The sequence below is a fragment of the Neolamprologus brichardi genome, chromosome 10 (genome assembly GCF_056152115.1).
Source record: "Neolamprologus brichardi isolate AB-2024 chromosome 10, ASM5615211v1, whole genome shotgun sequence".
NCBI lineage: Eukaryota > Metazoa > Chordata > Actinopteri > Cichliformes > Cichlidae > Neolamprologus > Neolamprologus brichardi.
Window position 1 is genome coordinate 10,832,393 of NC_142113.1, and position 267,774 is coordinate 11,100,166.

A 267,774-nucleotide genomic window follows, 5' to 3' on the forward strand; every position below is an offset into this window, starting at 1 on the left:
AGAACTTAATAGAAAGTTAGTATCGTGGCAAGATTCATCAAACAATTGATTGCCAACAGGACTCATTCAGCTCAGTTGTATTTATATGGCGCCAATTCACAGCATTGAGGTGAACCCCAACGATTTAATTTGAATACGCTATTAGGGACACTAACTGGTCACGTTTGGCTGGCATGTTGTGCTTGTGCTGCCACCTAGTGGTCACATCAATGCAGGTAGTCTTTACTGTGTACCAGCTGAGCTCTGCATCCATGCTCATTTTCCTTAAATAATATACTCAACCAGGAAGCAGAAATTATTAGTAAGTATTTATTGTTGCTGTTATTTGTATTATTATTGCTCTATATGTAACCCGTGCATTCGTATATTACGGTGTTTCATATTTCACCCACCTACAAAGTAACAAAAAATAAATTAAAAAAATTAAAAAGAAGAAAACAAAAATCGGACGTCAGCCTGGCACAGATCATCACCTATAAACGCTGGAAGCAAACGCGTTTTGCTTTTCCACGCGAGTATTTCAGCAGATCGAGCGCCCTTTTCCGCCGAATTATGCGTCTCGCCTCCTCGTCATGACAACTAGCAGTGAGACTGAAATATTGCGCGAGAGTCAATGAGACTGCGCTCAGAGAGAGAGCGAGAGAGGGAGATTGAAAAGCAGTGGGATCTCCTTCAGTGCGGGCTTCAAAAATAAATACCACTGCATCATCCTGATATTAACAACCTTTCAGGTGTTGTTCCAAAAGCAGCAGGGCTGATCGGAAGGTGCGGGCTCTGTTTTCTCATTCCGAGCTTTCTCTCCTTAGCATCAGAGACCAAGTGAAGAGAGAGAGAGGGAAAGAGAGAGCACCACGCAAGCGCGCAAAGAAGAGATTGGACACCTGATTTCGGTGGGGTGTCTTCGCTGGAGCGCTGTTTCGTGTTTTAAGTCAGTCAACCTGTAATCTTTTTTTTTCTTTAAAGGGGGCCGTTCGGCACAGCGGGGGCGCACACCGCGGATTATTATCAGCGCGGGCAAATGGGGGGGAGAGAAAGAGGACAGATCGCTGCGTTGACTTTTGAAGCGACGCGCGAGTCCTGACGCTATAGCGTTACGCATTTATTTTCCTGTGAGTTCATTTCCCCCCCTCTCTCGTTCTCCCTCTCTCCTTCCAGTGTTTGGGTCGCACTCGCTGCTGCGTCTCCGCCTGATTAAAAAAAAGAAGAAGAAAAGAAAAAGTCAAATATTCCGTGGAGAAGGAAACATAGCAGGGGTGTTGTCAGAGAGGGATGAGAGGAGGAGGAGGAGGAGGGGGCCAGTATGAGGTGTGCTTTTTTTGGAAAAGCCGGAGAAAGACGGACACCGAGAAGGTGTGCTGATGTGCGGAAGCCTGCGACTGCGTTGCTCTCCTGAGAAATAATTGCGAGCCGGGGAGAAATGGCCTAGTTAGGAGATCATCGACACGCCGACGGAGGATAGAAAAGAAGAATCGTGCTTAGATGGACGGGCCATCATCATCATCATCATCCTCTTCTTCATCTTAATTCCGGTGCTTGCATCGCGTCTTTTAGGTAAGCCATATGTTCACCACCAGCACCCAAACGTGACTGGAGATTTGCTGTCTACCGCGGGCTTCATGTGTGCGCAATATGTTTGGTGACTTCGCACATTGCGCACGTTGCCCGTCCTGACGCACTGTCAATACTGAGGAATGAGATTCCCATGTAAAATCCTCGAGCCACTTTGTTGCTATAGCACACAATTTCTTCCTTTCAGTGGGAGCCTTCTATTGGCCTTGCCTGTTGATAAGCTGTGGCATCTTAACGCGATCGGTCCACTTTGCGTATCCAAGTGGTTTTAACCGCGCGGCTAGAGGGGAGATACGGCTGCGATTTAATTGGAGATCAGCTCATCATGCACGGGGACCGTCAATCAGACCGGCTTGCTATTCTCAGCCGGGGCTGCCGATCCCGCTCGATTGTGGAGATATTGATTATTTTCTGATGATCCCGTTTTTTTTTTCCATTACACTTATTGATGACAGCTTAATTATGCTTCTGTGCTGCAACGTAACTCATCTCAAGCACAGTGTGTGACGGGCCTTGAACTCAGAAGACGTCTTCTCTAATCAACAAATTCACAACAGCTCTGACACATACACACACACACATACACACACACACACACAAACACACACAAACACACACACACACACACACACACACACACACACACACAGAGTCAAAAAAAGCCTGTGCCCTAGAAGATGCAGATAGGATTGTGAATTAAATGCACATGCTGATGATCCAGGGAAGGCTCCATTAATATTCAGCGGTGGTTGGGCAGTGCTCAGTTAATGGAAGACAACAGGACCTCTGTTCTGACAGGTCATGAGAAATGGTATATTTTCATTTTTAAAGGAGTGAATGTGTGTTGTTTTTTCCTCTCTCTCTCTCTCTCTCTCTCTCTCTCTCTCACACACACACACACACACAGATATGGGGCCTGTAGCTACGGAGAAGTGACATTTAAAATCCATCAGAAAACCAATAAAGTGGTTTTGTAGACTTTTGAAGAATTTCGTATTACTCTTGTTGGCGTGCTGTTCAAATAGCTGTGATTGCTTTTCTTAGGCCTGCGTAACGTCAGCCTCGGCGCTGGCATTTTAGGAGGCTTACTCAAATACAGCAGAATGAAGCTGAAGACTGGGAAGCCTTGCCTGGGCTTCATCTTTTAGTGGGAATTTGTTTCACTACATATCAGACAAAATAAAAAAAATAAAAAAATAGCACGCTACAGTATGGCAGAATTGTAGCATGACCATTCTTCTTCATATACACCGCAGGTAATACGTGTGCTTCATCTGATTTATTTATTTTTTTTAATCTTCAAGAACATACAGAGATTGCCACCATTCCCAGAGCACTACATCCAATAAACTACAGTTAAGGGCCAATAAAGTTAATACTGTGGCAAGCTCGGTGTCAGTCGGTTTCTAGAGAGAAAATGGCCTAGAAGTGAAGATAAAAGGGACGAAAGGGAAAGAACGGCTGCTTAATGGATTGAATGAGAACACAAGGTGGGGGACTTACAATCTGGAACAAAACGTGTTAAGTCTTAATGTTTAATGAAGTATGTTTGGGTGAGGAAGGTGAAGTGCTCAGAAGTGTTCACTTTAATATTCTCTCTCCTCTCGTAAAGTCAGAGCTTTCTTGCAGCAGCACAGCTGTTGGGTTGTTTGTATAGGTGTATTTGTTTGTTTGGATGATGCAGCCTTGTCGCATATCAGTGCTTGTTTCCATCATCATAGCCCAGAATTTTTAAAGCAATATGATTTTAATTATTATTTTTCATACCTCTATTACTTTCAGGATATTGTCTTTTTTTTTAGCTGAATTTCCTCATCAGTGCTTTCCTGTGTGACTGCTGCTAAGTGATGTCACTGCATGTCTTGAAATAACAGGTAGCGTGTAGAACATGGCAGCTGGTGAACAGGCTCATGCACGTTAGCATCCTGACCTTGCAAGCTGTTCTATGGTTTATGGATTCATAACTGTAAGATTGAGGTAATAAGCGATGGTAAAATGAAGTGTCATTTGTTACTTCATGTTTGAGGTTGGCACACACACACACACACACACACACACAAGATTGCTTTCATCTGGCTGCACAAGACCAAAAGCCAACTGCTTTTATATTTCTTTCTTTTTTTTCAGTTTGAACCTGCATGTTACTCCATGTGTTATTGCACTGTGAGAGACAAGGCAGCAGTTTGTGATCACTGTCATTTGATTGTCTTTGATGAAAGAGAAAACACACACAAAAAAAGGAAAACTATCAGGGACTAAGCCTTGGATGAGACAATTTTCTTCAAATACCTTCTGGGTTTACTTTTGTATTGTTTGCTTGGAATGCTCAACGCTATAATTCTACACTTTAGAGCCACTTTAGATTATTTTTGGTGTCAAAATTGTATTTTAGATTAACAACAGAAAAAAAACATAAACTAGAGAACTAAAGACATTACACACTGGGGGAAAAAGCCTTAATAAGGGGATACTTTGAAATAAGATACTTTGAATTGTGCAAAAATATTATATTTCCTAATGTATTTATATGTTCTCATATAATCCAGTTCAAAGTGCTCCAAGCTGACCTTGAAGAAGAGGTGGAAGAGATTTACACTTCCAAAACAAACAGTATGTTTTCAGGTTATGGCAAAGTCAGCATCGTGTTTTAATCCAGAGAAGGTTTGATCACTAGTGTGAACGCTAGAGTTTGTTTCTGTTAGAAATACCCAACAGGAAATCGCCTTCATTAGAGTAACGCACACCCAGTGCACTTAAACTGATTTTATTTGTGCAGAGTTAACATGCTCTTATTTTAATGTTCATATTTCCATGGATACCTCTTGGGTTTGACTCTCAGTCCTTTTTTTTTTCCAGTTGTGAGTGAGTTCCACAACGAGAGTCTTCAGGGTTGTGCACTTAGAGAAAGTGTTTATCAAGAGTCCAAAAATTCCACAAAAGAGCCCTCATGCCGTTTACAATTGTACTGTGTGGGACTGACCTGAGCCCTTAGAGATTTATCAAGAACATTCTTCACAAGTCTGTTATTTTTGTTGTTCTGAACTTTGGGATTAGATGTAACCCATAGTCACTGCTGCAGTACACTTAATACCACTGACTAGCTGTCCATAAAGCTGCACATAGGACATCACTTCTTACATTTGGAGTCTTTAACACTCTAATGGTGGGGCTTTAAAAAAAAATTGAACAATAAAAATCAGGACAAACCAGCACTAAAACCCATCTGCAGCTCGTTTATATTTGAATTGTGGGAGCTGTTGCTATCCGCTCATCGTATCCCGTACCTTAGCCAAGTGTCTTTAACCCTTCTTGATATAAAACATTTACTATATGCTGGGTTTAAACCTGTAGCTGCTGTAATGAAGGCTCGGAGATTTTAATTTCTGCCCGAAGATGTCGAGTCAGAGGAAAGGGAGGTTAAAATGACCCAGCTCTCAGTCATATCACGACCACAGAGAGGAGAAGCTGTAGAATAGCTTGACCTGACCCATTATCTGTGAGCAAAGTAAAGCTGGAGAAAACGCCTGTGCAAATGCCATGGTAACCGTCTTGTGCAACCTCCTTTGAAACAACATCACATAACAGTGATCCATAAGATAAGCCAGGATAAGGGCCATCCTGTCTCGCGCGCTCCGAGACGAATATCACGGCAAAACCCATTAAAATATGCACTAAGTTAATGCGTCTTGTTATTAGTGACACAAGCAAAAACCCAGTAAAAAGGGACACGTGACCTTTCCTGAAACACAAAGATCCACCTTTTAAATTCCTCGCACGTGATCCATTAGCAGCTGTAATATTTGATGTATTTTATTTTATTTATTTGTTTTTGCAGTGGTGTACAAACTCCAGCTGGCATTGAAATATGACATCTTTAAAAATATTATAATAAATATTCCTCTGATGGTTATTATGGAGCTGTGGGCTGTGTTGACATGAATGAGACGCATTTGACACGATACTTTTTATTAGGGCGGCATCCCATTTTGCTGTTATTTAAATGTCAGCATCTACATTTTTAGATGGGGATTTGATATCTGCTTTATGACACTGGCGAGCGCTAGTCTCATCGGCTGAAGGACACCGACGACAAGTGTGAAATACAGCAGAACTGCAGGAACTGTAGATAACCACTTGCTTTCTGCCACTGCTGCAGGATTGAACTGTTGCTCGGTGTAAAGTACACAAGAGTGTGTGATTCATGTCAGCTGGTGCTTGGCAGTTCAATCACTGCTTTACAGGAGCCCAACAAATAAAGGTGAAGTCATAATTTGGGAAGTCAGTGAAAACTGATGCGGTGATTAAGAAGTCGTTGTGTGTCCACTGTCCTTTTTGTCTCTATCACCAAATCAATATTTAAAGCTAAGCACAATGTGAGAACGTGGCCAATAGAAAGATGCTAGGTAATGTAATACGATCTCATTTTAAAATACAGAACAGCAATCATCAAACTCTGACCGGCGCTGAACGGCATACCGAATACTAGCGATGTTTAAAAATGTTTTTCAAAATTCGGACAAAAGCTGCAGACGTTCTGCATTCATTGATGAAAAATATGAACCCCTGGGTGTGGATTTGATAAAAAGAGCAAGCTTTGAAGCATCACTTTAAGTGGCGAGCTTTAATGTGAAAATTGGAACTTTTTCAAATTTTGTCTTCTTTTGAATCTTGGTCAAGGCAGCACGGTGGCACGGTGGTTAGCACTGTTGCCGCACAGCAAGAAGGTCCTGAGTTCAATTCCACCATCAGGCTGGGGTCTTTCTGTGTGGAGTTTGCATGTTCTCCCCGTGTTTGCGTGGGTGTCCTCCGGGTACTCCGGCTTCCTCCCACCGTCCAAAGACATGCAGCTTGTGGGGACAGGTTAATTGGATAATCCAAATTACCACTAGGTGTGAATGTGCGAGTGAATGTGAGTGTGAATGGTTGTCTGTCCCTGTGTGTTGGCCCTGCGACAGACTGGCGATCTGTCCAGGGTGTACCCCGCCTCTTGCCCTATGACATCTGGGATAGGCTCCAGCGCCCCCCACGACCCTGAAAAGCATAAGTGGAAGCGGATGGATGGATGAATCTTGGTCTCTCATCTGTACACAACATTTAAATACCTGAACATTAAACTTGCTGCCCTGTGTAAAAATTGTCATCCCACAAGGATGATTTGTTGCATTTTATTTATTATACATTAAGTCACTAGATGCTGTATCTTGCTCAACTTGGTGTAAAAACCCATGTTAGATGTGCAAAATACAGCCAAAATTCTATTTATGTACTCTGTTACACTTTGAGTTACTTTGTGTGTATTTTTACTGAATATCTAGATTCGATTCGATCAGATGAAACTTTATTAATCCCTCGGGTGGGTTCCCCCCGGGAAATTCAGTAAAAGGTGGTCCCTTACCAGGAATCAAACCCGGGCCGTGGCAGTGAGAGCGCCGAATCCTAACCACTAGACCACCAGGGATCTACAGTGTTTCGTAACATACAGTTCCTCAGCGTGTCACCTGTAGGAGAAGCTGCTCTGCTGACGTGTTACACATGCTAGGAATTCTACTGTACATAGTGATTTATGGGTAATTCAGCTTCATGCAAACACCTAAATCTGCATCATATTACACCATCCATATTTTCACCTGATCATCTGTATCTCCAGAGCGTGCTACTGCTTTCTACAAGCCACCCTCTATGCCGCTTGCATTGTGACCATTGTTTTACCAGAAGAACAAAGGCTGACCTTGACGATCATTTTCAATGGAACGGAATATTCTGCTTGCATTACTAATCTTAGGACTTCCTCAACAACTGAAAATAAATTCAGCAAAAGTACAGAATAACAAGACACGGCTCAGGACACTTGAAATGATTGAACATCGAGGACCACTGTGGTAGCATAGGGAGTTCAGATGCACCTTTACGGTATGTCAGGTAGTTCAGTCAAACACTTACATCAAAGGATTCAGGGCAGTTTTATTAGAAACAGCAGTCCACGTGAACTGTGCGAACACCGCTCTGTGTTATTCTGCTAATGATGATGAAGCCAAGTGGCATGGCGGAGTCTCTCTGGTGTGCAAACTGCGAAAGGAGAGAACTGAAAAATCTCAAGAGCAGATCAAATTTAGTAAACAACAATCTTCATCCAGTTAACTACTCGTATTCTCCTCATTTTTATTTAAATTTTTAAAGTCAGTACCAGCATTGAAACCCAGATTGCCCCAACCCCCATCTTTTATTCAGCTGACCTCACAGCAGTACCTTTGGAGTACAGGAAACCTCTCAACACTTTTGGGCATACAAATCATTCCAGCAGAATACATCACATAGAGCAAGTCTCAGTGCTTTATGTAAGCTAACCCAGAAGATCATGACTGCAGCCATCCCATCTGTTAAGAGTACACCTTCCAGTGAACGTGACAGTCAGCGTTTAACTTTCTGTAGCTGTTTTGCGTCGTGTCACCTTAAATAGCACAGAGCGTATTTACTATGAAGGATGCCCCATTGTAAGACGATGAAGCAGGCCCGCTTTCCATACGGCTGAACTCCGTGGGACCGGCTGCACCACTTATAGACGATTGTCCTGCCCATTATCACGCTCACTGATGATCAGATATAATGCACCTGCTCTCTCACGCATATATCATGTGATGTTATTTTGCTTTTTATTTTTAGTTTTCTATTGTAAATCTATTTAAAAATCTGTCACATTTCCAATATGATGCACATCTACATTACCAAATAATAGCTGCTCTTTAATGGATGAGTTTAAAATGGCTGTAGACAAGTTATTATAATATTGATGCGCTCTGGGTATCCATCGATTTATGCCAGAGTGTAATAACACTTGTTCTACAGTGTTGCATCTCAGACAGTATTACAGATTCTCCTGGCAGCGAGTTTTCATGAAATATAGATGTAAAACATATGATAATGGCTTCCTGAAGATCAAAAGAAAAGCATATTTCTTTCGTCACCGATTGGTCTTGTGCATTACTGATAATGATTCCCTCAATATGTTGAAGTCCAGATTGCACAATCTGGATTTATCTTTCAGTGTCTGGTCATTGTTACGGTGCTATTTTGAGGGCAGCAAAAGATTTGCAGGCAATTTGCAAAACACACTGTGACTTTTATTGCAGCAAAGCCACAGGAGTAATATATTTACTAATGAATTTAGCTTTGACAGCAGTCTTTCACCAAAAAGCCCTCCGCTAAACAAGATAATGGTAATTAATGGGAGATCTTTCCCTTCAGATCGTTTTTAATTTTGGCTCAGAAGCATTGGCTCTATATTTAGTTGTTTGAGGAGGAGCTGCTAAGGACCGGTGTACATTTTCAACTCCTCGGCAAGGTGACCTCCTGCTGTTGTGTGAAAAAACCTACTTGTGCCATGTGCAGTGTGGAAGCAGATCGTGATTGTGCCTGATCGTAAAAAGCAGATTTTTGTTTGGATCCTTTCTATAACAGTGTGAGTTGTTTGCTTGCTCTTTTAATGCACAACATTTTCCCTTTCAGCTACTTAAGTTACATTAAGCCTTATACAGTGAAAGCACTTGGTTAAAAGCAGAGACAACTTTCATAGTTGTGATTGTTATTTCAGTTTTTATTTAAGTCTAAGGGTGGATAACTGATGGTTAAAAAAGTAAAGATCTTTCAACTACGTTATCAATGTCAATGTTGCATAGCTTGTCCACCAGAGGGCACTGTGCAAATTCACTGTTTGCAACAAGTGTTTCCTACAAACACAACCAGCTGATACGAGCAGTTGGGCAGAGCCTAGTGTAAATGAGTAATTAAATAACTACATGTAACAAATGTTAGATTTGTTGTGTTTATGTTTTGTGTGTCTGAAAAAGGAATTATCAGGAAATATCGGTACTGTTGTTCATCCTAAAAGTCCTATATCAGTCAAACAATCAGAATATACAAGAACCTTATTTAGCAGATACACAGTCCACCTAATATCAGTTTCCATGCCAACTCATCCAATCAGATGAGTGTATTTTTAATTCCTTTGAGGCAAATGTATTTTATTGTATGTATTTTAACTTTTCAGACTTTTCTGAAGAGTATGAAAATGCTACGTATTAATGCGGGAGGTGATATTTATGGTTTTCAATGCTATTTTCCCTTTTCGGTGTAATAAAGGGTAAGAAAAAAACAACCTGAAAGACTCAATTTGTTATTCTTGGGATCCCTTGCTGATATTGCAGGAGTAGCTGCATTCACACTTATAGAGCTCGCCTGGTTTAATTTTCAGAGGAAAAAGGCTGCCGCGTTGCCAAAGAGGAGAAAACGCTACGCAGGTTATCCAATCCAGCCTTGTTTTAAAAAACATTTTAATTATTCATTTGTTTGGATGTGCAGAACACAACTGGACTACAGTGCATTACCACAGCAGTTAGGGAGATGGGTTTCAGCAGCGCTGAAAGACTCCAACTACACAAACAAGAACATGCGAACAGAATGAATGCCATGTACTTAAAAACACAAGACAGTCATTGAATTCCAAACAGAGAGACAGTAACACGCTGGTGTAATTGCATCAAATGTTTCAAAGCATCTGAGCAACTAAACAAGCACCTTTGCTGGTGTAAAGACTCATTCAGTATTGAATCAAAAGGTTTATTGATACTCATGGTTTTGGATTTGAATTGGTTACAAAGTTACCTTGTATTATCCAGTTCAAAATATATGTTTTTGCACCTATAGTATTATAAATTGTGTTGTGTGTAAGTAAAATCTTGCTCATGCTGGACTCTTTACCACTACTTTATTAAGAAGTTATCCGCCCAGTTGCAATGCTGTTATCAGATGTTAGCCCAACATACATATTACAAGTAAGCAGGCTCCCACTATTACCTATAAATAAGGCCAGACGTTATCTGCTCATCTGTTGTAATCAATAATTTATGAAAGATTATGAAGGAGACATAGTGGTTGTATGATGTCTGTGAGAATGCTATTGTAAGCTAGAGAAAATAGCTTTTAAACCTGTACTTTACAACGTCAAAAAAATCCCTAAAGCTAAGCAAGTACTTTTGGTGCCTGAACCTAAATAAGCATTGTGTGGAAACCAAAGCAAATCAGATTAAAAAAAAAAAAAGGAAAAAAAAATTTGAAACAAAAAATAATAGATTTTGCTAAATCAAAGTTTAAATTTGACATGGTAACATTTCTTCATAAAACTATGTCTAGCTGCTGTTGCGGTCTTTTCTCTTCATTCTCACTTTAACAGGATCCTCTGTGCACAGCGTTACATCTACTTATCACCCCGTCTTAGCATTACAGCTCAATTTTCCTGCTTTTCCAGTTGCACTTCATGTTATGTCTTTTCAAATCTTCCAATACACCTCTGGTTCTCTCCAAATACACACTGCATTGTCAGCATATGTGATCTCTGTAGCATAGCTTTTTTTTTTTTAACTGACATGGTTTTACACAAGTAAGAACCGCACAATCTCCTAATGCTCCTTATGTGTATTATTTCCCCTTGGGAGTGTAACTAAATTTCAAATTGTAACACCCATTGAAAAATATCATTTTAAATCCATAATAAAGAAAAACCTAATCGCAATTTTGTTGTAATGTTCAAAACATAAGTGGCTAGACTTTGATTGTATGATAGTAAAAAGGCAAGGCCATGCTTGTTACTGGGACAACACAGATTGCAGTAATAGTTCAATTAAGCATACGCTCAGTTCACATTAAGGTGATTCAACCCAGCAGGGGTATGTTTAGTTAGACCGGGGACAGTTTACATAGACAAGGAATTACCGAGAAATGTCAGGCCTGACTTCTTGTTGTTGTTTCTTTGAGTGAGGTCTCATTATTCGCAAGGTTACCTGAAAGCATTCAATCAAAAAAGACGAGGGCTTTCGGTACTACAGCTCCATTTTGTCGGCCTTGCAAACACACCATGAGGGAATTCTTGTCAAATCCTTCCTAACCCTTTTGACAAAAAGAACACGTTTAAGCAAAAACATAAATGACTAGTGTCTGGAGTGCTGGCGTTATTACCAGGTTATCCTCATATCCCGCTGTCACACATACAGTAGACCACTGTTGATGTGACATGTTTAACATCTTAATACAGGGCTGTGTTTAATTGACTGAAAACAATTATGATCGGTGAAAAACATTTTCTTTCATTCTTTTCAACATGGGCTTCACTGTAGTTTGATATTAATTTTTTTAAATAATATTCAAAACTCATTAAAACTTTACAGACTAGTCTATCTAAGAGTCAAACAGAACTGTGGCTGCTTGGTAAATTTGAATATTAACGCTTAGTCCTGACAAGCAAAATTTAAGTTTACTTGCATGACCAACTGACCAATGCTCTAAAGTAAATAGGAACATTTTAAAAATGTGCAATAACATACTGTTCTGGTTCAGATAAGTCAAGATTGTTGCCTCCTAGAAAGAGATTTTTCTCTCTTTTCGTCCGTGGCTTATAAAATCACAGTTAACAACCATGCTACTTCTCCTTTGACACTACTGAAATTGAATTGGTTTGAAATGAGCTGCGAGGGAAACTTCATGGCAGAATGGCCATTTGAAAATATGAACAGCGCAGGCAGAAAAGTACTGACGAGTGACGTGTTATGAAGGTAGACCGCCATGTGTAAAGTGAAATGAAGCAATGACTGTGATGTAAAAGTGCTGGCCTTTGGCTTTAGGGGCATTTGAGGTCCACAGTAGGTTTGTACAGCAACAGGGTTTGTATCACTGTTTTAGATGTGTAAATCCTTGGTTAGATACAATAGAGGAAACCAGACCAGACGGAAACTATTCAACCTATGCTAAGAGTATAATTCTTTCATAGCTATGGTTTGACATGCTGTCTTCAAAAACTATCAGTGTGATTTAAGACCAGGAGGAAGAGCTCTAACATGACAGCCAGCAAACCACTCTACCCTTACTACCAGCACCTGCCTGTATTGTGGCCATGGCTGATTTTACCTGATTTTACCTTGTTCTTTCCATCTTTATTCCTTGGGATATTTTTCTTGTGCTATTATTATTATTTCCCTTTCTCAGTTTTGTTGACAGAAAAACTATCACGTCATCTGGAATCCTTTTAAGAAAGAACAGACTGTTTTTTATTATTTTATTTAAGTTGATGCTCTTAATCCAGTGAACAGTGTTTTTAAGATAAAAACAGCTAAGACCTTTAATATTTTAATTCAGATTGGTTTTGTAATTGATATATATATATATTTCTTTTATTTTAAAAAACAATTGGGAAGCCTGCAAAGTTACTATTTAGCACCATCCTTTTGGCAAATGGTAAATGGCCTGTATTTGTATAGCACTTTTCTAGTCCCTAAGGACCCCAAAGCGCTTTACACATCCAGTCATCCACCCATTCACACACTGGTGATGGCAAGCTACATTGTAGCCACAGCCACCCTGGGGCGCACTGACAGAGGCGCCACCAGGCCCTCTGACCACCACCAGTAGGCAACGGGGGTGAAGTGTCTTGCCCAAGGACACAACGACCGAGACTGTCCGAGCTGGGGCTCGAACCGGCTCGAACCGGCAACCTTCCGATTACAAGACGAACTCCCAACTCTTGAGCCACTAGCTTGTCTCTACTGACAAGCGTGGTCAGTCAGACTTGCAGTTCACCCTTTTATACCTACTTATGCTAATATTCCCGAGACTTTGTGCATATTTTGTAATCACAGTTGTCATAGGCATGGAAAACCTTCAACTTATTTGGTATTTTTTAGGTAGTCCATTGTGGATTTTGTGTTAGTATTTTGAGTTGTTGTGTATTCAGCCTTTTGACAGACACTGACTTGCTTGGTATTTAACTGAGCCTGTGCTTCCGTCTACTAGTGAAATGTTCCTTGTTTCACTGGCTGCAACACAAGCCCAAAGCATGATTGATCCATTCCCGTGTGGAACATTTGGTGAGCCGTTCTTTTCATGACATTTTGCACCCTTCCTTCTCCTGTAGGAATGGTTTTCTACTGATGAATGTTCCATAAAGGTAATGCTTGTGCAGGTGTTGTTGCACAGTAGACCAGTGCACCACCACTCCAGAGCCAGCTAAACCTCCCTAAAGGTCTTCTTTGAGCCAAATAGGGGTTTTGATTTGCCTTTCTAGCAATCCGATGAGCAGCCAACTCAACCTCCTATTCCAGTTAACTTCTATTTCTTAATAAATCTTCAGTGGGAAGAGCTTCCTAAAAATGCAGTGCTATTTTGTTTTCACATTCCCATCAAGTATGAGAGGGAACCGTTTAGAGGTGCACAGCTGCTGATTGTTGGGACAAGATTTGAGGAGTATTTCTAAAGCTGTAAAAATGGGATCACCTGGCCTTTCTTATTAATGACTAGTGATATATCATAGACTGAACAAGCTAAGTGAGGTCTTATGTTTCTCTTACTTTGCCCTCCTTTGCCTTTTTTCAAGCAGAAATTGTGTAAAACTGTACAAAACAAAAGTGTTGTTTGACGGTAGGACTGTCCAAAAATAGACACTCAGATACTAATTGAAATAATAATTGAAACAAAAAATTTATATTGGACCATTGATGCCAACAACAAGACACATAGCCCCTCCCCTCACTAGCTGCCAAGTAATCGACCTTCATAACAAGAGGCCAGTAAAACTTTTATTTCAGTAACACTGAACAAGTACTAAACATTTATCATAACTGCAGAGTACCCATGTAAGCGTTAGCTGTTTAACTGTTAGCAATTTACTCGATAGCCACATTATCCATCTATTAAGTTACCATTGAGGCAGTGGCTTTATAAAAAACAATAATATCAATGCAGGCAGCCAACGTTATCAGCCAACTGTTCCCACCTGTAACCTTTTTTTGTTTTGTATTATTGTTTGTTGCAGACAACTTCAAAATAGTGTTGCTATTGATGGTGTTGTTTAATCTATTATTTCTTTTAAATCCTCTTCATTTTTGTAATTTTTTGCCTGTGCTATTGAAAACACTATGGAGGACTGAAGTGTCCTAGTTATATGTATCGGGTTTGAAATGCTAACACCAAGTAAGGAGCAGATAGAAGAGAACCTGGAAATGTGGAGGTATGCACTGACATACCTCCACATTTCCAGGTTCTCTTCATCAGAGATTACATGTCTGTGAATCAGAGGGCGACAGGTGGAAAGGTCAAGAGTGAGATGTTAGTGACATGCTATGATGTATCAGGTTGAATGCAGCTTGAGATGGTTTGGACATGTCCAGGAGGGATAATGAATATATTAGACAAAGGATGTTGAATATATGAATATGAAAGCAGATTAAACACAAAAACATAGGAACAAAAGAAATGTTTCATAAGATAGTGTAGGGCTGTTTGATATAACGATATATATCGGATGACAATATAAAAACATCTATCGTTTTTAATTTTACGCTATCGTTTGTTTCGTGGTGTCGCAAAATAAACTGTTTACGGCAATATTTTTTCATCGTTTTGATGGTCACTGTAGTGGCTATATTAATTTCTTAAAGTTCTCTCTTTCTCATATATTTAATATAACCACACTACGGACAGACAAGCGGCTGTTTTTATGCGTTGTGGTTAGCAACAACGACGGTAACACCATCGCGTGTCCGCTTGTTTATGTTCCACATAAACCTTTCACTCCTGTTGAGACTGCCAGGTGCTAATGGGCTAGGGGTTAGGGTTAGAAACCTTAGACTGAAACGTTAGAACAGACTTTTCCCCGCAGCACGCTGTGTAATAAATACTCACAAAGAAAACGGCAGCTGTTACAACTTATGTCTAAAAATGTATAGTTTCATGCATCGGTTAAAACACTCGACTCCAGCTACATGATGCGCAGCTGGAAACACTTCCCGCAAGTCGAGCTGCCCGAGATTCACAGAATTTACAGAAAATGTTACATTTTTGTGATTTATATCGTTATCGGGATGACAGAATTCTTATATTGGGATATGAGATTTTGGTCATATCGCACAGCCCTAAGATAGTGAATTAGTGATACTAATCTTTGGTGGCCACCTGGTGAATGCCTTCAAATTTTTTCATTACTAGTTGTAAATTCAAACAAAACTGAGGTTATTGTACTAAATAGAAATCCTAGAGACGCAGTCTATAACCAGATACTTACTCTGGATGATATTACCTAGACTATTTATTTCATATTAGCTTCTCTTCACTGGCTAGGTCCTGAAAACCTCACACTACCATATAATCCAAATGGACCTCTTCGCTCTCAGACTGTGGACCTCCTGTGGTTCCATCTCTACTTTTAGATTGAGATTTAGAGCGTTTCTTTTTAGCAAAGCTTATAGTTAGGGCTCAATCAGGTAACACTGAATCCTTCCTGGCTTTACATGATGCACTGAGGATTTTTCTTCACTTTTCTGTTTTATTTTCCTGTGTGTTTATGTAGAACTACTACATTTAATCATTACCAATAATTTTAAAACATTTATTTTTTATAGTTTGTCTCTTGTCCTGCCCACACTGCCTCCCCCCCCAACTGGTCATGCTCAGAAGCCTGCTCCTTCCTCGGTGTGGTTCTGCTGGAGGTTTCTTCCTGTTAAAAGGGAGTTTTTCCTTTCCACGGTGACCAAGTGCTTGCTCAAAGTGGTTGTCCGATTGCTGGGTTTTTCCTCTCCAACATTGTAGCGTCTTTATCTTACAATATAAAGCACCTTCAGGTGACAGTTGTTGGGATTTGGTGCTATACAAAGGAAATTGAATTAAATTAAATCAAGTGCAATTGATACAATATGTAATATGTATTTGGATACAATACAAATACGTATTCAAAATATTAAACAGTGAGTTTGGAATATTATTCTCATGTAATGTTATTTTTATAATTGTTATATTATTAGTGATTTGTATAGGCTTTGATGGCAGTTTGTTTTACCAACTTGCTACGCATTCCATCCAGACATTCACCAAATAAAAGGAAAGGGATTTGCCTGTCAGTTGGATGTGGATGTCACAGAGGGTGATGAATTAGTCAGACGTGCACGTTGCCAGTAAAATGTTCTTAACACACCCACATCAAGAGCATGAGACAACCATTTGCAGCATTTTCATTGGGAGTCAGATACTTTGGGAAATAATAAAATGGGTTGTAGCTTGTCGGTCTACAAACTAGAGGCTGACACGTTACATGAACATTCAATGATCACATTTTAATTTGGCCAAAGTAATTGCAGGCCCATTCAGAGTTTGATAAAGTTTGAGTTTCTTATTTTGCTACTCTGAAGTTGTTTTCTTACTTTGCTTCAGTAGAATCAAGACGAAAGCTGATTGTAGCTGATTTGTTTTGTTTTGTTCTTTTTTTTGGGGGGGGGGGGTAAGCGTTGAACATGCATGCCCAGAGGAATGCGGGATAGTTAATTCAATTTCATTCTGAACATCTTGTAAATTTGATCCCTCTAGACACATTTTCTTTTGCACTGTTTTCAAACTTGCGACTGTATTTCTTTTTCTGAGCTTGAAAACGATCGTCTTTCTCATCTCCAGGCACCATGTGTCAGCAAGATCGGACAGTCATTTTTAACATGGTTAAGCGGCCTTCTCTATTTAACTTAGTTCGCCATTCTGTTCTTGAATGAGCTTTAAGCCGGAGGCAAAGCAGCTGTCAGACTGCTCCTTCAAACTGTGTGTATCGCCCACAGACACTTATACACATGCTAACACAGCTAGCATTTCACCTAGATCATCGCTAATTAGTGTGTCACCAGATTGTGCTCACTACTTGGCCTCAATTTGGCACATTCTCCCCCAAACACACTTTAAAAAAAAGCGGATAAATAAAAAGTAACAGCCCCTAGAGGCAACAGCGTTCTACTATCTACAACATTTCCAAAGTTACGCTGCCAGTTGATGTCAAGATATCATTCTCTGTTTGATTGTTTATTGTGTTGTGTTGTAGATCTGTAAGATAAATGGATTTCCATGTGATCCACATGTGTTAAGCGGATAGAGAAACTGTTGTTACCAACAGCAACATATTGATTTTTTGGTCCAGCGGTGACAGAGGGCCTGTTGTCTACCATCCCCTATCTGCTCCGACTGCCTGCTGCTTGATGATCCTCACCGCAGCTTTAATAACCCGCATCAATTCTTCATTAAGGCCCCTTTAATTGACTTCTCCTTGATCATTTGTCAACATTTTCTTTCATCTTAACCTGTGTTTTCCTATTATTTATCAGGATTAGTCCATGAAGAAAAATAGAGGTGTTTAATTTGTTGTGATCTGAAGGCTATATTGAGCTTGGCCTTTCTTTGCCTGTCAGGATTTGTCCAGAAAGCCTTATTCCCTTTTGAAATGGATGCTTGCAGTTATATCTTGGTTTGATTACAATAAGTGTAAAGTGATATTTCCTTGAGGATATCCCTCTGATTTTTCTGGCTGCAGTGGGATGATGATGGGAGCGCAGTGGCAGATGGAGTGGCCATGGTATCTGATTGAGCTGCTGTTGGAGTCTGGAGAGCTTATGGTAAATGGAATAAATTTTAGGATGAAGTTCAAAGCTTCCATCAGCACTAACTGCAGCAGTTCTCCGCAATTATGTGGTCGCTATAAAAATTAACACCGTGACAAGAACTTACAACCTAAAATATTTCTCTGACAGATTAACCTTTGTTTGGATCTTGCTCTCTAGACCAGATTTGTTTCAGAGTGATTTAGTTTGAAATCATGGCAGACTTTCTATGAAAACATGTGCACAAAAGCTTAAGGGGAACTTAATTTACATGGCATTTATTTCCCACTTATGTGTATATGTTTCAGTCAATGGCAGTGATGCTAAGGCATTATAGCAACTGACTGTAAAAATTTTGTGCCTGCTGTAATGAACGCAAAAACAAAGTGCTTTTTTCAGAAGTTGCTACAATGTCATTTTCTCTTAGGGTTCTGCTAGAGGAAATGCCATCTGATTATTAAAAATGAAGGGTTGATCCCCTTGGCAGCATGAGAATACTCAGGATTGGCACGGTTGCAAAGTTGTCATTTGGTGTGATCTGCTCCTTAATCATCGCCAAGTGCTTGCTCATGGGATGCCACTGTTGGGGTTTTTACCTTGCATCATTAAGAGTATTGAGATGGCTTTTTTCTGTGAACCAATGCTATATAAATAGAAGTTGTAAAATACAGCTGAATTGTCTTTGCTCAACTCTTCAAGGTTGTAGTTCAGGTGGTAGAGCAGGTCAGCCACTAACTAGAAGGGTGGTGGTTCGATCCCAGGCTATTCCAGTCTGCATGCCAAATATCCTTAGACAAGATACTAACCCCATGTTGCTCTCCGATGCATCTATCGGAGTATGAACGTTAGATAGAGCACTTAAGAGCTTAGAAGAAGTGATTGGGTGAATGAGTTAGTTGTATAAAGCGCTTTGAGTGCTCAGACAGAGTAGCAAAGTGCTATATAAGAACCACTCCATCCAGAAGAGGGACACGTGTTTGCTAAAGTTTAGAGTCAGCAAAGTAAAGCAACCTTTGTTGTTTTGTTGCTAGCAAGCTAGCTATCCACACCTGATTCAGAGCAACGGTCATCCTACAGGAAATACTTGCCAAAAGTGTTGCAACTATTGGTTGCCCAAATTTTTTTTGAAAGTGAATGCCTGTGGCTATAAGTGTCTTTTATGTGAAAATTTTCATTACTGAGATGGCATTAAATATTGAGCCTGCAAGCTACATTGAGAACTTCCTAGCTTGCAAAGCTTCTCCGAGTGAGGCTTGTTTTTCCTTTTTTTGCAGTCTTTATAATGATTTCAAGTTGTGATAGGCAGAGATGGAAAAATGATTCATCTTACAACAGCTGCTAAGACCAACTTCATAGATGGTTTTGTAGAACAAACCTGAAGAGATCTGTGGCTCATTCTTTTTTTCTGTCACTAACCGGAGTTGGAACCTAGGTTAACTGGTAAATTGAAAGTGTACCAATACTATTTTGGTATTTGGCACATCTAAAAATATTTTTCTGGTTATTGTTTATTAGCATTGTAAATATTAATAAGTTTAAGAAGATGAAGAGAAAAAGAAGATTTTAGGATTAATACATTAAATTAAAGCATTTCACCACCAACTGTTTTTTTAAAAAAAAAAAACAGCCTAAGCATGACCCTTCTGTGTAGAGTTTGCATGTGAGTGTGTGGTTGACTGCCTCTCTGGGGTAACCCTGTGATGTAATGTCAACCTGTCCTGCCGCTCAGTTCAGCTGGGATAGACTGCGGCACCAAGAGGGCTTTAAACTGGATAAGCGGTTAAGAAAATCAATTGATTGTTGGGTCTCTAAGCAGATGAATCACACGTAATTGTAGATGACAAGAACAGCATAAAACTCACCTGTAAGGACCTTTAAAAAATGGACGAACATCTTCAGTAATGAATTGTCAAATCAAATGAATCTTTCTACTGGTGGCTTTTAAAAAGCCACCATTAGAAAAGAGAGAGCTGGAATTTCCTGGAAGAGCGAGAGCTGCAACTTCCAGGAAGTTGCAACTGTTTTTTCCCTCATAGTCTATTTACCCTGAATTACCCTGTGCACCCTGGCAGGCTGTACACAGAGGAACTGGAGTGGATTTGGGGTAGCTTCAGGACCGCATGTGAAAAGGGGATAAGGCTCTTTGGCTGAACCTACATATGCAGTCTGACAAGTCTAATCTTCTAGCCTCTCAATTCATCAACAAGACAACTTATTCTTCCCCGGTCAATTTAAGGTTAAAGAGAACATTAAGCAATCTAATCATCTGGTTTTATCAGAAAAGAACAAGAAACATGGGGAGGCAGACAGCATGCATGAGTCACCTGCTTTCTTACCTTACATCATGCCAATGATGTCAGTTGGAACCCAGTTCCCAAGATATGAAGATATATTTTATATAAGAAATACTTTGTAATTACTTAAACAGTTGTGTGTGTATCTTTTTCCCAGCTCGGTGAAAGTTTTCTTGGGTTACATGTGCAGGATCTTTAAGTGCACAGGCTTTAGCATTGTAGCTTGGGTTTAGTCGAGTTCTACTTCCTTTAATCCTTTAAAGCCAAGCACAGAGCCAAGTCTGCCAGAGCTTATCTTTACATTATTACATACTGTAGTGGCATATTTGGAGCATTTCAAGTTGCTATCCATCAATACAACAATTATATCCCAAATTTTAATAATATGTATGCATTAATAAAACAGCTTTGTGTAAGCTATCTAATATCGGTAGAACCAAGTAAGTAATTAAATACTACAAATGTAGATTATTCAAGCCTAGATTACCACTTAAGTTCCCAAAGCAGTTTCCCAAAACCTCTAAGCAAAGACCTGGTATATGTAGCATGCTGCTAACTCGCAAAGATGCTGTTGAAGGGAATAAACAAAAGCCTCACTTCTGCGAAAAAGGACTTCTCTTTCTCATCAAATAATGGTGCATTAAAAAAAAAAAGACAACAGATTGCTGTATCTACATATTGCTGGATGCAAGTGAAGACAACACACGGCCACCAGAGGTTCATTTTCTAAGCACAGAGACAGTAGATAAGAGATAAGAAAGTTTAGTCAAAAACTCAGCACTCTGTTTCTGGCTTGCTAAGCTGCTTGTCATCCACAGATGTTGACTAGCAGAGCAGAGCAGCTTGACAGCTGAAGTAGTGTATGTAGTTTTAACAGTCAAAGTGGAAACAAAGCAATAAAAAATCCCAAGGCAAGCATTTTCCTCAAACACCACCATTCAGCGAAAGTTTTCACAAACCACTCGGACCATTTCGTTAAAACATACCCATAAAAGTGTCCCACTGGCAGGGAGGCATTACCTTCTCAAATAGCTTCAGCTGACAGGACTACCTATTATATAAAACAGAAGAGAAAACAGCTTACATCAGCCTGGTGATTTGTGTGTCAGTTTATCTCATTTTATGTGTGGAGATGCGCGCTCGATGCCGTTCCAGCTCACGGATGGTTGACACGAACAGATGTTAGATGTTAGGGTACTACCATTTTCAAGCCACATGTGAGACATGTACTTACAGTAGTCTCTTCTTGCATGCAACATCTGATGCCTCATTGGATTTTACACATCTGTGTGCATATGTGTGCATATCATTGCTAACACGTGCAGAGAGGCAAGACAGTATATAAAGAACAATCTGGCGGGCTGCTAACATACGACCCACCTATGCAATCCTCCCCAGAAAGGACATACCTCTGTGTGCATCCTTGCTTGGCAAACTAAGAGGTGCTCTGACCTTGGGCTTGTGCTATATGTTAAGTTACATTTACCGACAGAATGCAAACACAGATGGCTGTTCAAAAATCAAGATGTGTAGACAAATATAGAAAATGTAAGCAATGAGCAGTGACAGCATCTGTTGTGTAATCAGACCCTATTTAAAGTTGCAACCTTTACAAAGGCGTTCTTTACAGTGTGCATACATATTTATTTGTGTGTGAGCCAGTGTATGTGTAGTACTTCAGTTTCTGTCTGCATTTTGTTTTATTCTCTTGGTCTCACTAACTTCAAATATTACTGATCATTTGTAGTTTGAGACCAGTTGTCAGGATTTCCTTTTTGTTTCTGTGTTTTTCTGAAGCTTGATTTGTTTGTTTGAAGCCATCTTTTTGCATCTGGAAAATCCATCTCCCTGCAGTTTTAAAGCAAATTAAATGGAAAACTCAACTGGGTTTGTACATCAAAGTCTGTTTTGAGGTCTTAGTGACTAGAACTACATGTGCAAAAAAGCTTCTAAACCATTTGTAGTTTCACCGCAGTCTGACAGCTTGCCTCAACCGAGTCACTGTTAGTTGGAAATAAGACTACATATATTAAAATATACACTGTGGCCTTTTAGAATTAGAAAGAAGGCTGTTCCTCACCCCTGCTTCAGCATTGACTTTACTACTTACTGCCAGCATTGCTCATCTAAGACATCAGCCACACTGGACTAGAGACCAGTTGGCAACCCCCTGGCAACTTCTGGTTGCTAGGGAAAAATAAGTATTCCACAACTAGTTGGCAAGTAAAATGATTCACAAAAAGGGCTCTGCACCTAAGATCTCTTTGTCATTGTTCAGTCTCTGGCATATTTCTGCCTTCGCCTGTAAATTGCATGTAAATTGTTTGTAAGAACTTGCTAACTAACCACTGAGCTAGCTCCTAGCAAAATAAGAAAAGCAGTTATGACCACTGCAGTTATTAGCCAATAGTAATGTCTCCATCTAAAAAGAAAGGACAGATGTTTGTGAATATTTAAAAAGTTTTTTATCCATTATGAAGGGGGTTCAGCGAGCTTTAGAAGTGGCAGGCATGTATCTAAGAGACAGGTAGAAGTGCGGTGTCAATCCTTATCCTCTAAATAAGAAAAAAAAGACTAAATAAAATGATACACTGTTCCTTTAAGTGTGCTTTGCTTAGTCAAAAATGCTAATACCAAAATGAGATGAGCAATTTGGGGAATGAACACGTCTCATCCATTTCTCAGAGTTATTCCACAACTTTAGTGGCTTCTCCAACCACGCAGTCTTACCCCATCACAATGAGTCTTTCCTGCACAATTTAGAGTCATGTACTGTGTATAATTCACATTAATCTTTTTCTAAGTTGGATTTTCAGCTTGACTATGTCTGCACACCAACTTTTCTGATGAGGATTCAGGGTGTCCTTGCAAATCGTACCTCCTCCATGAAATGCCGTAATAAGGCTTTAATCAAGTGAATATTTTTTCCACACAGCTTCTCCTTATTTTGTCATTATGTACATCACTAACTTTAAACATCCTATGATATTGCACCCTGTCTCCGTGCTATATTTAACTATCAATCCCTGTGCCTGCTGACTGGCAGTAGAGTGTGGATACTGTCGGGTTGTGGGCGGAGGGATGAGGTGGCGTTCAACCAACAGTTAGCACCACATAAAGCCTTTATCACACCTAAACGGCTCTGTCTCCCAAAGCCACAGTGAGATAAGCACTGCCCATTCATCTGTAATGATGTGGAAGCAAGAAGGAACTGAACTTGTGAAAAAAAGGCTAACTCTGACACATGGCTGAAAAGGGTGGAGGGCCAGTGGGGTTTGTTCATGCTTTAAAATCATGCGTGAGCCTGTGTTTACTTTTTTGTTATTTATTAGCTTATCATACAATTATTTGTTTTAGGTTTCAAAGTCCTGTGATTATTGGGAAGATGAAAACATAAAGTGCGGCAGCATTACACAATAGTGATTGAAAATGTTCCCTTTGGTATGAAATGTAAATGTTTTTGAAGCCACGTTGAATATTCTCAGAAATAACCCTGGCTTCACATGCTCATTATAAACTTCTGTTTTCAAAAACCCAAGGTTCGGCGTTTCATAGCATTTTAGAGTTCAAGTTTAAAATATTTCTAGTATTTCTGAAAGCATGTGAGAGCAGCAAAGGGGTGTAACTCTTGTGTAAATAATGTTACTTTCTCAATTTGCGTTTGATTCACATGTCCTGTCTAACGTATGTTAACGGTCACGTAACTTAACGGTCACCAAACGAGTCAACGAGTCGCCACCAAATACAGAATGAAGAATTGGAAAAGGTGCCGCTAATTTATGTAACACAAATTCGCAACGGTGAATGTCATTGCACTTTGTACTGTTAACAAAAGACTTTACAATATGACAGACAAAAACCTCGCAGTTCCCACTGAGCAAGCACTTGGAAAATGTGAGGAGAAAACTTCCTTTTAACATGATGAAAACCCTGAGAGAATTCTAAATAAAGCCTAAATCCATTAGGGAGCCATCGCACAACATGTAGCAACTGCCAAGATAATTTTGAGACTTTTCAAAGTCTATTCAGATGACACAACATGAGGTGCACTCTACACACAGTATTCTCCAATCTTATTAGCAGAGTGGTAAAAATGCAGCCTTAAAATATAAGGAAAGGGTTTAAATAGATGTTAGCCAAATGTTTATTAAGTTGAAATAGGTGACTGACATGACAGTTTCGTTCGGTGCTTAATGATTTTCATCCTGACAAGAATTATTAAATGTTGAGCTAGCATGACAACATTTTATAAACACTTATTCTAATACAGAACATGAATTGTATAGCCATGCTAGCTGCTAGCAGTGTGTTGAGCTAAGTCATGCTAATGTGTAGAAAATACAGTCGTTATTATAGCAAACATACTTGGTTACTGTGATACCATAGACTGGCTAAATAGCTCTGACTTAAATACAAATGACACACTGTATAATATCTGGTTTAAGTTCAGTGAGATAGTTAGCACAAGAGTGCATCCTTCTGTCCTGCTGTGTCTCTTGCAGCTTTATAAAACAGCCTGACCTGACAGAGCTTTTATTCACATGTCTTTACTCAAACCTGCAACCTGTCTGTGTCTTCCAGGTTTAATTGGTATCCCAGCTGCAGCTCTGGACCCTTCAGGAGCTCCAAAGAGGAAGACATATGAGACCACAGAGTCTACTGGAGAATGCTGTCTGGCCCTCAACCTCACCATGGCGCTCTAGGAACACCGTTAACCTGCCCCCTTCCACCAATCCTCTTTTTGCCTTTGTCATCCCCCATATCCCACTGAGTTTGTGATCCCTCTCTGCTCCCAGCTGAAGACCCTTTGATATGAGTACAAGAGCTTTTATTTTGGACATGTTGTTTTTTCCATTCAGCGCTGCCAGCCACCAGGGCTATGGCGGCAAGCATCACTATTCTACTCAGCAGGTCGCTAATCACTGTCTGGTGTGGCTCTTGGGACTAGTGCTGCACCTGACGATTTCCTCGTGTCAACGAGTTGACCTGAAACACCCCATAGTATCCACGAGTTACGGAAAGGTCCGTGGTATCAGGAAAGAGCTCAACAATGAAATCTTGGGCCCAGTGGAACAGTATTTAGGTGTGCCATATGCCACCACACCTATTGGCGAGAGGCGCTTCCAGCCTCCTGAAGCCCCAGGTTCCTGGCAAGAGATTCGCAATGCCACTCATTTTGCGCCTGTGTGTCCTCAGAATGTGCACGGGGTGCTTCCTGAGATCATGTTACCAGTGTGGTTCACAGACAACCTGGATGCTGCAGCCACCTATGTTCAGAACCAGAGTGAGGACTGCCTTTACCTCAACATTTATGTCCCCACTGAAGATGGTGAGTCCGTAATGTGAGGCGTAGCTTGTATTACATGCAAGTGGAAATTCTTGCATTGACTGTCTCTGTTGGCTAATTCTCGTTAATAATTTGCACCGGTTTATGTCACAACTGTATCACAGAGAAAGAACAGATTGTACTTTTCTTGTCATTTTCACATTTTATACTCAGTGTAAGTACTCCATGAAATAGTGTCAGTTTGATAAATTTATCTGGATCGTATTCAGAGGAAGATAAGCCAAAAGACAATCAGGAGATTTCCAAATAAGGTCTGTTTAAATTACTATTGATTGGGCCTAATTGTTTAGAAATGTTAATGCTGCAACAAAGTTATATGTTTTACTTTTATTGCTCATATGCAACTCATTTTAACATGGATTGATGGATATCATTAGACTTTTAAAAATGACAGCAAAAACATTCTAGCTGCTTATTATGCTATTTTTAACAGCACTGTGTTATGATATCATTTAGCTTGACTGGTGCTCATTTGTTTCCAGCCATTTTCTTAACATAGGGTCACAGCTGTCATGGGGTGAGAGGAGGGTATCACCCTGGAGTGTTCACCAGTCCATCACATGGCTAACGCAAACAGACCGATTCATATCTTCACCACTTAAACTAAATGCATGTGTTTGGAGTGTGGGAGGAAACCCATTATGCACAGGGAAACCATACAAACTCTACAGTCTAAAAATTTATGAAAACTTCACGTTTTTTTTGTTTTTTTCCCATTTAGTTTTGACAAACTTGTAAGTGTAGAGCAATGTTGCTAAGAGAATCAAACCAAAGAAACCCCTGTAGCCACACAACTGTCCTTCACACTATGACTTTATACCATTCAAGTGTTTTCAGAGGAAGGTAACTCTCTTCTTCTACCAACTCTTCACCAGCAATTATGACTATGACAGTACTGTCAATACTGTTAGCCGGGTTAATTCCTACTTAATGTCTTAAAAAAAACATCGAGTGTGGTTGCAACATAACATAACGTGACATCACATCACATCACATCACATCAAATGACACTGTTGCAACCATTTCCACAGTGGTTGAAACCATGTGCAGTGAACTTGCAGTCTCGTTAGCTTTCAAATGGTTATTTCAAAGACAAGGACCAGGTCCGCCACATCTCAACCTGTGTTAAGATGGTGATAAAACATCAGTAAGACAGAGTCAGTCTGCTCTTAGTTTGTAACATGCCAGAACCTAATGAATTTGAATTAAAAATTCAGAAATACACGAATAGTGACATAATTACTGCAGGATAGCGATTTAACTGCAAAATGACCTTGCATTTTATAGGTTTACAACCCCACAGATCAAGCCGAGTACGCTGTTGCAAAGAGACACAAATGAGTTGCGCTCATCGGCGCAGAGTAACTCAGAATGATTGCAACGTGTTCTCAACCTGTCTGCATTTATATATTAGATGGCATTATTTGGAAACCTTTAACAACCTGCCTGAGAGCGACTGCAGACAGTCTGAGTCTAACCACTGTTTGGAAATAGTTTAGCTCGAAAGTGGTCACCAAGAGGTTGAGGGTGTTTCATACTCAACATTTGGGTCACTGTGACTGTCTGGATCTTATTGCCGAATGTGAAAAAATTTAACACAATCATTGAGTTTTGCTAGTTCCATATTTTTACTCTAGCATGACTGAGCTTTTAGCTCATGTCCCATTTGCTGTCTATCACTTTATAGGTTGCTCCAGTTAAGAGTTTACATATAAAGACAATATGATTGACTTATAATTGTCAAAATATGCCTGTATAATATTGAGCTCTGCATACTGTCTCATGCGGTAATAGGAACTGTCTCCTCAAAGTTGTGCTGCCAATATGGTGATTTTTTTTATTAGGTTATTAAAATATATAACAAATACAATTCATTGCCAAGCATAACCTTGTTTACTCCACATGGGCTACCTGGGTGTAGTTCTTGCATTAATGATCCAGCGGAGAGCGTTTGTGAAAGCAGATGGGCAGGTAAGAGAACACAGGATCAAAGTCTGACTTCGGAGGCAAAGCATATGCTGCTGATGATAGTGAGCAAGGCTAATGATAAAATGTTAAAAAGCCTATGATTAATGGGTTCACCTGAGACTTACCTGAGAGTATTCAAGCAAAACACATGTTTATGCATTACAGCTGTTGCAAATATATGAAGCCTAGCCCGAGGATTAGTCTAGAGTGGTGTAAAACAGTCTTGTTTCAACAATGAAGCTGGAATGAAAACTTATATATCATTGATGAGTGCTCCCATGCCCCCCCCCCCTCCCAGAGAAGATGGTAATGTTAATTTCAAGTGGAAAACTACGTTAGCGTAGTAGAAAGCGATGACAGAGATTATCAAGTGATTTAAATTCCTCTTAACATGATGGAAAGTGTGCATATGAAGACAGAATTAGTGGTCATAGGTGTGGAATATCTAAGCTATATACATGTATTTACAGAAAGGATTATTTAGACTTTTCTGTGTTATTCCCATGGGGAAAGGTGTGCAAATGAGTGAGACATTTTACATGTAGCCCTGTCTGCTTGTCAGAATCTGTCACTTATTGTCACGGGTCACCACTTACACAAGGCCAATGCCTTCCCCAAGGATATGTTTTGCCTTGTGTGTGTGTGAGAGAGAAATAGAGATGGGAGGAGAGTGATATGCCCCAGGAATCAGATACATTTTTCACATATTACCGCTGTCACAATCTCTCAAATTGCTTATATGATGTTAAACTGGTGGTTTTATCAGATGGAGCAGATTTTTTTTAAGTGTTTCACCATGACATTTAAAGTTTTATTATAATCTGAGATCAAATTTTTTGGATCACTCACTCAAAAACTTTAAAACAAAAAGATCAACCACAAACAAAGCATCCATCCTGATGTCACGAAACGTTTTCCTTTAGACATTTATAATTGGTCGACCTCGGTAAAATTAATTGTTGTCATGTTTCCAAGACAGTGCATGTCCATTTCATTAGTGATCCCATGGGGCCTCCACTGGATTTACATTTATAGTTTAGAATAGGATTTCTGGAACAATAGGATTCATTGCCATTCGATTTGGATGAAGATGAACTGCACTTTAGATTTTTGTGCTATTATTTGGCCCTGATTTTTGGTTCCTGTGATAATTTGGTTTATATTGACATCAGCTGTCGTTTTTTATACTACTTGTAAATACAACAGAGGGACATTGCGCTCAAAGGACCGAAAGTCTAAAATAATTCCATTCCATTGTTTAAAAAAAGTCTAACAAAAGGTTATTTGTGGTCAAAATTAACAAAGAAATGTCAGAATTATCAGATGTGACTAGTGACTGTATACATGCAGTATTATATCCTGGTAACCACAGAAATTAAAGTTAAATTTGATTGCGTTTTTTCCCTAAACAAATGCCCAAATAAGAGCCCAGAGGCATTTTAAAGCTAAGTTTTAAGATTTACTGGTGGAAGCACATTGGCCTCACTGATCATCTGTTCCTGTAGACTCTTAGTGATGTTTCAGCCAGACTGAGCTTTTTATCTACAGGAGTAGGTTTGTTTTCTAAAGTGATGGTCAAGCATGTATAAAGGTTGGCTGCTGGGGCTATATTGTGCTGTGTTTGGCAACGAGGAGTTGCATTCCCACGCACAACGGATGTAGGTGGGCCAAAATGAATTGGCAGCACAAATTCATAAAGAGCTTTTAGAGTTCAGTGTTATGTAGTATCCTCTAGTCATGCACCTTCTGACTGGGATTTTTATTTCATACCCAGAAATACTCTTTCTGACCATGTTCGTCATGTGATTGGTTGGACATGAAGAAGCTTTCTTTCTTTCTGCATCCGTTTACCCGTCCTGCTCTCTCTCCTCCCTAAAACCATCCCCTACCCCTTCTCCTCTCTGCTCTCCTCACTCCTCCATCTTTATGCAGATGGCGGTAGAAGAGGTCACTGTTCTGAATGCAAATGAGCTCGGTGCCCTTCCCCAACAGGCCACTATGTAGCCTGCTACTTCTTCAACTTTGTAGTACCATGTAAATAGCACAAATGTTTTCCCCAATTGAACAGTGAGATTTGTACTCTCACTTTATCTCTCTTTTGCTCTCTACCACCTTCTCTAGTGTTCCACCCTAACTCTTAGCATTTGGTCAGGCTGTCAGGCAAGAGCACTGTCTCATCGCATTTCCTATTTCCCCAAGACACTCCCCAGCCAAAAGCCTGAGATTCTTCATTTTTATTACCGCTAGAGCAGGCATTTACCGTGCTCTTTATTAAAAACCATATTTCAGGAGGCAGGACAGCGGAGGCAAGAATGGAGCTGGGGGCTGGGGCCACAGTAGAAGAGATAGAGAGCAAAAGGATAGGACTGCATGTGCTAGAAGCTGCAGGAAGTGGGGGTGTTGATCTGAAGCTGTGTCTGACACCTTGTCAAGCAGACAGGCCACCACAGACATGACATACTGCAGCTTCATCCCGATTACTGCACTGAGGAAATGGAGAGGGACGGGAGACAGCTTGCGTACTGGCCACTAGCTCACTGAACCGAACAGAAACGCTGTCGACTGAGAGATGGAGCTGCATTAGGTCAAACAGTACTGGGACAACCCAAGCTAAATGTTCCTGCATAGGCCGTAGCATTTCACTGACCAGTGGCCCATTACATCATGTGGCACTCAGCCTACCGGCAGGCTTCTCTGCTGATGGGAAGCAGATGGGATGGATGTTTTTGACCCAAAAAGCGTATGTTTTTCCCTTTGGCTAGGTCCTACTTTTTGTCTTGTGTAATCCATTGTAGTATTTCTTCAAACCCTAGTCAAGTCAAGCAAGACCTAGATACTGCCATGAGCATTTATTTTAGTGCAAATTCAGTATATTAAACACACAAGCGCAGCCACTGTAGCATTTAGCGGTGATGGAAAATAGCCACAATAAAACCACTACCATTACTAAAATGATTTATCCAGTGACTTAGATAATTTAGTGATGTTTCTCATAGAGCCACTGTGGAATTTGTAGTGTATAATAAATGTTTCAACATCTCTTTGATGGATTGTTGTGAAGTTAAGTTCAGACTTGAGTCATTTTGGTGACTCGTTTTTTTATTCAAGTAATTTGGTGTATGAATAAACACCAGCAAAACCAGTGGCATTCCCATCAACCTCATCTGCACTGTGCTTTGTGGTTAGGCTTGTCAGTGCTAGCATGTTGACATGTAGCTTAAACCAATTTAGCCAACTTAGGTGATTTTGGGCTGGTGCAGTTGAAAGATGACCACACACACCACAATTGAATTGTGCTGGTCAACTTTGGATGATTTTCTGTTTTGGCTCCACAACAGTAGTCCAACATCCAGCTGATATCCAGCTGTCCTTTGCAAGTAGCAAAGGATTCATAGATGCGCATCATACCCCGGGATTCAGGAGGTATTATCAGTCATACAGTCTCCAGGCATCAAACTTGATATCTTACACCAAACCATCACAGTGTGGCTCTCAATGAACTCTCAATGACATTTCAGACATCCCGAGATGTCTGAAATGTCAGTCTTTGGGGGCTGTTACAGAACTGCTAGCATGGCTGTAGCCTTTACACTGGGCTTTGGCTAGCTGTGCTAGGCTTTTAAACTGATTATTTCATAGTGAAAATAATACTAAAGAAGAAAAGATTCTTCAGTGTTTTTCTGTTTTTTAACCAATTTACTGTGGATATCTTTGGATGATATCTGCTCCATGACAAAGTGTGGATGTGCTGCTCATCTTCACATAAAGTTTAAGTCTTATTAGGCATGAGGACTTTGAACTGAAATCCGAGTAGTTCATCCATTAAGCGGGAAGGTGTGGTTTTAGAGTGGTGATAAGTAGTGAGGAAGTGCCGGCAAGACAGGGTAGTAATGTGCCCTTCTATCCATTACTGGTCTGCTTACCTGCCTGCTCTGTAGCCCAGGACCTACGACTATACCATCTCCCGCTATGGCACTAAGTGCTCTCTGGATCAGGCGCCTGATGATGGTGTTCATAGGATGCAGCAAATCCATTCAGCATTGATCCTGTCCCATTTAAATGGAAGATAAACATTTTATACCAGGAAACCATATTCATACAGATAGAGATGTGAAAATGCTGCATTATAATGGTGGAGTGCTGGGTGTTTCCTTTGTCAATAGATGAGAAGTACTGTGAAAGGTATATATGCCATAACTTTACAAGAAGGTTTTCAGCAAAAGGGTAGAAACAGGCATGTCAGCAGCACAGAAGCAGAGTGATAACCCTCTTGGCAATCCAGTATAGAGCAAATTTAAAAGACTGCAACAATATTTCATTGGAAAGAGGGAAATTTGCTGCTGGGTGTGTACAAGGACGACAGCACAAGTTGATACGGAAACTGTTAACATTCCTTGCGTGGCGTGTGATTTAAATGTGTGTGGGACTGCAGGTGTTTTAGTGTATTTTGTGACTTTCTTCCAAACGGGCAGGCGGCAGCTGTAGACGACACAAAATGCAGCATTAAGTGTTTGCTGATGAAAAAGCCCCACTGACAGAAGCCAAGAAAAAAAACAAATTAATGGGATCCTTATCAGTTAAGACTTACAGAGGTTGACACGCCAGGGCGTTGGCTGGTCACGGTGATAAATGCTCGTTATTGGCTCTCCCCTATAGTGCATTTAACTGGTGTCACCATTAAAGCTTAATGCAGAGCTCCTCTTTGACCTTGATGAGGCCAATCCTGTCACAAACCCATGCAGGTGGCATAACCGTCAAAAAAAACCAACAATTTCCTCTTGGCAAATTAGGTAGGAAAGACTTTTAAGTCATGTTTTAGGTTTAGGCTGGTGTTTCTAATATATATTCAGTCACATTTATACAGGAGTGTAGGGATGTACCTTATGTTTTGAGTCCTGAGAGCAGGACACGCAGCATCTTGGCATTCCTTTGCTTTTTCTGACCCAAAAGAGTGATGGCTTGATTCTGTTTATTGATTTTTCTTTACAAAGCAGCAGTGTGTCAAGACTGATTGGGAGAAGGGTTGAGGAGAAGTGGCCTCTGGGGTCATTTACGAGGCAGTCCGTGACTAGATCCTAAGCAGATGAAACAGATGAGTTTGGGGGTTATCTTTTTAAAGGAAACAGTGTGTAATCCATGTACACAGCCACTGAAATGAAACCGAGAAACAGCATATTTTTTTCCCTCTCTTTTAATCCTTTTCTTGATTTTTTTTTTTTCTGTTTTGTGTTTTTTGTACCAGTGCAACCTTTTTGAATTTTGTCTTTTGTCTTTTTTCTAAACCTCAGGTCCGCTCACAAAAAAACACGATGAGTCTTCAATGAACAGACCCAGGGATGAAGGTATTTTAATTGCATGTTTTTTTCCCCTCATGCTCTATTTTTCAAACTCCATGGGGGGTTGTGGTGTTTTCATCTGTGTTAATAACCATCTGAGCGTAATCACCCTATGTGCACATTACATTGTCCTGTGTTAACTGCCTTTATTAGCATACAAATCTGTCACTCCTTCTCACAGGCACGCATTTTGGTCGTATAAAAGCCACATACAAAGTATTTGTTTTTTATTCCGCCCTTGTCACAAATGCTGCGTTTTGTGTGCTTGCACGGGGAGCTAATTAACTTTCCTTGCTTGGTTGCTGTGTGGTTGATTAACCACACTCTGATGTTCTGGCTATCCAGCGTGACGCATCACTGAAAATCGATATTCAGTCCTTCTTCACCTGCGCTTTTATTCTTGGACTAAAGTTCTCGTGAATTGCTCGGCTAAATTATCGTCCTTCATAATGTTATTGGGCTCTACCCAATCCTTCATTTTTAAAGTGGGAAAAAGTGAAGGACTTCTGCATATTTCTGCCACTGTAGTATATTTTCAAGATCACTGCAGACAAGGGGAGATGCTCGCATTACACTTTACTGGTGCACCAAAATCTGTGCAGACAATTAGTGCGTGTGTTTTTGTACACGTGCCCAGGCTTACTGTATATTGCATAGTATTATACACACATACAGTGCTCCACATTTCCATTTGTGCACATGTGTGTGCGTGCACGTGTGTCTACTTGAGCACAGCGCATGTGCAACTCAACACACGAGCGCGTGTGCTCCAGTTTGCGCCTCAGTGTGTGTTTGTGTGTTTTTTGTATTTCAGGCTCTGTGCTATTTTAGTATTGAATTCTCCCTTCCTTGCATTTCTAATTGCTGTGGTTTAAAAAGAGACAGATGTAGCTAATCCAATTGTGTGGTTTCTTAACGGTGAAAACAGAAGGAAGGATCCATGCAGGATTGTAAAGGAGAGGAGCAGAATGATTGAATAGAGATGAAAGAAAAGAAAAAAGCTGAACACCGCGAGAGCACTGGCGAGGGCAACGGTGGGGGAGAGGAGGGGGAAAAAACGGTCATAATGAAGACAAGTGCATTATGAAATGACATTTATAGAGCTTTGAAAGTGAGAGAGATGTGGAGAAGGAGAGAGTGAGAGGGTGGATGAGTAGGAGACTGGTAGAGCTTGACATTTATGCCGACACCTGATGGATCCTGACAGGATCAGGAGGGCTAGGGCATGGCTGAATTCCTCGCTTAATTGTTTAGGTATAGATTGGACAGAGTTTCTTAAACATTGTTGTAAAACAGTAGTATTAGCGTTTTGTTGCTGGAAAGTTTTTTCTGTGAAAGTGTAGAGTCTTGGCTGTGGGTCCGGGTACGAAAATTGTTCAAGTGCTGAGGCAGGCTGAAAACTTTTACACCCAAATCAATGAAGATTTCCATAAGGGAATGAATGAGAGAGGACCGGAGGAATGGAAAAGTGGAAAGTGGGCAGTATCTGTTGGAAACAGTAAGACATTAATGTGAGAATGTCTGTGCAGGACAAAGGTGGATATTGAGTAGGACAGTATCAGGTTAGGTGGAAATGAGAGAAGCGAATAATGTGCCAGTGTTATGGGGGGGAGGAAGGGAAGACAGCCAGCTCCTTATTGGCTTTATAGGCTCAAATGTGGACTGAGTGGATCACCCTCCATCGTCTCATCATTTTTGCATTTGTGTTGAGCGTCTTTCAATTGTTCCGACACGTCCCTCTCTTAAACACATTCAAATATTCCAGCTTTTTAAAACTGAAATATTGTGTGACAAAATCTCCAGAGAATGCATAGCTAGGCATTTGTATGCCTGTAGCCCCCCCCCAAATTATGCAAATGCACACTTTTAATTGTGACTGTGCATGCACGTATGATCTTTTATTCAAAATTAATGATTTTTTTTTTCATTGTTATCTTTATTTTTTAAATTTTAGCTTTATTAGGATAGTGAATATTTTCTCGCCTTTCTTGTTATTAGAAAAACAAGATAAGATTGGCAAAAATGGTTATACAGTCATGTGAAAAAGGTTTTCACAGGACTTTTGGCAGCAATAACTCAACCTAATCATTTTCTGTATGACTTTATCAGTTTGTCACATCACTGTGGAGGAATTTGGGAGCTCTCTTCTATACATAGTTGCTTCACTTTATTGAGACCTTAAGGTTGTCACAGCATTTCAGCTGGGTTGAGGTCTTAGCCATTGATTCTTTTCTTTTTTCAGCCCTTCTTATGTAGATTTGCTGCTGTGCTTGGAATCATTGTCCTGTTGCTTGACACAATTGTGTTCAAGCTCTCAAACAGGTGGCCTCAAATTTGACTAGAATACTTTAGTATGCAGAGGAGTTCATGGTCAACTCAATGTCTGCAAGGTGGCCCAGGTCCTGAGGCTGCAGAACAAGCCCAAATCATTATCCGTCCACCACCATGCTTGACAGTTGGTATGAGCTGTTATGTGGTGCATTATGGTCAAATATCGCTATTTTAGTCTCATCTATCTAAAGGAAAGTTGTTCCAGAAGTCGTGCAGTTTGTTTAGATGCAGCTTCACAAATCTAAGCCACACTGTCATCTTCTTTTTACAGTTCCTTTTAGAGTGGAGGTTTTCTCTTGGCAACCCAACAAGATATATTTGAGTCTATTTCTAATTATACTCTCATAAACATTTAACGTGTTAACTGAGGCCTATAGAGTCTGAGATGTAGCTCTTGTTTTTTGGGGTTTTTTGTTGTTGTTGCTGTTTTGGGGAGTATTGCGCAGTCTGACCTTGGTGTGAATTTACTGGGATGTTTCTCCTTTTATAAAAGTCCTCACACTGTGCTCACACAATTAATCAAGTGCATTTGATTAGCAGTACCAGCTATAGTACTTTGCCTTTTAATTCCTCTGATACATACTTGCGCATTAGTGTGTATTGTTATGAATTTTGTAGCTCCAGTTATCATGCTAACAATATTCATTTATTATGGTTGCAACCTGCCCACATATATCTATTTTGTGGTTTAAGTACCACTGCAGTATTTTGAATTACCAAGCGCCATAACTATCCCTAAGCCTTTTTCTATTAAAAAAAAAGATGTAATATTAAAGATGTAATCTGTGACACAAGTAGAAAGAAAAGAATCTGTCCTTACACAACCCCCCAAAAGTGTAATTTGATGTTATCTTATCTTATCTTAGTTGATATATCTACAGAGATAGGTCAACATGCTTTATGTACAGGGAGAAAAGTAAAACTTTAATAGGGATTAATGATAGATGTCGAATAGCAGTTTAACACACAGACACAACTTAGTGTCTGTTGAGGCTAAAAACTGCATTGTTACCGGACCTCTGCAATTTTCACCTCTGCTCGAGGCTACATTAGGCTACATTAGCTGGTGCCACGATTACATTGACTGACACCATTGACAGAAGGTACCGTGTGTGCACAAGATGCACAGGCACATGTCTGCTAATCAGAATCAGCGATAATGTAAGAGACAACTAAAATAGTAGAATTTCAATCATCAAAACTAAAGCACAGATTTCTTAGATGGGTTTTATCCCGTTGCATATTTGCCATAAAAATAGCAAAAAAAGGGACCAATATCAAAGTATATTAACAAAAGATACAGTTTAGTGACTTATTGACAGAGGTGAGGCTTAAGACACACAACAGTCAACTACAGGTCCCTATGTTAGCACACCTATCAATCAAAGCATCCATGGACTCTAACCTAAAGCCTTACTAGTATAACTACAGTGAGTTATGAAAATGTACACCCACCTTTGAGTTATAAATTCGCCTCCATTCAGGCAAAATATATTTTTCCTACAAGGCTATAAATCGAATTCTTTGTGCTGTTCATTTTACTGTGACAGTCTAAGGGGACTAAATCACTTTTAGAGCTCGCCTCAAGTGGCCGTGTGAAAAACTGCAGTTTTTGGCATTTCTGGGTTGGTTTAATTTTTCAGAACCCGGGTGGTTGATCCCACTGTGGGTCTGAAAGTCATATATGAAAGCTGTAAAAACGTAACACTGCTAAATGGGACTTAAAAAATGTAGATAAATCCCATTGCATGTATTCTCTGCTTGAGATACGGAGTGTGGCTGTGAGCGCTGCTCGTGACGCCGGCTGAAACGTCACTCCTTTCTACTGTCCTGGTGACGCCAAGATAATTGAACTTGTTTACGTATCTTCTGGGAAATCAGCCAAGGTTCTGAATACACCGGAGAAGAGAGGGGGAAAGGAGCAGCACATCAGAGTGTGCAACTCAAAGTTTTTTTTAAATTTTTTTAATTTAAAGCCAGCCTGCCTGTGTCGTGCGTGCTATCTATAAAACATATCTGCGTGTTTGAAGCCATACGTGCCGCTTTACCACATCCACTTGTCTGCATGTATGTGTGTGTGTGAGTCTGCACGCACGGCTGTGAGTGACGCACCCAAGTGCATGTGTAACCTGAGATTCAGGTGGTGATGCAGGCGGGTGTGCAAATACGTGAGTGGAATTTGTTACCACGGCAACAGGCATTCAGTGAGTCGGTGCGATGGAATGGCTGGTGCAGTTCTATTAGCGAGAAGCAGTTTCCATAGCGACTCAACATCGCAGCTGCCTATGCAAGAGTTTGTGTGTGTATGTGTGCTTGTGTGTGTCTGTGTGAATCCTGTGTGAATGTTCATTAACGCACCTCACTGTGTATGACTTGCTTTGTAACGTTTCATAGTTTTTTTTTCCATCTATGCTATCAAATCTTATTTATTTATTTATTCTTCTTGGTGTGAAGCTCTCATGCATTTCTCTACCCCCGTCAGTTCTCTCATGCTGCCCTATTTTCATCTCCTTCCTCTGTCTCTTTCCTGCCCCCCCCCCCTCCCTCCTTTATCTCTCTTTCTCTCCTCTTATCTCCCCGTCTCCTCCACCTCTGAGTGCTGAAGCTCATCAGGGTAAACAGATGCTGTGGCTGTTATTTATGTTTCCACTTGGTCTGGCTTTCATACAAATTATCTACAGGCCCTGCACAGTGCAGACGCTCAGCCTAACTGGGCTGCGCTGGCAGCTCCCTCAGCCTCATCCACACTCAGACACTCAGGCCGTACCACAGACGAGGAAGGGGGTGGTGGCGAGGCACAGAGGCTGACAGAGTGAACCATAGCAACACACTGATGGACACAAAGACACCAATAACAGTGAGGGCATCAGAACTGCCTGCACCATTTGCTCCAAACATGGAGGGGTATAACAGTTTGGGAAGGTACCATCAGGGCTCAGGACAGGGGAAACAAACATCACAGAATAAAACATAGAAGATGAACCCAGACACAAGTGTTTTGTGCTTTGTATTTTCACCTTCTTCCACAGTTTGCATGTGGATGTTTTTTTTTTTTAACTTAAATACCTAGTACTAGAACAACCACAACAGATAAATCCTTTGTTATCAGTGTATTTGTACTTTATTGTTACAAGGAAGAGGTAAAAGAAGTATTCTTTGTTCACTCTGAACTAATAACAAGGACAAGGACACCTCTTCCTCCCCTTACCCCCAACCAGTCATGGCAGATGGCTGCCCCTCCCTCAGCTTGGTTCTGCTGAAGGTCTCTTCCTGTTAAAAGGGAGTTTTTCCTTCCTACTGTCACCAACTGCACCAAGTGGTCTTATGATTGCTGCGGTTTACGCTCCATTATTGTAAGATCTTTACTTTCCAATATAAAGAGCCTTAAGGTGACTAAATTAAATAGTCATCGATAAATAAAATGTAATTGAACTTAATTATCCTTGTTACTTGTTTTTAGGTTAGATTTGTTTCTTATATATAGACAATTTGATTCTTCCATTTAGTGACTGATTTTAGAGATGCTATTTCAGGAGAAAATTTCAAACCATAGCCAGCGATTAATGGAGCTGAATTTCAACTCTTTAACATATGTTAGTGGATCAACTCTAAACTAACAAACACCTGCATTGATCTGTGCTATGCAGATATTCGGGATCGCCGTAAGAAGCCTGTGATGCTCTTCATCCATGGAGGCTCCTACATGGAGGGCTCAGGGAACATGTTTGATGGTAGTGTCCTTGCTGCCTATGGAAATGTCATCGTGGTCACTATGAACTATCGGCTTGGCGTGCTCGGTAAGTTTGATGTGTCAGATATTTGATGTAACCGTTTATACATTTACAACCTTTGTTTTGGTCTGCCTCATTTCAGCTAGACCAGGCCTTGTGTGTTATGTTAAACTGTATTTAAATATGACAGCATTCACATGCATGAAAATAACATTCTGAAATTCTTCATACTTTACTGTGTAAACGTCTTGAGTTACACCCCATTTTTAAAAAATATTTTGCTTCCTATGAGCCAAAATGTACTGTAATCTGTGAAAGTAGTCATAACAAGTCGTTCTCGAGGCTTTCTGACAGTCTTTTCTTTGCTTTTTCACTTATTTTCAGTCCAGTTATTGTATTTGACCATTTTCAGAGGTTTTTTTTTGTTAAGCAACTCAACACTGACCTATGAATGAAAATCAGAACTCTTTCTATTGTAGTCTTGTGTGTGCTAAAGAAGTCCTTTCATTGTCTCCTTTACCTGCAGACCCTTAGTTTTCATTTTTTTGTTGAAACATGTGAGAACTGCCAAAGATAACATAGTTTAACAGGCATAAAATAAGATTTTTACACCAGCAAAGTGATTCCCATAGAGCTATTCACTGAACATTTGGCATTGCTCAGCATTGTGTAAAGTATGTTGTTAAAAAAAAAAATTAAGGAAACTAGACAAGTAGAGGACCAAAGAAGTGACAGGCCTAAAAACCCATGGCAACAGGTCTTATGGAGTGATGATATGGAGTATGTTGAAAAATAAAATTGGTCATAACAAATACTGACTTTCAAGCTTGTTAGAATTGTGCGAACTCTGTTTTAGCACTATATGCCATGTTTTCTTTTGTGTTTGCACATGTTTAATAAATCCCTGCACATATGTGCCATTTTCCTAGGAAAACATAACGACATGGGTTTTGGCTTAATAGTTTTGCCCAGTACTGTAAATCTGTTGAAAAAATCAGAACTCCTGTTACTGTACTCCTGTGTGCACTAAAGAAGTCCTTGCATGGTCTGAGTTAATATCACAAGGTGTGTGAATTCCTATTAATGCCAGTAATGTCATACACTGTAAAGATGCCATTTGAGTTTTATTTCTTTTAGCAGTGTTGACATGCCACAGTATAAAAGACATGTCAGGGAAAATGATGGCAGCATGTGTGAAAAAGAGGCAGGTATAAATATAAATACTATCTCAAAGGAGCTACAGTGTCCCATAAAAAGTAAAATAGCACACTTCTTCCTCTGTCTTTATATTTTATTCTGTTTTTTCCATATTTTTTTGTATTTTCTTCTAAAGACGCACAAATATAAAAATTATGAAAAACATAAAAAGAGTAAAACAGACATGTGGCTAAAATCCAAACATGAGAATACATAATTACAAAAAGTATGTTTTATTCTTAATTAATTGATAAAGAAAACATCTTTTGAACACAAATTAAAAAACAAAAACAAAGCTCTTATTGTCCCTTTAACTTTTTTTTTTTCATGCTTAATAGAAACCATTAGCGCTTATTTAAAAAGTGCAGGCAAATAAGTACACCGGGCAAAAAGCTTCAGTCATACAAGTCATGTTTGAGTAAGTTCTGCAGCTTTTAAGATTCTCTGAGCCATCTGCTCTTGTGTAGGAGGTACTTATTAATCTACGGCCATTTTTAAGAGCACCTCTTAAGATTAGGAAGGTTCATAAGATTAAAGTGATGTTTTGACTTGAATAGCAACTTCATGCTCTGTTTATGCGCGACTATGCCCCCAGAACAAATTGAATGTGTATGTAATCAAATTTTAGACCACGGAACTAATTCATAAAACTGCATTTTACAAATTAATACATTTATTAGTTGAATTGAGTTGTGGTGTAGTGTGGTGTAGAGGGCTTTCCCATGTTTGGGGATATAGAGGAAAGAGGATTCTGGAGGGGTTTTCTATCCAGAAGGAACCAGGCTCAGGAAACAATCTAATAAAGTTAAATAGCATGTCCTAACTCAGAGACGTGACTTAAGTGTTCTGCGTTACTACTTCAAATGCCAGTATCTTTAGGGTTTAACCTGGATCATCCTGACAGGTACATGAGCAGCAGTATTTTTGTGTGTCCCCCCCCCCTTGTGCCTCACTGGTACTGCTAAATCTAGGAACTTTAACCAACTCAAGCATTAAAGCCTAATTTCATCTATTGCAGATGATGAAATTAGCAATGCAGTGCCTACACTATGTGGAAACTGTGCCTTTTTGACAGATTATAGCTTAAAAGAACTCCATGCAAACATATCCACAGTTTCTGATGAAGTATCAGCTCATGTAGCAGAACAATAAGATATCTAATCTAATCTTATAGACTATCCTAAGCAAAGTGTATCACTGATTTTTCATCCCTAAACGGCCATATTGTGTTTCCACAAGTCTTGAAACGTTCTGGCTAATCTTGGTATCATTTTGGCTACTGTTGCTCACATTTCACCAGCGACTCTATGTCTTCCTGCAGCAGGCACTTTGCATTAAAACACAAACAGGTGTATTTTCTGTTTTCTTACATCCTGGCTTTTCCTTTTTAGAGTAATTCATTAATTTTTGTATTAACATACCTTTCTGTAAAGACGACAGCCAGGATCACAGTCTCTGTACTTCAAAAGACACAAACAACAACTTAGCGCCTTTGGTGTAACATTCAGCAACAGAAAACAGAACTGCGTCTGTTGCTGTCATTGTATTTTTGTATCAAGGGGTATTCTGTTTGTTCATTTTTATGGAGCTCATGAGCCAGTGAGTGTGGGCTGAGCTGTGTGCATGTGTACGCCTAGCCCTTTTTGCTGCTGGATATCAGCAGAGTCAAGTATTTACATTTGGTGTCATCTTTTGGAGGTGTTTGCACACAGGCTCCCCGTGTCATTCATTGCGGCTGCCAGGTTGGGTAATCAGATCTTGTTTATTGCATCACGCCTGTTTCAACATATCAGGATAATGATAAACAGAGAAATGGGAGTAGTTTAGGATGGAGTCCAAGAGTTTCTGCAAGTATTAGCAGAGGGTAACGTGAGCCACAGTGTTATTGACAATGCCAGCGGAGAGGCAGAGGGACAAGGACAAACTGAGAGTTAGCGAAATGAGGGCCCGGACCTGCTGCTTTACCCGGCTCAGTTTCACCTTTCTGCGCGTTCTTCTTCGCAGCTGCCTGACAAATCACGATCATTAAAAAGCCGAGCCAAAAGACTGAGTTCACAATTTGGAACTGATATTGTTGCATAAAATTACAAGCTATTCCAAATGCTCTTCATTGGCATCCTCGTTTGCTTTCCTTACACTCACTTCGACCTTGGCTCCAGACCGTAAAGGTAGTTGATTTACATTGACATTGTTGCTGTGATCAACATTAGAGATGTGTGGAGTGCACTCATGTGTTGTACAGAACCTCCACACATAATCATTAACGTATGCAAGATGCACATAGAGAGAGGTGGAGATAGATCCTGCTGAGTGATTATGACGCAGTGTCCTCGATTCCTTTAATGTTGTTGAAAATTTCGGTATGTGGGCGAATGTGTGCTCTCTCACTCTGACTCTCAGATATGCTTTAAATGGGTTACTGTACTAAGGCGATAATCCTTGTGTGTATGTGTGCGTGTGTGTCTTTTTGCATGTTCTGTGTGGCACAAGCATGTATGCATTTTTGTCTGTGTGCACACCAAGTCCTTCTTTTGCACGTGATAGAGTGTGTGTAGGCAATTGGTTGCGTGCCATGCGTAAAATATATATATAAATAATGCACCATCCATCTGCAATTTTAATAGCACTCCTCACTGACACTGTGCATTTGAGTCACAGTGAGAAACACAGGCATTTGGTATTTTAATAGTTTTACATTCTTGTCTTAAGTATTATCCCGTACTTACACTCACAGGAGCTTACACATGCCAACCTCATTTCATACAATGTCTGCGCCTTTAAAAGAGTGATAGGGAGTCAGAAATAGGGGAAGCAGAGAGTGCAGGAAACAGAGACAGATGAGCGAGGGAGAATCATGGAGAGACAGTGAGGGAAAAGGAAACAGAAGGGGGGAGATGGGAGCAGTCTAAAAATAAACCTTCAGAAATGCTTTTTTAAATCTGCAGTGATGCAAAGTATTCATTCGAACAAACCCTCATGCATTGTGACCGCAGCAGCCTTGCACATGACTTAATGGTTTCATTATAGTACAACACGTGCGTCTGTCAATTTCCAGCAAATGATATACTTTATGGATTTGTAATATTAATTTATCATACGCCTCATTGTGGTGGAATAAAATAAGTGAACCAGAAGAAAATGTCTGCAGCACACAGCCCGGTTCAGAGGTTCAGTGACAGTTGTGATTTGAGATCGCGGCTCAGCTCACCTTCTCCTACCTTCCTCCTGCTCCAGGCCCAGAGAGCCTTCTGATTTGTGTTGCATAGCCATCTGTTTAGACTAATTAACTAATTAACTAATTAATGAACTCTGGGGAAAGGCCCACCATCGTGGGCTCTGAGAGTGAGAACATTTTTCACCGCAGGAAGAGAGATGAAACGCTTCTTCTGGAAACATTTCTCTTCCCAATTTCAGCTCTTTACTTGCAAGTAAGCAAGTAACCTATTTAGGAGTAAATTCCACCATGTTTAATATCATCTTGTTCACAGCATAAAAATGTTGTATGTATATGATTTAAAGTAGCTTGAAAACATGGTAAATTTGATGTAAATTCCCTGAAAATTGTGTTTTATGTGTGCTGCCACAAAAAAACATTTGAGTTTTTCATATACTCACCATATATCATATACTTATGTCAATTTTAGATAAGTTTAACATATTGCTTGGGCTGTCACAATAGCAGAAATGTAGGCGTCTCTAGTAGTACTTGTAGAATTACATGGATTCTGAATACGCTAGTTTGATACCACAGTAAAAAAAAATCCTATGTACTTAAACACAAACTTCTATATAACAAAATTGTTTTAAATTCCTGACACAGTGGCGTCAGACCAGTTTTTAAAATGTTAGCAATATATTTTGTTGGCAGAAGACAGACTGAAATGTTAGAACAGGTGCTGAGTTGGTACGAGGTATACATTAGCTTAAACTACAAGCTAGTTACATTAGCTCGTATAATGTTTGCTATTTTAAAGTTACAGTTCATTAGCTTATTGATGTTTTGTATCAGAAAAGGTTGCTTGTTAAAGATTTAATTGGTAACACATGTACAAATGGACACTGAACTGAAAACTAGTGCTCAAAGAGAGATATCGGAAACCACTTACAGTACCACAGTAGTATAGCATCAAATCAGTCATTTTACAATTTAAGCTAGCAAGTCTTTACTAATGTTTTTATCTCTTGCGTTTTTGAATTGCATGTGTATTAAATACAAAAAAAATCTAATTAACTCCCAAATGGTTGATTCTGTTCATCCGGACATAGCATTTTCAGTGGGAGAAACACTATGTCACCCATCCGACTGACTTCTTCGGTCTCAGCTGACTGCAGGTTTCCCCAACTTTATAAATAGTACATTTGCACAATGACTGAAGCTAGCCCACTGAATGAATAAAATAGGTTGTGAGGTCAGTTCCTTGATCATTAATAAGCAAATTGTCATGACCATTGATAACAGTATAATTAACTCTTTAAAATGCTCTACTAATCATACCCAGAAATGAAAAGAATGTCCTTACTTTGTATTTATAATTACAAAATGCAGAGAAAAGCCTTCATAATGTCTTCAACTGTATTATGCTTAGTTGAGTTGTTCATTAATTAGAGACTGGTAGGTAAAAGTGACGTATCTAAAAATGATGATTTAGTAAAAGTCAAGTCAAACAGTGTCAGTGCATCCATAAATAGTGCTTAGCTCAGTCAGCCTTCGGAATCACTTTACATTGTGTTGCCTGTTGTTCTCAAACACATCCTTTTAAATATGACATAAACAGTATTTTTAGCCAGTGCTGTCAATTAACTTCAGCCTGCTGCCTTCTTACCACTCAGCTCCTCTCTAAATACAAATAAAACACACCTCCCACTCTTTGCATCTAGACAAAGTCTTCTCACAACCCTCATTTTCTTTTTTCTTTTTGCCTGGTGATGATGCATTCACTGTAATAACAGAATCAAAAACTAACATTATCTGTTTGTGAGTAGATTCAGCTATAAAATCCTCTATCTACACTCTACAAATTACATATTTTTAAATATTTCACATTTCGTGTTATTTTTGTTCCTTGCAAAAGTGTGTTTAATGCTTTGCGGACATCATTTATAATGTGTATTATAACGTGCATGAGGCTCTTGACACATGGATCAGTAGCCAGAGACAGTTTTCAGTGAACCCTAAGGACTTATAGGCATATTGACTGAAACTGACACCAATCTGTGTCGCAGGCTGGTAGCCAAATACACAGCTGCACCAATCAAATAACAGAAGGATCATTTATGCAGCTGCCCTTACTCTATGCTCTACAACCTACATGCCACACATAAGGGACCTTAAATTGTCCAGGCCTCAAGTGTACCTAAATTTCAGTCGATTATGACTGATTGTGATGTTGTAACCATCCAAAGTAGACTAACTATGAGCTACAACACTGTAAAACAATGTCATGTTCTCCTGTAAAAACCACAGGTCTGTATGACATCAAGCTTGTTTTTTTTTTTGTTTTTTTTTTTACGGAACTAATCTACCCAGAATCCAGCTACATCTCTGATTGCTGCAAACATAGTGAATGTGAAACTTTAGAAGCCACAAGAGCGGTGTACCCTACACATATTACCAAATATATTCAAGCATATTATTTTACAGGACTACAATAATGAGAAACGATTAAATTCCAGAAGCTCAAATGTGGTTTTCTGTGTAATGTGGGATTTCAAAGCATGTATTTTGGGATTATTTCTTTCACACGTATTACAATCACACAGTAATGATGTGTCTTTGCCCTTTTCTTTTTTTCCTTTTTTTTTTTACATTTTATTTTACAATCAAATCAAATGTTTTTATGGTTATAATTCACTTCGTAGCTTATTGGCTTGGTTCAAGACATTTATACGTGTTTTTTTTGTTTGTTTGTTTTTTTAAACCAGGACAAAATTCACTTACAGAACTGGAGCGCTTAAAAAAGTGGGCAGTCACTGTTGTGCGCTGCTTTCCAGTGTATGCAGCTGAAATCCATTCCTCTGTTTGTATCCCGTAGATGTTTATGATATAACGTCAGAGATATTCAAGCTGTGTCTTTGCTCACAGTTGTTCTGAATTGAAATCTGAGATTTTAAGACTGTGCGTCTCTCCTCCCTTGGAGGAATTCAACAAGTAAGAAAGGAGGAACATTTTCTGGCAGTGAAAGACATTATTCACACATTTTTTTCTTTTCAGGGCGATTTACACATTTCAGATAAAACTTTGCTCCAGTGTCTATTATCAGTATTAACTCGTGATTTCAGGATAGAATTAACTGTAAAACTAACTGAGATATTTTTAATACTGGCGAAATGTAAAAAAGGTTCATTTATTTAAATCATTTAAATGCCCCTTTACATGACAGATAGATCTCGGTTGATGCCAAGATTTTTCATTCAGCTTGATGAATCTGTCCCCGTTTCGTGCCATAATTGGTGTTAGCATTCATTTGTGTCATCTACTCAGTGCTAAAGCCTTAATCTGACTGTTACCTAATAGTGGAGGCAGTGATTAAAGTGAAATAGCCACATTTAAATACCATTATGCGTAAGTAAATGTAAAATTACATAAATGTTTGCCAATCACTTGGGCACCTGAACTGCCATATTAAGAGGCTGAGTGGATACATGTAACAAGTATGATTAATGACTCCATATCATTAATTAAAATAGCTTCATGTCTGAAATATTAGCCCTGTGATTAAAATTGCGTCCCCGAGGTTTAATTTGACTTGATTTTTTATTCAGGCAGGCTGCAGTTGTCATGAGCAATCAGGCGTTTCTGAAACAGAACTTTGAAAAGCTTTGGAAAGTCTTGGGAGGCAACCTGATTGGTTTGAACCGCTGCTTTTCAAATTTGCATGGCAGCCTGGTGTTATTGCACGGCACGGTGCCATTTGAGTGGACAGTTGTGAGGAAAAATTGAACGAGATAAGTAAGGTAATAAATACAATGACATCAGAGGCCTATGGGCGGTGTACTGAAATAGCATTAGTTCAGTGGAAGTGGAGCCCAATTGCGTTATAATTTCATTTCTGGGTATACTTGACATACAGAATGATGCATAATTGAAACGGACCTGCCAGCTAGTCTTCAAATCAAACCCTTGGTGCCGACAAGGAGATTTAACAGATTTGTGTAACCAAAAAAAAAAAAAAGAAAAAAAAAAAGATAATCCAGCAAGAATGTGCAAGAGGTGAACTACAATAGCATCTCTCTGAGTTAAAGAATTTTCTATTGTGATTTTCTCCTGTCATATTAATCTACTGTTACATACACACATAGCAGATAATCCCCGACTCCGGTGCACAGTATTGAGTGATCCAATCCACTCTATTCTGCTCATCTAAACAGAGTCTTCAGTGTGCAAGAGACATTCACCATCTGCTAAGGGTTTTTTTTCCCCCGCTCCTTTTTTTGTATAATAATGCCTCTACCTGTTCTTGATTAATTTTGTGACTCACACATACAGAGACAAGAACGCTTTGTTTCCTCTTTTCAATCACCTTTCCTGTGTGTATAAAAAAAAATCAACATCTTTCCTCTGAATGTAGACATCTCTGATCATCTCCTGCGTGACGCCACAATAAAATTACATAATTCGTCCTTCACTATATTCCTCTCTACTGTCTGTCAGTTAACATCTGACAGTAGCTTTGGGCAATATTTGATTTAATACCTGTTTCATGTCTTTCTTTCTTTTTTTTCTCCCCTTTTTTAATCCTTCACCCTCAACTCCACCCCCCTCCCTCTCCTATTGTTCTTTCTTCTCTGTTCACAGAAATATGTTCAGTGACCTACTACAGTTATTCCGTTCAGTCCTATAAATTACTCTGCAGATGTTCCTATCTCTGTAAAGCGATAATATGGCTGAGCGTAGTTTTAGGGCTAAAATGTGTGAATGACTTTTACAAATATGGGTGACAACAGAGGATGTTCTGAATGGGGCAGTTCACTAAGAGAGAATTAGAGTAAAGACACAACATACCAATAACAATATCTTTGTGTTGGTCTTCTTTTTTTTTTGTATCTTGTCCCAAAATGAATAAAAGTCCAGCTGATGCAAATATTTCATCCTGTTGTAGATGCAATACGATATCTATTGGGAATAATAGCTTTTATAATGACTCTCCTCATTGGCATACATTAGAGAAAGAGTAGATGCATTATGGAAAGAACTGGTAACAATCCCAGAGGTATTGGAAGCTCCAGTTATTATCATACAGTTTGTTTTTAAATTTCCCTCCATGGTTTCCTCACTCCTCCTCTGTTTCTCTTTCATCCATTCACTTCACTGTCTTCAACCTGTATCTTTAGAGGTTGATGACTCTCCTCACAGTTCCTTGGCTGCTACCTCAAGCAAGTGTTGAATATGCATGAGTTCAGCCTCATAAACTGCTGTTCTCAGCGCTAAAGTCAGTAGGAAACCCAACTCAGCAGATGGGAGGGGTGTGGGTGGTGGATCAGAAAGAAAACTTACTGAAAGAAAAAGAAAGGAGAGGAAGTAACTTGTTTGACTTATCTTCAATGGTGGAAGATAAACCGAATTCCTTCCCTTCATGTCGGCCTTTCAAAGAGAGCGGCACTAGAGCTAGCATGCTAGCACATACTGTGAAGTTGCCTGCATGTGCATGCACTGACTTTGGAGTTCACGTGCATTTGCATGCTGCTGTTTGCGTACTTGAATATGGAAGTGCTTGAATGTGGGTATCCGAGTGCCTTCGTGAGTGCCTGTCCATTTCATTTTGCCTGAAGTCCTAGACAGTTGCCAGGCAACTGTGGCAGGCAGCTCAGCACTTGGCTGGGCAGGAGACACTTCCACATGCCCATGGTTTTGATAAGCGGCACAGGTCAGTGGTAATATGTTACCAGGTCAGAGCCACATAAGGCTAAGAACCAGTCAATTGCTGGGATGATGCAAGGATAATACAATTACATAGTAACATTTGAAATATATCTTGATTAGTGGGGTTAATCCTTTCAAAGTAATATTTCTGCTACACCACTGAGACATGATTTCTGTTTTTTAATAATCCATCCAACACTAAACACTGCACTATAGAGACAGGCAGCAGCTGTGGTTTCTTATAAATTTGGTAATCCAATTATCTCTAGATTACAGTTTAATCATACTTTTTTCTTTTCAAAATCATTATCACATTGCAGCCATTTCATAACAAACATTATTGCCTGCTCAAGACGAGGTCACTCTTTGAGGTTGCATATTCTTTGCTTACTTTGCTGATTGCAGTGGCTTCTACGTGTTTTCTTTGAATGTGAAATATCCTGTCACAGCATTTGAGGATTAAATTCAAAAATAAAAATGAATGAAAAAAACTTTTTAATTAATGCTCATTACAAGTCAAATGTTGACTTTAAGTTAACGTAGATTTTTACTGTTATTAAGCTATGATAAAGTGACACATCAGCTGTCATCATGGCTGGAATTTGCACTTTTTGTCCAAGGCAAACAGTCATATTGAAAGAAAACTCCCAAAAGTCAGCAAAATAACTGTGCACTCTGTAATGTGAATCACAATTAAGCCGGGTTAACCCAACACGACACTCCAGGCTTCAAGTGCTTGTTGACTGTAGTGTAAGTACAGTGAAGAGTGTGGAATGAGAGTTGTGTTGTGTCACACTGACTGTAGTAGAAAGGTCAATTTGGCAGGTTATCATCACCACTGTCATCATGGCTGCTGTTACCTTCATCAGCATCGCCATCACTTTCATTAATAATCGTCAACAATAAAACTTAATTTGCTATTTAACACACTTGAAAATGTGCTTTGTCTGTTCCTACCATCTGTCCACTCAGTTTCTTATACAGTGTGTTTCTTTTGTCCGCACGAGAAAACATCTAGAATGGGAATTTAGTTCATAAAACAATACTGCTTCAGGAGAAAGAATTATAACACAGTTTATGTAGACACACTGAGGCTGTGACCTTGTATATAGTTGCATACGCAAGGTTATGCTGTGCATTGCCCTGCGACGGTAAACATTTATTCAGCCACTATGCACGTTTAGGTGACATACTGTACAAACAATCTAGGATGCAGCAGGGGAGGTGGAAAACATGCCAATGCAATGCCATGAAACCAAAAATGGTTATTTATTTATTATTTATTTTGGGTGTGACAGTCACCAGTGGCTTATCCAAAGCAATTCACGGTTTACTACACTTCACCTTTGACAGTCGTCTGTCGGTTTTTAGTAAGATAATTTGAAACTTGATGCTGGGAGCATCGTATCACAGACCAAACAATGTTTGTCGTTGAATTAGTAATAAATCTGGAGCTCTGTCCTAAATCAGAGCAAAAGCCAGGAAGCAACAATATGTAATAACAGCTGTTATGTTCGTAACATCTGTGAAAAGATTTTTTTCTCAAAAATAGGCCAGATAGACTGTTGTCTTCTATTAAAGATGACTGGAGTGACACTGCACATCAGACTGCTTACTGAAACACTGTGAACGAGAACGATGTTTGTACTGTTCCCCTGAAAAAAGCCCCATAGCAACAAGGTTCATTGTCTTGACTTGAAATGTGCACATATTCCTCTAATTTCAGTACAAAGTCCAGGATTGTGGCCAGTAGTTTGCTCTGGTCACTTTGTGCAGTTTAAAACCACTAAAAAGGGTTTTACATGTAGCCCAGAAGTTCCCAGTCATCTTGATTTGTGTTCAACCTCCTGGTACATTTTGATGACGTTGCTCAGAAACTAATTTGAGACTTGGCTGCATTATGTAAAGTAGCATGTGGTCATAAACTAGTCATCTTTATTGAACTATATATGGACTGTCTCAGAGTGTAAAGCAGGCGCCAATCTGGAAAGCCAACCAGCGGATGGGGTTATTTAGGTCTGATGGTTGCTTTCGTATAATCCAGCAGGTGAAGTCACAAATTATTGTCGGATAGAAGCAGAGAGCTCCATTTTCCTTAAAGATTTCCTGTGGATGTGTGAATACTTGAATGCTTAAGATAGGCACATTCAATGACTAGCTGTATGTGTAAGCAAAGTCATACCGTTTTAAAACGTAAATCAAATGTCATACTTTTGTTTGGATGAAGCCAAGTGACCCAAAAACTCTGGGAACACGTTTTAGTTCATTTAGACTACCCTTTAGTATTATGCTAGCCTTCATTTTTCTCTCAGTCAAATTTAGGGATGACAAACTCATTTTACATTGTGGGAAACATAGAGCCCTCTTTAATCTTAAGCGGGCCAGACCAGTAAAGCCGTCCTTTCTGTCAGTGGAAAGAACTTTAATCTTTAGATATCCTAATATAAGAAAAATAAGTGAATTTTTACAGTTTTTCTACAGAAATGAAGAGAAATGCTGCTCTGTTTAGTGAAAGACATCCAGTCCAGGGAGCTGGGTTGGAGTCTTTGCTGGGTGGATTTTGGCCCCTGGGCCTTATGTTTCGAACCCCTGGTCTAACTAGAATAAAGCACCCTGGAGCTTTTGAAAGCTTTTCCTTGACCTCTCCCTGACCTCTGACCCTTTTGTCCCTTCCCAAGTGCTTGTGCCCCAACTGCCCTTGGCCCCATACCTTAAAGCTCTATTATTATTGTTATAACTCTTATTATAACTATTTGAATAGTGAATCTGGAAGGAATACACTTTCTTGTAGAAAAGGCTGTGTTGAGCTGGCTATGACCCAACAGAGGTACATACATTCTTAATGACAGAGAACATCTGACATATTAGAGGGTTGCCAAATTAGAAAGATAAATGGTAAATGGCCTGTATTTATATAGCGCTTTACTAGTCCCTAAGGACCCCAAAGCACTTTACATATCCAGTCATCCACCCATTCACACACTGGTGATGGCAAGCTACATTGTAGCCACAGCCACCCTGGGGCACACTGACAGGGGCGAGGCTGCCGGACACTGGCGCCACCGGGCCCTCTGACCACCACCAGTAGGCAACGGGTGAAGTGTCTTGCCCAAGGACGCAACGACCGAGACTGTCGGAGCCAGGGCTCGAACCGGCAACCTTCCGATTACAAGGCAAACTCCCAACTATTGAGCCACGATCGCCCACAGATAACTCTAAAAGTCTTTTTTAAAGCTTCCTCAGTCTTCACGTTCACATTTTAAGTTGCAAGTTTTGACAATTTGAGCCTTGCAATTGGAAATCGGAAAAGCCTAGAGCCATGAGAGCTTTACTGCCCCATTCATGCTCCGAGTCTAGCCACTGCCTCTGAGTTCTTTCCTTGACAATTGATGTTAAAGTGGTGGACACTAAAGATCCCGCCTCCAGATGATCGACCTGCTCGTTTTGATTAGTTTAGCCAGGCAAGGCTTTGCTTTGATGTCGCAGGCCTGATTTTCAAAGACTGGTGTTTTAATTCTTGAATGAACAGTCCTGGCTTGAAAATGGGTTATTATCATTCTAATATATCAAAGCCAACACATTTGCCACATTGCAAGTATTGTAAAACTTGTTACCGGTTAAACATTACATCTTATTGGCTGTTTTTACCTCGTCACCTCGTTAGAAAGGCAGCACAGGGTTCAGAACGCCAAAAATGATATCTGCAAAATAGGCATAATGTATATTAAAATAAAATAACAGTATTCCCTTGATATATTTGATGTATTACAATCCACTTCAAAATGTACGCAGATATACATTCAGATATAAACCATCAATGCAAAGCATCTTACACATGTTTATGCATCATATTGTGATTTTGTAGTGATGGTGGCATTCTCCTGTGGTAGGACTCAGGGCATGCAGTGGAACAATTATCTTATTCTTGTTTTATAGTACTGCTGTTTCGTCTGCTTGCGTAGGCACTTGCCTTCAGACTGCCTTCAGAGTGAGGGGTTTTCAACCTTTGCAAACATGGTCTCATGCAAGCCTCCAAAAGCTCAACACCTCATAGTTCAGCTGTACGTAGATGAGATGCTGAGTGGTTGACAAGTGGACTGGAGCAGGGAAGGGAGTTCACCAATAATCGGACAAGCTTTAAGCAAAACATCAAAAGTTAAAAATACAGCAGAGCACAGATGATGGCTGCAGTGGACACTTTTCATTGTTTTTTAACACTCAGTTTCACTTCAGCTCTTCATATGTTATGACTTTGCTCTTCTCCTGACATGTTTGAACAGCACAAGTAAGAGTAGCCCACAGGCTGGTTTTACCACAAACTTTGGACACTGTTTTGGCAGCAGATGCTCACTGCAGGTAGACGGGCTGTCCATAGCTCCCTACGGTCTACTAAGGCACTGCCAACAGGGAACCATGTTCAGCCCATTAAGCTGTCATTGGCTTTGTTTACAGACTCTAAGTTAACACAGTGCATATGGGCAGGTGGTGATGCTGTACCAGGCTCAGTGTGGATAGGTCAGTGTATTCACACTGAGTATATAATACAGTAGGTATCATAACAGTGCAGTCTGCATGCATCGTGAAGTCTTAGCAAAGTGGCTTTTAAGTGTTATTTAAAAAGTTATAACATTGCACTAACAGGATTTTTTTTTAACACTAATAAGTTAGCAAGCTGGCTTCCAGATTCAGCCTGAACTGAGATCCATGTTTCAGTGATAACAGTCACTGACACAGAGTGACCAGTGGCACCAAATAACTACATTATCCTACAGGGTAATTTACTGTTTGTTAACAGTGTTGTGGAGAAAACAGTCAGAACAGAGAGCGACCACATTAGCATGACGAGATAGCTGAGCATCTTTGTTTGCCGCAGGTTACCGACTTGCACGGTCAGCCATTTTCTGTCCTTTTTTTTCCCTAAAAATTCACTCCAAATTAGCCCCACTTTACATAATTGAGATCAAAACAGCCTTGTGCCTTATATGACCCTTAGATCTAAGCCATAATAAAACTCTCTCTCCATAAATCTTGCCCCCCAGTATTAGTTATAGGCAACAATCCGGTCGTTAAGTGATGACGTGACGAATCCTACTTCCGGGCCTAAAGTAGTCTGCATTTAATATGGCTTTTGTGTTGTTAACATGTTTAATGTTTTGTATTTTCTTCTATTTAATCTCAAAAAGCTCCTAAAACAGTCAGTGATTACTGTTGACCTCCCTCGGCTTTTATTACTGCTAATCATTTATTTAAGCTCAGTTTTTAAAACCTTAAGATGTAACTACAGCCCAGCCCATGCAGCAGTATGTGAATGACTAACCTCATATTGTGGATGGATTATCTCAATTGTTCTCCTGGCTGAAGTTTGGTCCTTTTACAGCATCCTGCCATGCGATTACATTTGTTCCTGACCACCGAGAACACTCCCGTTAATTTTTATCGAGTGGAAAAAAAGTTAGCTTGTTTATATTATGCTAACATAGCTGTGTTGCTAGCGGTCACGTAGCACATCATTATATACCAGCTAGCCAAACTTCAGTAACCCTACAAATGTCACTGCTGTTTAGTTTTCTGTCTTCATTTATGTTGGAAGTGATAACAGAGCTGTACGTTTTAATTTGTTTCCAAAACCCCGCAGTCAGGACATGCTATATTGTATTTAGATAGAAGCTAGCGAGCTAACTTTGTGCTAACTTCTAACTCCGTTAAATGTCATAAATTCCGTTTTCATGGATGCCTGGATGTTAAACTCAATTGTTACACCTGGTAGAGCAGAACGCTGATCATTTTATTAAAGATGAAAGACTTTAGACAGTTTTTCAACTCTCAGTAATGCCATAGTGATCGTTTGATATATGGACCTGCAGCGGAGTTTAGGCCCACACACGGCTAGTGACGTCAGACTTAACGACCGGATAGGAAATTGTATTTATTCACAGGAAGCGCCTGAGTAAATACTGCTAAGCAGAGCTGGCTAAATCAAAGTCGGGTGAACATGCTTGAACACGATTTTCTTTTTCAGTACATCTTCCACCTCTACAGCCACAGCTCTGAGAAGTGTGCAGTTAACTGAAATCATTTTTAGTTGTTTCACGGGTATAGAAGTCATCCAAACAGTGGAAAATTTGAAATGCTACATTTGTTACTTAGTGAAGCTGCTTGAAACACATGTAAAGTACTTTAATTCACTCTCATAAGAACAGAGCTATGTGTGTGTGTGTGTGTGTGTGTGTGTGTGTGTGTGTGTGTGTGGCATTTTGTTCAGTTTATTTTATCTTGTTGTGGGTGTGCACCAACTGTGTAAATGTGTGTCCTGGAAGTAGGTGAAACATGCCTTCTGTTGCTCTCCTCCTCTCTCTGCTGACAAGTTCTCTTAACTGTGTTGTATTTTCAGCGTGGGTATTAAAAATGAGTAATTTGGCAAGCTTTCTGTGTGAAATCTCCACAGACTTGAAGTGAGTTGGAGGCTTAGAAGTTCCTGACAATGACAGGATGCCATCTTCTGTTTGTGTGGGACACGGAAAAAGATATACACATATCCCGTCTCTTTAAATCGGGCCCTGATCCTTGATTTGGGAAAATCTATGTTTTTTCATTCTTTTCCTGTCTGTATTTGTTCTAATTTGCCCTGCAGGGTTTCTGTGCACCGGGGATCAGTCTGCTAAGGGGAACTATGGCTTGTTGGACCAGATCCAGGCCTTGCGTTGGCTCAATGAAAACATCGGCCACTTTGGAGGAGACCCAGACAGAATCACAATCTTTGGCTCTGGAGCTGGTGCCGCCTGTGTGAACCTTCTCATCCTCTCCCACCACTCCGAGGGTAAGGTTCTTTCCCTGTCCTTGACCGATTAGTAGTCACATACTCCACTCAAAGGGGATTAATATTTCAGGACAGTGTGTGGGTAATGTATTTCTTTACAGAGCATGTTGGTGCTTTTCAGTGAAAAGCCTAAAGCAGATAAAAATGCACTGCAGTATTATTCCCACGAAGAAAGGGATTCAGAGATGAGTCACTTACAGTTTGGGGCACTATGGTATTATTTCAATAAGCAGGACAAAACTCCAAAGATCAAGTAATTTGAAAGAAAACGAGGTTGTGAGTTCTGGAGTTGACAAATGGTTTTAGACAGTAGGTTTTTGCTCTAAAACCATGACTCCCCTTGGGACAAAAACCCTTTAGTAATTCCAAATAACATCATTCCACATGAAACTACAGTCACTGAAAAAGCATTGAGATGAATGAGTGTGTCTTCTTATCACTTTTCTGTCAAATTGGCCTTTTAAATGTTACAGAGTTACATATAGTGTTGTGAATCTAAACTTTTACTATGTGTTATAGGTGCATAAACTAGCCCAAACATAGCCCATTGATAGGTGGTTGCTAGGAAGCATGGTCATAAGCATGGCCTAAGATGCACCTGTGTGCAAGCTTTGTGTAATAAATGTGTACTTTATTATTTAATGTGATTTTAATGTTATATAAGGCTTAAGACATCCAACATTTTATTTTATATGTTGCTGTAATATCTTTAAGCCATCTTCAGGAATAGTTCTCCAGGCTTCTTGAAGGACATTTAAAGGTATTCTTTGGCTCTTGGCTGCCCCCCCCCCCTCCCCATCAGTTTTGACAAGCCCCCCAACACAAGTGTCTAGATGCAGCCCCAAACCATGAAAATGATTTGAGCCTGAAACTTGAAATTTAGATTCATCATTCTGTAGGACCTGTAACCATCCACATGACAGGTTCTGGATTAGGCACTAGCATCTGCACCTCATCAGTAGAAAAGGACCGTTTAGTTCTTGAATGGCGGATCTCTAAATTCTCACCAGATGTTCTGTCATTAATACTCTCTATGATTTTGGTCTGTGGAGCTGAGAAGTCAAATAGCGTTTCATTCCTTACCAAGAATTCAGATTATTATATTACTAAACTGTTAACCTTCACACAGAGAGACTAATCTTGGACGGATTAAACAAATAAAAATACTGCATGTACTGTAGGAAGCAGATTCTCGGTTGATGCAAGGGGTTGAGTCAGGAAAAAAGTCAGGAGGTCATTTGCTAAGTTTTTAAGGTTCCTATAATACCAGCTCATATTGCATGGATACTTTGATAGTTCAGGTTTCCAGGTTGAACACTGAGGCTCACAGAGTTTATATACTTTTTCCACTGAAAACACATATTACATATTACATCAACACTGATCACACTTTCCTTTATGTGCTTTGTGCATTGCTGAGAATTTCTTCTGTAGAACGTGACTGTTGGTCAGTGTTATGGCAGGTTTAATAGTGGGTGCAATATCAGAAAAACACAACTGGTTGTTTTGCATAGATTAGCCCAACTCCATTTTGAAAGCAGGCTGAAGCAACGCAAAGTCAAGAAAAAGTTGGAGGCTGAACAGTTTTTAAAGGTACAGTGTGCGTGTGTCTGTATGTGTGTGTGTATGCCGAGGAGAGATGAGATGAGGCGCTGGAGTTGCAGCTGAGAGGCTTCTTAATTGATTTCACAGGGAGAGGAGCGGGGGCGGGGCACATGCAGAATATGGGGGGGCTTAATTATTAATGACAGAATCTGCAGATAAAACAGAGGGACAGCAAGCCACTTTACATAACAGTGCAGCGGTGCAACAGTGCGAGCAGTTTTCTTTCTCTTTCTGTCCTTTTTGCTTTATCCAACAAGCCGTGCGCAGATTTGCCGCCATTTTTCTTGCTGCTGTCTCTCGTTGCATGTAAATGAAACACTTCATGTTTTTTACTCTGGTCTTCATAAAGATTTTCTCCAGCTAAGAAGTGCATCAGGATATCTACTTCATCTTGCCCCTGTAATACTCTACAATTGCTCCTCCTCTAACATATGCATTATTTAACGTGCTCTCACTGTAAGGCCTTGAAGGCACCATCAGCTGCTAGCAAAAGTGTGTCGGGGGGGGACACAGCTAAGCTGATGGAGAATAAGTGTTTGTATGTTTTAATACATCTGGTGTATATGTGTTTTTGTATAGGGCTGTTCCAGAGGGCCATTGCTCAGAGTGGCTCAGCCATCTCCAGTTGGTCGGTGAACTACCGACCGCAGATTTACACCAAGATCCTGGCCAAGAAGGTTGGCTGCACCACAGGGGACAATGCAGAGTTGGTGGACTGTCTGCGTAGGAAGAGTTTCAGGGAGCTGGTGGACCAAGACATCCAGCCTGCCCGATACCACATCGCCTTTGGTCCTGTGGTAGATGGGGACGTGGTACCTGATGACCCTGAGATCCTCATGCAGCAGGTTGGCTTTGAATTCTTCAATTACCGTACACTGTGTGATACTGTGAGAGACAGAATATCAAAAAGTATTTGATCCGCTGCGCCAGACAGAATTCTGGCTTCCACAGTTTGACTTTGATTTTTCAATTTCATTTTTCTCCATTATAATGAAAATCACATAAAATCAGAAATTCAAACCTACAAATTCAGCAGAGGATGAAAAAAATTATTTCCCCTATACTATATGAATACATTCCTGACAAGCATTACTGCTCCGTTCTGTTTTGTATGTCATGCTTTGTGTGTGTTTGTCGTGACACCAGGGCGAGTTCCTCAACTACGACATACTGCTGGGTGTCAACCAGGGAGAGGGCCTGAAGTTTGTGGATGACAGTGAAGGAGAAGATGGAATATCAGCTGCCTCATTTGACTATACTATCTCCAACTTTGTGGACAATCTGTATGGATACCCTGATGGTCAGATCCTATCCCTATTTTTCTAGACTATTACGATGTGTTTCTTTCTAAATGTTGTTGGCCTCAACAGCACTAAGCATTTATAAAAATGACATCGATTTGCTTGTGAATAGAGACTACAGTCCTTCATAAGCCAGGCTGGTCAACAGTATTCACAGTAAATTATGTTTCGGAACCTGTGGCAAAAAACATGTTTTGACCAAAAAATCTAAAAGATTTCAGCCTTACATGCTTTCACATAATGTCGCAGACAACCATGGACTCTATCATGGCATAAATGCTCACATTAACTTCTGTTTTTTCCAAGGTAAAGATATCCTCAGGGAAACCATAAAGTTCATGTACACAGACTGGGCTGACAGAGACAACAGCGACATGCGCAGGAAGACCCTCCTGGCTCTGTTCACAGACCACCAGTGGGTGGCCCCAGCTGTCGCCACTGCCAAACTCCACGCTGAGTACCAGTCACCCGTCTACTTCTATACCTTCCACCACCACTGTCAGACTGAGGCGAGGCCAGACTGGGCAGATGCTGCCCATGGAGATGAGATCCCCTATGTGTTTGGGATTCCCATGGTGGGGGCCACTGACTTGTTTCCTTGTAACTTCTCCAAGAATGACGTAATGCTCAGTGCTGTTGTGATGACATATTGGACCAACTTTGCCAAGTCAGGGTCAGTATAACACTTAATTTCAAGTGAATTATGAATTGTGTATAAAGTATTGATTATATTTGTCACATATTACACAATGACTAACTCAGTCAGACTTTTAAAAGACAAGCATTTCTGGGCATTTTACAGATGAAACATTTTTGTGTGTAAAGCTTTATGGATCAGTCCTCTGTGTTGAGATTCTGAAAGACACACAGCATACAAGAGTTTCAGTAAACGCTAACATAGAATATGGCATTTCTAAAACTACTGCCGTCCTGGAATTTTCACACACAGCCATCTCTAGAAACTCACAGAAATTCACCTTAAAAGAGTTTGGAGGAGAATTGGTGTTGTCACAAAACCTATAGTGACACAGAGGAAGAGACTGGGTTTCCATTTCTGTGAGCCATGAACAGAAATCTAAAGCAACAGAGGGCACAAGATCATCAAAACCCGAAAATTGGAAACTGATCGTTGCTTTCTCTAAATAATAGGGTCAGAAGTTGAGGACACTTGAGGACAGCATTAATCCATACACCCTGCCTTGTGTCAACAGTCCAGCCTGCTGGTGGTTCAGTGGTGCAGGGAATGTTTTTTGGCACACCATAAGAATTAATTATGAATTAATTATGGTTTGAATGCCACATCCTGCCTGAGTATTGTTGCAGACCATGTGAAACACTATGTCATAATCACACCCATTGGAGGGGAAAACACTTGGCCCCACATTGCGTTGCTGAGCTCTGAAATGCTGCAAATGCTCTTAATTGGTTAAAAGCATCATATTTTGCTGTATGTGGGGAGGGCACTGGTTAGTACCGTTGTCACATAACAAGAAGGACAAGGAGTTACTGTCACAATAAAAAATCAATAGAGAGCCCATGCAGCCACAATTTACCATCTTTTAATTGCTATTTCCAGCATTATGGTAAGACTGTTTCACATGCAAATGTTAGCTGTTTCACATGCAAATGTTAGCAAATCACACTCATTGTTATAAACATGGCAGTGAGTTCAGGGGACGTCACTGCAAGAAACTGATTATGCAGTCAGAATGTGAGCAAGGACTAAAATCTCAAAGGAATGTTTTCAAAAATCATGGAAGTCATAATACCAGTGTTGTGAGGTGCTGAGGGTAGTTTTTGGGGTCTAGTACTACTGTTTTTGTAAAGCTTCCATTATAATCAATGCTTTGTTCACTGCTCTTTCAAACTGTGGCAGCCCAGTGATTAGCATTGTTGGCTCACAGCAAAAAAGGTTCTAGTATGTAGTCTCTTGGTCCTGTATGTGCTACAGCTTCCTCCCACTCTCCAAAGACATGCACGATAGGTTTTGTGGTGATTCTAAACTGGCCATGAATGTGAGGTAGATAGAATGCTTGAAGTATATACAAAACAGCACCATAAAGTGCTCAGAGTGATCACTAGATCACCATATAAATACCAGTCTGCTGCTGTTACCACAGGCACCCCCCCCCCCCCCCCCCCCCCAAAAAAAACCCATTATGCATTAATGCCCCAAAAGAATACCATCTACAATCACAACTTCACCTCTCCAAAAGGAAGATGTCAAAACAAGTTTTCTGCAGAACATCATGTTATCCAACTTTTTCTGCCTGTGTGCCTATTTTGGAATCCCTAAGCTCCTGCACTGATTCAGAGAGATGCCTGTAGAGGCCAAGTTCCTTGCTGACTTGTGCCTCCATCCCAGCTAAAATGGCAGGTTATAAACTTTAGGAGGTACATGACAACACAAAAGCACAAGGATGACAACAACAAGCATAAACCACCTGCAGTAAAGTACTTGAAGGTTTTAGAGCGCCTAGTAATTTGCTATTCTTTCCTCTTTTACCCTCAAATGTCATATCAGTTCCTTTGTTTTGGTTGACTGACTTTATCAAAGCAAATATAAGGTTGGGTTTATAGCCTAATAATTGTGTCTTACAGAGACCCTAACCTACCAGTTCCTCAGGACACCACGTTCATCCACACTAAGCCTAACCGATTTGAGGAGGTCATCTGGACCAAGTTCAGCTCCAAGGACAAGCAGTACTTGCATATTGGCCTGAAGCCCCGTGTCAGAGATAACTACCGCGCTAACAAGGTGGCTTTTTGGCTGGAGCTGGTACCGCACCTCCACAGCCTTCACGAGGAAATCATTAACTCCATCACCACCCGTTTGCCACCTGGAGGCACCAGCCGCTGGAAGGCCCCTCATCCTGGCACTCGCTCAACACGGCACCCTGTGGTCTCTACCTACCCGCCGGAACCTGACCCTGACAGTTCAGAGAGGCCCCGCTATCCTCCCTTCCCCAGCGAGACGAGGGACTACTCCACTGAGCTGAGCGTAACGGTAGCTGTCGGCGCCTCGCTTCTTTTCTTGAACGTGCTGGCCTTTGCCGCACTTTACTATAAGCGGGACAAGCGCCATGAACTCATGCAGAGACGCCACCGCCGACTCTCCCCGCAACGCGGCACGACAATGGGCATGGGTGTTGGCATGGGAGTCGTAGGGGCCCCACCGCACAACGACCTAGCGCTGAGTCAGGAGGAGGAGCTAATGTCACTGCAGATGAAACAGCAGAGGGTGGAGCTAGAGCACGGGACCCCCTTACCGTCCCGCGGTGTCCACGGCGACCTGGAACCGCTGCGGCCTCCCGTGTGCCCACCTGACTACACGTTGGCCCTGCGGCGAGCGCCCGAAGATGTGCCACTGATGACAGCTAACACCATTACCATGATCCCCAGCACCATTAGCAGCATGCAGCCCCTTCACCCCTTCAACACTTATCCCCCTGTCCCAGCCCCGTCTACTACACCCATCCCCAGCCACAGCAACAATGCTCTGCCACACCAACACTCCACCACCCGTGTATAGGACCAGGCACAAGCTCTGCTACCCCACTCTGGGCTTACAGAGATGCACCACACAAACTGCTCCATCCAAACTCCACCTTCTCTTCTTCTTTACTCTACTTTTCTCTTTTCTCATTAAGCCCTCAACTAAAGCTGCAGTTTGTAAGATACGAAGCAGTGAAATACCTCTAAACTGTAACCGTAACTCAAGGTTGGGGGGGGGGACTTGATTAAGAAAGGTCCTTTGCCAAAACACCGTCATACTAGATGCATACCGCTTTTCCCCGTCAACGCGCTTTCAACATCTGGTGCTTTGGAAAGCCACCAAACACGCAGCTTTAAGCTTGTAGCTCTCGCAGAGGGTTCTCAGGCTCATCAACAATCAGTCAGACATGTATTGTGGTAGCTCGGTTGTTTTGCGCATGTGTTGTTGTGTCAGTGTAAAAACTATGTTTAACGCCGAATGCAAATATTCATTTTCACTCATTTAGCGAAAAAGATAAAACAGTAGCGAGCAGCTTTGTTTGAGGCAACATATGTCCCGACAAGCTGCCTGTCATGAAGCGCTGATTCCCTGAAACTTACAAATTGCAGCTTTAAAGGCCCAATCTGGAAGTGAAATTTGGCACCCTGTGTTTAGCACTCTGTCCCAACAGCTGTCCCTCCATTGTGATTTTTGGGGATTATTGTTTAGCGTGAAATGTATTTGGCGGGCCTAGAAGGAAAAGGGGTGGAATCCACTGGATAGAGAATCACGACTTTTTAATTTTAAAATGCGATTTTATTAATTAGACATATATTTACTGGTTTGTTTGTTTGAGTTTTTTCTTTTTTTTCTTTGGTTGTGATGCTAGCTGAATAACATAAAGCATCCCATGGAGATTAAGTTGCCCACGCTTAAAAAAAAACCCCAACCAAAAACAAAAGTGCATACTCACCACTGCTGCTTTCAAAACATTTCCAGATTGAGGCCTCAACTGTGGGGCGGTACAGGAAATTACTGAATCCCACTCACTTTGTGGGATGCAACCTGGAATCCAGGCTGCCCATTAGAAGTCGCTGCATTTCAGCCACACACACTCTAATCACATCCATTACATTATTTATCTTCATACCCACAATCTCTTTTGTCTGTGTTTCCACTTCAGCTCATTTAACCGCTTCTCTCGTTCTCGCTCTGCATCTGCCCTTGTAGCTCTTTTTATTAAAACCATCGACATAATCCATCTGCATTCCTTTCCTCTTTCTTGCAATCACTTCTAGACTCTCTTTTTCCTTTTGGAGTCTTTTATACAAAAACACAAGTGTAAATGATGTATTATTAATAAATTGTAAGGATATGAATGAAAAAAAAAAAGATATTCTGATATCTCGTTTTTACCAGCATTCTTGGTGCCAAGTACTGTGATAAAGTTCCTCTTTTACTGGCGTCCAGTGGACCGCCTGGAGAGGTCCACCCTGACTGTATCTTACAAAAGGAATTACCATAAAAAAAAGTGCCAACCCCTTCATCTTTAGTTTTGAACCACACACTTTTTTTTTTTAAACTTTTTCTTTTAATTCCACTCAATGTTGCACTGTGGCTGGTCTCTTCTTTAAAGGGAAATCAGATTCAATATATCCTCTTTTTCTTTTCTTTTTCTTTTTTTTAAGGAGTTTTATTAACAACTTTACTGTGTGGGATATTTGTTGCATGTTTGGATTTTTTTCTGGTTTTTTTTCTAGAAGTTAGCTTGTCATTTTGATGATTTGCCATTTATTTTATTTTGAAAATCTTTTCTTTTTAATATCCCGTTTCAATATCAGCTGCACTTTGTGGTACTTCAGAAAGTATTAAAGTATTAAGAGATGAATATTGTGTAAAACTATGATTATAACAAAGAGAGTAAATATTTCCTCTTTATTTTTTTCATTCCCTAACACACCGAGGCTGTGCTGCAAAAACTACAGGAAAGACTGATGAAAGCCTTTTTAACCCCCACCCCCTCTTTTTTCCTTTTTTTTTTTTTTTTTGCTGTTTCTCTTTATCTTTTGCAATGTTGAGCTTGCACAGTCACTGTCTCTGAATCAACCTGAAGATAGCACTTTTTTTTAAAGTTAGGGAAAAAAAGAAATGACTACTTTACACAAAGAGTCTAAATAAGGTCTTTGTCTGTGACTGGACATTAACCTCCCTCCTGCTTCAAAGTCTTTGAGGACTGCCCGACAGTTATCTTTTTTCCGTCTGCTCTTTTGTTGTCCCATGTTTCTGGCTTTTGCAAAAGGCAGGAGAAAGGCTGAGATGTATTTATGGTCAAAAAAAAAAAAGGTGAGAGAGCCTTGTATGCGCGTTTCACATCTTTCGCACAATCCAACACGGACACGGGTCACACTCTGGACAATGAGGAGGAGGGGGAAAAAACAAAACAAAAAAAACAAAGCAAACTAAACAGAAACGGTGACATTAGGACAAACGCTGGACAAACACGGTGCAGATGACAAAAATAGCGACAGTACGATCCGTCAGTGCGCAGAGGATACATTCTGAAAACCCAGTTTAACAGACATTACTCACACAACATAAACCGTGAACGCAAGGTGAGCAGGATCCCCCGTCCTCTTCCTCTCTTGTCCCCCTCCTTCCTTGTGATGTCCCGTCTGCTTAGGATAACCACACTCTGGAGCCAGACTGCCATCCCTCACGCTGGACTGGAGCAAGCTGCGAGGACAAAAGAACAACAACAACAACAACAAAAAAAGAACCCCCAAAAAAAAACAAAAAAAGGAAAAAAAAGAACCCAACAACACATAAAAACAAACTGTACATTTTTTTAAGTGTAAGCGAACAAAACTGGAATTTGTAAATATTATGTTTGTCGTTTGGTTTGACTGACTGGCCGGATCTTTTCTTTGTGACAACAGGTGCAAGTTTCGGTGACTTACATGGTTTTCAAATATGTTCGATTCTCCTTTGTTTCCTTGAACTCAAGGTCAGGTTCCAGTAGGTTGTATGGGCACAGCGTGGTTGAGGGCAGCATGAACATGAAAAAGGAATGTCTACGGCTCAGGTTCGCATAGATTGTGATAAAAATAGTCTTGCCTAAAATGTGACGTACAGGCCTGACACTATTCCATCAATCATGAAGGCAGCTTTTGAGTGAAATTAATCCCTTCATTGGTTTAAAAAAAAGAAAAAGAAAAGCCAAAGAACAGCTGCGGAGAACACACGAAAAAAGAGGAAATTGAGAAGATTTGTGAAATGAGGCTTGGAAAAAACAACATGTTAGTTCTTTAAATATGCTCAAAAATAGGAAAAAAAAGATTATTTTTTTTATTTTTCTTTGTGATGCTGTTGAATTTACTTGTTAGTGTCTCACATTGTCTCGGGCATTGTCATACAGTATAACCTGTAATTGGGAAGTTGTGAAATCCTTTGTATTCTTTTAGTCTAATTTCAAACTCTAGTACCTTTTTGCAATCTTGTCTGCACATTGAATTTTGGGGATTATCGATCCAGCTGTTTGTTAGTGAGTTTAAGTTAGCCACAGCATAAGAAAATGTGTGTTTTTCTTTCCTTCTTTCTTTTTTCCTTCTTTTTTGGAAACAAGGGATTTGGACGAGCCAACAGATAACGGAAGCACACTCACCAAGTTTACATGTTTACACTACAGTTTTGATGTTGGCTTAAGGTAAGGGGAGAAAGTATTACACTGATCCAAATATCTTCTTCTTCTTATATAAGATTTAATGCCAGAAAGGTAAAGTGAAGGCTTGCACCTGTTTGTCTGTTTCATTTGATTCAGTAAAACCTGCTTGAGGCTCAAGAGACTGTGAGAGAGCATAATGACCAGAAGGGGTTGAAAGAATTAAAGTTAATATTTCTATTTCAAATAGAAGCTATTACACACTGTATGTTGTGTATCTGAACTGGAAAACATTAAAAGACATTCTTAAACAAATGCTGTGCCATCGCTTTTATGACATGGCTGGGTTTGTACTGCTAAAAAGGTGTTTGTGGTTTGGCCACCAGGTGGCAGAGGAATTCTGCAGCATGTGAACACAACTTGGCTTCCTAGTATTTAAGTATTGCGTTAGCAGGCAAATTCTAATTTACAGAAAGACAAAACATGGCGTCATTTTAGCCTTAGTGTATGAAAGATGTTAGTTACTCTGATGTGAAGTTTCCGAAGTCCATTTTGAAGTCTGGAGAGAAGCATTTCTGCTATTGTTTCCACTGTTGTAAAAATAATTGGATGTGGCAAGGACAGGCAGGTGTAACTGTAAATCTGCATTGTCATTGGCTTCCAGTTTATGATTTACAAATTAGTAGGCCATGAGCAGTTTTGTTTGTTTGTTTGTTTGTTTGTTTTTAATTCAGTTTGACCCAAAATGAATGAATGAGCCAATAAATTTGCCCGGAAAGTGTTTATAGTAGTCAAGATAGAAAGGACCAGAAGCTGTTTTTTGCAACCACAACCACCTGCTGACCTTCAGATAAAATGCGAATTTAAAGCACTTCCTCATTGCCTTCCTATTTTGAACTTCAACTTCAAAGTTTCGTCCATGTTTTAGATCATCTATGGTTAGAGTGAGTAAAAATTAATTCCTGGATTTCAGATTTAGTCACTGCCAAGAACCTCTGGTCTGGTTAAAAAAAAAAAAAAAAAAAAAAAGCTATTTAGCTAGTAGTTATTTAGTAAGCTAGCTTAATTACATGCTAGCTAGCTCAGTGTCTAGCTTACAGTACTTAATGTTGGCTAATAGATGCAGAACTCCTGCTGAAAGAATTTAACAATGGAAAGAGTCTGATTAATGTAAAACTTTAAAAAGGGGTTAAGAAGGCAAGAAAAATAAAGAAAGAAAAAAATTACAGAGTTAGTTGCTAGTGTTTTTGAAGGCATGTGTTGTCCCACTAGAACAATAAAATGGAACAGGTCAAACATGCCCTATAGAACTTCACCTGGGTCCTGCAGTCATTTGTAGGTTTTAAGAACTCCCTACAAGACCAGGGTGGATAAATATAATTTTATCTTTAATGGACTCAATCAGGAGAAAACAAATGTATGTTTGGTAAGAAAGCTACATCTAAGATGAATTTGAATGTAAGGAATGTGCTTAAAAACATTATCTTTTGCCTTCTCACTTCTTCCAGTCCAACATTTTGATTGTATTCTTTAAACTTATCAAAGTGGCTATGCAAAGCATTATTTTCTGATTCTATTTGTATTATGATATATCTATATTGGACATAAATATTACCATTCGTGACCCTGTAACTGTCAGGGTTCCTGGGTCATCGGCCCAGCGCTTTCAGTTTTGTTCACGTTCGGTTTATTTTTCCACTGCCTGTCTCACTTCCTGTTTGTTCCTGTGTCAGCTCGTCTCGTGCCATTAGCCAGATTATGTTCAGCTGTGTACTCACCGGTCTCTCATTATCATCCTCATCAGTCTGTGTATTTAAGTCTTCTGTTTCTACTCGTTCTTTGTCGTGTCATTGATGTTGATGTTATGTCGTCGTTTCCGCCAGCCAGCCAGCCACTCAGTCCGTTCGTCCTTCCTTCATTCATTCATTCAGTCAGTCGTCCAGCCAGCCATTCCCTACCTCTGTTCTGTTTGCTCACGCCATCACAATAAACCCCAGTCTTCACCTACCTGTGAGTCCTGCGTTTGGGTTCCTTCTTCCTCGCCTCCACCCCACACCTGACAGTATCAGGTTTAGCGTACGGCTAGTTTTTCATCTGTAGTCACCTAGCATTTTATGTCTTCTTTTAGCTATATTTTTCAGAGTGTTTCATTGTTTCCTTTCTGTTTCTGGTACCAAGAAACTACTTGATTTTCTTTAGGGTGTTTCAAGGTTACATAAGTATTTTATTTAAAGACTTCGGACACAAGTCTGTTTCCCTGTCTCGTGTTTTTGTACTTGCAGGGTGGCCAGTTCTGTGGTGTAACTGTCCTCGGTGTCATTCAGCTGCCTCTCCAGTGAGTCATTTGTGACACATACTGACGACAGTCCTGTTTTCCACTGCACCTGATGATGCTGATGTCCTCTTTCTACACTGTAGTGTTAGTGATCTTGGCCAGGGGTATTGCAGCAGAGAGATGTTGCACTCATAGAATTCTTAATTGAAATCTGCAGAAGAATTGAAAAGTAGTAGCACTTTTTAGAATTTTAGATAGTAAGATAAGTAAGACTTCCATAAAGCCAAATAGGGGAAGAGGATGAAGTCAGCTAATTTTTTAAAGCATTTTTCGAAAAAGATTTAACAGGTAATTCTATATATGTAGAATGTCCACTCACATCATTGCCAGTATTGACATCACTCACCATGGTTGGTTGAAGTTCTTTCATTTTTTCTTTAATTTCAAAGGAGCAGTTTGCTAAGTGGCATTTGTGTGCATCTCCTTTTCTGTCGTGCCTGTGTGGTCCAGTTTGTGACAAAGTTCATTTAAAAATGTGCTTCAAAATAACTGCCCAAATAAGTGCCTAGAGCCATTTCAATATGCCTTGATTTAACTTCACCTCAGAGGGTAATGTGCTTTTTCCCATCCCTTGGGGACATAGAATGGAGTGTCTCCAACTTTGAGGACTCTTTATTCGTCATATACCTTAAAACCAACCTTCAGTGTCTCCCTCCCTGCTCATTTCTCATTCCCCAACTACATCACACAGCCTCTACCTGATTTCTTCAACCCTGATTTCTGCTTTATTCAAACATAATGATGATGAGACTATCATAACCATCATATTACTTCTTAGTTGCAAAGAAGATTTTCATTATGATAGATTACAGTGTGTGGCAGCATAGTACCCAAGTCGAAAAATAAAACACAATTCTTTGACATGTTTTAGCTCTGCCACAACACTCCCGAGCCGTGCCACACATGCACCAAAATTAGAGCTCCAGTTAATTCTGTGCATTCTGGTAGATAAACCAATGCTTATCCAGCACACATGGTGTAAAAACCATTGCCTTTCGCTGGCTTGGTTTTGCAGAATGCTCATCAAGCAGAGATATGGTTGTGTAATATTTGGATTCCTCGTGGAAATGTCCTACTGGTATCCGCCATTTGAAGAAAAAAAAAAACTCTGGTTCATTTTTGCAGTAATGCTTCCAGTCTCACCACACCATCAATAGCTGATGAAACCTTCTTCTTAAAAGTATAAGGCTACTCATCATTATGTTAAATAAACAGGAATGAACACAAACTGAGCTCTGATTGTGGTTCAGTTCATTCACATCCAAATAATTCTAATTTCAAAGCCTGGCAGAACTTGGCAGTGAGGGTTTCATGCTAGGAACTGTCCTCTCATCTGTTTATTCAGCTGCTAGTACACAATAATTTGTTATTACAGCAAATACAATAGACTAATGCACTACTTTAGTTGGATAAAGCTAGCAGAACGCTTTCCATTCATTCAGGTCCTTATGTGAAAATAAAACCTCCTTTGCCAAAGGTAAATTTCTTTGGTATCAGCGGTCAGTAAATGGTTTAAGAACTTGTTGCTTCTATTTTTACATCTCCGCAGTCAGATTTATACTCCAATCAACTGATCATCTGTTTTCCAATTCCACTTTTGGCACTGTAAGTGAAACCCCTCGAAATCTTTACAGTGGACAAACAAAAAGGACAGATTATTGTTGCGCATAATGTTTCCTGCAGCTGTGTACAGGCTTCTGTGTTCAACAGTTTTGGATCAATATATAGGAATTCCATAATGAAAAGCCTGAGAACTCAAACTGGTATACAATATATTTAACAGGTTTACTAAACATCATCTTCATCATTTCTTTTATCTGAAACACCACATCCTTATTTATACTTTAACAACTGCTTTAATGAATACACCCCACAAGGTTTAGTATAATTCATAAATACATATCACAGCGGTTTAGATGCATGTTAATGTAATGTCAGGTCTTTTGCTCTCTGAATATACTCTTGGATGATGTTTTCTGAACCCTAAGTTTTTTTTCTCTCTACACTAGATGGCAGCATTGAGCTAGAAATTATAGAGAACACATCAAAACTTTTTTTTAAAGGGCATGAGGATATCTTTACCAACACAGAGCTCTGCCTTGTTTTTTGAATGTCCTCAGAATGATCAAATTTAGATTGTTATAGTTCTGGTTTTCAATTTGAGAACTTTACTACAAATGTGGGTTTAAAAAAACATATATATATTCAAAAGTCTTTTATTATTTGTAGACCAACAGACACCCATAAAAGTTAAATCCAGTTTTTATATCTGGACAGACAATGAAACTTGCTCCACAATATACCACAGGGAGGCAATTTCTGATCTAACAACACCCTTTCTTTGGCATTTTACAAGAATTTCAAGTAAATGACTCCAGTGGACAGCTGTTGTAGTGTAAGAGGAGCCTTTATGTCTGAAAGCACATTTCTGATTCTTTTTGCTGTCACCTTTAAAACAAGAGCAGTCTGATAATGAATGCCTCTGCAAAAGCTGAAAATTCGGGTAAAGAATCCTTTTTGAAAAGTTCATGTATCTGCATCCGGATTAATGCCAAAGTTAATGATAGCCTTACTGAAAACTTTTTACGCAAATGTGTCCACATACTTTTGAAAGTGGGGTTCAAAGATTAGTATTTTACACAAAAGCAACACAAACTCAGTTTGGGATATTAGATTAGGGCAATTTATTAAATGAGCCAATTCCCATAGCCTTCCACACAAGATTACATAACAGTATTGCAATCCTTTTCTAAATAGAGTAGTCCTCCGCTAAAGCCTGAAAACCATCACCCAGAACATTTTTATTGAATGAAGAACATTTCATTTTATTCTGATACGAAATCCTTTCCTAGATAATATCTTGCAGGACAAAATTTGAATTACCTTACTTCTGCTATCATTGTTTTTATTACTGTTAATGGCTGCTGTTAGGCTAAACCCATATGCACACAGAGGATGTAGCTGAGATAGCATTCAGATGGTGTGCTGCAGATAAAGAGGAAGGGGTGAGGGAGAGACACAGTTGTCGTAGAAGATCTGAAGGTTGGTGTCGACTTCGATGTTATTTCTCAGAAACATTTCAAGCTCCAGGACTGTCATCTCGTGGATGCTGTTGCCCTCTTTGGCGTTTTTGGCTAGGGCTGCATGGGATGGGAAGAGAACGCGAACGTCGTGGGGTGCGTTGCGGTCATACTCGGTGCAGCAGTAAGCAGACCACACATCTTCGGGGATGGCCACGCGGTTCTGATTGTTGCGACGGATCGTGTTGCCCCTGGTGGTCACTCCGGTGACAATGTAGGCAGTGCCACGGCAGAAGTTGTTAAGGCGCACCCGGATCCGCTCCTCGTACTCTCGCCAAGGCCCGATGTTAAACTCTCGTATCTCTGGGACCACGTTGGTCAGTGTGTAAGTGGCAGCGCGGTCGTGCGGACTGGACTGATGCTGGTCTGGGTTCAGGTGACCTCTTTCATAAAGAACCACATCAGAGTAGTCATCCAGCACTGCCTGGCTGTCCTCAAACTTCATGTGCAGGTAGCCAGTTGGGAAGGGCAACATGTTCCCATTGCCATCGAGCTCTGCCAGCTGGGGAAATGAAATAAAACTTAAAGCAGTCTTTAACATGCCAAGAAATAGCACAAGATACCCAATAAAAGTTCTTTATGCAAGGCCTTTATGTCCCTTTTTCTTTCCAATTTTGGCTTCCTTGAAAGCCTCTTTTTTTAACAAGTGTGGAATATCTCATTAGGCAATGGTTAAAATTCAAGTATTTTTGAAAGACTAACCTGTGGCTCGTACATCCAAGGGTAGTCCACACGTCTGTCTCCCTCAGTTTTCTTGAAGGTATAAGCCGAGTAAACTGGGATCCTCTTAGAAGGATCGTACAAGGTCACGTAACGGGGTTTGTCAGCATATCGCTGGCAGATCTTCTTCAGTTTGGTGTCGACAAAACCCCGCGGCGGAGTCCCCATATAGAGGGAGTCCTTGCATCTCTCCACATGATTAAAATCTTGAACAACTGTTGCTGATGTGAGACTACTGATTATAAGAGCACAAACTAAAGGCAGCTGCAGGATCTCCATGGTCAACGTGTCTCTTCGATGTCTCGCACTGTGCTCTCTGCAGAACTATGACAGCGTAGGGAGTACGGTTAGGATTTAAATGTCACACAGCAGATAGGCAAAGCAGGAAGTGTGTGCGCCAAAGACAGGCCTCCTAATGGATGGTGGCATTGATATGCAGGTTTGCTGCAGTATAGCTCAAACATACAGTGTTTAAAGCTTATGGACCTGTTGTGGTTAGGTTAAGTGCATCAGCTATATTGACTTTTAAGCTAACTATCAAAACTTTTTTAATGTTCTTAATGAGGTTGTGGCTTGGTTTTTGAGGTAATATCATACTGATGGCATAATCAAATAAATTCAAAGAGGATAGCTAGGATGTCACAATGAGTTATTTTTCCCAAGAAAAACTGTAATTGGTATTCACTCTCGCATAAGCCCGAGGTCTGCTGAACGATAATGAAACAGAGGACACTGGAATGTATTCAGGAAGATGCTACTGGAGGAATCCTAAAATGCAAATCCATCTAATCTATGTTGGCGATGAACAAAAGGCTCACAGTCCAGAGAAAGGCACCACGTATACACGTTTCACAGTAAAGTACTACTCACCGTGAAGCATGGATAAGCCAGAGGCATGAACAGATAAAGGATGGAAATTCAGCTACATAGTGACACTTGGTAACTATGTCATTCTCCTGTATAGCTGAAAACAATAGTTAAACTAGAGCATAATGACTTGGACACGGATAATCGAGTGTTTATAAGCTTTGGTACCAATGATGGTATCGTTTTTAATACATATAGCCAAGAATAAAAAATTCTAAATGCAAGTTTTGTGAGGACACTGGAGCAAAAGTACTTCATAGCAACTCAAGAAACTTCCCTTGCAGTACAGTGCAAGTATTTCTTAGCAAATGGCTCAGTGTTCTGCCAAAACGGCTTCGGCACTTATTTTGGCAGCTCACTGTGTACAGAGCGAGTAATCCATCTGAAGACGGCGTCCTTTTTCCAAAGTTTTTTTTTTCCTCTTTGTCCTCTCACTTATAATAACAGCTTTTGAACCTATATTGCATATTCTTTATTTTTTACTGTATATTTTTCTTCATCCAACTCGTTGTCAGCCAGTATTTGATGACAGGCTCTCCTTCTTATCAAGCTCACTTGAGCCTGTTTTCCACCTCATAAACATATCAAGCCACCGCCCACGTGTCCTGTCAGAGGTTGTTTGCTTTAATTAACCATGCTAGGATGAAGATTAACATTTGATTCAGGGTTACCTGTACCCACCTTTTGCAGATGGAAAGAACTGGAAAGTGTGTGAAAAGCTCAAAGTTATGGATGTGCAGCTGAGGCGTCTAAAAGCTTTGACATTTACTGTAAGCTGCCTTTTTTTTATGACAATTTGAATAATCTCAAAATACCAGTCCAAGGAGCTAGATGGTGACGGATTCTGTTATAGCAATACAAAAGCATACAAAAAGAGCAATTCATGGAAAATGTTCGTTATATTCATATTTTAAATATAGACAAGTGTATTGATTTTTTTTTCTCATTAAAATCAGTTCAAATGAACACACTTGGGCTTTCGGGGTATGTCCAATATGAAGTGATGGGAACCACACATGTAAATAATGTGCGATGCAAAGCAAATAAAAGGAGCTACACATCAGCAGCGGGAGTTTGTGGCGCTGTCCATACTGCCCTCTGCCAAAGTCGGTGTTATGCAAATGGAAACTGTCAGATTAGCCGGAGCAACAATCCTTCACTGCCCTAATAAGTCAATTTGAGTGACCGAGTGTTGTTATTCATTGAGGGACCAGCTTGCCTCTCTGATCTAATCTTGAGTTATGACAATCATAACTTATGTAGCCGGGGCTGATGATGCAGTTATGTGAACGGACATTTTTCAGCTGTCAGCATTTTTACCAATTAAAATTATAAATCCAGACCAAGTGTGTAGTCCCGGCTCCACTGCCCTCTGCTGCTCTTCGAAGGAAACAGAAACTCCAAAGTACCGGTCTGGTTCCCTTCATAGAAAAATGGTCAGTGTGATGAAACTGTGCTGTCAGATTGTGAATTTTGAACAAGGCTCTAGTTCAGCAGAGAAACTCATTTAACAGAGAATCTTATCAGCCAAAAATGATACTGTTAAAAAAAAATAAAAAGCTTTTGAAACAGTGCTAGATCTCAGCCAGCAGGCATCCTTCCGCCTGCCTGACTGCATGTCTGTGTGTCTCTTGGGGTGGATCAAAGAGGGCAAGAGTACTTTTCATACAAAGTTCTTTACAAACATGAAGCATCACTCTGTTTCAATGATGCTCAGACAGGCAATGAACATGTGATCAGAATACAGGAAGAATGTGCATGGCTGTTGAGCAATTTAATTACAAATGAAGTGCTTTATGATAACGTATTATTGATGAATAAATATATAATGCAGTACATTAAAGCAATTCAATGTATGACACACTTTTAAATACATATTTATTTAACCTTTATGATACAGGTAATCCCACTGAGACTCAATGTCTCATTTACAAGACAGACCTTTTTTAAACAAACGTAAATAAATTACAAGACTAAAGTAGTTAAAAATGTTTGCACAATCATATTAAAAACAAGAGTGGTTCCATAAAACATAGACACACATATATTTACTAGTGATAATGCATTTATAGCATCAATCTGCTCTAACGCACAGCAGTTTTGCCATTATGCAATACTACATATTAGCCACATGGAGGCAATACAGACTCGTCTTTTTTCCTCGAGCCCTCTCTCATGATAACTGCATGAAATCACGTTTATATATATGGTCATATGATGACAAACTGTTTTTAATTTCCAGTCTTTGCTTTTGTTTCTCCACTTTGTGCATCAGTGTATTATTGCTCCGTTATAGTCACGGTAAACTAATGCATCACAAAGTTTAAATTACATCCACATTTACACGAACTACTTTGAAGATGACAGACAAGACTACAAAGAAGAAAAAAGTTACAGGACTTAGAGTTTATGCTCCCAACCACTTGAGAACAGATTGTAGACCTTCATTGAACCACCAGGGGGCACAATTTAGCAGGTATTGCTAGCCTGTGAGACTTTCCCCGCTTAGTTCTGCAGCAAAGACCGCTCATTGGTCCAAACACCCACATGGGGTTGAGCCCTGACCAATAGACTTTGAGCTGATCAGGGACTGTTGCTAAGGCACTTCAGGGGAAAAAAGGAAGAAAAAAAATCTTCCAGCAGTCTGATTCCACCTTTTCACTCTTTACATTTGTCTGGCTGCTCGTCCTCTTCATCTCTGCCTCTCACTTTCACTCGCAGCTGAGAGGTCTGCCTGCTCGTTATTGGTCGCCGACGGGTGAAACGAGCGGAGAGGAGTGAGCGGTGGCTTTGCATTGTTAAAGCCACAAAGACAAGACCCTCCCTTCATGAACCAAAAGCTGTAGCTCCACCTCCCCTCAGTTATCCTGTCACTTGACATTTGAGCTCAGCCAACGCTGGCTAGCCTCTCTGTCACCATTTCGCTCTGCTTCACTTTCCAGCGCACCCAGAAAGACAACACCGCGGGTATTGAGCCCCTACACGGTACACACTGAAACTGTGCTTCTGTGAGCCTTTGCGGGTTTTTTTCAGTGTTTTGGGGGAGGAAAAATGTTGTAACAAGAACACATGAGATATGTTATACTGGTGTAATATCTCTCCCCCTCTTTCTTTCTCTCTCCATATATATATATATATATATATATATATATATATATATATATATATATATGAAAAGGGGACATGATACGGTAAACGAGTTACCAGTCTATTTATGCATAAATACGCATGTATAACCAATTTCTCTGCTTCCGAAGATTATTTTACAGCTGTGGAGAGATTTAAATATCTCCTCTACTGTACTGGCAGTGTTCCAGGTTATACACACACACATACACACAGGGGAGGAGAAATAAAGAGGGGCTCTTTATTTCTCTCTCTGTCTGCTGTTCTCCCCTCCCCTCTCCTCTCGCGTACCCTGCAAAGTGTGTTTGATAAGAAGCTCGCGCGCCTCATTCGCTCGCACCGCGTGATTGACAGTCGACCGGCCCGCCCCCGTCGTTTCTGTGCACATGGATGGGTCTGCTGCGAGAGCGAGAACCAGCATCGGAGTGGAGTGGAAACAGGAAGAGGAGGAGAAGAGGGAAGAAAGGAGAGGATCGTGCGAGAGACGAGGTGGCCAGGAGTTGAAAGGGAGGAAAAAGGGGAACAGAGGGGCGTGCGACGAGAGAGAACCAAAACAAAAACAACAAAAAAAAAAGAAGGTAAAGGAGAGAACCGCGGGCGGGTGGGCAGGAGGGAGGCGGAGGGGGGACTGGATGTGCATTTATGTCTGAGTGGAAATGTGTCGCTTTGTGTACAGCACTGTGGAAGGAGAAGTGTAACTGTTTTCTGTCCCCGTGCATTGTTGCTGTTATTTGTGTCACTATGCCTGAACGATCTGCCTTGGATGAGCATACTGCAGTGTGTGTGGTGTCTGCAGACTGCCGCACGTTCATGCATGAAGCTCCCTCTCTCTCTCTCACACACACACAGACACATACACATACATGCACACATACATGCTCACGTGCAGACACACAGCATGCGCAAGAACAGAAATGTGATGGGAGGGGGAGGTTGAAGATAGGGGAACTGTTGCAGTTACACTCTTGTTATGGCTACATCGGTGCTCTCCGGCACATTTAAACTGTTGAATATCCTCTTGTGTGAGCGTGGAGGGAGGGAAAGAGGCGTACAGTAGTAAGGCTCTTCAGTGCAACCAAGTGCTGTAATTATGGCTTCAGCTCAGGTCTGAACTGTGTCACTTGCTGGGCTCCTCTCAAAGTTCACTTCCCTCAACATGTTTCACACAGTGGTTCTTTGGCCATGCGTTGACTCCATCTAAATATCTGGGTCACGTTTGATAACAGAAGCGATCCCTTTTTGTGAGTTTTGAAAGGAAAAGCAGCAGGCTGACGTTACTGTCAGTAATGTGAACCTGGTGTATGCTTTCAGCTGAAAGGATCAGTGCAAGCAACCACCTGCACGTGCATTTCTAGGTTACCATTCTCCCACAAACCCAGCTGTTTGTCACGGGCATTCATGCATGCATCCAGCGTCTTCTTCACTCCTGCTTCATAGTCTTTTGTTAAAGAGGGGGGGAAAAGCTGTACAAAAAAGCTTCTTTTTTTTTTTTTGCATTGTTTGCAAAAGGCACCCCTCTTTCTTGTTCTTGACCTTGCCTTGGTACATTCCAGCACCCCCTCGGAGAGCTGTGCTTTATGGAGCATACACTGGGAAGAAGCTGCTGTTACAGAAAGGGAGAAGGGGGATAGAGCAAGAAGGGGTGTGTGTGTGTATGCGTGTGTGTGTGTTGGGGGTTATTTTTAGAAATGTGATTGATATTCGCCTCATACTGTACGTTCTTTCTCTGCGATGGTGACACTATTTAAGGCCGGCGTCCGATAAAATCACGCATGTGCACGAGTGCCTGCCCGGTCTCTTGTTTCTCGTCTGTACATTGTTGCTCGTCCGCTCTCCTCCATCTGTTCTCCTCACGTCTCTGCTCTGTGTTAGCTTAGCAATAGGAGACCACCAGAGGCAGCCCATCGTTCCTTTTATGGTATAGGAGCTGTGCTACATATACACACACGCACACACATGCACATGATGGAGCCTCGGTGGAAAAAAAGATCTGCACATCTGCAGCGGGGTCACTGCAGTCGGCGTGGTGGAAGATTTGCATGAATTTGACAGCTTGTTTCTGAAGCTCTGGAGATCTCAGGAGCTGACAGAGCTGCTGTGTAAACAACACCCAAGCCTGAAGAGAGCGAACAGAGAAATGTGGCAGGATCCATTAAATCCTACTGCTCCCCCCCCCCCTCTTTCCATGTCAAAATTCACACACAAATGTAAAAACTCCCCTCCTTGCTCGAGGCCTTCCTCCCAGCTCTGGACTAAATGATATCATTGGTTGCCAGGGATACAAGGACACAGCGTGCAGAGAAAAGGAAGGGTGAGGCATGGGCAGAGCCGTACAGATTGCCTGGGAGAGAAAGGGTGGGATATTGGATATCAAGAGGGAGGGAGAAGAAAAAAAAAAGAGCCTTGTTGAAACAAGTAAGGAAGAGAGCAAAGGCAAAAGGGCAGACCAGCAAGGAGGGGAAGGCAGGAGGAAAGAATGCCTGCCGGCTTGTCAAACCATGCTTCCTCTCCCCTCTTGCTCACAGCTCATTTAATTCTCTATCTCTTTGTCTTAGAGGGGATCAGGTTTGCAGCAATGTAGATCTTTGCAAAAAACAAAAACAGAAAGAAAGAGAATGGGCAGGTGTACCCAGGGGACAGATGAGATGGAAGTGCCCTTTTTCTTAAAAAAACAAACAAACAAAACCTTCCTTATCTTGTACATCTGTGCACCAACTGGCGATGGTATTTCCTCAGTCCTTTTTTACTGTGTGTGTCTGTCTGTGTGTGTGTGTTTACCAGCTAGCCAAGGATGAGGATGTCTATTTAGAGGGATCCGAGACTCCGCGGGTCTGCTGTCTTTCTATTCCGGCCTGACAGCATCATCTAATTTGGACCAGAAAGTCCCCACTCCCACTCACCCCCAACTCCACCAACAACACTGTTCTCTCAGCATTTATTTTGAAGGTAAGACTTGTGTAAGAGATGCACAAACACACACATGGGTTCTACGTTTGGTTTCAAATAGCCAGATGTGGGTTTACATGGCTGTCCTTCTTTGGTGGCATGGAAAGAGAAAGGAGATGGTGGATTTAAGTGAATAGTAGGCGTCAACAAATGAAGGCTTTTTACCTGTCTGCGCACAAACGTTACACACTGCCAAAGCAAAGAGGGGACTGTAGTGGCCAAAGGTACAGTGGTAATTGAATGCACCTGGCATTTCACACAGTCAGCTCTTACATATTACACTTTTGGAATTGCGTGCGCTTTCTTTTGGGCTACCTTGCTGTGAAGGGAGTTTAACCTGCAGCAACTTAACCCATTCTGCACATGACATCATGTGGCCTCGCAGCTACAGCCCATATGTCTTGAATTAACTCCTGCACACATGGGTTTAATATTGGAGCCACAGAGCCGTTGTTGTGTGGAGTCAAATGCAAGCTGGTGCTGACTGACGGCTCCCCCTACAACACTGTAAGCAGGGAGGGTCTATACCAGATGGGTCTGCATACCGTTGCCCCATCACTTGCAAGCACAGCAACCGCAGCACTTTGTCCGCAAATGTTGTGAAAGTAGGAAAAAAGTAGAAACTGCTGTATGCAAGTAATTGTTTGGGACAGTCACAAACACTCAAAATACATTAACAGAACCAAGCAAAATCTCAGCTAAGGAGACTTTTACTGATAAAGAGGCAGGGTGGAATTGCGGACGTTTGAAACAGCAGATTTTTAGCAGGACTGGGGTGGATGTCACCAGATGTGTTGCATCTGCTGCACAGCATAACCCAGCGATGACTGATGTCACCCGGCTCTGTATGTGAAAGTGAAAGCATGCAGTGTTGTTGTGATGCATGCTAGCAGTGCAACGTTGTGTGCACGCTTAAAGACCTGTTGTGTTCTCAGTGTGCTCTAAAAATACATCTAAATGCAGTTGAGTCTGAAAAAGCCTGGAGCTACAGCATTAGGAACTGTCTGGCCTCAGTTGCTCTAGCAACTGGTTGGAAATGGTCCCTTGAAGAGGCTGCTTACTTCACTCATTCAGCACTCACAGAAAGGTTAATATAACACAGCTGCAACAGTCTCACCACGCACAGAACCATGAAAAAAACAACAAAAAAACCCTACTTATAGTAGAATTAATGCACAGTGAGGGAAGTGGTGAAACGCTGAATGCCAGTTCATCATTCATTGTGAGAAATGAAGCCAATGTCTCACCGTAACAGCAAAGCTTTCTTCAGCAAGAAAAGTGTGTCATCATTAGAGGCAGTAAGTGATCTTTTCGGTCCACGCTAATGAAAGACGTATGTGTGACTTTCCTGTTGTAAGCAATGAAAGCAATCACAAAAGTGGAAATAAGAATTGAGACACTGTAAAAGACAGATACAGTGCAGCAAGCTCCTGACTTGATATAGATTGTGGCTTAGGAGGAATATAGGGAAACGCAGAGCTCCTGGAATAGCGGCTGATAAAGCTGGCTAGAATGAACTCCTACTGTGGATGTCTGCTGCTGATTTGAGCCACATCTACCACCAGCTCTGTCAGTAAATTAGGGACTTATGGCTTGAAGGGAATGGTGATAAAATAAATGCAGCAGGCCACCATGGGGTTTTTTTTCTTTCTTTGTCTTCAAAGTGAGGTTGCCATGGCCCATGGTCTCACTGCAGTGGGCTTTTTTTTCCCATCACTGGGTGACCACTGGCAGTGGTGGCTGTGATTAGAGAGAAGCTGAGTGCACAGTGCAGCTCTGGCTGAGTGATGGTATTACCACTGAGCAGATACAGTGCAGCAGCAGAAAATTCGGCGAGCAGAATTAAATCTACCGGGAGCACACAGAGTGACAGTGTGGCATCAGTTCAGTCACAAACCCACATGATTTTTTAAAAAAAAGCTTCTTATAACGCCAGAAGAAATGCAAGTGTTGTGGAAAAATGCCTTGAACGGAACATTTCACTTAACCACGTGTTTTGTCCACAGACTGCTTTTTTTGCTCTCAGGTGTGAAGTGGAGGGCCTCCAAAACACAGACCAAGACTGGTAACCGCATAAATATTTTTGTCTGTCTCTGTGCTCTCTGTGTGTGGGTGTGTTTGTGCGTGACTATTTAAAAGCAGACATACTTCACAATTTGCCGCTACCGTACAGAGTTTATTATCACCCAAAGTCCTTACTGCACTACAACCCAGAGCTGCATCAACCTGAGGTATAAGTATCATGGAACTAAAGCTCCCTGTTTTATATACGCGGTATGAATTTAGGAATTAACTTCAAATGAAAATTACTGCACAATTCATTGCAGTGGACCCTGAATACCGTATACAGCATGTATGCAGTATATGCATTTCATATACCTGGGATGTGCATGCTGAAATTTGTGTTCAAAGTTTAAAGGAGCATCATTTTGAAATTGCATTTCATGAAGTCAGGGTATTTAAATATTTACAGGTTGATTTGTGTATTCAGCATTTTCACAACTTACACATTAAACTCTGTGCGTGTGTTTGTGTGTGTGTGTTCCAGGCTGCATGTATCACCCAGCAGAGCTCTACTCTGGCCGTAACACATGGGACTCCTACTCAGCTGGAGGACCTAACAAAGGACAATGGGCTCCTGTAAATGCTCGCCCCTGGAGCCACACACAGAGGTCAGCAGCACCGTCCCCAAACCCACACACAAACGCAACACTTGCAGGACAGTATTTCATTTAAGGGGTACACATGTGATTCACCTGCAGCAGATAACATGTGCTATGCATGTGCCTCACCATACTACATTCGTTTTTTTCTATTTTCATGTGTCTGATCATATTGATATGAAAAAAATTAACCACTAAGGCTGCATCAGTTAAGAAAGCCAATGTGACTTTTAAAAAAAGATTCTGGGTTTAAGCTCACTGCGGCCGTTGGTAGTGGAACAACTCGATGCTCGAACTTCCTCAAGCAAGGGTCACTTGAGCACGTGAGACCTGAGCCTTTTGTAGTCTGGGCTGACTCAAGATAAGAGCCACTTTATGTGGCTGACTGATCAACTGAAACTCTGATGAGCATATTCATGAAAAGCTCTCACTTCGTGTGCAGCTGTGGGAATAAACCCATGTGCGGTTTCAACAGACAGGCTTGTGGTGAATGAAACTACAGCATCTTCAGCTGCAGTTGGCACAAGACTCAAGTCTCGCTATTCAGCTGCAACAGTTGAGGGTACGCGCTGATGAATGCGACTGTAGCTCATGCAGCTATGTGCAGTCGCGGCTTTTGGAGAGAAATAGATAATAAAAGTGAAAGGAAAGCGCTCGTTTTCAGCTCCGTAGTTTTCTTCCTATTTCTAGGGTAAAGCTGCTACAGTAGCTTTGCATGATTCGCAGATCAAAATAATCTTCATGCATTTTATACGGAGCCTTGGTGCAGCCAAGTTCATCTAATGTCTGAAACAAGTCATTTTAGTTTTCTCTCCACTACCTTCAAGCAAACCTAGCTTCTGATTGGCTGCTTCTCATAGCAGCAGGTAGGTAGAGAGTGTGTTCTTGCAGACAAAGCGCTGTGCATGAGATGACCATATAAGGGATATCAGCTGTTATTCACATCATACAAAGCCAAGAGTTTAAAAACATACTGCCTGGATATAGTGTTTTAGAGCAGTTTGAACTAACTGATAACAGTAATCTAAATAAGTAATGTAGAAATGAACCTGATGCTCTTATTGCACTACTTATTTGATGTGTTTATTATGCGCATCCACCACTTAAAGTTTAAATAGTTTGGTTGAGTCATAGTGGTTACCGTGTGCGGTTAAACTAGTGGTTCTTAATCAGGCCCCTCTGGTGGAGCATAGAGCCACTGCAGGGCTGTAGGTAAAAACATAAAGCTAAATATAGTATTCTTTATTTAACATAAGTAAACAAAATTCTGCTAATGCTGTGGTGATAGCATTTATTTCACAGAGAAAAAAAACACGTTGAAAACATTTTCTTGTGGGGTGTGGGCCGTAAACTATTTTCATTTTCTGAAGAGGAGGCATGTCAGGAGAAATTTTAGAAGCAGTGGGATTAAATTATTCTTGCAGAGACCTTTGATGAACAAGCTGTGGAAAAAACTGGATTAGAGTCGCTGTGAAGGAAAACCTCATTTCTGAGTATGTCCAAAGTTGTGAGCAACTTTGAGCAACAGGGAGCTACATTTAACATTTATTTACAGAAAACATTTGAGAAATTAGCTTTAATCTGACTTCAGGCTACGAGTAAAAGCGTCACATCTTTTGAACCGAATTAAGACAACACAATTTTTTTTTTGTCCCCCACTATAGGCTGCAAGAAGGGCGCAAACAGCCATATCATTCTCTGTCAAGTCGTATTTATAGCAGGTAAGTATTTATCGTTAATACCACACTTAAAAGGGGTTTGTGTTGACCAGCTTTGAGAGCTATGTGCTGTGATTTGTTACTGAAACTGCTTTTGTCAGTGTCATTTTCTCTAAGCTGGCTTCACTCGTATTGAGAAACCGAACAGTACAGCTCTTGATGCCCTCATGAATTTGAGTATTGACCAGAAAGGTTTCTGTTGTACTGTGGTGTAATTACCATTAATGCCTGTCCACAGCGTGGTCCTGAGTTTAGTTGTTTTCATGACAGGGGTGACAGAACAATCAACCATGTCCCGGACAAAGGTATCTCAAAGGGGCATAGCCAGCTGCTGCGAATTTGGGATGGTAAAGAGGTGCAGTTTGAGGTCCAGAACTGGCATCACAACTCCATCCATTCGTTCCACATCCGAGATGGCATCAACAATGGTTATCTGCCAGGACCAGAGGAACGCTACGCAAACTGGCAAAACAATGTCAGCAACTTTGTGGTGAGGTGTTGCCGATAAGTCATTAGTTAATGAATCTTGACTGTATTGTTTTTCTTTTCCCAATAGAACGGGGGTCCTCGCCTGCATCGCAACAATAGGGAGCTTCAGGGAACCACGCCAGAGAGATGGGCCCACTCGGACCCCCGCAGGAGTTTCCCAGACAGGATGGTGAACAACAGAACAGGACCATGGAAACGGCCAGCCCTCCACCAGCGACGGGAGCAAGCGCATCATCACAGTTCACCGCCAGAGCACCCATTAATCCCCCGAGATGAGTGTCCAGCTAAGAGGAGACGAGACTTGGGACCTGATCAGGTAAATATGTTTGATTTGGAGACACAACCTGCATTTCATTTTTCATGTCACTGCTAGATGTCAGGAGATTGCAGTCGGTCAGCCAAGAGAGATCAAAAGCATTCAATGTAAACAGTAACCCATAGATGCTATGGTCAACTTTTTTTCTACTATCTGTGTATAAAAGCATTTTTGTACACGCTTTGTTTTAACATATTTGAATAACACAGAAAGAAATCAGGAAAGTGTTTTACGTTTTTTACCCCGTAAGTCACCTCAAAACCTCTGGCCTCAATTCATCTATGGTGAGTGCAATATGTATCCATGTCTGTAAAACTGTGTAAAACTTCTGTTCAATGGCAGTTATGCTGAGATAAGTTGTTGAGGATATCCAAAGGCTTTGTGTCACAATGCGCTGTTGTTTTGGCTGCTGTTAGCAGCGTTTTTTACCATGTTGGCTACTGTTAGCTGGCTCTAGTGAAACTTTCTTTGAAGTGGCTCAAAAACTGGAAGTAAAGTTTATGTACATCTTCGTGTGTTAGAGCCCTGACTTCGGTTCAGGAGCAGAGGCTTGAGGTGAGGAAGAAGAGGATGGTATTTTATACAGATGCTGTGTTATCCCTTTCCCTTGTGTTTTAGCTTGTTGAAGGAGAAGCCTTCTCAGACCATAAAACATAGGACTTTGACTATTACATATGTAGCTAGTCTCTAGCCACATACAGGAAACTCAATTTGTGAGATCGGTGATGTCCATCTCGGGCACTCAAACACTGTATGTTTAGTTGATTCGTTTTAAGTTCACGTGAATGGATCAGTTTGTTTATTTATGAATACAACATTGTTTTTTTCTATTAACCTCAAAAACCAACTGACTTAAACACTACCTGTACATCATGGTGACTACAAGTCTTGTTTTTCTGGAAACACTGGAAACACTAAAGATAATGGTCTGTCTTCTCTGTCTACTTGGACGTGGGACATCAGAATAATATTTACTCTTGGTGGTTGAAGCCGATGCCTGGAAATGCTTGATAACCAAATGCTCTGGACTGTTGAAGGCTTTTTATTTCTAATATTTTTGCAATAAACACATTGCAGCAGCGTTCTTAAACTTAGTCATATAATTTCATTTGACCTTACTGTGCCAACTTCAACTGCTGTCACTATGTTTACATGTACACATTTATATGCTACATGGCATTTCATTTCTGTGTAACAGCCCCACCTATTGGTGTAATGCAGTTTTTAAAAGAAAGGATATTTATCTGTTTAGGCTTGTCACACTGGATCCAGGCACTTACCTTTACTTGCTCATGCCCCATCACCACCTCACCAACAGCGCTCCAACCAGGACGACTGGAAGCCTCCAAGTGACAGAGCGGGTCCATGCCACTACTCTGAACACAGGACCTCAACAAAACAGCAACAGGTGAGCATGTACAATTTGTATTATTCCTCAGATTTGGCACAACCGTTGATTCCAAATCTGGTTTTTCACTTTTGCAGGAAACCTCTAAACTGCGAGCTGGGAAACACGGCTTCAGTGACCCAGTGCCATCCAACCAGAGCTGCGGCAGGAGGCCACCGCATTATGGAAGCAGAGGGAAGGTCGAACGGAAAATCTCATCTTCACCAGCAGACCACACCCGTGTGCCTTACAGCCACCAACACCATCACTATAACCATCAACGGCACACAGGCCAGCCTAGAGCACCTCAGCACAACGCCCCACTATACCCTCTGGAGGATAAGGACTCTTGGAACCATTATCACAAACAAAGCACAGTAAGAGATAAACTACTATCACACTTTTATTTCAGTATGCTATTTTACACATATTAAACAGGTAGAGTGGGATCTGTATATCCTAGCTACAGTACCCTATAGTTAAATCGATTATTAATGATTCTCATCAGTGTCAGTATAATTGTGTTTTCTTCCACATCCCCAGTTTTATTGTGAACCTAAAGACCATTACACACTGAGTACTTTGTGGAAAAGTGACACATTCCACATTTTTTCAGATGCAAACTTGTCAACCACTTGTCAAAGCGCTGAATTTTAGCGGAAAATTAATTCTCAAAAAACCCACTATGAAAAAAAGTTGACATGAAGCGATGATGAGCTGATCCTGATGTTTCTAAACAAGAAAAGGAAGAAAAGGAGATTCTGAGCTCATCCAATTCTCACATAAAGGCAGCAGCAGGGAGAATTTCTTGGTTTGGTCTGGGAGTTCAAGCTGTATCACGAACACTTTCGTACATATTTCAGGATGTCAGTGGGGTAGTTGGAATTCTTGTTGACAGAGTTTGGACCACATCTGAGGAGGCAGAGAAGTAATTTCCGAGAGCAGATTGAACAGTGTTTAGCTGTGTGTAAACAGGTAAAACAGTATCATTTTACTATTTACATATCATTGCATATTCAGTACCGTTGCGGGCTTTGAGCTACAATCACACTTTTTGCCAGATTCAGTGATCTGATTGGTCAGAATGTTTATTTGCATCGGCAAAAATTCAGCTTGGTCCCAAAAAATACATGACAAGTTTGTCCAGTAAAGTTACACGGTCACTTGCACAGTCACGTGCACCAAGAATAAGTGAATCTGAAAGATATTTTTAACACTTAACCAATTTTACATGTCTAGTGTGTAAAGGCCTTAAATGTACACAAGCAGTGTAAGTACAATACAGCTTAAAGTTACTGATGTAAAATTAATTTTGCAGGAGAATCAGCGCATTCATCAACGGACAAATTCAAGGGACCCCTCCTTCTCGAAATCTGGTGTAAACTCTCCTCAGTACTCATCTGTACTCTGTGGTCCGAACAATGGAGGTTCTACTTCCAGCAGTACAGGTGCTCCTTCCAGTCCTTCTTCAGACAAAATGCTCAATGGCAGAAAAGATTCACCAGTCATTCAGCCGCGTTGTCCCAGCCTCAGTGGGCAGCTAAAGCTCCAAGAAAGTCCCAGTGTCATCCCGAGACCCAGTCGGGGATCAAGTACATCTCCGACACCCCACGCTGGTTCAAAATCTAGGCTTTCGGACCTCAAGTACAGGAAGACCTCACAGCTCCTCTGCTCACTGCAGTCTCCCCACGATAGATCAAGATTGGACAAGCCTGAGAGGGAGTTAGAAGATAAAAAGTCTGAATCGAAACAAAAGTATAAGCTGCTGAAAAAGGAGAAGAAGGGTGACGTTCCGAAGATGGGCAGAAAGGGTGAGGACAGAAAAAGGCGGAAGAAAAAAGAGGAGAAAAGGCTGGCCGAGAAGAAAAAGAAACGCGATAAAGCATCTAAGAAGGAACGAAAATTAGCCCTCAAAATGAAAGTTACAGAACAGGAAATGTTTTCTTCCGTCTCTGTTTCCACCTGTCTAAGTGAGGCCAAGATAAGTAAAATGCAGACTTTGAACGGAGAGAATCAGGCCCAGTCACCACCCAAACACAAGCACAGGGACAGGAGTGAAAAAGGAGAAAAGATTACGCATAGGTCATCCACAAACACCCTTCATCCCAGGCCCACTTCACAGCAGCCATCCTCAAAGTCTGAAAATCACAAAATGCTCAAAAAGAGCAGCAGTGCCCCAGAAACCCCTCTTCCTAAGAAAACCAGCCACCACCAGGCCAGCAAGCGTTCCACCATCGTCTCAACCCAACTAGAAGGTGAGCCAAAAGCAAAGCCAGATGACACACTCCCTTCCCTCTTATTTAAAGCCTTAGCGCCTCTCAGTACTGTGTGCTCGTCTGGCTTAGAGCAGCAAGGTGGGCAGGGAGGAGTTCTCAATGCTCCAGACCTTCAGCCTGTGGCTGTGATGGGAAATTTAAGGGAAACGGGAGACAACCTTGCCAACACACCTCCTGTGCTTAGCTGGCAGGGATCTCCAGTATCAGATCTTGGAGATGATGAGGAGGAGCTAGAGAAAGGTGTACTAAGCAGACCTGTCCTCCAGCTCAGCCCCACTCAATGTCTTTCACCCCCTCCTGTAGAGAGTGAAAGCATTGATCATATGAGTGCAGAAGATTATTCCCACAGCAGCATGTCTGAATTCTCCGATCTACCTTGTACAATTGAACAAGTTCTGGAGGAAGAAAAGGAAGTGATGATGGACAGCAGCAGGAAGCTGTCTGGCTCTCCCCTTCATGAGTTTCACAATGATGACGCAGGTCTTGATGATGTCTTTGAGAGCCTGGCCACCTTACTTGCCAGCCAGAGGGTCGCGTGCCGAGGTGGTCCATTCGGCGGTCCTCCTGCTAGTGATGCCAATGGAGTGAAGTACTCTTCCTCTCTTGAGCTGGGCCCAGATATCCACTGCCCCGAGAGTCAGGACTTCTTCCCTACATCAAATCCCACAGAATCCTCCGAACCCAGCAATCAATCACTAGTTCACATTACCTCAGACACACTTGAAGAATTCCACAGTCGGACAGATGTGAGTAAGCCAGCCACCAGCTCAATGGTGCAGGAAAAAGAGGAGGAAAATGAGAGTTATGTACAAGATGTGATGAAACAAGACAACAAGGATGCAGCAATCCCGATGGAGAGGACGGAGACTCTTTTGGATGGGGCACTGAGTGCGGAGCTGACTCTGACCACAACACATACAGTAATGAAGATGGTAAAGCAAGCTCCCTCTACCAAGGAAGAAAGTGGAAACGGCACAAAGACAGAACGTGCAGGCAAAGAGAAAAAGAGAAAACAGAAGGTAAAGGATGGGAAAGGAGAGGGAGCGATCAAGATTAAGATAAAGAGAGAAGAAAATAAGGTCATCAGCTGTAAAATTAAAACAAGTAGAGTACCCGATGTAAAAGACAGCGATGCTTTATCTTCAGTGCCAGTTATTTCATTCTCAGCCAGACCGGTCAAAGACAGCATGAAGGGCCAGACTCCTCAGGAAAATCAAACCCCAAATGGCAAAGATATAAAAAGACAAAAAATGGACACTGGGAATTCAAATGCAACAACAGATGAGAAGAAAGGGTTCGTTAATGAGACTGCCTGTGTAGTCGGAAATACAGACATTACCATCTCAAATTCAACATCAGCTGTATCAACAAGTCCAACCAAATTAGATCGTCCTGCACCAGCAAGTAAAGTGGACCCACTGAAACTGAAAGCGCTGTCCATGGGCTTGTCTAAGGAGCTGAAGATCCTCTTGGTTAAAGTGGAGAGCGGCGGAAGGCAGACATTCAACATATCAGAGGTGCAGGAGCACCGAATCCCAATCCCACTTTCCAAGATCAGCATCACAAACACAGCCGCTGATGTGATCAGAGCATGCAGGTGAGTATAAAGCTGACAAATGTGCTACCAGCTCACTGAGTGTTATTCACTTCTCTTAATGAGTGTTAATGCTCTGGTATCATTTTTTTTCCTTAGGGGGGCAAGTCTGAAAGGGAAATTCAAGGAGTCGTATTTGCCTCCCGCATTCTCGGTTAAACCCAACATTGCAGCCGAGACCCCCATTCCTCGTGATAAGCGGAATCCTCCTACACCAAGCATCTATGTGAGTATGTGCTAATTTATGGAGCTCAAGTAACCAGACTTCAAAAGTAATCTTGTTTTTAGCCACGCTAACAGGCTGGTTCTGCGCATCATGTTCTCAGGCTAAGCCTAAACTCAAAAACCTGCTAACCTTTCTAGCCTAGCTTAGCCATTCTCAACTTTTGAAAGTTTAAGAATGAAATCTCTTGGAAATTTTAAAAAACTGGATGGATTGCAGTTCAATTAGTTTTTATGGATATACAACAAATCTCCATGTTAACATTTAGCTCAGTTCTATTTCTTGGCCCGTTTATTGGTTAGCAAGCGAGAGCTAACCTAACACACCTTGTTTGAGAAATCTGCAAATTCCAAACCTACTGTGAGGACTTTTCCCCTGGTTTCCAGAGAAATGTTCTCCAACACTGCATTCAGATCTCATCATGGTTTACCCCGTGCTGTTTTCACAGTTGGAGAGCAAGAGGGATGCCTTTTCTCCGGTTCTGCTTCAGTTCTGCACTGATCCCAAAAACGCTGTTACGGTCATCAGAGGCCTCGCTGGCTCCCTCCGCCTTAGTAAGTTTAATTACTGTTAAAAAATTTACTTTATTGTTTTATTCAAATCATCACACAAGAAGCAGGAAAGGTAAAATTAGGCACAGATTGTTCAGATAAAAAAACTGGTTTGTCACAGAAGTAGAGGATATTTTAATAGTGCTGTATCTTGCTATATAACCCATTTAAATTTTGTTAGCCACATAACACTTCCTGCTTCATCTTTCACATTTGAATGCAAAACATGTATTCTCAACTGCGATGTGATGGCTTGACAACCACTCTTCTATGATTGCCGCTTTGAATTCATTTGCATAGCTACATCTCAGCAATTGAACAGGGAAAAAAAAGTTTTGTTTTTGTAATTATCTGGTAATTATCATTCTCTGTTTCTTTTTCCATCGCAGATCTTGGTCTGTTCTCAACCAAATCTCTGGTGGAGGCCAATTCGGACCATGCAGTGGAAGTGAGGACTCAGGTTCAGCAGCCTGCTGATGAGAACTGGGATGCAAGTGGCGCGAGTCAGACATGGCCCTGCGAGAGCAGCCGCTCACACACCACCATTGCCAAATACGCCCAGTACCAGGCCTCCACCTTTCAGGAGAGCCTGCAGGTAGGCATCCTCTCATGTTACTTGTATGCCAATTAATGTTGGGTAATTAAATAACTGACTGAATAATTGAGTTGCACCAGCTTTTATTTCAGCTCATGGTTAACCCTTTAAAACCGGTCAGAGCGGGCACGCTCCGTTTTGCGTAACTATTTTTAAATCCTGGTAGCACTGCAACCACGTGAGCTAGCGCAATAATTTTTTTTGCATATGAAACCGGAGGAGTTGTACTTACATCTTATGCCATCAGCTTGTCCTAAGTCACAGTTTCCTTCCACATATAGCTTTGCAAAAACTGCATAAAAAGCGCTTGCAGCAACAAAAACATAATATTCCAGAAACACGCTTTGCCGATCCGATCAGCTGTTCATAACACTTCCTACGTCCATCAGCGTGAACTATTGCATGTCCGCCATGACCTGCCCAAAACCGGAAGTGACGTCATTTTCGCGGAAATGTTTTTTTACCATCAAGGTCTCATGAGCTTATACTGGTGTTTTTAAAAGTTATGTTTGACTTTATGACTTTCTGTGTCGTTTCTGGGATGCTTAGGACTCATATTGCACTGCTTTATAATATTTATTTTCGTTTTTCCTGCAGTGTATAAAAATTGGTGTATTTCAAAAATAAAACTATGAAGACACTCAAAATAAATTTCCTGTGGTGGGAAACTATTTTGTGCAACTTTTTTGTATTTACAGTTTTGAGGGATAAGCCTCTTAAATTTCTCTAACTAGAAATATATGTTAAAAAACAAAAACGATTTTCAATTTTTTTGTAGTTTATTGCACTTTTTTGCAATTTATGTAATTTCTATGCACTTAATGCATGCATATTATTAAAATTTAGGCTGTAATGGTTGTATTGATGTATAGCAACTTGATGGCTAAAAATGGCTCCACAGCATGTAAAAATATAATATAAGCTCTGGCGGACTTGGTTCTATGGTAGGTCTTGCTTTAAAATCTATTTCTTTAATAGATTTTAAAGAAATATCGTATCACACGTTAAAATATCGTATCACATGTTCTAATGTGATTGCTGACATAGCTAAATTTGTTGTTTGCCTGCTGGTGTCTTTTCACCCCTGAATATCATTTTTTAACGGACACTTCAGGTTGGAAGTTAAGCAGCATTTGCTAGACCAGGGTATTTGGTATAAAACAAACAAAAAAAGTTCAAAATAGGGTGTATGGCCAGGTGGCTTCAGGTCATTTCTTCTGTCTGTTAAAGAGGAAAGGGGGTTGACCAGTAGAGGACATGGGCAACAGTATGTGACCCAGTTCCAAAAAGCTCCTATATCATTACAGTCTGTCTGCCCATTTGCACAGTCCGCTGCATTAAGCTCCATTTTAAACCAACTGGCTTTTAGTCAGAGTGCATTATAAATCCCTCCCAACAAGAAGTGTGCATCAATGCAAGCTTTCTTACCACACCTGTTTTGTGACCGATATGGAGGAAGCTACACATGCAAAACAAATAAGCACTATCTTTGGTGTTGAAAAAAGAAACAGATTACAGCCGTGATTTGAATATGAAGGCAGTGTTTTGGATCGTCCTGCATATATTACCAGGGACAGAAATCTGAGCCGTCCTTTTCCTCCTCTATGCTTCTTGAAGAATAAAGGCTGCAAGCTCTTTCATGTATCAGCACAGAAAAAAACCAAACAAACAAAAAAAGAGGTCATGAATGAATGTAATCATAGGTCTGAATATAAGACAAGCGGGAACATTTTGGGAGTGTTGTTTTTAAATGTCTGAATGAAACAGAAGGTTGTTGGGTGCAGTTATAGGCACGTTATTAATGTGTTCATCTGATAACAGTATAAAACAAAGCATCCAAGGATCGCAAAGTTCATGTTTCTGTCTGAGAAAGGCAAAGCTATCTCAAAGCTAAAAGTCCTGTCCCGTAGTTAAGAGAACCTTATTTATCATGAAACAATGCGGTGATCTTTTCTGTGTTAGACAAATGTGTTAACCGCTATGCTATAGACTGGAATTAGGTTGAAGTGTGGTCCATGAACTACAACTTAAATGTTGGTTTACTTGAATAAACAACAGTGATTTGCAGTGTGTTAAAAACATTTTTAAAGTTGTATGGAAACTAATGTTTTGTAAATTGGAGATTAGCTTGTTTTTGTCATCTCAGATGTGTGAGATGTATATTTTTCAAGAAAGGATCCATGCTTCTGTAAATAAGTATACATGTGTGATGTGTGCCACTGTGAATGATAATTCAGAATTGTTTTATATTCTTAGACTTGTATTTACTTTTGATGCAGGTCTGTCCATCGTTTAAAGCATTAGGGGGAAACTAACAGTATTTTAAGGTATTTTGTTCAAAGGTTATTTGAATAAAATACATTAAATGAAGGTTGTAGGTTAGTAAGCAGATGTACGGAAGCGTAGAGCTGCCACCCAGGCAAAATAAAAATACAAGTGTATCACGTTATAACGTGAAAAGTTTATTGTTCTAACAAGATACTTTTCCTGTTTGTACAATATACTATCATGTTTGTACAATATACTTTTCACGTTTGAACAACATAATATCACGTTCGTACAATATACATAATTATCACGTTCGTACAATATAATTATCACGTTCGTACAATATAATTATCACGTTCGTACAATATAAATATATTGTACGAACGTGATAATTATGTATATTGTAATAACGTGATATTATGTTGTTCAAACGTGAAAAGTATATTGTACAAACATGATAGTATATTGTACAAACAGGAAAAGTATCTTGTTAGAACAATAAACTTTTCACGTTATAACGTGATACACTTGTATTTTTCTTTTGCCTGGGTGGCAGCTCTACGCTTCCGTACAGATGTGTAGTAGTTTGTGTTTAACAATTTAAGTGTCTGAAGTGAGGAAATCAACACATGCAGGCAAAAACGTGATTGACTTCACAGATGTTTCTTTCCAAAACTGACCTTGAATTTATGTAATCATGCATTTGGTATCAGTTATAAGCTAAGCTCATGCAGATGTGTTATAGGAGGAGAAGGAGAGTGAGGATGAGGAAGATGAGGAACAGACTCCAAACCAATCGGCGGCCACAAAAGCCGCTCTGACATTATCCAACAGTAAAGGCAATCATACCTCAAAAGCCAGTTCTGCGTCCATCTTAAGCAAAGCTCAGCCTCCCCATGCCAACAGCTCTCTGAGGTTAGTGAAAAACTGTGATCTGTTCGTGTAAAAGGGCACCGTATTACATCGAAGCATATTCATGTTAGGCTTGTGTCTCTTCCCAGCTCAGAGCAAAAACCTGTTGGAAAGATCATTAAATTCGGGACCAACATAGATCTGTCTGATCCTAAAAGGTAAGATCATGTTAAATTTCCTAATCGAGGATCCACAATGTCTCACATTACCTTCTTCTTTTTTTTGACTTTTTATTTTTTTTCAAGGTGGAAGCCCCAACTGCAGGAGCTGCTGAAGCTGCCAGCTTTCATGCGAGTGGAATCCAGCAACAACATGCTGAGTCACGTCGGTCACACCATCCTGGGCATGAACACTGTCCAGCTTTACATGAAGGTGCCGGGCAGCCGTACACCAGGTAAGTGCGTGTCTTGACTCAGGAGGGTGTTTTTTAATGTTTCAAATGAGGGAAGCTTTTCAAATTAAAAAGACTGCTTGTGTTTCTCATCAGGTCATCAGGAGAACAACAACTTCTGCTCAGTTAACATCAACATTGGGCCCGGTGACTGCGAGTGGTTCGCAGTCCATGAGCACTACTGGGAACTTATTAATAATTTATGTGAAAAGTGAGTTAAGAACTTATTCAGTTGAAACAAAAATGATACAAAAGATGTTACTGTAGCCTGAATTGCTTTGGTCTTTCCTTCAGGCATGGAGTAGACTACCTTACAGGCTCCTGGTGGCCAGTTCTAGAGGATCTCTACAGTTCCAACATCCCTGTGTACCGCTTCATCCAGAGGCCAGGCGACCTGGTGTGGATTAATGCAGGGACTGTGCACTGGGTCCAAGCTGTGGGCTGGTGCAACAACATTGCCTGGAATGTGGGACCGCTCAACTGTGAGTCACAAGGACAAAAATAAAATAAGCCAAAAGCAGCAGCTTCAAACCTCTTTGTCTAAAGTTACTACTTAAATATGCTGTTGCCTTTTTTCAGCCACTGTTTTGTGTTTGTTTTTTTTTTCACTCCTCCAGCATACCAATATCAACTCGCCCTGGAGCGCTTTGAGTGGAACGAGGTGAAGAAGGTTAAGTCAATCGTTCCCATGATCCACGTTTCCTGGAATGTGGCTCGCACAATTAAAATCACAGATCAGGATACCTTCAAGATGATCAAGTAAGATGTGTGTTTGCATCTACAGAATACATGTGTGTATGTGAGGGGGCGTTAGTTTACATCTTTCGCTGTCTTCCCCTCCCTCTCCGTCTCTCTCTCAAACACTCAGACACTGCCTGTTGCAGTCCATCAAGCACATCCAGATTCTGAGAGACCAGCTGGTGGCTGCAGGGAAGAAAATCTGTTACCAGAGCCGCGTGAAAGACGAGCCAGCCTACTACTGCAACGAGTGTGATGTGAGTGACTCTTCTGTTGTGTGAAAGAAGTGAAAGCATGATACGAGTCCCGCTTTTAAAAGTCGAGCGCGGCGTTAGTTTATTCAGGCTATGAGGTCGCTCAGCTGACACCCTTTTACACATCCAATTGGCAAATCCATCCTAGAAGATGCTGTTTGTGCTGCTTTAGCTTTCCCTCAGTGCTGCATACCTGCAAGCTGCTTTGTAACCCTCCTCTGCTGTAGCTGCTCCTTTTCATGCTGTTTCTGGCATAAGCGATGTTATATCTGCAGTCGCTGATACCTGCTTTGTCCTGTGTTGGGGCTTTGCTTTGGCTCTCCATATGTCTGTATATAGAACGGTCTGGAAGGTTCCCTTCAACTGCTTGACTAAAGTGGTGCTGACTACACTGTGTTTGTGCAGGTGGAGGTGTTTAACTTGCTGTTTGTGACCAGTGAGAACAGTAGTAAGACGACCTACGTGGTGCACTGTGAGGACTGTGCCAGAGCTAAGAGCCCATTGCTGACAGGAGTAGTGGTGCTGGAACAGTATCGGACAGAGGAGCTGATGAAAATCTATGATGGTTTTGTGCTGGTTAGTATGATTTTATCATCTCTAATTGTCACTTTTTAATCTGGCATCTGGAATGAATTAAATGTCTCTATTCAGACTGTTTTTTGTTTTTGATGGCATCTCTATCATGCATTTGGAGCTACGGTGCTGTGAACAAGTATTTCCCCCGTTCTTGATTTTTTTTTCACATATTTGTCATAATTACATGTTTCAGATGATAAAAATATGTATTTGACAAAAATAACCCAAGTAAATACAAACTGTAGTTTTTAAATGAGTTCAATTTCATGGACTGTGCGCAGGCCTGCAAGACATGTCTAATCAAGAAACCACTTTAAAAAAGCTGTCTGACAAAGTGGAGTAGGCTAAAAGATCTGAAAAAGCAACACATCATTATCATGAAACAACTGAGAAACAAAGTCGCTGAAATCTGTAAGTCTAGAAAGCGTTATAAAGCCATTTCTAAGGCGTTGGGACTCCAGCAAACCACAGTGAAAGCTATTATCCACAAATGGAGAAAACTTTAATGGCCGGCCTACCAAAATTACTCCACCAAAAGTTGATTTATAATTATTTATTTCTTTTTTTTGCATCATGTAACGGTAACAGAGCATGTCATAAAAAGAACATCACATCAGCAGTCAAACATGGTGGTGGATCTGTGATCGTCTGGGGCTGTTTTGCTGCTTCAGGGTCTGAGCGACTTGTCATAATTGGTACAACCATCAGTTCTGTTCTCTACCAGAAAATCCTGAATGAGGATGTCCTGCCGTTAGTTCGTGCCCTGAAATTTAAGCACACTTTGCTTATGCAGCAGGTCAGTGATTCAAAACACATCAGCAAGTCCTCTGAATGGTTCAAAAAAACAGAATTAAGGTTTTTGGAGTGCCCAAAGTCCAGATTTAAATCCCCCAAAACCCTCCAATGTGGCTCACTTAAAACAAATTCTCTAAAGAAGAGTGAGCCACAATTTCTCCACAGCGATGTGAAAGACTCACTTCCAGTTATCACAAATGCTTAATTGCAGTTCTTGCTGCCAAGGGTGACACAATAAGTTACCAGGTTTACTTTTTCACATTTTCACTTGGTAGGTCTAGATAAAATTTGTATTTACTCAGATTATCTTTGTCTAGTATTACAATTTGTTTGATGATCTGAATCGTGTAAGTGTGACAAATATGCAAAAAGCTAAGAAATCAGGAAGGGGTCAAATACTTTTTCATGGTATTGTTTTAGCGAAATTACCTTTCTACGTTTTCTTTTTAACAGGCTCAATGAGCTAGCAAATTTGTGAAGTTCACAACTAAAAACCAACCAAATGTGACGCTATTATGTTAATCCAGCCTTTAGAGTTTCTCCCTTTAGAAATGTGTGAATGAGAGTTTATTTCTCTCAGTTTCTCTTTTTTTTGTTTTTTATTGGGTTTGGTTAACCTTCCCTAGAACTGCTGTCATCTACCATTATACATATCAAATAAGTCATGTGTTATTTGGCTAAAATTGATATTACCTTTCGCCACATTATGATTTCTTGCTGCAGTAAGGGAGTCTACTAGGTTCCTTGTCCTGGTGCTTTTAAATAAACAACATCCTTATTGGCGCATACTTGCAGATACTTCTTGTCTGCTTTGAAAAATAGTCCGCAGTAATGCAATGAGTATTTGATAACAGTTCTTTCCAAACCCCCAGCTGAACTGTCTCTCTTCCTCTTTTTTTTTCTCCCCTCCTCCTTCAGACTCCAACTCCCTTCTCAAAGTGAGGACTCCTCCACAGTGTCTTTCAGCCATAACCAAAACTCTAATGGCAGCACAAATGTTGCCTTCAAGGCAATCTGTTCCTGCAAACACTGTCTCAATCAGCCAATCACGTTTACTCAGTATTGTTTACATCACACTGTAAGGTATGGATACTCAGCCAGTCCAACTATATAGCTCACCGTCTTCCCCATACCAGCTGCTGATTGGACATGTGTTTTGAAATAGAATGACTAGACTGGTACTTTTCACAAGAAGCATTTTAGATAAGGACAGGAGAAAAAAAAAACACAATGTGAGCACTGCTAGCACTGAAAATCAGGTGATGTATTTTCAACGGACACTGCTGTGATTCAAAAGCGTCAAGTAGCCAGTTCTGTGTATTGATTCAGGTACTTTTATGCAAATTCAGTAGAACTTTTTTACACCAATCTAGTTATTCTATGTGTCCATGAATTTGCTGTGATTCTAATGTACCAGCAGGGGAAACGCTTCACAAGAGAAGTAGCTGATTGTCACATTTGGCATCGTACTGGTTTCTGTTTCTGTTTATTTGTTGTTGGGGTTTTTTGTTTTTTTTCATATTCAGGTAAAAGCTCTGACATTTGTAACTCCTGTCTGTAAACTCTCTGAGGTGCTATTCCAATCTTATTTATGCTCGTTAGATGCTTAAAAAAAAGTTTTACCAGCCTAGAAGTACACCACATTGGCCTTGTGAACTTTAGAGGAGAGATAATTAGAAGATTAAACACACACAAAGGTTTTATGTAAGCATTAAAAAGAAAAAAACACAAATTTTTATCAGTGTCTCAAAAATACGGGTTTAGCAGAGGACTAAAACGGTTTTGTTCTTATTTGAAAATTAAGTGTGCAGAAAGAAAAATGAATTTTTTTGATTTGTTTTTGGCTTCTTCACAGGTCTAAATGGTGTTAGGTGTGGTTCTATGACACATGGAGGAAAAAAGGCATTGTGATGTCTTTTTCTTTTCTCTTTTTTTATTATTGGAATGGGCAAACAGTCCCAGTTTTATACCTCTTTTGTTTCAATATTCTTGTTTCTAGATGACAGAGAAGATAAATAATTGTAAATTGTGAATAAATTTATGGGATACGCAGTGGTGTGCATAGATGGGGTGCGAGAGAGCAGGGGTCGCCGTTCGGGTTTATGTCAGTGAAGTGCTCGTGAAGTGAAACGTCCGGAGGGACACACAATCATGTTATAATGCAAAAACCAGTGAGGTCAGACTGCAGGCCGCGTGAGTATCGTCGGTCCTGAAGGGTCCAGCTCGGTGCGCTGCTGCTCAGAAGTTTGGGTTGGTTTCGGAAGATTTTTTGTTTCTGAAATAGAAGCATATTTGTCTAATGAGGCATAGTGCTGATCAGACGTGTCACGTGCTACAAAACAATTTCTGATTAATGGACAAAGTCGTCATTGCTTCGAAGAGAACCATCACTTCTGTGTTCTGCGGTGTTTCCTGTTACAGCTTTAGTTATGTGCTAAAAGGCTATGTGGTCGTCAGAAGAGTGTTTTTGTAAATTAAATGAGTACATGTGAAAATGTTTTTTGAAGTAACGGAAGCAGTAAATTTGGCTAGTTCAGTTGGAGCCAAAAAGAAATTGACAAACTAGTTTTAATCAGAATGGAAAGAGATTTTGGAGAGGCTGGTGCACAGCTGAGGAAGAGGAAAAGTCCATCACTGACTAAAGACTGGTTTGAGAAACAGGTACCTCACAGGTCCTCACCTGGCATCTTCAGTGAACAGCAGCTACATAACGTCAGTCTCAGTGTCGGCAGTGAAGAGGTGACTCCAGGATTCTGGCCTTCAAGCAAAGTTGTGAGGAAAGAGCCATATTTTGCTGTTCAGTCTTCTGCCCGTCTTGTGGCTTTTTTCCTTTGTGACACTGCTTAGACGCCTCTTTACTGCAGATGTTCAGACAGGCATTTTATGGGCGCCGTTGAAGCTGCCAGAGAAGACGCCATGTGGCATCTATTTTTCAAACTGGAGACTCAGATGTACTTGGATACTTTATTAGCTGCACACAAGGACCTCCGACTTTTCTTGGTTATAAGCAGATTGTGCTGGTTCAGAGAAAGCTATCATATACGCTGTTTTATTAAATATTATTTAGAACATAATCCTTCTTGATGAAGCAGCTGCAATCAGTCAAACAAAGGCCAATGCTGCAGCTTCCGAGCATGATCACTTAGCCTTTTAACTTAACGAACTTGTATTAGGTAACAGTGTACCGCTGGAACACACGATGCTTCCTGAAAACAGCCCTCCATTAAAATAGTTACTAATGATGTATAGTTAACGATTCCGGTGGTCACTGATCATCATTTACAATTTGTCTAATTTAAACTAATAATTATTAAGTAATTTCAATTTTTTTCCAAAAACAAATTATTTTTTTATTCTAAAAAAAAAAAGTGCACCAAAACTTTTGAACAGTATTGCATGTTCAAGAGCGTCTGAATGTAAATATGTCAGGAAAGACCCAGATTTCTTTGTTTAACAGCACATCAAATGATTTTTGTTGTCATTAATTAATTTTATTGCTTATATTAGTAATGGTGCATTTATTGTTCATATGACCTTCTTTTATTTTGCGTTCACTTTTACTTGGCTACAAAATGTGCCAAAGTTGATGTAGCTTCACATGTTGAGATTTTAAGTCACATATTAATGCAATCTATGATGATGATGTTTTTTGTTTATGAACACAACTAATTTTGTCAAAGACACTTTTTTTAAAAATTCTAAGCTACAAGCTAAAAATCTCACGCATGCTCTGTAATGTAGTGTGACGCTGGGAGGCTGGTTGCCATGCTGTATGCGCCTAGCGCTGCTTCAAAGTACATTCAGCAGCTTTTCTTCCTGCCGTTGTCTTTAGCGCTCGCTCCAGAGGCTCGGGTCTGTTTTTGAATTTGGATGGCGGTTCAACCTCACTGTCGTATAACCATTATAATAGAATGCCCACGAATGACATCTTCCACATCATACCTCTGCCCCTCATTAGTCTGTGCACACCATTCAATGTACATAATGTATCTGTTTTCAGGTTTGCTAGAAGACTGTAGATTTGTTCTCAATCAGAAATTTTAACTCGTCTTTGGTCGGACTTGTCCACCTTAGTCATTTGTTTCTGTTGTTGCTATATTAAAACACACCCTAAAAATATCTTGTTTCACTGTAGTTTAAATAACTGCAATGGGAAACCTTTCCCGCTTTTATACCTCTTTTTTTTTTTTGTCAGTTTCGTTTTTTTGGATCACAGAGAAAATGGAAAATTGTAAATTGTGACATTATTTATACTGTACATTGTCGTTTTCGTATATATTTATTGCATATCAAAGGATACGTCACTTGACAAGGGGCTACAAGGTATTTTAAAAATGTAGTATGGTCATAATGTGTTGATAGGGGAAGTGCAATCAGGGGGGTGGTTTAATTTTCATGGTGCTAGACCCCTCCTTGCCTCAGTGCCCCCTCATTAAACAGCATATAATGATATATGAACATAAGTCAGTGATACAACTCAAACCAACCATTTGGTGCTCAGAACCATTTCAACACAGTTTACTGGTAACAGAAATGGAATGATGTCTTTGTACTGTATCTAACAGATAAATACGAGATCTTTTTTAACATTTTTTTTCCATTGTATGAAATTCATAATCTTGTGAGGCATTAGTGATTTTATGATGAGCATTAGCAGTAGTTGTAACTCTTGACACTTTTGCAGAGACTTTTAGGGATGTGACTTTTAATGGCGTCGAGGTTTTTCGTGTCTTGTCTTCATTATTGGGATTATTTGGAGAGGTGTAATAATGCTTCTTTTTTTTCCCCCTCTTGACTTGTTTGATTTATGCTGCACTTACTGTTTGAAAAAGAACTCACATAGAAGAAGAAACCTGAGCCAGACCTGTCTTAAATCCCTCTGTGATTTTTCTGTGACATATTGTATGGTTGTTCAAGAAAATAAAATGTTTTGATAAATTATCCCACAATGATTTTTTCCGACGTTTCATTTCTTTTTTGGAGTCCCATCGAGTACCTTCTTCAGTCTTAACTGGCTAACCCTCTCTGCTCTCTTTGAGATTAGCTCAATATGAGCGGATGTCTTTTACCTGATGGATAAGCTACAGTGTCTATTTGCATTCTATGAGAAAATCTTAAAAAGAGCTTTGCCCGCCCACAGTTGTAGATGGCTCGGCAAGCTGCTTTGCAACCCAACTCCATTCTAGTGTGGAGGTGCAGAAGTTTATAAGCAACTGCATAAACATTTAAAAACACGACTTATTTTATATAGCAGCGTTTTCTAAGAAAGTGAGACTGAACTGCAACTTGCTTCTGTCTGAATCTTTTATTAATTTGAATAAAAATTAGTTTTACAGGAGAATAAAACCTCATGTTATTGGTGATGCAATTCCCCCTTTTTTTTCTAGAACCAGTACATCAAAATTTCAATTTTCTAATAATTCAAATAATCTCACTATGCACCATCCATTATCCATTAATTACTAAATTCCACTATCATTCCTGTCAAACTCAGTATTAATTCAAAAGTGTTAGCCATCAAGCCAAACTAACAAATACTGAAACAAAGGATAATATTTTTTATTTTCATTTTAGTTTTCCAAGTTCACAAAATTGTTTCACTTTTGAAGGCATATCTGTGCAACAATGAGGTCTTGTGGTCCTGAAGGATCTGATCCAGCGTTTAAATGTGCCAGCTGCACTTCTGTCAGTCTGCTTATGGCCACTGAGTGGCTCCACTGGACACTGTGCTTCCCTCAGAGTTGATGCTGAGGGAGGCGAGCACACAGCTCGTTTATTTTTCCCTCCAACACTTTCCTGATACCATCTTGTCAAAGCTACAAGCTGCAGCTGCTCTCGAGTTCAGCAGGAAAGTAATTCAAATGTAGCAATAAGTCAACTAAGTCATACAGTAAAACAATGACGTCAGTGCCTAAAGTGATCAAAAGAAGTAACGCTACATATTACTTATACAATGATAACGAACCAAAATAATATAACAGATGTAGACTTACATGAAACTGTTTGAAAAGAGGCGCCACATGCAATGAGAGTGTCATTCTTTCTGTCTCACGGGTATGAGATTGCCAGACCTGTGCACTTCACAGTGTCGAGCGTGGACACAGCAGCGGATATCCCGGATCCAAGGACAGGAAGACTGGTCTTCCTCTACCAGCCCTCTCATACACTCACATGCACATGCAAACAACACACACTGTGGCACTGCTAATGGCAAAAACACTGGTTGACCCCCGTCACCTTCTCTGTTCCCCATCCCCTCTTTCTTTTTTTAACCCACAGATTAAACGCCAAGAGTTCTTTGATCAGTCGTCTCTTTGTACCAGCCATTAAAATACTCTCATTCTCTTTGGGGAATTTATAGATCTGCCCCTTGTTAAAAAAAATAAATAAACAAAGACGTCTACAGTGAGCTTTGTTAAAAAGATAATAAAATTAGACTTCACATCAAAATACTAATTTCACCCTTTGATCTGAGCCCCTCTGGCTTCTTATCAGTCCCATGATAGCCTCTTTCCCCACCTCTAAATTAGCAAGTGTTCCCCCGCTTCCTCATTTCGTTATGTTTTCTGAAAGAGCAGATCTGTTTTTCATCACAGGGTCAAAGGCCAAACCCCTGTCACTCCCGCACTGGGAAGAAACCTTATGTAAGTCTGTCTGTGCCTTTAACATCTTATTTCAGGCTATATTGCCAAGTGGTTGAATTGAGCTGTCAGTGAAAATGTAAATACAGCAAGTCTGCATCAAGTCTTATGTCAGACTCTCAGTTTGACTTCTAACAGAATGGGTTTATATATTTTTTTTCTTTTGGTATGAAAATTGATATGAAATGAGCTGTGTTGGATTTTGAACCTTATCGGGACTTGACAGTGAAGAAAAAGCTCAGTGAAGGTGTAATGTGTTGCAGACCGGGCTACATATAACTCCTCTAATCCATCCAAATAAACACTCTTCCTCCCTCCCCCTTCCTCTCAGGGGTTATCATATATAAACCCCTCCACTGCACCTCTGCCCAACAAACCTAACATCAGCCTTTAGCACAGCATTCGAGGCAACACAGGATACAGGCTCACTGGCTCAGATCTCAAAACTGGAGTCAGAGTGAAAATCTTAAAAAGGGAAGGAAGAGCATGTCAGGGAAGGAAGCGCTGAAGCCAGTAGGAAAGCACAATTTGCCACCAGCCTGTAGAGCTTTTTTCTGCCCGCGTCTGTGACATCTCTAAAGACCAAACTGCTGACAGATTCCTGATTCGTCTTCTTCTTCTTATTATTATTAGCTTGTATAATTAGCCCTGAGCACTGAAGAAGACTTAGCCGAGAGGTAGAAACTCCACCTCTACTTGGATATACGTTCAAAATCTGGATTTTTAGTCGGAGAAGACGCACATCAGGAGGAAATTCTTGAAATTCTCTTCATCTGCTGCTGCCACTACTGAGCTGCACCGGGGAAGGTCATCAGGTTTATAACGCAAGTAAGTATGACAGGATCCATCCTTTACTTTTGCTTTCCTTTCTTTTTTCTTTTTTTCAAAAATAAAAACATGCTGGAACAGAACAGCTCATTTTATTTGAATGTGTACACACTAAATCAGTGCCATTCAGTAGGGTTCATTTTGATCTGGAAGCAAACAGCCTATTTTCTCCGATGTCTCCAAAAGGCCATCCCAGATCGAAGGAAAGATTTACCTGTTAAAAGTGTTGTGTAAGCCTTTGATATGTTTTTTTAATACTCAAAAAGCCCTTTTAATCTATGTGATAGTTGTTACTCAAGTTGTACTCTTTGACTTCCATATAATGCACAATAATCTAGTTTTAGAAGAGATCTTTTTTTAATGATCTTAACACCTAACTGGACAGTCGATTGGAGGGTGAGGTTGAAATGCCAAAGTTACAGATTTCACACTAGTGAATACCAGCAGCTGTCAGTGCAGCACAGATCAGAGGGAAGTAGTGTTAGTGCTCCTCTTTATCGCATGGAAACACTTGAATGAATTGAAATGTAGGAATTAAAAGCTCATGCCCAGCATTTCATGAATAAAATTGTTCTGACACTTCGGTGAGTAGTGGAATTTTTTCAAACTTTTCCAGATGCTCCTGGCTCATTGTTTTGGGAGGGGGTCGGAGGTGGAGTCAGGGAAGTTAATTTCCTTGCACTTACAACTGTGCGGTTATCTCATGGTGACTTTCCATATCTTTTGCCACAATATTTCAGGGGCCTATTACATAAAATGGTTTAACATTCTGTAACTTTCCATCTTTGTAGCGGTCAGACTGAATCAGAATCAGAGCATGCAGGGAGAGGGAAGGTTTTTAACAGACAATCAAAGACAAGTAGAGACCCAAGATGAGATCGATAAAGCCGGGATTAAAACAAAGTCATGCTGATCCAGGTTGTTTTGTGGATTGTCTAGCTGCATGAATGACTCGTGTGTGTGGTTTTTTTATGCAGAACAGACCACAAAGAAGATGAGCCTCTCACGGACCGGGACGCTGGAGAAGACGATGTCTGAGCAAGCCCGCTCCGAAGCACGGTTCTCCTCTAGATCGGGGTCAGGGGTCGTGGTGCCACCTCCTTACTCTCACAGAGGGAGCGAAGCCGCTGACCCCCCTGTGGAGTTGAGGGGCTCTCTGGACTGCTGGGCGTGCTCCGTGCTGGTCACTGCACAGAATATGATCATCGCTCTGATCAATTTCAGTCTGGCCAGCATCTTGTTCGGCATCATCCTCACCCCTGCGCTGACCATGATTGTATTCGGCTTTCTCTGCCACTCCACAGTAAATATATATATATATATATTTATATAATTATCTTGGATTTAGTGAAAGAAAATGCTGTTTTAAAAGATCAAAAGAAAGGGGTTAAAACTAGATTCTGCTGGTAATCACAGTTTATTAAACCAACCAATGGAGTTGCACCTCTTGATGTCGATTTTTAATCAAACTCTTATGTTGGAATGCCAAAGAAAAGAAAGGAATTCCTTTCTTTCCGGAGATTTGACGCTGTTTTCTCAGCTGTTTCTGGAGCCTCCCAGAGCTCATTTACTAAGCTGCTCTATGTCACTGTGAGACTTAGGCCCTCACAAACACAATGCATGCTGACCGTGTTGTACATCACTAGTGTGAGCACCTTAAATACACAAACACTTCTTAGAGTTAGTGCTGATGATGGTTTGGTGTGAATGGCCTCTGTGACCCTTCATCCCTTCTCCTTCAGGTGCAGCCCCATGGAACATCGCTGTACTGTTCAGACCTGCTGGACGACACAGCCTGCGTAGCCCTGCTGGTGGTGGGCTTTCTGCTTCTCACCCCTCTGCTGGTCTTGGCGCTGGCAGCTTACTGCCGTCTGGCCCGACACCTCCAGCTGGGCCTGTGCTTCATCCCCTACAGCCGGGCTGTGTACAAGAACCTGCCCAACCAACGCAATCAGAAGCAAGGTCCGGGGAGCTGCTTTAGTCAACAGGATGCAATGGAGAGACAGGGGAAGGGTAGCATCTGGGTGTAGATGAGAGGAGTGGAGAGGAGGATTGTATATGGTTATATTATCAAGTTTCCTGCTTTATAACGAAATCTACTTTTATATGTCCTTTTTCTGTAGCCACTGTAAAAATCCATCACATTTAATCATTCATATTCATTGTTTAAGAGTCTTTTTGAATTATTTTCAATGTATTTAATTTCTTTTCTTTTATACAGTAAAGTTTTTTTTTAAAAAAATAAAGTGTCACTCAGCTTTTTTTTTTTTTTACACAGAAAAAACCTGCCCCTGATAGCTCAGTTAATTCAGTGACATATACTTTTGGCCAGATGCAGGAAAAACTCATGACACGAGATGCATAAAATATAGTATGGGCCAGATGTGGCTCAAAGGGTATGACCTGAGACTGACTTAGGATACGGCAAGTGTCTGGGGTCATAAGGTAGACCCGTGGCTTAGTTGAGGCAGCTAGACTGCATCTCAGCCTCATTAGTCAAAGCCAAAGGTAGCCCAAAGAAAATTACAAATGTGGGTCAAATGCTGAACATGGTGAAGGAGGACATGCAGAGTGTTGGTGTGGCAGAAGAGGATGCTAGGGATGAAACTGAAGATAACATTGAAGAATGAGGAGAAGACTGGGTAGTAGATCTAATGGACAAACTGCCATCAACAACCCACATAACAAGCTGCTGGAAAGCAAAGAGGGTATATGGAGATGTCAGCTTTTTCACAGGTGATTGTCTGTTTCACTGGACTTCTCACTTGGACATAAAAAGCCACATCCCTGCTGTGTCACTGGTGGTAGGAGTACTCTGTTATTTTTCTTTCTGTTATTTCTACAACTTGTGATGCTCTGGTATAGCCGTGTGAAACACATTTATACTAATAAACTTCAGTAATAATTTAAAAAGCAAGGTTTCGAATTATAATTCCGTACTAAAAGTACAGAACATTTTTTGGTTGCACTCTAGTTATATGAGGTCAGAACAGGAATTTGTAGAAACCTTTTTGAAAAACTTGACATCTTGATTTAGACTCTTTGACCAAAGACTTTAGACTTTATCACCTCTTGAGATTTTTAATAGGAACCACGGGTCTTAAATATATGGTCAGTCTGCCAGACCCTGGCCCTAAAAGTATTCAGTGGTTCAAATGGTTTTGCAAGCTACAAAAACGGCAGAGAAAAAAATGAGCAAATCCATTTCCTTTGTTAATAAAATTGAGGAATTTCTTGATATATCTTTCGAAAATCGACTCTATCATTCCTGGCTTCAGAATCTTCCAATAAAAAAATTAAAAGTTTCTTCCCTGTAAAACATTGTTTTATGCAGAGAGATCCAGAGAGGTCTGGATCTCCTGAAGGTAAACTGGTCTCTGTGTTTATGAATGACAATACATTTTCTTCATCTAGAGCCATGATTATCCGATTCATAATGTGCAGGTTGCTCTTACTCTTTAAATCCACGAGGTGGAGTCAGAGACATCATTCTAATATTAAGAGTCACAGTTGATATATACACACACACACACACAAAGTAGCCAGTCAGATCAAATGAAAGAGATATAAAACCTTTATTCAGTTATAAATTACAAACATAAGGTTTGGCAGAGTTTTGAATAAGACATTACAATTGCCTTCCTTTTAATTATTTTGCGGTACAACACTGAAGTTATGTATTCCTGTAATATAGTGCTTTGAAAGAGCTGCATTTCACATTAAAATGTCTGGATTTGTGTTTCCCTGTTCTGGTCTGGACGGGTATTTGAGGTTAACAGGGTTGTTGGCTGATATTCATTAACAATTTGTGGTGTGGGGCTTTGTAGAGAGCTGTGAATGCACCGGGTTCCAGGGTACCTTGTCCTTGTTCATTCACCTGACCCATGATGATGTAGTTGACACCTGTGAGAATGAAAAAAAACAAACAAACCCAAAAACCCCACAAACATTAAGATTCAATGAGGTTATGTTTGTTGAGTTAAAGACGATGCTGTTGATCTCCAGCACCTGGATAATACGAATTAAAAAATAAGCAACAACCCACCTTTGCGGAACAGCGGGCACTTCTTGCACTGCGACATCAGCTTAACTGACATGGTCTCTCCAACTTGTGTTATGGTTAGCCGGCCTGCTTTGTAGGTCTTGATGAGGGACACAGTAATCTGAATAGCACCTCGGGGCCTCGGGGCCACAGAGGTCACCTTCCCGGTTAATACTGGAAAAAAGGTGGGGTCAGTCAGAACGCAACATCTGATTGATAATGCATGTGTGTGTGTATATGTCAACAGCAGGAAACTTACCAAATTCACTGGCACAGAAACTAGTCTTGATTGTTCCATTTCTTTTACAGGCTTTGGCACAGAGTGGATTTTGAAGCACTAATAAGAAAATAGTGAAAAAGAAATAATGTGTTTTTAGTGATACTAGTTGTTAACTTTTTTATTTTTATTTCGTACATTTACCTACCAGGCCTCTTTCCAATTGGCTTTGCATTACGGTCTCTAGTGGGCTTGACTGGTTTGGGGCTCGGAGTGGACCTAGGGACAGGAGCTGGCACATATTTGGTGGTTGTTTCTATGGGGGTAGAAGGACGTGCAGGTTTGACAGAAGGTGCTGGAGGACTGTATCTTGTAGTCTGTCCTGAGTTGACTGTTGGTATCTGAGAACCACGTGGCATGCTGGTAAAGTGGGCGAGGAACCCATCAGACGTCACACTGAGGTCTGACACAAACTGGACCAGTAGCACATTTCCGCTGGTAACAATAGGTCTAGGAACGAGACAGGAAAAAGGATGAGGTGTAAAATTAGAAATGGCTATTTTAAAACGACTTTAAAGGCTTCAGAAATTTCTATCACTCACTCTGGGACCTGATCGCCACAGTATTTTCCAATCAGACGTGAGTCATCCCTCTCGCCGCCATTAAAGAATGCCACATAGTCAAAGCGACAATAAGCGTCATCCTCCACGGCAAACTTATCAAAATTCACGTGGATCACCTGGTATCCAAAGAGACACAAGTATAAAGATTCAATTAATCAAAGGAAGGAACTCTGGACTATACAGTGGCTGCACACTGCGAGTCAGCTTGCCACCGACCATATTGGGCTCCACAGTGATGAGCCAGGAGCAGCTTGTTCCAGGTTCGTATTTTTTGTCGGGCCAGTTGGGTGTCTTGATCTCTCCCTGGGCTTTTGTTATCCTCCCCCCACAGAACTGTTCGTCTGAAACAAGCCGTAAACACTCCATTAGGATGCTAAATGAAGAGACTTGTAAATTTTTCTTAAAGCTGTCTGCACCATTAATATCAAATAAGACATTTCACATTTATAACAAAGATATACATTTCAACATTTTGAGCTGATATTAATAATCTAGCCTGTTGGCTGGAACACTTTTTAAAATACATTGTGCAAGCTCAGGGGTGTAGCATCATACTTTGACCTCTATGCCGGCCCCCCTTTCGCTATTATTACACAATTTCTGATGAGCCCCCAGGGTACTGCTGGAGGTCGCTGGAGCAGCATGACTCAGGGTCACATTTGAAGCATATTATTGAAGCTTAATTATAAGCCCTTCCAAACAAAAAAGAAAAGTCTGAAGACTAATCTCAGGCTTGATACTCAACATCTATCTGCTGAATCCAGACTGTCGATGGTTCTGCCTCCTGTTACTTTTAATGATATGTTTCAGATCATTTGCCAGAGGTTACTTTAATTACCAGTAATAATTTGCTAATGACGGTTTTAATGCAAAGAAATTCACTACTTATTATTCTGCTCCCTTAGAACAGTACTGTGAAAGCTGGGTGAGGTGGGAAACTTCCTGTTTTCTTTAACACTGTTAAACACTTCATTCCTAAACTATGAAAGCTGCACTTGCCAATCGTTTTAAAGAATGTAGTAATTTTTAATAGCTTAAATCCAAAACAGGCTTAAACTGGGATTTATAAAGATTTTAGGAGTCATAAATGTTGTTAAAATAATGTGCATTGAGAACCTCTGCAGTGCTTTCAAATGTTTTATTATTATTGTTATTATTATTATTACTGTGGTTTTAGGTTTGCCACCACTTAAAGCTGAGGAGGCAAGAGGCCAAGAAGAAGAGGAGATTAACTATTTAATTAAGCTTAACTTTGATTGAAGGCAAAATTACCTCATTAGAAATTGTGGTCATGGATACGAAGCCCAAAAATATATGCTACATTCAGGCACTGGTTTATAATGAATGGTTGGGATTCTTTGGGAATGCATACATGGCATTATAATGAAAAACAAAAAAACAAAACAGCTTCATCATGTGACCACATACCAGATGCATAGGGTTTGACTGCACTGAAATAGGCCAGAAATCCTCGACTCTGCGTCTCGTCATCAGTCACCATCTCCAGCATCATCATGTTTGTGGTTGAAATGAGCGCTCCGGGTCGGAAAGTTCCACAAAAGCGACCCAGTTTTTGCACCAAGTTGGAATGTCCATTGTAAACATCCAGATAGTCGTAGCGGCATTGCGAGTCAGCCTCGAGGTCAAGAATGCGAAAGTAGAGCGTTATCACGTTTCCCTCTGGGACCTGGAAAGCATCGAGATCACATGAGTCAGACACAGAAAGCTTGGAAAAGCTGGAGAACTCAGGCTTGGGGAAGGGAGAGTGACTCACGGTGATGCGCCAGGCACATTTGCTGTTTGGTTTGTAGAAGCTTGGGAACCCTTCACTTCCGACAAAGCCTGATTCAGCAACCATGTCTCCTCCGCAGTAGAACACAGGCCTGTGGTAAAGGAGACAGTGAGAAATGGGAATCTCAAGCAGAGTCCTAAAGAGGCTAACATCCTCTAGCTGGCTGTCTAAATGAACTCTTGGCTGTTGTGGTTGTTGTTGTGGGAATTTACTGGAAGAAATTAGTGTAAGAAGATGGAAATTTTCATTAGATGATGATTTAATCGTAGGGTGCAGATGTTGCTACATGTATTTTTGCAATGTTTTTTCTTAATTAAAGTCTGCTGCTTAATTGACACTAAAACAGGGAAAGAATGAAAAAAACAACAATAATCACACTTCAATCAAGTTGGAGTCAGCACTTGAGCTCTGTAACAGGATCATAATTAAGTTAAGATGACTTCTTTTGACAGACCCTTGTTTACTCTATATCAGTCATTTATAAAGCCTATAAATCGATTTATAGTCTTAGCTTGGCTGTACCTCAGGAAATAGAGCCAGAGACTGTATATAAAATATGGCTGTGGCTTTCTGCTCTTAAGACAGAAGCCAGCGCAGAAGTACTTTGCATTCTTTTTAGTCCAGCAAGAGGAAAATCTTGTGATTGCAAAAAGACTTCTGATTAAATGGTTATACCTGTGGGTTTACATAGCGATTTTCTTTTGTCAATTATCGTCCCCATAGGAATCTGAACTTTTGATTGATTGAAGTCATTAGCTTTTTGCTAATGTTGAAGCTTCACAGCTGGACTTCCATTACCAATAGGAGACGCCAAGGTCCACTAATCTAAAGGTTGGTGGTTTCATTCGCAGATCTTATAGTCACATGTTGAATAGCATTTTGGTAAGATAAATTGCTCCCAAATTACCTGTCATTATTTGTGTGTTTTAAATAGAATTGTACCTATAGTCTGCTTTTCTATTCAATTTGAGCACTCAAAGGGCTTTCTTATACAAGCCTCATCCAGCCAGTCACACAACTGCCTTTTTCTTAGTCCATTTATACAGTAAAAGATTTTCAAACTTAACAGAGTTTGAACTAACCGGCCATGGTTAGTTTTGAGTTTGGGCTAGCATAACTAATGTAAACTGGTTATCATGTTTGTGTCTTTTGATCCCCAATGTGTTCCTTGGACAAAACAACACTTTACATGAACAAGAAAGAGGTGGGTGTTTCCTTCTTCTTGCTAGTTAACATTATCTGTTATCTTTGGTGTTGGAAACTATAATTAAAACTAAAATTAGATTGAAACATAACGTTGTTGTTTTCACAGACTAGAACTCAGACCGCAGAACCCCAGCAAAGTCAGACAGCTGCTGATTACAATCTAAATGCACAGAATCAGAGCCAAGTTTCTCTGATTCAACCCCACAGGCAGAGCTGAAAGCATTAACATCTGTGGCACCTCAGCCTTTGCAGACTCAGTGCGCCACACATTATGAGCCCAAAACCAACAGGACAGCTCTGTGCCCAATTAAACAGTCAGCTGGAAAGAATGTACAGAAGCAGGACTGAATTAAAATGTCATAGTAAAGATCATTTCAAAGCGGCGGAGCCTTTTTATCCCAGTTGATATTTGTTAAAACAAACAAAAGTATCTTCACCTCACATATCTGCATATGAGGATCGGGGTGAATTTCAAGAAGAACCTTTCTTCTGCAGGTTATTTTCAATTCAATCCAATTCAATTTTATTTATATAGCGCCAAATCACAACAAAAGTCGCCTCAAGGCGCTTCATAAATCACAAATGGTTTAAAATGCAACCTCACCTGGTGAAATTTGTCTGTTGGGCCTTTGTCCATCCCAAACTCAGAGACAAGACCAAGGAGAGACCCCAGATATGGCTCATTGGCTTCATGATGCTGCGTACAAAAAGCAAACCAGACCTTTTGCAGAAAAGGAAGATGGTAACAGGAGGCAAGAGGTGAAAGACAGAGGAGGAGGAAGTGGAGGAGACGGAGGAGGAGGCTCGGAATGGGCGGAGAGAATGAATGAGTAGGGGGGCAAGAATGGACGAAGAGATGGACAATAAGGATGAAAGGGCTAAAGTTGCAAAAAATAACCATGAGGGGGGGATGACGTGAGTGGGGAGGGACGGAGGAGAAGGCTTTAATTTGAGCCAGATGTTTCTTCCAGAGTAAGTCTGGTCTCAGTCTCAGTGAGCATCTAGGAAGGAGGAGCAAAGGGCTCCAGTATCAGAAGTCTGGAAAGTTTTGTTTCTGGATGTTTCTGGACCTTTAAATGCTTAAAAGTTCAGGAAAAATGAACTCCAGCTTGTGTCTGACTCCTGATTTCAGAGGGGGCACAGGTAGAGGCAAAGCCATAGGCTGTATGGGCTGTACGTGCACAGGAAGGCCCGTAAATCTTTACATTCCACAGCATGATATGAGACCTTTAATTTGCAAAACAGAATGTTTTTCTTAAAAAAAAAAGCCTTAGTTGAATCAAAAATACATGTGGGAGTCAAAATAAGCTCTAATAGGAATGATAATAAACCTTATTTCCCCAAGCCCCAGGAGCTCCTTTGGCTCCATTGACTCAAGGACTGTTTATTTGCCACCAAGGCAAGAAAAACACTTGAGAGAAGGGAGTATCCTTTCTCTGTTGGGATTCAGTAATGAGCCAACTCTTTCGCCTGCGTTAGTGAGGCCTGTGGAGGGTACGCTGATGTAAAAATGATAACACTTTATGGACTACAAAGGTAGACATCTTGATCAAACTGTGAGGGAAAAGGTCCAGACAGTCTGTAAAATCTCAAAGATGTTTCCACAAAGAAGGTTTTTTTCTTTTCTTTCTTTTTTTATGTTCAGTAAGATTTTATAGTTCAGATCTCATTGTGGCTTTCCAGATTGCTTGAAAGAGGTTTTGTACCACATGCTTTCCAAACTTTTGACAGATTTGGTGCTTGTCTGTTTTGCAGTTAGAGAAATGAGCATTCCCCAGTCGTGCTGTGTTGTGTTTGTGTTTAACCCCAAAGACGTTGATAAGAGTCAGCGGGGGAAGGAATGCAAAGGCGCACAGGAGTCTGCTGGTGGTGGTGGTGGTGGGGTGTGTGTGTGGGGGGTGGGGGGGGAGTGTACGGCGTCTGCACAACCATGCAGCCGCTGTCAATATGTGTGGGAGTAACAGTGACCTTTAAGCCGTAATCCGAGGCAAGAGTGTAGGTTTCTGCTGCAACTCCTGAAAGAGTCCTCCAAGCTGGCCCCACATTCCTGCTGGGGAGTCAAGAGGGAACAGCAGCGGGGGAGGAGATGACTTGTAGTGAACGGACGGCTGAGGCAAAAGAGGAGGGGTGCGCTGACTGAGAAAAATGGAAAACAAACTTAAAACAGTTTGACAGCGAGACAGTCCCAGAAAAGTGAAAAGTTGTTTTTGGTACGCACCCTGGAGTTAGGTCACGTCCATGCCTCCCTGAGCCAGCACATTACTGTTATTACATCCACACATTTCCTTTTGCAAGCTGTTAATCTCTCTCCCTCACTTTTTAAACTCTGAAACACAATTTAACATGACACTGTGCTTCAGAGGTGAGGAAAAAAACCAAAACCAGAATGCGTGCAGTTGTGTGAATCCATCTGTAAAGGGGATGGATCCAAACTGATGATTTTAAAGCAACTGTAGAGCCATCTGTTCTGTTTAAATATGGTTCCTCACAAATTCACTCCGCACATTTTTTTTAAAGAAGAAAAAAAACATTCCTCAAATCATGTGGTGCGTTGCAGTAAGGACCAACTCTCATAGGATCTCAGTGATAACTAGATGGAAGCACATGCAGAGGTGACTTGGAATGACTGTGTCCTGCTTTGTCTGAGTTTGTCACTTTTCAGGAGGGAAGTCGTTGAGCCATAATAGCCTTTTTCCTGGATGCACTTCATTGTGCGTTTTATGGGGAAAATAAGATATTCCAGTGAATGAGCCAAAAAGCTCACAGCAATAACAGGATGTCTCACTGAAGTCAGATCTAACGGCAACTCAAATGTCACACCTAATACTTGACTTCCCTCACATTTTATGGTAGCTGCTCAGGAGACATCTTTATTTGCCAGTAAGTCCGAGTCATGGTAATGACAGTATTCTGCTAGAAAAAGTTAATTCCTTTTCACATGCATGCTTTTTCCCTCATGCTGCAGTGGCAGACATGTGGTTTTCAGAAATAAAAAGCACAAGTTAGACAGATTAGAAAATAGCCAACTATATCCATCTGTAGAAATGAGTTCAAACAATAAACACCATCAAAACAAAAACAAGACGCTTGCAGGAGGAAACATCTGAAAAGAAAACTCTAAGTGTGCAAATAGAGCAGTGGTTACCCTCACAGATTTTGATGTAGCTGGTTGCATGCAGAGGTGATATAAACGAAGTGTTGCAAGCCAGCATCTATGCTTTTGCATGCTGGCAAGTAGTTTAGTGTGAGTAAAGTAGAGGACAGGGCGACACCCAGCGGTGAAAATGTGAAGCTACATCTTGGGCGCAGTGTTATTTCTTATCACCGCCCTCACAAATAGATGGTGAAGTCGTGTAACAACAATGGTCTATCCCCCCTCTTTCTGTTTCATCATCTTCGGAGTGATAGCAGCTCATTTTCTGTTTCTTCGTCCAAGTTGTTCCATTTGAAGCGTGTGCAGTCGTTCGTTTAGCCACTCTATCAGAAAGCCTGTTTTGCGCTGACGAAGCAATTCGAAAGAGTCAGCTCGAGAGCGCCATGATAATAATGTGCAAAATGAAGCTTTGCTTTTCTGTGCTTAATTTAGAGCTAGCGCTTGCTGGAGAGCTTTTTTCTTCTTCTTTTATTACATATGTGGGCTAGGAAATTCATATTTAGTGAAACGATAGCAAGAAATATGACCGCTTTAGCTACTCTTCAAAATAAAAGCCACCGGAAACGACGATGATAACGTTTTGTTTTTTTGATTGAGCATTTATTAGAATTAAGTAGATAATTCGAGAATAAAGTTAAAATACTGCTTGATCTTGGAATAAAATTGTCGACAATAAGATAAAATTGTTAATTTTCGATACTTACTTGGTTAACAGATGCTAAAAGAGAAATTATCTATCTGTTACCTGAAACAAAAAGTAGTGCATTCTCACAAATTGTGGCTTTACTCTTAAAATTTCTATTTATGTTCTCAAAATTTCAACTTTAATTATTGTATTTTTAAAAATATGATCCTAATACTCCTTCATAGGTTTCCCTGGTTCCAAAACCCTAATTAGATATTGGCAGGTTGTTAGAAATTTTTAGAGAGCAATTCTGTGACGTATATGAGTGTCTCAGCCACACCTGACAGTTTGTATTTTTGCCCTCTGGTTTCAAGAGACTTACTTTTCTAATACAGAATTTAGTGTGCGTGATTACAATGGAGGCGTAAGTTTTGTGCCTACTTTATTAGTCTAACTACAGTGAATGAGCTACATTATGGTTTAGCTCATTTATATGCTCATGCAACTGGTTGTGCATGCTGTTTAGTTTTCAGTGATGCGAGAGTCTTAATGTGAGTTTAAGGAGTTAAAAAGAGACTATAAACAAGACTGAATGGATGCAGAGATGCACATTTTTCTGACTTCAGGTCTCAACATAGTCTTTTTTGGCACTCTTGCATATAATAAGGATCAATTGAGGATATCATTTGCATTGGTAATAACTGTATGCTTATTCACACAGGTCCCAGATTTGCAGTCACATTTGCATTTCCCCATTGTTGCACACGGACAAAGAGCAGGAAGCACAAATGAAAGCACAAGCTGTCATAGACACAGTTTTTCCAATATACATATATTTCATGATGTTCATCAATATAATAAGACATTGATAGATTTACACTACAATTATTTTATGTACTTTAGTTTCTCATTCAGTCTCCTCTCCTTTGCGTTGAGTCAACCTTGTTAAGTTTCTAATCCCATACCAAATGACAGCACAATAAATTTATCAATAAATAAAAGCAAACAGAAAAAAAAACCATACAGCCCAGCACATTGCCCATGATCTTCCAGTCCTGTCCCTCCTGTAAGGCCAGATGACCAGGGGCAATATGGACCATCATCTCAGAAAGCCCACTCCCAAAAAGACAAAAAAAAGAAAAAGAAAAGTCTTTCCTCAAAAATAAACTGATTTAAACAAAAAAATATCTCGTAGATACAAACGGCAATCTGATGTAAACTGTAGAGTCATTCTAAGCACTCTGGACTATTGGAAGGTAAAAATACTTTCCCCCGCCCTTCTAACTTCCCATTTTCTTTACCTTTACCCATCAGTGCTGACACACAAACAACTCAGTGACATCTGAAGTTATTACTAAACTGATGCAAAATAAAAACACAATATTTGGTTTCAAAAAAAGAACAAAAGAAACATGTTAACATATGTTAAGTAGAATATTGTGAACTGATAGCCATCCAAAGAACATTCAGAGACTCAAAAGGTTCCCTCCTATTGCTGCGTTCACCCCATTTAGGGCTTAATGGCAAACATTTCAATAAGGTTGCGGATTTTGCGTTGGTCTCCTTCTTTTTTGCTCGTTTGCTTTCAAAATTTGAGTTACAAATTCAAGAGCCCTGTAAAAAAGGGGCTCCAAACACTTATTCCCCCTAAATGACCTGAACACAGCGCTGAGATCGCTGAACGGTTCTTGAGGCTGACGTAAGACAATATTCACCAGTGAATCATATTCCCATCCCGCTTGAAAATGAATGAGTCACAACATTTTAAAAAAAAGAAGAAGAAGAAGAAGAAAGTGCCACGGTGTTCAAATTTATGCACACTTCTTTTCGTACAGACAGTAAAGCAACAGAAAAAGAGAGCAATCACTTCGTTTTCACTATTGTGACCAATAGGGTTGAGCTCTCACGGGACAACAGCTGGATTTATGGAGAACACACAAATCCTACCCCAATCAGTAGTGTTATACCACTTCAGTCCACTGTATGGTTAACTCCTGTAAGATGGCTAAAAGGACCACATCTGTAACCCAATGATGATTTGATATTGCCAAAAAAATCCAATTTTACTTTTTCTCATGCAGTTTTTGTCCTTGTACATATTATGGTGAATTTACTAGTGGCTTAAACCTGAGGATATTGACCCCTTATCCCCAAAACACCCCCATATTACAACACCAAACAGATGCAGATTTCACTGTTTTTCTCGGGTTTGTCTAATAGCTGTAGTTTGTATCTTGATTTTTTTTTTGTCCTCTGAAAAATTGGCAGCATTGTGGAGACACACAAAAAAGAAGACTTGTGCTATAATTAGTTATAGGATCATGTGTCTACAAACTAGTTACAGATTAAAGAAGCTCTTCAAACCTGGATACACATAATTAGGGGAAGGCTAATGTAGTTTTGAGATTTGAAGCATGCGGTCCTCAAGTTTTGGTTTAACTTGCATACGTTTAGTAGGATGGCACACTCACAAGCCGTAACTGACACACCACATAAACAGTGTGTACGAGTTCAAAGTTCCTATAGGTAGAGTAAGGGTGTAAGCTATCTGAGACAGACTGGGATAGCTTGGGTAACATCTTCCTATCCGCTTGTTTTTGATGGCAATTGGCAGCATAAGCATGGAATTCTGGTCTTTGGTAATCTTCTGTGGTTTGCTTTTGCTTTGTTTGGGGATAAATATATGTGTATGTGGGGGGTGTGTTAAGGTTGGAACGGGCCAACAGTTCTGGTAACCTCTCTGTTCATCGTACTTCAGTGATCAAGGAAACAACGTGCCTTCACTCTGAGAGTTAAGCGGCCTAATCTGTCAGGATAAACTGGGGATATTCCCAAGACTGAGCTATTCTAACACTCACACATGCACACACACATACACATTAAAGCACTTGTGCACACATACACTCACACGCGCAGACAAGGAATTTCAAAAAGTGAGTTGAGCAAAGAGGGGCAGGTTGGTTTACTCAGGTGGTGGGGAAGATAAAAAGACACAAGGCTGCTAAGGCTTTATACACATTTGCTCTGAAATGCTGTATTTCCTTCAAAACTAAATTTCAGGACTGTGGCATCAGTGGCAGTAAAGCATAAACGGAGCAGTTTCCTGTTGAGCATTTATCAATGCTAGGCCGGTACATCATTTCTCTAAACACGATATAAACTTTAATTCACCACAACCACGAGGGAAAATTCTAAATCATCCCGCAGCTGAGAGCGAAACCTTTTCGGCGGTTTTGAGAAATGAAATGTGTAAAAGGCCTTAGTGTCCCGCAGTGTCTGAAAATTAAAAAAAAAAGAAATCAAGTGCATCTATATTGCCCTGTTCTCCTGCTCCTAGAATAGCCGAAATGGTCACGCTCAGGAGTTAGATGCCGAAATCAAGTTACGTAAAAGTTCAAGACCAAACCAGTGAGGGCACCAAGGAAAGAAAGAACTGCGATAACAACAGAAGCCTCTCCCTTTGATGCTTGGCAGTGTGTAACGCACAGAGCTGAATTACAAAAAACACAGCAGACAGAGGTAAAGAGGAGCTCGCTGCCAGCTAGCAGCAAATGGTACTGATTGCACACTTCCTCTTTACCTGTCTGTTTCACACAAAAATATACTATAATTAAAAAATAGAATCTATATATTTAAAAAAGAAAAAGGCCTTGACTATAGGGAGACACACCGAGACAAACCACTGCTCTAGCAAAATGCTCGTCTTAGGAATGCTACTTTTTGTTGTTTGTTTTTTTAAATTGTGACTTACTTGTCTTGTCGCTAGCTAACCTTTGAAGGTTAGCAAACAGCTCAAGTAAATCTAAAACTGTGAATTTGACTAATTAGCCCCTGTCCCTGTTGCTAAATCTACGAGGCTGAATTGTCTTGTTTTATAATGTGCTCTTCATGTGGAGAGGTTTTTTTTGTTTGTTTGTTTGATTTTTACTGCACCAGGACCTGCTTTGACCAGGCTATGGAAGAGCCAGACAGCGCCATCAAAAACAAGGTAGCTTGTGCATTTGAAGCAGACTCCTCTTCTGCAGTCCCTCCACACCTACTAAAAGTGTGAGGGGGATGGGGGGGGGGAGATTGTGTGACTGGAAATAATTGACACTTACTGAAAAAAAGTGACTGAAGACTAAGACTAAGGCCTTTTAGTGTCCACACTGGGGAAACGTTGCTGTGTGCGAATTCAACAATTTACACAACGGTACCTTCACAGAATACATCTCCAGAATATAAGTGTGAGTGTGTAAGTGTGTTAAGATAATACCTCTAAAAAAATAATCTGGACAGTTTCAAAGTCTAATCCTGCCTATTGAAAATGTACCCTTACAGCTATTTAACTTTTTTCTCCAGTGGTTTGCACGACTGACGTTTTCGACAATAGGTTCATCGCATTTTTTGTTACTTTTTTTTTCAAGATACTTACACTTACATGTGCTACAGTAAGAGCGTTTGCACTAGACTGCAATGAAGGAATGTTTTCGAAATAAGACACTACGTAATATTTAAATAAAAAAAGAAACATCTACAGACATTGGTCCAAATGTACTATGGCAGTTTCGAAATTATCACAAGAAATTGAGGTGTCCAAGCATGCCGAGAGACAGAAGGTGGGGTGGGGGCATAAAAGACGCAACAGATGAAAGTTATTCAAGAGGGAAATTTCAAAAGAGAAATGGAGGTTAATGGGAGGATTACATGGAAAGGGGTCCGGAGGGGTGATGATTATTAGGTCAGTTTCACAATTCATGCATTATTTGTACGCTTGAGGGATTATCAGTGAGCGTTAAATCGCTCAAAAAGCCATAAAAGAAGCTAAGACTTGATTTTTGTTTTTCGCGGCATCAAGTTATCGAAATCCTGAGCCGAACAAGGAGTAACCTGGAGATTTTCTAAGGGCAGTTTTTTCTGCGGATTAGCTCCAATTTCTGTAACTTGATGTCACTTTTTTTAAAAAAAAATGCAAGTTTTAGTTCTCTGGCTTGTTTTGCTGGATGCGAGTAACCCAGACAAGATGAAAATTTGTATCCCAGTTGATTGGAGGCGAACTCCACTGTGCAAAAATACACCAAAAAGAGAGAAGAAGCAAGGGGACGGAAAGATGATGAAAAACATGCAAAAAGTACACACTTCGATTAATAGGCAGTAGTTACCGCTGAAGCATACGTAAAATTAATACAAAAAATAAAAAGTACAAAATGCACACGCACCGCACGCACACACACACACCTACAAAACGGTATATATCAGAATAAAACTCTACAAAGAACTATATATATATCAGTTATGTAACAATTATCGCCAATCGTTGTTTCCTTTTCTGTTGATGCATCGTCACAAGTGTTTGGTTCTCAGTATGGCAGGTTAGAAAAGCCAAGAGTACCCAGAAAGGAGACAGGGCCACACACTCACAGGACAAATATTGACAGGGGTCCAGAGGCGAGGTGGTGGAAGTGGGGGAGCCGTGGGGGCCCTGACGGGTTTAGGGGTGTTATATCAAGGCTAATTGGGGAGATGTAATTATATATAGAGAGAGTAAATTAATCATCTGCGGTTAATTTTGTCATCAATTTGAGGTTTGTTTTTTTTTCTGTAGCAAGGAAGTTAGGATCAGACTGGGGTAGGAGCAATTCTTCTTAGGTGCTGAAGTACACTGTAGAGACATAGAAGAGAGGAGAGGTGAAGGAGGGTAAATCGCTGCACGGGTTAGGAGATTAAAAAGGCAATTACAAAGAAATGTATGTGTATTACAAATGAATAACACCATTGAAATAACTGTTATATCTGTTATAGAAACTATCAGTGTGCTTCTTACCAATAATGACGATGAGGACAATCACACATATCACACCCAGGATAATCATCATCTGTAATCAGCAGATTTCCAGAAAAAAAAACAGAGATTTTTAATAAAAAAAACTCTTTAAAGCACTAAAAATATCAATATCACATACAGCACACGTATAATTTCTACCAGTGACACACAAAATTAGGCTCAAGAGCAAAGTTTATAGCAGAAACTGATGGTTGTAGGTGGCTCCATGTTTGCAGAGGATTTCTGTTTCACTTTGATTTTTATTCTTTTTTTCTTTTTTTTCATTTTGTCTGTAAACAGACAGACATTTGCTATTCAAGTAAGGATGTCTGCATGACCTCACCTTGGCATTCTTCCACCAGTATTTATTCTTCAGTTTTGCAGCACTGGTCTCAAACTGAGAGGCTCCAGCCTGCAGGGCATCGGCCCTGTCGTCCAGTTCTGACAGCTTCTGATCACGCTCCAGAACCTTGTCCACATTTACACGCATGATATCCACCACCTGGGGGTGAAACACGCAGAGCAGTGTGGTATAATCGGCCATCAAGACAACATGACTGCATGTAAGGGTTACTAGATATAGGATATTGTTTATATATTTTTATAGCAAAAACTGTTTGAAGACTTGGAGAAATGATAGAGGAGTCAAACCCACTACTTATTATTAAATGTTCATTTTTTTCAGTTCTTTTTTTAGTATGTGAGGAATGAATGAATGAAATGAAATGCATGAATGCCTGGCTGTGTGTTTGCACTGTACTCACCTCATCCACCTGTGCCTGTGTCTGCTGCAGACGGCGGTTGCTGGTGAGGTTGGGAGGGGGCTGATTCCCTCCCTCGGGTGCAGGGGCTCCGGCGGCTGGGGCAGACCTGATGATAAACAAATGCAAATATTCAATAGTATGTAAAGCATGTTCATCGTGTTAAATTCCCACATTACTCTACAACAGATGGGGAAAAAGCCACAAGTGTTTTTTTGTGATGCGGTGAAAATTAAGTCTACAAAAGAATGAGTCATGCTCCCCGAAATCTTCACAAAAACCTAAAGAGGCCATCAAGTGTGATGTAACAGATGTGGAGGTTTCACAATGTGTCAGTTCTATATGCTAGTATATATCAATCTACTACTGAACTTGTCCTCTTGGGCTAGATGAGCCTGTTCTTTGACATTATGTACAAACGGTGACCACAGTGAGAGAGTGTCATTTCACAGAGTGGGAGTGTCATTTACCGCTAAAAAGTCAACATGTACTGGAGCCCTGTGCTTTTTGACTCAAGGGAGGCATATATGTATATATATATATATATATATATATATATATATAGAGAGAGAGAGAGAGAGAGAGAGAGAGAGAGTTATAGTTATGGTCCACAACATTAAGTCAAAAGGACCCAAATAGTGAAACAGCTTGGGTAAAATGACCCTACATCCCAACCCAGATGTCTCTTCATCATTGCCATTTCTAAACCTCCTGTGCAGAGTTCCACCACATGGCAGTTTCAGAATAGTTTCTCTGCTTCTTTTTGTCTTAGTAAAAAATACTTAAATTTGTCACCGCTGATGCAAATGTCATTTATATCTATTTTAAACTTTAGCCTTTTCTGTGCTGCTACACTACTTGTGATTGAGGTATATCCATAGTTTTTGTAGTATATCAATAGAAATAAAAAAATATCCACTTTGAATCCTCTATGACACGCATCTCATGACTTAGATGGAGAATGAATGGGCATCAGGCACAAATTACAACCACAAATATACTTTTAAATATTTTTTTCAGGAATAGTTTGTGGCTATTTTAAACATAACCTTTAAACATTATACAGCTTGATGTATAATGTATAATGTATAATGTATAACGCGGTCGCTACAACTCCTGAAATGCAAGTGAGAAGGTGTTAAAAATACACAGATGGAGTGTGATCTAATGCTTACCATTTGCTTCTATAAATCCAAACTAAAACAATGACCACAAAGCAAGATCGTGAACAAACACTCTATAATAAAGCTAAGCTTGTAGCATCTTACGAGAAATATACCTTAGCTGTAACTGAGCTACTTCACTAGTGCGAGGGGAAACTCTGTATAAAGGTCACCTCTGCACACTCACAAATGACTAATCCTTTAACAACAACAAATCCTTTCAAATAGTTTACGTGGTGCTGCTGGTGGTCCCTATGAGTCGCCAAGGAAAAATTATAACAGCTAAATGTCATATTAATAATATTATTTGCCTTAAAATACAAACACGTGCAAAATACTGATATTATTTTATTTTATCAGACTAGTATGACTGCTATTCTATAACTGTATATTTACAGGCATGAATGTATAATAAAGTTGCACAGATATATATATAATTACTATGAGCTCCTCCCAACTTTGCAATGAATCCCACCATAAAGGTGTAATGTGTACAGAGGTTCACGCTGTCATCACCTCTAAACTAGCACCAAGAAGAGCTGCTAGTGCTGTGACGACGTTTCTCACCAGCTTTCACATCCTGCGAAAACTGTGTGCTGCTGATTTGATCAACCATTTCTCATCTGTGTGCAACTTCAGAACATAATCTAAAACCTTTAAAGCTTTAAAGTTAAGAAAACAAACTGAAAATAAACTAAATAAAGTGATTTCATGCTCTCTGTATTTAAAAAAAAGATATATTGTTTTCATTTTAATACATTAAAAAAAGGAGACATAGTTATTTTTATAAATGACTCTATCAGCAATCTGTGTGCCAGTATTCCAGTTCAATCGCACTTTCAGATTGTAATCAGTGAAAACAACAAAAACAAAAAAAACAAAATGCAAATGCAACTCTTATTTAAGAAAAGCCCCTAATGTAAGATGCAGTTTGGTCTACAGTCCACTGCTAATGTCAGTTTTCCTATGAAAGCTAAATATATTCAACCTTCTTTCAAGATAGTGCTTTTAAAAATAGTCTTGCCCTGTGGAGAGCTGCTGCAACACTGATGGGACTTATTAAGGTTTTCGGGGGGCCCTGATGAAATGAGGAAGCATTTCAACATTTATGCTTGGTTACCTTAAGCCAGAGTAAGGTTGGCAGATAGACAGACATTTAACTCTGCAATTGATTTATGTTTGTCGCTGTCACGGAAAAGCATGCCGCCTGATCAGCACTGGAGAGCGACATTTCAGCACTGGACAGCGCAACAGCAGTCCACACGAAACTGTCTGATCCCAGCATGTCTGTCCCAGTCTGTTTGATGCTGGGCACTGGATCCTAACCTACACGACATTCATGTGTGACCGTGTACCCACACAGACCAGGAAACACGAAACATCCCTGTCCACCGCGAGCAGGACGGGCCTGTAAAACACCTACAGCCTGCCAACGTCGAGGGCGGGGAGGTTCCTTATTAGGGAGGGTGTATTTTAAGCTCTTAAATGCACAATAACAACCAAGTATGTCGACAAATGTAACTCAAAGCCCAAAGAGAAAACGCTAACAGGCACGACGACACTGGTAAATGACAGGTCGTGTGTCGGAACCAGGCTGCTTCACCCTTAAAACTGCCTGCTATGCGAATGCTGACAGTGAAGGCTGTGGCGGCTACTTTTCCTCAGCCCACCCTTTTGACCGTGCGGTCAAAAACAACAAAAATGGACAATAAAGGTGTGTGAAGAAAGACATTTACATGCTTCATTTACCCACGAAGACCCAACAACAATGAAATGTGGTGAGATATACAGCTGTCCGCCCTCGCACTACAATCGACGACATACAGTAGGAGGCTAGGCTATCCCCACCCCCCGCTGTAGGTTGCAAACATCACGTAAACTAGGCCTAAGCCTAATTCAGAGCTAATAATAACAGTCTTTGACAAGTTTTATGGTGTATTCGTCGAAAATCGTCGAGGGTGTGTTCAACAGGCTATCCAAATAGTCTGGCGCTGGTCAAACAGCTAGTATGGCTCGTTCAGCGTTATGTCCTTGCTGTTTCTAGAATCAGCCAAATCGTCACCTGTGACTGGGCAAGGGAAGAATAATGCACTGGAAATGTTGAACAAGGGGACACAGCTTTAGAGAACACGACGTCTTTTCTCTTCTTAATATTATTATTAATAATAAGAAATAAATAAATGTATTTTAATTAGCCCGTGGGTATAATCACACAGACGGTGTCCTTTTCAAATCAAACCAGTCCAAACTGGAAAAAAAATGCGTACGTGCTGGCTCAAGTCAAATGTAGCTCACGGCAAAAGAAAAAAAACAACAACAACTAATAATTACAACAAGGAAAAAGACAGTCGACAAAAACGTTCACTGTACACACACTGAAAATAAGGCTAATAACGCGTTTAATAACAGTTAAACCCGACCCCACCGTCTGCTCTAAGGTTAGGCCGACGCGTTAGCCTCTTCACTTTTGGGTCATATTATCAGAAGGAGACAGCTGTGAAATGAGATCAAACTGCGATATTTCTCCATGATCAACACAACAGCAGAGATTAATAACCATCTCAGTTTATGACGGCTGAGGAACACTGTCCACACACCACAAATCCCCACAAAGCCTCCCAAACACCAGTCGTGAGGACCAAATTAAATAAATTCGGATTTGACAAAAAAATAAATAAAAAAAATCAGCGAGCTGTACTTACATTTTCCTGGTAGCAGGGAGACAGCTGTGCTCTAATCCGGACTGGAAATGTTAGCGCGTGCTAAGTGGCTGGCAGATGGATGTGGATGTGCCTTCTGCGCTCCTCTCTACCCTCTGGCAGCCTTTGGTTGGTTATTGTGGCGTTTGCCTGCCTATATATCCTAGGAGGAGCACTGAGTTTGAATCTGCCACTGAGAGGTGTCTCCTCGCTATATATTTCTTCCTCTTTTTTTTCTTTTTTTAAAAATTATCTCTATGTCTACAGATTTGCGGCACCTGACAGGCTATTTACTAGAGCCCGGTGCTGTCGGAGACCGTGCTGTAATGAAGGTGTAATAACCCTCCGCCTGGATTAGGTGGACAAAGATGGCTCGGTGACGTCAATCGCGGCGACTTTCATGTTGAAATGGGTGGCCGGAGACTTCAAATACGCCATTTTAGCGCCCACAAAGCATCGTTTTCAACTGTGGGGGCTATTATTGGGGATCTGCTCGTGTTTCATTTAAATACATTGCATTTGCGGTCACATTTGGGGTTCTAGCTCCTCAGAAAGGAGCTTTTTCTCACGGCGGGTCTGTCTGTCAACAAAATGGCGTTCCTCGAAAGGGGGTGTGGCGAGATAAGCAGTAGCCTAGGTTATCATTTATAGTAAATATGAATGTGGCTGTTAAAATTTATTTATATATATATATATATAATATTTCAAACTGGCATAAATCTGCAATGTAATAGCTTTGATACTGTAACTTGTATATGTACAGTTCATGTGTGACAGGCTGGTACAAGCTTGACCTTTGTGGACAGTTCCTACATCCCAAGGATGATTAGTACAAGTTAAGTAAAACGAAAGGTCAAGCAACAAAAAATGGATTTGAAACATTATTTTTCTGCAGCCTTTCTTTTTATTTTATCTGTTTTGTAATGACTTTATAATAATGAAGGTCCTAATTGGTCCTAATTGGACCAACCATCACCATCATGGTGATGGTTGGTCCAATTAGATCTTGATGACTTAGAATTACATTTTGAGGAAGTTTAAAGGTCAGCCTTTAAAAATAGTTATTGTTTGTAGGTCTAGAGAGCTCTTGACAGCTGCCCCAAATGTATTACCTTCAAAGATGTTCCAAGCTGAAGATGATAACGAGGCAGAGTTCAATTAATGTACTATAAACCCTAAGAGAGTGGAAGCTGCTCCCACTGCTGCAGGATCAACACAGTGTATGGAAATCAATGTGCCTTAATTATGTTTTACCTTTGGCTAAAAAAATATATCTATAGTGTTTCCATTACAATCTGTGTAATGAACAACTGTGTTGCTGTGCAAGACTGGGGACATCCTTGGTAAAATAAATAACACAAAGCACAGTTAAATTTAATATGATCCTATGTGACACACCAGTGGGCTTGTTCTGCTGCATTAATAAACCACACAAACTGAAATACCTTGCAAGACCAAACAAATGTAAGGTTGAAATGGTGAAAAACAGGCCCTGTTTTCTTTAATTCTCTGCGTTTGCGTCCGTTGATAAGGTTCAATCATGGTAAAAATGTCACGCTAGAAGAAAATTTAACAAGACCATGTAAATGTGCACTAGATTGCTGGTCTAAAATTTGGCAAATACAACTTATTATGGTGTTTGGGGTTATTGTTACAGAGCTGAAGAATCCTCTTGTTAGCCTGCAGCAGAGGAGCTGTAGCTGCTCACACTCAACCACTTGGTGGCATCAAAAGGCAGCGTTACTTCACTGGCCACCCCCTCACAGGCTAACGATGCACTGGTAACTATCCCCTTCACAACGATGACCTCAGTCACGATGTGGAAGATGTTGTACAGCTGGCACGCAATAAAAAATTGAGAAAACCCAGCTTGTTATTATGATGTTTTGGTTTTTCATTTCATATGTATAGAAAGCATTGAGACCTGAACACAGCTAATCAGCTGATGATGAAATAACACCTTTTTTTTTTTTTTTTAAACTGTGCAGCTTAAGTTTGTAGACTTAAAAATGTTTGTTCCTTTTCTTAATTCTTGAAAAGACACAATTTAAATCGGCACGGATTTTCCACGTGTTTGCTTCCAGTACACCATACACCAGATTTCACTGTCAAGCCTTACCTTCAACTTAATTTTGATATCTTTCAAATCCACATTGGCTTTAATGGCTTAAGAACTAAACTGTGTCCTTTATTTGCACACTCATAAATATATCCATCCATGGAGCGACATGTTTTAATTTCAGTCTGTACGCGTTTGCTGCCAGGAACTCTGTGCAAAACTGAATTGGAATGAAATTCATTGTCATGTACAGCCTGTAAGTGTTTATCCCACAGTGTGGATGAGGGACGAATTGCAATGTGGTTGATACAGGTGCATTGCTTGTATCCTACCATTCAGACATGCACGCCTTGATCTATTATTGATGGCAGCCTTGAGCTATGATGTGCTCTGAAATATTCAGGCAGACATGAACCTTTTGCACCCCACCATCTAAGACCAAAATGTTAAGAGAGATTTGAAGTATGTCTTACGTCTGCCCCGTTATGATGAACCACTTTAGGCAGAAAAAGTCTAGATGACACCGAAACAATAAAGACTAAACCTCGACTTTTATATTTCGGTTCAAAGACGCCCTTTCATGTTTGTGATCCAATGAAAGGAGATGACCTAACGACAAGCAAACTGTCAAAAATAATCCCACGAAAGGTCTGAGAAACAGCTTTTAACGTAAAACACATTCAAAGACTCAATTGCAACAGAGATGGGAGATTTATTTTTTTGTTTCAAAGTGCCTTTTCTAGTAACATATGAGGTATACATTTTTGCGAGGCTCTAATGATTCAGCGAAGGGTTTTCTGTGACAAACAATGATATATGGCACTACACTCGCAGCATGAACAATTTCAGGATGTGCCTGTTAAAACTCAGTTACGTCAGAGTGAGGATTTCATTCACAGTTATCGCCCCGTTTTGCTTTTTTTTTTACTTTCCAAATAATCCCAAAGATGTGCGGCACCAAAACTTCACCAGTTAGTCCCTGAAGCACAAAGTGTCTAAACAGCCAAATAAACCATCCCTGGCGAGGCTCTCGACTCTCTGAGATAACCCTGTCAACATATTGCTTCTTTTTAAAAACGCAATAGTGCAAAAAAATCTCTGTGACAATTAACATTTACCTAAAAGTAAGCCCACAGACACGTGGGGCATTGCGTAAAGGAGTGATATTGCACTGCTATTCAACAAAAAGAAGGTATCATAGTGGTGCCAAACATCTTTCAGTACACCCATGACACAGGCACCCACTGAGGGGTGGACGTGGCCCGCTCCATGGCCTCCTCCACACCCTTAACACTTTCATCCACGTCGTTGTTGATGAGAACCACATCAAAGAAGTGTCCATATGTGCTCAGGATGGCGTCTGACTCTTTCTGGATCATCTGCAGATTTTCCGTCTAGGAGAGGAGATGTAGATGATTAGCAGTTTGTGGTTGGGAAATTTGGCGATTTTAAAACACTTGGATAAGATGTAGTACCTGGGGAGCGGTGTTGGTCGGTGCAATGAAAACTACCAGAGGTGCAAAATCAGCTGTCCGCAAGAGTTTCAAGGTCTGTAAGAAGGATTTAGTGGTAGTTTAGAAGCACGTACATCAGTGGGACAGCTTACGTTGAGCAGTTTGATGAAGAATTTGGAGAGGCAAGGCAGAGATGGTTTAGACATGTGCAGATGAGGGAATATGGATATTCTGTACAAAAAATGTTGAATATGGAGCAGTGCATCTACTATCTATGTGTTGGTGTTGTTCCTGTATCATCACAACAACGTTAGTTTTGAATCAGCGTCGCAACTGAGCAGTTACGTTGTTGTGATGTCATTACACTGCAAGGTGGACTTTCAAGTTTGGTTTGCTGTTAGACAAATTTAGGTTACTCACGTTGCTTCACCAGTGATAGTTTTTAAAAGCATAAGCTAGCTTCTTGTCTAATGCTAACTGAATGCTCAGACAAAGTCATTTGTCAGTTGCGATGTTGATCCTGAACTAATGTTTTGATGATGTAGGAACAATGACAGCTTCGTCCAAGATGGGATATCAGATCATGTAATATGAAGCTGCCAGGCAGACGGAAAAGAGGAAAACTACAAAGGAGATTCGTGGATGCATTGCAGGAGGGTTGGTGTGACAGTGGAGGATGCTAGGGATGGGGTGAAATGGATTCAGATGATCTGATGATCGGCTGACCGCTAAAGGGAGCAGCCGGAAGAAGAAGAAGAACTGATGAAGTACAGGGCATTTCACACATCTGATACTTTAAACATCCTCTTAACAAGACAAGTTAAAGGCAAATATGAATTGTTTTTGCAGTGCAAGAGACTGACTTGCACAGAAGGAGCAGCTTTTCCTTCACTTGTTAGCCCAGTTTTATTTGAAAAATAATTTGAAAAATGAAATCATTATAAAAAATCATACGTTTACCTGTAAGGAGTGTGAATTTCATTCAAAAAGATGCATTTTGAGTCATTATTTAACATAAGGGGATTTTAGGGGATTTTTTAATAACTACTTCAGTCTAGACTATCCTAAAATATACCACATTATCACTTCTATGTACACTTTGCTGCATGAATATGAGTACAAAAGCAACTCACTGCAGGAGAATATAAAATTATCATCTTTGGTTTGTCAAAGGTGGATAGTAGGTATAGCAAACACAGCTATAGCTACTGAAACAATAGCTAATAATATGACTGCTGAATCTGCACCATATTACTTTAACAATGTGGTTAGGTTAAAGGCTCCTCCGTGAATCGCAACCTTATCGTGGTGGAGGGGTTTGTGTGTCCCAGGGATCCCAGGGGCTATGTTGTCTGGGGGCTTTTGCCCCCTGGTAGGGTCTCCCATGGCAAATTGGTCCTGGGTGAGGGACCAGACAAAGAGCGATTCAGAAGACCCCTATGAAAAAAAACACAGAGGGAACAGTTTACCCTGCCCGGGATAGGGTTACCGGGGCCCCGCCCTGGAGCCAGGCCCGGGGAGGGTGCCCGAGGGCGAGCGTCTGGTGGCCGGGCCTTAGTCCATGGGGCCCGGCCGGGCACAGCCCGAAGAGGAGACATGGGCCCATCCTCCCGCAGGCCCACCACCCGCAGGAGGCGCCATAGGGGTCGGGTGCATTGTGTGCCGGGTGGCGGCCAGGAGCGGAGGCCCTGGCGGACTGACCCCCGGCTGCCAAGACTGGCAATAGGGACATGGAATGTCACCTCTCTGGTGGGGAAGGAGCCTGAGTTAGTGCGTGAGGTTGAGAGGTACCGGCTAGATATAGTCGGGCTCACCTCTACGCACGGCTTGGGCTCTGGAACCAGTCTCCTGGAGAGGGGCTGGACTCTGTCTCAGTCTGGAGTTGCCCCTGGTGAGAGGCGGCGGGCTGGGGTGGGTATTCTAATATCCCCTCGGCTTGCTGCCGGTACGTTGGGGTTTTTCCCGGTGGACGAGAGGGTTTGTTCCCTGCGCCTTAGGGTCGGGGAACGGGTCCTGACTGTCATCTGCGCTTATGCGCCGAGTGGCAGTTCGGAGTACCCAGCCTTCTTAGAGTCCCTGGGGGGGGAGGTGCTGGAAGGTGCTCCACCTGGAGACTCTGTTGTCCTGCTGGGAGACTTCAATGCTCACGTGGGTAACGACAGCGAGACCTGGAGGGGCGTGATTGGGAGGAACGGCCTCCCTGATCTGAACCCGAGCGGTGCTTTGTTATTGGACTTCTGTGCTAATCACAGTTTGGCCATAACGAACACCTTGTTCGAACATAAGAGTGTCCATAAGTGCACGTGGCACCAGGACGCTCTAGGCCGTAGGTCGATGATCGATTTTGTAATCGTATCACCAGACCTGCGACCATATGTTCTGGACACTCGGGTAAAGAGAGGGGCTGAGCTGTCAACTGATCACCACCTGGTGGTGAGTTGGATCAGGTGGCGGGGGAGGACGCTGGACAGACCTGGTGCACCTAAACGCGTAGTGAGGGTGTGCTGGGAACGACTAGCAGAGGCCCCAGTCCGCGAGATCTTCAACGCACACCTCCGGCAGAGCTTCAACAGCATTCCGAGGGAGGCGGGGGACATTGAGTCCGAATGGACCATGTTCAGCGCCTCCATTGCCGAAGCTGCTGCATTGAGCTGCGGCCGCAAGGTGGTTGGTGCCTGCCGTGGTGGTAATCCCCGAACCAAATGGTGGACACCAGAGGTGAAGGGAGCCACCAGGCTGAAGAAGGAATCCTATCGGGCTTGGTTAGCCTGTGGGACTCCGGAGGCAGCCGACAGGTATCGACAGGCCAAGCGGAATGCGGCTCGGGCAGTGGCTGAAGCAAAAACTCGGGTGTGGGAGGAGTTCGGAGAGGCCATGGAAAAAGACTTTCGGACTGCCTCGAAGAGGTTCTGGCAAACCGTCAGGCGTCTCAGGAGGGGAAAGCGGTGCTCTACCTGCACTGTGTATAGTGCTGGCGGAGCGCTGCTGACGTCGACTGAGAAAATTGTCAGGCGGTGGAAGGAATACTTCGAGGACCTCCTTAATCCCACTGACGCGTCTTCCAAGGAGGAAGCAGAGTCTGGGGATGAGGGGAATGACCCGCCAATTTCTGGGGGCGAGGTCACTGAGGCAGTTAAACAACTCCTTGGTGGCAGAGCCCCTGGTGTTGATGAGGTCCGCCCCGAGTTCCTGAAGGCTCTGGACGTTGTAGGGCTGTCCTGGCTGACACGCCTCTGCAATGTTGCGTGGAGATCAGGGGCAGTACCCGTGGATTGGCAGACCGGGGTGGTGGTCCCCATCTTTAAGAAGGGGGACCGGAGGGTGTGTTCCAACTACAGGGGGATCACACTCCTCAGCCTCCCCGGGAAAGTCTATGCCAGGGTGCTGGAAAGGAGAGTTCGTCCGCTAGTCGAACCTCTGATGCAGGAGGAACAATGCGGTTTTCGTCCTGGTCGCGGAACACTGGACCAGCTCTTCATCCTCTCAAGGATACTTGAGGGGGCATGGGAGTTTGCCCAACCAGTCTACATGTGTTTTGTGGACTTGGAGAAGGCATTCGACCGTGTCCCTCGGGGTGTCCTGTGGGAGGTGTTGCGGGAGTATGGGGTGTCTGGCCCATTGCTACGGGCCATTCGATCCCTATACAACCGTTGCAAGAGCTTGGTTCGCATTGCCGGCAATAAGTCGGACTCGTTCCCGGTGGGTGATGGGCTCCGCCAGGGCTGCCCTTTGTCACCGGTTCTGTTCATAATTTTTATGGACAGGATTTCTAGGCGCAGCCAAGTGGCGGAGGGCTTTCGCTTTGGTGGCCTCAGGATCTCATCTCTGATTTTTGTGGATGATGTGGTTCTGTTGGCTTCATCGGGTGAGGGCCTCCAGCTCGCACTGGAGCGGTTCGCAGCCGAGTGTGAAGCAGCGGGAATGAGGATCAGCACCTCCAAATCTGAGGCCATGCCTCAGCCGGAAAAGGGTGGAGTGCCCACTCCGGGTCGGGGATGAGGTCCTGCCCCAAGTGGAGGAGTTCAAGTATCTCGGGGTCTTGTTCGCGAGTGATGGGAGAAGGGAGCCGGAGATCGACAGACGGATTGGGGCTGCAGCTGCAGTAATGCAGACGCTGCACCGGTCCGTCGTGGTGAAGAGGGAGCTGAGTGTAAAAGCGAAGCTCTCAATTTACCGGTCGATCTACGTCCCTACCCTCACCTATGGCCACGAGCTGTGGGTAGTGACCGAAAGGACGAGATCGCGGATACAAGCGGCGGAAATGAGCTTCCTCCGAAGGGTGGCTGGCATCTCCCTTAGAGATAGGGTGAGAAGTTCGGCCATCCGGGAGGGGCTCAGAGTAGAGCCGCTGCTTCTCCACATCGAAAGGAGCCAGCTGAGGTGGTTTGGGCATCTGGTAAGGATGCCCCCTGGGCGCCTCCTGGGTGAGGTGTTCCAGGCATGTCCCACCGGGAGGAGGCCCCGGGGCAGACCCAGGACACGCTGGAGAGATTATATCTCTCGGCTGGCCTGGGAACGCCTTGGTGTTCCCCCGGATGAGCTGGAGGAGGTGGCTGGGGAGAGGGAGGTCTGGGCCTCTTTGCTTAGGCTGCTGCCCCCGCGACCCGGCCCCAGATAAAGCGGATGAAGATGGATGGATGGATGGATGGATGGATGGATGGGTTAGGTTAAAGGGCAAAAATTGGATTGGATAAGCATTTTCTTTCCCTTTGAGTGAAGCTAATTCATGTAGGTGTATCTCAATTCTAAAGAACTTTAAGAAAGCAAAAAAGCTCTCAAATTAAGCATAAAAACATTTAGTGAGTTTATGCAACTTTGAGAAATGGTAAAATAGCACTCCAGGGCAGACACAGTATTCTTTATTTAGATCAACTGCTTTGATGCTACATGACAAGAAGTTTGGCGCTAACCTGTGGTTCTATATCCAGCAGAGCGATTTTGCCCTGCGTGTGGATCTTCTGGATGGTCTCAATTTTGGTGCCGAACATGAAACCCTGGAAGCTGCCATACTCCAGCAGCTCGTTTCCAGAGATGCTCTTGGTCATGGCTTCATGGGAGATGAAGTAATATTCCTTTCCATTCTCTTCATCCTTACGTTGGGGTCTGGTGGTGTCTGCGCAAGAATGAGAGTTAAGAATTAGTGAGAATTAGTCCACGGATGGTAACAACCTGCACCACGTTAGAGGAATAAAAAGGCCGTCAGTCTACTTACGTGGTGAAGGGTATGAAAACTTCTCGGGGTATCGTGTCAACAGTGCATTCTTAATATGACTCCTTCCAACACCAGGTGCCCCTGAGAAAAAAAGGCAGAATTAACAAAACAGTGCTAATTTTTTAAGGAAATTTTACTCAGACCCAAACTGTGCTAACTATGCTTTCATTACCGTTGAATAAAGATATACTTATATGCAATTTCAATGAAGACACAATCTATGTTATTTTAACTTCTTGCTAAAGCATATTAAAGTTACTGTTACTTAACAAATGTGGGCTAAAAGTGTAGGCTCTCAGCTATTGTAGTCCACTATTTTACAGGGAATCAGAGCTAATTGGACTCAAGTGACTCAAAACGGGTTGATAGACACATCTGAGCTATTCCTGTGTTATATCTCATTAATTTAAGCAGGCAAATAGTCTACAGCCGATTCCAAGTATGGCATCTGTTTTTGGAATTTACTGTTGTGAATCCACAGCATATATTCAAAAGGGCTCTCGATGCAAGTAAAGCAAGACATCCTTACACATCAAAAGCAGTAACATTAAGCGTGGCCTAACAGCTCTCACAGAAAAACAACGAAAAAAAAACAGACCATGCTGGCAAAATGCATCATTAACAGACCTGGCAACCCATTAAAGAAAACAGTGGTGGATAATCACAGGATTCTTTTGATGCTAAAGACAAAAAAGCTGCACAGCTGCACACAGCTGCAGTAAAAGCCTGACAAAGAATCGCTAACAAAGAAAATTTATTCTTTAGTTATGATCATGGCTTCCAGACTTCAGGCCTTCATAGCCCACAGAGGATTCTGGACAATGTTTTAACAATGAACATCTTATTATTTTTATTAGTCCACGGATGGTAACAACCTGCACCACGTTAGAGGAATAAAAAGGCCATCAGTCTACTTACATTGTGAAGGGTATGAAAACTTCTCGGGGTATTATTATTCTTATTTATTGATTTATTTTACTACATCTTATTAATATTTTGCTCTTTACTATTTTTCTATTTATTTTTTATTTATTTATTTTTTTTCTTTTACTGTACCATTCTGCTGAGTGACTGTCTTCTGCTCGTCAAATACATTTCATTGCGATGTTGACTTGCATATGACAAATGAAACTGAAAACTGAATTATTTCTGAAACCCAGGAAAAAAGTGACTGATCTGATGATTGTGCACATTTTCTGCATCTTGCTTGTTTTATTTCCTATTGTGATATATTGTGATGTGGAAAGCAAAAGGCAAAGGTTACAAACTTACAATATAACTGAGCTAGGAAGCTTACCAATAAGGACCAGTGTTTTCCTTTGAAAAGCTGGGAGCCGAACAACCTCCTCATAAGAAATCACATCCAGCTGGTCAAAAACTGCAGAAGAAGATTATTTTAGATCGCACAAGAGAAGAAATGAATGAAACTGTGGGACTGAGAGTTGCAGTGTTCTACTTACTGGAGCTGTGTTTAGCTAGGTACTTGTCCTTGCACTTCTTTTTCTTTCCAAATGGGCTGCAGGACTGAGTGCCCTCTTTGGCCTTGCTTTTACTGGCCACCCTCCTGCAGGGAAAACAGGTATTTAAGTTAGCCTGAGAATATCTGGTACAGTTCACTCTGTATTATAAATCAGCCACGACATTAAACCAGCAAACCTAGATCATGTACATCCCTAACATGATGTTAGGGAGCTCTGACCACGTGGGGCATGGGCACTACCATTCTTAAGAGCATCTTGTGGTTTTCTATCAATAGATCCTTTGGTCCAATGAGTTGAGGTTTTGGGTTTTGATGGATTGAGCTTAGCCTGGCAGAACCCGTGAATAATTGTTTTGGTTGAGCTTTGGGCAGTTTGAAACCCAGTCAATCTGGACCAGTTTTATCCTGGTGCTGGGGTGCATTGTACTGCTTGGAGAATGGGGATGTCAGGCAGGACACTTTCCAAACAGAACATTGCCGTAATGGCAGGTATGCCCCTCCCTGAGGCTGGAGGTTTCTTCCTGTTAAAAGGGAGTTTTCCCTTCCCACTGTTGCCAAGTGCTTGCCCATAGGATGTTGTCTAATTGCTGGCGATTTCTCTCTATTATTGTACCTTACCTTACAGTTACGTTAAAATATAAAGTTCTTTAAAGCAACTATTGTTGTGATTTTGGCGCTATATAAATAAAATAAAATTGGACTGATTTGTGATGTGATTGGTATATTAAAGAGTTTACCATTCTTGGAGCTCTGGAGAAGGTATGAGTCCAGCAAAGTCAGTAGCACTGCTCTCCACTCTGCCCTGCCACCAGTTTGGATCCTGCTTGTTGATAATCTGAATGATGTCCCCAGTCTGAAACTTCAGACCTGCCTCTTTGCACGGGATGAGGTCATCTGTGGCAGGGTCATAATTGAACTGAGCCCTCATGTACATCTGGAGATTGTGAACAAATCTTATTAGTTCCCCTGGCAGTAAAAGAACTCAACATTTACAGTGGGTATTATGTAAGGTACTACTGATAACCTGCTGACCTTACCAGAGCGTTCAGTTATCACCCAACACTTATTTAAGGTCAGCCGGGAGTAACGTTTCTAATATCGACATACTAATCTGTAGAACTTAATAGTTTATCTGAAGTCTACGATTCTATGATTCTACTGATAACTGTGAATTCACCCTGAAGTAGAATACTAGTAAACAATTTCATGATATGATCTTGGACAGCTCCTTTCAAACTGTGGACATGGCTACATTTCTAACCAAGGGACAAGGTCTGCTTGTGCGAATAAATAACTATTGACCTACTAGTATCAAGGATTTGTTACTTTTTATATCTCAGGTTAAAATCCAAAGGGTGCAAACCTTGAGGAAACTGTCAAAGATCATAGCAGGAACACATGTAGGTTCCCCTCAGCGTGAACGATTACTAATGTTAGTAGAGTCCATGAACATGTATTTGTGGTTTCCCCAAGAGACTCCAGTGGACGTTTACACAAGCTTACACCCCAAAATGTGCACAAACATTGATGCACTGGAGTGATCTGGGTCACCAAAAATGCTGTTCTTTGTATGGAAAGCATATTAACAATGCCTACATATTAATGCAGTACAATCTTTAAAGTAAACTGCCATCACTGACCACAACAGGGACGAACTTTAATGCTGAAAAAGAAATATATGTCAATTCTTTTAAAGCTATTTTAAGTTGATGTCGTATGTAATTAAAAGTATGTTACAGGGCAGCCATTTTTATGCCACAAGAAAGATGTCAATGGAGAGACATGCTGTGGTCACTAGATGGCAGAATGAAACACACTACCAATGTATTTCATGTCAAACTAGCAACAATGAGTGATGTTCTTAACATTAAAGCTAGGTTTATAGTCACCTGGTTTGTTCACTGACTAACAGCAGATTCACCTAAACAAAATCATTGTAAGCAAGTAAGATGCACAAGAAAAAGACTGCGAGAAAAGTGACCAAACTAATACTTGACTGTGCTCTAATATGACCAGAAAAGCTTGCTTTCCTGGATTCACTCATGCAAATCTCGAAAGTATCTTGGAGAGAATAAATATGAAACACGTTATTCAACATAAGCATCACAACACTAAAGCTGTGCATGGTCTGTCGGTCGTATCGTTACCTCGCAGATTCGGGATCGACTCTTCATGTTGGGTATAATTTTCATCGTGACGACTCCATTGGTTTCTCTCTGTATGTAAAATAGAAACGGATTTATGTTTTTATAGCAATGCCGAGTTAAAATGAAGTGCAAAAACTGTGATTCAGTATAGCTCCAAACATAAATGGAAGGACTTAAGAGCTGGTGGCTTACCAGGATCTTTTGTAGCTGATCTACAGTTTGGTTTGTCACAGTTTTTCCATTGATTTCTGCTATTTCATCCCCTTCGTGTATAGACCCTGGAAAGACAAAGAATTCAAACTAGATGTCTTACTGATCCTCCAGTACTATAACAACTAATCAGGACATCAGATAAAACTCCCTCGTGACTCTATATTAATATCTTTTCTTGCACAATTCCTGCAAACTGTAAAAAAAACAAAACAAAAAACAAAATGTGCTGAATCACCTTGTCTGTGAATCATCCCTCCATGCAATATCCTGGCCACCGTGCATCGCTGTTTCTCGTTCAGTTTCAGAGTGACCCCCTACAGACACAGACCACAGTCAATGAGGAGGAATCATTTCTTCAAAATGTAAAGCACGAGCCCTGAGCGAACAGTCGAGGCTGATTACATACCATTGGCTCTGAAGCACTCTTTTCAAACGCCACTTCTTTCATCCTGGGAACCTCTGTGCAATTTCTGTGTCCAGCACTGCCGTTGGTGTAAAAGTCAGCCCCCTGATTCTCATAGTTTTGCATAGCTGCCTGTTAAAATGAAGAAAGAAAACAAGTGAATCACATGACATCACAGGAAATAAAATTAACTAAAAAAACAACAAGCCTCCCATTATACAGGGAACCGAATTCACCATTCTGTCAGATCAGATCATTAGCTTACTGCTCTTTCTAATAACGGCGGCGGACACTTTCTGCTCTTGTGAGCACAACAGCTACGTTTCCTTTGCACTTTCAACATATGTTCAAAGTTGAAAATTAACCAGACATTAAAACACACTTCATTAGCCACGTCCACTCATCTGGTCCACCAGGTTCGTGTGGTCATGGATACCAGCAGTGTGATGAACAAAGCACTGATGTAGCAAAACGAATACACTACGAAGCATGCTGCTTGAATGTTTGCTACAGAAATCAAATGTGTAGATTTGTGCTATTCTTTTACACCAAAAGCATAGCAGGACAACCTCGTCCGAGTTATTTCCAGAGTGTAAGCATCGCCGTAAGAGAAGAAATCCACGTAGCTCCCCTGACAAATCAAGACACTACGGAATTACATTAAATCTACTGAGTACAAGATAAGATACCACGTAATGACTCTGTGAGAGTAAAGTGCCCTCCAGGATCGGGCAATGAGTGCACCATATCAAGGCTTTTATAATTTGTTCACTTAACTGACATCAGAGAGATGATTGCCTGCATCAGCAAACTTTCTTGCGTGAATATGACACATCAGCACTGCTTCAGCAAAAAAAAAAAAAAATTATCTACCTTCCATCATCAGCATTACAATAATCCAATCGTTATCACTGTCCACCTCACCAATAGCTTTAGCTGCTCTAAAGTCACCTCTGGGTTTAGAAACTACTCCTGCACTGATGAGCCAGATGCAGGAGCCATGACAGCCAGTCAGGTCACTTCTCTGTGAGGAGTGATTCCTTTCACACACAAAGAAGAATCCGCAATAATGTATTGAGTAATCCGCTTACTCACAAATCAGCTGAACGTGTCTGAAGAAAGGAGCAGAAATGTCTCTGATCTCTTGAGGAATTAGATTTAGACTAGCACTAACGGGTCCTTTTAATAAAACTCACCTCATCAAGATGTTGACAGTGAGCTCTGTCAGCTCCACCACTTGGAGTGTAACGAGATCAAGATTTAATTAAAGGTTTGAGCAATGCTTCAGTAACTGGTAACAAGCTATCCTTCAACAAGTATGGTCAGGTCGTGGCCACAGTTTTAATGCTGGTTTCAAGTTTGGAGGAGCATCGGGGTAAAGAAAGAGCGTTCAAATCAGCGACTTGTCTCTTCAGGGTGAAAAACAGAAGGTGACAGGCGTGTAGAGGAAGACCATCCGTGCCGAGATAAATTAATTCACCATAAAAATCTAGAGCAGGAGTTCCATTTGCTTTTCTGCACACAGTTGGGTTACTGGTCTAATATAACACAGAATAGTTGATTATACTTTATCTTTCTTACATGATCTGCTGTTTTTAACTAAAGGAATATAAATCATCAGCCCTCCCCAATGTAGGGTTTACAGGTTTTTGTTTTCCTTCTATTGATCTCTTGGAGAAACACAGTAGGAGATTAATAGTTGACATTTGAACACTGTGTGGTTAATGAGCTTTCCACAAAAAAGGAGAAAAAAAAGGAGGAAAGAACTGCCAAAAGTCCCTGCTTATCAACTTGCCTCAACTTGCCTTAAGACCTTAAATGCCTTATTGTCTATCTAAGTAGGGCAGTACACAGTTATTAAGCATGAGATATTAGAAGCACAACTCAGTGCAAAGGAGCAAAAAAAAAGAAAAAAGTAAGAAAGAAAGACACAAAATATGATAAATCAGCCTTAAACACACCATTTAAGATAATGCCCTCATGACCTCAGTTAGAGACATGCTGATTAACATGGAGCAGAAAGATATGCTGGCAAGATTGCAACTCAAGGCTATTGAACTGCAAACTGCTGATGTCAGGAATAAAGTTTCCTCTCTTTCACATTTCCCTCAGTGGCTCAGTGCTGACTTTTCAAATTCTGAGAAGACACCGGTCTCCTGCTAGAAATCAAATCCAGGTCTAAAGTGTGCCAGAGATTTAACTCTGGCTTTCTCCCTTCTGACATATTCTACATGTTTTCTGGGACATCTTTTCAGTCATACTTGTTAGCTTAGTCTTTGTTAGAGGCAAAGACAGTATTTTCATGACAAACTCCGGGATCTTTAAGGGGAGGAAAATGTAAACAAGTTTAACAGTGTGTTTGGCAGTGTGGTGTAAACAACTTTTACTTGACTGATTCCTGAGCAGAGGCTCAGGGTAAGCTGTAAGCAAAATTACACAATATGTTTCAAAACTGGAGGAAGGCACAGTCCCAGAAACGACTTCACAGCTGACATGTTACTTCCTTATGATCTTATTGCCGCTCTTAAATGCGTTCATATCACTATAGCCCAGCTGGTTAATGAGACAGTTCATACTACTCTGTGAAATACAGGAACATAGTCTTATGATGGCTAAAAGAAAACCAACAAAAAAAACCCCTTCCCTAATGTTTTCCCCAAGTTGTCAAAATACTTGCGTGAATTTGTGAGAAATGGAGAACTGAAACTGCCACAGCAATGTCTGCTGATTTCAAGCTGAGGCTGACCGATAGTGCTGAGCAATGAAGAAGCTGCTAACACAGTAAAGATCTAAATGTTCTTTGTTTAAGAGATCAACACATTCAGCTGCTGCAGTATGAAAACATAAACGGGTCTATTCTTAGAGATCTTGTTCGGAAATAAACAACGATCACATGTCCCCGTATCTGCTTCCCGGAAGCAAATAAGAACAGCGAAATCAGAGGGGTCTAAATAAATTAATAAGGTATATACAAAAAAGATCATCTTACCTTGTCAGACTTTGGTTTGTTTTGAAGGAGCTGCTCCAGGTAGAGATCGGAAAGGGTTGTCCGGACGCTGTTCACGGACTCCAGTGTGACAGTGGGATCGTTTTTATTGGATTTTAACGTCATCTTTCCCGTTAGATAAAAAAAACACACACACAGTGAACTCGATTTGCCCCCTCGATCAAAGTCCTCAAGACACTGGCCACAAACTGCTGATAAGGAGTGACTATGAGATAAGTCACTGTCGGAGATAAAAGTCCAAAGATTTGATCAGCAGTAGGTGAGGTTCATGCGATAACTACTGCAGGGACACCGCTGACAAAGCAAGTAAACATGCATCTGACTGCTGCTGAGCTCTGAGGGGCTGGCTGCTGATGCGTTCACATTCCCCGTGCGAGCTCAGGGATCTCATTATTGAAGTTATCGTCACAAAATGAGCGGAAATCAGAGAATTACAAACGATAATGTAGCGCTTCTTATTGTTATTTTCTTTGGATATTTCTACGTTGGCATCGTATATCCCTATTGATCTATAGGCTTTCTCTAAACTGCGATGTTTATTCAAACATCATCTGCCTATGTGTCATAAAAACCTTTTTTAAAGATTCTTTGTTTATTTTTCGTTTATACAGTTTTATTTTTTATAAAAGATTACAAAAATAATTCAAAACCGGTGCTAAATAAGCCTTTGGAATCTGATGGGCCAACACGGAAATCAATTTCCATTTTGAGCCCCACAAAGTGCTAAATGTCCCACAGGTGGAGAATGCAACATTACCGCAGCATTTTCAGCAGGGCTACCCTCTCAAGCTACAGGGAAGCAAAAAATAACGTAGTCACGGTGATTCCAGCAGCTAGCTTGCAAGAACTTCAGTTTGGAACATAGTGTACCCAGCTGCAGTGTGATAGTCTCTCTGTGCTAATTTAACACACGAACAAACAAACAAACACTAAAAAAAATAATCAGTGGGAAAGTCGAGTGATTACTGATACATTACTGAGTGATTACAGATGACATCAGTGTTGCAACATGGACACTGCATGTGATTAGGTTTAATACAGTGCAGCTGTGGGAGACTGTGAGCAGGAAGCCCCGTTCTTAAAATGGCCTGTCTATTTCCACTGTGTACTCATACAACATATACAAGCATGTATGCAGTCTTTTTTTGACAGGTGAACTGAGGGCTGGTTCACAAAAACACATGGATTTCATCTCCTTTACTGTTTTAATGAACGTTAAATAGATTTATATTACACCGCTTTCAATTCAATTCAGTTTCATTTATATAGAAACCACATCACTATATCTCAAGTAGCTTTATATTGCAAGTAGACTACAATAATAAATAGAAAACTCAAATAATCAGAAAACCTCCTAGCAGCAAGTACTGGGTGACAGTGGGAAGGAAAAACTCCCTTGCAAAAAGAAACCTCCAGCAAAACCAGGGAGGGGTCCATCTGCCTTGAAGAGAGCAGAGAGAGGATAGCACAAAAGACACACATGGGAGACAGCCAGAGTTTAAAATTAACGATGAAATACAGCATGGAGAGTGAAACAGAAGTGAGTGAAGAAGAAACAAACAGTGGATCATGAGAAGCCCCCAGCAGTCCGGAGCTATTGCAGATTAACTAAGTGAGGGTTCAGGGTCACCCAAACCAGCCCCAATTTGTTGAAATAGGAACATTTTAAGCCTAATCTCAAAAGAAGAGAATGTGTCTGTCTCCCAAATGCAAACTGGGAACTGGTTCCACAGAAGAGGAGCCTGAAAGTTGGCTGAATCTTCTTCCCCTTACCGCCAACCAGTCATGGCAGATGGCTGTCCATCTCTGAGCCCAGTTCTACTCCTTGTTTAAAGGGAGTTTTTTCTTCCCACTATCACCAAGTGCTTGCTCACAGGGGGTCATCTATTGTTGGGGTTCTCTCTCTATTATATAGGGTCTTACCTTACAATATTGGTACATAATGGTGCTATATCAATAAAGCACAATTGAATTGAATTGAACAGAGAGAATAGCCCTGTACACTCAGAATTCATCCTACTGCTTCTATCAGCCGTCACATCATGATACCCAGCTTTATTCATTTGTGAAACCAGAAGATACAAATCAACTAGCTAAACTATAGACATCTCTTAAAGATATAAAGGTCTGGATGACATCTACGTTCCTTCTTCATACATTTCTCTTCTGATCATTCTGATACAAATTAATCCTGGTTTTATCCATAATTTTTTTTATTCATTTACTTTTCAAAAACATATATTTCAGATGTTTCCTGGCAAAGAAGATGAGAAATTGTCTTTAAAAGGTATGTACTTCTCCACAATGGAAATCTTACAAACTGGAAATCCATCCATCCATTTTCTTCCGCTTATCCGGGGCCCGGTCGCGGGGGCAGCATCCCAACCAGAGAAGCCCAGACCTCCCTCTCCCCAGCCACCTCCTCCAGCTTATCTGGGGGAACACCAAGGCGTTCCCAGGCCAGCCGAGAGATATAATATCTCCAGCGTGTCCTGGTTCTGCCCCAGGGCCTCCTCCCGAGACCAGACAAAGAGTGATTCAGAGGACCCCTATGAAAAGACCATCGAGGGAACAGTTCACCTTGCCCGGGATAGGGTTAGTGGGGCCCCGCCCTGGAGACATGCCCTGGGAGGGTCTGGTGGCCGGGCACAGCCCGAAAAAGGGACATGGGCCCATCTTCCTGCAGGCCCACCACGCGTAGGAGGCACGTAGGGGTCGGGTGCGATGTGAGCCGGGCGGCGGCCAGGAGCAGAGGTCCTGGCGGACCGATCCCCGGCTAGCAAGATTGGAAATTAAAAGATTAAATTAAACCATATTAGACTTTCCAATCATTTGAACCATATAGAAGTTACCAGGCTATTTCATAATGTGGAATATCACAATAATAATTTCATGTCATTCAAAAGTTTAGATGGATAGTGAAGGCTGATGGGTTTGCAGTGTTGTGGTGGATTGTGGTAAGTTAGGTCAACTCTCTGTGGCAGGGCCGTGCACAGAAGTTTAAAGGGGTGGGTGTTCAAAGTTAAAAAGGGGCACATTGAACCAGGCTGAATAACAACAACACACATTCATCAAGAATCTAATATGGGCAACAAGGCAAAGCAAACGTAGCCGATGTTTTACCTGATGGGTACAATGTTGCTGTTGAGGGGTTGCTGTGGATAGTGCTGGAGGGCAGGGCTGTGTTGATCTGAGACTGTAGACATTAAAAAGTCCATAGGAGAGATGGTAGCTGATTAAACAAGTGTGAGATAATAACAAAATGCAAAGATTGGTGACTGCGCTTGGAACCATAAGGCAACAAAAAACTGTGAGAAATAATTTAGGCTCTGCCTGTGAATCACTCTTTGCTTCTCTTCTTCCTTCCATCCCATCATTTCATATATCACTCTCCACTTGCTGTCTATCTGAGAACAAGGCACAACTTGCTATTGCAATAAACTATAATGGGGCGATCGTGGCTTAAGAGTTGGGAGTTTGCCTTGTAATCGGAAGATTGCCGGTTCGAGCCCCGGCTTGGACAGTCTCGGTCGTTGTGTCCTTGGGCAAGACACTTCACCCGTTGCCCACTGGTGGTGGTCAGAGGGCCCGGTAGCGCCAGTGTCCGGCAGCCTCGCCTCTGTCAGTGCGCCCCAGGGTGGCTGTGGCTACAGTGTAGCTTGCCAGTGTGTGGATGAATGGATATGTAAAGCGCTTTGGGGTCCTTAGGGACTAGTAAAGCGCTATATAAATACAGGCCATTTACCATTTACCATAATCTAATTATCCACACCTAACAACTCTTGCACTTAACCTATAATAAAATGATGACAGAAAAATGTTATAGCACTGCCTTTAGTAGCCTCACACAGCTCCTACTGTTTCCTCCTCATGTCCTTACCAGGCATGTCTGGACAATATTTTTTTTTTTTAAATCCATCTAAATAAAACACACACATGCACGCACACAAAGTGACATTTTAGACCTTCAGAATACTGTATATACTATGGGCATCATGGTGCTGATCCAGAATCCTCACATTATTATTTATTACTGAAGCTACAATAATAAAACAATGAGGAGGGGGAAGTAATAAATATGAAATAATGTCATTATGATGATTCCATTTGTTTCACTATCCACTCTGTGCAGGGGCAAAGCTTATTACATTTTTAAATCGTAGAGATACAATAATTGTACTGCTGTAAAATCCAAATTTTGTCTTATTTAAAATCTAATATAATCTGCTTCTTAATGTATGTTCTTTAAAATACAGCGTGTGTTTTTTAATATATTATAATTATAATAATGCATAATTATGTGTACATGCATATTAGATCGTTTTTTAGTGAAATATAATCCCTCCAGAAAGGCAGGAAAAGCCCGGAAACTTACTTTAAAACTAAATATGTTCTAAATACTTTAAAACTAAATACGTTCCCTAAAACGGTGGACAGAGCTACAGACCCATGACAGCCTTACACAGGTAGCCAGCAGCTATGACCAGCACTACTTGTGCAGTTAATAAAAGGACAGGTAATGTTCGTCGCGCTGTTGCACACACAGCACGCTAGTTTGTTTCAGTTCGTCAGTTGCGACAGCTTACCAACGTGTACATAATAAGCTAATACTCCTGTGTGCTATACACTACAGTGTACGCTGTACACCTACTTACTGGTTTTGTCGCATCAGTCTGTGACCTCTGAGTTAACTTATGTTTCTCCTACAGCTCCGGACCGCAAAAAATGCGCGTGCTCTTCGTGAGCTCGTTCCCGGCTTGTAACCAGCGCGTTCTGCCGTCAAGGGCGATCATTGGTTAAATGTGATCATGTGACTGATGCAAGCCAGATCCTTTTATTTAGCAAAACTGTGATTAATAGTTAAATATTATTGTTGAGGGGCACAGACAGGACTCCGCACGCACACACACATTAAAAAAAAATACGTTTTTAAAAAAAGTTGCCTCAACAAAAGGGCACTTTGGGCACCCATCAGGAAAGGGGCGGGTGCTCAAGCCCCTCTAGCCCCCCCTGCACGTGCCTGCTCTGTGGGTAACTACAGAGATATTATAAAATAGAGAGCAGTGAAAGAACTGTGAATTGTATTGGAGACTTTTGTGACAGCAAAGATGGTGGTAAAAGTTTTAAAAGTTTATTTGAGGACAACATCAGAAAACATTTAATTTGATCAAATTTGACTTGACATTGTATGCATGCAGTTTTTATTTCATTAAAATAAAAGTTAAATGAAAGTGCCCAGATGTTTCGGCATGGCTGCTGACTAACGGGACTTGCTTCCAGAAGGAGTCATCAATCCGAATATAAGAATTCCAAGATTGACCTTTATACCAGCTGTTTAGAGTCGTGTCCCATCTGTTGTTTCTGTGTTGGGCTAAATAATGATTTCTGGTGTTTCTGTGTGTTTTTTATGTGTGACATATTTGCTTATATTATTAAATAAACTGTAATCAACAGGATTTATGAAGGGTTATTATATTTTTTAAAAAAGGACCTGTTTTTAAGGGGTTTTTTTTAATGTCTCTGCAGTGTTGTACCCCATTATAATCAACCCAGTCCTTTTTGACCACTCTATACACATATCTTTAGAAAACGATTCTTTTTTTCCCTTTTTTTTTGTTTACATTTATTTTTATTTTATTTTTTTGCAATTCCTGCCCTCTTGGGCCGATCTCTCTTAAAAAGCCATTTTTAATGTCATTAATTTTTACTGGAATAAATAAAAGATATATAAAAGTATTTTTAACAAAAAAATAAAACAAAAAATAAAACAACAACAAAACAGATTGCGGCTTCTACATTGTGGCAGGGATATTGTTTCTGGCTCAAAGTGACTTGATATCATTCATGAAAGATATATTTGACATATGTTTCACAGATTATACGCCAACAAGTTATTTACAACAGTTTAAATACGGACAAAAGTTATTTGGCAAATACCGGAAATCACTTTTTGGAACTTAAAGTTCCCCACCTGCCAAAACCCTCTTGTATATGCACGAGCTGCCAACTCTTTACTGCGTGGCACAAAAAAACCGTGTGGTTAACAGGAGGCAAGGAAATAGGTATTAAGCCAGCTAATGAGTTTAAGCTCCCCGATGGAGTGCCAGTTTCAACTCCAGAGGGAGCCAGCAAGCATGTTTCTATCAGCTGTCCACTCACTAACATGACCCGGACTCTTACTGTCTTATAGAGGGTCAAGCTACATTTGGGCTTCATTTCTGTTTCTCCTGCAGATATCCATCAGGTTCATAAAAAGGCTTCCTATCGCCGAACTTACTGGAAAGTAATCTTTAAACGGCGCATTTATTAAAGGTGGTAAACTGTGCCATCAAAAGCTCTGCCATTTAACACAGATGCCCATCCATCCAATCTTTTCCGCTTATTCAGTTCAGGGCCACCGGGGTCCTGGATCCTATCCCAGCCGCCAGGGGACTGTGGGTTGTGATAAGTAAAAAGAACTTTGTGTGTTTAATTCAAATTAAAGTGTGTAAAGACGGCGGGGAAGCAGATCCGGGTTCTCTGTGGTTGAAATCCAGAAGATGGCAGTAATGCAACTTCACTGATGGCTGCTGCCCCAAGCGAAACAAAAGAGAAAAGCTCAAAGAAGAAGAGCCAACTGATGAAGGGGTGCAGCAACTCTGCAGGAGGAGTCGCTTAATAATTAATTTGGACTTTTACGTCATGTTAATCATTTTTTTTTACAAGTTTTAAGACTTTCTTGTGTGCAAGTGAAGGGCTGAAGGGAGAAACATACACGCACACACCTGCATGCACAAAGCACGCCGCTGTGGCTTTAGTTGGTCGGATTACTGCTGGGAGGCTTAACGGAAAACCATTTTAAATTTTGGGGTTCAGTTAATTCAGTTTTTTAGTGCATCTCTGTGTGTTTGCACCTGAAATGTTTTGCAGGTTGCACAGGAGTGTGCTGAGACAGGCTCAGCTTCTGCGTGGTGTCAGCAGGAGCACGGCTTTGCCACGGAGGGCTTGTGCTACTTTCCGCACACACGAGGAGTGTCTTGGTGGGTTTAGCTGTAACCTTTTAACCCGGTTTGCGCATGCCTGGTTTTGTTTGTTTGTTTTTATCGCCGTTAACCCCTGACCACATATTTCTGAAATCACCAGAACTGCACTATGGAGGGACGCAGATGTATTTTAACTATGTGTGGCTGCGAGATCACTGCCTCTCTGCTGCTTCGTACAACTCCAAAACTAACCAGAGGAACCTGGACACTGGGAGCATAGATCTGACTATACGTCCCGAAAGCACACGAGTGGAAGAAGACCACCTTGTTATCACCTGTAAGTAGGGAACTATAAGTGCAACAGTGGGTTGCACAGGTGGGTGGGAGAGAACGTGATGAAAATTGAATTTAAATTGTGTGAAGAACTAAGACACATTGTTGAAGTGCAACTTATTATTATTATTATTTTTAAGGATGGCCATCATCTGTTTTCTAAATGGAGTCTTCATTCAATGTGGCCATTTCTGTAAAACAAAATAGTTTGGAAAGAACACATTTTCTTTAGTTAAATTGCATTAAAATGGCACATACTAAACGCAGGAGCAAGGTTATTGAAACTCAACTAAAACTGAAGCTAAACGTGTAAAAACATTTTAGTTAACTAAAACATAAAAAATATTGAAAAATCAAAAATTAAATGAAACAATTTAGTAAACGACAATAAAAATATAGAAGAATCGTTCTTAGTTTTAGTGTTAGTTTGGTAAAAATTGTATTACAGCTTGTCTGATGGGAGAGCTGATAGACATGTTTATTGAGACTAGATGTGTACAAGGCTGGCAAAACTTTTCATGCAGTAAACACTCAACTAAAACAAGAGAATCCATCTCTGGAAACTTATTGAAACTAAACTGAATTTAAAACAAAAATTCAAAATGAAAAAAAAAAATCTAATTAGAAAAAGCAAAGCTATAACAACTCTGCCAAGAACCGGCTCGTCTGAAGTTCTCTGCATAACCAAATATACTGTAGTGGTCTTTGCCCCCTGGCACATTGTATTTGTGTAAAGATTTACTTCATGTGCAGGTACAATTCAATTCAATTCAATTCAATTTTATTTATATAGCGCCAAATCACAACAAATGTCGCCTCAAGGCGCTTCATAGATACAGAGAAAAGCCCAACAATCATATGACCCCCTATGAGCAAGCACTTTGGCGACAGTGGGAAGGAAAAACTCCCTTTTAACAGGAAGAAACCTCCGGCAGAACCAGGCTCAGGGAGGGGCGGCCATCTGCTGCGACCGGTTGGGGTGAGAGAAGGAAGACAGGATAAAAGACATGCTGTGGAAGAGAGACAGAGATTAATAACAGATACGATTCAATACAGAGAGGTCTGTTAACACATAGTGAGTGAGAAAGGTGACTGGAAAGGAAAAACTCAATGCATCATGGGAATCCCCCGGCAGCCTACATCTATTGCAGCATAACTAAGGGAGGATTCAGGGTCACCTGGTCCAGCCCTAACTATATGCTTTAGCAAAAAGGAAAGTTTTAAGCCTAATCTTAAAAGTAGAGATAGTGTCTGTCTCCCGAATCCAAACTGGAAGCTGGTTCCACAGAAGAGGGGCCTGAAAACTGAAGGCTCTCCCTCCCATTCTACTTTTAAATACTCTAGGAACAACAAGTAGGCCTGCAGAGCGGGAGCGAAGTGCTCTAATAGGGTAATATGGTACTACAAGGTCATTAAGATAAGATGGGGCCTGATTATTTAAGACCTTGTATGTGAGGAGCAGGATTTTGAATTCAATTCTGGATTTAACAGGAAGCCAATGAAGGGAAGCCAAAACAGGAGAAATATGCTCTCTCTTTCTAGTCCCTGTCAGTACTCTTGCTGCAGCATTTTGGATTAGCTGAAGGCTTTTCAGTGAGTTTTTTGGACATCCTGATAATAATGAATTGCAGTAGTCCAGCCTGGAAGTAATAAATGCATGAACTAGTTTTTCAGCGTCACTCTGAGACAGGATACAATAAGGCTTAGGGTGTAATTATCCAAAGGAGAAAAACATAGACAGTTTCAGTTATATACCATAAAATTGATTTACACGTACAGGGAATGTTGCCTAAGCTGGCTTTAGATAGCAGCCTTTATCAGCAGTCACTGTCAAATAAAAAGATGAGACCGAGACATATCTGTGCTCCTCCTTTAGTGTTTTCTACTGACCCCTAAAAGCTCGTTGAAGTTTGACACAAGGAAAAAAGCCCTAAATTATGTAATTTCTGCCTGCATTGCTCTGGAACACAATGAGAAAAAGTGCAGGTTTATATTTTTCTGTGATCTCCTGCCCAGAACTCAAGGGGAGGATCGTGGGTTTCTCTTCCTGCCCACCACTGAAGAAACCCTTTCCATGCTCTCTAACACCTCATCTTCCACATAATCGCCCAGCTGCTGTAGACACAAGCCATTGCTCAGCTCACAGTGCTGTTCCCCAAAGAGAGCCCCAGCAGGGCGAGCTAGCTTAACTAGCACAAAGCACTGGCTAGCTGGAGTCATTACTTATTCTGTCTGCTAAGTGGAAAAAGTCAGGTGGGATTTAGTTGCCCTTGCTTTGTGAAATCCGAAGATTAAATGGTCCTGCAGATGCCAGGTGTGGACCAGTGGAAACTATTCACTCCCTCTGCTCTAGTTTGAAAAAAATGTTAATCTCTGACCCATGGGACTCAGACACAAGCTGGAATTATTCACTCTTTAGTACAGGAGTCAGTGTACAGACCGGGAAACTCCATCTTCCTTTAACCTTTTAAGAACGTAGCAGTCCCGTCAGAGTGTTGTAGATCCGAGATCCCTTTTCTCTGTGGGAATCTCTCTGGATTATACTCTACCATTCATTAAAAAAAAACAACAAAAAAAAACAGACTGTGCAGCTGCTGAAAAGTACTCTCACTATGGTTTTATGCAGGCACAAGAGTGACACGGTGTCTTACATACAGTGACATATGTGGATGTGGCAACCCCATGACAGCTGCTGATGTAGGCATTCTGGCATGCATGCCTCTCCCTGTTAGTGGAACATATTCAAGGTCAGCTCAGTTTCTGAGCGTGTATTCTGTTTGTGAACAGGGGGGCTTTCAGAGTTAGGTTAGCAAATGCTAAATCACAGCAGCACACGGACCGCCTGCTATAAATTTTGCATTCAGATCCGAGTCAGGTAATCTTGAGAACCCCTCTGCTATTGTGCGCTTGCTTGCACTCTGGTGGCAACAGTCAATATTTCGAGGCTTCCAGCAGTTACTCGCCAAGACTTCCTGTTTGTTGTTATTGTTCACAGTACAGCTAGAATACAGATCTATTTAAGATGAAATGAAAAAGAAAATACAAAGCGAAATCATGGACGGACAATAGAAATTGGTGCTTAAATGGCTGTTTGGCTCAATGGCTTCCTGTTTTGCTCCGTACACGGGCTGTTTTCCTGCATTCTGCCAAAGCCCACACAAGCTTAATTAGCCTAGCGAGCAAGGACTACAAACAGAATCCAGAAAACTTCTTCTATGACTACACACATTCTCATGTAGAGTCTTTATAGAGAAAATTGTATGTAATAAGAGTCCCTGCAACTCATTTGCTACATATGTACGTACAGACGGAGGATTTTACAGGCCTGTTAATGTCCTGCAATCCTGTATGTATACTGCCTAGCTGTCACAGGGCACAAGAGGCAGGGTACACCTTCGATCATGGTCATTAGCTATGGCGCTGATAGATAACAAAAATCTCCGAAAACGTGGAAGCACTTTTGCAAATATGTGATATTTTGATAAATTAAGTAGATATTTGAGCACTACATAGCTACATTCTCAGCTGAAAACATCTTAAAAGGTTCGTCTATGCTCTCGTGTCAGGCGCTTCAGTAGATTACTCGTGCTATTAACAGCGGCCGATAGTTTTTACGTATTACTGTAATGTTCTTGTCTGCTTGTTTCAGAAAAGTGAAGAGACGGGAATATGTCCATTTCATAAAACAGCCACTGGCTTCAGCCGAGTCCGACATCTTCCGCTTTAGAATACGACTACGCAGCAAACTGGTGCAAAATGACGCGCAGCTGCACTACAGCGATGTTAAAGCAGCAGAGTTTACTTCTACCTTTAGAAGATAAATTATTAAAATTAAATAATGATATTCAGCGAGTTTAATTATTTTACAATGTAACGCAAGTACATTGTAAGTAACTGTAATTAAAATACCCAAAAATGAACAGTAATCAGTTACTCTACTTTTTCAGTGGAAAAGTAATTTAATTACAGTAACGCGTTACACACAACACTGCTCATAGGGAATACTTCACTACATCATTATCTGAAATGTTTATTACAGGAAGTAGAATCATCCAATATAACCTTAAAGTAGAAATCTGTCAAAGTCAGCTTAACCATATTTTGCATGTCAATGTTCCAGGGCCTGGTGGTCACATGTCCAAGTACAGTCTCAGTTGGCTTGCTGAGAACAGCTTTGAGAGAAAGTACCAGAGTGCAGTGCAACCGCGCATCCTCTGGAATTCAGACATCTATAAAAATGCAAACATAACCTCATCCAAATGGGACACGTTCATGAGCTGTGATGACGAGCTAAAGAAATTTCTTCAAAATTATCTTCTGTACGGGATCGCGTTCGTAGACGATGTCCCAACCACAGTGGAAGCCACGGAGGCAGTAACCCAGAGGGTCAGTCTAATCAGGTATGCTTCCTGTTGGCCTGCAGATCACAATCTCGTCTTTACGTTAACGCTTCGTATCCAGTGGCGTCGTTCAACCAGCTGTCTGTTGAGTCTCCTCAATTTCATCTGTTTCTCACAAAGGGAGACTACCTATGGCAGAATGTGGTGCTTCACTTCAGATTTTTCCAGGGGCGATACTGCCTACAGCCAGCTGGCCCTGGACCGTCACACTGACACCTCCTACTTTCAGGAACCGTGTGGGTAGGTGCAGCAGAGATGGGCTTGTTGGCGTAACGTTGACTTCTCATGATTATGTTTGGATATTTGATGCTTCTGTTTGTTATGGCAGAATCCAGGTTTTCCACTGTCTCAAGCATGAGGGAACCGGGGGAAGGACGCTACTTGTTGATGGGTTCTACGCTGCAGAAAAATTGCGTCAGAGCTCACCTGAAAGCTTTGAGCTGCTTGCTCAGGTGCCCGTCAAGCACGATTATATCGAAAATACCGACAGGCACCAAAACCACATCACGGGCATCGGCCCCGTGCTCAACGTGTATCCTTGGAACAATGAAATGTATCTTATACGGTATGTTGATGCTGAAATTTAGTGTTGTTTTTATTTTTCTGATGTTGTGTTCACTTGTTTAGTGGTTGTCCATTTAATTGGCGCGACTGACGTATTTGCGTATTGACAGATACAACAACTATGATCGATCTGTGCTAAACACAATCCCCCATGACGTGGTTCAGCGCTGGTACGCAGCGCATCGAGAGCTGACCACAGAGCTGAGGAGGCCAGAGAACGAGCTGTGGGTGAAGCTGACTCCAGGAAAAGTAAGATATGTGCAGGCCACGAAGTCAAAACATAAATGCTTCTCTGAGTTCCAACTAAAATGAATTCGTAGTCAAGTCACAGGACAACTTAAATGTCAGTGTTGCCTTGTAATCTGAGTGTTTTGCCCTGTCTTTTCCCCGTAAGGTTGTTTTCATAGACAACTGGCGAGTCTTACACGGGAGGGAGTCTTTCACTGGCTTGAGGCAGCTCTGTGGATGCTATCTGACCAGAGATGACGTCCTCAGTGCTGCCCGCTGCTTCGGGCTCCAGGCCTGAACGTGAAGTTGTCTTCACTTGACTGCCTTATCACTCTGCCCACAATACAGGTTTAATTAACACTGCACCGATACTGCCGGAGCATGTTTTATTTTGCTCTTCTGTATTTTTTAATTAACATTTGATTTTTTTTTAAACAGTTTATGTGAAGTTAGAGTGTGAATGTGTCCCGAATTTTACTTGAAACAATGAAATGTCTAAATCCTCAAATGGCTTCCAGTTATTAAACTGTGTTGTGATGTGTTGTGCGTTCAGTGTTACATCTACTTCCATGTGCTGATCCTGTTTTTATCACACAGCATATCCTCGACACTCTCACAATACTCAGTAAACACAGCCTCTGACACTCATGTGGCAAATCTTGAGGCACCCAGGTGATTCAGAAATGTTTTATTTAATCACGATCTTTAAAGTTTGCATGTGATACAAAACAAATTGATGGTGTAACTTTTTTACATTTATTACTTCTGTTACTACTGAAAAAAAAAGTTATTTAAAAAAAAGTTTAAAACACAGGTTATGATAAAAATCAGAAAAAAAGACAAAACAAAATCACAGACTGAGCTGGTTGTGCACATTAAAGTGGTGCAACCTCAGTATTAGGAACTTATTGATCATTCATAGGATTCACAAGTGCAATCAAGCAATACTGAATCATACCCTATACCCCTTGGTATAGGCATGACATCATCAATGTGATTTATTTGATTTTCTTTTATGTAAAAAAAATCTAGAATCATGTTCATACAGTTTATTTTTTTCACACAATGTAAGAAAAAATAAGATTGAAATTTAAAACATTCATTCAAAAAAGCTGTAAAACTGACAGAATTTGAGTAAGCACAGAAAATGCAAATTCAAACATGAAGATTAGCTCCATTGTTCTCATTACATCTGAATTCTCTCCATATCAAAAGACTGGTATACATAATAGTGACGCTGATGCAATGCTGTGGCTGTTTAAAGTGGCATTTAGGCTTGAGGGCCTTCTTCCTCATCCTGAACGTGTTCAGCCGTGTTTGCATTGGGAATACTCTCATAGGCCTCCTGGGCTGGAGGAGAGCTCCCCCTAGTGGACAAACAAACAGTAGCCGTTACACCCTTGAACTCTGTATGACCAAATCGATGGAAGAAGTGTATCAAAAATCTGTAATCTCACTTCATCTCGTTGGCCTCTGCCATTTTAACAGCGTTGTATTTGTGTTTCTTGACTGTGTGAGCGATGAACCACGCAACCAGGCCGATCAGCACGCACCCGAGCAGCGCTCCGATAACCGCGCCTGCGATAACCCCATCTGCCACTTCTATACAAACACAAACATTTTATACCTGTGAGGGGGGGATTATTACACACACACACACAAACACACATATTAAAACTCCCCAAAAAATAAATGTGTGGACAAACCAGGACTCAGCTCAATGGTGCATGTTGCAAAGCCCACAACATTTGTAGCAATGCACTGGTACTCCCCAAACTCAAACTGGGAGATGTTTCTGATTTCCAGTATTCCAGTTGTGGTTGCTGAGAAAAAACAAAGTTCACTCAGATTCATGAGATGGTAAATGGTGCTAATGCATATATATATATATATATATATATATATATATACGTATGTATATGTATATATATATATATATATATATATATATATACATACGTATATATATACGTATGTATATATATACGTATATATATATACATATATATATATATATACGTATATATATATATATACATATATATATACGTATGTATGTATGTATGTATGTATATATATGTATATATATACATATGTATATATATATATATACATATATATATATATATATATACCTATGTATGTATGTATGTATGTATGTATGTATATATGTATATATATATATATATACCTATGTGTATATATATATACATATATATGTATGTATGTATGTATGTGTGTATATATATATATATGTATATATATATGTATATATATACGTATATGTATATATATATATACACGTATATATATATATGTATATATATATATATATATATATATATATGTATGTATGTATGTATGTATGTATAGATATATACGTATATGTGTGTATATATATATAGATATATAGATATAGATACATATATATATATATATATATATACATATACATATATATATATGGGTGTGTGTATATAGATGCTGGACTCACTTCTTCCCAGCACAGGCCTCCTTGTCTTGGTCTGATCCATTTTGGCCCAGTTGTAGGTCGGTGTTGGGTTTCCCTGCTCACTGTGGCAGGTCAGAGTGACCAGGTGACCCGATTCAACATTGCCATGGACGGCGCAGTAAGGAGCAGATGGTTTCTCTGGCGGACCACAGGGAAGCTAAGGCTTTATTGGCTACTTGACATTATTACAAAGCACACATTCAGCCTGGAGAAAACACTGACAGTTTTCAAGCCATTTAAACAGCAGCTCCTGAATAAAGAGATCAGCTTCCCTTTGAGGCTTGGCAAGGAAATCCAGTCATCATCATAGCCTTGAAACCTTCCTTTTTGATAAAGCTTATAGTTAGGTCTTGATCAGGTGACCCCAAACCTTCCTTTAGTTGCAACACTGCTACTGGGGGCTTCCCATGATGCTTCTTTACTCCTCGTTTTCCCTCTCTATGTGTTTATAGACCACTCTGCATTTAATAATTAGTTAGTATTAATCTCTGACTCTCTTCTACAGCTTGTCTTTTGTCCTGTCTCCTTCCCCTCACCCCCACCCACAAACTGGTCAAAACAGCTTTTGCCAAGTGTTTGCTTATAGGGGTCATCTGATTGTTGGGGTTTTTTCTGTATTACTGTAGGATTTTACCTTATAATATATGACACCTTGAGGCGACTGTTGTTATTATTTGATGAAATATGAATAATTTACTATTTTTTTCTTTTTCTTTCTCTTCTCTTTTTATTACTTTTGTATAGTTTTACCACCACAAGCTTTGATGTTATTTCAGCGAAACCACAGGGTAACTTTAGAGGGGAAATCACACTTGTGACAGCTTATGAGCATCTGATGGGACTGCAAGCAAAACACATTGAAAGTCTTGATTTTATTCTTTAACACCACATTGTTTTATAATCCTCTTAGACTGAGTCAGATACTGCGGACTGGAAACAACTAGTAGATATGTCAGATAAAAGCAGTGGAATTGGAAAAAAAAAGTACTTTCTTTTCTGAAATTTGTTGCAGTATGAAGTGGGATAAAGCAGCAATGGTCAAGTGCCTCTAGATGCTCTTTCAGTTGCTGCTTTAGAACAGATGGTCTACACCGTATTGATTACCGCTATATTCCAGTCCGCAGCTCTGTGTGTGTTTCTCAGTGTGTATTTTCTTCTTTCCTGTTTATGCTGGTTTCTCCCTGTAGGTGCCATCAATTATTGGCTTCCACTGCCGAGTGTCTCTCCAACACCTGATTGGCAGATTTTAATCTTGAGGGAATAAATCACCAGCCAGAGCAGATCTCAAGTATGAGGGTCCTCTCTCCTCTCTGCCCTATCTGTGTGAGCTGTTGACACTGCACTGGCAATTTCGATGCATTTTGTAGACCGTAGGAAGTAGATAATGGAAAATGAAGGGATAAAGGCAAATTCTGGTGCCCTTTTTTAATTTTCATTCATGCACCAGCGTGTTTTTTTGGCTTTCCTTGGGGTTTTCAGGTGAAACAAGTCATTGTGTATTGTAGATTGTTTATCAAAGATTGTTAACAGATTTGTTTGTTAAAATAGCAAATCCTTTTAATCAAACAAAACGTCACGTGGCTAGCCATTAGTCATCGTGATTCAGGATACGTTAGGAGTGGCCTCATCGTGAGCTCAGCAGCCACTGAAGATGCAATCTGTGTTTCATTCCTGCCCGCTGATTATTAGATCGTTCAGTAAGACAGCTGGAAACAAACTGTACGCCAAAATCATGTTTGATACCACATGAGTTTTAACTTTCACAAAAAAGACATCAGGAAAACAAATAAAGTTTCTACACATATGTATTTGTAATTTATGGCAAAGCTGTCCAGTGTCAGTCGTTCTATGTGAAAATAAGTGATGCAAATCAGCCTTGAGCCCATGTTAATCAGCACGAGTGTGTTCATACATATTCATATTGTGCCTCACAGTCAGTATAAAGAAAGTGCCACACTCCCCAGATATTTTTTCCATAAAGGCTGTACAGTATTTAGGTAGCACATGCATGCAGCAGACACTCATATATATTCTGTATGCAGTACGAGGATGCAGTCACAGTCCTTTTTCTAATTTCCAACACTGACAATGAGGAGACTGCTGAAGTAACCATGGAAACTACTGAGGCCTGCAAGGTTGTCCTGGTAACTCGGTGAATGAGGGGATTTGAGATGAATGTAATTCCCTATTTACACTGTTCAGGGCCACTACTTTAATAGGTTTGTTAATGTTACAACATTGATAATTGATACAGAAATCTCAGGTGAGGAGAGATAGCTGGAACATTTTTACTGAAATCACAGTTTCGATAAAATCACTGGCACTCCCTTTTCAGGGAGTCACACACGCTTACTTAGAGGAGGAGAATAATGGCTGAAGCAGCAGCATTCTAATGGGTGTAATCAGGTAGCATGAAATCTCCTACACACCCACTGTTTACCCTCGCAACCTTTCTGATTCCTGGACTGTGAGAATGTGTGTAGGTTCCTGTCCATGACTCAGTCCTTTTGTTCACTTTTACCCGTGCTTTTGTGTGACCTAAGTGTGTTAGGGTTCATGTTTTGTCTTTAAAAAATGATCTGTACTGCCTTCAATAGGATCAAACAGGGTTTGAAAATGTAATAACATAAAAACACAATAATATAGCAAACACCAAAAATCTATTTCAAAAGTGGGCAAAACTCACCGAGGACATTCACGATGATATTTGCCTGAGACTGTCCATCAACGTCAGGCAAATTGTGAACTTCACACGTGTAGAGCCCAGAGTCCGATGGTTGCATGTTTCTTATAGTTATGGAGGCATTCTTGGTGGCCCCTGGAGCAGCTGGAGTTTGAATCCTGCCTTCGTAAGACTTGGGAATAACAACCTGTCCTGATTGATAGTAAAAGATCTGAAAGCAAATGGCAAGAAGTCAGATCAGATCATCTGTTGGCTATCACTGCACAAACTCACTGTCCTTGAGCTAGTTTGCATGAGTGATCCAAATAATTAGAGAGATGAAACCTTTAGTTCTCCAGTTAATATGATATTTACTGGACCAACGTTTTTTTTTTTTGTTTTTTTTTTGTTTTTTTTTTCACATCAGCATGTAGTAGATGTCTTTAAAAGCACTTTTTTGACATTGCATGAAGCAGCACATTTGTGAGTCTGTGGCTGTAGGTTAAATGAGCACTGCCTGAAAGCTATTTGTCGATCTCAGTCACAGGCTTTGCGATCCAGACTGGGTGTGTCTGCTAGCTGGTAAGAAAACGTGGCACAGCAGGAAAAGGCGCAAACCTGTACGTGTAGCTGTGCGTAGACATATGTTTTTTAAATATTTAAAATACAGGAAAAAATGAAATGTTTGCTGCTCTGATGAGAATCAATTCCTTCGAAGCATTTTGAAGCATCTCCAAGATGATGCTATGTTCTGAGAAAGCGATTCTTATCTGCTCTGGAGAACTTGGAAGAAACACAAAATTACTCATGTCTTTCAGAAGTGATCACCATGTGTAGTCGCATGAGTTTATTGGCCTGAACTTCAACTTGCACACCCTATTTTTAACTACTAAATTGAAAGACATTTCATCATCCTGGTCCATAAAACTACAAATTAGTTGGCACATGGCTGTAATCTGAACAATAGACTGCATCTACCTGCTGTGCAGTCATGGCGGATTTTGAGAGAAACTCCCACTGGATTGTTAGGGCGGCAGTTGTCGCCACTGTAGTGGCAAACATACAGTCGAGCAGGACCGTTCCACCAATTGTCACATTAACGTATTTCTGCGTGGTCGTCACTGTGATGAGTTCGACACATCCTGTAAAACAATATCAGACCTCAAGTATGTTTCCAATAAAATGTAAACTTGCTACAAAAAAACAAGTGATAATGTAAGACAGAAATGTGCTTACCTGTAATGCTTAAAAGCACCAACAAGAGCTGCACAGAGCACATCTTTACAAAAGCTGTGGGGATTCTCACAGAACGTCCTAAGAACTGAACTTTATACTCGCCGTGCAAGCAGGTCTAGAAGAGGAAGGGGTAAATGCATTACAGTATCACAGGCAAGGTCGGGGAATTCATGGTAACAGAACTGCTGATAATGCGCATGTTTGCATTTCCATGTTTGTCAGACAAGGTGTGTACACTGGGTGTGTAGAGAACTGTTTTTCAGAAATGATAGATTTGGGCATTCGGGCTCAAAAAGTTTAAATCAGGGTGGATTAAAATGAGAAATGATGGCAAAGAAAACCCCTAATCTGGTCATGCTTTGGGCAGATACAATGTGACCTTAAAGGAAACAAATGGACTGAGTGCAGTCTGCTCTGTGTGTGTGTGTGTGTTTTGAAATGTTGACTGTACATGGCAGGTTAGGACCACGCAGTGTTGTGACAATGATGGTTAATTCATTTTTCAGTACTTTGGCAGTAGTTTCACCACAGCTCATCCTCCTTGTCTTGTAAGTCATTCTGGGTCAAGGCTTCTGGCAAAGGAATTAATGTAATTTAATCTCCACCTGGCCTTTATCGCTTGCCTCGAGGAAGTGTAAGCCAAAGCGCTGCAACATGCCGCTTATCACTGGGGAGTCCACTCCCCGGTGCTGCCGCCTACTTAATAAAGGCAGTTTCACCTTTGTCGTTTTCGCTCACACAGCGTGCAGCACAGTGCTGACAGGGAGAGACAGTGAATCATACATGATTAATTGTCTATAATTACCAGAAGCTGACATAAGTGATTAACAATGTGAAAAATGTTGATTAGGGGTGACTGGAGGGGTGAGGGAGGGAGGCAGCGGCATGATGTGGGAAGCGGAGGAAGGCGTGTAGAGCTCATTATCCAGAAGACGTTTATGTGATAGGCTGGCAAATGACACAATATCACTGTCTGTAGGCTTTGTCTGAAAATTTTAAAAGAAAAAGAAAAAGAAAGTGTTGGCAGCTGTGTGTTTGGGCAGAACTGCGGAGTGAAACAACAAGGGGCCAGTCTTTAAATAAATGCATCAGCATGACTCACGACCAGCTAATCAGAGTCTGAGAGCGTTCTGATTCCATGACAAGTCAAGTGGGAAAACCACTAATGAATGAGTAGAACCATTAATAATGTATTCAGTTAGTTACATTTGGGAAATGCTTATTCCCACATAAGTTGAGATCAGGATTATAGAAACGCAATAAGCAGATCCCTTGTTATTTGAGGGCAGATTTTAGATCACATTTCTGGCAAATTCGGTCCTTCTTCGGCTCTCCACGCAGACTCTTTGACCTCCGTGGAACCAAAGCCCACTCAGGCTGGATTTGCCAATAGCACTTGAATTACAGATGTAAAGGAGAACACTTTGTGTACTAGAAAATCCACAGGTGTTACATATTCATGCGCAGAGATCTGTTTTTAGAGATTAGAGTGACAGAAGCTGACATTGTAGTAGGACATCTGGCAGAACGTGATAAAACATTCAAATTTGTGCTTCCTGTTTTAGCTAAAGTTTATCGAGGGTGACGGATCGTCCACGTTCAGCAAAACAATGGCCTGTTTCATTTATGGACGGCCATGTTTATTTGGATTCAAAGAAGTCATTTTTTTTACATTATTACTGCAAAAAAAAGTATACAGTTTTACAGGGTCATGGGGAAAATAATATATTAAAATAAAATAAAAAAAAAAAAATACTACATTCACATGCACAGTCATTAGGGGCCAGTTACAGCCTCTTTGTTAGAGTAAGTCTAAGAGTTTACCCCGTGATGCTATAAATGATCACGCTGCTGCTTTCAACTGAATGCTTAACGCTAATATTTTAGCATAAAGATTTGATTCATCACCTGATTCATCCACTTGACACTTGAATACTTGTACTAAAAACAAAAAAACAAAAATTACCCATTAGCTATTGAAGCACTTCCGAAAAAATCTGTTAAAATGTGGTAGCCTTAGAGGAGAAAGGGATCATCAGAGTCATTGTCATAAATGCTCTGGGGAACATAAATGCTTGCACCTGTACCGAGCAAGCAAGACGCAACTTAGCCATCATGGATAATAAAATGGGAAGATTAGATTGTTGCCATTTTCTGACTGTTTCACCCTTCAGCCACACTATACTGACTCTTCTTTCTATTCCAGTCACATTAATGGCTCTGCAGTTAGTTTGAATCCGAGGGGAGAGCTGATGATGCATGCACCCTGTAGCATCCACCAAGCCGCGAGCGTCATCTCACAGAGGCTGCTTGGACCTGTAGCTGTGTCCTCCTCAAACCTCCGGCAGGTTTCTGTGTAATACCTCCACACAGACTTACTCATCCACCCACTGCAAACAGTGGTTCCCTGTCGGCAGACTGCGAGGGGGCGTAAAACTCAGAGCTCAGAAAGAGTGAGTACACATTGAGTGGTATTTTCTTCTGCTTTTTTTTTGACGGACCTATCTGAACAATCCGACTGGTTGTTGTAGTAATGCACAGTGCCGGGGGAAGTATTTGAATCCCTCGTGGTGGAGAAGTACCACAGCACTTTCAAACCATTGTAGTAAGTTATGACAAGTGCTGATTAGAACACAAATCAATTAAAAGTATTTGAGTGTAATTGGAAAGATGCACTTCTGAAAATAAAAGTGTACCCAGTGCAGAAGAAGACATCTGTGAATGTTCTGCACTTAAATGTCTCTCAATCTTTCATGAAGATTTGCAACTTTTCCTCCACAGTGTTTCATTCTGCACCAAAGTAATGGATAAACAATTAGATGAAAGTTCCTGTTTTTTCACTATCAACATTTTTTGTGAGTTAACAAAAAACCTTCTGCTTAATAATTACTGGGCAATGAGCTACCAGAACCTTTTCTGTCATTTTACACATTTATTTCCTATCCTTAAAGCCCAGTGAGTCACGCTGACAGGTTTCTTTCATTAAATAAAGCAGCATTTCTTTATCATGTAAACCTGAGACGTGCTGTTGAAACTGCACTTCTTTTTCTTATTTTGAGATATTTCAGTGATTAAATGTGCAGCTAAACGAATTTACACTGACTGAAATGTTTATTGGTATGGCCCACTTAAGGTCAAAATGCACTGTGTGCCCCCAAGTCCCCCAATTTAAAGAGCTCAAAGCCATTTATAAACAAATATCATCTATTCTTTATTGTATTTTCCTCCTGCGCTCTTGCTTTGCCTTGCAGATGAAGCGGTCAGATAAATGATGTCATGTAAAAGGTACTCGCATTAACACTGCTGCTATTGAGGAGGACAGGGGTGCAATTCAGTCATTGGACAATAGATGGCAGGCCAGCCTGTTAGATGTGTTGTGATGAGCATTTCTCTAAGTATCTGCATGTGGATGTACATGTACATGTTGGGTGGGGGGAGCTTGATGCAACGGAGCCAAGAATGCCACACTCCTCAACCTCAGCAGGCCTGGCTCTTCTTCACCCTCCTCTCCCACTTGGATAACAAAAATATATAGGCCAGGCATTTAGCGTGGCTTCGCTTAATGTCCCCACAGCTACCAAGCAACCTTACCACTTCCAAAAACAGTGATGGTATAAAACCAAATCATATTTGAGAGTAAGAACTTTAAAAAAAAACAAACAAAAAAAAACAGTGTAGTGTGAAACATCATCTGACTAACACAGATGAAAAAGTCTCCTTTGCATTGCTTTTTTATTTTCCCCTTGCCTCTAAAAACCACACGCAGTGACACTGAACTATCATCTCACATTGCCATCAAATGCTAGCATGAGACGCCGCTTCCACAAAGATTGACACAATTGTGCAAACAAACCTAAAAGAAGTGGGATACAGTCAGTCAGACGCAACATCTCCTGATACTTTTGTCATCTCTGAAATTCAGAGTCTGTCACTGAAGAGGGCGACCTGTGACGAATTGTCTCAGGAAGAGAAACAAGGGGCGCAGAAGGGGAGTACATTTACATCAGCAAACAGTCTAATCGACAAGCTGTCAGTGCTGCATTTGGGCTATAACTTTTGTAAAATGCCAGCAGTAAAAAAAGAAAAAGAAAAGGAGCAATCGCACAGATGACCCTTTCTGGCACAGAGAAACGTTACGCTTTCAGAAGATGCATAACGTCCCCACATCCATTTTGTCTAATGATATTTTTGATCGTCTAAAATCTGTCCTTTAGCAACAAGGGAAATGCCAAAATAAATTGAGAGGCAAGCTGTTAGATTTGCCAGCAAAAGTATAATTTTATGCGTTCGAGTCGTGATCTTCTCAACACTTAACTGAAAGATGGTTCTTGCCAAGTGGAAATGTGTGTTTTCCGCAAAGTACACTAATGTTTTGAAGAGATTTTCACACAGTTTTTTATGTCCAGCTTAGAATACTGAGACCTTGGAGTGGTCGTTATTGAGGGGATGAAGCAAATTTTAGAGATAAAAATCAGCTGTTGTTAACCACACTTTATAGGTTACTTTTTAAAAAGGACTTTGCCATATTCTTCCTTGGGTATATTAAACACAAAAATATGCAGTGCTGGGATATGTAGTCTTGACCTAACCCTTTTGTGTGTTTTCCTAGACATAGGGTTTTCTACATAGTGGTCTTAGTAGTTCGGTCATGGTCACAGTAATATTAATATTAATATTTTAATATTACACGCATTATGTTTCCACTCTTTCTCAGCTCCTCACTCTCTTTTCACGTCACAAACAAAAACTCCATGGTAACACCGATGAACATACTGTAAAAGGAAAACACCTGTGCACCGAGTATTATAGCAGCGATCACGTCAGACTAGATGCTTAAAGAATGAACATGATGCTTAAAGTAAATGGTAAATGGACTTGTTCTTATATAGCGCTTTTCTACTCTGTCTGAGCACTCAAAGCACTTTGTACAACTAATTCATTCACCCAATCACACCCATTCACACAAGCACTTTTTTCTGACCTAAGTGCTAAGTAGTCTACCATTCATACACATTCACACTCTGATGGATGCATCGGAGAGCAACATGGGGTTAGTATCTTGCCCAAGGATATTTGGCATGCAGACTGGAGCAGCCTGGGATCGAACCACCGACCTTCTCTGCCACCTGAGCTACAGCCACCCACACAAGTAACAGATGCAAGTGTTTATTAGCTGAATAGTTGATCATTATCCATTCAACCAATCCAAGCTGATGCTCGGTCACATGACCCATCTTGGAATAGTGGACTGATCTGTTGAGGCTGACTAGGTCAAGCATAAATGCAATAATTACAACTAGTAAAGATGATTTATTAAAAACATTTGAAACAAAGTTGGTGGTTTGAACCACAAACCAAAGAATCCAGTGCTTTTTTAACTGCTGGTTTTTTTCCCCTCTGAGAGAAACAGCCATCAATTTCTGATCCATGTTAATGCACCCTTTCAATATTTTATGTTTTTATATGGAGAGCTGACAATAGAACACGGAAATGGAAGGCACATTTCGCTGAGCTACTTCAGCAGCCCAGTATCCATCTCCTCAGAAAAGCTGTGCTCTTCAATGCAGACAGAGCCCGTGCACTGAAAGTAAGATGAAAATATAGGATGCAAAAATGTCTATGTACACTAAAAAAAAACAAAAAAACAGATCAAATGACAGATGACATGATTTTTTTTTTCTCCAGCATATTTAATCAGCTGTAACAGGCCATGGGTTAATCAGGAGTTAACTGCGTGTTAGACATATTATTTATACTGTATGTGAACCTTAGCTCTTCTCAAGGTGAACTCACTTGGCAGCGTAATCAGCCGTTGAAGTGTCTGGGGGAGTCTAGCAAGAGTAAATTAAAAGAAATCAATTAGGAAGAGACAAACCTGTGCATTAAATCTCCATCGTATCTGAAGGAGGACGCGTCAGCAGTGCATCATTACACAGGCCAGAGCGACCAGAGAAGGCTAAGCAACGACGACGAAAACACACCGAGTCTGTCACGGCTACATATCAAATCAGCCTGAAAAGATGAAGGTCGGTATCACTTGAAGTAAACAATAAGTAGATTTACCCAAATCTCACATTATAATCAGAAATGAAGAAACTAATGTAAAAGAAATGAAACAGACAAAAGAAACCATTTTAAATACATCCTGCATGATGTTAGGTGATTTGGAATAAGAGTATCTTTGTTTAATCTAACCACGCTTGCTTCAGTATTGCCCATAAATATGTTTTACATTGCTAAATGTGCTCTTCTTTCATTTGCAACTTAATATTGTAGTATCGTGTTTCAAACTATCCAGTTATTCTCTTTTTATTTAACCCTTTCCAACAAGAAACAATATTGTAACAAGTAAATCCTAAACGGTACATTAGCCTTAATGGTATTTAAAAAAAACTAAAAAAAACCCCTAAAATCTCAGGCTACATTTTCTTACTTACTATATCATTTATATACATGTGTGTAATATTTACAGTATACGCTGGAAATTTTGAGACCGATTCTCTTCCATTTTAACCGTGTTACTGCATGCCTTTTCTTGGTCCTGTGAATTATTCATAGTAAAAAAAAAGCTATGCCTCAAAAAAGAACTTATATGGAGCAGAAAAATAGGGAACATGGGAAAAAGAAGAAAGAGGTGGGCTGTTGATACTATTTTAATGGCTAGTAGAAGCCTGCTTTGCATGTCCGAGGCTTACAACTGCTATTCAAACTGCTACAGCGTAAGTAAAGCATTTCTTTTCTTTTGCTTTTGTTAAAAATAAGTGGATCACTGTGCATCAGTGGCTTATTAAAAATGCTTTTTGAACACTATGAATAATCTCAAATATATACATTGGCATATATTAAACAATAAAGTCTTAAATATAAAGACTTAAAGGCATGTTATACTTTTCCGCATCAGCGAGTATGCTAGTGTCTGCTTGGGTAAGTTTCATCATCGGATGGTGAGCCTGAGGCTCCATGCAGAGGTCTGCGTGCCTCCCAATTTTTTAAATTACATTACATTAAAAAAAATAAGTATGCAAACAAATGAAGAAACAGAGAAACAAATATTGTCAATATACATTTCACTATTTCAGTTTCAGGTTACTGGTATTTACTCTAGCATGACCTGCTGGTACACTTGCCAAGGCTGGAGTTATTATTTACGTTTGTGCTTTATTCTAGTACAAAAGGTCAAAATGTCTTCAGGACTACTGGTGAGCACAGTTAAGTCATGTCTGTTAGAAAAAGAAGTAGCAGAGGAAGAACAAAAAACTTGCTAGCTGTCAAAAATAAATTGAAAGAATGTTTCATTGAAAACATGGTATCTAGATTAACACAGTCAGTGAAACGCTTAAAAGTGTCATATTCATTAGAGGGGGTCTTTGAACTGTCGGCTATTCTTTGGATGGTTCAGAACTTAGTTAGTCCCAATATTTATATGTTTCCAGTCTAATTTCTACCTTTTGTTTAATCCTAATTAGCTGGTTACAGAAACTGTAAAAAAAATAATATTGATATTAGCTTTTAGCCCAAGCGTTGCTATTTATAAATCTAGCCACATGACACTGCAGTTAGCATGGGTATAGAGTCTTACTGGGGCTTTAAACAGGACGTGTCAACGGCAACGATGCTACCACCGCTGTGTGCAGAGCAGCACCACGCATTGTGATTGAAGTTCATCTTATTTGAAATTCGATAAATCCCCAGTACCATGCAAGTGCTTAGCCGGCACCGGGCATGAAAGGCAAAATAGATTCATGTTAATAGTGTGTATCTGAATTCCTTGAATTGGATGACCTAAGTTTGCATTTGTATTTAGGCCTTGGGAGAAAAACCTTTTCTCAGAAACATGATTCAATCCAAGTAGACATGTTAGCTTAAGCAGCTAGGTTATTGTAGGCAGGCAATATATCTAAACAGGTAAAAGATCAACAACTCTATTAAGCTTCTTAACCCTCTCAAGGCAGGCGTTAGTTAAAAACGAACAACCTGATTACCCCACATACATATTTATTTATTTATTTATTTTTTTACCACTGCAGGACTTGGTTGTGCATTAGCAACAAAAAGTTTAATTTGAGCCTGAGAGGGTTAACTGAGGTAATAAGATATAGAAGTTTTTGCTTGAATATTTTATTGACGGGTGATGCAACCCATCTGGAAATTATGAAAAATCCATCTATTATGTCGTGTCCCCAGCCAAAGCCACCAGTGAGGATAGTAAATGCAGCATTGATGTTTCTGTTATGAACTTGACTAATGAGCTGAACTTTGAAGCTAATAAGCACTTAAAACTTTACCTAGTCTAGTTTGTAACGGTGCACAACACTGAAATGTTAGTATCTCAGGATATCTGTGTTTAAAAATCATTAAGAGGCATGGAACTGATGACTCTTTAAATCTACGGATACACAAATAACAGCACATTCTGGTATGTGCTGATTTGGTTACTTATTTTAAAGACAGATTTTTTCCATTATGTAATTGCAACTACACAGATAACTACATGTATTTAAAGACATATAAAGTGCAAGTATCCATCCGCTTCTTAAACCTCATGTTCTCCATGGTCACAGGAGTGGGCTGGAATCCATTTCAGCAAGCACTAGGGATCTGACAAGGGCTCACCTTGACATGTTTCCAGTCTATCACATAGCTAACATGGATGTAGACAAACACATTCACACCTACAAGGCTATTTAAAGCCTCTGGTGGACCTGAACTGAATGTCTTTGCACTTTGGGAGGAACATGGCTTTCACACAGTGGAAAATATTGTGCTTTCTGAGTATGACTGCAAGCACAGCTGATGAACAGACCTTAAACAGCATCGAAACGAGTTAATACATTTTGTCTATGCATGAAAAGCCTTGTTAGATCATTCGGAGGTCACAGAAGGTTGGTAGTGTGGTAAAAGTACATGCTTTACATTTAAAACACTGATGTGCTTTTATTCAGGTTGTTGCTTCAAATGAGACTAACGACTGGGACACAGGTTGCATCCCAAAGCCCCTCCAAACCCACCGTGCTACTTGATCTGCATAATCAATAAGCTAATTTGGACAGTAATGAATGTTTCTTAAAATTTAGATGCCTTTGTGCAACATATTTTAAATCTCTCTCTCTCTGGATCATTACTGCTGTCTTTGCTCAAGGTGCAATTACATTGAGAGCCCATTCTATTCACTTTCACCACCTAAAAGTTCAAGCCCAGACTGCATCCAGGAAAAAAACAACCCTAATGTGCAACCATATATAGCACCGTGCCCTCAGCCAGAGGACAAAGACTCCTAGCAAAGAGCAAATTAATCATCATGTGTTTTGTAGAATGCAAACTGCCCCACAAAGGCATTCCTGCTCTACGACTTATTATCATACATCTGTAAAGAATGTAAAGAAAAATGAATCTTAATAGTTCCTGAATTGAAAAAGGGGCAATTATTACACTTGTCAGCAGGAGTCACTTTGCGTCTTTATTCAGGAAATAGGGTATGAAAGGAGGTATATTCTCATAAACGCGCAATGTTTTGTAATCAAATTAAAAGAAGACACTCTTGATTTTTCTTAATTTTTTTGTTTTCAGACTGTCTTCATATCCAGCAGTCCTTATCAAAAGCAAGACACCAGCTAAGCGGTGAGAGCTCTGACAACAACCTGGAGTAGCAATGGCAAATACCTGATTTTGTCCTCTTGGTTTGCAACATTGTATTTATGCTATTTACCTTTTGGGGACTAATATCTGAAAAAGAAATTAATCAAAAGTCAAACGAAACGGTGTCATATATTAGTCCACAAAGGGCAAATGAAAAGACATTAGCTTTCTTTACTGTATAAGCCTTTATTTGTAAAAAGTCGGTTGTTTGAATGATAACCCTTTTTATACCACATACTTGAACACCTTGTATTTGTAAAAAACACATTTTGTTCAAACACCTAAAAAAGCTGATCGACACTATAACATTAATTTTGCACTGACAAAAAAAATACAACTTCATACTACACAAATGTTGATTTCATGAGTACTGGTACTCCAAATGAAATCAAACACCTTATTAAACAACTGAATCAAATAAGCGCCCAATGTGAACAAAACAATTACAGTACAAAAAAACAAATGCATTTTTCTTCCAGTGCCAGTATATCAGATGAATTACATTTCCTTCTTATGATAAAACAACAACAACAGTAAGAATAACAATCCATAACAAATGTAACGAATACAATAAATTCGAAATGAACACAGAAATGAAGAAAAATCATTTACTAATTTATACCGAAACAAAAGGACAAAGCAAAAATAATGGGCTGTTTATCTTGTGGGGTTCTTTTTTTGTTTTCTTCCATTGCCAAAATTTAAAAAGTGTTGGATAATTTTCTTACCTACTGGTTAAACATGATCTAGTCTTCCTCCTTTAAAGAAGGAGGTACAGTAAACTGATGCGTAAGTGGGAATCAGCACAGCTTCTTTGCGGGAATCCTCGTACAGTAACCGACAACAGACCTTAACCAGAGGCAACTTTTTAGAGAGGAAAATACAGGGAACACCAACTCACTGTGCAATCACATGGCTTACGTTCAGATGCTAATAGCAAGCATCCTTTACATCCTTTGTAGCTGAAGGGCGTTTGATGTTAATGCTTATGCTGAACCTGATAAAACTACAGCATCCGCTTGGTGCATCTGTTCCAAATTGTGTGATTTACAGTTACTTTTGCAGAGGTACGTATTCGCGTTTTGCCACAATCGCGCGATACGTCCTCCAGTTTTATGAACAGTTTATTTCACAAGATTTGCAGAACTGGCTGTAAAACAAGTGCAATTTTGAGCATGTAAACACTGGATCTTTCTCTTCCTGGCTGTGGAGATGAATCAGATGGTGCGGAGTAAAAATGTAGGAAAATTAACCTTTTAAAACTCAGGTCATGCAAAACAAAACCAGTTACAAGGTACATACAAAATAATGAATGCACCAACAAAAGTTCTTCCAACAGTGAGGAGCCAGTCAGCCTTGTTCTGGTGTTTTGGTTGGTTCAACATGCTCGCGTGGTTGTGGTTCACTCTTTCAGTGCCACATGAAGCGAGCTAATGTGCAGACTGGAGATGAAACTTTGGTAAGATGTGTAATGGCATTTAACGTGGCACTTTATAGAACATCGAAAAGAGCACAAGCCCACATTAACTAAACTGTTTAATAATACTATGGGATTTGTGGATCTTTACATGCACCCAGGGAACAATTTTGTATTAATACCCTCACCCCCGCTAAAAAATACTTCACTGCCATCCTACACAGATTTGTGCAACTGAGCAGTTGCATTTAGGCAACTGGCTGAGTGCCTTGCTCAAGGGCACATGCGACTGTCTTGTTGAGGAACAGGTAAGAACATCCCACTCGCCTTCTTAAGGCAAACCTGCTCCTCTAGCCTCTACGAGCCAGCAAGCCGATCATGCCCTTAATTTTCTGAGAGGATTCGCGGATGACTGTGTGGTTTATCCATGGCTGAGGTAAATGCAGCAGGTGTCCTGTACTGAAATCTTCTGCAAATCCTAAAGTTAATAGGAAATTCCCATTCGCTGAGAGTGCACCAAGGCCGCATACTGTAATTTCCAGGCATCTTCAACAGCATTAGCATTAGCCTTGTTCTGGAGGGAATGGGTGAACCGATACAAGCTCGGGACCACCAGAAACTCCTTCACTGTCAGAGGACTTTGCATTGATTTCTCCATTATTTTGTGCACACCGTGTATTTCTTCTGTTTCATTTTTTAGGTTTCGTTTGCAGAAGTATGCCAATGCTAGAGAAGCTGTCCATGCCATTAGCAGTGAGGCTAGCTGGTATTACGAACTGCCATGTTTTTGTTCATGCATTAAGAACTATTAAGTGAAAGATATCATATTTACAGTACAATTCACATGTAATTACACATATACACTAGAGGCAAGAAAATTCACATTGAAATCAGTTCAACACATTTTTTCTCCTCCTCCTCCTGCTCCACTCCATGAACATGTGTCAAAAGCAATTTATTTTCTCTCTCATATAAGCAAAAAATTTAAAGTGAAAGCATAGAACAGAAGATCCTCACAGCTTTTTGGGGAACAATGTGCTGATTTCGTGTTCAGAAAGCAGGTAATACATGTTCTCCCTGAAATGAGTGGTGGAATTTTGTTGTTGTATTTTTTCTTCTTCTTCTGCGAGCATGCAAGGGCCGCTAATGTTTTCCCTCCGTATTTGCTTGGTGTTTATTAAAGATATGCATTTACTATTGACAAAAAATATCTATCTATCTATATATATCTATACATAGATATATATATAGATATATATATGAAAATGGATGCTTGAATTGATTTCTGGCAATAAACCAACCTGAACAAGAATGTGATACTTGTGTCAGTTTACATCACAAAATGTAGTGTAAGTGCAAATCATTGAACCCTAGTCAAACGCGTTCCACCAATTTACTTAAAAACACTTGTGGTTGTGATACTTTAACAAACAAAAAGTGCTTGTTTATACTAGAACAAACGGTATAATCTGGCCTGATAGTTTGACCAAACTCTTAGCGAAGATCCACCAAATTCCATTCAAACAGTTTGACAAGCTGTTAGTGTGCAGCGCAGGATGAAATGACAAAAATTCATTAAAAAAAAAAAAAAGAAGAAGTAAATTGTGTGTTACTGGTATGAACTTCCATTTATCATTACTCTTGTTTTATTGTAACCTGCAACATAAATTGGAATATGTATATCTCTCTCCCCGACTCAGAGAACTCTGTGTATCGCTTACCAATTAGGGCTGTCACGATAAAAAAAAAAAAAAATCAACAACACTATCAAAATATAAAAAGGCACTAATGCTGTTGGTCAAATTCTAATATAACTTTGTTTATTTTGGGTTCTTTTTTTGGCAAATTAATGAAACTCATAATACAACTGCATGGAAATTATGAGGGACTGTGACTGTAACGCTACAAAGGCATACAAAAAAACAAAAGCAAAACATTTATTACATGTGCATAATTAGCACAAGATCCATATTTCATTCCTAAATATCACAGTTAATGCTAATAAACGGTTATCGTGACACCCCTAATGTCGACTGTCCACACTATGGGAGTGCAATCGAAATCTGACTGCAAAAAAACGACTGGAAAACTGAGGACTGTGTACAGTAATGATGTCAATTGAATGTCTTACATCAAAACATCCTCATATGTTAAAATTGCAGCATATGTGTAACAGGGATGCGTGTAATTATGTCAAAGGGGCACTCCACTTTAGCATTAGTTGGGCGGGTGTTTGGCGCTACTACTGCATATGTGAACGAAGCTGCATAAAGCTTTTGTGCTCCAAGTGATGCCATTTTGGTGGAGTTTCTTCCGTAGATGCAAGACTCTAACATGAAAAGATTTATGAGAATAATAATTTTCTTTAAAAACAGACATTTCTCCTTCTTTTTGCTCTAAACTCTCCATCCAGAGTCTGACAGTCTGATAGGAGTGTGATGCTAAATCAGTGAAATGCTATTTTAAAACTGGTACTGGGCTTTTTTAGGCGTGTCGTAACCACTGCCTGTGTTTTTTGTTGACAGCCTTAACTCACTTTCATTTGGCAACTTTAAAAGACCCCACCCCCTTTCTATCCTTTACCCTTGCTACAGTACGCCACTGAATATGTAATCTTCACTTAACAAGAGAACCTGCTCCTGGGCTTGGTCAAATTTTCTCATAAATATCTATTTCCTTTTCTTCAGTAATCGCTGTGTTCTGGCCACATGATTAGACTTTAGGATCACCGAGACAGCAGACTACTTGGCTGCTGGAACAAAGACAAGATATCCGATATAAACGCACTACACTATGTATTTGTGTTACTCTTGTTGTCTTTCTGTATGATTTCATGGGTTGCTTTATATTCAACAGTGATTGTTCTTCTTTTTTTTTGCTTCTAGAGAATAAGACAACAATGCATAAAATGTACACAATAAGGAATACTAAACTCAGCTCAAGGCTTGGGCCACATCACAATACAAACTTCACTAAGACGTAAGGAGACAAATTGGTTTCTGATTAGTACTCCTTTTATTTTAACACACCTTAGACACCTTCACTTCATTAATATGTTGCCCTTCCACGCCTGTCTTATCCCAGATGTTTGTGTGTAGGTCACATTTGCTCTCTTTGTAACTTTTATATGTTTCTCCGGGGCCAATGCCCCTAACTAGGTTTGGTTGTGTATGTTGCTGCTTTTTGCTCTCTTTTCTGTCTTTCAAAACTTTTATAGAGTGTCAGCTGTCCATCTGCTTTAATATCATAAACGCTTTTTAGTGGCTACAATTTTTCAACCTATATACACTATTAACCAGGCCTATTAAAAAAAACTAAAAATACAATGAATTAATTAATGAAATACAAAATCTTAGAGGTTTTTTTTTCTTTGCAAATGAACCTGAGCACTGAAAATGCAATGTGTGTGTGTCTGCATGTGTGTGTGTGTAGGTGTGTGTTTGTGTTTGAGCAAAACAGCAATAATCCATATGGATTGTAGGCCTTTTGGTTGTTACATCATTCAATTTATGGCTATTTCTGGGACACTTTCCCCCCCCAAGAATTCTTCCTGCTTATAGGCTGTCGTTTCTGATCCTCGGGGTTTGGCGTATGTGTGGGATGGCACTGACTGAGTTTAAGATTGAAACGTTGAATACTTTTTTCCCCACCACCTTCTGAACGTGCTGCCCGATACTATCCCGATCAAATAATCTCGACCTCAGAGCCTCCGACACTGAGAAAAATGCTCGACGAACAAAACAAAACAGAAAAAGAATACTATATACTCAATGACAACTGGTCAAACTGTAGGCGGATATGTTGACTCTTTTGAATATACATGTTCGCACATCTTCACTGCAGAATAATTTCAAACGAATCACAAAAGCAATCCTCCGTTTCCTCTTAGCAAACACAAAGCAGGATATGACGTCAATGAACGCTGCATCTAAAGAGCGTCGTTAGGAGGAAAGAAACAGCACAAATATACTTTCATGAGAATACTGAATGATAAAATGTACAGAATATGCTTTTTTTTTTTTTATCTCCAAACAATCAAAATGAGTAATGCATACCTTTGACTCTTTTATCTTGTAATGCCCTAGCTCTAGAACATGTTCTGACACTCTCTGAAATCACAGTATTTTTCAAGTCAAAACCATATCTACAATAATCAGTATTTTGTTTTTAACCGTAATGAAAAAAAGGAGCCCTCTCCCTCAACCTCCAACCCCCCACCCAATCCCCACCCTCCCGCGAGGACGCGTTTCTAAAAACAACATGAGAAGAGAAAGGAATACAAGGGTTGTGTTGACTCTCGTCGAGAATGCGGCGGTCGTCCCCCATCCGAGCGGCCCTCTAATGGAGACCATTAGGCCAGAGTTGATGTCTGATAAAGAGAACGATATCACTTCAAAAAACCCAAGGAACAACACATAATCCAAACAAGGTTGCTGTACATAGTAGAACCGGAGATTTCCGTGCATGTTATCCATGGGTGATGGCGGGGGTGGGGGATTCGGCTGTAGGGGTGCGTGAGGGGAGCGGGCGGGGGGGTAGGGAGGGGGGTGCCAAGGATCTCACTCAGCTGATGCCTGAACAGACAAGCCACCACTGATTTCATGAGCTGCAGAAGAGGATTTTTGATTACAGTAAGTATCAATAAAAAGTCAATGGGACTCTGAGACATCGTTTCTCTCTCGAGAGCTTTCGCTTTCTCTTTTTTTCTTCTCTTTTTTTCCCCCTTTTCTTTTTTTTTCTTTTTTTTTTTTAGCAAAAATATCATGCAGTCTTTAGTTCCAAAAACCCCCTGGTGGGATCTCGTGTTTGTTTTGTTCGTTTCAGCAGGAAAAAGAAACTCAAAGCCTCCAAATTCTTCTTTCGCAATTATTCTTAAACATTCAAGTCATCCTATTAATACTTTGTACAGCAGAAAGGTCTTTCGGATTTCACATGTGTATATATAAATATAATATATAGAAATATGCATATACATATGTTCAACTCGTATATGTGTATACATATTTTGGAACTGTATCAAAGCCAATTTAATGTGCTCTCAAAATATGGCCCATGATTCCTTGTGGGATGCACATCATTTCACATAGTACAACCAGTAGATAAGGTTGAAAAATCCAAAGGTGATAGGGAAAATGACCCGGGACCACTTGTCAATGGTGCTAACATCTGACAGGTTGGGGATTTTCAACTTGAGCTTGGAGGAGCGTCGTCTTAGCCGACAGTTGGCCCGGCTCCGCATGGCACTCCGATCCAGCGAGTGGTGGCTGAAGCCATCTCGGGGGGCCATGGGCTTCCTGAATTGGACCCCGGAGCTGTCAAAGGACATGACCGAATTCCGAGAGTCACTGACGCTGCTCCCCACGTCAGAAGGCATCACTTCGTTATTCATCTCCAGCGTGGTGAGGAGGATGTTTCCATAAGCATCCACCTGTGCAAAGCGGCGAAAGACACAAAGATTCAGCGAGGGCTGAAATGCCAAGGAGCAGCCCCATTAATCCCATTAAAACTGATACTTATGTTAAACCCCCCCTCCCATCCCACAAGCTGTCAAGCTTAAGCAAAATGCAGGGATGATATGGAATGTCATTTCTCGCATGCAACAGAAATAGTTAACAAGACTTTCTTTATATATTACTGCTATTATTATTTTCTTTCTTTTTTTTAAAACAAAAGTTACTTTATCGTGAGGTCTGGCCTACAGCTGATATGATTGCTAAATAAATGTACCCCAACTTTTCTTTGTTCCTCGAGATACAGATTTCTTCGCTGTGTAAATGACCTGAAGGTGTTGGTTTGAAACGGCACGGAAATGGAGTCCTTGCAATGTGAAAGAAAAATGAAGAGAACATTAAACGGCTATAAAAATACTGGCAAATAAGCACATTTTCTCAGAAATTACACAAGGCATAAGACATAGAGTTAACAGGAACAACTTTTGAATAAGCATAGCATTTTTAGTACCTCACACACAGGAAAACAGGAAGGGGGGGGGGGGCTTTTTTCACTCCATTTTAGCATCTGTCATTGGCAAATTGCACAAGTGCTGATGTTTCCTTATCTTGCGTTTTGATGTTTATCCAATTTTTCTTTTTTTTTTCCATTTTGCAGGAAAACGGGCGCTGAAATATAAGGCCGGCCGAGTGAGAGTGAATAAAGCCTACAGCATAAACATAGACAACAACCTAAATAAGAAATGGGAATGTTTACACCACTGTTGAGTTAGATGAATAGGTATCTCAATGAAAAAGGCTATGTTCGATAAAAAGCAGTCAGTGCTTGAGGGAGAAGCAATGGATGATGGTCGGTGAATGCATATTAGGCTGTGGTGGCATCAGTATGCTTGTGGAAGATTACTTCGGGGACTAGTGTATGCATATGTGTCTTTGGATAAAATGGCTGTGGCCCGAAATCTTATGTGCAGAACATCGTTGTTTTGTACTTGAACTCTGACTGACACAGAGAGGTGGAGTACAAAAAAAGGGGGGGAAAGAGAGAGAGAGAGAGAGAGAGAGAGAGAGGCGGCAGATGAAGATGCAAACCTGTTCCCTCAGGCGCTTCTCTTCGTATCTTGTGCGCTCATTGTTGGCTTTGTTCAGCCTCTCGCTGAGTTTCTTCTGTTGCGCGGGGCCCCGACCAAAGAACACGTAATTTACAAAGGCATATTCAAGCAGGGCCAGGAACACAAACACAAAACAGCCCATGAGGTAGACGTCGATGGCTTTCACATATGGAATCTTTGGGAGAGTCTCCCTAAGGTGGGTGTTAATAGTGGTCATGGTAAGCACCGTTGTCACACCTGAGTACAGCAGCACACACACACACACACACACACACACACACACAGAAAAGAAACGCAGAGACCGTCAGATACTGCACATGTACACGCTTTTACTCCAAACTGTACTTGTGTATCGTTACTTACTGCGTGGTGATAGAAGTGGTGAAAGGAGTGCACAATTTACTTTTATTTAGACAAAAATGTCATTCCAGTGTTCTTTTCTCCCTTTTAATCTTGCATTGCTTTGCTAATATAGCGGTACCTAAGTAATATTTGCCTTTAACACGTGTTAGAGGAGATAAGGAGAAAAGTGGGATTGTTAAGTAAATGTAATTGGATACATATTTTTACTAGAGTTCATTGATTGGCTCCAAAGTAGGAGTTACAGTTTTCCGCTTTCACAGGGCCTCTGTCACTAACACAGAGAGACAGCCAACCATTCACATCTACCTCCAATTTACAATCACCAGTGAACCTAACATAAGCCTGTCTTTGGACTGCCAGAGAAAGACCATGAAAACATCCCCACACAGAAGGGCCCAGCCGGGGGGTGGATTTGAACAGAGGACGCTGCACCATCACCATGCCACCGTGCCACCCTGATCACATCTTAGTCTAACTATCATAGAGTTAGTCACTTTGATGCGGTTTATTCAATTATCATGGCAGACAATGCTCTGAGAATGCTTGAGAAATTGGATAAGTGTCATGAAAGTTACCAATTGTGGTAGTGTAGCTGGGCCTCGTGTCACTACTAATTATTTGCAATAAAAATATTATATTTAAAATAAAGATTTTTTTAATACTGTCTCACTGAAATAGTTGTGTTATTCTGTTTTTGGACTAATTTTTAGGAACAAAAGAAATTCCACATGACCGCAATGTTCTATTGAAAATAGCTGACACTATGACCTTTAGGTGTGCGTTTGTTGTAATTATCTATCAGTCATTTGCCTGTATATGCTTCAGAGTTACACAGGAACAAATAACACTGCACGACAGCCACATGTTGTTCGTTCCTGTGATAATAAATATATTCTAGCAGAGATAGTTATGAGTTTAATAATGCAGCAGTGGCTGCGGCTTACCCAGGGCCACCCGAGCTGCAGAGGCATCGTAATTGATCCAGAAGGAGACCCAGGAGAGGATGGTGATCAAGATAGAGGGCATATATGTCTGCAAGATGAAATATCCAATGTTCCTCTTAATCCTAAAACTCAGTGAAAGCCTTGGATATGCACCTGTAAGGAGAGAGGATGGAGGATGGGTGATTTTGGAAAAGAGCAGGAGAAGAGTGAAAACACATTAGTAAAAAAAAAAAAAGAAAAAGAAAGAAAGGAAAAAAGAAGGGAGAAACCATGGCACAATTTAAGTGTTCCAAACTCTGCACTTTGACAACACGCAGGGTAGTCATTTCTCCATTTGTTCAGATGGAGCACTTAATTTCCCCAAAGCGATGGATTCCTTTCCAGGGACAAGTTCGATTCCAATTAAACATGGCAGAAAGTCGCAAACGAGGCAGATTTTTCTGCAACCCCCTATCTCAGCAGGCAGCTCCAGCATCCCTCTGAGAATTGTCACAGTGAGCTGCTCTGCTTTTCTTTTGCACTTTCTCTGTCCTCTAAACATTAACAAACGGCCATTTTTAAAGGTGGATAATTGCAGTGCATGCCTATACGCTGAGAGGAAGAAAAATGTGTGCCGTAAGTCATTTATTGCAGAATCTTAGAAAATGTTTTCTAGGAAAACTATCAGCTAATGTAAATACTGATGGATGGTTTCTCTGCTGTCTAGACAAGATATTTAAAAAAAAAAATGTAAATAAAACTAGAATACAATGATGTACAAAAGATTTTGAGCACAATATTTAATTGGAAATCGTGCAAGGGCATGTTTATGTCTAACAGAATTTCATTTTGAGTGGGAAACTGTCAGCAAAAGTTGCGACGGGGGCACTGTGTTACATCTCGTCATTTTCTTTACACAAAAAGATGAGCATTTGGGAACTGAACAGATAATTCCACAGGTTTAAAAGGTGAATGTGTTATCCAGTGTCGGTTTTTACTTTTTTTACTCTGGATGCTATAACTCCAAGAGGATTTGGTTGGACGTTATGTTGCTGAAAGAACTTTCGGCAAAAAGTGCTGCTCCAAAATCTTCATGAATTTTATTGAGTATTAATGGAGCTTCGCTGATGTAAAGGTTACCCGTGCCATTGCACTAATGCACCACCACACAATAGAAAGTGTAGTTGTTGGCTTTGGACCAATGTGTTACCTGACTTACCACCTTTAAGTCACTGATCTGTCATCTTGTCATCGGGAAGAATAATGCATCTGTCGTGCGTCTCACCAAAGGACAATTTTCCACTTTTTTTTTCTTTGCATGATTTTCACTTGTATTGTATTGTATATGTAGCAACCTCGAATTACCTGTAAATCTTTTAATGGACTGGTACATGCGCATTCGTTCTTTATCAAATGTGATAAATACATGCCAGATAAAGAGCAGCAACAAATATTATTGGAAGTTGTCAAACTCAATGAATTATTAATCATACATTCGACTTTTTCCTCTGTTTACCCTTGTCTGGTTGCTTAAGGGAAGTTGGAATCAGCTGAAACACAACTAAAAGGACATTCATGTTACACGTCTAAGGTCGCTTCTACATCTTTGCTTGTTGAAAGTCCGATGAGAAGATTAATAATCCGTACGCTGAATACGAAGCACAGAGAGAGTGAAGTGTTAGCTTAACATAAATACTGCAAATAAGGATAATGAGCTAGCATGCCTGTATTCAGAGGGGAAAAAGCTCACCTACTAATAAAGCTATTTATCTCTCTCAAGCACTCTAATTAACACATCTCATCCCCGGAGTCACTGACGTTTGCCGAGCAAACTGACAGGATTGCAAGGAGGCACTGCCACGGGCCAAGAAGTATACAGTATAAGGCAATATAAAAGCTGCTGCTGTTGCACTTTTTGTTTAAAGTAAACAAGATATGTTTTGTTAATTGGTAGTTTAATTCCTGGAAAAAACAGCCTCCCTCTCATCATTGCTCTCCATCTTCATAGCTCACTGTGCACAGCAGTAGTTTTCTTGTAGTTATGATTCGTTTAATAGCAATAATGATAAATAAAAGCTAAATCAAGAGTTTTAGAAGTGTTGCATGAGTAATCCTGATGAGACAGTTCTCTATAATCTCTAATTTGTGAGAGAAAAAAGATGTTTGCTGGACCATTTCAGGCTTTCATAACCAGCAGCTCAGTTTCTAAATTTCTGCAGTTTTATTGTGATTTATTGTGCTTGTATGCAGGCTCTGTCTAAATAGATGTGAAGCATTCTTACCTGTAGTAAAGATGACCTCCTTGGACACCAATTGGGTGGCCACGATGGAGAACTGAGGTAACTCTAACTTGTCAACGCCTGTAACAGCATTGTCTCCTCCTTCCCAGAAGAATACAATGTCATCTGTGGTATATCCATCTGTGCCAAGGTCGGGGAAAATGAGAAGTCAGGGGAGGGAGGTGTAAATGTGATAAAGAAATCCTCGTTAAAGTCAACCACATTTCTGTATGAAGTCTGATACATGAGTATGGATAATAAGTCAGGGCCTGCACTGCTTTCAAGTCACTGAGAGTTCAGGAACATGCTGTCTTTATATGTCTGTTGACTGCCTTCCTAAAATAGTTTCACTCTGATCATCTCTCTGATCACAATTCAACTGCAAGACAAAGGAAAGGAAATAGTAATTCTAAGTTTTTTAATGGTAAAAACTGAAGTCTGTCTATCTATCTATCTATCTATCTATCTATCTATCTATCTATCTATCTATCTATCTATCAGTAAGGGTCAGAGTTCATGATTCAACAATAAGAGAGAGACTGGGAAAAATGGTGTCCATGGAATAGTTCCAAGGCAAAAACCAATGTTGACCACTCAACAGGCAAAAAACAATAAAGATCTTGATGATCCCCAAGACTTTTGGGAAACATTTGTGGACAAAGGCTGAGGTTTGTAAAACTAACACAGCATTTTATTTAAAAAAAAAAGAAAAAAGAAAAAAAAGAACATCATATCAACAGAAAAGCATGGTAGTGGTAGTGTGATGGTCTGGGGTTGCTTTGCTACTTCAGGAGCATGAACCAGGATTTCTGCTTGTTACCAGAATGTCCTGAAGTAGAATTGCCTGCCATCAGTTTGTATCCTGAAGCTCATGCATACTGGGGTTATGTAGCAGTCAAAGTCCAGACTTAAATTCAATTTTCAATTCAATTCAATTCAATTTTATTTATATAGCGCCAAATCACAACAAATGTCGCCTCAAGGCGCTTCATAGATACAGAGATAATTGAGATGCTTTGGCAAGACCTTAAAAGGACCAGACCGTTCCTGCTAAAAAACAAAACAAAAAACCCTCCAATGTGGCTGAATTAGAACAATTCTTCAAAGAAGAGTGAACCAAAGCTCCTCCACAGTGATTTGAAAGACTCATTGCCAGTATTTGCAAATGCTTGACTGCAGTTCTTGCTGCCAAGGGTGGCTCAAAAAAGTGCATGTGGCATTTGTTTCTCACATAGGGACGGGTAGTTCGGATAGCTTTTTCTCCTTAATAAAAGCTATCGTCATTTAAAAACTGTATTTTGGGTTATGTTTGTCTAATATTAAAATTTGTTTCACGATCTGGAACATTTACGTGTAACAAACTTTCATGTTTTTGTTGTAGTTTTTCATTTGGTGTATTTGTTAAGTAAAAGATCAAGTGTAGTCAAGCAGTGGGAGCAGGAAGAACACATTTTTGCTTAAGACTTAAATCTACCAATCCATAATCACATGCTTCACTATCCCATCTCCTGTGAAGATATAGCCCCGTATGCATTAATATCTACATAAATTAACATATACTGTATCATAGGTATGACGCGCTCACATATTTTCAACTGGCAGTGCAATTAAAAGTGACCACAGTTAGATTTATGTCAGTAGGCCAGCATGCATTCACTGCAGAGCCGTTTCTCAGTCTGAGAAGTATTACTCCATTTCACATTCTACTACTCTGTGCTCAGACCTGGACTGCATTCAGTAAGGGACCAGGATTCATTACTATTAAATCTCTCTTTTAGGTTATAGGAAATGGGACATTGTCCATGAAATTGAAACAAGTGGCTGACTTATAAATCAAACTGATGTTTAATGTGCACCATTCACTTGTGCATAGCTTCCACGACTGTAAATAGCAGAAATTCATGCAAGTCTTTAATTCACAGCCTGTCCATATTTGATTGCTTATTGAAATCCCCCGAGGGTAAATGCTAGGCAGTTTTATCTTGAACAACATGAACCACAAACTATCTGGTGTATTGAGCAAGTGGATTTGATTGATGGAACGGTCAATGAAAATGATCAAGCAAATACAATTTTTAATTACACCACAAGCATATTTTTCTCTCGGATAATGATTTATTGAAATTAAAGCATTTGGGGGGAAAATAATATGTGAAACAGCTGCCAGCTAATGTTAGGAGTTGTATTTTATAAGAAAGTTTAAAGTGAAGTGCAGACTTTTAGTTTTTATTTCAAGGGCTTTTTTCCCAATAACTATTTGGGAATTACAGACACTTTTAAACACAGCCCAGTCGTTTTCAGAGGATCAAAATTAATAATTAACACAATTTTAAATATAAGGATTTTTATACTTGGATGACAATCCTTTGACTGGCTGAAATCTTGTTTGTGGTTCTCTCTGCCTTCAGGTTTGTACTTAGTAACTGAAAAGCATGCACTGTTGGGTTGAGACCAGGAAATTGATAAATATCCCAAACCCTTCCTGGTCTTTTTTGATACTTTGTTGATGTTTGTAGTTTTGCATTGTGCATCTTTTGGCAAATTATGGGTAGAGCATACGCTACTTTGAGTTTATGATTGTTTTTTACTTTGTTTTATTGGTTAACACAAGTATTGTTTGATGGTTTTGTGTTGTAGTAGTGGTAAGACTGTTTATTAATCCTTTGGTGAGCATGGCTACCTTATTAGTCTTTCCCAAAATATCAAGCTGCCCCTTTAGGACATACTGAAAAAGTTCCGATTTTTGAAAGAAACACACTACCTTATTCAAAGTATCTGGGTCCAGACTACCTTCTAAATGAATCATTGCTGATAAGCCCTGAATCTGGTGCTAAATGGAACCTAACCAATAACTAATTACTGCCTTCTTGCTACCGATATATTGGTTACATGTCTTATGTACAAATTCCTCAATGAAATGTATGATGTGGATGTGATGGGTAGAGTTAGTATATTATTTATTAATGTGGACACTATGTTACACATTAAAAGTTCACTACGGTTTGCACTATTAATTACTGGCCTTTGCCACTGAATAATCCACGGCTGGCTTGGTCCATCTGTCACACTGATGGCGGACTGTGACTATTAAAACTGGGACTTCAGCTCAGCCAAAACTTAGCCGCAACATTAAAAGGCAGCAACCGGGAAAAAGATTTTGCCAGTAATAGGGACTATATCTCAACCTCACTTCCTATTTCATCAACTTAAGTGATGTCGTCATCCAAATAGATTCAATTTTCCTCCCTTTTCCTGTAAAGAACGCAGACAGTTCGAGTGTATCGGTGTTTTCCCAGACTACTGAAAGGAACCAAAGAAGTTATCTAATTTTTGTGCGTGTATTTCATTTCAGCTCAGTTTTGCAGTCATTTACGGTCATATTAGCTTCTCTCCTCTGCGTTCTTTGCTGATCTATGCACCCTAAAAACCTTTTTAGATTGATTACTGTCTCTTTTGGAGGTGAGTAATCAATGCACATCATCAAGCACTGCAACTTTTTCTTTTTCTGAAGGCAGTCATGAAGTCATATACGCCGAGGGTTAAACTTCAGACAATTGCCATACATGTGCAAAGATGACAAATATCTTTCTAATTCCTCATGCTACAAAATAAACCAAAATAAAACTTTCTGTATATGCGCCTAATTCAATATAGATTACCTGTATTGTAGTGATTAGCTAGCAAAAAGTCATGGTTGAACATTAGGGTGGAGCATACTGGGGGCCGTCTGCATTATGCGAAACTCTTGAACCTTTTATGCATCACTTTATGAAGGAAAGTTATTATCAGGCCTGGGGAGTAAAATATGACAAAAATTCTGATATAAAATAGAGTTAAGCTCCCAGACTAACCATACTGCTTTTAAATAATTATTCTCAACTTTTCTTCCTCCTCACAGTTTGGGCCACTCTCTCTAATTGAGGCTGCAACATTGATTCTTTTTCATCCATCCTGCTTGAGATCATTGTCCTGCTACATGGTCCAGTTTCGGACAAGGTTTAGCAGTTAGACAGAGGGCCTCACATTTGATTGTACAATCATTTGATATACAGACGAGGTCCTGGTCATGTCTCCAAAACAAGCCCAAATCATCACCCTTCCACCACCATGCCTACATGTTTGTGCTGATATGGGTTTTTGGATTTTTCCAAATGCAGTGCATTCTTGCATACTTCTTCTAATTGTAGTGTCATTTTAACATTTAACATGCTAACTAAGGCCTGTAGGGTCTGAGAAGTAGCTCTTGGGTTTTTCGCTATTTCTCTGAGCATTGCACAGTTTGACTGAGAACAACAATTTATACTTATGGCTGTAGGTATGTTATTTTCTTTTGAAGGGTCTTTTGCATTACTCACAGCTTTCAATTTCCAGGGTGCAGTTCTGTTCATCAAGAGGGTACCTCCTTAAGTCCATCATGCAAGCAGCAGTAGTGGTTATCCTGTGAGACAAAGACAGAATAGAGACATGAAGACCTGGTACAGATGAGACCAGATGAGGGGAGTGGTAAAAAGTCCAACAACAAGGAAGACATAGTGCAGTGGGGTAAGGAGTGGTCCTTTACCTGGAAGTTTCAAGTTCTAATCCTGCCTGAATCCAAAACTTGCATTAACCTTTTTACGGCACATGTGAAGCTCATGGTCAGGAGATGTGCAGGAAGTAGATTTTCTTTTTTCAAATTCTTCCTTTTCTTGACATTTTTATATTTCTCCTTTAATATAGAGGTCATCATTTGTCATGTTGCACATAATAATGAACCATTGGTATGACTATTCCATAAGCAAAATTCCCTTTAAGAGTAATTATTCTGCAGGTCATTGATTTGATGACAGTTTGTCAATACTCTATCTGTCCCTATGGGTCTGAACATACATAGCTTTGTAGGTTCTTTTCTATAAAGGGGGAAATGTGAGACTTCAGTGTGATTTATACATTTGTGATTTTTGAGGTCTGGTGATGTTATTTCGTTTTATGTGGATCACTAACTGCTCAGTGCCTGCGTAGGATTTTGTCGATTTATGTTATTTATTGCTTGCTCTGATATATGCATTTCTGCCAGGTAGCTTTAGAAAAATGTATGCATAGTAGCTTAATGCCAATAAATCAAGGCGCACGGGAAAGCAGCTTTGGCTACAAATTACACATGTGGGGGTCTTTGAGATATTCACTGGTGCAGCAGATTTTAGTTATTACATTTCTGTGGTTTATACCAGCTGGTATGTGTTCATCACACCAGTTCTCATTTGCTTACTGCTGCCCTGTGCAAGTAAAATATATTTACAGTAAATTAACTTTCAGGTCATCGCCTTGTGACAGAAGCAAGCAGCACATTCATGTGAGAGCATGATAGCACCTCACAAAGTTTCAGCTTTTAGAGGATGCAATACTTTTGGGATGCACTGAATCATATAAGCCACAGATGCTGCCAGAGTCCATGGTTTTATACTAATATAGCAAGCAAATATACACAACCATGTACCATAACTAGAATTAGAAATACATTAGATAATAAGCTCTTTGTGCTGGAAATATATTGCTTGAACACAGAGTCTGTAAATTGGTCATGGTGGCGTGCACACAGTTCTGCTGGCAGGTAATTGGAAAACAAAATATGTTCTGCTGAAGCTGATTTGGCTATATTTACACCCCAGCATGTGTGGCTACTAAAGCCATGATGGCAAAAGGCCCCATGAAGGGTAAAGAAAATTATACATGTACATAAACAAAGTGTGCGACACGTATGTGTTTATTATTCACAATGACACTGTGCTGCATTCTGCTGCACAAGCAGTAAGCTGTTCAATCTGCATGCTGTTCTGCTCTACTGTACCGCAGCTCCCTGTTGTCTCACAGCGATCTTCTGCTGAGAGGGTATAGCAGGGCCACTATTGTTACACACTGTGACAAGATAACATCATGCCTAATTACATTAACAGAAAAGGTCCCTTGGCAATCGTGATTCGAGACCAAAAGTTGAAAAAAGTCAAAGTTAACAATAATTACAGTTTAGAATTGCTATATGAGTCCATTTAGTCGCTTTCTCCCTGCACTTGTAATATGAGCACCATGAACACCATGTTAGAGAAAGACCAGGGTTTGGAGGAAACTAGATTTATGCAAACATACAATTGGGATTGAAGTTCATAGATAAAATAAACAGCTGAAAGGGGATAGTGCAGCAGTCCTTCGATATCATGATTACAATAACAAAGACAAAGAAAAAGTAGAAAAGTTGGAAACAAACAGAGGTCTCCTGGGTTACATTTGAATGTTTCCTCTTGTGTTTAGCAAACCTGTCCATCCACCCAGACCACTTCCCTACATACCTTTACCTGTGATCACTACAGTCTACTACTACTACTTGCCTATGAGATTGTTTTTAATGGCATCATCATATTAAAAGTTGAGTCCTTTGCAGTTCAGATGGCAGAAAGAACACGGACACAAAAAAGAAAGATAAATTATCAGAGATCATTTCAAATCATTTGGGGCTTCTGTTATAGATAGTCTACATACTAGCCAGGTTTGGTCTTGGTGCTGAAATTGCACTGAAAACTCAAGGAGTCAACAGAATTTGAGCTAATAGCCTCGTGCAAACAGAAAGCAGCCAGTTTCATTATCAATAATCTTGTCTCTTGCCTATAGATTATTCATCATGAAGTGCAGATATCTGCAGTTTTATGCAATCCCATCAAACACTGTGCTGTGTTTTTTTTACATTGATTAAATGATCAATTTAACATTTTCCTTTACTGCAGTTAAAATGATTAATTAAAATTAATAAGGTTAAAATCATAACTCTCTCTTTCTTTAATGATTGCACAGCAAACATTAACAAAACATCCAAAAAAGAGAGCCACCCCCAGAGAAAACTAATACAATGGGTCCTTTTTGATCATAAACAGGAAGACAAATCCTGTCAAGACACTGTTACTATTCTTAAAAGACAATACCCCTGATACAGCAGCACAGCGGAGCAGTGAAATCCAGGCAGCCGCAGAAACAGCAGCTCAGAGTAATGGACAGAAATGAATTCTTTACCCCTCGGCAAAAAAAAGAAGAGAAGCCCACAAGAAATGAAATTGACTTTATATGTGACAGTTAACAAGTCAGGAGAGAATCATCATTGAGTAGGCACGAGCTTAGATGGCTCACAGCGAGGGGCTGGGATTTGGAAATGTCAGCAGATGTAGGTCAGCAACTTCCAGTCCCACAAGAGATGGTCAGCAGCCTCAGACCTGTGCATGCACTGCAGTCTGACACTCAGCACTCTCTACGCTCTGGATTTTACGTTTATATGCAATGCAATTTAGTTGTCTTTGGAGGTAAAAGACGAAAGTGAGGTATGGGGAAGGGAGCCATCTCAATGGGCCGGCCATTGGAATTGGCATCTAACGCCTAAAGAAACCTTTGTGGGCAAAATTCTGTTTTGATGGAACTTTGTAGCTTCTTTTAAGTCACTGCATTGCAAAAATGATTCATGAACAAAAGGGCTGACTAGTATGCAGCCAGTAATATAAAAAATAAATAAATAAAAGGTTCATTCCGCTCATTTCAAAGAATTATGCCAACATAACACCACTACTAAAAGCAATCTGGAGGTGGATCCCAGAGGCTCGGCACTACAGACTGGTAGGCTTTCAGATATCTGAGCAAAAGTTGTGACGCCTACGCAGTCTACTCCTGTATCCATCTCTGTGTGGTAGTTTGCTTACCAAAGAAGATCACTGTAGTATCACAATGCTTGGCTTAATAAACAGAGCAACATGAGAGAGCAGATTTACAGAAACGGGAAGAGAGAGAACACAATCTGGCGAGAGCTTAGCTCAACAAAGCCCTCAATGCTCATATTGGCTCGTTGGTTTGCTGGTGATGATTCAGCCTCTGAACCCATTGGCAAGTTAGAAAAACCTGCTCAACAGTTTCTTTACTGAATACATCTTCTTTTAGTGATGTTGGAAGTGACTTTGCGTGCAACACCCTGATGTTCCCATGCATCTTTTGCGGTTTTTCAGAATCAGACCCACCTCTTATGTTATACGTAATAAAGCACAAGGTTCAAATCTTTCTGTAGAATTACCTGGTACAACTGAAAACAAAGAGCTTAAAGAAACAAAATGTTGCAATGATGGAATTTCATTGTTTGCTTCTTTTTTTTTGTATTTGCATTCATACAATTCCTTCATCTCTGGATTCTTGTGGGCAAGCACAGCACTAATAATTTATTTAGGCAAAGATGCCAGTGTCACAAGCATTTCAAGTAAGTGTTGAACTCAAAATATTAAGTTCAAAACTGTTCTGTGTGCGTGTATGGATACCTAACTTGATCCTCAAGCAATAGCTGAAATTAAAAAAATATATACTAGAAACTGAAGTGTTAAAACTGCTTTAAAGGGTTCAAAGCTAAACTGTATGGACTATTACCTGAACAGTGCATAATCCTGTTAAAGTATTACCCTACAAAAATGTTAATTAAATCTATGAATAAAAGTAAAAAAGTGCCTTTTATCCCACTGAAATTTATTGCTGTACGAGAAAAAAGAGACACAAGTACTTTGAAATTATGCACAAGCCTAGTTAGACTGTCACATCAGAAGAACTGGTTTGTGATCCGAATCCATTCTTGGAGCGTTGATCATTGCCGCATCCACAACTCTCCATTGCAGTCTGTGTATTACAATACGGGAAATTTAGAACTAAGGATAATTATTACCGTTTACTTTATTAAAGTAAATTAAGTTGTAGTGCAGAACAGAGCAGTCTTTGAGTTATAGGTCTGAATATAGCATCTTTTAAAATATCTTTTTTCGTGTGTGTTTGATCATGAGAAAAGTTGATTTAAAAAAAAAAAGTTGGTGCAATCTGACTGGTAATCTGGAGGAACAAAGGCTGCTGGTACAAAGAATCATTCACCATTCAACACTCAAAGCCACATCAGTGGGTAAAAAAATGACGGTGCCGTCGTGAAGCAGAGACACTTTTAAGCCTTTACCCAAAATGAATATAAAAATAGAAGTAGTCGAAGAACGCAAGTTAGATTAGAATCACAGTAAGTTGTACGAAACAAAGCACATTTTTAAAAAAAAAAAAAAAACAAACACAAAAAAACACCAGCGCTAGCACATTTCACAGTGAGTGGGTAGAGAACAGGACAAGGTGCAGTAGCGTGTGTAATGTGATTGTCCACAGTTTGTGTCTATCCCCCACGTCCTGCTACTGAGCAGGACGTGGGGGATAGACACAAACGGGGAGGGGTTGCAATAAAATCCATTTAAAGACACCGAAAACCTCAGGCACTCTGATTTGAGAGTCACAACAATCAATTGGCTTGAACTCAGACTACAAACATTTATTGTGCGTTGTCTGTTCTGGTTGTCCTCACAACCTCTGGGCAAAAGACGAACAAATCAAGAAAGCAATTTCATTACACGCTCATGGGAAGTTTATAAAGGCCCTGGAATCACCACTGCATGTACGATTATGCACTTTTTTCTAATTACACACTGCTGACAAAAATCAAATCTGAGACCATCTACTATACAGCTTACAGCAGACAACACCAAACTGTAGTACGTCTCAGGACGAGCTGTTGAAGAATTAGCTGACGTTAAAATCCCCTGGAACGGACTTTGCATTTCGTGCATGCGGGAAAAAAAGCCAGCCGAGGTGCAAATGCAGGTGTAATGCAATTTTCTTCTGGCTCTGGTCCATTTTGCTACCCTTGTGCCTCTTTCTGCGGGCGCAGAGGAACCTGCATGTGTTGAGCCGCGCTGAGTGGAGCAGCTGGGAATGTTTATTCAGATCAGGTGGCGCAGTGTAATTTGGTACCATTTTGGCACAAGTCTCCACCTGCTTAAATTGGCCGCTGCACAAAGTTGTTATTTCATTCCACACACATTCAAAAACTAACAAAGCTAAATATTTAATGGGGTAAAGTCAGAGATTTCACTTGGTATATGCTATTTTGTCAGTGCTATTTTTCTATTTGCTTAATTAGTACCTGCATGAAACAATTTTAAATACTTTTTTTTCAAGTTCCCTTCCTTAAAATACCAAAATAGCGTACTAGCCTTCATAAAGGATGTACTCTCCAAGTCCCCCTCTAGTCGTTCCCAATCTGATCATCAGCTGGATGTATGTAAACGATGTTGGATATATAAAGTTCCCCATTAAAACAGCAACTCTTTTTTTTGTTGTTTTGTTAAAATAATATATTCATCCTATTCCTGACTTGGAGAACAGAAACACAAGTACAGATTGTACTTGTCTGGTCAGAAGCTAAAATTAGCTTGGCATGCCTGTGTGGAATTGTCACAGTAGATCCAGATGAAACCGTCTCACAGATATTTGTTTGCCACCTCTGCATCAGTGAGGATGCATTTCTGTCGAAGTGATAATAGTCCTGTGACGAGTCATAAGAAGAAAAAGAAATACTTTTGCAGTCACATCTCCTTTTGTGTCAGCACCAATTTGGTAATTTGGCATTTCTGAATGCTGATTATCGCATTAATAATTCATTACTTCATATGATGTAAACCCTGTCGCTGACATTTTCCTTTATTCGGCGAACAAAACACCTTCCCAGCTTCTTTGCCTCTGTCACACTACTTTATTTTAATAACTTGTGTTAAGAAAAGCAGCAATCCATTGTGAGTTCCATAAACCTTACTTTAAGCAGTGCCCAGGGGATTTTTAGATGGGTCCCTCTGTGCGCATTTGCTGTTGACTGAATTGTCTGGTTCGTCACAGTGATCTGGGACATTGAGGTGGTGAGCATTTTAAACCTTTTTTTTTTTTTTAGCCTTTCTGGGTCAATGAACCTTTGCTTTAATGTATTCGTCACTGCTTCCAAAACATTGTGATTGTTTCAGGTCAAGCTTATAACTTTGCAGACCATTAACTTTAAAAATAAAACTTGAAAGTCTGTTTGTTGTTACCAAAAATAAATCTGTCATATTTCATCCTGCCAAAGGACCAGATGATATGGGCTAGCAGAGGTGATCTTGTTTTTCCAGCTTAAATGTGGTTTAAGGTTAGTAAAATATACCACTTGATGAAGGAAATGACCGGCAGCACAGCAACAGTTGTTCAGGTTATCGTAAGAGCTGTATGTATGGATGTTCAGCAGTTTGCAAAAGTTTTAGCAATATCGAAATACTTATGATTCTGCTGTGCTATTTATTTTACGGCTAATGCTGTTTATGGTCACAGTGAGACGGGTCCTTTACTGGCACACGTGGAATGTTTTTCTGGGGCTTAGACTTCTTCTAGTATAAAAGTAAAATGTAAAAGGCAACAAGAACTCTGTCCAGTTTCTTTCCAGGCTCTTTCTTTCCAGTTTCTTTCCAGGCTTCTTTCCAGGCAGAGAAACATCCTGGAAAGATTTCTAATCAATTGCTGAGGAAAATGGAGCTGCACATAGCCACACTCACACTGGGACATTTCATAGTGTCCAGTTCCTTCTCACTTGACCTGTTGAGACTGCAAGAGCCAAACTGCCTCTAAGTTCAGCTGTGTAACAAACGTTGGTATGTAAATAATAATTACGCAGTCTCATCGCTCAGTCATGCTACAGCAAAGACAGGATAGCAACCTCCTTGCAAAAGATTGGTGGTTGCACGTTGATTGGATTGATTTTTTTTTTCTGATTTGGTGCCCAATTGTGAATAGCTGTGGCAACAGCAAGGTGACTTCACAGGTTGCCTGGTGGAAGGCAAGCAATTCTGACTTAAACAGTCAGTCTCAGAGAGATTGCAGATAAAATAACTAACTAACTTACAAACGCATTGCTATCTATTTGAGTCAGTATTCACTGATAAGGGCACGCCTGTGACAGGCCACTTTCCAACAGGGGGATCAACTCAACTGGTTGTAGTTTGGTTATATTGCTGTAGAAAAGCAAGGCTGGTGAGTACCTGTGTCATTTTGTAGTTCAGTTGAAGTCCTGGAACACCTATGTCACTGTTTTTGGAAGAATTGGTTTGGGCTGGATTACTTTATTAACTGGATATTAGCATAAACAGATTACATGTAATTGCCATCTTGACCCCATTCAATAGCACATGATAGCAAACAGAGAGTACACTGACTCTGTCCTATTGCCTTGTTTTCCCAGCTTGACATACCAAAGTTGCTCTGCAGACAGAGACTGTTTGCGAGTTGTTGTAGACCTGGTCTACTTAAAAGTTCATTTCACACGGTCGTAGCAACCAAAATTTAACTGCAGTCTTAGTGTCACAGCATTGCTATTATAATATGAAGGCAAATAAAACAACAGTTGGACGGTAAACAGAGAAAAAGAAAGACAGAAGAGTGTGGCACAATGTGTCCACAGCACCGATGCTTGCCTGATAAGCCACATTAAAATTAACCAGCAACCCATGTAGTGCGTAGCGGTTTTACTGCTCTTACCTTAATCCATATAAGACGGTGCCATCAGGGTGCAGTCGGATCATACGGTTTTTTACTGTCACACCATGAAGAAAGGACTTCTTGTCATTAAGGAAGTAGGTGTCAGGGAGCCAAAGCTGGTCTGCTACACGGTTGTCCAGAGTTAGGTTTAGGTTCAGCTCACCATAGGCCAACCGTTTATCTCGCCAGCTCTGCTGGAAATACATTGTGATGGTATAGTCCTGGAAGAAGTAAAAGAAAAACCAACATAAACCACAGGCGAAAACCAAACAAAGAAACAAAAAAGTACTCAACTGTACTCAAGGGGAAAAGTAGACAGTTGTTTTAGATTAACTGCTGCTCAAAAGTTAAGTGCAGAAGAAACTAAAAGATGCTTAAGTGAATCTCAGATCAGGAAAAAACATCTAATGTTTCTGATTGTGTTAAGGAAAAGCGTGAGAGAGAAGGATTAGGAGGAGAAATGCAGTGAAGTGGAGAAATATCGTCTTGCAGCTAATGTATCCCCTGTAGCCAAAGGGCTGTGCTGTTAATAGTGCTGAGAAAAACACGAGTACAGGCGCTTAATGTAAAACCTACAAAGTGCACAAAAAAAAAAACAGCGGCTTTCGATGCATCTCAGATTATTAGAGTTAAATAACAAGTTTACCCACACTCTGCATTTGAGCATGATGCCTATTAAGAGCTCTGGTATCCTTCCTTTCTGATTTATTATTAATGACATAATATTTTTTCAGAAAACGCCTCACCCGTGTACAAATGAATGGCCACGGGGCTCGTAATGAGAACTAAACCATACTACTGATAAACAACTCAATCACCCCTTTCAGTGACATTTCTCATTAATAAGCAGCAATTTCAGATGCAAATTCGAGGAAAGGCACTCTAACGTCATTTTAAAAAACACAACCCAATGAAATTTTCTGCTGCTCGTAAACCTGCAAACGCATCGACTGGCGGAAAACACTGACATTTTATGTTTTTGTTTCATTAAGACCATGAATTTTTAATAATCAGTCTGAGTGACTGATTGTTAGATGTCTTGATGCATTCTCAATCATCCAGGAAAGTAAATCTCCAAAGGTTGATGCTGTGATTGCAGCCATTCCCCAACTCTCTGTGAATGGTACTCATGGCCATTGATCAGTGGCCATTGATCAGTGGGTTTTGGTTAGTGGTTGTTGATCAATGGTCATGAGAATTTGCATAATTATGATTAAGGAACTGACCTCCCAACCCCATTGTTCCTTCAGTGGGCTGGTTTCAGTCATTATGCAAACGTACTGTTTATAAGATTTGGGGAAACCTGCAGTCAGCCGAGACTGAAGAAGTCACTTGGATGAGTGACGAAATGTTTCTCCCACAAAATGCTACGTCCAGATGAACAGAATCAACTTTTGGAGATTGTTAGATGTATGTCAAATCACAAATAAACCTTAATTTTTGTAAAATTATTCCATCACTCCAGAAGCAAAAAAGCCATACAGCAGAAAATAATGACAATAATCATCATTTTTAAAAAGCTGCCACACTACGTGGGCGGCTATATCATGTTGAGTGAAAGAAAAAGAACGCTAAGAGACAGGATGATGTCATTTCTCAGACATCAGCCATATTGCCTTATCCAGTACTCCAGCCTGCCTCTCTGACAGTCTTTGTCAGAGCACACGAACACGTTGTATATTACCTGCAAACTAGTGCGAGGAGTAATGATGAAAAAAAGGAAACAAAAAAGAACCTGCAGTCAAATCTCAGTGTCTCATTCAGTAACAAGCAGAAGCGGTTGTCCACCATCACACGTATCCACAGTCTGTGTGGCCGTTCAGTCCAACTGAACTGTACGAAACACAGTTAGTAGTGTTTGTAGCTGGAAAGCCTTTGAGCAATCCTGCCTTTGCTGACTCTGTAAGCAAGTATTTGCCTCGGTATTTGCAAGTGCTGTGTGATAGTTATTTACTGATCCCATGCAAAGTAAATGCAGGGATAATATTGCCAATACTGATTAGAATGATCATTAATTTGCAATTTGACCACTAAATCACTGTGATCGGATACCACAGTAATTAGTGAACACACCAAAACACACCTTTAAGCTTTTCATGTATTTTCAAGTCTTCAAAAAACACTAATTTTGAAGACCTGGAATTTAAATGTGCTTGTCTCTAAAGCACTTTGGATCAACTTTTATTATTTAAATGTGCTGCAGGCTATAAATAAAAATAGATGTGACAGTCAACACAGAAATATTCAGATATTTTTCATAGCGAGTGTTTGAGATATATTTTGGGGGAAATTTGGTATCTGATATTTAATATTTGCATGGTTTAGCATGAATCTAGTCTCTGCTCGCAAGGTTGAGAGTTCCTAGTGTGAAGCCCTCCTTAAAACAATGAGATCTGAACTTACCATGTTTACTTCTGAGATGGAGTCTATACTTGCTATGTTGATGCTCATTCCTACGACGACTGGAGGACCTGAGGAGAAAGGAAAACTTGGCGTCACCAAAGCGCTTTTATTTTTTTCTTTTCTTCTTAAACACACATATTTTGAAGCGAAGATCTAACATTAAACTGCTTGATAAATTCAGCAGCATGCACCCACAGATTTTCAGATTTTCAGATTTTGTGTACTGACTGATGCAAAAATCGACAAAAATCATTTGCATTTGAAAACAGCCATTTTTTACCGAAAATGCACTGTACCCTTGTTCAACAGCTCAAATACCCCCACCCCCAAAAAGACAAAAAAAAAAAAAATCCCACTGAGCACAAATATAAAGGTTAGTGCTTAATATGTGCAGTTGCCAGTGGGTGGATGCAAAGCCCAGCGTAAAGATGAGGCCCTTTCAGAAGCCTCTGAAACCAGACGGAGATGAGACGGAATGCTCTCGTACAGCAGTTTATGTAAAAGAAGGAAAAGAGTGAACCACGCCTCATTTACATGATTATAGTGCATGTGACAGATATGCATGCTGACTCCCTTACAAATGCAATAACCACATACCCATTTTAGTGGTCACACAACTTTAGGTTTACGAGGTGTATGCATTCACAGCGCACATAAAACCACAGTCGCTGTAACCAACAGCCAGTGACACTATGTGACTGTGCTGTATACAGTCATGAATACGCATGAGACATTGCCTCAAATACAGAAAGGCACACTGTAACACTAAAAAATGTAGACACATAACTGCAATAAGCGCTTGTTTGTTCTTTTCTTACATTGCATTGGCCTTAACTGGGGGAACAGATCTGTTACCATTAGTTCTCAGTGTTTTATTGGTGCAAAATACAACCTTCCCATTCCCTGTTCTTCAAACTGAGTCACCTTTATTTTGGTTGATGGAGCCACAAAATATAATTTGCTGACACGGAAAACAGAAACAGCAATAGCAGATCAGTGATTGGTTCATGTGGCAAAGCTGAATCAGGGAATTCAGATGATGTGCCACAGTTTTATAGTGGAAGTGGCATTTGCATAGGAATCATAACTACGAGAAGAAAAAAAGCAACTCTGCTGCAGTGTGGACAATCTAATATATCATCATACATACCCGAAAGACATCAGACTTATAGCTTTTTACTAAAATGAATCAATGCAATAGCTACGTTATTAGTGCACTGCTGCTGTGTGAACTGCATGTGATATACTACTGTATATCATATGCATGGATATACTGCATCTACAGTATATCATTTTTCAGGGACTGGTGGCACACATTAATTAGAAAATAGAAAGGAATAAGGACGACATGATAACTTTTTTTATCATAAGCAATGACTGGTTTGTTATGCTGATTGTTTCTTCGAATGTTCTCTTTTTTAAATAAAAGTTTACTAGGCCATCATTTCCTGCACACTTTTAACTGCACAGTGAGATTCCTCAGTATTAGCTGCTGGTAATAGGTACTGAAAGTGAAAAAAAATATTTTTGGAGTTTCATTGGAACAGAAGTATCAAGTAGGAAGCACCACTAATAATTACTTTTTTGTAATAACACAATATAATTAACACATTTCATGGATATGTATATTGTTATAACCTATTGTGATTCACAGAGTCAGAGAGTGACATACAGCTGATGGTTATACTGCACACGTTCACATAGACAGATTCTTTGCCCAAAACAGATCTAAGACTTCACCTCTGGATCCTCTAAAAATATAACACACTGAAATAAAAAAAAATATATTAATAAGAAAAAAAAAGTTGACAGCTGCTTTAGATGACGAGAGCTGTGGTGATGTTAAAGGTTGGAAACATGCACAGTTCAGAGGCCATAAGGATTTTAAGTGTATAAAAATCACTAATATAACCCAGATATGCCCAAATAATCTCACCATACAGAGTCTAGATGCATAAAGAGTCCACATGACTATGCTTCTGATTATGGCTAAAAATAGAGTTCAATCTAGCCTGTCAGTCTGCTCTCAATAACTATAGTGTGTGTTTCTGTGATACAAACATCGATCCATAAACTTTATGTCTTGCCTCTGTAGCTTAGAGCCTGGAACAAACTCTGCAGTCTAATTCATGACCAACTCTGACCAACATAATCACGTATTACTAGGAACATTTTGTTTCAGCAGAAAGGTGAATGAAATAAGCATTTCTGCTAGAATTAGCTTTGATGACTAATCGACTTATTTAAACTGTTTGCGTTGACAAACTTCGTCAATTATACTGAATAACACTGCAATTGGCACTGACAGATTGTCTGTGTTTCTCTTTTCATGCTGGTGCAACATCCACTTCCTTTATTAAATATTTAATTGTGTACCGCATTAGAACATTTAATTGTACTCCAGCACTCTGGAACAACTTTAAAAAAAAAATACAACAGGGTCCGAGATCTCCAAGCAATTCAGAACAGAGTGCTCACTGACGTGACCAGGAAGCCAAGACGGTTGTTGAATGTGGCTAAAACAAATGGTTTAACAAGTGATAGTTTGCATGCTTGGGAAGGTTCAGACAGCCTCTTGCAGGGCACTGTGCAAGGAACTGACCCAGCTCCAAATGTTGAGTCTTTGTCTACATCAAGATCATACCCAATAAATCATTTTGCACCTCATTCCTCCTTAACGACACTTATGTTACACATTTCAGTGCATCATTCTGCTTAAACTATCATCTGCAACCTATAGGTGTAACTGTACTGACACACATGTATGGGTAAAACATTGTCAAATTGAAAAACAAAACCTGTGGCAGCTTTGTCATGTATGAAATATTAGCACATATGTTAAGTGGTCACAATAGTTGGATTGGCAAATTAGTTAATGGGATTAGAACTGTGTTACCATTTGCGTACTACACATCAGGCACAACATTATGACCACCTGCCTCATATTGTGTTGGTCTCCCTTTTGCTGCTAAAACAGCCCTGACCCATGGACCCTTGTACTGAACCCCTGTAGGTGTAAAGTAGTTTTCTGATACCAAGATGTTAGCAACAGACCCTTCGAGTCCTGTAAGTTGAGAGGTGGAGCCTTCGGACTTGTTTGTACAACACATCTTAAAGATACTCAATTGGATTGAGATCTGGGGAATTTGGAGGTGAAGTCAACACCTTAGACTCATTGTTTTGCTTCTCAAACCATTCCTGAACATGTTTTGCTTCATGGCAGGGCGCATTATCGTGCTGACAGTGGCCATGGCCATCAGGGAGTACCATTTCCATCAAAGGGTGCACATGGTCTTCAGCAATGCTTAGGTAAGTGGTAAGTGTCAAAGTAACATCCACATAGATGGCAGGACAGCAAGGTTTCCCAGGAGAGCATTATCACTTTTGATAGATACTGACCACTACAGACCAGAAACATCCCACAAGAGTCGCAGTTTTGGAGAAGCTCTGACCCAGTCGTCTACCTATCAAAACCTTACTCTAGCCCATTTTTCCTGCTTCTAAAACACGAACTTTGAGGACAAAATGTTCACTTGCTCCCTAATATATCTCACCCACTAACAGGTGTCACAATGAAGAGATAATCAGTGTTATTCACTTCACCTGTCAGTGCTCATAATGCTATGCCTGATCGGTGCAATCTTGAGGGTCATGAAATAACCTCCGAAGCCTCACTGCAACAATCTATGGCTTTAGAGAATTAAAAGGCATATCAGATGTTTGCTGTAAAACACAACAGAATCAGACGATCAAAAAACAGCAACAATACAAACATTCTATGATATTCTATGATAAAATGTGATAACATGAATGAATCTGCTACTATTCTGGGGATCTGACTGAAAGACCCGCACACGTTCTCTCCTATACTCCGCAAATTCTTCTTCTTTGACTCGTCCCACTACTCTAAATACACTAAAGCTCTGTCATCTTTCCTGACCCATCTTTTCCTTAAGAAAAATGGATGATGGAAGGGGGTATAGGGCCATTTTCCATCACACTTTGTGAAAGCAACCAGCAACTGTTTTCCCCAGAGATGCCAAAGTACATTCGTTCGCTAGATGAAAACAGAAAGCACCAAATCTCACCTCTCTCTCTCCCACCCTCCCTCTCTGTCTCCCTCCGCATATGTTGACCCTGCTTTAGAGGAGCAGAGTCACTCACTTCACCACCACAGCTTTCTTGAAATAAAACTGTTGCCTGCACTTGCACTTCACAAGTTGGAACGAAAACAAACACCATTAGATGTTGATTTTCATACAAACAAAAAAACAAAAAAACCCAACAGTAGCCACCACATACTTTCTTGTTCTCCGCTGCAAATGTTTCCAACCATCTCTTAGTCTGTCTTTTTAATAATTTATCAAAGGTTGGGATCTGTGAAAAAGATGGGTGCGAACAAGAGGAAGAGATCATAATGTCCCAAGGCAAGCCATATTGTGTGCGAACAATTAGCGAACTAGCGTGTAACACTAAGTTTTTCAAGAAGCCTCTGAATGTGTCAGCCTGCTCTGGCTCGCTGACGGGTTGCTGGCCAGCATCGCAGTAGGAACAGCTTGTAGCACATGTCTGATGATGGTCTGGGCATAGATGTGGTGCATTAAAATGGAACAGAGGCAAAAACAATATGAGTTGATCTTTAGTCGCCTACTGGTTTCTCCTCATGTGGTTCCTCGTGAAACTGGGCACAGGGACATCACTCAGGGAACAGAACAGATTTACTGAAATTTTACTAAATTAAAGTCACCCTGTGGGTCTTTTTGATGTCCACTCGCATGGCAGTGTAATGACCACATGCTCTAACAGCATGAAGATTTTCCTGTGCGTGTGTGCTACATGGGTCGACTGTAAAGAAGGCGAGCAGTTGTTGGTGGTAAAGAATCAATTAATCACATTAATCATTTTAAATGTAAGTGTTTAAAATGGGTTCTCTGTAGCAGGGCATCATGATTATAAACATAATACTATGTTTTTCTTATTTTATTTGCTCTTCATTTGATTTGGGTGTATTTGTACGCTAACATCACAACACAATTTAGTGTGTGTTTTTTTTTTTTAGGTGGACATTAAGATGTAATGTATAATATTTCCCCAAGCTTTCACAGTATCAACAGAGGTGACTAGACTGAAGTCTTCATAATGCCCATAGCATGTAAATAAAAGATGGCAACTGCCTCTGGGCCTGAAAAGTGAATCTGATACAAATGTGCTTAAAACCTACATTTTTTCTAGCGGCCAGCAGGGGGCAGTCTATGAGAAAGAATCCTAATGCCACCTTCATGTGTGACCCCCAGGAAACCTGAAGGATTTCTAATCTCGTTTGCTAGTTTTAAGTTCTAGTTAATGTACTCAAATGGTAATTTTGCAAATGATGCTGCCTTTTAGATTGAAACAGACCATAAATATACTAGGGGTGCAACGATACACAAAATTCACGGTTCGGTTCGGTTCGATACTTTGGTGTCACGGTTCGATATTTTTTCGATACAAAAAAAAATGTTCATGCCTTTTTAATTTGTCATTTATTAAAATTATAAATATATATTTTAACTAAAAGTACAGTTTTTAAATTTAATGTTGCTGAAACAACAAAGTAATTAAAAAAAATCTATCTGATCGAGAAATCACTCATCTTTGGAAAAGAGAGTTTATTACAGAGAAATGGCTCCTTCCAAAATAAAAGCTATACTATACGCTTCTTCTGGGCTATATTCTCAGCAGCATATTAAACATATCAGGTCCCCATAAGGAGAATCATGTGCTAACAGCTGTCTAAATGACTCGGGTAAAGTTTGTAGCATGCGTGCTTGTTGTTTTTGTCTGCTTCCACTTGTCTTTGCACTAGGATGATGTCGGAGTAAATGTGCAGTCATATTCGTTGTGTTCCCACTAGTGCTGTCAGCGTTAATCTCGTTGAAATGACGTTAACGCCACAACACGGCAAATCTCCGTTAACGAGCTACCGCAGATCGCCCCGTGCGTGGGGCTGGACGGCCAACACGTTAACGAGCTAACTGCACCAGCGCACTAGTTCCCACCAATGTAACTGAGCATTGCGTGGCACATCCAACATACTGTTTTACTTTTGTCCATGACGCGCTTACCTTCAGGGTCATACTTCACATGAAAACCAAAATAGTTCCAAACGCCAGATCTGAATGAGGGTAGGGGAGGTTCAATTTGCCATGTTGCAACGAGAGCTTAATTTCTGTCTTGCTAGCTTGCACTGCGCTCAGTGAATCTGCGTTCGACTTCTCCGCCTAGGCTGCACTGTCGAGCGCAGATCCACTGAGCGCTCAACACAGACAGCATCGTCAGAAGAAAAGTTGATAAAAGAAATTAAAAATTTTGTATTGTTCGATACATATGCGTACCGAACCGAAAACACTGTATCGAACGGTTCAATATCGATACGAGTATTGTTGCACCCCTAAAATATACTATAGATTGTGGCAATGATGAATAATCATTATTGTTTTGTCAAGTAGCGTCCTGTCCTGGAATTCAGTGAGACTCCTCAGTCATGACATCGGGTTTGAAAGGAACTCTCAAACTTCAGGCTGACCTCCGTATGTTGTTGTCTTTTTTTTCCAGAAGGACGCTGACTATTTAGTTAAAATAATGGATGAAAAGACCAGTTGCGCTGTCTTAAATGATGGAGAAGCTTATGCTGGTCACATTTACTGAAAGGCACCAAAGAGAAACTTGCACAATTTTCATCAGGTTGAATTTTATTAAAATAAAGGTCAATAAAAGGCAAATGATCAGTAAACTCATCTTTGTTTTTTAAAATACAAATCAGTCAGTGATCTCATTCACTCCATATTTTCCCCCCTGGTCCTGCAGTGACTGTGATGGGACCCCAACAGTGGGTCCCATCCCACATTTTGAGAACTACTGCTTTAAACGATTAAGATATAAATGTGTTTCTTTTCTTGCCAGTAGCTGAAGTCATTATTGTCATGGCTCATTAGCATGGAGTGGTGTCCAGTAGATTTCCTACATGGTTCATAAACAGAAAATAAGCCAATCTGATTTCATTCCTTAAAGACAATTGTTTTTCTTTTTGAGCCCTTGCATCCCCTCCTTTGCTTTTCATCTATTATGTATGCTGTCCTCTGAAGTCCAACAATGTGTTGCCACATTTAGCTTGCAGGCTAACAGCCTTATTTTGCCTCAGGGCAACCGATGTAGGGGGCAGTGAAGCTGCCCCACTTAATGTTTTCCATGGTAATGGCAGTTCAAATCAAAACAAAGTACGTTCACTGCTGGGGAGTGGCATATCCTGATTTCAACTGAGGGCAGGGCACACATGTCTTTGTAACTAATCTTTTGACTGCTAATCATGTTTTTTTCTAATCTGAGCTGATAATCCTAACCTGACTAATATCTGAAAAGTCGTTATTTATTATAAAGAAAATAAAGCAGGTTTAAAAAATGCCTTTGTTTGGGGTTTTGTTTTGTTTGTTTTTTTGGACACTCTAGACTATATATGGTCCCTCAAATGTTATTAGGCTGGTTATTTGATGACTAGCAAAAATCACGAACTGCTTCCATTATGAAGTGTTAATAACATCCAAAGCTCCGCTTGTATGCTATGCTTCAAACACAGAATTACTACTTTTGTTATCTGTTTAACACATATATGTGCAATATGTGCATTTCCTTTAATGTGCTAGCATAATGTAGATAATCAGCCACAAAGTACAGTTGTAGTTGCTATTACAGATGTTTATCAAAATCAGAAGTCAAAATAGTGCTACTTTGATTCATGTCAGTTTCTATGCATAGTACATGTAAGAGCGTGACAGGTCAGGCAGGAAAGAAAAAGAGAGTCAGGCTTCCCTAAATTGGGTCTTTACTACGATTGTATTTTCTTATATATTAAAAACATGTCTAATAATGTAAACCTTAATCAGTCTGATGTCTGGGTGCAGCCACGAGAGGGCATCATGATAATATTCCCTCCATATTTGCGCTTATAATTTGGATGTTTTCATAAATTAAGCCAGATAAATTACAAAGAAAGAAAGAAAGAGAGGATCAATAGCACACTCAACACAGGACCAGCATAAGGTGAACTCTATATAGAATCCTCCATAAGAAAGCTAACCACTAAATATGTGGTTTAATATTGCATAAATGTTTGACATTCTCTTGCAGCAATGGTTTCTGATGAAATACTTCATAAGTTATATTGTGTTTGGACATTTGCATTTGATCATCTACACAGAAAATAAATAAAACAGAATAACTTGGATCTTAATTAAAGAAAGCATTATTCCTCATAACCTGTCAGTCGAAAAAAGCCTTCTGAAAACAAATTTGCGAGATGCCAAAGAAAACACCGCCTCTTATATAAAAAAATAAAACTCTGATAATAAACCCATTGCCTAGCAACAGAGGGTTCCATAGCAACTGTGCAGCATTTTCCCTTCAGTGTTGCAAGAGAAGCATGATGATTTATCCAGCTGAATCTGTATTTGTTTTTGTTTTTTCATTTGTTTTTTTCTCTTTATGTTTTGGTTTTATTCAATGGAAACCTTTTTTTTTTCAAGACAACACAACAATGTGTCCTACAAAATGCTTTCACTACAGCGGCTTCCTTTCAGTTAGCTGCTTCATGATAGAGATCAACCGAAAACAACAGCGGAAAGTGCAATAAATAATAGAAACGCTACCTTTGCTCAAGAAGCCAAAGGGTGTCTCTGATATGCATCAGCAGAAGATTACAAAACAACATGACATCTTAAAATCCAATATTTCAGCAGCCTAATTATACAGCAGGTCTATTCCGCTAGTGCACCGGCTTTCATGTTACATTCATCCCGAACACTGAGGAAGGAACAACGTGTCTTTTTTTTTTTTTATTATAATCTAAGACCCTTATGAAATCCAAATGAACACATCATATACATTAGATTTACTGTAATTTTGTGGCTGCTAAAAGTAGGATCAGCTTGGAAAGAAACAAATGCATCAGATCAAGTAATCATCACGAGCACATGTGAACAATATAAAACTGAAACGAGGCGGTGATGTTTGCTTTAGGAAACGCATACATTGAGAGGGAGGCAGTTCTGTACTTTCACGTTTCCCCGCATGTATCAGTGTCTTTATGAATGAAGTTATTTAGGTCACCACAGGGAGCTACTGTAACTGCTGACTGAATGTATTCACCCTAAACCCTCAAGAACTTAAATATCCTCACAAAGCTATATAAGTGAAGAAGTCATCTTTTGACATTTTTAGATACACGTCTAAAAAAACAAAAACATGATAAACTGCAGTTTCAGTTGTAACTTTCAGCCAGTTTAGGTCTGTGCAGAACACTAGGTTTTTATTACTTTTAATCATTATTATTTTATTACCATTTCCACACCCCATTTCTTGAGCTAATTAATATTCTTCTGTTTTCTACAAGCTTCAGGGTAGCAAAGACCCGGAGTCTGTACCCCAGCATGCAGTGGGCAGGACACAAGTCTCTTGCAGGGCTAACACACATAGACGGATGAACACAGTCACACCTACGGACAATTTAGACTTTCCAGTTGCTGTGCATATGTCAGGACTGTGAAAGGAAACTGGATCACTCTTTCAGAACCCAGCCAGCTTAATGTTTTCCCTGAGGTCTCATCGATAGGGTCAAATATGTCAAGTACCAAGCATTTAATCAGGTTATTTTCCATATCTATTTTTAATTTTTAGATTTTCAAAATAAGTGAAATTAATGTAATGTCAAGTTTGTTTAATATTTGCGTCCTGTGCGCTTCCCATGATTGCAACCCGTTCTTCTGTCCCGTCTTAATCATTCATTCTTCACACTTGTTTGTAACATTTAGTTCTCATTAAAACACAGACAAAATAAGTTATTTGATACCAATGTTGCATTCTGCACTGTCCAAGGAAAGCAACCAAGTGCAAAACTGCAAGCGCCGCCACAACCGAAGAACACTGAGCACGCGGTGATAGCCAGTAAATAAGGCGAAATCATTAAACCAAAGGGGCCTGAAAAAGGACAGAAGAGTAGACAAAAGAAAATGATGAGGTGAAACAGGGGAGCAGAGGCAGTACATCACAGGAAGTCAGAGAGACAGAGGATAAGTAAAGGTGGCCTCATCTTATCGTCCTATCCTGTCACAAACCTCAGGCCTGATATATGAAACCTACTTAGATACTGCACTAAAAAGCTGGAAACAGAAGACGCTTCCTACTTATGAAACACGGCACATATTACAAATGAAATTTCCAACTCCTACATTATAATCCCACAAGGAACATTATTAAAGTAGTCTGAGGGGATGAAGAGTGAATTGAAAGGTTTGACTTCTTTTTTTCAGAAGCAAGTGCAGTTGTTGAGAGACACTAAAATAGCAGACAGTTAATCACGAGGGTAACTCAATCAACGAAACACTTTGTTTAAACAGATTTAACCTACAGTATATCTACTGAACACAGCCAAATGAAAATAAAGCCTATTTATTTGAGATGAAATTTCAAATATCTCAAAATGACGCTTTGTGCTCTCCAAAGATGAACAGAGCTAGATCTGAGATTGTTGTATGCACAGAAAAAGGGTAAGTCACCAATCTGTTTTGAACAAATTTAAAAAAGGAACGACTTGCAGACTGTGGAAGGTTTGTTTTCTGTGATACAAAGGAAATACGCCAATGTATGGGTACTTGAGGACAAAGTGTGTCCATTGCAGGATTTCCCCCTGAAGCTGTTAGCAAACTATTGGCTAAAAAAGGGTATAATTCATTCATCAGTTCTCTGTGGTCCAGCTTATTATTTATTTACTCGTAGGCCTAATTTATTCAGTCGCACATCGACAGTTTTAATCAATGCCATTATTTTCATGTTCCCTTCTGATCGTGAACTGAACATTTTGAAAAATTGACTTAAGTAAAGTCATAAGATATGTGTGCTGCTAAATACAGGATGTTTTCTTTACAAAAGGGCATCTGTTTTTGTCTCTTTTAACTGATGCCACGATATCCAATGGCATCAGCATCATCGTGCACGCATTGGTAAGTCCCGCTTTAAATGTCTGTGTAATTACATTAACCTGTGGTAATTATGTGTAGATCCTCCTCACCAGTCAAGACTAATATGTCTCAAGAGAGTACGATACATGAATTAGTTCTTTATTAGTAAAGAAACTCTTAGTGTTCCTCGTGTTCTTTCTGCTGTTCTGTCCAAGCCACTAAATTACAATGTACCAAAAAAACAAACAAGAAAAACCCATCAGGAGTGAAGACAACCAAGGTCATCAAAAGGTGAACAGTACAAGACATTAGCGAGATGTGTGTGAGGCATGTGTGCAGGAATCTCACTACTTAGGACTCTTCACTTTAGCTGAATTGCCATCTAGAGTTTAGAGTTCATTAATTTGCACATGAAATGCTGCTAGACCACAGGAACAGAGAAAGTCACATTGCGCAGGTGAGATAAAAAAAAGAAAAGAAACATCTCACCTCAAACAAAAGTGAGGAATAAAAAAAGGTCCTGCAACACGACAAACAAAAGTCAACAGAGCTGGATAACAGACTCTAAATGACAAACTCAAAAACAAGGGGGGAGAAAAATAGTATATGAAAAACAAAAACAAGCTGCATAAATGTAAAGAAGGAAAACAAACCAAAGTCGTGTTAGATCAGATGAAAAAAGTGGAATCAAAAGGAAGAGTGACAGCGAGTGCTGCTGTGTGTTCAAAGACTCCGAGGAAGAAAGAAGGGCAGGAAGAGAAATGGAGAAGTTGTGTTGTGCCACTAGAGGAAAACTTCAGTAAGTTTAACTCATCAGCCAGTTGACACATACATCTACTGTACACTTGAACTGCAGAGACATGTGACCGTGCAGGAGGATGGCTACATCTGTCCAAATGTGTTCCATTTATTTGTGATCACACAGAAAATCAAAAACGAAAAACACAACCACAGTTCAGATCTTTCAGTTTATACATGCATATCTTTTGCATACCTATAGCTTCACAAAACAGGAGAATGGAGTTTGACATACGAAAACCTATTCAAGTTGTTTCTAAATTGTAGACTTAACAAGACCTGGTAAAGTATACCTACAGTGTCAGTTCCTGTTTCTATTTACAATTAACAAGAGAGCCCTGAATTGTAATAATATTAAATGTTGAAAATGAAAGCATCACCACTGACATCACCATTATGCATACAGATGCCAGAACAGTTCATACAAAACAGCATTAAGGTAATTATCTGTATCGGACACCCTGAGAACGTATTATCACGGTCAGTGTTGCAAAGTAACACGTTACTGTAATGACATCATATTTTTCAGGAACGCAGTATTATAATAAATTCAGTGATTTCATTACAGCTACAATTACCTCATCACTTGCATTACTTCTTCAGTTATCTTAATGCTGGGTGGATAGAAAGAAAAAAAACATCCAACAAAACTTTTCTTATTCCTGCTCACTTGTGTTGCAGTCAGCTGATTTCAGGTCATGTGCCGGGAGGAGGAAAATGGTGGAGCGGTATGGACATCGCTTTTATATTTATTGCACAAAAGGACAAACGTGAGGTAGTCCGCTAAACTACAAATTGCATCCAGGACATAAACAACTGCACCGTGCTGCCAGCACTACTTTGGCTCTGTTTTTGGAAACATCTGCACATATAGCATGCTAACGCAGTGTTAGCAAAGAACACAGACTGATCTTCAGCAGGTCTTCTTTGGTAAGTAATGTAATGTAATGAGTAGTATAACAAATTAAGTAACATAATACAATACTTTTAAGAAACTAAAGTAACGATCCCAACACTGATCACAATTATGGTGTATGCAACATGAAACAAAATCAGAGAATAATCTTTTTCTGTTATCGCTGTCAGTCTCTAGCATATTTGCAGTGATGCTAGCTGTGCCACCATGTTGGGTACTCTGACTAAATAAAAAGTAAAATATTTCTGGAAGCCACATTTGTCAGGCTAACAGTGAAATTTTCTGTCTAGGTTGTTATTAGCACACGGTCAAAAGCCAGCATCTGTAATGGCATGATGTTCATTACTGTGCGTGGCATGTGTAACGTGCATATCTGTGAAGGTCTCATAAATGCTAGAGGTGGGAATCACCATACATCCCACGATACGATATTATCACAATACTTAACGCACGATACCATATTATTGCAATTTTTTAAAATATTTTGCGATATTCCGATTCTGTACATAAAGGTAAATTTTATCAATATTCATTTTATCTAATATCAAAGTCTCGTACTCAGTCTTTCTCTCATTTCAGGTCTTCAGTTTTATTGTTGACAAACTGAACGGTTTGTATTACAGTCTAGTCCAATTTAACTGAATGCAACCATCTGGTACAATTATAGCTATTCTGAACTATGAAATTTATGAAAACTATGCAGCCCCTTCAGCAACTGAAGAATTTGAAAGTAAATTAAAACAAAATATAATTTTACATTAAATAAAAAAGTTTTAAACTTAATTAAAATAAAACATGTCTAAAATTAAAATAAGTAAACTGTCATGTTTATTGCTGCCAAAAAAAAGTTAAACACATTTGGACAGGGAAGGAATGTCAGGATTCTTGCTCAGAAAAAGGATCAACATGCTCTGAAGTCAGAGCACAAAAACCTTTTTTGTAACAAAATATCGATTTCTGCTGTCCCTGTATCGATACATTATTAGCAAACAAAATATCACGATACTACACAGTATCGATTTTTTCCCCCACCCCTAATAAATGCTGAAGTAGATTTCCTTCAGGGGAGACTTTGCTTGTTTCAGGAAGACAATGCCGAGCTATGTTCTGCACCTGTTATAACAGCAGTAAAAAAAACTCCAGGTACTAACAATAATTAAAATAATTATAATAATTATAACACGAAAAATTTCCCTTTCAGAGCTACAACACTGGTCTACTCTCAAATGGTCACTGAATTCAATATAAATAATTTGCATTTTATTGCATTGTTGTTATTGATGCTTTAAGAGGTGTATATGCTGTTTCACAGAGGTTGAGCCACGCTTCCATCTTGCGTTTTCCTCTAGCCCTACACTATGCACAAAATATTTTTATGTGGAAACCTTTTTTTTTTGTGGCCAGCTGTTTGAGTTCAGAAATGAGATGGGCTTTTAAGCATGTTTCCTAGTAGTAAGGGTGAAAGCATCTCTCTCCAGATGCTGTAAATGGCTTTTTTTCATCCTTGTTTATGTATGTGAAACAATTTGATAGCTGTATCTTGCCCTTGGCCACCCTATCATGGCCTTGTCAAGGACACACCTCCCATCAATCACTGCAGGTTCAAGAAGTGAGTCACTGGGGACCTTAAGAGGAATTAAAAAAAAAAAAAAAGAGGAAAAATGCCCTGCACGCAGGATGCCTCACCAACGCCTGACCTAGGGTTTTTGTACTTTGCAGTCCACTGCGATACATTCTGGTGCAATTCTATCAGCATTTTTCTCCTTCATTTCAAAGTTGCTGAAAACAACACTTTGAATGGGAAGATGAAGTATGTCCTTTCTCCTGCATGCTATCTCTCACCACCCCTGCCCCCCCTCTGCCTGCCTACATACACACCTCATTTAATTCAAATAGAAAATCTAAGCGAAGGGAAAAGGAAAAAGTGCCCAGCTTGAGCATTTTTTCCTGCGTTCCCTCTGTAATAAATCACTGGGCATTCTCTCTTCATCAGGATAGATTTCACTTGCACATGCCCCAACATCCATCCTGGGATTCTGACAACACACTTATGTTTTGCGCTGAATAGGCATTACTTTGAGACTGAATTACAATGGCCTCTGCCATCAGCCCATATGCAAAACACCCCAACATTTGACATGTCGCAGCACACAGACTAAGAGATTGTCCCGAGTGATGCACAGTCTCCTGCTAACCTTGATAGATCTACCTGCTACCACATATTATTTAATATCTGCGTCCGCCAAACTGCAGGTTGCATCCGACGTCCCGCGGGCATCAATCAGTGGTCGTGTTCTCAGAAGGTAAAGTAATAGTGTTGGGAGTGCTCTCTGTAAAGAGCCACACACGTATGTGAGCAGCATTTAGTCTATCATCTCAAAGGACACACGGGATAGCCTCATATCAATTACACTTACATTACGCTACAGCATCTTACAAGCTGAATATAAAGCGCTGCAGCTGCTGCTCTTACTTACATGTCCCGCCTTTTATATGCAGTCAATTAGGTGTCCATTCTACTCACCACTCTCGCTGAAACCGATGTGCTGTTTCATGGCTACATTTACCACTTATCCATTACAAACAAGATCAAGCTGCAACTGGGACTCATTTGAGGTCAATGGGAAATGAGATCAGCAAAACCCGAGCTGCATATGGCAGAGAGATATGGCAGGTGACCGTTCTTTGATGACATGTCCACAGGCTGGACCGCCTATAGCTTGGGATCCGGCAATTACAGTTGTAGTCACAAGCTGCCGCACAGGTAGAGAGTCTGATTTGCTCTGACAAGTGGTCCTGAGAGCCATTGATGTTTTTTAATGGTTGAGATCATTAGACTGCAAAATTCTACCGTGATCCTCTTTTATTTGAAACCATTAAAGTCTTGTGTCAAAATGACTTAATGGTAGGATGCAAGAAAAAGTACATGTTGTGGAGAAAACAAGAACGGAGCATTGTTATCGACTGTGGAAGCAATATGACTTCCTGCAGTCTGAAGTCTCCAATAAATATAGAAAGTTTTATACTCTTACAGTGTTTTGGTACATGTACAATGTCTATGGAACACCGTTGACACTTTAAAGACGAAATAGAATCGATTTGGGGTTTTCTTTTCATTCACAGAAGCAACACTTGTTGGAAATTTGAACAAAATTAGCTTTTATTTCTTATATTTTTAGGTGTTTAAACTTCAGACAAATTCTGGTAACTTAATAACAAAACGACAAAGAAACATTGTATCATGTAATCTGTAAAGAATCATGAGAAATTAGGTTAAGAATGTGATGTATTTCATTTCTTAGTCAAATTGCGGATCCTTTTTATTGTTGTTAAAAATATGTCTTCGTGTCGTTTCATGTGTAATGATAAATAATACGTACCACCTCAGAACTGTTAATGGTAGCATCAAGCAGCAGCAGCAGCAGCAGCAGCAGCAGCTCTATAGCTGACTGATGTTCTTGCTCCAAGACAACTCCAATGTACAGTAGGAGCACATGAAAAATATTTAAATTATTATTATTATCCAACTAGCACATTCTGTTCTGCATATAATTATAGTATAAATGTGAGAAATGCTGCTCTATTAACAGACTGGAACAATTTTCCCTTTATTGTGACACAGTAAATAATCGAACGCACAGCAGTGTTAGACTATTTTTTTCACTGTTATCAGCCCGCCTTTGACACACCTTTAAAACAGCTGCTCACAGATGGTGCATTCTGACACTGTCATAGGGACCAAGGTTAAAAGCCTTAAACTAATAATATCAATTAAATGTGTTAAATAAAAAATTGTATTGATGGCATCTGATGTTTGTGTCTGTAACACAATACTGTATTTTAAACTAATAATCACATATTGGTTTTCAACACCAAATTCTTTTTGTGCTACTTTTATTTGGTTTTGTTTTACTTAATTTTTGTTTTTTTAATGCTCATAACCACCATAAAACATAAAATGCCCCACGACCGCAGAGAATTCCCCAGAGATTCAGTCACCTCTGTAATGGTTTCAGATTTATTCCCAGTGGAGCTATACGCTGCTGTGACATTCCAGTCCCCGGACGGGGTGTCCTTTATTGTCCTTTCTCCCTAAAAGGTACACGGTTGAACTTTAATTAATCCATCTGTTACAGAAAAATTCTCCATCTTCCCGTGAACCGTGTGAACCTTTAAAGTCATGGAGAGAAAAAAAAATAACAAAAGAGATCACCACTTGCAATTTCCACTAGTCACATGTATTTCTAAAATCTGCAGGGCTGTCTACACCGAGACAACACTTCATAAATTACCCCTGCACAGCACCTTCTGTTAGACATTTACAGGCTCTCTTTGCAGGCTCATTTCTTTGTCATCCTGCTTATGCACATCTACAGTATGCTCACTGAAATTCATTTTCTCCCTGTTGCACTACTGACAAAATACCATTTAAGACACACTAAGCCACTATCACTGTTTATTACACCAGACAAGGACAAAGTAAGGTAGGAGAGTAGCTTAGTAAAGCATCACTGAACTGTTTTTGTGCTGATAATCTAAATTATTTCCCATGTTCAGTATAGGAACGACAGAAAGACAATGTAAACGCTGACCTAATCAAGATCCACTGAAAAAAGCTGAATATTGTGAAACAGCCTCATAAACTATAGTATATGCAAAATACCACTTCAAGAGCATATAAAATATGCTTAAGAGTACATATATATATATATATATATATATATATATGTATATATATATATATATATATATGTATATATATATATATATATATATATATATTTAGCCTTCTTCATGGGAAACTGAACACTCTATATTTCTAAGAACAATGACTGGCTTTGAATCACATGACCATGTGTCTAGCCTACCTCAATTTTATATTTATATGGCGCCAAATCACAACAACACTTCCCGTATGGAAAAGATATATATAAATCTTATAAAGTTTGTATCTGTCTTGTGTGAAACTTGAATAAAAACAAGAGTGAAAACAGATATAAGATCCCTTGAAAAATTATATAAATGAAACTTGTATGTTTTGGATACTTACTAAAACAATATATGAAAGTAATGAGAAAGTAGCCACTTTCATGAGTAAATCATACAAGCCTTATATCAGCGGTCTCCAACCCCCGGGCCACGGACCGGAGTCGTTTGGTACCGGGCCGCGAGAGTTGAAGCTCGGGTGTGAAATGTATGGTTTTCGGGGTTTTTATTGGTTTTTAGCGTTATTTTGTTATTGTTTTTATCGTTAACTTGGTTTTCCTGGGTTTTTTCACCTGTGTTATGAGTAAATCTTCTTTTTTCCGGTGCCGGTACTAGTTTTATTTTGTTGTATTTATCCGCGACACCTTAAAAGCCGGTCCGTGAAAATATTGTCAGGCATAAACCGGTCCGTGGCGCAAAAAAGGTTGGGGACCGCTGCCTTATATGATTCACTATATGAAGTAGACCACATCTTATGCAAGTCTTTTATGAGTTTTTCCTATTTCTTTTCCATATGGGTTGCTTCAAGGCACTTAATTGTCTATTGTGCTTTTGTTTTTTGCTACTCTATACCAGTGCTGTGCTAAAATCATGCTGCCAAAACAATCTGGTCAAATAATAATGATTGCTAATACTACTACTACTAGTAATAATAATAATAATAATAAAAATAACGAATTATTGACTGAAATATTTTTGAAAACTGGGTCCAGTGTGGAATTGGCACATCTTCCCTGTGCACATGTAGGTTCTCTCCCGGTACTCTGTCTCTGTCTTCCCACTGTCCAAATACATTAGGTTAATTGGTTAAACTTGCCATAGGTTTAAATGTCAGTGCAAGAATAGTAGCCTGTCTCTGCACTAGCCTTGGACTGGTGACAAGTTCAGAGTGCACCTCACTTCTTAGCCTGTGACTGCTGCAACAGGCTTCAGTGTCTCCCAACAACCCTAATGGGTAGATGGACAGATACACCTGTTGTTGTTTTTTTCAAACCTATCTAACTATTCAAATGCTCCTTATTTCTGTGTTTGTTGCATGATGAAGGCAGCAAGTTGAAATGTGCATTTTAATCAAATAAAGACCTTCAAAGTCTTTGCTGAGTGGTTTCCCATTAAATTTCCATGTAGCGTAACTTACAGTTTTATGCAACCACATTAAACACTGTGGAAAGCACTTTCACTGATAGCTTCCCCCATTTAATGATGTTTATAAAGATTTCTATGTGTAACCATTTGAACCTCTTAATTAAAAGAACGTTTAGGTAGGTAGAGGATTGGTTCTTTGTTTCTTTAGTCTACTCTGATATGATGAAGTATTGTCTACATTGGTTGGTCATCTAAAAATACATTCGCTCCATGATTACAAGCTCATCTCAAAGTCACTATTTGAAAAATGCTTGCCTCAGAACACCCCCTGGACATCTGCTGACTATATTTAGTGGCCGGGCTTTCAACTTCACTCAGTGCTCTTCGTGATCAACACTTGAACTTGAACACCCTTTTTGCCAACCCTTAAAAAACATTTGCCCACCAGACCATATTTAACCATGTATATCCATAAAATCTGAAGTGCTGGATTGAGTAAATGCACTTTTTTTTTGTCATCTAGAGATGTCCCACACTTGGTCACGGCTCTGCGGGAAGAATGACATCTTTACAGCATTTGTGATATGTCACCTGTCATGGTGTGTTAATGGTGGAAGCTGAGATCATAAAACCCATTCCTGTGATGATGACAGCTTGATTTGAAATGTGTCCTCCAGAAGGACGAATGTGTGAATGAGCTGAGCTTGGCCCTCTTATCGTCTCCAACTGACTGGACGTTTGTTTGTTTTTCCATTTGTTAGCTTGTTCACACTGATAGCAGGACAGGGAATTGTTTTCGCCAGAATGAAACTGTCAGATCACCATGCCCTTTTTCCTGACTGAAAGTACAAACCATTCTTAGCACAGTGCATGACCTCTGCTAGGTCTCTTACTGGAACATATGGTGATCTGTCGAGTGTTATTGATAAGTATTCTTTTCGCAAAAGGTTAATGAACAAAGAGACAAAATGGCTGTGTAAGTAGGAGGGGGATAAATGAAGGATCCGTCTGCAGAAACAACAACTTTGTTACAACTGGAAAAATGCCGTAACACCTATAGGTGGCGGTATCATTACCAAAATGTATCTCTCTATATTATTTCCATTGTTTGAATTCTGATTAAATGAGGAGGATAAGCTTCTCCTGAGAGCTGGGATACAGTATTTGAGTCAAAATTGTAAATTTCATGTCTCTTCTTGCTGTTGCTAGAAAATACAGTCACTACAAGGTAACACCAAACAATATTATAAACTTATTATGTGACTGATTATAAGGTCTGTTAAGAAACGGTTTGGGTAATTCATATACTACTTTTTTTTTTAGGGACTATCACTTTTATGAAAACCTACATAATAAATGATGAAGTCATCGTGTAACACGTTAAAGCCGTGTGTCAGAGAAGCCGTGATTCAAAGTGTGGCCTGTGGTGCATGACTACCAAGGTTGGCTGTGTTATCCAAGATAAGCAGCATTTGTAGTCAAGTTTTATTGAAGTGTCGGACAACTTGACAGAGAAAAAAATGATTTAATGCGGAGACATGCAAGTTCTCGAGCACACTTGAGTGTCTTTGTGTGCATGCATGCAAGGCTACGTAAATGAGAGAAGGGTGAGATAAAAGGGTGAGACGGAAGAAGAAAAGCAGAAGAGATGAACGAACAATGGTTTTCAAACTGCAGATAAACTGAATTTCTGTAACTTCTTTGATTTATCACCTGTTTATCGGCATACATTGTTGCAACATACAGCAGGCTACACTGGCGAAGGGTCAGGCTAATGTTGGGGTAAACTGTATAATAAATTGTAGCAGCTGTAAACAGTCTTCTTTCTTTCATAAAGGTGGAGTGGGTACACTATCCGGAACACTTTTTAAATCTGGCTTCTTGAATATCTCCTTACGGTCTCTATCCATTCTGTGAGGCATTGGTATCTTTTTTAAAAAAGCAACCATTCGAATGGCTAAAATTGTGTATGCGTAAAGGCAGGAATGCGCATTCTTTTCGTCAGTTTTATAAAGCCATGCATACACATGACCCTCTTTTATAAATCTCAGCTGTTGAGTAATTGTACGCACAAGCAGAAGCCTGATTGATTTAGCCATAAGGGGATGCAGACACTCCCTTAATTAATCATTTACATATAAAATCAACAAGGAAGATGTGCAATTTTGCAGAATTTGTAACAGCGACAAATTAGACAAAGAAATGAAATCACAAACAGGAAAAAGGTGTATATACCCACTGGATCTTTAATGAAAGTAATATGCCAGACTGATCTATATAGCGCCTGCCTGTCAGCAACAGGGGGCGATCTAGCTCATGCACTGAATAGCGGAAAGGCGTTGTGGGGGCAAGGGATCATTGCGAGTGCGAGGGGCAAAAAACTGGAATATATTAACATGCTGAGCATCGCAATGAAATCACAGAAGGAAAGATAATGAAAATCAGACAGAACACATGTTTGTGAGAATAAAATTCTTAGAAACCACAGAGAGTTCGATGCCCTGAAGATGGATGCAGAAGTTTCTCAGTTTTGGCTTGACAGAAAGCTTTACAGCCCCTGCACTAGCTGTTTGCGAATTCACTACATAGCTAAAGTTAGTTACATTACTTGGCATTTATTTGCTTTGGTCAAACTTGTCTTTTAAAATTAGAGTCTTAGCTTACAAAAAAAGCTGTTGAGTTGTTTTCTAAAAGAAAATCTTAGATGCAGAGAAAAAACTAAGGCTTCAGTCACATGGGCCTAAAGACCAGTCAGTGATCATCTGGCAACCTCTGGTGGGAAGGGAAGAAGGTGTGTTCCCAAGTTGGTTGGCAAGGGGCTGATGGCAATTGCTGTAAAATTGATTGCTAAAGCTCCCATCATGAATACCTAGAAATTGGTTGGTGGTCCCCTGTCAATCACGGGTCATTAGGAAAAAAATGTTGACTGCTGAGTGCTTGGTAGAGGTTACCAGGGGTAGTGAAGTGATACCAGTCACAAAGTGGTATATAGTGCATCACAGAAAACAGAGATCCAATTGCTTTGGTCACTAGCAGATTGCCACGGTTGCCTGCAGTTTGTAAGGAAGTCCTCACTTGTCTGCAAACTCTCACTAATTACTCTCAAGGCAGTAGTGAAACTAGCTGTGAAATGTGAAAACCAGAAACAGAGAAATGTTTTGTCTGCAGCAGCAAGGCAGACATATCGCACAAGTCTAGTAGGGACCAAAGCAATTACAGAGACATTTTTGATGCAGAACCCTTGTGACTGGTGGTTGCCAGAAAGTCATCAACCATTCTCTAGGTCTTTTTGACTGGACCTTGAACATGTCATTGATAAGACTTCCATCCAAAACAGACCAAACCATCAGGATTTCATAGCAATGAAATCATGTTTTCTAAAAGGACAACTAAAGAGAAGAAGTTCTGGAGATCAAAATGTGTACATGAAAAGGCTGCAATAAGGAAGTGGTCTATTGCTGTCTTAACATTGTTGCAGCCAGCAGAAAGTGATTGGAGGATTCAATGGTCTTCTGCTTGACAGGTAGCTCTGCTCGCTAACTCGCTACCTAGTTTGCTAATTCAGTCAACTGGGTGATATATTCAATACATTCAAAATGGTAACCAGCACAGGTCTCAGTATAGATGCTGATAACCAAAATTAATCTTCATCACTGTGACCTTTTAAGTCTAATGTCTGACAACAGTCATGGTACCAGATACATTGTTGTCGGACTGGTGCTGCCACCGCTGGCAAAATGTGAGAGATGTCGAGCAGAGAGTGCAGATAGAGTCTGGCACCTCCCGGGCTCTTTCAGATAGAAATTTGACACTTGTCATTAGATGCAAGAGAGGTGTAACCATTCTGGACCATATTTGCATCTATATTGCACCCACAAGGTTTTTGCATAGTACATTATGCACAGTATACATTGAATGTTCTCATACTCAGATATTTTACACACCATAGCATGAATGTCTGTTCTTAGACATGCTGACCTTTGTTTTTAAAATGATGTCTACAGCTTATGATAATAATCTAGCAGGTATACTGAATGTAAAGCAATCGGTTCTGTAAGTGCTCTGGGCCCTACTTATACTTCATTTCTTTGTGAACCTGGTAGTATTGTGGGGTCAACTGTAGGGGAAAAAAAATCTCAAAACTTTACCATGTGCAAAAATACCTTGCGCCCAAAAAGTATCTTGAGACCAGTGGTCTCCTTGATAGCTGCAATTTTCTACAATGAACCTTTACCAGTTACAAGTCCACTGGGATTATTTACTAGGTACCTGATCTATTGCCTTTTTTCAGGCATGACACAGACTCTTTGGCTCTTCAGCACCTGCCCCAGGTTTCCAAGGGGCTTTGCCATTGTAACCTATATAATCAAAATGCTGTCAAGGTGCAGAGGCGCATGAGGAATACCTTGCAGCAGAGCTTCCCGTGTTCACTGAAAAATGGGGCTTACTGTCAAACACTTGGTCAAGAGCAGCCAACCATGTGCCATGGAGAGTCAACTGTCTGTTTTCCCCAGCAGGTGATCTTACTGATGAGTTACTTCACTCCACTGGCTCAGAGTTCCAGTCTGCGAGATTATTCTTTGATTTGCTTGATAACATGCAGCCAGTTTCAAGAGTGTTGGCATTCTGTAGCATACGACTGGCATGTGTTGAGTGGTTGCACCCGAACAAAACCTGCAATGATAAAATATTGCCAGCTTAAGGAAGCATATCTGTCTACAGAATGCTTTGCCAGTGAGGCTGCTTTGGAGCCATTTTGGTTCTCCTTCTTGTGTAGATTTTGATGTTACAAGCTACTCTGAAAGAGTGAAAACATAGACGCTAGATGCACTGTCACCTGAGAAAGACTTAAGACTCTCAAAGATCAACTGATCACTCATAATAACATGTACTAGACAAAGAAATTACTATCTGTATATTAAGATGAAGTCTGGCACTGCAAATCATCTTAGGTAATTGTAACAATTCAACAAGCTTAACCGGCTTATGGATTTGAAAAATAAATGCATGTGCATCCACAGCCCCTGCTCCTCCTCTCGACAGAGTAATAAATCATTTATCAGATTTGTCAAATGGGATGGTTGTGGAACAGTAGACGAGTGTAAATGTTACATGTTCTGGATCTGATTCTTGTTCCTGTGGTTAAATATGAAAGTGGAAAAAAATATTCAATTTCCAATATTTCTTTATTTCATTATGAATAGAAGAAAAGATTTCTTTTAAACCCCCTCATTCTTATGATAACATACATCTCTTTCAAATGTAATAACCCAAAACATATATAGTCAACCAAAGCCCTCCATGACTATTTCTAGTATTTTTGCAGTTACCTTGAATTTCCCAACAAATATTAGCACTTTCTATGAAATCAAAGACAGGGACTACCCCCAACAGAAGGTGCATCATCATCACTGAATCATGATAAAGACCAACCAGTTTTAGAAAATATCATTAAACACATGACCAGCATCACTGTGCTCCAATAACTAATAAAGCTTTACTGCTGCAGTGGTTGCTCTTACTCCCTACAATGTCTGTGAACTTTTAAAATCTATAGTCTCATTAGTGTGTCCTATTTTCCATTTAGTATGTGTTCAAGCTTTTATTCTCTTTGCAGATTTACTAGTATCCCCAAATTGGGCATATTCCCAAAATCCACTATTTTCCGATTAATTGTAAGACACTGTCATACATCACTGTGAGTCATCTGCCTTACATGAACAACACACCTATGAGCCCGACTAAACAAGTCCACACGACACTTTTCAGTATGCTGGAAAGTTCTCATGGAATGAGCAGATTTTAAGAAAAGCATTTGAATGCACCATTTGCTGCTTAGTTCAAGCAAGTTAGAATCATTTAATGTCATTAAAGCTATGTTTCATCCTTATTTCTTTATAATTCAACATTAAGTGGGAAAAGATAGACCTCATCAGCATCAATGCAGCAAATAAGAAAGTACTGGTGGCAGACGCTGTGAAATGCAGCTGAGCAGCGACACAATCAACCAACCGTCCATTCTTTGGTAACTTGTGAGTGTTTTGTTTTTTTTAATACAAGACACAGATTTCCGTACAATCAGGTCCTGGATTGAGTAGCAGCAATTGCATTGGTATGAAAACACAACTGATTCAAAAAGAGCAAATGTGTTTAAAAAAATATTGCTGTACTTAAAAAATGATTCTTTCCTTACCAGGTCTGCAATGCGCTGGCTGAATTTAAATCAATGTAATGCATCATTCAGAATTGCGATCGAAAAATCAGCACTGTTACCATGGGCGGTTTGTCAGGCGGTTACAACCGAGGACTACAATCCAAAGAGAAGACACGCACACCCTTTTTGCAAGAGATCACTAATCAAACTGTTTTTTCTGCAAAATTGAAAAACAGTAATAGTAATTCAACCAATATCATCATAGTATAGAAGTCATTTGGGACTGTTGAGCTATTATCTTGAATTCCAGTCGGTTCACAGATCAATGGGAAGAGGAGAGCACTGTTCAAATGGAATGACTGCAGAGTGGACTTTCCATTTAAATAAACGATCTGAATAATATCACGCATCATCGTCCTGTTTCTGACCACTCAGTGCATGAGCTTTTTCCACCAACATACACCTCTGGGCTGATCTTTACTTCTAATATGGGTGTTGGCCAGGCCGATAGCAATCACACTCACTGTCCTGCATTGTGCCAAATTAAAATCCTCCTTCTTGAATCTCCAGTGCTGAAGGTCATCAGCAGCAGTAGCACAGCAGAAGCAGCTGAGTGATGTTGGAAATATCAAGACATGATGGACTACAGCTCTCTGGCCCGAGGGTAAAGCACAGCTACTCCCTGCCTGGGATACTCACTCCTTAAAACTTGCTCTACTTACTCCAACACATTCGCAGCTTGCTACAGAATAGCAGCCTGTGACTAACAAATCTTTAGGCAATCAATATCAATATAGATATTTAATATCATTTAATGTCGAACCAGAAATCAATGCATTTACTTGAATTGATGGTGATATAGAGATAAAAGAGGATGCTGCAGTGTTCATCCATTTGTTTATTAATATAAAACATTGCTGATTTCTCAGATGCACAAAAATGAAATCATCCACATAACACAAAACGCTGCCTATATCTTCTTAACATTGAACATTTTGGAACAGAAACCTTTATTTTTATTCAAAATCTATGCACAAAATTCCTGATTATATTCTGATATTTAATACATACTTTGGTAATTCACCCACAAGAGATATGCGATGGGAATTATGGCATTGTGTTTTTATATATTATGTAAGTCATTTAGGCGAAGTAAAGTGATTGTTGCTCGCTTGCCAATTCGGCATGCCGAATCCAGCTTTTTTTGTCTTTTCTGACCTTTAACAACAGGAAAAACGTTACACAGATTCAACAGTTCTTGGTCACATTTAATTCTTTTGTCTGCTTTGAATGGCGGAACTGGTGAGCTACAAAACTGTTGCTGGTGAGCGGGACAATAAGGATGAGTTCAGACCCGAAACACTCTTCAAATTGCTGCCAACTGTCATGAAAGCACAAATTAAAACGCCAGAGAGAAAACACAATAGACTTGGCATTTGCAAGCACCAGCTACACAGCTATGGCGCTACATAAATGGGGCCGAGGAATGTGTGAATCTGTTGCAGAAACATTGACTTTGAAACATTTGTTTGTATTTGAGTGATATTTAATATCGTCAAACGGGGCTGGGTCTTGCTGGGTGATAATATCCCAACTGAAATTGGCTGCAAAACTAAAATGAAATGTGCAATGTCCAAAACTACTGCTAGGCATAACGAGCTTGTTTCAACAGTCGGAAGCAAAGTGAAAATGGCATTTCGTTGCTGCTTTGTCTTATTTCCTTTCACTGAGTCTTTGAAACAACTCTAGAATGGCAGCACTCCAAAACACAGAACAAAGACCTAACCTCAACTATAACATAGCATATTTAATATATATATTTTTTTTTTTTCTTTTCTTTTCTTTTTTTTTGTTTGTTTGTTGCAATAGCTAACATCAGCCTAACACATCTTGGCACATAAGCCTTCATCAGAGCAGCCAACCAGACGAAGGTTATATGAGGAGGCACACCTGCTATATGTTTTTCACTGCTTGCTCTCATTCTCATCAAGTGTAGTGTAGTCACAGGGCTGACAAGCTGCAGCCTGCAGCATATTTAAAAAAAGGTACTGGTGAACAGTGTGCATCTATTTGATAAGCGTAATTTAGATCATATATGTTAAAGAAAACCACTATCAGCCAAATACGCCTCCTAAATGTATGCAAATGTATGTCTGTTTACATTTGAAATGAAATTCAATCAAATCTACAACCCTGAACATTTTTACAGCAAAACAAAAGCAACACTGCCACAGCTGGAAATGTTAACTTTATGTTATCTCAATAACTTAAATGTCAAAAGGAAACCAACCACAGGCTTTTCATCCTGTACACTGTAAGTACATTTGCAAAGGAAAAGCTTTAATTCTTATCGAATTTTTTTTCCTTCATTTTACACAAAAGAGACCCAACGAATTACCTATTAAAGTACCAACAAATTAATATAGCTTGTCCAGCTATGTTCATACTGCTTTACTTCTGCTTTAGTTAAATAGCTTCAGTAAAACAATCACTCTACGTAGCAAACAAGAACGAGTTGTCCTCCGTGTTGTATACTTTAAAGAATCATAAAAGCAAACATTATTGTAATGAGCAAATGCATAATTTCCAGTAAAAGTTAATGGGCCAAATGTATGGCGTAATGTGCAACGCAGAGGCCATAAAACATCTCTAATCAGAAGTGCATTCAGAAAAGTATTGAAAATCGGCGCATTCAGTCTGCCAGATTTTAAAAGACAAAGCGTTTGACGGCTCGTCTCCATGTATGCCCTACTTCTGGAGGAGCAGCCATCTTCGATTATGTGGATAGATGCATAGTAATGACATGGTAGCAGTCACTTCAAAGCTCATCCCCATCTTTTTTTTTTTCTTTTTTTTTTTGCCACAGGCCAACTCTTCGGCAGCTCTCGGCTTAGGGATGACTCGTAGATATCATCATGACCAAACCTTGAATTGTTAAGACCCTCGACAGCAGAGCCCGAGCCCCATAAACAGATGTAATCGTGACACGTACCTCCAAAATCAGGCCTTAAACGGATGTCATATCCCTTCAGCAACTTGTCCACGGTGGTCTTGGCCACAGACATGCCGGCGCTTCCAATGGAGGAGCTGGAGGGGAGGTGAAAATCCAAGAGGCATTTTTAAGCAGCAGAAGCAGAAGTGTCCAATACTTTTATCACAAACATTATGCATCTCTACAGCACACCTACTGGGTGATAGTAGCCTGAAAACTGTGCTGCACATACTCTATATTCCTTTTCAAATGTGACATATGAAAAGGAAGCCCTGATGAGGTGTTAGCAAAAGGGCAGAAGGGGACTTTGGATGTTAAACAACACCTCGCATACAAATAATCCCATCCACGCGTGCATCCCACGTCCTTCAAAGTAAACATTATTTCACTACCAGACTCCAGATTTAATCAAAACGCAAAAAAAATAGCACTGCAAAGAATTAAACCCATGCGGATGCTTTTTTTTTCTGTGTTACTCTGAGGTGCACCTGATAAAATGTTAAAACAATCCCATGTTTGTATTATAACTGGAAATGCTTGAAAAACGTGCTTTGCATTGTGCATTATCCCCCTCTGCCCCACCTACAGCATATTCATCAAATCGGTTGAGAAGGTGCAATGATGGTGCACCTGTCGAACGTTTTATATTGATGCCAGTCCTTCAGAAACAATGGTGTTAAGTGTAACAACGTCACAGTTTCTTTGGCTCGCCATCAGCTAAAAGCCCAGCGTGATTCAGTGGCGTGTGTTTAGCAAAAAGCCTCCCATCGTGCCGTCAGAAGCACGGGCCTCATCAGTCTGAGCCTGGAGACGGACCACCTCTCCCAGGAGGAACTGCATAGTCCACTCTAGTCTGAGTGGCATCTATAACATTGGTGCCATGACCTGCATCACCTAGCAGAGAGCAGCTCTCCAGCTGAGGTTCCCTATTACAAGGAGGGTGCTGAATAAGTGTAGAGGGAGGGTGTGCATGCGTGCGTGTGAGAAGGGGGGTGGGGGGGGGGGGGGGGGGTAAATTGCTCCCTTGGTATGGCAGGAGCACTACTGCCCACAGCTCAGTCAGGGAATCACTGTTCAATTAGCTCATAGGCAGTGCAGCTGTTCATCAACCTGGGCAGTTGCAGGTCCGGAGGGTTTGACACCTGACAGCATCATGAGGGAATCTGCAAAAATCAAACCCTTTCATTTGCTTGGGCCAGACTATTGTAATGGGATCAGATGTCAAAAGGTGCAGCCCAGTGTTCTCAGTGAGCATTTCACTCTCATAAGGGGAGCTGTAGGTTGCTGCAGACCATGAAAAAGGAGTAGGCCACAAGGGATGAAAGCTACATCAGTTCCTCTAAGATCAAAACAACTACGGAACTGATCAGGAGACTGACACTGAGACGTTATCCATGAAGTCTTGTGCAGTAATTTGGCAATGGTGTAAACATTTAAAAGCCATGGCACATGAATTTAAAAAAAAAAAAAACGTTGCAACGTTAAAGGGCTACCCTGTCATCTATGTGGAGAGCAGCAGAGGATGACAACCCGCCAGGATTCCTTCTCAAAATCAGATTGAAACACGTATATAAATATACAAAAAGGAGCAAGTGGGCGACAGCAGTATGAATACGAACATTAGTTGACGTTGAAAATTAAAAGGGTCTTGCTTGCTGGGTACAGTGCTGTAGTTCACAGCTGCGGACAGCTGCTTAGAACAGCGTAATCAATCGATGATCGGCTGATTGATTGTATCGCTTAATCATCGCTGAAGCCTACAGTGCCTACTCAGGGCTGTCATTTTACACAGTCTCCCCAGACAACACACACACACACATGTATATCCCCATTTTGATATCGGGAGTAGGTTACGTTTCACAATGGGCTTCTGGTTGTGCACGCGCATGTTTTTACGCTCGCGCGCGCCAAAGCGCCGTCTAATAGGGCATATATCGGCAGCAATGCCCCTAATAAGTAGGCCTGGGTACCCCGTTAATGCGATTTGCCACATCTGAGCCTTTTATTGACCGGTAATCACGTCTACGGGTGTGACAGTTCGTAATTTCTTTTCTTCTTTTTCTTCCAAGCGACATTTTCTTACCTTTGAACAAAGCATACGAAGGACAAAGCCGCCAGAGCAGAGAAAATTCCACATAATTTATCTTCTTGGCGACCCAACATCTCCACAAATCCTTCTATATAGTTCCTATAATCCAACCGGTCCAGTGGTCCTCCCGAAAATGCACAAAGTAAAAATCGGCAATCAAAAGATAATTGCCTTTTAAAAATGCCGAATAAACTAGCCTACATCTATGCATGCGATGTCTTCATTAAAATGTGCTTTAGGGATGGGGGTAAAAAGAAAAAGAAAAGAAAGAAAAAATCTGGTAATTGGCCCCCGCTGCTTCTTCCCCGGCTATGGAAATCCGTGCAGGTCACAGAGCCCCTCGACCAACACCAGAAGATCAGACATCTTGCTCAAAAAACGGCATACCTAATACTTTTAAAAAGTGATGACAAGTGTTCTTCCCCCTTAAAAAAACACAAACCAAACAAACACGGGCATGAGTGACTGAGCAGCAGCCTCTTGACGATCAAATTGGTGGATGAAATTTCCCAGTCCAAATCTGCAGATGAGGCATGGTTCCAGCGATGCTCTGGCGCCAGACTATTCCACAACGTGATGTTGTTAAAAGATATTTGTTTGAGCTTGGAAACGCTCGTCGTCTGGAGGGGAGCGGTGGGTTTGTATTACAAAAAAAAGAAAGAAAAGAAAAGAAAAAAATTAAATCTTCATTCCCCCGCTTCTTTTCTTTTTTTTTTGTCTTCCCCCTCTGTTGTTGCTGCTGCTGCTGATGATGATGTAGATCAGCGCAAAGTCACTGAGGGGAAAATGCACATTGAAAAAGCACTGGGTAATATCTGATGCAGACGTCAGAGCAGGCTATATCACTCCTCTGGTGGAGAAAAAAAATTAGATGCCGAGAAATATGGATGGCCCCCCCGATACGCCAAATGCAATGTGTCACAACGTCGGATTAGCCTACATGTTAAAGACGCAAACCTATTTGAAAAGTCCACTTGCCTCCGCTGCCCGGCGTTAAATGGCGTTTGAATACGTTATTAGGGTCCGGTGGTCTTCTCCTGGAAACACCGAACCAATGACCAAAGAGATATGATGAGGGAATCTCGTCTCCTGTGTTTTCTTTCTGTTTTTCCTTTTCTTTTCTTTTTGGATCTCTGCTTTTAAAATAAAATAAAATATCCTACTAAGGGGTGAGGAGGGAGGGGGACACCTAAGGTGAATTCCTTAGCGACAGGCTGTTCATGCGCTGAATTGTCTCTCTGAAGCCCATTAGGATGCTGGAAGTGTGTGCCGGTGCGTTTCCGTGCGTTTCTTCCACTTTGCCACATTTCTGAAACACGCGCACTTACGCACGAAGGCGCTCACCCACACACAAGTCATGCATGCGGGCACACTCGCGCGCGCACCCACGGCATGGAAACACGCACGTCGAATTTATTTATTTATTTCATCCCTCTTCAACATCTTTTTTTTTTTCCCGTATTAGTAACATAAACACTGGGAAATTGGCAACACGCGCACACCACAATCGGAGAATCACACGAGCTTGTGTTTTATACAGAGGAAGAGGTTTTCTTCAGGGATCTTTGTGCTGTCCAGTTGCTAGGCAACCTAGCCAGCACTGATGCAGTTGTGGTGATTCGAAGGCTATGCGCAAAGGCTCGTTTAAAGGAGCAGACCCGGCTCTGTCGCCGTTGTGGTGTCAGTGGGACAAAAGCAAACAGCGACTGATGAAGCTGACCACCGAGGCATTTGTGTTACATTAAATGCATGCAAGAACGAAATGTGGTGTGACTCGGGGTTTCGCACTGTACTTTAACCGCCTCATCATCGTCATTGTCATGGCCACAAGCACTGTCACGAATAACCAGGAAACCAGTCTCTAGCTTCTTCCTTTCTTGCTTTTTTCTCCTTTTAATGTCTTTTTCAGCACACTCAAAGCATTTGTTGCTGCTTCTGCCTCAACTCTGCTGTCCTCCATTCTAAGGAAATTTCACTTTGTCCCTCCCCCACAGGTGATGTCACAGCACTGAGCCAAAAGGGTAAGGAAGTGGCAGAGAAGGAAAATAGTTATCCCGTTTAACTTCCCATTTTAACCGATGCTTAAATGTACACAATAAAGCAGATTCATGCCACTGCTGTATTTTGGCTTTAGCTTCGGAAGAGACCATTGAGCGGCCTGTCTCTGACCATCATAACCATCATCGCTATTGCATCGCTATTTATATACTGAGTAACACCAGATACATTCAATTATATAATAAATATTCTAAAAAAAGACTTTGGTAAGATCATGACTGTGACCTGAAACCCAAGGGCTTGGCAATTACGACTGGCTCTCACACACACTCATACTTGTTGCATCACAGGAGCTGATAGTCAGACAAGCTTGAAAGTGTGATGGCTCCAAATCTGGTGTAAAGCATCTGATTCAGCAAACTGAGTGTTAGTTTGTTCATGATGTTGGAAACACTTGGCAGCTGAACACTAGTTTTGTTTTGTTTTTCTGCAGAATATTTCTCCTATCATAAACCTCACTGCTCTTCAGCTGGGGATTTCTCCAAAGAGAGGCTTAAGAGGTAATATCCCTGGATACTTGAGAAGTGATTTTGAATGGCCCTAAAAACTCATATTAACAATCATTGGACATTGTTTCTCAGGATCATTTAATGATCATGCCTGTTATTTTTTTTCTTTATCAAAAAAAATGAAAGCCTAACAGTGATACAATTACAGTCACTAGTTTCCTCACTATTAGTTTACGAGTACAAGATTACTGTAGATGTTCTAATTAATGATTAATGCCTAGCTATAGCTTAAGGTTGATTTTCAACTGTACATAAAAGAAGCAAATCCTCCATTGGGAAAGTGAATCCTGTAATGTGCGTTTTTGCAATGGCCAGCAGGGGGCCACTCCTCTGTTTGCGCAACAGAAGTGCCTCAATAAACACTCTCCTCATGTGTTAGTTGTCTCAGTATGTCGTTTTATAGTATATTTAATAGAATATAAAGTTCATTGTTTTGAATATGGTCCTATTTGGACTCAAAGTGATGACAAAACAGGGAATGGTTTCGAGTGAAGCTAACTTGTGATTAACTAGCGAACGTTTTTAGTCGGGTCCATCCCTCACGCGTGATATCTGGTTTCAAAAGAAGCGAGACGTTCAACGCTAAAATGTTCAAGTTTTTTCTTTCAAGACAAACTAGCTCAATGTATTCTCATTTTTAATTGGTCTGCTCATGTCTACGTGCCAAGGCAACAGGAATTGTAGGTTTGATAAGTGCTACTTGTCCGCATGCGTTTCATTTGAAGGCAGTTCAGCTCTCATAGGATACGTTTTTGAGCCACAGTGGAGCAGTGGCAGTATATAATGGAGCGTAATATGGAGTTGAAACCTGTGTGACAGCAAGCTAGATGAATACTTCCAGTGTCTGGGCATGCACAGTCTGCTCTACATTATAGACAGTTTCTCTCTCCCATCCACAGCATTCCCTGATTAATGCGATTAACTCTCATTGGCATCTAAGACAAGGAGACCCAAGTCCCTGAGATGTGCATGTTCCATGCACTTTTTTTTTTTGCGCCATTCATATGTTGCATAACACGTGTGAGTTACTGGGTCACCCTTGCTCCTCAGATATAAATAGTATCACATGGTTAATGCATTGGTGCCTTCCAGTCACTCGCTTTTCCTCTTGCTGTTCATAGGCATCAGTCAAACGCCCCAATTGACTCTTAGTAACACATGACGCTGTATGTTTAACTCAAGTGTTTAGACAACATGCTTTATCCTTTCTTCATACAACTTCACCATCAGTCTGGGACATGAGTGGATAGGTGTGTTTTCAATGGTGGTGGGGGGGGGGAGGGAACTTAATGAGAGTTCATTTAACATTAATTTGTTGTGGGATTTTTTACACTCCCTCTGATTAAAGAACACAATCAAGGCTTCTCACGAAGGGGTTTAATTTACAGCAACGAAGTCCTGTGAGGTGAGACAAAAGCTTTAGCTCATGTTTGTTCATGCTCACTGTAAGAGGGATCCCTGTGACTCGTTTAAGGACAGAAGCTGGATGACCTGAAGAGGCTGAATATTTGGAAAGATAGCAATGTTGGTCTGAAACTGGAAACCAGGCTTTACAATATTCTCCTAAATACGTGCCAAAAGTATTTGCTCATGTGCCTTCACACGCATATATCCAATTTTAAATCCTTAGCATTTACTATGATGTCGACCCACCCTTTGCAGCTCTTCAGCTCTCCTGGGAAAGCTTTCCACAAGGTTTGGGAGTGTGGTTCTGGGAATTTTTGACCATTCTTCTAGACGCACATTTGTGAGGTCAGACACTGATGTTGGATGAGAAGGCCAGGCTTGCAGTCTCTGTTCTAATTCATCCCAAAGGTCTTCTATCTGTTTGAGGTCAGGACTCTGTGCATGCCGAGCCCCTGAAATACAAACCACACCATAATCTGCCATCCACCAAACTTTACTCCTGGCACAGTGCAGTCAGACAAGTATCATTTCCCTGGCAACCATCAGACCTAGACTTGTCCATTGGATTGCCACGCAGAGAAGCGTGATTCATCACTCCAGAAAACTCGTCTCCACCGCTCTAGAGTCCAGTGGCGGAGTGCTTTACAACACCATTGTGCTTGGTGATATTGGGCTTGAATGGAGCTCCTTGGCCATTGAAATCCATTCCAATGAAGCTCTCTACACACTGTTTTTGAGCTAATCTGAAGGCCAAATGAAATGTGGAGGTGTGCACCAATTGACTTTGCAGAAAGCTGCTAACCTCTACACACTATGCACCTCAGCATCCGCTGACCCTGCTCTGTGAGTTTACATGGTGAAGCACTTCATGGCTTAGCTGTTCCCAGTTGCTTCCACTTTGTTAAGTGGCATCCTATCATGGTACCACTGTGGAATTCACTGAGCTCCTGAGAGGGATCCATTCTTTCACAAATGTTTGTAGAAGCAGTCTGCATGGCTACGTTCTTGATTTTATACACTTGGGGCCATGGAAGTGATTGGAACACCTGAATACTTTTGAATAATTTTGGCAATATAGTGCATTTATATATATGAAAGATGGGATCAAGATGAGTGCAAATAGACACGCAAGTCCCTGGCAACAGCATTCAAAGATCCACAGGTGATTTCAGGTCTTCAAACACAAGCAGATGCACACAAGCCAAACTGAGCTTTGCTGCCCTCCTGACTCATGACCTAATTAAGAATGACTTGGACAGCCCTCCAAAAGGCCCCTAGAGTCAGAGCAGAGCTGAAGCATTTAGCCCATGCAAAAGCACAGCGCCAGGTGCAGCAGAGCATTTTGTTTTGGCACTGGATGTATGCACTGCATGACTTTTCTATGATTTTTCCTCTGTTCGCCATAATAAACTATGATTACACTCATAGGTCAAAGCGGCACTGCAGGAGCTCACCACCTCGCACTCGCTGCAAACCTCTGAGAGAACCAATGTTTAACATCAGTGTGCATCACGCCGCTCATTGACCGCAGCGATGAGATCGGAGGCTTTGAAAGCACACGGCACACGACTCTGAAGCACTACCTTGAAGCAGGCTACCAGGCAATTGTTGCTATGCTACCACAGAAAGCCCAATCAAAGTGCAGTGTGTTGCTCATTGAGGCTGAACTGCACCGCAGTGTTCCAAATACTTGTGAGGAACGCTGTTTACACTCAAACCGTGGATTGCACACAAGAAAGAAAGAAATGCGCGTTAATGCTTCCGTTCTGTCCGCCTCGGGTTACTGCAGGGGAGAAAGGGAAAAAAAATACATGTAAACAAGTCAGACAGATGCATCACATGAATAATCCACCTCTGCTCAGATAAAGTATGAACTGCAGGATGCTAAGTGGAAATCCTGCTCATGATTCGTGACCTCAGACTGGCGTGAATGACATCTGTTGGTGATTATTAAACACGCTCATTAAAACCGAACACACTGGGTTCATGTTCGGTCCACACACGGCTCGATTTGTTTATTTCTGATGTTTGGTGAGCTCACAGCAGCATATTCCAACATAACTGGAAATTAACAGATATGTTGTGATTGGCCATAAAAACAAGAGAGCCTGAAGGAAATGAGCTAAAATGTAGTATGTATCTTCTTCTTCTTTTTTTTTAAGATAAAAAATGATGACATGTGGCGCTTGTCCTCGGGGAGGGGGTGGGGGAGTTGAATAATTAATGAGATTAAGCAAAGGTTACATGTATCATCATAATTGTAAAATAATCCCCCTCACCCACCCACCCACCCCGTGTGTTTCTGTGCAGCTTCGTGTGGCACAGTCCGCAGGAGGCCGGCAGCTTTAACACACTCTTACCTGTTCATTCTTTGAAGTGACAAAACTAAAGGCTCGCAACCCCTGCAGGCGGCACACAACTAACTGACCTGAAACGCTCATTTGTCCCCCACACACCAGACGAGCGCACATCTCAAGCAGTCACATGGCATGCCAGCTCCGAAATTAGCATGGGCGAGGCGCAACACTTGATGCTAAATAGCTATTGATGGAGGAGAAGCACTAATAGGAATCTGTAATTCTGTCTCTTACCTCACCCGTGTCCCTCTGCAGCCCTCGGTGCATTTCACTTTATAGCACTTTTTTTTTTGGGGGGGGGGGGGGGGGGGGGGGTCATATTTAAGCAGACCTTTGTGGCCTTTTATTGATACAATCACAATGAATAATTAAGTGTTTGTAAAGGTCTGGCATCAGGTTAATCTTCTTCAATGGTTTATCAATATCAAAGTAGCATGTCTGTAATGCCAACAACACCCAGGGAAGTCTTTAGCAGGCTCAGTCTTTGTCTTAGCGTTAGAGTAAGCGGATGTAACAGTTTCTAAGGACATGCTGTTGGCATGCACGTGCCATATATATATTTCTCCTTCCAGACTTCAGCATGCCACTGATTTATCTTTTATCAAACGCAGCCTTACTATGTTTCTCTGAGGATGGCTTCAAGCCGCAAAGGGTTATTCTGCAATCCATGTGGCAAAGGGTAGCTCATGTGATGCCCTTATTTGCATTCAAAGTGTCATCACTTCAGTTTTCCTTACGTCCAAATGTCAGAGCCTGTTGCAACACAGCCTTTGGTGTCTGGATAACACGGAAACAATGGATGTCAATACTAAAGCAGACATGGATTCTCCACTATATACTAAAAAAAAAAAAATGCGTTGCACTTCATAAATAGTAGGTTTTGTCAAAAATAGCACTGTAGCATCCCCCCCACACACACACCCCCATCTGTATTCTACGTGGGATTTCTACATGGAACTCCTGCGAGAAAGGGTTAATGAATTCCTCACACAGATAGATATTGCCATGGAAACAGCTGCGTGACTGCTTGCAGCTTGTATACACACAGGAGGGGAAAAAAAACAATGGTGCCAAAGGTATTTTGAAATTCAGCGAGCAGAGGCTTTCCAGTGCACACAACTGCATTTTAAGATTTTTGAATTTTGATTATTATTATTTTTTTAACAAGCAACTGTGAGTGAGGAGTAGCCACCTTGTAACCTCCACCCCTGCCTCCTCCCTCCATCTCCTGCTCTCCGTCTTCCAAATTCAAAGAAATGTGATTGACACTGGAGATGCATTTGCAGCAGCCGCGGAGCTGATGCATTCAACAACGACAACAAAAAACACACGCGTGAGGTCTGGATATGGTAGATGGGAAATAATACTGTGCCATGTCATTTTGCTTGCAATAACAAAGTAAATGCATGCAGAGCAGACGCTCAAACACACACATATGCACACACACACACACACACTAATACAATTCCAGCAGAAAATAATTAATTTACAATATGAAATAGACCTTAAACAATGTGCCTCGCAGCTGAGCTGAAAGAGAAGGAATGGATTGAAAATCAATCAAAGCCACCTGCGCGCACACACAGACACACGCACACACACTGCATTTGTACACGCAATAATTATTTGTCCCTTAAGATTATACAGTCCTGCTCATGTTTTTGAAAATGGGCGGCACGGCACGCCGTGTGCTGGTGGGAAAACCTAATCCATCTCGGCACAAAAACATGCTCTTTTAGTGCCATTAGCCATCCTCCCAATACTGAGTCAATAGTCTCCGTCCAAATGGACTTTTATGCTTGAGTCTGCAAATATGACTCTATAGGTCGGCTTCTGCAGGCATTCACCACTGGCACTCAGTTGCCGGAGCAAAATAACTGTGTTTAGATTCATAAATATTTTCAGACGCATTGAAAAAGCTTTTAAGTCCATAGAGAGGAGTTAGCATAGTGATGTGAGGTGCTGTAGGTGCAGGCAGCACAGAGCGGTGTGTCAGTAGACAAGCAAACAAAGAGATAGAAAATATAAACAGGGACAAATAGTGACACTAAAGGAGGATAAGCCTGCTTTGCAACTTGCTGCTTCTTGTCAGTTTTGGACCCGGTCCTTGTGCACTTTGGAGTCTCCCTGGAACCGAAGGACATTCCATCAGCATGCGTCTCGTCCATTACACGAGACGTGTGTAGCATGCTCCATTTATTTATGTGCTTTTTTTTTAGAAACACACTCAACTTTCTTCATGCTTTACAACCACATAACTCACCAGGGCTATAAGAAAAGTCGTGCTGTTCGATACTGCGAATTTTGGTATCAGTACTGCCGATACCAATATTGATACCGATACTTATACTAACCTATAAAGCAGCTTTTGTAGTGGAAAGTGGTGTGTCATGATTTATTGAGATGAATCATCATTAATTTGCAAATTCTAAACACATTTTAATGAGCACTAAATGCCCGTCATTTTTACTTTCCACAGTGATTAGTTCATACAACAAAACACACCTCTCAGCTTTTTAAACATTTTGCAACTGGGTTTTTTTGACGAACTGAAGCGTAAATGTGCCTGTCCCTAAATCTCTGTTGTTTAAAGTCAACACAAAAAGGTTCAGACGTTTTTCTAAGTACACGTGTGAGGTATATATATTTTTTATTTCCAAGGAAAAACTTTATATAACACAAGACAGAGGGAACATACTGAACTTAGAGAATAGAAACAACGTATCGATGCTAACACGCTACTATCGATCTGTTACCAACTATTAATATTTGGATCTGCCCACCTCTAAAGACAATGAGAGTAGAAACCGCTTGTGTTAAAATGAATTCAGTCAGCCACAGCTTACATCACACCTTTATGTTCATTTAACCCAAAATGAGTCATTTGCAGAAGTCAACACAACCTGTAGTTTTTCAGTAAATGTCACAGGTTGGGGATCACACGGGACCAGACCAGTGCAAGTTTTTTTTGCTTTTTTTAAAACCACATTCATCCAGGTTAATTAAAAAGTGATGGACTTCAGCTACCTCTCCATCTCGTCACACAGCAGCATGAACTGTGGTCAAGCATAATTACACAGCTGTAAGGAGATCATAATTGGATAATATTTTTTAGTAATTCCTTTTGGGATCTGAGCCTCCCATGGGAATTTTTAATTGATGAGATAGCTCACAGCTGCCAGAAGTTACAAGATTAGGTGACTATCATAGCTTATCACACAGACACGGAGAAGCAGGCTAAGTCATAAAGCAAATTAGTCAGAGGCTCGGTGACTTCGTCGGGCAGGTATGTGAAGAGATATTGTCTTTTTTGCTAAATGAGCTGTGGATGGACGTTATCATTTTTTTATAGCTTGACATGGCATGGCAGCTTTACATAAAGACATTTAAAGTACATTTTTAGGTCTTTTCAGTCAATAAATCAAATATAATCTTATTTAATCTTTTCTTTTCATAAGAAAGAGAAATTAGTAAAAAAAAAAAAAAAAGGATCTGTAGCACAGGAAGAGTAATGAGGATATAAACACAAAGGGATTTAGGAAGTACAAAAGGAAATAATTGTTTCCCAGATGTTTTTTTGTTTTTTTTAAAGAAATAGACTTATTTACTTTCTTGCTTAGTGAGTTCAGTAAGAAGACTGATGCAAGTGTCAAGTCTGTACAGCAGATATTGAGATACAGTGAGACGCTGATTAGCTGATCTTAGGATCTCCACTGGAGATAAGAAAGCAGTCAGTTGGATTTGTGTGTAGGTAACGAATTTGCCGGCAGCGTCTGCAGCGCTAATTAGCTAACATGTAGGCACTTCTTATCCCAAACAAAAAGAGAAAGAAAACATTAAAATGAACTGCTTTTACATGACATCATACACAAAGGCTACTATGGGAAGTCACTGCCTCGGACAAAGACATAGTCTGACACATACAACACGTAAAAGGTAACACATATTCCTAGAGCCTTAGTCACACAGGGCCAGAGATCAGTGACAAGGAAACAAAAACTGCATTCCCAGACCAATTGGTGAGTGACTGCTGGTTGTCCCTTGGTGAAATCATTCACAAAGCGTGTGTCACACCAAAAACCTCCTTGTAATTGCGTTGGTAACCAGCAGATTGCGGCGCTCGTCAATTCCTAGCATGGAAGATGCTGACTTGTTAGGAACAGCTTACCAGCTACCAGCTGACTCATAGTGAAAGTGTGAAAAGTTTAATGTTCCCATTTTTAATCTGAAGATGAATAGTTCAGTTTGACGTTTCAGTACTAACTGGCTAGTTAGTGAGTTTTTAGCAAAAGGTCACCATCTTCAATAAAAACTATGAGTGACTGAGGAAATCTGCTTTCGGCCAAAGCAATGACAAGGAGGTTTTTGGCACAGCACCTCCTTTGTGAATGATTTGCTTGGAAATCAAGCAAAGTTGGTTGCGAGTTGGTTGTCAATCAGTCTAGGCCTGTGTGATGGAGGCCCAAGACGTCAAACAATTCTTTAAGAGAAAGTGAAGGTTCATAGAGTGCACATTAGTTATTTGAAGCACACCTTGTGACTGACAGCTTGTTTGCAGAACTTTGTAGAAAAGAACTTGACAGATTTTCATGGAGGTAATTGGAGAGGTGGTGCATAGTCAAAGAAAACACCCTTCCTTTACAATTTGAGCTATACAACAATTTTCTAAAGTAATGCACAGTTGAATCAGTTTCTAAGCTGTAGAGTTTAGACAAAGTTTAAAAAGATGAAAATGAAAAATGAAGTGAGGTCTATGCGATGATGATGTACTAAACTTGTTACATTGTTATAGTTTTATGGCATTTCACCATTAGAGGTACAGCAAGTAAAGATTATCCTTATTGAATCATCCTAATAGCTTTGGAAATATTGTAGTACTTTGTATAGTTTTATTTTAATATAAATAATCTATCAGTTAGTGCTCTTCTAGAGTCAATGTGTTTCCTAAGTGATCGTTCATCAGAGTTACAATGATAAATTTAGTGATCCTAAAGATATAGATAAAATCTTCTCTTAATATTCACCCTTGAAACAGTTGCTATTATTAAGAATTTAGAGCCTTTAACTGTAGCCTCAAACTACAAAGAATGAAAAAATAAAAATCATAGTTTTTTGCAACTTGTTGTGATGTATCTCAGCACTTTTCAGCTGGCAGGTGATTCTCACAAATGCTGTCAAGTCACAAGTCTCCATCATCCATCCACACCTCCAGAATCATGACTAAGACCAGTTGTAACTGACATAAAGTGATATTTCAAGAATTCCTAATTATTTCCAAGACACTTTTGCCAACTGGAAGTGGGGTTGTTAAAGAAAAGTATAGGGTAATGATAAGTAACAGAAATTCAAAGGTAAATCACAAGGAGCATTTTTTGGTATGAGAACACAATGTCTTGTGATGGGAGTCGGTCTTATGGCTCTGTCCTCCAGCTTGTAGCAGGTGAAGCTGGAAGTAAGGAGAAGCGAGGGAATGTCTTGAGGTTCCACTGAACAGAGAGGAAATCTGTATCTGTTAAGCTGCGTTGATTCGTTGGAATTGATTGATCAACCCATCCCAGATATATTGTTGTCATTTTGTATGCCGGAGCAGTAAAATCTCACTTTTTACCCCGTTACAGTAATGTGCAGCCATTATTTATTGCATGCATTATTTAGCCTGCTTCACTTTTGAATCACTTCCTGTTGTATATGCCGAACTTTAACCTGCGTTTCAACCACAATCCTTTCACAATACATACCGGTCCATTGGGCACACAATTATTATTCAGGGTACTTTTCAAATAAAATATGTTCCAAAATTTAAAAAGAAGAAGAAAAATGCTAAATAAAATAGCGGTGTCCAGGTTGAGGACCGCTGGGTACAGGTCCGTGAGTCATTTGGTACCGGGCTGCAAGAGTGAATTTGTGTTTATTATTACATTTACAGAATACCATAGTTTTTGTCTTGGTCGTATCATTTTATTTTGTTGTATTTATCCACGACACCTTAAAGGCTGGTCCGTGAAAATATTGACTGACATTAAACCGGTCCGTGGCACAAAAAAGGTTGGGGACCGCTGCTATAAAGAACAAGTACAAAAATCCATGTGTGTCAACTTAATATTTTAATTATTTAATATTTTAATTTAAAACCAGAAAGAAAGAAAAAAACATTCCCTTCTCCCAGCAGCTTACATGGATGAAACATTGTCAGTAAAGTCCAGATTTAAGACAATCTAATTACCTCGCATCAGTCAGTCAGTGCCAGCCTGTGGAAATGTTTTATCAGGCTCACTGTGTAATCTGACTTATTCCACTCTTGTTGTACATTACAAGCCACTTTGCAACCCACCTCTACCCTTTCATGTGCTATCTGGCTTAGTTTCGCATTTCTTGTCACTGACTTATTCCTGGAATATTAATGAATGACTATAAAAACAATAAAATTAACCAGTTTATCATAACGTATGGTGAAGTTCTATTAGGGGTCAAAAGCCACAAAGTTTTGGAACCATTAAACTATTGCACCCTGGTAACGCTTTTTCCATTGCGCCTTTAGTGGCATCACATTATTTAATGAAAAGTGAGATGGTTGTGTCATCTTATGCTATAGTAATCGAAAGCACATGCCATGGTTCGGGGCACGTCTTCAGACACAGCTGCTTGCTGACCTTCAAACCCTTGCCTAAACCCAAACAGCTATTCACAGCTAATCTGTCAACATGCGCATTTCTGTCAACATGTCCACTTCTGTTGACACACCTACCAGTTTCTGTCAGAATCTCCACATTTCAGAGCTTCACAAAGCTGTTACTATCCACTGAAGGAAACACGGATAAACACAGCTCTGAGCAGGGCTGGACTGGGACAAAAAAAAATTGCCCCTGGCATGCATACACATTTCATTTTGTTTGATTATAGATAGTGAAACAGGATTTAATCAATCATGCTCGGTATGCCAGATTATCGGTCCAGCCCTGGCTCTGAGGTTCCTTTCCAAAGAAAGGAATCTGTGTTTAAAACAAAGGTACACCATATATTTTCAGTCCCCTTTTCACTAACACTGCCAGACCTAAAACATCATTGGCCACTTAAAAATGTAATTTTTATTCTATTACTTCAGCTCTTTGCCAGGGTGATCATAGCCAAAGCTATTGGCTGCATGTCAGCCTAAAGAACAACCTCTGTCCTCTCATACTTCTTTGGCAAGGCTGGTTGCATCATTGGTGCACATTTCCCTTCTCAGTTACAATTATTCCCATTGCTCTGCCTTTGCCAGCAAGCTAAACCCATCCTTGGGTACTCCCAAGAATGCAGTTAAGCTATCCTTGGCTAAACTCTTGAGACTGGGTTTTTCTCACAGAAATCATGGAAGGCAATCCAAAGCCAACCATTTGGTTGCACAAAAAAGCCATGAATCTGTAAAGTCCTTTGTAACTCCTCAGAAATGTTGACACCACACTAAAACATACAGTATTGCGACAAAGTGGAGGAGCAGTTGCATGCTCTCCATTTGTCCCATATGTGTTTACCTTTTTTTGCACATTGTACACATTATTCTGTTTCTATGTATTTGCTATAATTTGCTATTTGTCAAGTAACATTGCTTCACTCACTATCCCGGGTTTGTTTGTGTAAGCGTTCTGTTGCCGGCAAATCAAACATTCTGCAAATTAAGACAAATACTAAGTTATGTTTCTTTATATTTTATTATGTTACAGATTAAGTCATTTGTTCATACTTACTTTGTTTGTCTTTTCAGTCATCATAAGGGTCAGGTGTGGGGAAACGCCCGCCTGGCATTTCCTCATTTTAAAGTCCTGCTGATGTCACATATGACATCAGCAGGTCAAACCAAGTGGAGGGGTTTCTTTTTCCATAGAGATGCTTCCTTTTGTTTGTGTTAAGGTTTAAAGGGATTTGTTGAATGTTTTTCCTTTCGTTAATACTGCCATTTAGTTGTGTAAATGTGCATGTTAGAAGTGTGTAGAGGTTTTGTGTTTTGGATAATCTGTGTAGAGTTTTAGATCCCTCAGTTGAGTGAGTGGTACTGGCTGGGCAATTGGAGGGAAATTGATGGCCCTATTTAAAGCCAGTCTCTACCAGATGCAGGAGGGAGGAGAGGTGAGTTGTGTTACCAGAGCCACGTTATGTTACCAGAGCCACGTTATGTTACCAGAGCCACGTTATGTTACCAGAGCCACGTTATGTTACCAGAGCCACGTTATGTTACCAGAGCCACGTTATGTTACCAGAGCCACGTTATGTTACCAGAGCCACGTTATGTTACCAGAGCCACGTTATGTTACCAGAGCCACGTTATGTTACCAGAGCCACGTTATGTTACCAGAGCCACGTTATGTTACCAGAGCCACGTTATGTTACCAGAGCCACGTTATGTTACCAGAGCCACGTTATGTTACCAGAGCCACGTTATGTTACCAGAGCCACGTTATGTTACCAGAGCCACGTTATGTTACCAGAGCCACGTTATGTTACCAGAGCCACGTTATGTTACCAGAGCCACGTTATGTTACCAGAGCCACGTTATGTTACCAGAGCCACGTTATGTTACGGTTTTAATATAGTTTATTTGGGGGAGAAGTTTTGTTAAGGTATACATTAAATTAAGTTCACTGTAAATAAATTGCTCACCTTGGAAACCTGAAATGTCTGCATAGTCTGCTTCCCTACCACCTTCCTTGACGTTTGAGCCTGACTACTTCACAAGTATATACTACATGAATATTTTATATTGCTCATCTAAACATCATTTAGTCTTGTACTTTTTACATATTCTTTAAGGATATTCAGTATATTAGAATGAATCATGTTGAAGTGATAGAAACTGTGGTTTTCTCCTGAAAATCTGTCTCCCAGAAAGGCATTTTGAAGGGAAAACAATTGTTCTGTCTTTTATTTTGTCTTCCACTTTGGAAACCTTACTGTGGGCCTGAAGTTCTACACTCTGTATACCAGTGAGAGAGTGTAGACCACGTGAGACGCTGTAGTTAGCACTGCATGGACCATGGCCTTTCTCTCATTTTGTGAAATTGATTGAATACTAAAACTGGAGCCTGTTAAGATCCCATGTGATAGAAACATTACTTCTCACACTCAACAGAAAGTCACTTGCTTCTTACGAGGATGGACCTACATTTTTCACTGGTTACCCACACGGACACTGGTCGACTGGAAATAATAGCTTGACAATAGTTATGTGATGTTGGTTCTGATGGACCTGATTGAATTGGTGGATTGGATTGAGTTATTTCTACTGAAATGCTGTTCTGTGCAGTAGTGCTGTGCAATACTGCAAATTTCAGTATTGATTTGATATCAAGTAAATACAGGATCAGTACTGAACTAATAAAGGCAGCATATGGTAAATGGACTAGTTCTTATATAGCACTTTTCTACTCTCCCGGAGTACTCAAAGCACTCTATAAATAAAGGGATTACATGGCGGTATTTTCCTGTTTCATATGTTCGGCTATGCCCTGTCTATTTTTGGTTTCCACGCCCCACTTGCAGCCCGCATAATGACGTGAAGAAATATTTTAAAAAATTATTCACAAAAATGATTTAAAATGAAGGCAATAGGCAGAGTGTTACAGGCATCGCCCTAAAGAATGTAGCTTCATGGGCAGTGTAGTGCTGCAGGGAGAATGGACTGCCATACCCGTTATGTGTTTGTGAGCGCGAGGGAGGGAGAAAAAGGAGAGTGGAAAAGTACGAGTTGTCACCAACCAGAAGCGGGAGATGGAAGCATGCAAATATAATAATAACCACTGCAGCCAAAAAGAGTGCCTGACGAGCCCAGCTGTAAGTAAGCTATTATGACTCGACTGTACACTGTGTTTTTCTCCGAAACAATAAGCTCTGTTGAAGCAGCCTTTCAACGCTCTCTCTGTTTCTCGCTAGCAAAGTTGACCCAGACAACAAAGTAAAGCTAGTTTTCATCTACGAGCCCGACACGGAACCCGACATATTAGCCAGAGGTCCCTTTACTATGGTTCGGAGCTGCGGACCTGTTTTATATACGCGTGAAACAGTTTTCTATACGAGATCTCTGCAAAAAGTGCAGCTTTACCTAATGTCCACCCTACCCTACTCATTTTATATTAAGATTTAAAAATCTAATCGGTATTGGTATGGCAAGTAACCTTCAGTAAAAGTGATAATTCACACAGCAATAGTACATTCATGTAGTTGTAAACAGCATGATAATATATTAAGTAATCCAAAGTATTCAGAATACGTTACTCTCATTGAGTAACATAACGGAATACGTTACAAAATACATTTTGGGGCATGTATTCTGTAATCTGTAGTGGAATACATTTTAAAAGTAACCTTCCCAACACTGAGTGTAAGCTTCACACTGTTCTACATTATGTTACAATATGACCCGTACCAAAAGTTGGCCACAGGAGAAGAAAAGCAAGCTCTGGGTGGTCGCCGCAGTCTGGAACCTGTTTAATGCAATCATAGTTAATGGGTTAGAGATCAACAGTGGGCCATTGTGACAGATGGCGTATGCATAATGACCCACGATAACCGCTATCATCATGTCTTGTAGAGTGCACTATATTCGAGAGAACTACTCAGCCAAGCCATGGACAAAGTCCAAAACAAATATGACAGCCCAGGGCCGCCATGTCCAGGTTGGCTGTTAAATGAACCACTATCAAGAACATAGCTGCCTGTTCTCTGCAGTTACAGTCCGAACAATGATAGCCTCTGCATGTGTCCCTAAACGGACAAGCCTGCAGGACTTTCCTAGCTATCTGTGGCTGCCAACCAAGCTAATAACCAGCCGACAATTTCAAGATATGGTGGTATATCACTTTATACCAACAAAACTGACTGCTCTTACTAACCTGCAACTGGAACTTAGCACATAAACCTGCAACATTACAAGAAGACTGGCTGCCAAATTGTTATTCATCTGTTGTAAATGCGTCAATACATTGTAAAATGTATTTGCAAACTATCCTAACCTGCACAAGTCTGAATGTTTGACCAAAATATTTAACCATTTCTTTTTCTGAAAATAAAGAAATTCTTTATGGTTAAAAGCACAAAACAGGCATCTGTGCCAGGATCTGCAACTACCTATGGATATAAAATGCTCCATCTGGGATGATATTATCTTCAGCAGGTTAGAAGGCTTTTGTTACAATATTTCACAATAGGCTGAATTTCGTGCGTGGTTGAAAGTATGTGATTTAATCATCAGGAAGGAAGGGCTCCAATGCTGGACAAACAGGGGGTCAGATACACTCTGTGCTAGTCTTCCATCAAATCTTTTCAAAAGCTTTTCTGTGTGGATTTCTGAAAGATCAAATTGCAATTAAAAAACAGATAAAAAAAATAAAATAAAATATTTGACTCCAGGTGTAACGGATAATTATATTTCTTAAATAAATCATTTACAACTAGATGCTGCTTACTAGGATTCTAAAATAGGACATCTGTCTCCATGAAAGTGTCACTTTTGTTTTCACATAGGTTACTCTGTGGTTTCCATTGAAGCCTACTACGCCACCATCCACTGTCCAGGTCTAGCTGTATATGCCTTTCATGCACATCTGTAACATATCCGGCCATTGCAATCCCAAAAGACCTGCATTTTGTACAAAATGTAAATAAAAAAAGAATGCAATAATTTACAAATCATTTAAACCCTTCATTAGACAACTTTTTCATACTTTATTTGCAAATCAGCAGTTAAGAACAACAAGCATGATTAGAAATCTTTTACTATCCCCTGACCTTCTTCTTGTCAGCAGTCTAACATTGCTCAAGCAAGTGCTACACAAAGTGTGACCAGTTGGCACCCATAAGATTCAGATCAGTGTGCAAGCCAAACCACTAAAGAACATCATCAATGGCTCATCAATTTGCACTCAACTATCCAGATCCACTGCTAAATCTACCCTGGCATAATTGGATGATGGAAATTGTAGTAAAACAACTAAGGTCACCATTGTCTGCCCATTTGACAATGTGCTAACTATGTGTAGAGCCTTCATGTGACACCAACACACATATAGCTGCAGTGGCATATTGCCACTTTCAATTCTGCTGTTGACACTTTCTCATAGATTTCTTCTCTTTCTCTTCATCTGCATAGATACTGAATTGGATACTGTCACTGTTGCTATTGCTTCGCTGCTGTAATAGAATTAGGTATTAGCTTAGAGACACTGTGGGTGGCGCAGAGTAAGATATAGTATATTGTTAATATCTATAAGCTCTGGTAATTTTTTTTTAAAAAAAGGACGAAAGTCAAAAGTAATTATCAGCCACTAAGTGTTTATGCCTCATTATTCATGCTGATTGTAATTACATCAATACATAGAGACATAACAATGTATCTGTTAGTAATTATATTGATTAAAAGAATTAATATCATTATTTCTCTATTGTTTTGTTAAGCAAGTCTTAGATTAACCATAAGTTTAAGTCAATACCCTCACGCTCATCCTATAACACCATTTTTATTGTTTCTTCTTCCTTTATTGAATCTTCAAGTTACAAGCTTGTCAAGCTTAGCATTAGAGCTAACGTTACAGGGTCATGAAGTCCTAGGTCTAATAACATCATGTGAAAAACAAAGTTTTCATAAACAGGACTCTGTGCAATCTTGTATTTATATACACACCATTCTATCCATTTATCCATCCATCCAATAAGATTGCTGGAGTCTACCCCAGCTACCATAGAGCAAGAGTGTTTTGTCGCTTATTATAATTTTTCATTATTGTTATTATTTTAGAAATGCCCAGTTTCGTACAGTTACACAAAGATGCAGCGAGAAGTGCCCAAATACAGCCAGAAGCAAATGTATTGTCCACAAGGCATCTCTGCTGGGGCATCTTGAGGTTAAATGCCTTCTTTGATTACACTTTACTTGGTGGCTCATGAGACATTCTCAAAAGCATCGGTTGGGGCGTATAAGTGCACAGGAACGTGAGGCTTTTTCTGGAGTATGTTTTACTTAATATCCAACATTACTTTTCATTTGTATCAGGTTTCCTTCTGGCTCCTACTTTTCTAGATTCCTGTAGACTTTAGCATGGCCCTGGTGTTCCAAATCATAACAGGAACAGCTGCCGAGCCCACACTAGGGGAAAGAAGGTGCGTGCATATGTGTTTGCATGTGTGTGTCTCTGTCCATGCGCATTTGTGTGTTTGTGTGGTGTAGTTTCACCTAAGGGACTTGAGCTATCTCAAAGCAGCTGTGCTACTCTTTCAGAGAGGTGGCCTCACATAGATGGGAACAAATTAATCAGGTATAAGTAGCACATATTAGTGTGATATGGCAGTTCATCATGGGCCGATTTTTTTTTTTTTTAAAGAGGGAGACAAACTTGTCATCACGTCGAATCTGATTCTAAATGCATAAATTGATTAAAACTGTGTAAATATTCATATAGCAAGCATCAGACTCAGTTGGTTATGAAATGATTTATGCCGTCATTAAGGACACGTTGCACAGGCCTATGCTACAATCATAGTCAGTATTACAAATAAGCACATGACTGACTGACTTGTTTTCTCTCCCTCTCTCTGTCTGAGATGGTCAGTGCTGAATTAAGCGCACTTGAAGCCTGATTATGCATTCTTCCGTAACGCAGCCTTCAGTGGCCACTAATTTAGAAACAGAATCTTCCCCAGGGCTTCTGTCTGCTTTGCTTGGTATATAGGGATTCACATATAGATGATTCACGTCTTATTCCCAAAGCACAGGGATCTGTGAAGTCATGGGCAGGTCCTACTGGGTCAGGGTTTGAACCTACATATTTCCCCTGGCAGGCCATGCTTTCACACTAAACCAATCCAGAAAAGTAGCAGCCATTACTGCAGGCAAGCCGAGGCCTTCTCTTGTGGTGTCAAACCAAATGCAAACTAATCTGTCAACCTAAATGTGCACGGCTCAGTATTCTGCATGTCTAAGAGACCCGAGGGAAGAAACTCATATACTGTACAGTATCAAGCAAAGACAAAACTAGAGCCAACTACAGGGCCTGGAAAGCAAATACAAGTTTGTGCGAGGGAGAAAAGAGACTTGGAGTTCTAAAGCGCAGGTTGCACATCGGTGCTTGTCGACGCTGCAGTCGTGCATCAAAAATATTCAAATAAACACTGCAACTTAAAATTTGTGCCTTATGTCTCTCACTGTTTCAATGCGTGACATATGACCAGCATCACCTGTCCCCTGAGTATCCCATGCCTATTTATGTGTGAAGATCCAGTGTAGGTGTGTGAAATGTGCCACATTTGTGCCTTCTGATCTCATCTGACAGAGTTGAGAAAAAATGGTGGCGACAAAACAGTGCTGATTCGTGCAGATGCGAACAGTCCTATGGGAGCCCTTTTGCACACGCGCTTCATTGATTTCCCAACTGATGGTAACTGCGGAAGCAGAGGTCAGACCCTAATGCCCTTGCAAAGATATTCACCCTCTTAGGAGGATAAGATGTACCCAGTTAGTAGGCAACCAAGTTTAATATCAGATTGTCCACAGTGTCAGCCCTCATCCCATATGGAAAAGAAATAAAAAAGACTTGCATCAGATGTGGCCTATTTCATATAATGAATCATATAAGGCTTATATGATTTACTCATGAAAGTGGCCACTTTCATATATTGTTTTAGTAAGTATCCAAAACATACAAGTTTCATTCATATAATTTTTCTAGGGATCTTATATCTGTTTTCACTCTTGCATGCTTTTCATACAAGTTTCACACAAGACAGATACAAACTTTATAAGATTTTTATATATCTTTTCCATATGGGATGCTCTCTATGCTGCTGCTTCATCAAATGATAAACAGCCTTAAGAGTGAAGAGGAAGTCAGATGGATGGCTACACTGAAATTCCAATAACTAACCTCTGAAACCCTGTGGTTGATCCAGAAAAAACTATAGGTTTCTCTCAAAAGCCACTGCATCATTCGTCCCACACTATCAACCCAGGAGTGGCGTGCAACTGTCTCCCTGCATATTTATCATGCCATTAGCAGTGAAGGACAAGAAAGCCCAGCCAGGGACTGAAAAAGAAGGAAGAAAAAAAACCATATAATTTTAATGGCACTTGGATTTAACTTACATTGTCTATATTAAAATATCAAGTGCTGTTCTCTGGACCTGGAGTTTTCCATCATTTTTTGTCAAGATGTATTAAAATCTAACAATGTAATGTTTTCATTTTCTCCATTCAGCAATTCTTCTTTCATTCCTAGAATACTATATAAGCAGATGAAAAAATTATATAGCATATTACTTAAAGCAAAAGATACCTGAGATGTACAATATAGAAGGTAATAAATTATGTTATTTTATCATTTTTTCTGCTTCGAAGGACTGTTTCTGTTTGACCAAAAAACCCCAAACAAACAAACAAGTAAACTGCTGACATCCCTTTTCTGTTCTGCTGCTAAATGTGCTCTTGTGCAATCAGAACTTGAAAGACAAGATTGATTGATGAATGTACCTCCTTCTGCCTTGCAGTATTGATAGACCACTCGTCACACCATATCTCATCACTGGTATTGATCGCGCTGTATTTGAGGGTGGGGGGCTCTGACCTCAGACACTGTTGTGGATTGCCTGACTGTCACTTCCTTCACATCAAGGGTCACACACAGCCTTCGCCCAACCCTGCCGTACCCCTATAAGCTCACGCCTTCTATTGTTCATGAAGAGCACTCTGACTGATTACTACCTTAAGGTGCTGTGCATGTACAAAGCTATCTTCTACATTGCAGTGGTGGAAATGCTTGGTCTAAGTAAAAGCTATTAAATTAATGCCAGAATTCCACTTGTGTTTGTACAGCAGAGTAATGGGAACACACCTGTACTAAATATTTAGCCACCAGACTAAAAGGGAATATTAGCTGGATGTGATTAATGGCTACAAGAGTCTTGGTCTTGGTGGCTCATTGCTAGCTAAACTTTAAAACTGTTCTAGGCGGCACAAAAACTGGAATCCATGTCACATGCTAAATGAACACAAGTCCTTGCAGCTGCATGTCGTGAAGTTGTTCGGACAAAATTTGCATTTAAAACATATATGGTCCTAAAGGCAGGGGGAACTGTTGCTCTGCCTTACTATACTAAAGCAGGCATATCTAATGATGCTTGCATAATAAACTTGTACTTACAGTAGTTTCTTTCCACCACATTATTTTTAAAGCAGAAGAAACAGGACAAATAAACAACCCTTGTTTGGGTGAAAAATGGAGCAGAAGAACATATGTTGCTGCAATAAAACAAAAGTATTCTCACAAATTAAATTAACTGTGAAATCCAAATAGACTCAGCTTGGCCGGCCTTAAGATGCACTGTCACAGATTCATTCAGACACAGCCTCTGGGGGAAAAAAACACCTTTAAAGACAACTATATGTGCTCTAAACACATGTAAATACGTCTATTTATATATGCCTGTGTGTGTTTACATGTGTCGGTGTGTGCTCAGCTGTTTCCATGTGTTTTGCATAATAAAATCTGCTTGAAATATTGCAGGTTGGGACTATTTGTGCTTCCGTTCATGTTTGTGTTGGCATGTGTGGGACAGCTCTGGAAGTGTGACAGGTGAAGTCTCAACCTGGCCCCGCTGGGCCCACCTGCTCCCTGGCTGGCAGGTGACGCAGAGGGGGATGACTGTTGCTATAGGGAACAGGCGGACCGGTGAAAGGGTTTCTTTCAGAGGGCAATCTGGAGGACCATGGGTGAGCACTTAGATCCTCGGGGCTGGCATCTGCTGGCACTTGTGGACTGGCACGAAAGAAAACACATAATTAACTTCATTATCTCACCTGGCATTGTTAGTCTGGGTGCTGCTAGCATATTCTTAATGCTTTAATGGTGGCGCAGGTTGTGTTAAATGCGAGGGGGTTGCATCAGCCCTCTCTTTGCCTCCAAGGTATATTTCTGTCTCCTTCTCATGTTTGAGCGCCTCCTTCAGAAGCTCCCACCCCCATTCATGTTTGTACCATTATAGCTCATAAGACTGTCTCCACTTCTCTCCCTTGTGTGTGTTTGTGCACCTAATGCCATGAACACACAAGCTTCCGCTGATAGCATATGTTTGCACTGCCTAGCCACGTGACAAGAAGGAATCCCACATGTGGAACTGAATGCATGTCCTGTTTTTTTTAAAGAGACAGGATGTTACAGAAGCTGAAAATATTTTTTTTGAAGAGGTGACTAATAAGGGGAAAATCCATAGTGAAAAAAAAATGAAAATATATTTTTGTACTGCTTAAATTACTAGAAGGTCCATCATCATGTTAAAAAGCATTGTGGACTTCACAGTGATAGATGTTTGCAATTGGTCAAATCATAAACTAGGTCCGTGGAATGGCGAGTGTTTCAAAAGACAGTGTCGGACCACACTTATTGGCTGGGGAATGTGTCAGTGAATCTGCTGTCTCAGCAGGATCCAGTAAAGGGGTGGGGGGCTGGAGTTTGGAGAGGTGGGGCAGGGAGGTATGGGAAAACCCCCATGAACTGAACAAAACCCACAGAGATTTTCAGTCTCACGAAAGCAGGCCTCACAGTGGTAGCAAGACAAATGGCATCCAAAGTGTGTCTCATGAGTGAGGCATGGGTTAGTGCAGAATTACTCCACAACAGCACGCCCATTGGTTCAGAGAGGAAAAGACAGCTCAATCCGCTCCTGGGGGGAAGGGGCTGGTGAGAGGTGGACGGCGTGGAGGATGCAAGGGAGGAAGCATGCATAGAAAAAAAAAAAATTAAGAAAAAGGACTTCCACAGATCTTCCGGTGAGGGAGCGCGCCAAAATAGAGACTTGAAGAAATCTGATAATAAGATAAGTGCTACAAATGTATACAATTTGGGGGGGGGGGGGGGGGGGGGACACTATATTAGACAATAAAGGCTTGCAATATAGTTGCCATGGAGATGAGCAAGTCTCCCAAGCCTCGTCATTTCTCTGACTCCTCCCGTGAACGCTGAGATAAAAATAGACATGGGCAGAGAACAAAGAGCTATTAAAAAAAAGAAGAAAAAGAAGAAGAGTAGTGAAGAAGAAAGGTTGTGGGGGGGAAAAAAGTGTGACGTGTGTGTATAAAAGGGCATGAGTGTTTCCGTTATCTGTGTACATCTTTGACTGGTGAATGGAAAAGGTGTGAAGCCACCACACGACCATGCTTTAAACACTGGAGTGGAGTTAGTGAAAGATACAGCCAGCTTGTCTGAGCAAGAAATTCCCATCATTCCCAAATGACATCAAGAAAGCAACAATTTGCTCGTGTCTGTATTAGATGTGGCATGCTTTGTGTTCGTGGCATGTGATTTCATACCACAAACCTGACAGCTTCTGAGTAGAAATGTGCTACATTAAAGACCCCGTGCATATTCAATATGGCTGATTTCTGACTGCACTTTTGACTCTATGCTCCCATAATGCAACGCGCAAAGAAAAAAAAAAACGAACAAGTTAAAAAGAACAAGTGAGTGAGGGTAAATTGGTTCCTACTAATCTGTGGGTTCAAGTAAAAAAGCCATTTGCCACATTTAATGTGAATTTGTCCACATGTTTGCTTTATTTTATTCTTGGACTTTGCCTTTTGCTCGCTCTGTGTAATCTTCGTGTCATACATTCGTTTTTTCTTAAGCTACTCTTTTCCAGGACGTGAAAGCGAGGTACACGACTGTAAATTTGACATCATAATTCTCCATGCATTGCAGTTTTGTACGTGCAGATGTTGTGTAACTAGTAACCCATGAAAAGCAACAAACCTGAAATGAAAGTAGGTTTTACTTTGTTGACTCAGGGGAGAGGACAGGCCCAGAGAGAGACCCAGAGAGTGGCAGCTGGCCGTGGCTAACAGGACAACTGCTAATGGGACACTCCATCTGCTGCTCCTGTTTTCCTGCCTGCCGCCCATCTTTGTTCCAACCTCTGGGCTTCTAGAAAATGTCCTGAGCTCCGCTGCTAAATGGCATCTCATCATATCATGACAGTATTTACCATGCACAGTGACACTCCAACTTTTGTGGTGGATGAAAGCAAAGAGCAAATGATCAGATTTGATAAAACCAGCAATCCACTGTGTATTGTGTTATATACCAGATGGCTGACATCTTACTCTAATATGCAAAGGGAGTACATTTCATATAACTACATTCAATATGTAATGCTACCCTTGAACCACATTATGACACCAGCAACATTCAGGCGGTGCTTTCATGTTTACCTTTAGCACAAAAAGCCTCTTTGTCCTGTAAGTTTGTTTTCTGCTTCCTATGGCTTTTTCAAAAAAAAAAAAAAACTATGGAGATGCCTAGGATTAATTCACTTTTCACCACATTTGTAAAAAAAGGCTGATCCTTTAAAGCACAGGCACATTTTCCATCTTAGATGCGCACAACAACACCCCATTCATTTGATGCTCAAGCTGCTCAAGCTGACAAGTACATTATGAAGCGTCTGTGGTGATGACATGGGTATTCCATTAGGAAGTAAGGAGCGTCATGCCCCCCTTGGACCTCTCTAATTTCCAAAGTGCAACGCATCACTCTCCTCCACAGCATATATAATAGCCTCTTTTCTCCTGGTCTGGATTTATAGCCGCCACCAGTCAGTTGTCTGCATGCCAGACGCCAGAGTTATGATGATTACGTTGATGCAAGCGCCCCTGCACTTCCTCATTCCTTCACGCTCCTGCCTGGGTGAGCAACACATGGATCAAACCTGCCTTTGCAGCACCATCTGGTGACGACTGCTGAGATTCAGGGAGACTTCTCACATATGAATGAGAGAGAGGAGGGGGGGAGCAAAGACAGAAATTCAACTGCAACTCATTTTGTGCTCACTTCCTGTAATACCACTCTGATCCTCTGGATGGTGTCTGTAACCTGTATGCTTTCTTTCCCCCTGTAGGAGTTCAGGGATTTCATGACATGCATACAGACAACCAGCATAAGAATTCATATTGGTGCATTATTTTTAAAGCTCTCGCTGTTTGCTACACACAAATGAACTCATCTGCTCCCCCCAGCTGTTAACTCTGCAGGGAATGCTAAAGAGATAAATGTGGACTTCGTTATATTTAAAGATAATGATCCTGATTTTTTTTCCCCCTTCTGGTAATGTTAACTGACTTTTTACTTTAGTTTTAATTTATGATATATATATATATATATATATATATATATATATATATATATATATATATATATATATTTTTTTTTTTTTTTTTTTTTTTTTTTATTTATTTATTTTTTTTTTAATTTTACTCAAATACAAATACCGTCTGCTTTGCACATCTCTAATATGTATATATATATATATATATATATATATATATATATATATGTATATACATATGTATATATATATATATATATATATATATACATATGTATATACATATATATATATATACATATGTATATACATATGTATATATATATATATATATATATATGTATATACATATGTATATATATATATATATATATACACATATATACATACATATATATATATATACATATTAGAGATGTGCAAAGCAGACGGTATTTGTATTTGTATTCGAGTAAAATTCAAAATAGGCGTAAAAATCAAAACATTTTTTGCATTACACTTCTAATTAACATTATAGGGTAAGTATTCTTTAATTATATCCATTATAATAATTATGGATATGCAAGAAAATAACAACAGCCACCGCCTCATCCATGGTTAAAACCAACAACTAATAAAATACCATTGTGAACATTATGAACCCCCACCACCACCACCACCACCAAGGACGCTGAACAGACAGTGAAACTGACTTGCAGGGGCAGAACATGGCTGTGATGATGAATTGGTGCTGGTGGGGGATTGGTGCTTCTGGTGGGGGTTGGCAGACAGTACCTGGAATAAGATGCTTTAAGTGCATGTGATTATGCATAACAGATGTTGACAGATGTTTGATATACATATCAGTTTGGTACAGCACTGACTGTAAAATGCTTCCACACAGAACTTGATCAAGTTGTTTTGGCTGGTGGAGGACCAAGAGGTGGCTCAGCAGCAGCAACACTCGTTTCCATTTGATTGACCAAATCCATGTGGGGAGTTTCAGCTAAGTTAATGAGTGACGGAAAGCTATGCTAAGGTTAACTAGCCTATATCTTGCTGTCTGCACAAGACAGAGTAACTTATATGTATAACTCCCACAAGTGCATACAGTTCGACACAACTACACAAGCATTGTTTTATCCTTTCAAACCGGACTTTAACGTTACTCTGTCAACAGCCTATTGTCTAAATCCGGTCCCCAACCTTTGCGTCACCGGATAATGTCCTACAATATTTTTACAGGACGGCCTTTAAGGTGTCGCGGATGAATACAACAAAATAAAACAAATGTATTCATAACACACGGGAAAAGACACGGGGAAACTGGGGTAACGACAAAAACAATAAAAATAACGATAAAAACGAATAAAAACCCTGTAAACCGTAAATTTCACACCCGAACCTCAACACTCACGGCCCGGTACCGGTGCATGGCCCGGGGGTTGGGGACCGCTGGTCTAAATGACCGAGCTAACAGAGCTACGTAAACAGAGCGAACACGAGAGCACCCGACTGTAGACGTCGGTAATGCAGCGTAATGGAATAATCTCCAGATCTTCGCGAAAGTTATAAAACTGCCTCTGGAACCCAGTTAAGGTACAAAAAAATCTATTCAACAAAAATAGCGATGCAGTTCAGTTTTTTATCGCACAGCCGAGCCTTCTCTCTCTTGCTGTGTGGAGCAGCCTGTGTCATTCACCTCTTACACGTCACTCACTCATCTGGGCATGCATGTCTAATAAGGAAACTCAGCTTTTTGATAAAATGTTTTTTCTTGTTCCCGAATACAAATATTTTTTAAAGTATTTTAAAGTATTCGTAAAAACATGATATTCGTGCCTATCTGAATACCGTATTCGGGTTCGGCCACCACCTCTAATATATATGATATATATATATATATATCATATATATAATCTTGTGATGACAGCAGCAACTCTGATGTTGGCTACTGGAATTGTGGAAGTGATTTTCTACAATATATTTTCATGCAAACATAAAGATTTGGTTTTGTTTTTTCAGTGGAGTGGCTTGCAATTAAATCAAGTATTCCCAAGCCTGTGGAAAGCGAAGGATATGATCAGCGTGTAAGTTCAATGTTTGCCCACAGAGCTCTTCCCGAGAAAGCAGTGTTCAGACACAGTGGGGAATGGCTCATTATCAGCACATTCGTTGCGTGTGTATGCTGTTTGTATTTTAAGGCAAGCCAAGCTATTTTTATCCAAAGACATGTGTGGCTGCTGAAGGAAAAACAATGAAAAATCATTTTTAGAAGGTGTCACTCCAAGATTATTTGTGTGATGTTAGAAGCAGGCTTTCAGTGTCACTGCAATTAAAGAGTGTACTTAATGAAGTGTTGCAGCAACAGGGTTATTATTAGATTACACAAAGGCAGGTGTATCACTTTGGTAACCTATTAACCCACAGCATGCATGCTCTGATTCTCAGTGTGTGATGGTTTTTGCCCGATTCCTTCATGATATGAGACTCACAGGATTCAGCAACACCTACTTATGTTTATTTACAGCAAGACAAAATTAGCTTGGCTCAACATTTCTCGGTAAAACAAAGCAGAAAGGACCTTAAAGTTTGAAAAAATAAAAATGAAAGAATGTTGATTCCATCCTCAGGCATCCTCAGGGAACAGAGGCCTCGCTAAAGGCATTTAATCTGTCTTTAGTGACAGATAGAAGACAATTCATTGAAATTAGATATTGATTTGCATTCAGTTGCACAATTTATCAAAGAGTATGGGGCAAATTTATAACGTGGTGAATGTTTATGAAGGTCGTGTGATCTGAATAGGTGTTTATACCAAAGACTGCTGTTTTTTGTTAGTTTGTTTTTATATACAGACTTAAGGCTACGTCCACACGTACACGGGTATTTTTGAAAACGGAGATTTTCCGTTTTCGTTTTAAAAAATAATCCCGTCCACTAGGGCTGGGCGATATGACCCAAAATTCATATCTCGATATTTTTTACCTGGACGGTGATATAAGATATATATCTCGATTTTTTTTTTTTAAAGCCATAAAGTAAGAACAAAAAGAGAGTTCTTAGTCAAAGCTGTGTCCCAGACGTCACACAGGCACTTTTATTAACATAGAGCATTGATGTACATAAAATTTACTCAAAAATAAATTATGAGCATTTATTAAATAATCACGCTCCATAAATAAAAGAAAACAATGTTGTTTTTGTGCATAACAAAAAGCTCACAATTGTGCAGTCAAAATGTAAACTAAAAGATGCTGAGCATAGTAACAAAGACAGATTTCACAGCTGCTCTGTTCCCAACTTCTACTGTGTGACTCACAGCATTGAGTTTGAAATCCTCTTCGTAACCACGTCTCTTAACAGGTGCCATTTATGGTCCTTATACACAGTAGGGTAATATTACGTTGAAGCACAGTACGTATCACTCCGCGAGGCTCTTCGGTAGCCGTAATGCTCTGACAATCCATCAACCGGTGCAGCACCGTAGCTTACCAAAGTCGTACTAAAACATTTTTTGACAGATTGCTGAGCGCTGTGTTCCACATAAAATCTGTTCGCGGCCATCAAGCACAACCAGAATTCATACATAAGGCGCGCTGTCAACTTTTGAGAAAATGAAAGGATTTTAGGCTGTGCAGCGCCTCTGGGCTGCATGGCGTTAGCGTGGTTAGCTCGTTAGCGTGGTTAGCTAGCTAACACGTTGACAGCGTCCAGCCCCACGCACGGGGCGACGCGCAGTAACTCGTTAACGGAGATTTGCCGTGTCCATCTTGTCGCTTCCTGCAGGTGAAGCGATGGGGGAGGAGGGGGAGTTGTGTTCAGTGAAGGAGAGGCGAGGCCGAGTAATGTTGCGTAAAGACAAAAGTGGACGAAAGAGAGGCAAACTTGTGGCTCCACAAGTAACATAGACTATATCGATATAAAGGATATTGTCACATCTTATATCTCGTCGATATTTTTTAAAAACTATATAAATATCGCCCAGCTCTACCGTCCACACGTAAAGGCAGAAATGAAGGAAAACGCTGCTAGGAACATGCGAAAGCAACAGGTGGCGATATATTCCTAACCGTGCAGAAATGTTGGCCAATCAGAAGTCTAGAAGCCTCGGTGGGAAAAAGTAAACAAAGATGGGGCATAGAAGCAGAACCGAGTCGTATGTGTGGAGGGACAGTAACTGTGTGTGTATATGTAAGCATTTAAACACTGCAGAGAGTACAATTAACAGTAATAGTATTGTAGAAATTCATTTCACCGAAACAATAACGTGGCGCACAGTGTGATGTCAAAAAATGCGCACACCTTTGACCCGCCGTTTACGTGTGGACGAAAGGTGCAAACGCATAGAAAAATCTGCGTTTTCAAAAATACCCGGGTACGTGTGGACGTAGCCTTAGGAAGGCTCCGTTATTGTGTCAACTAGTAGTTTGCTGTAGCCTGGTCAACCTGTTTTCATTCACAACACATCCCCTTCTGAAACATTGTAATGCACTGGATATTCTTTTAGCATCATTTTCATTGTGCAAGATAAGACTGACACCATGAGACCAGCGTTATCACTAAACATGCAACTTTGCTAATCATGGAAATGTTGTAGAAGTCTGTCTGTTTACCTCATGAAAGGTACGCTGTAAGCTAAACCAAAATATTTTCACAAAATCTAAAAAGAGGGTGACGTAAACCAGAATTTTGTCCTTGTCCTTGCCTGACTATATAAACCATTGCTAAACTATAAAGCATATGCAGAGAGGTTTTACATCAAAGTGTATATGTAATTTTATATACAACATATTTCTTTTATACAAATCCACAAAAATAGAATACAACAAATAATTTCCACCTCATCCCCAACCAGTCCTGGCAGATGGTTGCCTCTCCCTGAGTCTGGTTCTGCAGGAGGTTTATATAATCTTCACTAGAAATTTTTTCGATGAGCTGATGAAATTTAAAGAAGAAAATTAAACCTCTGATTTTAATATCAGTTGTGAGCCACAATTTCGTTCACTTTTCGCTCAAATAAATAGGATTTTAAAGAAATCCACATTAGCAGAAAGGGAATCACAGTGGCTGGGCATTTATGGACTGGCTCTCTCATTCCAACTCCAGCACTTTAGGTAGAAACACAAAAAGCTTGCAGCACCAACATTACATTTATTAGCGTTTTATCCCCATAATTAATCATGACTGCAAAAAAACAAGAACTAAAAATTCGGCCTCATTACCAATCACACAAATACGCTCCATAGTTAAGAGCAAGAGCAAACAACTCCATCACTAGTCAGATTCACAAGAGCCCACCCTCACCTCCGAGGACCTGACTATTCATGCAACACGTGCATATCTCCCAGCTTACATTGCAAAAAACCACACCGCAGCTTCTCTCATCACTCTAATTTCCCTTGGGCCCTTATATACAGTATATGAGGAAGTTTTTAGAGATAGGCGCAATATCCATAGATGAAGTATCCAGATGTGTCTACTCTCTTACATGTGTGATAAAAGCCTGACCTTTCTACCATTTGATATTATGAGGCGCCGCCTTAGTCCGTCGGACTGTTATGAGGGCAGGTGATTCAGAGTGCACTTTATGCACGCTGTCTTTACAGAGGACCCATGCTATTTAGAATCCGCACATAAACCTGTCACTCTTTCTGGAGACCTGCTCGTGGTGGGCGGTTTCATTATCTCTGGTGCTTTTTGCACCCTAGGAGTAGGGTGGTCCTCCATATTTTGTCCCGTTACACTGCATTTGGCACTCTAATCAGCTAAAGGGGTACATGATTTACATTTACGTCAATTCCCCCCTCACGTATCAGTACTCCAGACATAGCCAAGGTCACTTTGCACCCAAATCCAACAGATTGTCAGTTCAGTCTTAGTTATTAGAGTTGTTGTTAATATTTGGTGCTCTTCTGTTCGCCCCTTTCTCTCTTAAACTGAAATGGGATTCATAATGTATTTTCTTACCATCTAATTTATGACAGTCTTATGTAACACAGTGATATTTAGCAACACTGTTAACATTGTTAATTATGTTAAACATAATTAACAATCGGACCTGTCTAATCAGATCCTAGCTGGAATTATTGAGGAGCCTGATGGTCTGAAGCATAGATTAGGTGTCATAGATGCAAATGACAGAAATATATAATAAAAGTTCATGAGATATGAAATGGGGCTAATTTCACTCTGATATTTCTGTAGGCATTAAAACTTGTTTGTCGTGTCAGGTCCGTTTTAGGCCAACCTAAGCTAGCATGTCTATCAGAGCTAAAGCCTTGTTTTCCATGGTAACAGTAAGTGCCTCCTGCTGATTAGCTGCACCATGGGACCAAAAAAAGAGGAACATGTGTCTCATGATTGGTGTTCCCTAACAAGGTTGAGAAACAAGGTTGAGAAGGGAGTTTTTGGTGACTACACAGGGAATATACACTGAAAACATTATCAGTCATTTGAGCGTATAACCTACAAGTTAACTGTTGTACTGACCCTCATTAGACCGCAAATCCTTTGCAGCTGAGCTCTGCTGTAACTCTGATGCATTCTCTGCGGGGGGCAAATATTCTCTGCTCGAGTGAGCTAAACAGTTTAAAGGGATTCCTATATATTTTTCAGACTAAAAAAAGTATTCATTTACATAGTGTTCATGGCAAATTAGTCATACTTAACTGTGCCAAGAAGTAGCAGCTTTGAACAATGGATGTGTGTTTTCGTGAATCTGGCTCTGGACACTGCTGTAAGAGAATTAAAGGCAACGAAAAATATACAACCATCCATTTTCTTTTCTCTCTTGTACTGTGCTCATTACTTCAGTAAGCAATGTGTTGCAGGAGATGGATGTTTATTGTGGTAAGGGGTAAGCGAGCAAAGCAACCAGGTCAGCAGCAATTCATTTCTATTATCTATTATTCTGCATAGCATTTTTCAGTGTGGGGATTTCTTTTTGCTCAGTAAAAATACAAAGAGCTGAAAGAGTTTGTTCAACCCATGTGCTGTCCTCCAAAGCTTTTCTCTGCTTAACAAAATAGAAATAGTTTGCAGCAATGTGAGACAGTAGAAAGCAGAAGTTTGGATTAGCAGGCGTTTTATGTCTTTGTCTGAAAATGAAAGAAATAACTGAAATAGCTAAAATTAATTTTCTATCACTAAGTATATTGACCAAAATGTTTCGAGGCAAATCTTGCAACTTGGCAAACGTTTTGGTAAAGTCTCTGCAGTTATTGCAGATAATCATTTACTCTGCTGCACGTTCACTCATGTCTTGGGGAACGTGTGTCCTTGAACTGTTATCTTTGGTGTTATAGCATTCAATGATTAAAGAATTACTTATTCTTCAAGTGTTGAGTCTAGAACTTGAAATGTCTCTGTTTGACGGACTCATATTTCCAGCTCTAAACATACATGTACGGTAGCCCTGAGAGGCCAAACGGACTGCAACTTAAAAAAAACACCAGCAATACGAAAAACGCTGCAAAAGCACCCAAAACACAACGGAAATAGGAAAAATGGCAATGGAAATAGGAAAAAAGAAAACAGAAAGAGGGAAAACGAAAACAGAAATAGGAAAAAAACAGATTTCCAAAAGCACAAGGGAAGTGTTTCCTGGGAGACAATAACCCAACGGACCAGTTGCAGAAACCAAAATATGCTAAGAATTGGGCTGGGAGACACTTAAAAGAAGTGGAGGATCTATTAGTTTTGTGAGGAAAGAAAAGATGAGAGGTAAGTGTGTTAGCAGAACTATTATCCTAAAAATCCGTCATCAGTATTATATGAATCATGATAACACACAGCTACCATTTTTTCAGTTCCGGCAACTGGTCTGTCGGGTTATTGTCTCCCCAGAAACACTTCCCTTGTCTTTTTTCGTATTCCCATTGTTGTTTTTTCCTATTTCTGTTGTCGTTTTTCCTATTTCTGCTGTATTTTGTGTGCTTTTGCTGGTGTTTTTCTTATTGCTGGTGTTTTATTAAGTTGCAGTCTGTTTGGCCTCTCAGGGCCACCGTACATATGGGTGTTATTCCTGCCTTGACATATGCTGTGTCCCAATTCAGGGTCTGCACGCTTGAAGTACGCATTTCAAATGCGATTACGTCACCGCCACGCGACGACGGCTGTCCCAATTCGAAGTGTACTTCAAATGCATACTCCAAATGTGCCGTCGATTTCCCCAAATATCAAGCGTGGTCCGGTGCACGCTTCGTGGTCCCATATATCCCACAATTCATAGCGCGGCGGTGGGTGTGGATAATTTTGCCGCAAAATACGGCAGAAGGGAGCGGCCAAGAGTGAACTGTCAAAAGTAAGTACTGAACATGACGTCACTTAATTATGTGCGAATGTTTAATAACGAAGAACATTAAAACATTGCTGTTGGCCACATGTTGGCAAAGTTGTGTGACATTAGTGACATTTGTACTTACAGCGTTAACTTGGTTTTAAAGCCTATAAATATATATATATATATATATATATATATATATATATATATATATATATCAATCATAATAATCTGACAATAATATAATATTGGCCATATTATATTTACATTACCACAGTGAGATGATTTTAGTCTCATGAACAACATTAGCTAATTGTTATTTACTAACTAATCTTAAAATGACTGTTCAGTACAGAAATGAAGCCCAACAATCATGTTTTACAGTCCCGTGGCCTCAGCCTCAGATACTCAACTAATCAAAGTGATGTAATGACAAAACATTTTTCTCCTTCATCTCTGTCAAACAATGCTGTATGTAACGTTTCTCGCGGTTAGTATCATGGTTGCTAGGCAACCTGAACAGCGCAACGAAGGGCTAGACCGTCCCATTTCACAAGCCTCTCACTTCCGCACTTCTCGTACTTATAGTATGCGTAGTGTGCATACTCCAAGCGTGCAGACCCTAAATTGGGACACAGCCATAGTAATGTTCATGGATCAACCCCCATGACTGGTAACAAGCAACTTACCCCGCCCATCACTTACTTAGTGATGGGCGGGGCAACCTTTGTTCATATAGAACTGTGTTTAGAAACAAGTAGTAAGTATTTTAAGTGTTTTCTTAATTAGTTTATACAATATAATAAATATATTAGCTTTCTTATTAGCCAAATTTAGATTACTCATATTGGTTTGTTAGTGACAGTTATTTCAAATATCAGTTAACTTCTTGACTAATGCTAATGCTAACTGAAAGCTTCGATAACATCATTGATCAGCATCATTGTTGATCCTGAACCAACAATATTATAGCAACAATGGAATAGCAGATTGTGATTAGTATGTAACAGCAGTGCTCCCCCTTGTATTAATACAGTGAATTAATTGCAACATATTGAACATTGAATAGAATTATGAATGGCTAGCCTTGAGAGCATGGCTCCCTGTTTATAAAATAAATGCATTTCTCTATGTAGTCCATAAAAATGCTTTATCTTTTAAATTTGGCTAAACCTACCGATTGTGTAATATATATACTGCTGCTCTGTCCTGGATGAAACATCTTACTTTATGTCTGCCCAGAGTCTCTAGGCAGGCAGTTTTACGTTCATCAGTATTTGCTTAATATTTCCTAAGTGTATTGAATTGAATGAATCGATTTATTAAATACCAGCAAGCACTGATAACATTTTCAATACTACAGCTAATTAAAACGTAATACAGTTGCAGTAAAGAGTGACATGAAAAAAAATATTTCAGGGAAGAAGTTTGTTCCAGGAGAAATACTACTAGCACTCTTTCGACCACTGAAACCAGCTGCTTCTTCTACATGTTGTGCACGTACATTTCTGTTGTGATATTGCAAGCGTGGCATCAAGCTGTTCTGTCATAAACCCTTAAAGGACTAATCAATAAAAAATTGCCGAATACTAGCATACTGTGTGCAAAATCTGCTCCCCTTTAAGAAAAACTAAGAAGCATGAACAGTTTTTATTCTGGTGATGACATATCATGAATACAGTATTGTTTAAATTCACATTAAATGTTTGTTGTTGTTCCATCTTTCATCTCCATTTACCCCTTTTCACCATATCACCATCATGTTCCCTGCTGCACCACCAGCTGACTTGCTGGAAACTGCGGTGATATGTTGCAGTTCATCAGTGAAAGAGCATCAAATTAAAATAGGGTGAGTGTTCTCTGTTTGAATTCTAAAGCAGGACAGATTGGTTACAGTCATTCCCCTTGAGGTTCATTAAATATTGCAGCCATTTATTTTGAAGGACGACAACAAGTTGGTTCCAGGCCTCATCCTGCATTTGTCCATGAGAGCTGTACAGTATGCAGTATGTCTGCAGTTGTCTTCTGTGGATATTTTCACCTATCATACAGCGAAAATCAGAGGTGTAACTAACAATATTAAGAGGATTACCTGTACAACTTGCTACATAATGCATCATATGAGCTTCCAACCAATTTGCACTCACTAACAACCTCTTTGTTAAGGCATTGGTGAATGTATGCATCGTAGCCCTGAACACAACATGAGAATATCCATCACACCGCTATTGTAATAATGGAAGAAAGGCATCACAAAGAACTGCTGTCACATCAGCTGTCAGAGAAAAAGAGAGGGAGCAGACTACACAGAAGCTTTCCCTAATTCAGTTTGGATGGTAGGTGCTGATAGCAAAAACAATTACTGTAGCTATGGGAAGTGATTTCACTGAGTGCTCCGGTGCTGCAAGAGCACAAATAGCAAGGAAACAGACCCAGACTGCCACTGCAGATTAGAGTGTACCAATGAATAAGTCCCAGAGTGAACAGGACAGACCAATGAACCCATGTGGCCACAGTACTATGATGAGTGAGAGCTTTACAGGCAGTAAGAAAGAAAACCTTACCTCTCCATTATAAACTTTCTTCTTCTTTATAAGGCTTATATTTTATAGTCGCATGAACCAATTTAACACAGTACTTCTTAGTATATTTTAAAGGTAAAAAGACACTGGGTTGTATAAATGCTAGAATACTGAAATGATAACGGTGTAGAAAATTGTAAAAGTGTACAAAAATGCTAAGAACAGCACACATACACACACTAAAATACCTTCTGCTTTACTGCTGTACAGCGCTTCCCATCAAAGCTTAGTATTAAAGCCGCACCAGTGCACGATTAAGTTATCATGTGTGTGTTGGGCTCCTGTGAGATCACTGAGGGCTGTGGTACTGTAATAAAGAGCCAAAAAGAAACAGGATGAAGAGGGGAAAGGAAGACACATGAGGAAGTAGAAAAGCTTCTGTGTACTGTGAGAAAGGGGAAAATGGGCCAAGGCTAATCCCCAACTTTACAGCTCAACATATGATTATGTGGTGCTGGAGTAATTGGTTACCAAGTAAAATGCCTTTAAGTCAACAAAATTATATTTCCCTGATTTAACCTTTTTGATTTTACATTTCTTACATTAGCAGACCTGCAGTTCTTTAAACATGGAAGGATCTAGAGATTATGTGAAACCCTTTGAGCGTTTAATGAAGAATATTCATAGTTTGGGTCATGAATATCTGAAGTTCAGTGAACTGCCTTTTATTTTATTTTTTTAAGTATGCAAGTGCAGCACAACTTAAAAAGCAAGAAATGTTTTCTGCATTTCTTGCTTCATTAGAAAAAAAAAAAAGCATGAAGCACATGTAATAAACTAACTCATAAAAGCCTATTATAATGCAAAATGAAACTTGTGAAACTCAGTCATGCTATACCAAAGTAACTGAGTAATAGATAAACAATTTAATGACAGAAGAGTTCTTGGTTTTTCCACCATCTGCTATAGAAGTTTCTGTTTTTTTTACGAGCAGCATTTCTTTATCGTGTAGATAAACTAAGACATGCTGTCGAAATTACACTTCTTTTTCTTATATTAAGACATCTCATTTAAAGGTGTAATTAACTTATTTTCACTGATATTTAGCAATTCTTGTGAAAATGTCCAGTAAAAAAAAAAACTGGCAGCAAAACAACAAATAATGTTTTTTGGTCTTTATAGCTCATTTCTTCCTTCATGACCTCTGAGAGAGGGATTTATTTTATAGCTTACCCATTTGGATTTTGTTAAGGTTTAAAGATAGAGGCATGGCTGCTCTGAATAACAGGTGTGCCTTCAAAGGAAACTGTGGCCTGTAGCTTACTTGGATTCATAATGAATTAGCAAAGCATTTATTAAGTGCTGGGATGTGATGAGAAAAGACTATGATCATATCAGCACCCAGGATTGAGCCATTAACAAAGCCATAATGCACATGTAATATTTTCGCCTACTAAATAAGGTTCACGTGTGAATTAACCTTATTTAGTAGGCTAAACCACCAAATTTTAAGCACTTTATATCAATTATCATGAATTGTGAGCTTAAGACCCAAATGCCACCTGATGAAGAACAGAAAGCTACAGGCACATAATGTGGATACAATAAATAAACATCCAAAAAAAAGAAAGGCTGTGAATACAAAAGAATGACAAAAAAAATACTCGCTGTCTCACACAGACACACACACTGAGGACTAATCAAGGGAATAGGACGGTCGGTAACAGGACACAGTTGAACATAATCAAGGAAAATGTCAGATATACAGTAACAGCACAGACAAGACACAAAGTACCAAAGACTACAAAATAAATTAGTAAATTATTAAGTGAGATACTGTATCCAGGGTACTTGACACTCAAGTTCCGAATGGCATTACTTGAATATCTAATTATGAAAAAGTAGAATACCTAAAGCAAATAAATCTTTTCATTGCGTGGCTTCACAATCAACAAGCAATGGCTTTTGTGTGTTCCTAGTGTTTATTTTCCTTTTGTTATCACAGTCATCACTGATTTAAAACCTGATCAGTTTAGTATTAAAATTAATACCATTTCAGCTATAATGATTGCAATGACTGCTTGTAGTGTTGCAGTTTTTTGCATCCCACTCTCTGCCAAGTTTAGCTGTATTTCAGGCTTGGGGGAATTGTTCCAGTTAGATAAAAAGAAATGTCTAACACATATTCTGGCATTTGGCAGTTGATGCTTCAGTAATGCTGCTGGGAGAGTCATGCATGCACGGCTACACCTAAGCCACCCTTGTGATGTAAACTATGGGAGGTTTGCTTTTTTTTTTCCCCCTTTTTTTTCTTTTTTTAATGAAATCACACTTTACAGTTTGTGATCGTGTTGCAGATACATGCTGTGGAGTTTGAGCAGCATCCTCCTGCATTATCAAGCTGTGCTCACTGCTCCTGGGACACCAGATGAGAAAGTAAGTGCTCAACAATTCCACAGAGCTTACTGGGGGCTAGAAGTTAAGAAGTAGATTATCCCCACCCTCAGTTATCAAACATGAAGAAATCAACTGATTGCAGCGTTCGCCTTCGCTAAGGTTCAGCTCTCTCATTTTACCACGACATACCTCAGTTGGCATGAGATTTTTTTTTTAAGGAATAAACAACTGAAAAATGTTTTGCAGGAACCTTTAATATAAATGTGTTTTCTATCTAATGCAGGAAAATTATAAATCAGGCAAAGAAAACAACTGAACAAGAAGTAAAATTTAACGCTGGACTTCAGAACATACCGGGAGCTCCTTTATGTGGGAACGATATGATCCTGATGCTTTCATTTAAACGTATAGTGGCAGCACCCCACCCCTCTCTGCACAAACACATCCTCCAACCACATACACCCATATTTAGTTTTCAAACTCCATTGCGGTTTATTTCACACCTCAAACATTTAGTAAACAATTAACCAAATACAAGTAATCTGCAATAAATTACAGGTAGTAATAAAATACACTAACAACTCTTTTACACTACGTCTGGACCTACACGGGTATTTTTGAAAACGCAGCTGTTTCTATGCATTTGGGCCTTTCGTTCACACATAAACAGCGTTTCAAATCACTGAAAACTGAGGGGTTTTTTTAAACTCCTTTTTTTTGCGTTTACATGTGGACGAGGAATACAGAGTTCGTCACCCAACGTCAAAGGTATGTGCCTTTTTTCACATTATTGTTTACATGAGATGAATGGCAGAATGGCAGATAGAGACAAAATACTGTTAATCTTACTATCTTACATTCAACCACCATTCGATTCCTCTTGTTTTGGACATTACTGCTTCTATTTTTCTCACTTTTAACTTTTATATTTTTTAAAATTATTCAACTTTATTCAACAACAAATTATAATGT

The 267,774-nt window shown here is 40.2% G+C and overlaps 10 protein-coding genes across 14 annotated transcripts; 4 read left to right on the forward strand and 6 right to left on the reverse strand.

Moving 5' to 3' along the window:
• Window positions 1-658: 658 nt before the first annotated feature.
• Window positions 659-66,230, forward strand: nlgn2b (neuroligin 2b). 2 transcript variants are annotated; one of them, XM_006799475.3, is made up of 9 exons: window positions 659-1,551; window positions 24,890-25,637; window positions 32,912-32,965; window positions 38,938-39,087; window positions 55,710-55,895; window positions 58,080-58,345; window positions 58,647-58,800; window positions 59,108-59,474; window positions 61,403-66,230. In XM_006799475.3, the coding sequence occupies exons 2-9, from the start codon at window positions 25,121-25,123 to the stop codon at window positions 62,331-62,333; spliced, it is 2,625 nt and encodes an 874-aa protein (XP_006799538.1). In that variant the 5' UTR covers window positions 659-1,551; window positions 24,890-25,120; the 3' UTR covers window positions 62,334-66,230. The 2 variants fall into 2 exon arrangements, with proteins under 2 accessions (XP_006799538.1, XP_006799539.1); XM_006799476.3 differs by having other exon boundaries at window positions 59,114-59,474.
• Window positions 66,231-71,115: 4,885 nt separating this feature from the next.
• On the reverse strand, window positions 71,116-72,379 carry LOC102791450 (endonuclease domain-containing 1 protein). The gene is made up of 2 exons (XM_006799585.3): window positions 72,052-72,379; window positions 71,116-71,851 (listed from the first exon to the last, which is right to left on the reverse strand). The coding sequence occupies exons 1-2, from the start codon at window positions 72,346-72,348 to the stop codon at window positions 71,243-71,245; spliced, it is 906 nt and encodes a 301-aa protein (XP_006799648.1). The 5' UTR covers window positions 72,349-72,379; the 3' UTR covers window positions 71,116-71,242.
• Window positions 72,380-76,441: 4,062 nt separating this feature from the next.
• Window positions 76,442-101,697, forward strand: kdm6bb (lysine (K)-specific demethylase 6B, b). Of its 2 annotated transcripts, none has more exons than XM_035911444.2 (22): window positions 76,442-76,640; window positions 78,844-79,008; window positions 81,015-81,073; window positions 81,557-81,680; window positions 83,336-83,392; window positions 83,660-83,864; window positions 83,946-84,194; window positions 85,447-85,602; window positions 85,680-85,958; window positions 86,900-89,454; window positions 89,551-89,677; window positions 90,123-90,228; window positions 90,615-90,820; window positions 93,834-94,003; window positions 94,090-94,158; window positions 94,246-94,394; window positions 94,488-94,602; window positions 94,686-94,873; window positions 95,009-95,150; window positions 95,260-95,386; window positions 95,789-95,959; window positions 97,673-101,697. In XM_035911444.2, the coding sequence occupies exons 4-22, from the start codon at window positions 81,562-81,564 to the stop codon at window positions 97,694-97,696; spliced, it is 5,214 nt and encodes a 1,737-aa protein (XP_035767337.2). In that variant the 5' UTR covers window positions 76,442-76,640; window positions 78,844-79,008; window positions 81,015-81,073; window positions 81,557-81,561; the 3' UTR covers window positions 97,697-101,697. The 2 variants fall into 2 exon arrangements, with proteins under 2 accessions (XP_035767337.2, XP_006799537.2); XM_006799474.3 differs by having other exon boundaries at window positions 85,513-85,602.
• A 2,086-nt stretch (window positions 101,698-103,783) lies between these two features.
• Window positions 103,784-107,136, forward strand: tmem88a (transmembrane protein 88 a). The gene is made up of 3 exons (XM_006799473.3): window positions 103,784-104,223; window positions 105,201-105,526; window positions 105,966-107,136. The coding sequence occupies exons 2-3, from the start codon at window positions 105,218-105,220 to the stop codon at window positions 106,251-106,253; spliced, it is 597 nt and encodes a 198-aa protein (XP_006799536.1). The 5' UTR covers window positions 103,784-104,223; window positions 105,201-105,217; the 3' UTR covers window positions 106,254-107,136.
• Window positions 107,137-107,779: 643 nt separating this feature from the next.
• On the reverse strand, window positions 107,780-112,963 carry pcolcea (procollagen C-endopeptidase enhancer a). The gene is made up of 9 exons (XM_035911455.2): window positions 112,708-112,963; window positions 110,880-110,988; window positions 110,534-110,792; window positions 109,322-109,446; window positions 109,085-109,221; window positions 108,691-108,992; window positions 108,525-108,602; window positions 108,269-108,439; window positions 107,780-108,126 (listed from the first exon to the last, which is right to left on the reverse strand). The coding sequence occupies exons 1-9, from the start codon at window positions 112,794-112,796 to the stop codon at window positions 107,996-107,998; spliced, it is 1,401 nt and encodes a 466-aa protein (XP_035767348.2). The 5' UTR covers window positions 112,797-112,963; the 3' UTR covers window positions 107,780-107,995.
• A 3,735-nt stretch (window positions 112,964-116,698) lies between these two features.
• vamp2 (vesicle-associated membrane protein 2) lies at window positions 116,699-126,670 on the reverse strand. The gene is made up of 5 exons (XM_006799471.3): window positions 126,312-126,670; window positions 122,450-122,555; window positions 122,029-122,187; window positions 121,686-121,737; window positions 116,699-121,523 (listed from the first exon to the last, which is right to left on the reverse strand). Coding segments are annotated over exons 1-5 (336 nt in total). The 5' UTR covers window positions 126,314-126,670; the 3' UTR covers window positions 116,699-121,506.
• Window positions 126,671-129,041: 2,371 nt separating this feature from the next.
• Window positions 129,042-142,628, reverse strand: mpp1 (MAGUK p55 scaffold protein 1). Of its 2 annotated transcripts, none has more exons than XM_006799470.3 (12): window positions 142,266-142,628; window positions 139,280-139,408; window positions 139,109-139,187; window positions 138,853-138,938; window positions 138,661-138,729; window positions 137,251-137,447; window positions 136,494-136,597; window positions 136,331-136,411; window positions 135,034-135,114; window positions 134,732-134,934; window positions 129,843-129,917; window positions 129,042-129,761 (listed from the first exon to the last, which is right to left on the reverse strand). In XM_006799470.3, exons 1-12 carry the CDS (start codon window positions 142,386-142,388, stop codon window positions 129,585-129,587), a joined length of 1,404 nt encoding a protein of 467 aa, XP_006799533.1. In that variant the 5' UTR covers window positions 142,389-142,628; the 3' UTR covers window positions 129,042-129,584. The 2 variants fall into 2 exon arrangements, with proteins under 2 accessions (XP_006799533.1, XP_035767343.1); XM_035911450.2 differs by lacking the exon at window positions 142,266-142,628 and adding an exon at window positions 140,150-140,301.
• Window positions 142,629-148,886: 6,258 nt separating this feature from the next.
• On the forward strand, window positions 148,887-155,297 carry tmlhe (trimethyllysine hydroxylase, epsilon). The gene is made up of 7 exons (XM_006799469.3): window positions 148,887-149,302; window positions 149,406-149,582; window positions 153,699-153,978; window positions 154,099-154,218; window positions 154,307-154,543; window positions 154,653-154,791; window positions 154,937-155,297. The coding sequence occupies exons 1-7, from the start codon at window positions 149,182-149,184 to the stop codon at window positions 155,066-155,068; spliced, it is 1,206 nt and encodes a 401-aa protein (XP_006799532.2). The 5' UTR covers window positions 148,887-149,181; the 3' UTR covers window positions 155,069-155,297.
• A 743-nt stretch (window positions 155,298-156,040) lies between these two features.
• Window positions 156,041-161,223, reverse strand: LOC102785321 (V-set and immunoglobulin domain-containing protein 1-like). The gene is made up of 7 exons (XM_006799468.2): window positions 161,181-161,223; window positions 160,923-161,086; window positions 159,969-160,176; window positions 157,265-157,420; window positions 156,477-156,593; window positions 156,228-156,372; window positions 156,041-156,137 (listed from the first exon to the last, which is right to left on the reverse strand). Exons 1-7 carry the CDS (start codon window positions 161,221-161,223, stop codon window positions 156,041-156,043), a joined length of 930 nt encoding a protein of 309 aa, XP_006799531.2.
• A 9,401-nt stretch (window positions 161,224-170,624) lies between these two features.
• gabrb4 (gamma-aminobutyric acid type A receptor subunit beta4) lies at window positions 170,625-228,500 on the reverse strand. 2 transcript variants are annotated; one of them, XM_006799466.3, is made up of 10 exons: window positions 227,172-228,496; window positions 225,089-225,183; window positions 197,169-197,236; window positions 194,766-194,986; window positions 186,713-186,795; window positions 182,361-182,498; window positions 180,100-180,252; window positions 178,773-179,029; window positions 177,961-178,050; window positions 170,625-177,661 (listed from the first exon to the last, which is right to left on the reverse strand). In XM_006799466.3, exons 1-10 carry the CDS (start codon window positions 227,249-227,251, stop codon window positions 177,308-177,310), a joined length of 1,539 nt encoding a protein of 512 aa, XP_006799529.1. In that variant the 5' UTR covers window positions 227,252-228,496; the 3' UTR covers window positions 170,625-177,307. The 2 variants fall into 2 exon arrangements, with proteins under 2 accessions (XP_006799529.1, XP_006799530.1); XM_006799467.3 differs by lacking the exon at window positions 177,961-178,050 and having other exon boundaries at window positions 227,172-228,500.
• Window positions 228,501-267,774: the final 39,274 nt, after the last annotated feature.

Bases quoted from the DNA above. Each gene is read 5' to 3' on its own strand.
- pcolcea (XM_035911455.2), bottom strand. From the start codon at position 112,796: ATGAAGCCAATGAGCCATATCTGGGGTCTCTCCTTGGTCTTGTCTCTG. The intron at 110,793-110,879 runs GTGAGTCACTCT...GATGCTTTCCAG, and splicing joins AATGTGCCTGGCGCATCACC to GTCCCAGAGGGAAACGTGAT. The intron at 109,222-109,321 runs GTCGGTGGCAAG...TTTGGATACCAG, and splicing joins TCACTGTGGAGCCCAATATG to GTGATCCACGTGAATTTTGA.
- mpp1 (XM_006799470.3), bottom strand. From the start codon at position 142,388: ATGACGTTAAAATCCAATAAAAACGATCCCACTGTCACACTGGAGTCC. The intron at 138,730-138,852 runs GTAAGCCACCAG...TTTTACATACAG, and splicing joins ATCAGCTACAAAAGATCCTG to AGAGAAACCAATGGAGTCGT. The intron at 137,448-138,660 runs GTAACGATACGA...CACAATCTCCAG, and splicing joins GTCGATCCCGAATCTGCGAG to ATGTACATGAGGGCTCAGTT.
- tmem88a (XM_006799473.3), top strand. From the start codon at position 105,218: ATGAGCCTCTCACGGACCGGGACGCTGGAGAAGACGATGTCTGAGCAA. The intron at 105,527-105,965 runs GTAAATATATAT...CTTCTCCTTCAG, and splicing joins GCTTTCTCTGCCACTCCACA to GTGCAGCCCCATGGAACATC.
- tmlhe (XM_006799469.3), top strand. From the start codon at position 149,182: ATGTTTTGCAGGTTGCACAGGAGTGTGCTGAGACAGGCTCAGCTTCTG. The intron at 153,979-154,098 runs GTATGCTTCCTG...TTTCTCACAAAG, and splicing joins CAGAGGGTCAGTCTAATCAG to GGAGACTACCTATGGCAGAA. The intron at 154,792-154,936 runs GTAAGATATGTG...TTTCCCCGTAAG, and splicing joins TGAAGCTGACTCCAGGAAAA to GTTGTTTTCATAGACAACTG.
- LOC102785321 (XM_006799468.2), bottom strand. From the start codon at position 161,223: ATGTGCTCTGTGCAGCTCTTGTTGGTGCTTTTAAGCATTACAG. The intron at 156,594-157,264 runs GTGAGTCCAGCA...GTTTTTTCTCAG, and splicing joins GAGGCCTGTGCTGGGAAGAA to CAACCACAACTGGAATACTG. The intron at 156,373-156,476 runs GTTTGTCCACAC...GTGTTTGTATAG, and splicing joins CACCATTGAGCTGAGTCCTG to AAGTGGCAGATGGGGTTATC.
- kdm6bb (XM_035911444.2), top strand. From the start codon at position 81,562: ATGTATCACCCAGCAGAGCTCTACTCTGGCCGTAACACATGGGACTCC. The intron at 89,455-89,550 runs GTGAGTATAAAG...TTTTTTCCTTAG, and splicing joins GATGTGATCAGAGCATGCAG to GGGGGCAAGTCTGAAAGGGA. The intron at 95,151-95,259 runs GTAAGATGTGTG...TCAAACACTCAG, and splicing joins GATACCTTCAAGATGATCAA to ACACTGCCTGTTGCAGTCCA.
- LOC102791450 (XM_006799585.3), bottom strand. From the start codon at position 72,348: ATGGAGATCCTGCAGCTGCCTTTAGTTTGTGCTCTTATAATCAGTAGT. The intron at 71,852-72,051 runs GTTAGTCTTTCA...TCATTTCCCCAG, and splicing joins CTTGGATGTACGAGCCACAG to CTGGCAGAGCTCGATGGCAA.
- gabrb4 (XM_006799466.3), bottom strand. From the start codon at position 227,251: ATGTTGGGTCGCCAAGAAGATAAATTATGTGGAATTTTCTCTGCTCTG. The intron at 225,184-227,171 runs GTAAGAAAATGT...CCTCCCCTCCAG, and splicing joins TTCGTATGCTTTGTTCAAAG to CTCCTCCATTGGAAGCGCCG. The intron at 197,237-225,088 runs GTACGTGTCACG...CTTTCTCCTCAG, and splicing joins TTTAAGGCCTGATTTTGGAG to GTCCTCCAGTCGTCGTAGGA.
- vamp2 (XM_006799471.3), bottom strand. The intron at 122,188-122,449 runs GTGAGTACAGTG...TTTCACCCCCAG, and splicing joins CACAGGCACAGGTGGATGAG to GTGGTGGATATCATGCGTGT. The intron at 121,738-122,028 runs GTGAGGTCATGC...TGCTGATTACAG, and splicing joins ACTGGTGGAAGAATGCCAAG to ATGATGATTATCCTGGGTGT.
- nlgn2b (XM_006799475.3), top strand. From the start codon at position 25,121: ATGAGTACAAGAGCTTTTATTTTGGACATGTTGTTTTTTCCATTCAGC. The intron at 32,966-38,937 runs GTATTTTAATTG...TGTGCTATGCAG, and splicing joins GAACAGACCCAGGGATGAAG to ATATTCGGGATCGCCGTAAG. The intron at 59,475-61,402 runs GTCAGTATAACA...TGTGTCTTACAG, and splicing joins ACCAACTTTGCCAAGTCAGG to AGACCCTAACCTACCAGTTC.